Source organism: Muntiacus reevesi, chromosome 1 (genome assembly GCF_963930625.1).
Source record: "Muntiacus reevesi chromosome 1, mMunRee1.1, whole genome shotgun sequence".
NCBI lineage: Eukaryota > Metazoa > Chordata > Mammalia > Artiodactyla > Cervidae > Muntiacus > Muntiacus reevesi.
In genome coordinates, this window is record NC_089249.1 from 197130054 (window position 1) to 197380638 (window position 250585).

Sequence of the window (250585 nt, forward strand, 5' to 3'; positions counted from 1 at the left end):
GAGGGCGACAGAGGATGAGATGGTTGGATGGCATCATTGACTCAATGGACTTGAGTTTGAGCAAACTCCAGGAAATGGTGAAGGGGAGCCTGGCATGCTGCAGTCCTTGGGGTCACAAAGAGTTGGATGTGATGAGCGACTGAACAACCACCACCCCAACACCCTGCTCTGTCAAGAGACAAGACCAGGAGTGTTCTACTGTCTCTGGAGCCTTCTGGGTGGTTCCCATCCGTGGCTGAGCAGTGTCACCCTGCAGAGCACCGAGTCACCTGGAGCTGGAGAGCCAGTGTCACCAGGAGCCATTCTGACTCTCTTCTTCCAGCCCCTCAGCCAAAAATCATCTCCCAGGCCCCCTTGTTGCAACATGTGGCCATCTGCCTACATCCTGACCTGTGGAATGTGGATACAGGTAATGCGGGGCTCACTGTAGAGTCATGCCCCTAACGGAAAGGAGATTGGGACCCCCTTTTCCTAGTGGGAGGCTGAGATCTGAAGCAATCACCTTGGATAGGAAGGGAGCTGAACAGTGAGGAGGCAACGCAATAAGAGGGAAGGAGCCTGGGTCCCTAATGACTGTGCAGCCACCTTGCTAGTCCTGGACAGATAGAGTTTCGTGCACACACACACACACACACACACACGCACCTTCACATGTACACACTCACATATATACTCATCTGCGCTCACACACATGCACACATTCTCCCACAGTCATACCCATTCACCCCCTCAAACACACCCTCCTACAGACCCACAATTGGGTCACACACTCAAGTCACATACACCCTCTTATAGATACACAATTTTAGTCACACAGATGCACTCACGCACAAATTTCTATACAGACACATAATTATATACACATGGGCTCAGCACGGGTATACACAACAACCTCACATTATTGTGCATCCTCATTGGACGCAGGATTGCATACACATGTGCTCACACACAGGCACTCACACACCTTCTCACAGATATTCTCACACATGTGCACACACAACTGTCTCACCACAGAAAGGTACGTCACTCAGGAAAAGCCCATCCAGAAATATCTCAGTGGACGTCCACCCAGATCTCGTTCAGGGTTGACGGGCACACTGACAGCTTCCGGAAATGCTGCTGGAAGCGGACCTCTGCTCCTGGTGGTTTGGGATCTGCCTCCCCTGAATAGCCCCCCACATCTAGGTTCACCCTCCCTTCCCAGGGCCACCCACACTCACGTGGGGGCATCAAGCTGCCCGCCCATCACCCCATCTCAGGGCAATACTGAGAGGGGTCCCAACCCCCGAGTCTCCATGGGGGAAGGGCATCCTCTCTGCCTTGGAGACCGGGTTCTGACTCCTCCCTTCCCCAGGGTCATCCCTGAGTGCTCCCCAAATAAGCCTTTTACAAGCTCTGTTTGTCTGCCCTGCTTCCCAGTGAGGTCCACACGTAGCAAGAGCAGTCAGTGTCTCCCCCTAGAATCCCTGTATTGACCTCGTCTCACCTTTCTCCTACCTGCCCTAGATAAGCTCGCAACGGAGACCTTTCATCCCCCACCAATCGTGGCCATCAGCAGTGACCACGCCCTCCGGGTGGTGGACGAGCCCCTTCTCCGAGCAGAGGGACAGAGTCGATTCCAGGCCACTGAGCACATTTTAATCGAGAAAAGTCTGACAGTAGAAAACAGGATTGCACGGAGGCAGCGGCTGCAGAAAGAAAAGCCCTGATTTGGCAAAATCTGTCCACCCCAACCCTGCTGACCCCAAAAGACTCCCCCCCCCCACCTCCAGGGCCAAGGGCAAAATGAAAGTCGCCTCAAAAAAGCTAAAAATAGAGCTACTATATGATCCAGCAATCCACTTTTGGTTATATATCTGAAGGAAATGAAAACACTAGCTTAAAGAGCTATCTGTACTCCTGTGTCCACTGCAGCAGTCTTTATAATAGCCAAGAAGACCTGGAGACAACCTAAGTGTCCATTGAGAAGTGAATGGATAAAGAAGATATGGGGTGTGTGTGTATACATATGATATATATTAAGCTAGAATCAGGATTGCTGGGAGAAATATCACCAATGTCACATATGCAGATGATATCACTCTAACGGCAGAAAGTGAAGAGGAATTAAAGAGCCTCTTGATGAGGATGAAAGAGGAGAGTGAAAAAACTGACTTGAGACTCAACATTAAAAAACTTAAGATCATGACATCTGGTCTCATCATTTGACGGCAAACGGAAGGGGAAAAAGTGGAAACTGACAGATTTTATTTTCTTGGGCTTTAAAATCACTGGTCAGTGACTGCAGCCTTGAAATTAAAAGACGCTTGCTCCTTGGAAGGAAAGCTATGACAGACCTAGCATATTAAAAAGCAGAAACATCACTTTGCCAACAAAGGTCCATATAGTCAAAGCAGTGGTTTTCCCAGTAGTCATGTATGGATGTGAGAGTTGGACCATAAAGAAAGCTGAGTGCTGAAGAATTGAGGCTTTTTCATTGTGGTGCTGTAGAAGGCTCTTGAGAGTCCCTTGGACAGCAAGAAGATCAAACCATTCAACCCTAAAGGAAATCAACCCTGAATATTCACTGGAAGGACTGATGCTGAGGCTGAAGTGCCAATGCTTTGGCCACTTAATGTGAAGAGCCAACTCATTGGAAAAGATTCTGATGCTAATAAGGATTGCAGGCAAAAGGGGAAGGGGTAGCAGAGGATGAGATGGTCAGATAGCATCATCGATTCAATGGACATGAATTTAAGCAAACTGAAGGAGATGGTGGAGGACAGAGGAGCCTGGCGAGCTACAGTTTGTGGGGCACAGAGAGTTGGACACGATGTAGCACCTGAACAACAAAATGATACATATCCATGTGCATATCAAGAATGCTGTACTTCGCAATCATTAAAAAGAAGGAAATTCTGGCAATTGAGACTATATGGATGGATCTTTCAGACATCATGCTTACTGAAATGTCAGACAGGAAGACAAATACTGTATGATCTCACTTATATATAGAATCAAAACAGAACACAGAGAGCAGATGTTTGGTTTTCAGAAGTGGGGGACGGGGAGACGGGTGAGGTGGTCAAAAGGCGCAAATTTCCAGTTATAAAATCTGTAAGGATGTAACACACAGCATGTGACTTCAGTTAATAGTATTCTATTACAGACTTGAAAGCTGCTTGGACTTCCCTGGTTTTCTAGTGGTTGAGAATGAGCATTCACAATGCAGGGGACACAAGTTCAGTCCCTGGTCTGGGAAGATTCCACACACTGCAGGGCAGCTAAGCCCGTGTGTCTCAACTACTGAAGCCCCAGCCCTCGAGCCTGTGCTTTATGACAAGAGAAGCCACTGCAATGAGAAGCCTGTGCACTGAGAGAAAGACCCAGTGCAGCCAATAAATAAATAAATATTTTTTTAAAAAGCTGCTAAGAAAGTCGATCTTAAAAAGCCTCCTCACAAGAAAAAAAAATGTAGCTATGTAAAGTGATGATTAACTAGACATTGTGGTGGCCATTTTGCAGTATATTCTGATATGGAATTGTTATGTTGTACATCTGAAACATATTATGTCAATCGCATGCGTGCTAAGTCACTTCAATTTGTGTCTGATTCTTTGCTAGCCTATGAACCTTAGCTTGCCAGGCTTCTCTGTCCATGGAATTCTCCAGGCAAGAATACTGGAGTGGGTTACCATGCCAATTATACCTCAATAAAACAAAGTTAAAAAAAAATACCAAAGCAAAAAAACTCCACAAATTCAGGTAGAGGCTGGATTGGATACAAGGGGTGGTGGTTCAGAGATTCCTACTATATATGCCCCAGGGTGATTCTCATTTGTTCTTCCAGAGGAAAACTGTAACTTTCCTCCCAGCTCCCCTTCGTGGGAGTGCGCGTCTCTTGCACCCAGCCAGAGTGAATATGACATGGCATCTGGGGTGTCTATGGCATGCAGCACAGATGGAGTGCCCTAACATTTGTCTGCTGTGTTTTAAAGTCTTTACTTTTTTTTTTTGACTGGGCCAGGTGGCATGTGGGGTCTTAGTTTCCCAACCAGGGATCAAACCTGGGCCCCTTGCACTGGGAGCACAGAGTCTTAACCCACAGACCAACAAGGAAGTCCTAAGTTTTTACTTTTCGATTAAGGTAATTCATACCCCTTGTTTTGTTGTTGTTTGAGTATCAGGAAGATTTGTAACAAAGCAAAAAAAAAATGCCCTGTTCCACCTCTGACTCCTCAAATTCCACGGGTGTCCCTTCCCCAGGAGCCAACAATTATCAACACCTTGAGTCTTTCCTTTGATATTAGCCTCAGGTTTTTTAATTTAATTTTTCATTTCATATTGGAATATAGTTGATTTACAGTACTGTGTTAGTTTCAGGTGTCCAGCCAAGTGAGTCAGTTATATATATATATAACCGTATGCTTGCAAGACCTGTAAGATTGTTCTCTATGTCTGTGACTATTTCTGTTTTGTAAATAAGCTCATTTGTGTCATTTTTTTAGATTCTCCAGATAAACGATATTATAAGATACTTGTCTTTCTCTGACTTACTTAACTTAGTATGACAATCTCTAGGCCCATCCACGTTGCTGCAAATTGCATCCTTTCTTTTTTTTTTTCTTTTTACAGCTGAATAATATTCCATCCTATATATGTACTATATCTTCTTTATCCATTCCTCTGTCAATGGACACTTAAATTGCTTTTGTGTTCTGGTATTGTAAACAGTGCTGCTGTGAACTTTGGGGTGTATGTATCCTTCTAGCCTCAGTTTTAGATTTTATCCTCTGACTTCCTGTTATGGCCTTGCTCTCTGATGATTTTCATCTGTATCATTACATGAATTAACATTTCATTATCTATCCTCATAACAGCATAAAAAAATACATCCTGATATGAACTGACCACTTCATAAATTGAAAATCTAGGAGAAAACCAGAATCCTCCATAACTTTAAGAACTTCAGGAATTTTATTACATCTTTGTTTTTAATCTCAGGGTGGACTTCCCTGAGCATGAAAAGTGTATATTCTGAAACAGCCATTGTCTGGGAAAAAAGAAACACAGTCACGTCCTCTCCAAAACACAGTTCAGTTCAGTTCAGTCGCTCAGTCGTGTCCGACTCTGCGACCCCATGGACTGCAGCACCCCCGGCTTCCCTGTTCATCACCAACTCCCAGAGCTTACTCAAATTCATGTCCATCGAGTTGGTGATACCATCCAACCCTCTCATCCTTTGTCGTCCCCTTCTCCTCCCGCCTTCAGTCTTTCTCAGCATCAGGGTATTTTCCAATGAGTCAGTTCTTTGCATCAGGTGGCCAAAGTATTGGAGTTTCAGCTTCAGCATCAGTCCTTCCAGTGAATATTCAGGACTGATTTCCTTTAGTATGGACTGGTTATATCTCCTTGCAGTTCAGGGGACTCTCAAGAGTCTTCTCAAACACCACAGTTCAAAAGTATCAATTCTTTGGTGCTCAGCTTTCTTTATAGCCCAACTCTCACATCCATACATGACTAATGGAAAAACCGTAGCTTTGACTAGATGGACCTTTGTTGGCAAAGTAATGTCTCTGCTTTTTAATATGCTATCTAGGTTGATCATAGCATTTCTTCCAAGGAGCAAGCGTCTTTTAATTTCATGGCTGCAGTCACCATCTGCAGTGATTTGGGAGCCAAAAAAAATAAAGTCTCTCACTCTTTCTCCGTTTATTTGCCATGAAGTGATGGGGCTGGATGCCATGATCTTAGTTTTCTGAATGTTAAGTTTGAAGCCAACTTTTTCACCCTCCTCTCTCACTTTCATCAAGAGGCTCTTTAGTTCTTCACTTTCTGCCATAAGTGTGGTGTCATCTGCATATCTGAGGTTATTGATATTTCTCTTGACAATCTTGATTCCAGCTTGTCCTTCATCTAGCCCGGTATTTCTCATGATGTACTCTGCATATAAGTTAAATAAGCAGGGTGAAAGTATACACCCTTGATCTACTTATTTCCTGATTTGGAACTAGTCTGTTGTTCCAAGTCTAGTTCTGTTTCTTCTTGACCTCCGAATTGCAGGAAGGGATGGTTAGTCTCCAGTCATGACGCACAGGCTTCCTATTACTGTGGCTTTTATTGTTGAGTGCAAGCTCTAGGAAACACGAGCTTCAGTAGTTGCAGGCGTGGACTCAGTACTTGCAGCTCCCAGGCTCAGTAGTTGTGATGCACATACTTAGTTGTCCCACAGCATGTGGGATCTCTCTGGACCAGGAATCCAACCCATGTCCCCAGCATTGACAGGTGGATGCTTAACCACTGGACCAAGGGAAGTGTAAGCTAAGAATATTTAGGTCTTAGGTTCATTTTTATAAAGCGGACAGTAAGAGTGCTTGAAAGTTTGTGTCATTGAAGTGTCTTTCTTCCTGATTTTTTAAAAAAATTCTTTCGATCTCATTCCCCTTTCATTTTCCTCTAGTTCATCTTTTTTTTCTTTTCGTCCCCCTTTTCTTTCCTTCTTCCATCCACTGGCAGTCACTGTGGAACATAGGTACAGCCATTCTATTGCCCTGCTTCCCGGTTGCCTGGAAGTGGTTAATGCAGTTGGCTGAAAACGCAGGGTTATTTTTCAAAAATGTTGTTTCATGTGTATTCAGCCTGCCCCTTCCAAGGCTGTTCGAGGTCACAGCAGTTTGCCATGGAAATGACTTGGTGTCTTGGAGAAATGTGACAGACATGGAGAAAGCCAGAGGAAAATGAAGATCTTTGTGGCACGCAGGTGCCTTGTACACAAAATTCACCAATCAGAAAACCCGTCATTATGGAAATTGCCCTTTTATGCTACCTTTGAAAGGATCAGATGCTCACACTCAGGTCTGCGCCCAATCAGTGGCTCTCAAAACCATCCACCAGAACTTCAACAGCCTTGAAAGTTCTAACAGCACCGGTTAATTAACAGTTATTAGCTAAGTAAAAACAGCCAATTAGGAAGAATTCCATCTGGGAGGGGAGGATAAAAGTTTTAACAGCTACGTAGGCTAAATGCTCTCCAGGAGATGTGGAAAGCTCCCAGGAGGACGTATTTTCGTACCATTCTTGGATGCATCTAGTTTTTAGTGGTTTTGTGGTTTTACTGGCTAATTCTTTTCTTGTAAACATGTGGTTGACCTTTTTTTTTTTGGTTTCTTTTTCTTTTTGGTTCAATTTTTGTTTTATATTTGGGCAGAAAATATCCTTTCATTTTATTATGCCTCTGGGGTTTTTTGACCAAAAAAGAAAATAGATTGGAAAAGTAATACTTGCATTTTTGGTAAACACAAAGACAGACGGCCTCAATAGGGTGAAAGGATCTGCAGAGAAGAGCTAGTCTTCCCTTTTCCTGTTATGTGTATTTTTTCTTACTGTTCATTTGCTCAGTCATGTCCACCTCTTTCCGACCCCGTGGACTGTAGCTCACCAGGCTTCCCTGTCCCTTACCATCTCTCAGAATTTGCTCAAACTCATGTCCACTGAGTCGATGACGCCATCCAACCATCTCACCCTGTCACCCCCTTCTCCTCCTACCCTCAATATTTCCCAGGATTAGTCTTTTCCAAAGAGTCGGCTCTTCACATCAGGTGGCCCAAGTATTAGAGCTTCAGCTTCAGCATCAGTCCTTCCAGTGAGTATTCAGGGTTGGTTTCCTTTAGGATTGACTGGTTAGATCTCCTTGCAGTCCAAGGGACTCTCAAGAGTCTTTTCCAACACCACAGTTCAAAAGCATCCATTATTCGGCACTCAGCCTTCTTTATGGTCCAGCTCTCACATCTGTACATGACTACAGAAAAAATCATAGCTTTGACAGTTTTGACTACATGGATCTTCGTTGGCAAAGTGATATCTCTGCTTTTTAATATGCTGTCTAGGTTTGTCATAGCTCTTCTTCCAAGGAGCAAGCATCTTTTAATTTCATTTCATGTGTAGTCTTAGTTTATATTGATTTTTTTTTTCAGGAATATTCTCTGTGTATACAAGCATGCTGCCCCAGAGCATGGACGAGATATAGGAAAGGTTGGAGGTCAAGCACATGGGTGTCAAAGCCAGACCTCCTGGGTTCATATCCCAACTCTGCAGTTTATTAGCTGGTTCTATGAGTTTGACTGAACGCTTCTGTACCCCACCCCCAGAGTGGTTGTCAGCTTCTAAAATGCACCTCCGAGAAGACAGCCCTCAACAATCCCCACTTCATCATATCTACTTCCTTATGTAATCATCTCCCCACAAGTGTGGGCTGGACTTACTGACACCCTTCTTTCAATGACATCAGAGCTGATGAGGGACTTCCCTGGTGGCCCAGTGCCTCGGACTCCATGCTCCCAGTGCAGGGAGACCAGGTTCAACCCCTGGTCAGGGAACTAGATTCCACTTGCTGCAACTAAGATCAAAGATCCCACATCCACAATGAAGGTCAAAGATCCTCTGTGCTGCAGCTAAGACCTGCAGCAGCCAAATAAATTAAAAAAAAATTTAAACTAAAAAAAAGAATTGATGAGATGTTGTCACTGCTGAGCTTAAGTGACAAAAGACAGAGGCTTCTGTCTCAAGTGCATGGGGGTGGCCAACTGCCTGGTCCCTGATGTCACGTCAAAAGGACACACAAGCTGCTTGTTAAACAGCCCATGGGGTGAAGAACAGAAGTCTCCAGCCAGTAGCCCTCGCGGAGCTGAGACCTGCTAACTACATGAGTGAGCTTAGAGGTGAGCTCTTCCCCATGGGGAGGCGCTGTCTGATGGGTGTAAAGTTTCAGTGTTTCAAACTGGATAAGTTCCAGAGATCTACTGAGCAGTGTGGTACCTGCTGTTAACAATTCTCTGTCATAAGCTTGAAATTTTGTCAGGAGGATATATCTCATGTTAAGTGTTTTTACCACAAGTTTAGAACACAAGTTTAGAAAGAAAAGGAAGAGAGAAAGGAAGGAAGAAGGAAAGGAAGAAGAAAGAAAGAAAGAACAAAACAGGTGGGAGGAAGGAAAGAAAGAGGGGGGAGGGAAGGAAGGAAGGGAAAAAGAGAGCAAGACTCTTTCTCCACTCGAGTCTTCAGGTAAGAGCAGCCGACAACTTGCCCACAACCTTCTGAGAGACTGTGAACTAGAACCACCCAGCGAAGCTGCATCCAGGTTCCTGACCTACAATAACTATCTGAGATCATGAATGTTTGTCATTTTAAACTGCTAAATATGGAGATGATTTGTAGTGCAGCAAGAGATAACTCATATGTAACATGTTGGACCAATAATACGAGTTATCACGAAGAAGAATTGAGAATATATTGACAAATGATAGGGAATTACCTGGCACATCATAAGCACTCAGTAAATGTTTACGTATTTATTTATTTATTTATTTTGTGTGTGTGTGTAATAAAGTTTTATTAAAGTATAAAGGAGATAGAGAAAGCTTCTGACATAGGCATCAGAAGGGGGCAAAAGAGTACCCCCATGTTTACGTATTTAAAAGGTAATACGTGTGTAAGTTTATCCCCCTTTGAAAAAAATATCCCCCTTTAAAAACACTGTCAACAGAGTTCAATGTTCTGTGTTTACGTTTTTGTCATTTAATGTGTAGATCACAGCCATTCTCCAACATCTGCCCATACTGCTGCATCTCATCCTTTTTCATGGCTGTATAATGGTCTGCTATTTAGCTGAATGCTACTTCAAGACTTGTCTTTGGAATCATTCGGTGCTGAGGTTTTAAACTCTGGTTCTAGGAGACCAAGTGTTCTCTGGTGCCCCCCACCTTGAATTAAAACTGCTCCCCTTTAACCAGTCCAACCCCAGACCCAGACACCTAATCCTGCGTTTATGCCACACTTCACAAGTCTTCCGTGAGAACACATCTGCAGCTTCATCGTGGGATTGTTTGCTGCAAAGAAGTTTATTTCAGAGCCACCTCCTTGGAAATGCTGTGCTGTGTTCACTCAGTTGTGTCTGACTTTACAACCCTACGGACTGAAGCCCCCCAAGCTCCTCTGTTCATGGGATTCTCCAGGCAAGAATACTGCAGTGGGTTGCCATTTCCTCCTCTGAGGGATCTTCCTGACCCAAGGATTGAACCCATGTCTCTTGCATCTCCTGCATTAGCAGGCAAAATTTTTTACCACTGCACAACCTGGGAAGCCCTCCTTGGCAATACACCAGAACAGTTCTTTTTCCCTTTTTGATTTTACTTTTTCTTTATTGAAGTATTAATATAATTTATTTACAATAGTGTGTTCAGCTGAACAGCAAAGTGATTCAGCTATACGTTTGTATATTTCCAGATTCTTTTCCCTTAAGAGTAGGTTATTATAAAATATTGTGTAGTTCTCTGTGCTATACAGTAGGTCCTTATTGGTCATCCATTTTAAATATAGTAATGTGTATATGATGGGCTTCCTTGGTGGCTTAATGGTGAAGAATCCGCCTGCAATGCAGAAGACACAGGAGATGCAGGTTCGATCTCTGGGTCGGGAAGATCCCCTGGAGGAGGTCATGGTAACCCACTCCAGCATTCTCGCCGGGATAATCGCATGGACAGAGGAGCCTGATGAGCTGCAGTCCATGGGGTCGCAAAGAGTCAGACATGACTGAAGCAACTGAGCATGCATGTACACAATGTGTGTATGTTAATAGCAGCCTGTTAATTTATCTCTCCCCTCACCAGGACAATTCCTAATAGTAAATTTCATTTCCCAAGGTGAGGGGTGTTAGTCGATATTATGAGGGGAAAATAGGTCACTTGGTTTAATAGGTTTGGAAAATACCAGTTAGATAGAATTAACCTTTTTACTAATGTTTCTGTTTGTTTTGTGGGGTTTTTTTTTTTTTTTTGGTTTTCTTTTTTTTCTAATAATAATGAAAGCTCTTGTGCACCTTCAGGATCCCTAGCACTTTCCAGAGCTCATCCCACTGAATCCTCATGACACTCTCACGACGTAGGTCTTCATTGGAAATCTTTCTCTACAGAAGAGCAAACTAGGGTTTACAGAGCTATGTGATTTGCCCTCGAGCATGCAGCTAATGTCCAGAACTTTGAATGGTTCCAAAGATTGGAATCGTAACTAGGATGCAGTTGCAGGACTTCTCAGGGCCTTTATTAAGCTGCTGGACCCTGGGCTCTTTTGACCACAGAGCCCGTTCTTCACAGCAGATATGTCTGTAGCAAGACTCCCTCAGGACAGGGTAGCGGGCACTCGATATCAGCCCATCTGCACCCCAAACTACACCTACAACAGCTAGAGTGACCAACCATCCAATTTGTTCAGGGTTGAGGTGGTCCTTGCCATGTAGAACTTTCAGGTTTAAAAAGTTGTTTTTTAATTATTATTCAGATGCAATTCACAGTCATGAAATTCATCATAGTAAAATGGATAACTCACTGATTTCCAGCATATTCAAAATGTGGTGCAACCGTCGCCTTTGTTTAATTCAAGAACGTTTCTGCCAGCCACCATGAAATCGGAACTGGGGGTTGGGGGGGTGCGGGGGGGGGGGTGGTCTCAAGAGGGAGGGGATATGTGTATACATATAGTTGATGCACGATGTTCAGCAGAAACTCACAACATTGTAAAACAATTATACTCCAATAATTTAAAAATTGAACTTATTTTATTTTGGTTTGTTTTTTGTGTGTGTGTGTGGAAAACAGAGTCTGTTTATTGGGGGCAGCATCACTCCTTGAGGGAGAAATGCATCTTGTCGTTGATCATCTTGCGCTCAGGGTTCAGGCGCTTCAGGATCTGAGCCAGCACATTCACTGTCTGCTCGCTGCTCAGCCCCGTCTTCTTGGTCTGGAACTTTATCAGCAGGTCCTTGGTGGTCATGGGCTTCCGCGTCAGGTAGCGGCGCACGGCGTCTTCGGTCACTTGAACGTCGCCGCTGCTGGGGGTTGACTTCCCAGACTGGGGCTGAGGAGTGGATTTCCCGGACAAGCTCTGGGGCCCAGCGTCCAGTCGTAGCCGCCTGGCTGCCCGCGTTTCGCTGGGGCGCTTCCCCTGCTCCAGCTTGTTGGCAGCTGCCCGGAGGGTGGAAGAAGCACTGCCCGCCTCAGTGCTGGGCGTGCCTGGCCGGCTGTTACACCGGGAACTGCCCCCTGATGGCTTCCGCTCCCTTTTGGGGGGCGTCTTCTTTTTCTGTGGAGATTGGGGCTGAGCACGCATGTCGGGAGAGGGCCCCCCCACCGTCCTCCCTGGCCGGCCCTGCCTCGGCGGGGCCTTACCGCCATGAAGAGTGCCGAGGAGGCTTCGCTGTCAATGTCACTCTCCTCCGAGCTGTCGGACTCCTCGCTGCTGTCTGCAAGGGGCCAGAGGAGGGGGCGTCAGTGCTGGAGACCCCTGAGCCAGCCCTCGGCCCTGTCCCAGATCAGGGGCTCAGAGGGGCCAACCCACCTTTCCTCCGCTTCTTCTCCTGCGGCGTGGGCGCCTTCTTCTCCTCCTCCTCCTCCTTGTCCTCCTCGGGCGGCTTTTCCTCCTCGCTCTCCTCACTGCTCTCACTCTGCTCGTCCACGCCCTTGGGACCCTCCTCCTGCTGGGTGGCCTTGGGCTTGCCCTCCAGCTCATCCTGGGAGCTGCTGTAAGACAGAGAGCGGGCAGAGGGTGAGCGAGCGCGTCCGCAGGCTGGCCCAGGGTCCCACACCCGCCTCCCGCCTGCCTCACCTGGAGCCGTCGGACATGTAGTCCACCTCCTGGCCCTCGAAGTCCCTGTCATCACTGTCCTCAAAGGCCTCGTCATCTGAGCCCTTCTTCTTCTTCTTCTTCCGGCCCCCCCTTGCTGGGCGGTGCCTTCTTCTTGGCCTTGGGGGCTCTGCCACCTGGAGAAGAATACACGAGGTGAGGGGCTCAGATGGACATGCATCGTGTTGTGTGTATCTAATGACGCCTGGACATCTCAGGGGCCGCGGTGATGCCAGGACCAGCCCCAATTCCTCCAGGAGGCACAGAGCTAGCCCAGGGTTGTAACAATCACCCACCACCAAGCAAGCAATCCCAACTCCACACCCCCAGCCAACCTCTTCCTCTAACTCACACTTAGGCCCACCATCCCTGCCCTAAATCACCTGGGCCAGCCAGCCACTGGGCAACCAGAGACCACCCTTTGGCTCAGAGCCTGCTGGTACGACTCAAACTGGCCAGTCCTAAGGCCATTCCCATGGAAATCCCAGTCAAGGCCATGGCTGAGAGAGACCTTCCTGGGGCCTCCTAACCAACCCTAGTGCTTCCCCCAGCGGCCAAACTCCTGAGGGGATCCAAGGGTCTGCAAGTAATCAAGCAATCCTTTCAGGGGCATTCACCTCTCTGAGTCATCACACAGGACCTGGATTAATTACAACTGCCACCCCTGCCACCCAGGGCTGGCTCCACCCGCCTCACCCTCCTCGCCGCTGGCCTCGCTGTCATCGGACGACATCTCCAGGTCGTCCTCCAGGTCGTGGATGCGCAGCTCGCTGGCCTTCTTGCGGCTGCGCTTCTCCTTCTCCTCATCCTCCTCGTCCTGGTCCTGGTCTTTCAGTCGCCGCTGCTGCATGATGCTGAAGTGGTTCAGGACCTTGTTTCTCCTGCGGGGCGGGGGGGCAGTGTTACAGCAGGGGCTGGCAGCGGAGCTGGCTCCGGAGACCCCCTCCGAGAGTGGGCCTCATCCACGGTGCCTCCCTGCACTTCCACCACGTGTGCCCCGGAGGAGAGCCACAGACACAACTTAGGTGATGAGAGGGACGACCTGACCCTACACGTGGGGACACAGGCACGTGGCAGAAAGACCCTGAGCTCACACAGGGAGAGCTGGCCCTCCTTTGGTTCCCTGTCTTCCCAGAGTCCCTCAGGAGAAGGTCTCATGTGATGCTGATGCCCTAGCACTGGATCCACCTCCCCACTGTCTCCAGTCCATCTGCCCCCTGGACTGGGTGCTCCTGAGCGGTGGAGAGATCTGGCTTGCTCACCGCTGAGTCCCCAGCTCCCAGTCAGGCACAACGTCAGGGGGTTGCAGCCCTTTTCCAGGCATGGCCCCATCACTCACCTCTCCCACTCCTCCTCGGCCTCCTCGGCCGTGAGCGTGCGGTGCTTGGCCAGCGGCGTGAAGTTATACCAGTTGTGCACAGGGAAGGCCTTGAAAGCCCCATCAGGGCACTGGGTAAAGATGTAGTAGGAGGTGTTTTCTGTCACGCCGCCCTTCTTTATGCCCTTGAACTTGCGGCCCGATTTGCCGTTGACCCGCAGCAACCAGGGCTGGTCCTCTGGCCGGAACTCCTTGAGGACGATGCCGTACTTCTTCCTCCGCGCCTCCTCCCGGAGCTTGCGGTTGAACTCGCTGCCGGCGCCTGACTCAGGCATCTCCTCCTCTTGGTAAATCTTCTTGTTGATCAGGTCTCGTTCCAGCCGGGCCTGATTCCAAGTAGAAAAGAGGTTGAGTTTATCGGCTGCATTGAAAGCCATGATATTGTATTTTTTGGTGGTATTTTTGGGAACTCGGACGACATACTCAGTGACATTCTGGCTGCTGGGGCCGAGGGCCGCCATGGGCGATGGGCGATTGACCCGGATCCGGCCAGAACCTCTTTCTTTGCGCTTCCCTCAGGGTGCGCGTCCCTCGGTCCCGCGGAGTCCGCCCTTGGGTCTCTGGCCTCGATCGCGAACCCTAAGCCCGGGATACAACCGATCCTGGGAAAAGCTATCCCGAGGCCGAGCTGGGTCGGCGATCAGCTTGAGACGGCCTGTGCCAAGTCTGTGCCTGCGCAGCCGCCTAAACCGGAATCGAAATCCTCCTGCAGGCCTAGTCGAAGTAATCTACTCCGAACTGAAGGCAGCGCCTTCTTATATATAGCGCCTGATATATATATATATATATGGCACGATAATTCCATCAAGCCGATAACCTCATCATGCGGATAACCCAATCAGGTGGTGTGGGGACGCCCCCAGTGACCAAACTTAATTTATTTTAAAGGCCAAGCATGAATCCTAGAGGAACCCTTCCAGGTTCATTGTTCAGTTGCTAAGTCGTGTCTGAGTCTTTGAGACCCCATAGACTGCAGCATGCAATGCTTCCCTGTCCTTCACTATATCCCGACATTTGTTCAAACTCATGTCCATTGAGTCAGTGATGCCATCCAACCATTTCATCCTCTGTGGCCCCCTTCTCCTCTTGCCCTCAATCTTTCCCAGCATCGGGGTCTTTTCCAATGAGCTGGTTCTTTGCATCAGGTGACCGAAGTACTGGAGCTTCAGCTTCAGCATCAGTCCTTCCAGTGAATACTCAAAGTTGATTTCCTTTAGGATTGACTGGTTTAATCTCCCTTCTATATCTTTCCTGGATTAGAATCAGAGGCTTAAACGCCTTCATACATGCACAGAATTGCATTCTTTTTTTCACCTGTGTTTTCCTAATGGAAGCATTCTGTGAGGTTTCTGCCCATCTTGCCTCAAGAGATTTCAGGCAACAAAGGAATGGAAAGCAGGGTCTTTATGAGATATTTGCACACCCTTGCTCATTAGCAGGCCTGAGTCATAGGTGGAAGCCACTCAAGTGTTTGTTGATGGATGAAAGGATAAAATGTTCCACACAATGGAACATTATTCAGCCTTTAAAAGGAAGGAGATTCTGACACACACTGCAGCATGGATAAACCTCAAGGACATGATGCTCAGTGAAATAAACCAGATACCAAACGAGATATACTGTCTGATTCCACTTATGTGAGGTCCCTGAGGGAGTCAGATCCACAGAGACAGGAAGTAGATGAAGGTTCTTAAACCTTCATGGAGTTTATGAAGGTTTGGAGTTATGGAGATGGGTGGTGGAGAATTGCATAAAAATATGAATGTACTTAGGGCCACTGAACTTCATTCTTACAAGTGGTTTATGTATATTTTTTCTCAAACTAAAAAAAGAAAAATTTGAGATAGATTGGGCAAGAAATTGTCACCTATAGGCCTGGTATTCCACCATCCACGTATTCAACAGTGATTTACTGAGGAACAGCTGTGTTCCAAGCCCAATTCTAGACCAAGGTTTCTCAACCTCGGCGCTACTGCCTTTGGGACCAGATCATTCTCTGTGGTGGTGCCACCCTGCACATTGTAGGGGTGCAGCGTGCCCTGCTTCGACCCGCCAAATGCCGGTCGCCCTCCCTTCCCCAGTTGTGACATCGTAAATGTCTCCAGTGTCCCATGGGGGCAGAATCATCCCAGATAAGGACCCCTGGGTTAGGGAGTTCCATGGACCTTCCCCCACAAGATAATCTGTGTTCTGTGACCATCTGACCTCTGGATGTCCTAGAATGCTGCACGCATTTCAGTACACAAACTGAATGGAGAGGGAGAGAGGAGGTAATTCACAGATGCTGGGAGTGGGTGGTGGGTGGCACCCAGGTTTACAGGGTTTAACCCATTGAGAGTTCATTCTGCTGCACGGTACAGACTAGGATCAGACTCAGTCCTTTCCCCTCGTACTTAATGGCAGGTTTCTTAGTCGGGCCATTGTTGCATCTGAGGCCAGATAAATTCTCTGTGGCGGGGGCCTTTCTGCGCACTGTTGGGGTTGTTGAGCCTCATTCCTCATCTCTTATCTATATACTCGATGCCAACGGCACCCCCTAGCGGTGACCGCCAAAATGTCCCCGGACATTGCCAAAAGACCCCTGTGGGGCAGTCACTCTTGATTTAAAAAAAAAATCTACGTTAAAAAAATATATATGTTTGTTTGTTTGTTTATCGGGTCTTATCTGAAACACGCTGGATCTTTTATATTGTTTTGGCTGTGCCGGATCTTCGTTGCTGTGCACGAGCTTCCTCTAGTTGGAGCGAGCGGGCGCCACTCTAGCTGTGGTGTGCAGGCTTCTCCTGTTGCAGAGCACGGGCCCTAGGCGTGCGGGCTTCAGTAGTTGTGGCGCACCCAGTCGGTTACTCCGAGTCATGTGGGATCTTAGTTCATCGACCAGGGATGGAACCTGGGCCCTCTGCATTGGGAGCGCGTAGTCTTAGCCACTGGACCGCCAGGAAAGAGCCCCCACCCCCACCCCACCCCCCAAAGCTCTGTTTTAGAGGACACGATTGAGAGTAGATAGAAGAGGTCCCTGATCTAAGGGAATTTATTTAGACTAGAGGACACAGGGAGAGGCAACACATGGAAAAGCAACTCAAACAGGGCTGGAAACCGCAGTTTCAGCTGCAGCCCCAAGACACGAAAGTTCTGGAATTCACCAGGAAGGCGCCAGCCCAACGGGCATGTTTTCAGAGGAAATAACTGAGAAAGAGGATCCCAACTCTACAGGCTGGTCACCAACCCAGAGGGTACAGAAGGGCAAGAGCAGACACTGGAAGAGAACTTTTATTTATTTTTAATTTCTATTTTATATTGGAGATCCCCTGGAGGAGGAAATGGCAGCCCGCTCCAGTATTCTTGCCTGGAAATTTCCATAGACAGAGGAGCCTGGCAGGCCACAGTCCATAGGGTCGCAAAGAATCAGACACAATCGGGGGACTGCCCACACACATACACAGAGGAGATTAACAATGTGGTGACCGCTTCAGGGGTACAGCAAAGTGAGTCAGTGATACATACACATGCATCTATTCTTTTTCAAATTATTCTATTTAGGTTATTACAGGGTGTTGAGCAGAGTTCGCTATGCTATACAGTAGGTGGCAGAGGATAAGATGGTTAGGTAGCATCCCTGATTCAATGGACATGAATTTGAGCAAACTCTGGGAGGTAGTGGAGGGCAGAGAAGCAGTCCATGGAGTTGCAAAGAGTTGGACAAGGCTTAGCAACTCAACAACAGCCACATCAATAAGTCCTTGTTGGCTATTATTTCAAACGCAGTAGTGTGTACTTGTCATCTGAAACTCCCAATCTGTCCCTCTCCCACTTCACCCTTGGTAAGCATAAGCTCATTCTCTAAGTGTGAGTCTTTTTTTGTTTTATAAATGAATTCATTTTTATCATTATTTTTAGATTCCACATATAAGGGATATCATACAATATTTGACTTGATTCCCTTAGTTTGACTCTTTCCAGGTCCATTGATGTTGCTGCGAATGGCATTACTTAACTTTTTAAAAGGATGTCTTGGGCAAAAAATATCCGGGTGCTGAGGGCTGGGTGCACAGAGGGTTCTGGTTACCCCTCCCTCTGGTATGGAGAATGGCGGTCAGTGGGCGTGCTTGAAGGGCGTGTCTGGTCTCCAGGGAGAACCCCTGGGATCAGGGAGTGCGTGATGCTGCTCTTCCAGGGAGGCGTGCTGGACTGGTGTCCGCTTCCTGGCAGAAGCTGTAGGGCAAGAGGTGGGCTGGTTGTTTTGGCAGCTGAGCCAAGGCAACTTGCTGCTAAATCAGGATGGGCTCGCAAACAGCAGGTTTGTTTGGGAAGAGGTGTGCATTTCTCAGGAACTAGATGAGCTCAGAGAGCTGGCATGGGGGAACTTTAGATCTTGTCCTGGAGCCTCTCCTGGCTTCCCTCCATGGAGGTTCAGCAGGCCATGGGGCCTGAATTCCTAGGGACCAGGGAAAGAAGAAGGGGAGGTCAGTGTTGTGAGTTTGGTGAGGTAAAAGGAAAGATAGGTGGCAGCCCACCCACCAAGATGGGGCAGGGTCGGTGACTTGTATCCAGGGAAACTTGACGAGATCTCTTGTACCTGATTTATTGCCGTGCTGTTGCCATCTTGAAGTTTGTAGTAACTTTCCAACAAGCAGCCTTCTACAGGCTGACAGGGGCAGGTGGAGCTCAGTTATTTTATCTCCAGAGACTTTAGACTTCTCCCAGGAGCTAATAAGCCAACCAACGACATTTGTTGGAGAGACCTATTTTTTCCCTATTAATAATCTTGGCATGCTTGTCAAAAGATCAATTGATCATAAGTGTGCAAGTTTATTTCTGGACTCTCGGTACAGTTCCACTTATCTACATGTTTAGCTTTATGCCAATACCACAACTGTAGCTTTGTAGTAAGTTTTAAAATTTGGAAGTGTAAGTCTTCTGACTTTGTTCTTCTTTTTCAAAACTGTTTGGGTTATTCTGGGTTCCTTGCATTGCTTTATGAAATTTAGAATGAGCTTCTAAATTTCTACAACAACAACAATAAAACCCAGCTGGATTTTGAGAGAGATTACATTCAGTGTGTAGGTCAGTTTGGAGAATGTTACCATCTTAACATGAAATCTTCTGATCCATGAACATGGGATATCCTTTCTGTGGTTCTTTAATTTCTTTCAATGCTGTTGTGTTTTTTGGATTTTGGTTTTTGTTTTGTTTTTAGTTATCACTGTATAAGTCTTGGCTTCTTTAGTTAAATTCATTCCTAAGTCTTTTGTTCTTTTTGGTGTTATTATAAATCAAATTCTTATGCAGGAGACATGAGTTCGATCCCTGGGTCAGAAAGATCCCCTAGAGGAGGGCACAGCAACCCACTCCAGTATTCTTGCTGGGAAATCCTATGGACGGAGGGGCCTGGCAGGCTACAGTCTGTAGGGTCACTAAGAGTCAGACAAACTGAAGCAACTGAGCATGCACACACAGTGGGCTCCTGGGGATTTCTACGTACAAGATTGTGTCATCTGCAAAAAGGGATAGTTTTCTTGCTTTGTTTCCAATCTGGGTGCCTTTTATATTTTTTTTCTTGCCTAATTTACCCTGGTTATCTCATCCAGCACAATGTTGAATAGAAATGTTGAGAGAAGATATCCTTGTCTTGTTCCTGATGTTATGGGGAAAGCATTTGACTTTTCACCATTAAGTAGTATTATCTGTGGCATTTTTTGCATGTCTTTTATCAGCTTGAGGGTCTCATCTATTCCTAGTTTGTCATGAAAAAGTGTTGGATTTTGTGAAATGCTTTTTCTGAAGCTGTTGGGATGATCATATCATTTTTGTCCTTTATTCTACTAAAATGAATGGCTTTTTTTTTTTTAATATTAGGCCAACCAAGCTTGCATTCTTGGGACAGATTCCACTTGATCATGGTGTATAAATCTTTTTAATATGTTGCCAGATTTGGTTTGCCAGTAGTTTGTTGGGGATTTTTGCATCTGTGTTCATAAGAAATCTTGGTCATGAGTTTTCTTTTCTTGTGGTGTCTCTGTCTGGTTTTGGTATCAGGATAATACTGGCCTCAGAGAATGTTAGAATGGCCTCATGGAGTTTTCTCTCCTCTCATAGTTTTAAGAAAAGTCTGTGAAGGCTAAATGTTTAAATCTTTAGACATTTCGTAGAATTCATCAGTGGAGCCATTGGCCCTGGGTTTTTCTTTGTTTTTGTTTTTTCATTACTAATTCAATTTCTTTACTTGTTGAAGATTCGTTCAGTTTTCTGTTTCTTCTTGAATCAGTTTAGGTAATTTGCATCTTTCTAAGAATATCCCTGATTTCATCCAGGGTATCTATAATTTGTTGACATGCAATTGCTTATAGTATTATTTTTTCATTTTTGTATTTCTGTAATGTTGCTTGTAATGTCCCCTTTTTCATTCCTGATTTTAGTAATTTGAATCTTCTTTTTATCTTGATCAGTCTAGTTAAAGTTTTATCAACCTATTTGATCTTTTCCAAGAAGCTACTTGTGGTTTAATAATTCTGTCTTGATTTTCTATTCTCAACTTCATTTACTCCCACTCTAATCTTTATTATTTCATTCTTTTGGCTAGCTTTAGTTTCAATTTACTCTTATTTTCCAGTTTCTTAGGGTGGATAGCTAGATTATTGACTGAGGTCCTTCTCTCTCTCTTTTTTTTTTCTTTAGCATAGATGATTACAGCTATCAATTTTCCACTACTTTAACTGAATCTCATAAATTTTGTATGTTGTGTTTCATTTTCAGTCATCTCAAAGTATTTTCTAAGTTCCCTTATGATTTCTTCTTTGAGACAGCAGAGTTTTGCAGCTATTAATTGGGGGAAGAAATACATAAACAGTGCTGTAAATATGGCATCATGTTGAGTCAAGTTCGCATTCTCAAAACAAGAGTTATAGCAGAATGAACTGTACAGTGTGTCTCCAGAGCACTGCTGTCCCACTCTAAAACCTTTCCTTTAACCTCCTCACATCCATCAGAATGTTCTCCAAAATGTACACTGAATCCACTGACCCATCTCCACCTCTGCCACCAGGTTCCTAATCCAAGCCACCATGCTTTTAAGTCCAGGGGGACGGTAACAGACTCCCAAGTTCTGTGTCTGTCTTGTCTCCTACAGTCTATTCCCCATGCAGTGAGGTTTTAAAATCACAAACCACAAATTGGAGTAGAGTTAAGTGCCCTGCATATAAACGCAGTCCATTCCAAAAGCGCATTTGCAAGTCCAGTTGGTTCCTATATCCAACAAAGTTAGCCTAGGTACCCAGCTAACACAATTGGCTACATAGTACTGTGCTGTCATAGATTTATAACACGTTTCACACAAATACATAAAAACAAACACAAAAAGTAAAGAAAATATTTTAAATCTTATGGTACAGTACCTTGAAAAGTACAGTCGTACAGTTCAACAGGCATTGAGTGAACAGGCAAGAGTTACTGACTGGAGGAGGTGGGAGATGGGAGAGCTGAAGGATCGTCGTCAATAGGAGATGGAGGGCAGGCTGCAATTTCACGCTTGCCTGATGTTGATGACACAGGTTTTGGTTCCTTGTTGGAACCAGATGCACATTTGCATCTCTGAAAGTTCACAATTTGAATGTTTGTATGTAGAGAACTGACTGTACATCTGCCCCACCCCCACTTAAAACCCTCTGATGGCTTTCAAGTCTGACGAGGGCCATTTTCCATAATCAAAGGTCCGTATAGTCAAAGTTATGATTTTTCAGTCATGTACTGATGTGAGAGTTGAACCATAAAGAAGGCCGAGCACCGAAGAACTGATATTTTCAAATTGTGGTACTGGAGAAGAGTCTTGAGAGTCCCTGGGACAAAGGAGATCAAACCAGCCAATCATAAAGGAAATCAACCCTGAATATTCAGTGGAAGGACTGAAGCTGAAGCTCCAGTACTTTGGCTACCTGATGCAAAGAGCCAACTCAATGGAAAAGACCCTGATGCTGGGAAAGATGAAGGCAGGAGAATAAGGGACTGGCAGAGGATGAGGTGGTTGGATGGCATCACTGACTTAATGGACATGAGTTTGAGCAAACTCTGGGAGATAGTGAAGCACAGGGAAGCCTGGTGTGCTACAGTCCATGGGGTGGCAAAGAGTAGGACACGACTTAGCAACTCAACAACAAAATGAAATCTTAAGTGAAGTGACCCCCTCCTTCCCCTGACTCACCACTCCCCACCCACTCGCATCCTCCCCATTTACCCTGCTCCAGCCACACCCAGGGACCTGCTTTTTGTTTCTTCCACCCAAGTTTCCATCCCAGGGATTTTGAATTCCTGAAATGTTCCTTTACTCTTCCTTATTATTCTGACCTGGGCCGAAATGTCACCCCCTCAGAGAGGCTGAGAGTGGCCAACTCTTCCCGCTTTGTCTGGGAATTCCCAAAATTTAGCACTGAAAGCCCCATGTTGTGGGAAACCCCGTAATCACACTATCCTGGTTTGGCCACACTTGAGAGGCCATCCCTGGCTGTTCCATCCAAAACAAGTCCCACTCACTCACCCTGCAAGCTACTACCCTATTGTTTTTTCCGTAAGTGTGGGACTTGTGTCCTTAGAACCTGCAGCCATGCCTGGCAAATAGTAAGCACTTAAGAAATATTTTTGATTAATCGTTGAAGGACAGAAATTGATTCCTACAGTCTTAGGTTTAAAATTCCATCACATGGGCTTCCCTGGTGGTCCAGTGGTTAAGAATCTGCTTTGCAATGGAAGGGACACCAGTTTGATCTCTGGTCCGAGACAATCCCACATACCTCGGAACAACTAAGCCTGTGCACCACAACTGCTGAGCCTGTGCTCTAGAGCCCGCGAGCCACAACTACTGTGCTCACGTGCTGCAACTACTGAAGCCTGTGGACCTAGAGCCCACACTTCCCAACAAGAGAGGCCGCCACAATGAGAAGCCTCTGCACTGCAACTAGAGAAAGCCTGAATGCAGCAAAGAAGATGCAGCACAGCCAAACAAAACAAAACAAAACAAAATTCCATCATATGAAACACTGCAAAGAGCAACCCATTAGAACTTGGCGAAATCATCTTATCAAGTCCCCATCAGCATTTTCATTAAAACAAAGTAGAAAAAAATCAGCATTAACTAAAGCATCATGTCATGAAAATGTTGTTTTCATGATATATGTGTTGATGTGGACTGGGCCTCTGAGTAAAATATATTTCCTGCTATGCTTTGTGGTCAAAAATGTTTGAAAACTACTCATCTAGTAGTCAAGACTGTGGGATTGGGCATCAGACTGCTGGCGTTGGAAGCTCTTACAAGCTGCTTCATGCAAATTTACTCATTTTTCCCCCGGCCTCTGTTCTCTGATCTGTAAAATGAAGACAGTGCAGTCTCTCTCAGGGTGAGATTGTGAGTTTTAACTGATGATTGTTTTGTTGATAAGTCATGTCTTACTCTTTTCGACCCCATGGACTGCAGCATCCTAGGCCTCCCTGTCTTTCACTGTCTCCCAAAGTTTGTTCAAATTCATGTCCATTGAGTCAGTGATGCCATGCAACCACCTCATCTTCTGCCACCCTCTTCTCCTTTTGCCATCCAGCCATCTCATCCTCTGTCGGCCCCTTCTCCTCCTGCCCCCAACCCCTCCTAGCATTAGGGTCTTTTCCAATGAGTCGACTCTTCATATCAGATGGACAAAGTAGTAGAGCTTCAGCTTCAGCTTCAGCATCAGTCCTGCCAATGAATATTCAGGGTTGATTTCCTTTAAGGTTCACTGATTTGATCTCCTTGCAGTCCAACAGACGCTCGAGATTCTTCTCCAGCACCACAACTTGAAAGCATTGATTTTTCTTTGTGGTCAAACTGTCACATCCATACATGACTACTGGAAAAACCATAGCTTTGACTGTACAGACTTTTGTTGGCAAAATGATGTCTCTGCTTTTTAATATACTGTCTTAACTGAGTTAGTATATGAAAAATGCTTAAGGGTACTTTCTGGCATATAAGGACAGTTTAGTCAGTATTGACTAATATGATTGTCCAATGAATGAATGAAATCTAACCTTCCCTTAAATTGCCCTGCCTGCCTTTTCTCAGAACAAGCTTTTTCTCCTAGAATTCCAGCCCCTTCTTCCAAATAACTATTTATGTTTACCTTTTTTTAGTGTCAATCACCACCCCCCCAAAAAAAACCCAAACTCTACCCGGGTGTCTTGTTTGTCCCATTCAAAAGTTGAACCTCCTGGGACTTCCTAGCAGTCCAGTGGTTAAGTTTTCGCACTCCCAAGGCGGGTGGGGGGCATGGGTTCAATCTGTGGTTGCGGATCTAGTATCTCTTATGCCAAGCAGCGATGCCAAAAAAAATTGAACCTGGGGGTAGGGAGGAGGGGGAAAGGTTGGCAAACATTTTCTGTGAAGTTATCAAATAGTAAATATTTTAGACTTTGCTTATGTCATCCCATCTTAGTGCAAATACTCAAGTGTCTGGTACCCAACTCTGTAGGACAACTTTCCGTGTCCTGAGGACAGGTTTCACGGAAGACAATTGTTTCCTCAGACTGGGAGGGGAGGGATGCTTTCCGGATGATTCCAGCGCACTACATTCATGGTGCACTTTATTTCTATTATTATTAACCCAGCTCCACCTCAGATCATCAGGAGACAGATCCCCAAGTTTGGGGACCCCTCGCCTAAGCAAATAGGGAAGCTGTGTACTGATAAAACTTTATAGGCACGGGGCTAGTGGAGTTTGCCCCACAGGTCTTAATAATCCTTAAAGGAGTTGAAAATACTGGATTCAGTAAAATAAAATAGACTTTCATATAGTTTACACGTGCTACCAAAGATCCTTTTTTTTTTAACCACTTCAGTTCAGTCGCTCAGTTTTGTCCGACTCTTTGCGACCCCATGAATCGCAGCACTCCAGGCCTCCCTGTTTATCACAAACTCCCGGAGTTTACTCAGACTCATGCCCATCGAGTCGGTGATGCCATCCAGCCATCTCATCCTCTGTCGGCCCCTTCTCCTCCTGCCCCCAACCCCTCCCAGCATCAGGGTCTTTTCCAATGAGTCAACTCTTCCCATGAGGTGGCCAAAGTATTGGAGTTTCAGCTTCAGCATCAGTCCTTCCAACGAACACCCAGGACTGATCTCCTTCAGGATGGGCTGGTTGAATCTCCTTGCAGTCCAAGGGACTCTCAACAGTCTTCTCCAACACTATAGTTCAAAAGCATCAATTTTTCAGCGCTCAGCTTTCTTCACAGCCCAACTCTCACATCCATACATGACCACTGGAAAAACCATAGCCTTGACCAGATGGACCTTTGTTGGCAAAGTAATGTCTCTGCTTTTTAATATGCTATCTAGATTGGTCATAACTTTCCTTCCAAGGAGTACGAGTCTTTTAATTTCATGGCTGCAGTCATCATCTGCAGTGATTTTTAGCACTTATATGTATATTAAAATTCCCAGCTCGTGGTCCATGAATATAAGTCATCTGGCTTGCAGATCGGATTCTGCTGACCCCGGGTCCAGACTGTACCAGGACGTCCGGCAGTAGGCGTCTGGGTCCCAAAAATTCGGCCTTCCGGGAGCTGCGCCACCAGCACCGCGCCCGCGCGCGCCTCCGGCTGTCCAACCCTCCTTCGCAGCGCGCGCCTCCCGCCAAGCCCCGCCCCTCTTCTCGGCGGTTGGTCGACCCCTCATCATGCCCGCTGACAGGCACTGCACACAGCCAATGGTGAGCCTCAAAATCTTGCGCCCCGCCCTCATCGCGCCCGTTGGAGGCGGCCGTGGGCGGGCCGTTGAGGGGGTGGGGCGCGGAGCCTGGTAACCGTTGCCGATAACAACGCCCCGCCCCGTCGCGGCAGGAGGGCAGGCGGCGCGAGGCAGGCGGGCAGGCGGGCGGGCGCCGGGAGCCGGAGGAGGAGCGGCCGCCGCCGCCACCGCCGCCGCCATAGAGACTGTAGCCGTGGAGACTGTTACTTACCAACGGGGACCAACACGCAGCAGCCGCCACCGCCGCCGCGGGAGCCGTTGCCCGAACTCCCGGCCCGAACTCCAGGTGACCGATGCGACCGCCCCGGGCTCTGCCCGGCCAGAGAGTGCGGGGGGCGGCGGGGATCCCGATCGGGGGTCGAGGGGCGGGCAGCGCAGTCCCTGCCGTTCACCCCACACGTCCGAGATGGCGGGTCCGCGGGACCTCCCTCCTCACTCCCAGTCCCGAAGTCGTAGCTGAGTTTGGGGTGCCTGGGGGGGGTCCCCTTTTTCCTTTTAACCAAAGTCAGGGAGAGGTGAGGACCCATCGTCTCACTTTTTTCAAAACTTTCTGAGTTGGGGGCTCCAGGGGAGCTGTCTTTGACTGTCACCCTCAAACTCCCCGAGTTGGGGGCGCCCTGAGAACACCTCTCAAACTTTTACCTTCAAACCCCCTGAATTTGGGACTCGTGGGGAACTCCTTCTCACTCTGACTCCCCAAATCTTTAAGCTGGGGAGGACCCTTGTCTCACTCTTTCCCTCAAACCCCGAATTGGGGGACGCCTCGGCAACGCCTGTCGAACTCTGACATTTAAACTCCTTGAACTGAAGGCGCCTGGGAGCTCTTCCTGTTAATTCCCCAAATTTTTGAAATTGGGGCGCCCGGAGTCACTTCTCTCACTCCTAAACTCAAATCGCTGAATTGAGAAGGTCTAAAGCATTCGTTCTCACCTCGTTTCGACCTCGCCTCCAAATTCTGAATTTGAGGGTTCTCTGTAACCCTGTCCTCACTTTTAAAACCCGAAGTCGGTGCACTGGTCTAGAGGAAGAACCGCTCCCCTCTTCGCTTTTTGACCACAAGCTCCCGAAAATCGGGCTTCCCGGAGACCCGTTTCTCACCTTTTCACCAAAAAGTTTCTCGGGTTTAGGGCTCCTCGGACACTTCTCGGCTCTCTCTCCTGGTAACCCCGCATTCCACAGTTTGGGGGACCCTGGATCCGCCGGTCCGTCCGCGCCCCTCAGGACACCCCTGTGCACAGCCGCAGCTCCCATGTTAGGACTGATCGAGAAGCAAGAAAAGTTTCACCGAAAGAATTGTTTTTTTAAATAATTATTTTGTAAAGGGTTTGTGGCCCAAACTGCTCGGTGGCATTTTCTCCGGGGGTTGTTCGAGTGCTTGGATGTGTGTGTGTGTGTCTGTGATAATCCATCCCCCACCCCGACCCCCCTCCCGCGAGTCTCTTCCCCAATCCCGACCTCCCAACCCCCGCCGTCAAATGCTCTTTGATTCTTTTTTCCTCCCCTCCGGGACAAGCCAGCAGCACTCCCTCCAGCTTCGTCCCGGTTGGTTTTTCTAGCTGCCGTGCTCGGAAAAGTTGGGTTTCCGATCCTGGTGGCTATTTACAGGGCCCCCGGGGCCCAACAGCCCCTGCCATTCTGGCGGCGGCGGCGGCGGGGGTGGTGGTTCATCGTCCTAATTTTAACCTCCTGGTTGCCCCGCAGGAATGAGGGAGAAGGGCAGCGTGCCGCACGCAAGTCCAGGGCTGCCTTTCCGCAGAGAGCTCATTCCTCGGCTTCTGGGTGTTTTAATTATGCGCCGCCCCCCTCCTCCCCGCCGCCCCCCCCACCCCCACCCCGCAGTCCCCACCATACAGTTATTTTCTTACTCTATGCCTCTGTGCATTTAACTGTCAGTGCAGGCTGTCATGAGATTCCCCCCTCCCAATCAGCTTTATCTCTGCAGATCCAAAATATCAAACCTTATGCAAGGCTCTCCATGTCAAGGAAGACTTACCAACAAAAAATAATAGTAGTAATAACAACAACAGAAAACATTAGCAATAACCATTTTCTTTGTTGCCCACAGATATTGGCAACACATTTTTATCTTGTTGCTTCATAATCTGAAACTTTTATTTGTTTGCTTATATGAAGGCCCTTACCCTCTGTGCTGGGGAGTACCAGGGGCTGGTTACCTGTTCTCTCTCCCACTCCAGTTTAAAGTCTTGGACTGACTCTAAAATAATCTTAGAAATGGCTACTCATCTACTCTGGCCAGAGAAAAAGTGCATATGGGACCCCCACCCCAGGAAAGGAATTTGATTTCCTTAATTACTGCTGCTAATTTTGCCAACAGGCTAAGTAGAGTATGGGAGGGGACTGGGTAGTCTTTTTTTTTTTTTTAATTTTTCATAATACATGATGGAAAAGATAACTGATTCCCAGATCCGGTGATATTGCAACTGATTTGGGTCAAGAAATGAGTTCAGAAACACTTTGCCCCTGTGATCCAAGCCATGACTTATTTAACCCTGAAGGTATGTTCCTCTCATCTCAGATAAACCTCTGAGATGCTGAGAAGGGGAGTTCAGGAGGAGAGGGACAGAGTTACTGGTGACACCCAGTAAGAGAACAATTCCTTTGAAATTCAGCTGATACGTGCTTTCTGAGGGCTGGGTACATATCACCTTAATATTTTTTTTTTAACCATGTTGATCGCTGAAGCACTGCCAGGATGGAGCTAGTCACCAGAAATAACACACGCCAGGGTCTTATCTGGCTCTCATTCTTTAGATCTAATTTGTAAATTCAAATTTGAATTGAAATTAATTAATATGAATTTATATTTGATGAATTGAACTTTCATTAATCATAGAATTGAGTCAACATTTTAAATATACAGTTTTGGTAGTCACATGTGGTGGTTTTGCTCATAAAATTCCAGGGCCAGGAGGAACCATATCTTACGGTACATTTGGCTCTTTTTAGTTAATGCAGATTTTTCACTGATTTATTTATTTTTAAAATATTTATTTATTTTTCTGGCTGTGTCAGGTCTTAGTTGTGGCATGCGGGATCTTTGTTCCCTGACCAGGGATCGAACACAGGTGCCCTGCATTGGGAGTGTGAAGTCTTAGCCACCAGACTGCCAGGGAAGTCCCAACCACTTATTTAATCCCAACCACTTATTTAAATGACGTGCTCCCCGCTACACACCTACATATTTGTAAAATGTAAACGTTTTTTCAAAGCATGGGAGGTTCTCAGAGAAACTCTCCCTCATCAGATCCTCACTGAACCCAAGATGAGCCAAGGAATTCTTATCAGAAAAGGCAAACAAAGAGGGAGAATTTGAGAGGAAGACCCAGAATTAAGGGGATAAGGAGTGGGGGCAGAGGATGAGGGAAAGGGCTGGGGAGAGCCCACCAAGTGGGTTGGCTGCTAGGGCTGGTGAAATTGACGACCCTGAGAGGCAGTTTAAGGGCAAGGGCTTATAGTCCCCCAATCTGTTCCTCTGAAGACTCCCAGCTCCCTTAGTGAGTATCAGCCAGCTTCTCCCGGCTGCTCAGGCTAATACTTCAGAGTCATCCTCCAGCCCTCTCTGTGTGTGTGTCTCTGTCTGTCTATCTCTCTCTCCCTCAAGCCATCAGCAAGAGACCTAAAATCTGACCCCACCTCGCCACCTCCACCATCAGCCCCTGGTCTAAGCCTCCAGCACTTCATGCCCAGATGCTTCCAGTCGTTCACCGAGGGTTGTAACATGTCCTGTTGTGTATTCCTCAGCTCAGAACCCACCCACGGCTCCCATCTCACTTGGAGCAAAAACAGAAGTCCATCCCCCAACTGGGGCCCCCAGCCTAGTCCCCCTTTAGCCTAATCTCCAATCCCATGTGCCTGCCTTCAACGTCACTGGCCTTCCCAGAGTACCTCAAACCCTCTGCCTGGAAAGTTCTTGGTCCAGGCATCTGGGGGCTTCCTCCCTCACAGCCTTCAAGCCTTTTCTCAAACTCACCTTCCCAGGCCATCGACTTGCAAGTGATGGTATCCTTGTCCCCTCCCTCCCGGACTTTCTCTCTCCTTCACGTTTATCACTAACACCCCATATATTACATAGATTGATTTTATGATTGCTGTTCCCTCGTTAGAACGTCAGCTCGATGCCAAGATGCTCTGGGTGTTTTATGAACTTCCGTATCTCCCGGGCTGAGAATCATTCTGGCACTGAGTGGGCGCTTGATAAATATTTGTTAAGTGAATAAGTAAATGATCTCCCATGCACCTAATGGGAAAGTTGATGTGAAAATGAAGAGCTGCTCTGTAACTACCGTATCTTGCCTTCTGAGTGATTCAGTACAGCTCAGACTGGATGAATGACGTCAGTGGGAAGAGGAAAGGAAAAGTATGAGTCCCAACCCCGGGTGCTGTACATGTGGGCTTCTGGGCCTGGCAGAGAAGGGGGTTAGCATTTATAAGTTGAGTGACTTCAAGTAAGGTTTGGCATAGGTGAAAGAGGTAATCACTTACATTTTTTTTTTTTTAATATTTTTGTAATGTAAACTGTTTTTAAAGTCTTTGTTGAATTTGTTACAAAATTGCTTCTGTTTTATGTTTTGGTCTTTTGGCCCCATGCAGCATGTGGGATCTTAACTCCCCAACCAGGAATCGAACCCACACCCCCTGTATTGCAAGGCAAAATCTCAACCACTGGTCCACCAGGGAAGTCCCCACTTTATGGTTTTGATATTAGAAATAATATTATAACTGTGTAGCCCAAGGCCTGGCACAGAATAGTGTATGACAGAGTAGCTATTATTATTGCTGTTGTTATTTTTATTATTAGAACAAAACAAAGAAGCAGTGTGGCCTGCCTGGGATGGATTTTTCAGTTTGGTTTCCTGACCACCAAGTGCTGAGGAGACATTCAGTAGATATATCTTGCTCTATTGAGTGGGTGAGCCTTACACGGTCTGTTTTAAGTTGGGAAATACCCTTCAATTGCGTAGAAATTCTCTGGTACAGATATGGCGTCTGCAAGCGTGAAGCTCTGGGCAAAACTAAATGTCACCAGAAAAGTAGCTCACATCTTGGTTGGGGTATCAGTTCATCTGAAATTACTCCCCAAACATCACACTTTTGGATGGGTTTTGCCAAGCAGCCAGCTCAGCCGGCAGAACCTCCAGATGAGAAAGTTTAAAAACTGGTTTCCCCTCTCTGTTATCGCTGGCGCTCAGGTGCCAATCAGGTCGAAATCTGGAAATCAGCCGCTCAGAGGTAAGAACCGGCCTGGTGTTCGTGCCAGGACTTGAGTTGGGCCCTCAGGAGCAGACCGCCTGGCCTTGCTCCTTGTTACGCCTTGCTTCTTTTTCTCCTGAAATGCATTCCTGTTTTATGATACATAGGTTTTGTATGTTTCAAAGCAGGGTTTTGTGCCCTGGCAACCTCATTTTTAATTCTGGTCAATTCTATGACTTTCCAAGAAATATAGTTGACTTCCCAAGCCTATCGATGATATATACAGCAACTGGATTTCAGACCCTGTGAATTAGATTATACCTGCCACATGCCGTGTTTAAAAATGGAAAGGAAAAAAAAAAACTTATAAAGCCATTAAAAGCCTAGAACTTACTTGTTATGGCCCAGTGTAGTGATGATTTGTCATTTACTGTGTAATGAAGCCCAAAATATGCTATATAATGTGAGCCTGTTTCTACTAAGATCTCTGCAGTTACTTTGAGTGACTGAGTGAGTGAGTGTGTGTGTGTGTGTGTGTGCATGTGCGTGTGTATGTGTGTGTGTGTAAGAACTGGGCTATGGTATCCAGGGAAGCTCTTCAGGAGGTGATGGTTGAGCTGAATCTGAACTGATAAGAGGGAGCAGCCCTGTGCAGTTCACAGGGAGAGCCTTCTGGCGGGGGTGGGGGGGCAGCAGGTGCAAAGGTCCTGTGGCAGGTGGAATCACCTGGCCCTGGTGAGGGCAGAGAAACGTGGCTGTGTGGCTAATGACTGGTGAGCAAAAGGAGGAGACACAGAGGGCCTCAGGGGCCATAGGGAGCAGTCTGGCTGCTATTCTAAGTATAAATTAGGTCTCAGGAGATTTAACCTCCTCCTGTAGCTGTCAGAGCCTTGGTGTCCAGTCGTTCACTGGAAGACCTCCTTTCTAGACCTCTGCCATTTCTTCATCTCTCACTCATTGATTCGTTCATTTGTTCATCGCTCTCTGAGTCAAACACTACCCTGTGAGGTTACAGAGACTAAGACCAACTAGGAGAGGGCGACGGCTTCAGAGCAAGGATGGGCTGGAGGTCTCTCCAGGGCCCAGCAGGTACACAGAGGAGGCAGGCACTCACCTGGAGGGGCCACAAAAGGTGTCCAGGAGAAGGCGGGCTGGAGTGGAGCTTTAATGTGCAGGCAGACAGGTGGGGAGGGCTGTGGCGCGACTGTGTTTTCTGGAAGCTGAACACAGGGAATGGGGGAGACCAGGCTGGAGAGGAAAGCAGGTGTCGGCAACCATGGCCTGTTTCTGGAAGTGAAGGCTCGCTGTGACACAGCCACACTCATCCACCTACGTAGTCTCCGGTTGCGCTTTAGAGGCCACGGCGGGTTGGACTATTTGCAATGGGCACAGAAACTCAAAGCCTAACGTATTTACTGTCTGGGCTTTTACGGGACAATTTGCCTACCTCTGACTGGATGAGTGGGACTTGTCTGGTGCCAGGCCGAGAGGTTTGCTGGGGAAGCTCTTTGTGATCCGTTGGGATTTTGGCAGGTGGAGTGGAAGGTGTGGCCTCTGGAGGCTGGTGATGGAGAATTATGGCTGGTGTGGTCCAAGCCCGGGGTGACAGGGGCCTGGCCGACTACACCAGCCTGGGATGCTTGGGGAGACAGAGGTGGAGGGTTCTGGGGGCTCCGAGGGCCCAGTGACTTCTTGTGGGACAAAGAACTGGGAGAAGTCCAGTCTGACTTTGGGGATCAGACAGAACAGCCCACTTCAGTGAGTCAGGGGTCCCAGGAAATGCTAGTGGGGAGGAGGGTAAGGAGTTGAGGCATGGGCGTGGCTGGCTTGAGACTCATGGGGCCATCGGAAAGCAGGCAGTTTTCCGCCAGGCTACTGGATTTTGGGGTCCAGAGATGGAGAGGGAGGCAGTCCAGGCTGGAGGTCAGGATCTGGGTGCTGTCAGCACATCATTGGTCATTTCAGTCATGAAAATGGATGTGCTCACTCAGGGAGAAGCCAGAGAGTGAGAAGAGAAGGCCAGAGGCAGAACCATCCAAGTTCCAGGAGCAGGAAACCAACCAAGAGTCAGAGGAAAGCAGTTTTTAAAAAACGATAGGAAAACACAGTGACATAAAATTGATCATTTTAACCCATGTTACGTGCACAGCTCCGTGGCACTAGGCACATTCACGTTGTTGGGCAACCATCCCCGCCAGCCATCCCCAGAACTTTCTCATCTGCCAAACTGAAACTCGGTCCCCATGAAACATTGACTCCCCACCCCCTCTCCCAGCCCCTGGCCCCAGCATCTACTTCCTGTCTCTATGGCTTTGACTGCTTGAGAGACCTTCTGATTCCTCAGACAGCATTTGTCCTTTTATGTTGGTTTCTCTCTCAGAGCTTTATGTCCTCATGGTTCATCCAAGGTGTAGCAGGTGTCAGAGTCTCCTTCATCTTCAGGGCTGAATAATATTCCACTGTGTGGATGGACCACAATTTGTGTATCCATTCGTCTGTCGATGGACACTTGGGCTGCTTCCACATTTGGCTCCTTGAATCATGCTGGACAGAGGAGGTTTGGCAGGCACAGGGGGAACCAGGCAAAGAGCTCTGAAGACAGAGGAGGAAGCAACTCAAGGTCTGAGCACCAGAGGGTGAGATTTGACAGAAACCAGAGAGATGATTCAATGGGGACAGCCCCCCAGCAAAAGGGGGAAGGATATGTCTCCAGAGAAGGACAAGAGGTTTGGCTCAAGCGTGCCTGGCTCCTCGGCAAACTGTTGAAATCACACTAATGATATAGAAGCAGCCCATTCCTGAAGTCACAGCAACACTTAATTATGCTTGTATTTTTAAAATGTGAACTGTTTATCTTTTGGAGACAGCACCATGTTTCCAGGATACATTTCTGTCCAAAGGGTGACCTGCAGGGTAAGGCCTGGGAAGCAATTTCCCCCCAAAATCAACAGCCCACAAAAATGTGTTCCAACTCCACCCGTCTAGGAAGCACCCAAAGAAAACACCACGCGGAGGTTCCCCACCTCGCCTGTCCTTCTCAGAATACGCACAGATGGAGCCTGCTGGAGAAAAAATAAATTCGGAATTCCAGACCCACAGAAAAGAGCTTGAAGCATGTGCTTGGATTTTTAAAAGAATTATTCATCTTCTAGAAGAGTTCACCTTCCTGGGGACTTCTCTGTGTTTAGTGCTCTCTAGGGTCTCCACCTGTTCAACCAGTACTATGGACCCCAAATATCAAACATCTGAGTCACTTATAGTCAAACACTTAAGTTTTCATATATCATCATGTGGGGAGTTATAAGGGGGGAAGGTGATAGAGAAATTTTAAATTGCTAGCAGCCATTTGCCACTGACATTCTGACTGGAAGTTAAAACGTGAAGTGGGTGTAATTCCAGAGCTCCTCAATTGTGTAAATCAAGGCATGGTGATAAGGCCGACTCTTAGAATGACAGGCAGGCATGAATAGGAGTTATTTCTGGAGACTTCCCTGGTGGTCCAGGGGCTAAGACTCTGAGCTCCCAATGAAGGGGTCCCAGGTTCCATCCCTGGTCAGGGATCTAGACCCCACAGGGCGCAGTAAGATCCCACCTGCATTCTGCAGCTAAGACCTGGGGCAGCCAAATAGTTTTCTGTTTTTTTTTTTAAAGAAGGAGCCCTGTAAAAAACAAATTCGTTGCTGGCATTGGTCCATGCCTGACCGAGCCTTTATCACTGGGACTGGACTGTGCTCCTTGGGGAAACTCTGCAGGGACCAAAAGAGACTCACCAATGGGCGATTTTCTAGCTGAACAAACCGCAGTATGGCAAAGTAAGACGTGGTGACTCCGCCTAGATTCTGATTGGGAAGCTTCTCCCTCCCTCCAGCATGTGGGGTCTGCAAGGCCTCGCTTCTCCAGGCCTTGTAGCTCTAATGACCACAGGAGCCCCACCTTCCTCTCCCCACCTGTTCTGGAAGGAGGGTTTTTGTGGTCTTAAGCTCTGTAGCAGTGAGCACACTCTGAATCACTCGCAGATCCTGCACGTAGACTGCGTGCCTTGGGCTCCCAGGTCTCACCTACCTCCATCCCCTCGCAGTCCACCGCGCCATGGCTCTCCTGGGCTCCGTCAGCAGGAGGGGTTGGGCACATTCTCTCTCTGCTTTCTGTAGCCAAACAGATGGACTGGCCCCTCCCTGTCATTGTAACCACGTGGCACTTAGCTCGGTGTTCAAGGTTTGTCTCCATCCAATCCCGCTTCTTTTCATTACCCATCTTTCACGACTTCTCTGGATGGGCTTGGGATGCCTTAAAACAGGTCTTATACTTGGGTCTCCCCTGTCTCTGAAATGTCATTTCTGCTGATGAAAACTTACCTCTTCTCTGATGCGCTCTCGCCAGGGACCCTTGAGATGGTCATTGGTGAATTAAGTGGGAAAACAGAAGAGTAGGCCAGGTTTCTCCGACGCATCACCATTGACCTTGGGGTCCGATTGTTCTTGGTGGGACAGTGGGGAGGCCGTTCTGGGCCTTGTAGGATGTTGAAGACCATTCCTGGCCTCCAGCTGACAAGAGCGCCCACCCCAGCCCCCAAATCCTGATGACAACTTTGTCCTCGGTACGTGGCAAATGCCCCCTGGGGGGTAGAACCAGCCCCTAGTTAGGTACCCCTGGATCGATCAGTCAGAAGTACCAGGGCATGTAGATTTCACATCCCGTGCTACAGGAACGTGCCATCATGGCTTATGTGTCTCATTTCCTCTTCTCAGTTGTGAGCTCCCAGGGACAGGGACAGCTGTCCCTGCCACACTTCCCACACATCTTTGTACTTCACACGTGAGTGACTCAAACACTTGAGCCAGAGAGCTCTTCAGGCCTACGTTGAGTAGCGAGCAAAAATCCCGAAATCCTTGCCTGCGATTTGGTAACCCTCAAAACTCCGTGTTTTTCAGTTTGGCAATTCCTCAGAAAGTTAAACATAGAGCTACCATATGGCCCAGCGTTTCTATTCCAAGTGTATACCCCAAACAACCCATGTCTACACCAAAACGTGTACACAATGTTCATAACAACATTACTCATAATGACCAAATGTGAAAATGACCCAAACATCTGTTTGCAGGAGAATGGATACACAAATGGCATGTACCCACATACTTGAATACTATTTGCCAATTGAAGCAAATGAAATACTGATAATACTACAACATGAATGACTCTTGAAAACACTATGCTAATTGAAAGAGGCCAGACCAAAAAAAAAGGTCACATATTATATGATTCCATTTATATGAACCATCCAGCATAGCAAATCCACAGAGACAAAAAGTCAATTAGTGGTCACTGGAGGTTTTGAGGGTGGGGATGTGGAATGGGGAGTGATTTGTAATATATAAAAGGTTTCTTTGGGAGATGATAAAAATATTCAGGAATTAAATAATAGTGATGGTTTTATGCATTTGAGAATCAGTAAACTTTATATTTAAAGAAATAACAACAACCTGTGTTTTAGATTCAGCTTAGATTGACATTCCAGCCCCTTCAATATGTAGTTTTTTGTTTTGTTTTGTACCAAATCCCCAGAGAAATTTTAATCAAAGACCCCTGCTGCTAACTGACTCTCCTTTTGGCCCAGCCAAAATCGCAGGTCCCATTCTTTTCCAGAAAGCAGGGCTCTTCCTGGAGACACGAAGTCTTACCACCCAACTGCTGCTGGGTCCTAAGGCCAGGAGCCGAGTACACGGTTACTGCTGTTGTTTAGTCGCTAAGTCGCGTTCGACTCTTTTGCGACCTTGTGGACTATAACCCACCAGGCTCCTCTGTCCATGGGATTCTCCAGGCAAGAATACTGGAGTGGGGTGCCATTTCCTCCCCCAGGGGATCTTCCCAACAGGGAATGAACCCGTGTCTCCTGCATTGCAGGCGGATTCTTCACCGCTGAGCCACCACGGAAGCCCATGCCATACACCATGGAGGATGTTTAAATGCCTAATTTTACATCAAGCCAATTGCAATGGCTTGATTCATATTTGTTTGCTTTGGAGCTTTTCAAAGATTTCACTCCATTAAAAAGTCGATTTGAAACAAACATACTTATATCAGTTAGATTTATTTCCTCCACAAGACATGGCTCTCAAAATTTGTGAAAGAACCCTTCTTTCTGCAGTGGGATAGGGCCATTCATCACTGTTTGGAACCAGATTTTATTTATGGCGGTTCTGGTCATTTTCGAAGGATGCCAAGTGCCAATAAAACTTCACTTATGGGCGCTGAAATGTAAATTTCACATCATTTCCATATGCCACAAAATATTTTGACTCTGACCTTTTCTTTAATTTTTTGGACCATTAAAAAATGTAAAGGGACTTTACTGATGGTCCAGTGGTTAAGATTCTGGGCTCCCATTGCAAGGGTGACACAGGTTCAATCCTTGGTTGGAAAACTAAGATCCCACATCTCTCGATACAGCCAAAAAGTAAACAATAAATTAAAAAAAAATTTTTTTAAGTAAAAATCATTCTTAGTTTGTGGACTGTACAAAACCAGGCAGTCAACTGGACTGGACTTGGCCTTGGGCGTGAGCCATGGTTTTCTGACCTCTGCCCTGTGATGAAGGATGGAGTCCAAGTGCATTCACAGCCTGTTTTCCCCAATACCCCCAGCCCACATCCTCTGCTCCAACCAGCCCAGTCTCTCTGCCCTTTTCCTGGTCCCCACCCCCAGGACACACACACTTGCCTGCACAAGGTTCCTGCTCTTGAGCTGCCCCACCCTCCCCATTTCCCCCACCCTCACCCCGCCACCTGCATGGGAAGGTCCCACTAGTCCCGCAGCGTCCAGTATGGGACAGTTCAGGTTCCCCACCCCAGGGTTTATCATCCCAAGTTCTGCCTGGAGTCAGCACCTGTCACCTTTGGCTCCGATGGAGTTATTTATGTGTTTCCTTTTCTCTCTTCCCTGGTGTCTCAGATGGTAAAGAATCTGCCTGCAATGCAAGAGACGTTCAATCCCTGGGTCAGGAAGATCCCCTGCAGGAAGGAATGGAAACCCACTCTAGTATCTTTGCCCAGAGAATCCCATGGACAGAGGAGCCTAGTGGGCTACAGTCTATGAGGTCCCAAAGAATCGGACACGACTGAGCTGCTAACACTTTTCTCTCTCACACAGTATAAGAGCCCTGAGGACAGAGACCAGGTATGTCTCTGTGGAGCACCAAATAATTTGTTGAATTGACTCTAGTTCTTACTAGATCAAAATCTGACTATTCTCTGAAATCATTTTGCTTATTACTTTCTAGTAACATAGGACCTGGTGAGAGATTTGTGATTTCACAGTTGGGTGACTTACCCTAGGAGTCCCCTGGATCACGATTGTCCAACAGAGACATAATGTGAGCTGTGTGTAATTTAAAATTTTCTAGTAGCCATGGTCTCAAAAGTAAAACCAGGTGAAATTAATTTGAATAACATTTTTTATTTAACCCAGTATCTCCAAAATATTATTTTTTAAAACCACAACATCTATATGAAACCATTTTTATTGATGTAGTTCACATCCTTATTGGGGGGCTAAGCCTCAGAAATCCAGTGTGTGATTTACACCCAGCATGCGTCTCAGTTCAGGTGGGCCACACTTCAAGACCTCAGTAGTAACGTGTGGCCAGCATGGACATATTGGACAGTGTGGGTAAAAGTGTCAAATGAGGTCAGGCACAACCTTTAAGTCATCCCTACTCCTTTTATTTATTGATTGGCTGAGCAAGCTTCTCTAATTTTGGTTCGAGGGCTTGGTTGCCCCACAGCAGGTGGGATCTTAGGTCTCTGACCAGGGATTGAATACACGTTCTCTGTGTTGAATCTTAACCGGGATCTTAACTGCTGGATCACCAGGAAAGTCCCCATCCCAACTCTTTTTAAAAGACAACCACTAAAAGTGATAGTAATAATGATAAAAGGTGACCAGTCTTTGAGCTCTTGACCGTCTTCGGTCCGTCCTAGTCTCTCAATTTGAGGTCACTCACAAGATCTGAGAAGCACAGGTCCCCCCACATCAAATGTCTAAAGTGATCACGGTTGAACTTTGTGAACAGGTGTCCACGCCTGGCTTCTGGGCAGTTGGATCCCAGAATTCCCGAGGGACAATCTGGGGACTTTGGGATCCTTGTGGGCAGTTCCTGGAAATTTGTTTACTTCCCCTTTTCCATTATGGAAGTCATATCTTTTCACTGTAGAAAAAATCCAATTCATATTAAAAAATAAAGAGGGGAAAGAGAGCCTCTGGCTTCCTCCTCTTCTCTCCTCCTGCCCTTCCCACCAATGATAAGTTCAGTGTGGTTGCTTTCCAATTTTGTATGCAGATAAAACATCCTCACTGATACTTTCTTATTCTTTCATCGAAATGTAACTGATAAAAATTCACCCCTATGTAAAGTGTACAATTTCATGGCTTTTAGTATCATTGCAGGATTATGCAATCATCACTGATATTTCTAGAACATTCCATCACCCCCAAAAGAAACCCCATGACACTCCCCCAGCCCCTGGCAACCATTAGTCCACTCTGACTCTTTGGATTTGCCTGTTCTGCATGTTTCACACCAATGGAATCTTTTGTGACTAGCTTCTCTTACTGTCACGTTTTCAAGGTCCATCTACGTTGTCGCGTGTGTCAGCGCTCCATTCCTTTTTCATAGGCATATTGTGCCCACTTTTCTGCACGTGCTCTTTTCATCCGATATTTAGTCTGTGTCTTTCTTTATCACACTATGTGTCTGCTGCATCTTTTTATGTTGACTGCCTGAGATTCCTCTGTACAGATGTGTCCTGAGGCATTTACTTAGCTCCTTATTAGGGGCATTTCATTCGTCCTTTTTCACTTTCATCAGCAATGTTGCAGTGAATGTCCTCATCCAAATATATTTATGCATTTGGTGAGATGTTTGCAGAGTCCCAAAAGGGAAATCGCCGGGTGGAAGGGAACTTCCTTTCTTTTGCATTAGCTTGTTCTCATGTTCTCACTTCAGTCTTGGAGCGGTGGTCACTTTCGACCTTGTCCTTGCCTGAAACTATGCCCTCTTCTCCCACCCCACCCCCAACACCATCACACTCCTTCACAATCTGCCTGTCCTTTACCCTTAACCTCCGGTCTCGTTCATAGCATAGCAGGTTACAGACCTCTGGACAATCAGGTGAACTTGTGTGTCCCTGCCTGACCACCAGGAAAATGCACAGTGCTCGCCCCTCTGATCTGCCCGGGATTTCAAATATTCTGGGGCTCCTCGCCCCCTCTCCCTGGATCAGCCCATTTCTCAGCCCACATGTGGCTGACTCAACCCCGTCCATCACCACCAGCTGTACCGCTGGTGCCTCTGGGGGAGGCCCAGGCATTCGGCAGGTTTGTTCCGACACAAGTTCATGCTTGTTGCCTTGACTCTGAGCCGAGGCTTGCGTGGCAGCAGCACTTCCCCACTCCCATCCCTTCCAATTCCCTGTTGCTACGTGGTTTCCAGCTGTTGCCTCGAATCCCCATCAAAGCATTTGCTCAGCTGCGGGGAAAACAGATGACCGGTCCCTCGGGGTCATCGTCCTCCAGTGCCGGATGGGGGACCTGCTCCTACTGGGGCGTCTCCTCCCAAGTGGAACCCCGTTTCTCGTGCAGCCTCTATATGCTGCTCTCCAACCTGTCTCTCCATGTCATTTGACTTCTCATAGAATATACACTGTGACTCTACACAAATGACGTGAAACCAGGATCCAGACCAAGTGGAATAAAGTTATTCACCCCTAATCAAAGCTGTCCCCCCACTTTAAATGTAACAGATCATATGTTTCTTTTTAACATCCTTGAAGACTTCTGAGACACCTAATTTGATTTCCCTTTATTAGTGTTTCATGAATATGAAATCTTCTAGAAACTGCCTGCTCCTTTATCCTCCAGTGGTGAGGTTCACTTGGAAGGAGGGGCACAGGGCAGGAAGTGTTCATTTCTCTCAACTCCCAAACTAGGACATATTCTCCTTTCAAAGTCCTGACGGTGGGAAGCCCGGCCCTAGCTATCCCCTCCTCCCTCCTTTCCCGAAATCGGTTATGTTTACGGGACACATCTGACCAAACATTGTGGCATTTTAAAAGCAGGCTTTCTTACACCTTCCCCCACGTCACTGAGGTTTTTGAACAGAAGGTCTCTTAGGAATAGTGTGTGAGAAGGATTTTTGTCCCTTAACCAAGTTTACTTCTGAAAATGGTGCAAAGAATTCCAGCTGAGTTAGCGCTCAGGCCTAACTTCCTCACGGTTGGGAGTGGTGCTGTATTTCACTTCTTTCCAGGTAAAGAACAAAGGGACAGGGACTTCCCTGGGAGTCCAGTGGTTAAGACTCCACACTGCCAATCCACAGGGCCCGGGTTCAATCCCTGGTCAGTGAACTAAGATCCTGCATGCTGTGGAGCAGCCAAAAAACTAAAAATAAAAAAAGAATATGGGAACAAATTCGTTTATAGAGCATCTTTTTTGCTACTTGTCTGGCATCTGCCCATACCTGCTGGGTCATTTTCTTTTAATTGAGATAAAATTCACCATGTTAAGGTACAATGCAGTGATTTTTAGGATATTTACAATGTTGTGTATCCTTCATCACTATCTAATTCTGGGAGTTTTTCATCGACCCCAAAACAAACCCTGTGCCTGTTACGAGCCCCTCCGCGTTCCCCCTCCCCCAACCCCTGGTAACCGCTAATCTACCTCCTGTCTCAGTGGATTGGCCTGTTCTGGATGTTTCCTATAGTGGCATCCTATAATCAGAGGCCCTTTGCGACTGACTTCTTCCACTGAGCATCATGTGCCGAAGTTAATGGACATTGAAGCAAGTGTCAGTGCTTCCGTCCCTTTTATGGCTGAATTATATTCCATTGTATGCATGGACCACAATTTATCCGTTCATCCGGTGATGGACATTTGGGTTGTTTCTGCCTTGGGGTTATTCCAAGTGATGCTGCTGTGAATGTTTGTGGACAAATTTTTGCATAAACGTCGATTTCCATCTCTCCTGGGTGACTTCCTAGGAGTGGAGTTGCTGGGTCATATGGCGACCAACTTCTAAAGGAGCTGCCAAATGTTTTCCACAGCAGCCACGCCATTTTCCATCCCCGCCAGCGTAGGAGGGCTCCAATTTCTCCTCATCCTCGCCAACACGGTGTTCTTTTCCCTTGTTTTTATTATAACCAACCTAGTAGGTGTGAAGCAGTATCTTGTGGTTTTTAATTTCATTTTCCAAATGACTGGTGATGTTTGAGCAAAATTTTTTCATTGCCCATTTGTATACCTCCTTTGGTGAATTATCGCCTTACAAGTGTGAGCTTCTACAATTTTCTTGCATCCACAAATCCTTTTCCTTTGTGAAATCCCCAAAGACCCTGAATCATGAAGATGGGGGAGATGCGCATCAGAGCCACGTGGAGGGGGTGGGGGGGTGGGGAGTGAGGGTCAGAGGCCACAGGGCAAGAGCGCTGTCCTCTCTCTCCCTTGTGATCCAGTTCTTGCTCCGGTTTGTGCACGCATCCTTTTCAGAGACGTCCTGACATCCTGCATCCTCCTGCTTGAGGAGGGAAACTGGACGGGGATGTAGGCGATCTCCCTCAGAGTGTCTGTGATCTCTGGATGCTCAGATTTCCAGCATGCATTTTGTCATGACAGGGCCTGTTGGACACCTATCCATTTATCTGCCTTCAGTTGTTTTAGGCTCTCTCTTAGAGATAAGCATGATGATGATAATGATGATTTTACATTTTAAAGGGGTAAGAAAAAACAAAATGAACAGTAGTTTAGAAACACATGAAATCCCATGAAATTGACATTTCAGGGGCCATAAGTGAAGTTTTATTGGTACATGGTCACGCTCATCCATGTACATATCAACTGTGTCAGCTTCCACCCTACATCAGAGGGGCTGAGTAGTCTCCAAAATGAGCATCTAACCCTAAAACATTCACTGTGGGGCCTTTTACAGGAAAAGTTGGCCAAGGGTTGGACACCCAGTTCTTCTGGTTATATTTGACCCGCATTGGGTTCAGCATCGTGCGTGTATGAACATGATGCTGGCTTGGAGGTGTGTGAACATTTAGACATACCGGCACTGTTTAGCATTATTTTTCACTTCCTTTAAGACAAAAGGGATAATATTTACTGTACTATCTTCTCCCGGTTGCTGTAATTAGTCTTGGTCTGGCCACACCCATGCCTGCAGGCCACGTCCCCTTTCTTCCTGTGTCTGTGAGGCTGGGCCTTCCCCTGTCCCCAGCACCCTGGCCGTTCTCTCTGAGCAGCCTCCCCATCTTTCAGGCCCGGTGAGCCGGGCTGAGTTTAGACCAACACGTGGAGTGGGCAGTTCCTCTGCTGTCAGGAAGCTCCAGCTCTTCTTCCTTTGGATCTCCTGCTCACCAACACTCGGCCCCGATAGCAGTTTTCCATGAACAGGTCCCTCTCGGACGGTCACACTACTCAGGAATTTGGTGCCCGAATCATGGCACCCAAGAGTGACTTCTGAAATGAATCACTGCTCATGTGGGAAATCCAGCATCTAGAACCATTGTGTTCGAGTTGGAACAGATGCATAAGAAGTCAAAATGTGGGGACTTCCCTGGAGGTCCATTGGTTGAGACTTCATCTTCCAGTGCAGAAGGTGGTGTTCGATCCCTGGTCGGAGACCTAAGATCCTGTCTGCCATTTGGGGCAGCCAAAAAAATGAAAGAAAGACAAGAAATAGACAAATATCTGAATAAATGTTTTTCCAAAGACGATATTTAAAGGGCTAGTAAGCACATGGAAAGATGCTTAATATTACTCATCATTAAGAAATACATGAATCAAAACAACAATGAGATACCACTTCACACCATTAGGATGACTAGTGCTGAAAAAAAATAACAACAACAGAAAATAACAAGTATTGGCAACAGGGTAGAGGAGTTGGAACCTTGTACATAACCAACAGAATGAAAAATTGTGCAGCTGTTGCAGAAAACAGTATGGTGGGTCCGAAAAAAATTGAACGTGAAAATTACCCTATGGTCCTGTAGTTCCTCTTTTGGATAAATACCTAGAGACTTGGACAAATACTTGTACACCTGTGTTCACGGCAACACTAGTCACAGTAGCCCAAAGATGGAAGTTAACGTAGAGGCCATTGAAAGATGAATGGATAAGCAAAATATAGTCCATCTGTACAATGGACTATTATTCAGATCTAAAAGAGGAGGAGATTCTGACACCTGCTACAACATGGATGAGCCTGGAGGACGTGATGCTCAGGGAGAGAAGCAGACACGGAAGGACACACACTGTCTGACCCCACTCACAGGAGGTCCCTGCAGGAGTCAGATCCACAGAGACAGGAAGTAGATGGTGGGGCCAGGGACTGGGGGAGGGAGGGGAGTGAGTGTTTCATAGGGACAGAGTTTCAGTTTGGGAAGTTGAGAAAGTTCTGGAGATGGATGGTAGGAATGGTTTCACAACGGTGTGAACGTTCTTAATGCCACAGAGCTGTGCACTCTAATGTGGTTAAACTGGTAAATTGTGTTATATATATTTACCACAATTTAAAAATAATAGTACATCTTTTACTCCACTTGCATTTTCCCACGTTGCACTAGAGGAGGCATATTCTGTCATAGTTCAGATCTTGTTAAGTCCCACCTCCCCTGCCAAACCTTAGGATCACAGCTTTAGTAAGGGCCCTGAGAACTTATCTTGTAAGTGGTCATTTACTAGTTGAGTGATGTGTCATTAACTCACTTCACTTCCACACCCTCCTTGGGAAGTTTATACTTTTGGCTTGATGGTCCGTCCTAGATAGGAAGGCAGGGGCAGGAGGGGAGACAGGACCAGTCTGGCCACTCACAGGTGTTCCTGCACCAAACCACCAGGCCTCCTGGGGTATTCTGGGCGGGTGCCCTGCACTTGGGAACCTGGGTGCAAGAAGGAATATCACAAAGGAAAAAAGTAGGATTGATGTGTTCAGAGTTCAGAATGCCTGTATGATAGCAGGCATTTTTATGCCAGAGATTCCCTGGGAGCTCAGTCATAAAGAATCTGGTTGCCAAGCAGGAGATTTGAGTTTGATCCCTGAGTCTGAGAGATCCCTGGGAGAAGGAAATGGCAACCCATTCCAATATTCTTTCCAGGGAAATCCCATGGATAGAGGAGCCTGGTGGGCCACAGCCTCTGAGGTCACAAAAAAGTTGGACAGAACTGAGTGACTAACGCAAAATCATTTTTATGTGAATATGAAGATGAGTAAAAATTTAAAAAAAATTTTAATTAGACATTTAAAATTTTGTTACGTTGTTTAAGACATGAGTCTTAAATGAGCATTGGAAACAGTGCAGCATGCCACACGCAGGGGCCCAAACTGGCATGCCACCTGTTTGTCAACAGGTCCCACAAGCTGAGAATATTTTCTGTGTGTTCCAGTGGTTCAAAAACGGAAATCAAAAGAATAATATTTTGTGACACATGAAAATCATATGAAAAGCAAATTTCAATGTTCATAAATTAAGTTTTATTAGAAGAGAGTCAGGAGTAGGGTGAGGCCAGTAAGGCAGTCACCTTGGACACAAAATGTAAGGAGAGACCAAAGAAAACTCAGCCATCAGCACAAATTGTATCCTTTTTAAAAAAATTTATTTATTTTTTAATTGAAGGATAATTGCTTTACAGAATTTTGCTGTTTTCTGTCAAACCTCAATATGAATCAGCCACAGGTATACATATATCCCCTCCCTTTTGAACCTCCCTCCCGTCTCCCTCTCCACCCCACCCCTCTAGAGTAGTTAATACAGAGCCTCATTTGAGTTTCCTGACCCACACAGCAAATTCCCCTTGGCTATCTATTTTACATATGGTAGTGGAAGTTTCCATGTTACTCTTTCCATAGATCTCACACAAATTTTATCTTGATGCAGTATTGGAAAAAAAGCAAAATCACGGAATTCCCTGGTAGTCCAGTGGTTAAGGACCCGCTTTGCAATGCTGGGGACACTGGTTCAATCCCTGGTTGGAGAACGAAGATCCCACAAGCCATGGAGCAACTAAGCCTGCACACTGCCCACTTCTGGAGGCCGTGCACCACAGTGAAGATCCTTCGGCCATAACTCAGACCCAATGCAACCAAATAAATACATATAAATACATATTTTTAAAAATTAAAATCAATGCCAGAAAAATCCATGATGAGCACTATATCAAAATCTCAAAGACAGGATCAGTATCTCCAGTTTTTCTCATCTGCCCCAGGTTTGTTCCTTGTGGAAGATCCTGGGCAGTTTTCTAGAGATAGTTACTGAATGGAGTAGCCTCAACAGAGAATTTGGGGCCCATGAAAGCAAAACCATTTATGCTCTGGCCCTTTATAGAAAGTTTGCCAACACTTGATTGAAATCAATTTATTCTGTTGATCCCAAATAGCAGATAACTATTAATATAACAAAAATACAGATTCAACACTTTGTCCATTGCCTCTGTCTTGGGTGCTCTTTTTTTAAAAAAATGAGTGTCCACTCGTATTTCATTTTTGGATAATGGTATTTTTAAGTCAATAGGGACAGTTAATACTGAGCTCATTAGCAAGTCAATGCTTGTGGGCTGTGATAATCTACCTGCATGAAAATAATAGAGGTCACCACTTTTTTTTTTTTTAACATTTATTTATTTGGCCATGTTGGGTCTTAGCTGCAGCATGCAGACTCTAGTTCCCTGACCAGAGATTGAACCCAGGCCCCCTGCATTGGGATCAAGGAGTCTTAGCCACTGGACCGCCAGGGAAGTCCCCATCATTTACTTTCATGTTGACTAAATACTTAATGCGTTAACCCTTCATTCACTGGGGTGACGGTACCTTGGCTTCTTTACAAGATGGTATTGTTCCTGTCCATCTTCCATATCTAGGTCTTCAGAAGCTCGATTAGGAACTTATGAAGTATTAATGATCAGTAAAATTTGAAATAGTAAATGCCACACAAGCTTCCTGCTCTCTGATTCTCCTGCTTTCACACTTTATCCCGATAGTCTGAAAAGAGGGCTCTTCTAGGAACATGAAAAGTTGAAAGTAAAAATCTTTCAGTCATGTCTGGCTGAATTCTCCAGGCCAGAATACTGGAGCGGGTAGCCTTTCCCTTTTCCAGGGGATCTTCCAAACCCAGGTCTCCCGCATTGCAGGATTCTTTACCAGCTGAGCTACAAGGGAAGCCTCTAAGAACATAAGTGAGATGATAGTGTACCCCCCGGGGCTTCCCTCACAAGCTAGAATAAAATCCTGACTTTTGGCTGTGCCCATGGAGTCTCTGCTGGCATCTCTAACCCCACGGCCCTCCTCTACTGAAAGGCCTTTGCACCTGCAACTCCCGGTGCTGGGAGTGTTCACTCCCACCTCCCTCCGGGTCTACCTACTCTCAGGTCAGTGCCACCCTCCATGGCACCCCTAACTGGCCTGTCAAGGCCCCCTTCTCCCCCAGGACCCCGGACTCTGTCCCCCACCAGATCTCTGGAATCACCTTGTGTTTCTGGTGCCCCAGGCTGGGCTGTCATCACCTGGAATCCTCAGAGCCTAGAGCAGTGCCTGCACTTAGCAAATTCATGCTGTTCCTTTGGTTCATTCGTAGTGGACAGTTACACACACACACTCCCATATTCTTGGAACCACCACCCACCCAGAGGGCAGAGAGCCAGGGCGTCCTCTTGCGCTGCCCATCCACAGTCAGACCCTCAGCCGCCCGCCCCCGCACCATGCCCTGGCCACCCTGCTCTGTCCCCGGCCTGCGGTTTCGCCTTCTCCACAATGTTGTGTAAGTGTAGGTGCATGGCATGTACCTGTACCTTTTTTTTTTTTTTTTTTCAAAAATTGCCATTTTAACCACTTTTAAGAAGTAATTTTATTTATTTTTGGCTGTACTAGGTCTTCATTGCTGTGTGGGCTTTTCTCTAGTTGTGGTGAAAGGGGTTACTCTCTAGTTGGGGTGCACAGGCTTATTATGGTGGCTTCTCTGGTTGCAGAACACAGGCTCTAGGGTACTCAGGCTTAGTAGTTGCGGCTCATGGGCTTTAGAGCACAGGCTCAATAGTTGTGATGCATGGACTTAGTTGCTCCGAGGCATGTGGGATCTTCCCAGATCGGGGACGGAACTGGTGTCCCCTGCATTGGCAGGCAGACTGTTCACCAGAGTCACCGGGGAAGCCTGGCATGCAGCTTTTAAGACTGGCTTCCCTCACTCACTGTGATGCGTCTGAGACTCAGCAGGCTGATGGGTGTTTCGGGAGTTTGTTCTTTTTCCCAGAGTCGTATTCCATCGTGTGAATGTACCACAGTTGCCTTATTCAGTACGGTTTCTTTTAATGTTCAGTGTCGAATTAATATCAATATTAAAGACTCCGGTCATGAGAGTGGCGGCATATTGTAGCCCAAGTAGGCTGAACAGTATTGGTAATCCCTGCTGAAACAGCATGCTTTAGGTACAGCCTGACATTTACAAGAACTGACTTGCCTTCAAATGCTTACAAATGTATCACAATTTTTTAAATGATACGAAAGTGATACAAACGGGGCTTCCCTGATAGCTCAGCTGATAAAAAATCCACCTGCAATGCGGGAGACCTGGGTTCGATCCCTGGGTTGGGAAGATCTCCTGGAGAAAGGGAAGGTTACCCACTTCAGTATTCTGGCCTGGAGAATTCCAGGGGGTCGCAAAGAGTCAGACACAACTGAGCGACTTTCACTTTCAAGTAATGCAAACAACCCTACATACAGTTTTTTAAAAACCTATCAAAGGCCATCTGTAGAAGTCATTAATAAATGTAAGTTTCTCTCTCATCCTCCTGTCTCCCTCACCTCCTGTGACATAAGCATTGTTAATAGTATGTGTGTCCATCTCGACCTTCTAAATAAATTTACCTATTTTATAGCATATATCTCTTATATGTGCTCAGTCGGGTCCAGCGCTTTTGCAACCCCATGGACTGTAGCCTGCCAGGCTCCTCTGTCCAGGGAATTTTCCAGGCAAGAACACTGGAGTGGGTTGCCATTTCCTCCTTCAGGGGATCTTCCCCACCCAGGGATCAAACCTGAGTCTCTCATCTCCTGCATTGACAGGTAGATTCTTTACCACTGCACCACCTGGGAAACCCTTATAACATATATATATCTGCATTTTATATATATATATTTGGCCACACCAGGTCTTATATTGAGGCTTGTGGGATCTTTAGTAGTTGCAGTATGTGGAATCTTGTTCCCTGACCAGCAATGGAACCCGGGCCCCCTGCACTGGGAGCTCGGAGTCTTAGCCCCTGGACCACCAGGGAAGTCCTGATAGCTAAATTTTTTAAACATAGATTCTTTCTCAAATATTTGAAAATCTTCTGCCAAAGCACTGTAGATCTTGGAGATCTTTCTTGGAGAAATTCCCTCATTCTTTTCAATGACATCTTGGTATTACAGCAAGGATGTACCATAATTTATTGGATGATTTCCCTAAATGATGGACATTTAAGTTAGTTGCAGTGTTTTGTGACTTCAAATAATGCCACCCGGAATGTTGCCCGTATGTCCTTTTTTTTCCAACAACTTTATTGAGATAAATTTCACATACCATCACTTTGGCCCATTTAGAGTGTGCAGTTCAGTGGGTTTTTGTATATCCAGGGAATGGAGCCATCACCACTAACTCCAGAACGTTCCATCATGCCAAAAAGAAACCCCATGCCCATAACAGTCACTCCCTAACCCTCCTTCTCCCTAGCCCCTGACAACCACTCACCCACTCTCTGTTTCTATGGATTGCCTCTTCTGGACATTTCTCACCACCGTAATCACACACTATCCAGCCTTTCATGTCTGGCTTCTCCTGGTGAGCATCATGCTCTCGAGGTCCATCGTGCTGTAGTGAGTGTCAGTGCCTCCCACCTCTTCCTGGCTGAGTAATAGTCCAGCCATGGATGGAACCCACTTTGTTGAATCAGCTGACAGACAACTGAGGCTGTGAGGGGCCATGCTGTTGTGCACATTGGTGAACAGTGTTTGTGTGTCTGTGTCCCTTTCAGGACACGTGTACTTCTGTAGGGTAATTTCTGAGAGGTGGGGAAGAGACACCACTCTGCCTAGCTCTTCATTCTCTGATGGTGCAGGCTCACGCATGTCCTTGGTCTTGAGAGATGCTCGGAGGTCATTTTCTGCAGAGGCAAACCATGCTCCCGGGTGAGAACCGCCCCTCCTCTCCACCACCCAGGCTGCCCGATTCTCCTTCGCTCCCGGCACATGCTTATGGGGATACTGCAGGAGCCTTGTTTCATTGCAAACTCTAGAAGTTTGTGGCAAGGAAGGCAAAGCGCAAAGATCTCCTTATGGGGTATTAAACTCCCCCAAAAGGATGATGTACTGCTTTGAGGTATCAGGCAAGCACAAGTTTCTGAGAAGGGAAAGGGGACCATGATCCAGTGTCATCTTCATAACAGCAGTGCGGCAGGGTTCACTTAGAAGAAAAGCTGCCACGTTTGGCACGATGCTGGGAGAGAAACAAATGCAAAGTCTTGGGCCAAAATGACGAACCCCACAAGTATGCCCTGGAATGAATTACAGCACAGAGCACGAGGCGCTCCCTGAAGGGTTGATCTGGCTCATCTGTTTTGAAATCCCAAATAGCAAAGTGCATAACTGCTTTGGGGGTTGCAGGTATTTAAATAGGTGAAAACCAGCCGCTGATCTTGGTTGCCTTCGAATGTAATGAGTTAGACACTAATGAACACCTACTGAACATCTACTGGGCCCACTTTGTAGGCTTCATTTTATTGAATGAAGCAACCAGCCGAGGCAGACAGAATTTGTTTTCTCTGTTTACAGAAAAAGAAATGGAAACTCAGCAGCGTTTAAGTCACTGGCTGAAGGTCTTCGCCCAGCCAGCAAATGAAGGGTCCAGGATTCAGATCCGAGTAGCTGCTCTCAGCCATCGCGTTGTACTCCGGGGGCGGCACACTTTGCTGGTGCTCTGTGTCGGGTGGAGGGGGCATGTCCAGGACAGTTTCTCCCTCGTCCACTGTGGGTACAAGCAGGACTCCACCGGCTCCACCTCTGACCCTAATGGACAGATGCTCTGTTTTACTCATTTAGCAGGAATTGTACCAAACTTACAAAGCAACTTTTTGCATTATAGTTGGGTTGGGTGCTTAATTTAAAATAGATATACTTTGTAACTTTTATAATGTGTAAGCCAGATAAACTGTTAATGCTTTAGAACTCTCTAGTCTGTACGAATGATGGCAATTTCTGTGTTATCCCTGTTAAAGACCCCGCCCGTGCCACATCTGTCCCCTTGGTCACATCGCACAGGGCTACCCCTCACCCACCTTCTGTCTTCCTGAGTGTTGACCTTGACCAGGGCAACTGGGCAGAGCCCCCGGGGAAGGCCTGTCTAGAGGTTGTCAGGTGGTCCCCATGTGCTTGTCCATGGTCATTCACAGGTAAGGATGAAGCACACTTGCTGTTTGCTAGAGAATCAGAAACCTGGTGGATTTCTCTCGGTGTCCCACATCCTCAGGGATGCCCTCTGAATCAGCAGGACTGAGCAGTAGGCCAGGGAGATGCTGAGGTCCCCAAAGAGGAGCGTTCAGTCCAAATTACTGAGCTCAGCCATCCACAGTTAATCTAACCTTCAGCACCACATTTGTGTCTTTGAAAAGAGGATTTCACTTACACAGAGATGCAGCTGTGTCTTCGGGTTTCCAGCCCACAGTAAGCACTAGAGGGCTTTTTTTCTTTTTTCAGTTCAACCTTACTTTTTTCCTTACTCACATCATTTCTAATTCCACTTGAACAGAAATCTTTCAAATATTTATCTTTAAAAAAATATATGCCGAAGTGGTGGTAAATGTTTTTCAAATGTCATAGTGGTCAAGCCACAGGGACTTCTAGAAGCAAGAGGAGCTGGGACCAGCATTGGGACATGCGAGGGTTTGAGAGGGAGCCTTTTTTCCCCAAGGCAGCATTTTGAGTGAGAGAAAAGAGGGAAGGAGGATGGGGAGGCTGGTCTGCCATTACTTGAGTTAAGTTTCCTCATCTGTTTCTCTTTTCACCTTTCAAGCAGAACTAGAACATTTTATTTCATTTCTTCCCCCGATTATCTTCCGCTCTGCTTTGGGAGCTGACTTAATATGGGGCTGGGAATGGAGACACCAGAAACAGAACCAGACAGAGCTGGGCATTTGTCGGGGCCCTAAGAGCTATTGCTGGTTTCACGCTCCTGGTCCCTCCCCACCCTGCACCCATGGAAACCGTTTGCTGAGAAAAATGAAGACTCATCTCAAATCTTGATGGATAGTAACAGGAATGTCCTTGAAAGCACTTTCAGGGTCTTCTGGTGCCTTTTTCAATTTTGAAACTAACATTCCTCTCCCCTAAACTGGATGAAAATGCCTTTCTAAAATGGGATCAGTTTGAGTGTATCTTCTTGGCATTAATTAGGCTTTTTGTTGTTTAGTTGCTAAGTCATGTCCACTCTTTGCAACCCCACGGACTGTAGCCCCCCAAGCTCCTCTGTCCATGGGATTTCCCAGGCAAGAATACTGGAGTGGGTTGCCATTTTCTTCTCAAGGGGGTCTTCCCAACCCAGAGATTGAACCCACATCTCCTGCATTGCAGCCTGATTCTTTATTGTTAAGCCACCAGGAAAGCCCTTAATTAATCTTACTACGGCTAAAAATGTAAAATACTTCCATGATTTCTCTCCTTGGGTTTAATTAGAATAATGGATTTAACAACAACGACCACAAAACCTTGTTTTGCTCCATCTTGTCAGAGCACCCTGAGGTTTGGTTCTGGGGTTGAAACTTGCATGGGGCCATGAATAGAAGGTCCTTTTGTCCATGTAAGTTTGGATGGGGGTTCATGATAGGGAGAGAAGAGCTGATGGATGAGATCGATATTCCTAATTTTGCCTTTGTCGCTTTATTTTCATTTCTTGAGAGATCCCTGGATGCTGTGGAAGGGATCTCAGACTAGATTTTTGGTCCTAGGCCAGTCGAGATAAAGCTGTAGCCCAGAGACCTGAGACTACTTCCAAGCCATGGAGGGTCCTCCCCTCCCTAAGACAGGCGGGACTCTGGGAGCTGGCCCGCGTCCACACATTACCCAGAGCCACAGAACTCTGCTCTTGAAATCCTCACAGCAAGATTCCTGGCCTCGCTCGCTTATCTTACATTAAATTTCTCAGTAATCTCACATAGTTCAAGCATGACTTAGCAAGATATACGCTTTTATTTTTCTGTGCGACCCTTGAGCTTCTTCTTATTTAAGGTTGCGGGTTTGAATGTTGACCTGGCAAGAAAAATCGATGTCTAGAAATGAATTTCTGGTACTACTTGGACATGGAAAGATCAGACATGTTGGTGGATTTCCAAAGAGGTGTCTAGCCACCATAAAGACCAATAAAAAGGGCAGATCGTGTATCAACATGGGGGACAGGGCTTCTATTAGACTATTGAGGGGGAGCCATGGGGTTAGAGGGCAGCTCTTAGCCTGACTTGGCCCATTCAAGCTGCTGTTTCAGAGAATATCACAGACTGGGTGGCTTATAAACAACAGAAATTCATTGCTCACAGTTCTGGAAGCTGGAAGTCTGAGCTCAGGGCACCAGTGTGATCAATGAGGGCCCTCTCTGAGTCACAACCTTCTCGCTGTGTCCTTACATGGCATAGAAGGGGTGAGCTGGATCACTGGGGTCTCCTTTATAAGGGCACTAATCCCATTCATGAGGGCTCCACCCTCACGACATTAGCACCTCCCCCAGGCCCTGCCTCCTTCCAAAGTCACATGGAGCGGTGGGGTCAGAGAGGCAGTCTGAGGGCTCCTTCCCAGCTACAGTCAGCCCCCAAGCCTGGGGGCTGCTGGAGGCTCTGCTGTGAGTCTGGAGACCTGATGAGTGGTCGTATGTGATGCCCAGCTCCCCCCAACCCCAAGTAGACTCCTGAGGGCCCTGGAATCATAACAAATGGATCCCATGGCTGAGCAATGGGATTGGAGACTGGGAGCTCCCAGGAGGGACTTTCAGGTTTGGGGTAACCCATCTATGACTTGGCGACACCTGCATCTGGGCCAAGGCTCTGCCTTCCATCCTGGGCTGGTAGACAGACATTCATGCACCTATCTCTGGCCAGTCCTTCCTCTCTCCTGCAGGACTTCTGTTCCTGCCCCATCTGTACATGGACAAGCCGCCAGCAATTCTTACCTCCCCCTCCCAGGTCAGTTCCCTCTTGTTTGGTCCTGCCCATCACGACACACACCTGCTGTTGCTTCTTCCATTTACAGAAACCCTCTCTCAGCTGCCACATCATCCCTCTCCTCCTCTTTCCAGCAGATTCCTCACAAATCTTGTCTGTTCCTGGGTCTCTGGTTCCATAACTGTTGGTCTCTCCTGAGTCTGGCCCAATCCCTGTGGCTTTTGCCCACACCACTCCCCTGAAGCTGCTCTGTCAGAGTCACAGTGGCCTCTGCCTCACTGAGCCCAGTGGTCATTTTCCAGCTTCCTGTCCCCTTGGTGCTCAGGATACCACTTGCTCCTACTTCTGTGTCCTCCTCTTTTCAGGCTCCTTTGCTGGAGTCCCTCTCTTTCAGGATCTCTAAATGGTGGAGAGCCTGGCCCTGGGTCTCTTCTCTGTTCTCCTTTGATGAGCTCAGCCAGTCTCTTGGCTTAAAATAGATCATCTATACACTGCTGGCTCCAGCCTATGTCATATATATACTCATGGCTCCAGCCCATGTCATCTATACACGATGATTCCAGCTTACTCTTGCCTTTCAAACCTTCACTTATATATCCACCTGAATATCTCAGTATTCCAACTCAGATGTCTGAGCCTCTCACCCCTCACATCTTTAAAAATGAAATCCTGGCTGCACCCCAGGTCTGCTTCTGTTTCAGTTTTCATATTCTCATCCTTTTAATTGCAAAAAATCTTTAAGACACTCTTGACTTCTTTCTCCCACACTCTGCATCCAGTCTATAAGCAAATCCTGCTGACTCCACCCCCTGTATTTATACAGAGTCTGACTGGCACCCCTCTGATGATGTCACCCGGCCTGGGCCACATCATTATCTCTCACCTGCATTACCACATTCACCTCTTAACTGCAGTCTCTGCCTCTACCCTTTTTCTTCACCCACTCTCAATACTGTAACCAGAGGAACCTAGTTAAAACACAAGTCAAATCAGGTCATTCCTGGGCTGAAACTCTTTGGTTGCTTGGATTTCACCCAAAGTGAAAACCAGAGCCCATGTGATGGTCTGTGTGACTCTTTCCTGCTCATCTCCTGGTCCCCTCAGCACTAGTCACTGGGCACATATGATCCTACCTCAGGACCTTTGCACTGGCTGTTCCCTTCAAAGGAATGCTCTTCCCCAAAATACCTGCATGGCTCTGCCCCTCACGTTCCTCATCTCTGCAATGAGATTTTCAGGAAGGCATGTGACAGCCCTTTAAAAGCTGCAGCCCCTCCTCCCCCAACCCCACAGCCCCAACTCTGCTCCATTTCCCCTTGGAATTGTCACTACCTGACATAGTATATATTTATCTTGCTCATTTTGTTTACAGTCTCTCTCCCCTGTCCCCCCATTGCCTACTAGAATATAAACTCCATGAAGGAAGGGAATTTGGTATGTTTTAATTCCTGGGCAATGTCTGCCCAGGCTGAGCAGTCTGTAAAAAGATTTTGGTTCAAAGCAATGAATAATGCAACTAGGATGCCCATGTCCATCCTCTTTCTGGAGAGGGGGTTTGGGGTCCTCACAGCTGCATGGCAGAGCTTCCCTCCAGATGGGGAGTCCAAGCAGACTGGGCAGTTTCCCCTGACAACCCCAGAACTAGAGATCGGCCTGATGACCACTCCGCATCACCGCTTAGTCCTGAGTTAATGACTCAAGAGTTTGGCCTGGAATTCCTGGTCTCCCTGAAGCCCAGGTTCAGAGTCTTAACAACATGGGAATCCACTTTCCCTTCTTCTCAAGGACATGCATCCATCTATTCCAGGAGCAACTCCTGGATGCTGTCTTAAGACAAAGTTTCTGTGTACCCCTGATATGTCTTGTCAGGGGTACAAGCAAGGTACATGTACCTTGTCAGGCCCCAAGGTACATGTCAGGCCCCAAGCAAGAGCTTTAATTATGCACCAGTCTCTTAGTGGCATGTGCTTTGATCATCTGAAATGTTGACCCTTGTGGCTGGAGCCAGTGCTCCCCATTCAGTCAATGGGTTCGAAGATCCTTGGCCGCGCTCTTCCTAAAATCAGACCATAGCTTAGAACCCCGCGATCCCTTTGTAAGACTGGGGGCTGCCCTCTCCCTTTTCCTGGTCCAGAGCCCCCGGGGACCCAGGCACAGCCTGCACTGCTGCATCAAGCTTGACCTCTCTGACTGAGTTCAGCTGGCTTTCTTTTCTCTGTGGGTCAAGGTTGGCCAACACTAGGGACCTCCCTCTGGCCTCTCCCTATGTGTCCCTGAGCTTCCTGCCATCCGGGGGCCCCAGTGTGGCTAGCTTCCTCTTCCAGGAGACTTCCGTCTCGGAGCGGGGGTTGGGAGAGTGGGGCTGGGGGGGAGCAGACACCAGGTTGCCAGCTGCTGTCAGTTTCTTCCCGCACTGTCTGCAGGATGCCTTTCTAATGCCAACTCCACCGTTTCCTTTGCACTTATTTCTTACGCACTTGACGTTCTCAAAAGTCTTTTTAATTAGGTATCTACTTCTCTGTTCTTACGTGTTTTTCAAATAGCTGAATCTCCTGGTTGTTTCAGTTTGTGTAATCACTGCCCAGAAAACCTGGGTGCAGTTATGAGCTACCCCACCTTGTTGGCTTGGTGATAAATAAATTCTTTCCTCTTGGAGAAAAAGGCACTTTCTCCTCCCAGCACTAGGAAGGCTTGAAGAAGTCCCTCCTCTGATGCTTTCCACGGAGAAAGTTGGTCCTTCTTAGGTTTTGTTATTTCAGAACAAATATGGTAAACTGTTTTCCCCTTGGTTACTATAGAGAGGAGATTATTTGCCTTTCTCTTTGGGCTTCTGAAAATAATAGATTACATATTTGGGAGGGTTTTTTTTTAGATCTGGTTAATGTGAGATAGAGGGGATTGCTCTGGGATGACATTGTTTGGTTTGGGAAGTATTCTCGCAGTTGCCCAGCAACAGGCTCTTGGAGACGGGAGTGGACGGCGTCGCCCCTGGCAACCGTTGTTACTCAGCAAACAATGAGGGCCGGCAAACAGTGCCAGGACTGCGGCCTCCAGGTTTTAATTGAACATCTGCATATATTTTTCCCTGGTGAAACTGTTTGAGTTTGATCTGCCACCACAGGTAGACGTGGGTCCACCGAGAGTCGACTTAGAAGAAAGTGTATTGTCACACTGGTATCTCATCCATGTAAACCAGGAGGAGCTGTTGGGAGAAAAAAAAAAACAACAAATGAACTTTCAGTCCCTTGAATATGTCCTAGACTTTTCTCAGCTGGAGACTTATTTCAGTCTTCAGTCGAATATCTTTTTTGATCTAATTTCTTGTGTTTATAAAAATCTTTACCCATCTAGCCTACTTATCTCAGGTCCTTGATAAACTTCAACTCCTTGGTCATTTTTCAGCATAAAGTTTTTATTCCTGTTGCTCCAAAATATCAGAAAAGCCAGGCGTCGACCCCTGATAGCTCACTCGTAAAGACAGTCATGTGTCAGGGTGGCTAGTGATGGAAACTGAACCCTGAACCTTCTGGTTCTTCAATATTCTTCTTAAGAATTTGGGAATGCAGGTGACCCTCAGGGGAGTGTGTACATTATGCTTATGACATTGCTTATATGTGGAACCTAAAAAAAAAAAGGTACAAGTGAACTCATTTATAAAACAAATAGTCACAGATGTGGAAAACACACTTATGGTTACCAGGGAGGAAGAGTGGGAGGGAAATTAGGAGACTGAGGTTAACATATACACACTACCATATATAAAATAGATAACTGATTAAGACCTGCTGTATAGCACAGGGACTCTACTGCATCCTCTGTAATGACCCATGTGGGAAAAGAATCTAAAAAGGAGTGGGTACATGTGCATGTGTAACTGACTTACTTTGTGGTCCAGCATCAACTAACACAACGCTGTGAATCAGCTATATGCCAAAAAAATGTTAGAAAAAAAGAAGCAGGATGTTCCCACCAGATCCTCACCCTGTTGAAGGAGCACTTTGCAGCCACTTTGCACAGGGTGGCTTTTGATCAAAACAGTGTCACTCCCCAGCAGAGAGAGCGCTTGTTTACTGGGCTCGGTTGCTGAGGTAAACACTGCCCGTGAACTTCATTCAAAGCCGGTGACACATTTCTTTCCCTCCTCCCTGCACCACCGCCCGCCCACCAACCAGGGCTATAAATTGAGAAATGTTAGCCAGGGCAGGTTTTTGGTGGGGACCTGATCCTGCCTTGTTCGTCCGAGAGTGGGCCGTCTGACGAAGGCCGCCACCACCCCACAACTGCCTCCCGTGTGGGAACGCAGCAGCCCGGGGTCAGGAGAGCAGCCCTTGCAGGGAGACTTGCTGAGTCGCACAGATTCGTGTTGTTGTTGTTGTGTTTCCGTTTGGTGGGCGATTCGCTTTGTGGCTGAAGCCCCCAGATCATGCTCTCTGCACCTTCATATCAGCATTTCAGCTCAGGTCTTAGGACAATGTAACATATTTGAACACATTTCCCAATGTTGCTTTGCAGCCAAAACTTATCACGGGATGTCATTTGTGTTCTAAAACAAATAAAGCAAGCTGTTAAAAAAAATCTTGTTAGATGTCATCCCTATTAGATATAATCAATATCTAATTAGGAGACTTCCCTCGTGGTTCAGTGGCTAAGACTACTCTCTTAATGCAGAGGGTCCGAGTTCGATCCCTAGTCAGGGAACTAGATCCCACATACCGCAACTAAGACTCAGCATAGCCAAATAAATTTAAAAAGATACATACATATCCAATTAGGTCAAACATTGCTGGAATCAAGATGAGTAAGTTCTGACTTACATGAAGATTACCCCAAAGATTAATTAGAACCCACAATTGTTCCTGCAGCAGGAGAATTGTAGATCATTACATACTGAGGAAGATAAATTCTTCCAAAAGAAATGCTGCTCTGCATTCCGGAAAATTGTTTCAGACCCGGTCCCAGTTTAGGAAGGTCATCTTTCAGGAGTTGTAGCCTGATCTGGGGGCTTCCCAGGTGGTACTAGTGGTAAAGAATCCGCCTGCAGGGCAGGAGACCCAGGTTAGATCCTTGGGTTGGGAAGATCCCCTGGAGAAGGGAATGGCAACCCACTCCAATATTCTTGCCTGGGAAATTCCCTAGAGAGAGGAGCCTGGCGGGCTACAGTCCATGGGGTTACAAAGAGTCGGATACGACTGAGTACAGCACAGCCTGGTTTTATTTTATAAGATTTTTTTAATGTGGATCGTTTATTTAAAGTCTTTATTGAATTTGTTACAATACCACCTCTGTCGCTTAAATTCTGGTTTTTGGCCCAGAAGCATGTGGGATCTTAGCTTCCCCGTGTGGGATCTTAGCTTCCCCACAAGGGATCGACCCTGCTCCTCCTGCACTGGAAGGCCTTAATCATTGGATTAAGACCCTGCACTTAATCATTGGATCACCAGGCAAGACCCTAATTTTAAACTTTTCTTTTAAATTTTTCATTTAATAAAATTCCCATGGACATTCTCCCCACCCCACCCCTACATGGCAGGCCTGGCAGCTTGGGCACCTCACATCTTTGGGTGAAGTAGCCCTTCCTCCCTTGAGAGAGAGAGTTGTTGTGCTTGGAGTTTTTAAGGGCTCCTCCCCTGCTCTCATGTCAAGGAGATATTCTCCATTTTTAGGTAGGCCGTTTCTCTGCTTCTAAATCCCGGAGTGAAGTGATGACCGGCGGGAGGTGGGGGTGACTTGGCAGGTCCTGGGTGTGCTGTCATGGGGGTAAAGCCAGCCAGCCTCTCCTTTGGGCCCGAATCTGTCACAGAGGTGCTGCTCACCACCCATGGTCGCTGGCTGTCTCTGGATGCTGAGGGGGTCAGGAAGTGGCCCGGCGCCAGGCAGCCCTATCTTGGGCTGGGTTTGTCACCAGCTCAGACCCAGAAGATGCTGGTCGAGGAAGCAGTGCCTGGCCTGGCCTTCATCATCCTCCCCCACTCCCCGTCCTGCTCCCTCTGTCTTGTGGGGGGCACTCAAGAAGAGGACAGGTTAACTCAGTGCCTTCCACGCCTGCCCAAATACAAAAGCAGGACACCAGTAACTCTGCACCCCGGAACCCAGGGCCAGGACCCTGGCCAGTGGGAGGCGGAGCCGATGGCCGGCTCAGCGGAGGCAGACAGGGCAGGCAGGCAGCCCCGAACAGTGGTGAGAGGGTCCCCGTGCACCCGCTCACTCCAAACCATGTCTGGGGGGTCATTCATCGTGGGCAACATGCTAGGGGCTGGGAGGGGTCCTCAAGGATGACTAAGACCCAGACTTTGTTTTCTAACATGCACAGCTGCGTGATAGGAGGCAGAAGTGAGGCCCCTGGCACCCAGAAGGCTGTGTGGTGGGTGTGGAAACACCATGCTTAGCGAGGTTGTGGCCTCAGACCAGGGAGTCTCCTGGGGGATGACCCTGCCTCGAGGGGACACTGGGCGATATCTGAGGACATCTGTGTTCATCACGACTGGGGGTGCTCCTGGCATCGAATGGGTGGGGACCAGGGAGGCTGCTCTGCAGCGCCCAGGACTGTCCCCCCATGGAGGATGTTGGGCCCCCAAAGTCACTAGTGCTGAGGCCGAGACACCCTCGCTTCAAGCAGCTCTTCTCAAACTTAAACGCGCAGACGAGGCTCCCGGGATTGTGTGGCAAATGAGGTTGTGATTTACGAACAGTTCCAGGAAACACAGGGCAACTCCTCTCATCCCAGCTGGCTTCGCCCCCCCACCCCCCACCCAGGGGACCCTGGGGGGTATCTCCACATTTATGGTTGTTGTGACTGGGGAGGTGTTCCTGGCCTTGAAGGGAGATGGGGCCTGGAGATGCTGCTCGGGACCCACAGGGCCTGGGACAGCCCCACTTCCAAGAGTGACCCAGCCCCATGGGCCAGAGTAAACACCTTGGAACTGGCCAGCAGGAGAGGGGTAGATACAGCAGGTTGGGATCTGGGCTGGATGGAGGAGGACGTGGGGGGTGGGTAGATGATGCAGTGGGGGCGGGGCCTAGATCTGGGATGGAGAGGTTGTGTCACCAAGTAGGGTGACGGAGGTACAGTTCAGAGCAGAACCCCAGGATGAGGAACTTATCTGCAGAGAGAACTAACTGCAAGTATGCACAAACACGTACACATAGGAGTCCTCTCCTCTTACTGTAAGGATCATTTGTTTCTCCCTCCTGAGCCCGGGGATCTAGTCAACCTTCAGTTTAGTAGAAACATCCAGAGTAAGAAAATGGCAAGTGTCTTATGAGCGTTTGCATCCAGTTTTCTCACGTTAGCTTGGGGAGGTGTGTGTGTGTGTACACGTGTATATGTATCTGGGTACCCAACATGTTTCTGTGTGTGCATGTGTGTACACACAGGTATGTCAGTGTGTGCTGGTTCCTGTGTGTGGGTATGCGTGTGTGCGTGTGTGTGCGTCTGTGTGTGTTTTGGATGCATGTGTACCTGGGTGAGCAGATGACACTTCTCAGCAATCCCCCTCCTGGAACAGTTAAGTGGCTGATGTGCTGAATTTCTGGGGGGCCTCCCCCTGCCAAACAGGGGGAAATTCCCTAGAACCCAAGTCTCATGCAGTTTAAGTGATTACTACTAGGGGATGGAATTAGAGTGCTTTCCAGAAGCACATTTGCTGGATGAGAATGTCCAGCAAGGTGTGGTTTTTTGTTTGCTTGTTTGTTCTTCGCCGTGCTAGATCTTAGCTGTGGCATGTGGGGTCTTAGTTGCAGCATGTGGGATCTAGTTCCCTGACCAGGAATCAAGCCCGGGCCCCCAGCATTGGGAGCTCAGAGTCTTAGACCTTGGGCCACCAGGGAAGTTCCAGGCTGATGGTTTTTTGATTCACATTTTCCCCTGACTCTGTGACATTGTCAGTGGCAGCTAAAATCAGATCACATCCCAGATGAGGTAACCATACCTAAGTCTGGACAATTTTTACATTCATAGTCAAATCATGTCTCTTTAAGAGGGAAGTGATAGAGTGTTGCCCCATTACAATGGGGGGGAAGGTCGTGGTCCTTGGAGTTCAGAGGGGCGTGTCCCACTCGACTCCAACCCCTGGGACTGGCTGAGCACCTGCCTGCCTCCCACCTTGGCATCGCGCTTAGAGGCCTCCAATGGCCAAATTCAAGGGCTGGGGCCTGATCCTGTCTCTGCTGGAGAAGGAGGGATGGCTTGGCTCGCATCACGAAAACAGCAATAGAAGCCCAGTTCTGACCAAAAGGAAAAGGAATTTGAATTCTGAAGATACTTCATTCCAGAGTGACTCAGAGCCAGTTCTGATTCCTTAGAGTCCATGGCTGCAAAAGGAAAAACAAAAAAACCTGAAAATTGACTGAGGAATGCCAGGGCATCCAAAAGGTTTAGGCCAATGATGAGTCTCCCTTGATGTGAGTTGAAATTTTGATGCTTACAAAGAGTGGGTAGATTTTAAAGGGTCCAGTTGTTTTCCACCCCCCCTCATTCTGCGCCCGTCATCTGGCAGAATTTCAACCATTTGGGGCCTGGGTCACCGCAGGGCCCGCTCTGTCATCGTCCCTATTCTCAACCTGTCTTTGAGTCTGTCGTTCTCAAGCGCCATTTGTCTCATGTCCCAGAGGCTGCACAGTCCCTGAGGACACTGCTGCTCCAGGGAGGCAGCCCTGTCCCCCGCCTCGGGGATGCTCGGCAATGTCTAGAGACTCAGGGTCGGGGAGGCACTCCTGGCATCTGGTGGGTGGGGGCCAGAGGTGCCAGCAGCATCCACAGTGCCTGGGCCAGCCCTCACAGAGAATGACCTGCCGATTGTCCACAGAGGGGAGTCTGCATCAGTGCCTACTGAGCGGAGGGGGCTGGGAGTGCCAAAGATAGAAAGGATGTGATTTCCACCTTCATGGATGATTATGATGTTGTTCAGGCACTAAATATTGTCCGACTCTTTTCGACCCCATGAACTGCAGCACCCCAGGTTTCCTTGTCCTTCACTATCTTGCCAGCGTTTGCTCAAACTCATGTCCATTGAGTCAGTGATGCCATCCAGCCATTTCATCCTCTTTCGCCTCCTTCTACTTTTGCTCTCAGTCTTTCTCAGAATCAGGGTCTTTTCCAGTGAGTCAGCTCTTCTCATCAGATGGCCAAAGTATTGGAGCTTCAGCTTCAGCATCAATCCTTCCAATGAATATTCAGAGTTGATTTCCCTTAGGATTGACTGGTTTGATCTCCTTGATGGAGTGTTACAGGATCCACTTTTCAGCAAAGAGGAGATGGGCGTTTCGTTCTGCAAGCAAACGGGTCTCCCCTGGGTAACCAGCCCACAGCAGGGGCCACACACCAGCAGGGCCAGTTGAGAATGTAGACCCCACATGGCTTGCTCCCCAGACCTGGCCTCAGGCTGGAGGGGACCCATGAGCAGCAAAGTGACCTGATTCTTCTGGTTCCTGTAACAACTCTGCGAATGTCAACACAAGTGTCAAATCAGACCCCGGGGTGCAAGACAACCTGTGCTCTTGAGAACATTCTGGACTTGTGGCTTCTCATCCATAGGGAAGGCATGAATTGCTTGCTTGGGGACCAATGGACCCAGGTGCCATCAAATGCCATCAAGTACCAGCAGAAGCCACGTGTCTCTCCCCAAAGTAAGAGTAAAAGGTCTGCGACTCCCCAGTAAAGTGAAAGTTACTCAGTCATGTCTGACTCTTTGCGACCCCATGGAGTATACAGTTCATGGAATTCTCCAGGCCAGAATACTGAAGTGGGTAACCTTTCCCTTCTCCAGGGGATCTTCTCAACCCAGGTATCAAACCCAGGTCTCCCACATTGCAGGTGGATTCTTTACCAGCTGAGCCACAAGGGAAGCCCCAGGGTGGAAGTTAATTGGTCATTCAGAACAAAGGGAACCAAAACCCACGGGCTTGCTCTCCCCTAATTACCCAGAGATGATAAGCAGCTTCTTAAATGCCAAGAGACCCATGCAAGGCAGGTGATCCCGCAGCTTGGCTCAGGGAGGAGCAGGAATAGAAAGGCCATTGCTTCAGGTCGTGGTGAGTCAGCACCGGGCCAGGAACCGGGCCCAGAAATTGCCCTCAGCTTTTTCTACATTTCCTTTCCTGTCATTACTGGTTGCTAGGTAACCAGAGTATTTTCCTGTCAACAGAAGCCTCTTCCCTTTGTGCCCGGGCAGATTCATTCATCGAGGCCCTGATCCAGGGCTGCTGACGGTGGGTCTCTACTGGGTCCCCTCACAGATGCTCAGGAACCCTAGCCCCTGTTCCCACTGGTGGGTGTTTTTGGGCAGCGTCTCTAGCAGGTCAGACGTGCATTCTAAGTGCCAGGCCGGCCCAGGAGGGAAAAGCTGCACCCATGGCCCTGCGTGTTTCCACTTTCTCAAGCCTGCCCTTATCTTGGAGCCCACGACAAAGGAACCATGCTCGGCTTATAAACAACACACTGGGCGTGTCTCTGAGCCACACAGAGCTCTGGGCCAACCTGGCCAGGCTGGGCCACGGGTCCTGTTCCAGGGAGTGGCCAAAGATGGAAAGCCGTCAGAGAAAGAAGGCTTGAGTCCTGTCCTGGAGAAGAACAGGAGAGAGGACGAGTGAGTGTGGTAGAACAAGCAGGAAGACGCAATGGAATGACTCCTAGTTCTGATCACAAGTTCAAGTTCAGAGCAGATGCTCAGCCACCCAAGTTAATTGCAGTCACCCATGAGCCTGACCCAGGTGAGCAGGAAAATGAAAATACAGAGGACTTCACATTGTGCGTGATGTCTGCTGCCCTTGTCCTCGAGGCTGGCTACCTTCTCACAGCCCCCGGGGGTGTCATTCACCCTGATCTCGCCTCATACCTTCCAGAAGGACCCCTGAAACTGCTGGTCCCCTCTTTGCGGGCTGCTACCTCAGCACCAGTGCTGTGGAGAAAGGCAGGAGCCGGCACTCATTCTTTGTGGCTGAAAACTAATAGCAGGATGAGTTTTTCTGGTTTAACTTTCAGTTATGGAATTTTCAAGCATCAACAAAATCCACATGCAAGATCAGTTCAGTTCAGTCACTCAGTCGTGTCCGCGACCCCATGGACTGCAGCACCCCAGACTTCCCTGTCCATCACCAACTCCCAGAGCCTACTCAAACTCGTGTCCATTGTGTCAGTGATACCATCCAACCATCTCATCTTCTGTCGTCCCCTTCTCCTCCTGCCTTCAGTCTTTCCCAGCATCAGGGTCTTTTCCAATGAGTCAGTTCTTCAAATCAGGTGGCCAAAGTATTGAACTTTCAGCTTCAGCATCAGTCCTTCCAATGAATATTCAGGAAACTGATTTCCTTTAGGATTGACAGGTTGGATCTCCATACACAGATGATACCACCCTTACTGCAGAAAGCGAAGAATAAAGAGCTTCTTGATGAAAATGAAAAAGGAGAGTAAAAAAGTTGGTTTAAAACTCAACATTCAGAAAACTAAGATCATGGCATCTGGTCCCATCACTTCATGGCGAATAGATGGAGAAACATGCAGGATAATGAACCCCAAGTAGCCACCACCAGCCTCGACAGTCATCAGCACGCTACCTTTTGTGCCCCTGTGCAAACACCCCCTCCCCATCCTCCACTCGCTAGGAAAGCTTTTTATAGGTTAAGATTTACAGACAATAGGGACTTCCCGGTGGTCCAGTAGTTAAGACTTCACCTTCCAATTCAGGAAAGTGGGTTCAATCCCTGGTCAGGGAGCTACGATCCCACATCCCGCATGCCTCGTGGCCAAAAAGACCAAAACATAAAACCCAAGCAATATTGTAACAAATCTAATAAAAACTTTAAAAACAGTTCACATCAAAAAAAATTACAGACAATTAATGTGGAAATCTTTAGCTGTCCAGTTTGGGCAGGTGGATTTTCCATGTAATACACGCCCTGACACATAGAGAACATGTCCATCCAGCCCTCTCATGTGCCCCAGTCCCTTCTCAGCCCTGGCGCCCACGCTCCTCTGATTCTTCTTTAACCTTGTGTTAATTAGCCAGTCTGTATTATGAACATACTCTTTCGGATCCATCTTCTTTCACTCCATGTAATGATTTTGAGATTCACCCACGTGTTATCAGCAGTTCATACTTTTCTATCAGTGAGTTGCTTTCCCCATCAGCTTCTTGGCTGTGTTGTGTGTGTTCAGTGGTTGCTTGAGGGATTATGCTCTGCATCGTTAACTTACCACAATCTGCAGTTTCTGATTCATTCTTCTGATGGACATTTGAGTTTTTTCTCCCTTTTGGCTAGAAAACTGCTATGAATGTGCTAGTATGAGCTTTTTGAAGACATATGTTTCCATTTCTCTTGGATAAACATCCAGGAGAGGAATTCTGGCTTAAAGGGTAGGTTGAACTTACTAGAAAACTGCCAAACCTTTTCCCCAATGTAGTGGTATCATTTGACATCCCCACAAGTGTATGAGAGTTGCAGTTTCTGCATGTGCTCACAACATTGGTGGTCAGATTTTTCTTTTAGCCCTTCTAGTCATTGAGTGTTTCGTGACATCTCATTGTAGTTTTGATTTGCATTTCCCTAGTGACTATCAATGTTAAATACTATTTCATATACTTATGGGGCACCTGTATACCTTTGTGAAGTGCCTATCCAAGTCTTTTGCCCGTTAGATTGTCTTCTTATTATTGAGTTATAGGGAACTTTTATATATTGTGGATAAAAGCCCTTTGTCAGATACAATTTTTGCAAATATTTTCTCCTAGACTGGGATTTAACAATTTTGGCTCTTGATGAAATCTTTAATGAGCAGAAGTTTTAAATTTTTGTGAAATTTAATGTATCATGTTTTAACTTTTATGTAAAAGTCTGTGATCTGACTCAAAATCACTTTAGTGTGTGGTGTGAGGCAGGGGTCGAAGTGCGTTTGTCTTCTTCCCATGTGGATATATCATTTGTTAAGAGACGTCCTTTCTCTGTTGAATTGCCTTGACACCTTTGTCAAAAATCAGCTGAGAAGGAAGAGAGCTGGGGCACCATTAGAAGAGTCAATTGACAATGTAAGTATGGGTTATATTAGTTATATATTTCTAGATTTGATTTATTATTTTTATTATGATTTTTGTAAGTGTGCTCATGAGCGATAATGGTCTAAATACTTTTCTTATTTTTTTAATGAAATTTTGGTATCAGGACTTTGCTGACCTCATGAAATGAGTTGTGAAGTATTACTTTCTCTATTTTCTTGTGGAATTTGTGTATTAATTCCCTTTATGGTGTTGGATAGCATTCGCAAGTGACACTGTTTGTGCCTGGACTTTTCTTTGTAGGAAAATTTTCAATAATGTATTCAATTTCTTTGTATGACCATATATTTTTTTTAAGAACTTATAGTTTATTTATTTTTAATTAATTTTTTTATTTTTTCTCTGTGCTGGGTCTTCACTGCTATGTGAGGGCTTTCTCTAGTTGAGGTGCATGAGCCTCTCATTGCTGTGGCTTCTCTTGTCGTGGAGCACAGGCTCTATGGCGCATGGGCTTCAGTCATTGTGGAGCATGGGCTTCAGTTGTGTGGTACACAGGCTCAGTTGGCCCACAGCATGTGGGATCTTCCCGACAAGGGATCAAACTGGTTCTCCCCTGCATTGCAAGGCAGAGTCTTAACCACAGGACCACCAGGGAAGCCCTGACTGCACATTTTCTATTTCATCTTGTGTCAGTTTGGGTTTGTTGTGTTTTTCCAAAAAGTGTTTGTTTGATCTAATTTGTTAAATTTATTGGCCAAAGTTGTTCATCATAGTTCCCTTTTATCATTTTAATTTCTGTGAGATTTGTAGTGCTATATCTCATTCCATTCCTGGCATTGGCAATCTGTGTATTTTTTCCTTTTCTTTTCTCTTCCATTCTTGTCATGTCAATTTTTAAATAGAGGGTTGTCAGTCTTTTTATTCCTAGATTTTTAAAAGAGCAGTTTTAGGTTCACAGCAAAATTGAAAGGCAGGTACAGAAATTTTGTGTATACTGTCTGCTTTCACACCTGCATAGCCTCCCCCATTATCAACATCCCTCACCAGATGGTACATTTGTTGCAACTGATAGTATACCTATACTAACACTTCGTTGGGGCTCAGACGGTAATGAATCTGCCTGCAATGCCAGAGACCCAGGTTTGATCCCTAGTTTCAGATGATCCCCTGGAGAAGAGAATGGCAACTCACTCCAGTATTCTTGCCTGGAGAATCCCATGGACAGAGGAGCCTGGCAGGCTATAGTCCAGAATCAGACACGGCTGAGCAACTAAAACTAGCATATCATTATTAACCAAAGTCCACACTTTGTACTAGGGTTCCCTCTTGGCGTTGTACTTTCAGTGGGTTTGGACAAATGTATAGTACCCTAAAGAGTATTTCTGGTGGTGGTGTTTAGTCACTCAGTCATGCCCGATTCTTTTGTGATCCCATGGACTGTAGCCCACTCAGACTCCTAGTCTGACTGGGGCCACTCAGACTGTAGCCCCCAGACTCCTCTGTCCATGCGATTTCCCAGGCAAGAATACTGGAGTGGGTTTCCATTCCCTTCTCAAGGGGATCTTCCCAACCCAGGGATCGAACCTGTGTCTCCTGCATGGGCAGGCAGATTCTTTACTGCTGAGCCACAGAAGTATGTGGCCAAGGAAGCCACAGAGTATTTTCACTGCCCTGAAAACCCTCTCTCCTCCTATCCATTACTCCTTCCACCAGCTCCTGGCAACCACTGATCTTTTACTGTCTCCATAGCTTTTCCTTTTCCACAATGTCATATCACTGGAGTCACACAGTATGTATGCTTTATCGGCAACAGCAGGATTATCTTAGCTTGGTTGTAATTGATTTCTCTTTTTTTGTTTCTCTTGGGTATGAATCACAATTTTCCTATTTTTTCTCATAGCTCATGGTCTTTATTGGGTCCTGGACACCATGAGTGATATGTTACAGAATCTCTGAATTCTGCCATGTCCCCCTGATGGCCTTTAACTTGGCTGGACTCAAACTGCCCTCCTGCCGTGAATAGCAGCTGAAATCTCCTCCTAGCATCTTCATCTTTGAACTGCTGGGTTTTCTCCAAGACCCCCAGGTCTCCTCCACATGTGTGGTGTTTAGCCAATTGACTAAAGGTTTTGCTGTACTCTGTAGTGAGATTTGGGGGTTCACCCTCTCTGTGGCTCTCTGTCTTCCAAGATTCCCCCGACTTTGTGAACTCTCTCCTTTGACACTTCAAGAGGCCCAGGCTGCTGGTTTCTGCCAAACAAGCATTCCTGGCCAGAGGATTTACCCGCAGGCGAAAGCCAGAGTCCCCAGGCGGTCCGATCTGTGGCAGTGGTCTTCCAGGGGTGGGCTCCCTGGCAGGGTTCTCCTGCTCTGGTCACCCTCCAGTGTCTTAAATAGTTGCTTTAAAAAAAATAGTTTGCCCAGATTTTGCAGTTGTTTTCTGCAGAAGGTTTAATCCAGCCAATTTGCTGCTCCATTACTGAAAGCCAGTGTTTCTTTTGCAGGCTTTTGAAAAACCATGTTTTTAAAAAACCTAAAGTTTGATGTGCTAAGAGCCCTTGATTAATGGACCCAAATAAAACATTTTTGCAGGAAACTGGATGAGCTTATGTGCAACCTACAACCTTGGTGATCTTAGGTGGGGAAGGAAGGATATCACACTCTGCAGATGGGCATGTTGTGTCTTCATATACGGGAGCAGCCAGACTGACCCACACGGCGTCTGTCATTCTGTCTCTGATCCCAGTGTCAAAGGATGAATTGGGGAGGCAGAGAATTTGGTCTCAAAGAGTCATTTTCCTTCCCAGGAGAGTCCTAGGTACCCCTGACATAACCAAGTGGTTTGTACTTTTTCTGAAACCTCTATGAACTTCTTTGTATTTCCCAACTGTACTGTCTCTTGAAATAATAATTCCATGTATCATTATCTGTTTCATAAAGTGCCATCATAGACTCTCACTATCTGAAATACCATCTGTAAGTTTTTATCATTAAGTGTCAGATGTAATACTGACGCATTACTGGTGTTCATTCATTTGCTAAATGTGTATCAGCTACCTGACACAATGTGCCTGGGACTAAAGCAGGACCCCAGCACCTCCTGGGGTGGACCACAGGGAGACAGACCCCTGTGTGGGTTTCCCAGGGATGCCATTCAAAGTACCACAAACTGGGTGGCTTGAAACAACCAAAAAACAATCCTCTTGCAGTTCCAGAGACCAGAGAGTGTCGACAGGGCCATGATCGCTCTAGGAGAAGCTTCTTCCTGCCTCCTCCAACTCTGAGGCCTCGGCATCCTTGGTTTGTGGCTGCATTACCCCCGTCTCTGCCTCCCACGTCCCATGGCCTTCTTCCCTGTGTGTGCTTTCCTAAGAACACGATCACTGGATTTAGGGCCCACCCTCATCCCCTGTGATCTCTCCATCCTTCCCTTCTGTACATCTGCAGAGACGCTGTTTCCAAATAAGGTCACATCCTGAGACTCCAAGGGGACATGAATTTGGGGGGACACCCTTCAACCCACTACAGCCCCCCAAAGTGAGCTGTGCCCAATTGCCCATCCTGAGTTTTCATGGCTACCCCTGGCTTTTGGGGTTCTGGGATTCAATGAATCGGCCTTCATTGTGGCTTCATAAACTTCAGGATAGCTGGCACAGTGGTAAAGAATTCCCCTGCCAGTGCAGGAGATGTGGGTTCAATCCCTGGGTCAGGAAGATCCCCTGGAGAAGGAAATGCCAACTCACTCCAGTATTCTTGCCTGGGAAATCCCATGGACAGAGGAGCCTGGCGGGCTATAGCTCATGGGGTCGTAAATAGTCGGACCTGACTGAGCATGCAGCATCATCATCAAGCTTCAGGAAGACCATGGTTGGCGTTTAAGACCAGTGTCTGATATTTCTGTTTGTCTTTAAATGTCGGAAACTTCACCGTTCTCCCAATTTGAGTCACCCTTCGGGGTCCCCCCAAGTCTTGTCATGTTGGTGAGATGTGGCTTCAGGAATGAGGTGCTGGATGGAAGGCCTGTGGGCCTCAGGCTTCAAATCAAGACAGTGTAATTTTTCTATGTCTTCCAAAACCACACCACTTTATCAAACCCAAATTATGTGGACCAATGACCAACAACCATGGCCCATCGCCTGTTTTTATAAATAAGTTTTATCAGAACCCTGCCAAGATCATTCATTCATGTGTCAGCCATGGTTGCTCCTGTGCTATGATGGCAGTCTAGTAGTTGTAACAGAGATCAGGTGGGCCCATAAGTCTAACCTGGGACTTAAGTCTGCCAACTCTGGTCTGAATGACATTTGTTGCTGTTGTTCAATCAGTCATGTTGAACTCTCTGCGACTCTGCGGACTGCAGCACACCAGGCTTCCCTGTTCTTCACCATCTCCTGGAGCTTGTTCAAACTCATGCCCATTGAGTCAGTGATGCCATCCAACCATCTTATCATCTGTCATCCTCTTCTCCTACCTTCAGTCTTTTCTGGCATCAGGGTCTTTTCCCATGAGTCGGCTCTTTGCCAAATACTTTGGCTCAGGTGGCCAAAGTATTGGAGCTTCATCCTCAGCATCTATCCTTCCAGTGAATATTCAGGATTGATTTTCTTTAGGATTGACTGGTTTGATCTCCTTGCTGTCCAACAGACTCTCAAGAGTCTTCAACACCACAGTTCAAAATCATCAGTTCTTTGACTCTCAGCTTTCTTTACGGTCCAACTCTCAAATCCATACATGACTACTGGAAAAACCATAGCTTTGACTATTTAGACCTTTGTCAGCAAAGTGATGTCTCTGCTTTTTAATACACCGTCTAGGTTTATCATAGTTTTTCTTCCAAGGAGCAAGCGTCTTTTAATTCCATAGCTGCAGTCACTATCTGCAGTGATTTTGGAGCCCAAGAAAATAAAGTCACTGTTTCCATTGTTTCCCCATCTATTTGCCATGAAATGATGGGACCAGGTGCCATGATCTTAGTTTTTTGAATGTTGAGTTTTAAGCCAACTTTTTCACTAAATGCCATACAGTGTGCTAGACAGATACTGCATCCTGGTCAGGAGTGTGTTAGACTCACTCACATTCTGGAAGGTGCGTTCTGGCCACAGTAAGCAGTGCATGGGCCCACCATCTATCCCAACTCACTAACAACCTCTCCTTGTCTCCATAAGACTTCAACTATGGACTGAGGAACTGGTCTCAGTGAAGTCAGCCTCCTCACTTTCTCACTAGTGGATTCATTTCATGGAGAGTTTGACTCACTTTCCTCCTAGTGCCACTGAAGTTACCCACTTCCTGGCTTCAGATGGGAACAGAATGGTACAGAGTGGGTAACTGACTGGCTTAAATGGTCAGAGAAAACCATGAATATAAGACCACAAGTTAGGCAAATTCCAATAGAAAAATTCCAAAAGTGAGTTTCATCAGGTAGGAGAGAAAGTTGGAGACCCAGCAAATACAGATTGAAAATTCACAGCCTTCTCCTCCTCGCCCTCCTCTTCCTCTTCCCCCTCTGTCCCTCTCCCTCCCGTCTTCTCTTCCTCCTCCAAAAGAGGCAAAGAGCATATGAGGCAGCAGTCATTGCATGGATCTGGGGACCTCTGGTGGTGAGAACTGAGTCAAGGTCACAGGAAATAGAAAAATGCCACAGGCCCGGCCACAGTCCCTGAAGTGGTTCCTGTGGTACCAAAGGCATGGGGGTGGGGCGGGCGGGAGGGACCTGGGATAGTCAATAAAGATGGAGTTTAGCCAGCACTCTCAGATCCAAACACACACACACACACATGCACGCCTTTCTGCTTCCCTTAGGCAAACTGTTTAAATCTATTATCAGTTTTTCTTTGAATTTTTTTAAAAGGCTTTTAAAAAATTATCTACTTATTGTTGGAGGTGGGACTCTTGGGGCTACAGAGAAACACAGAAAGTTTCTGGCAGTGTGTCCTGGGCACCGTGGTGTGTGCCATGCTGTCCAGGTCTCCCGGGGAGTTGGGAGCCCAGACCCTCCACTCATGGGGGGACATGCTCAGAGCTGTGGCCAGGAGGGGACAGGGCAGAGATGAGACAGCTGTGTGCAGTCACAAAGCCATCTCCTCTGTCTGCAGTTGCTGATTGAACTGCTTCTTGCAGCTTTATGGTAGCTAGTGTTTATTAAAAAGTAACGAGAGGGATTTCCCTGGCAGTCCAATGATTGAGACTCCATGCTTCCACTGCAGGGTGCATGGGTTCAATCCCTGGTTGGGGAGTCAAGATCCCACATGCCCTGCTGCATGGCCAAAAAAATTTTTTTTTAATGTAGAGAGTTTGACTTTCAGCATTTTCCTGGAGTGAATCTCAGCTGCCACTTTGTGCTGTGGTTACATGAATTTTTTGGTAGAGAACTTTTAAATGACCCATTTGAGAGATGTCTGCACCTGGATGCAGAGAAATATATCAATACTTTTACACTTTCTCATGGACAGAAGAACAGAAGTCACCTTTTCTTATTGCTGAAATGCCTGAGAATTTTTCTCCAGCCCAAAGGAAGGTGCCATTTCTTTCCTCTGCCATCACCTTTTTCTCGCTGGTGTTGAATCCGCCCCCAAAGAGACACTGGTATCTGGGGACATCTGTGGTGGTCATGACTTGAGGGGTGAGTGCAGGGGTGCTGTTCCACCCCTGACCTGGCCCAGGAGGTCCCACAGACCTCCTGCTCACTGCCCTGCTCGTTGACACCTGCTCACTGGCCAAGGTGCCAAGAGGACACCCTGCCCTAAGAGGATGCACTTACAGTGGGGTGTGGTAGCTCCCCAGATGGCAAACATCCAACAAGAGCTTTTAATTTTCTCCATAAATGTTTTAAAAATTGCATGAACCCTTGAAAATAGTCGAGCTTGATGTGACTGGAAAGGGAAACGCCATTGTCCCACACCTGTCCTTCAGAAATTCCTGCTGGGCTATTTTTCAGGTTTCTATTGGGAAAAATACCTTCTGCCCCTCCCTTCTGTCTTCTTATGAAATAATTGCAAAGCCTCTCTCCCCCTGCCTCTTTCTTACCTAGTCTTGCCAGGATCCTTGCATTTGAACTTGGTCATTGCCACTCACTCACTTACCTTGTACATTGCCTCTCCAGGCTTCGTGATGGCAGCCCTGCCCCGCTCACTCTCTCTCTTCACCCTCCCTTCACTCTCTCTCCACCCTCCCCTCACTCTCTCTCCGCCTCTCTTTAGACCTGAGCATGCAGAACTCAGAGAGTGGATCGGATTCTCCGGCTTCCGTGGCTTTGTGTTCGTCGGCGGCTGCCCAGGCGCCCGTGGCCCAGCCAGTGACAGCCTCCCCGCAGGTAACAGATCAGCCCGCCTGTTGCTTAGGCAGCCCCGGGAAAACCAGTGCAGCCAGGGGACACATCCACCACGGTTTCAAAAAACATTTAAATCTGCAGAGCCTGGCATCTCTATTTTTCTGAATTGACTTCTCAGCTCCATGGCTGCTGCTGTTGAAATGCACCCTCATGTTCCTCCTTCTCCCTATGTTATCTGACTTTTTCACCATTTGTTTTTAAAGGCCCCACCAAGGAATCGGTGAAATGATCCAAACTCAGAACCAAAGCCCTTCTCGGACTCTGATCGACTTCATTCTCATCTGCTAGCGGCAGTTTTCTTGTACCTTGGCAGTGAGCCTTCTACGCAGAAATGAGAATTCTTAGGATTGGTTCATAATCGAATCTAGCATTAGAAGTGGCATATTCTTTCAAATTTGCAGAGAATTTTCACATCAAGTTTCTCCCAACTTCTAGATTTCCACAGTAGTTTGGAACACATCAGAAGGTAGACATAAACATAATTCCACATGAAACTGAAGGTAATGGAGCAGACCAGAAATGGTAGACATGTGCAGAGGCCCACTATCCGTGATTTACAAGTCTGAAAATTAGAAGCGGGACAGAGATAATTGGTACCAGCGAAAAAGAAAAATAAAACCCACAATTCAGCAAAAGCAAGTAGATAGACACCAACACCACTTATTCAGTTTAGAACATGTAGTCAGGCATGTGTGGCACTTTTTTTTTTTAGAAGTGTGGCCACCCCAGCATGGGTACCTAGAGGCCGTGATCACTTGCAGCTGTGGCCTCACTGTTTCCTTGCCTACCACACCTGATGCATGGGCCCTCCACCCCCTGTTCCCCGGGGTCCCTCTCACCAGCCCCAGTCTCAGGTGGCCCAGGTCTGGGTGGTGGCTGCCTTCACTCTGGCGAGTGCAGGCAGACTGGTCCCAGCATTCTGCCATGAACTCCATGTCCATCCCAGGCTCCAGGGCTCCCTTCCCTGCTGGAGATGGGTCCAGCCCCCCAGCCCAGCATCAGTGGCTGCATCCCCCACCCCTTGTGCACCTGTCTCGCCTGCAGGCTTCCTGAAGAGTGAGCACCCAGTGCCTACCCAGTAAGGGGCTCTCTTGCTCCCTCCACCCCAGGATGCACGCTTCCTACTTCTCTCAGTCCCACGCCGGCCAGTAGAACTTCCCAGCGCAGTGCGAGTGTCCTGCCGCCAGTCCTGCCAGGCTCCAAGCACCAGCAGTGTAGCCAGTGCTGCAGAGCAACTGAAGTTTGCAGTTCATTTAAAGCAAAGTAAATGTCAATGGCCGCAGAGATACACAGCTATTGTCTTCCATATTGGATGCCTCAGCTTTGGAGTGTGTGCCTGTAAATCCTCAAAATTCTTATTTCTCTATTTGAGGTGAAATTCACATGACACAAGATTTGCCACTTTAAGGTGAACAATTTAGCAGTGTTTAAGACATTCACAGTGTTTTGCAACCTCCACCTCTGGCTAGTTCAAGGACATCTTCATCCTACCAAACAGAAACCCCCTCCCCATTAGCAATGACCCTCCATCCCTCACCCCCAGCCCCTGGCAACCAGGAATCCACTCTGTCCCTGTGGATCACCCTGTTCTGGACGTTTCACGTAGATAGAATCACACGCTGTGTGTCCTGTGCCTGCTTCTCTCACTGAGCATCATGTTCTCGGGGGCCATTCACATCGTGTTGAGAGTTGGGCTTCTCCCCTTTTTCTGGTTGAGGGGTGCTCCCCTGTGTGGATGGACACTTCGGGTTTGTCCGTCCATCCTGTTGATCTCTGTCCCATCTGAGTTCTCTGGGTCTTTGGGGGTGAGTTCACGGCGGGCTAAGTGTGTTGAATTCTTAGTGCAGTGGTGTTCATGAGGCCAAGCCCTGCAGAATTACTGCGCCTGGTGATGCACAGGGTCCACGAGGCCAATCACGGAATCACAGTCCACACCAAAGCCCCAGGCTCACAGAAACAAATCCCTCCTGTTCCTACCTCCCCTCGGGAGTGCATTTGATCCTTCCCGCTTTCCTAGCTTTGTCTGTCCAACCAGTTCTCCAGCAAAGTGAGAGAGCCATTCTGGGAAGCCGACCCAGGGGCCCAGAGAGCAGCCATGGAGCCCAGGAAGGGGCTGGCCTGAGTCTGGGTTAAAGGACTTCCAATACTGACATGCTGGGACTGCGGCCTGGCAGTGACCACTCTGGGCTTCCTTTCTTCCTGTGTGTTAAGTGGGGGCAGGTCGAGGGTGAACTGACAGGGTGAGGTGTGACCCAGCTTGTCCAGGGGGAGGTGGTGCGGACGGCACCCAGTTCTCAGCCCACATCACCCTGATGACTACAGATCCCCAGGAGACAAAGCTGCTGGGGGCATGTGTGTGCCCTCCTTCTTACTGCCACCCCCCCCCCCACATACGTTTCCATTAAGCAGCAGCAGGCACGGTCATGCCGACTGTGAGCTGTATTTGTTTTCAGACTCACGTATGATGAGCCTAAATGTCCTTTCTCCTTCCTTGTAGAGGGTGTTGGTCCAGGCAGCGGGCTCGGCTCCCAAAGGGGCCCAGATGCAGCCACTCTCCCTCCCCAGAGTCCAGCAGGTGCCACAGCAGGTAACCACAGCGCAGGGGACGTGGGACACGCTTGGCATGGCATGCCTGGGAGCCCCATCCGAACGACAGTACTTGCTTTCCTCTTTCGTTGTTTCCTTTTGTGTGGCATGTTTGGCTCCTTACCAGGAAGTTCTCTTTGGAAGCATTTTTTTTAAAAAAAATCTGTCGCTGCAGATAGTTTGCTACAAACCAAGAAAGCTGATGATCTTTATTCATTCAGATCTTCAGCCTTTAGGGCACAAGTGAGCCGCTAGGTAGAGCTGGATGCAGCTGTAGACACGCAGGCAGATAGCAGAGGTTTCTGAATAGAAGGAACATGGAGCCTCCAGCAGAGGTAGACCCACCCACAGGCCAGTGCTGGACCCTCAGACAGGTGCCTCTTGAGCAGTTAAATGACTAGAGAACAGAACTTGAACGTGTGGACTCAGCAGCCAGATCACAGCCCCGATGATCAGCTCAGAGAGGCAGCGTGATCTGAGCAGCGGTCGGCAAACCTTTTTTGGAAAAGGCCTCACAGTGCTTTTTGTTTGGTTGGTTGGTTTTGCAGGCCAGATGGTCTCAAGCACAACCATGCAACTCTCGTGGATGGGATGGTGTGGCCATGTGCCAATAAAACTTTATTTGTAAGATTCGGCAGGCCAGATTTGACCCAAGGACCAGAGTTTGCCAACTCCTGCTCTATGCGAGATGCTGAATTCAAATTCGTTCAGGCTCCTTGCAACAGAACCTAGGAGCATAGTTTGGAGATGGCGAGACCCCAGAGGACACGCCTCTCCCTTCAAGGGGCCCTGCTCAGATTAGCAGGGTGTTCAGAGAGGTTTGCCTGGTGCTGTGTGATGTGGGGTTTCCTGTAGGAGGAGCGAGGAGAAGGCACTGGCACCCCACTCCAGTCCTCTTGCCTGGAAAATCCCATGGACGGAGGAGCCTGGTAGGCTGCAGTCCATGGGGTCGCTACGAGTCAGACACGACTGAGTGACTTCACTTTCATTTTTCACTTTCTTGTATTGGAGAAGGAAATGGCACCCCACTCCAGTGTTCTTGCCTGGAGAATCCCAGGGACGGGGGAGCCTGGTGGGCTGCCGTCTCTGGGGTCGCACAGAGTCAGACACGACTGAAGCGACTTAGCAGCAGCAGCAGCAGCAGGAGGAGCGAAGGCTCTGGGGGTGCCCAGCAGGGACCCTGCGTCTCTGCCTCACCTCCTCGAGGGAGGGGTGTGACTCCGTGATTCCAGAAGCTTCCCCTGTTCCATGGGGCTGGGCATGTGTCCACCATTTCTCTCTGGGCTGACCTCTGCATCTTACCCACCCCCTACAGGCGAGAGGGGTTATGTGTGTGCACATGTCCCTGGGTTGTGTCCTCAGAGGTGGGAGTCGATCCAGTTCTGCCACCACACAAAGGTCTACGGAGAGGCCATGATGAGACCTGACCCTGATTTCCTCATCCCCAGTGAGCTTGAATCAGGCATCCACTAAGCCTCCCTCCACAGCAGAGTCCTGAAGTTCCCCACACAGAGCTCTGGGCTGCATCAGAGCACCTGCATCCTCCAGGGGTCATCAGCTGAGGCTGTGGACTGACAGAGGAGGGAGGGGTCTTCCCACCGGCCCCCTCCCCCCACCCCCACTCCAGGCCCAGCACTCCTACTGATTCTGCTCAGACCTTCAGTCTCTCCCCAGAGGGGTTCCCAAGGCCCCTCCCCCAACACAGCTGCTGGTGTGGGGGTGATAGAGCACGTGAGCCACTTGAACCCCTGCCCTGCCAGAGGATGGGAGTAATGGGGAGTGGGATCACACTCCAAGGTCCCAGTTCTGTCTGCATCTCTGGTGTCCGCCGTCAGGCAGGACCAGCCCCTCTGCCCAGTGGCCAGTAGACCCCAGTCACCATCACCATCACCAACGCCCCGCCCTACTCTGCATCTCGGCCCCCAGATGCCAGCTGGGCTCCCCTCCACCTGGAATAGGGGCCCCAACCTGCTGCGGTAATCCCTGTCTGGGCTAATGCGGAATATGTGGCCTCAACGTGACTGTCTCTCCTAGTTTTTACAAGTGCCGGCCAGGGGTAGGACAAGTGTAACGCACTAAGTGTTCACAAAAGACGATAGGAGATATTTCCACCTGAATAATCTGGAAACCGCGTAACGCCAAGTGTCTGCTGTTGTTTCAGGTCCAGCCGGTGCAGCACGTGTACCCCACCCAGGTGCAGTACGTGGAGGGCGGGGACGCCGTCTTCACCAACGGAGCCTTGTACGTAGGTGTCTTCTCCCCTCCCCAGGAAGGGGTTCGCAGGGAACCCTCCTGGCCACCTTGCCTACTGAGCTCCCCTGGCGATGGGTTTGCCCACAATCTTCTCCCTTCACCTCCTGGTGGGGTGACCCAGCTATTACACCCCCATTAGGACATCACAGCCCAGTGGAGATATCAGAAATCATAGGCCTTTGTAGTTTTACTTCAAGGAAAGGCAGTTTAAAAACAGAAACTCCAATCCACTCTTGAGGTCTGGAGAGCCCACCTTCGAAACCCAGAAACCATTTCCATCTCTGCTTTTTCATTCTGGCCTCTGTTAGCCTCTGGCTTATCTTGATGTTTAGAGAACTTGATCTTCTACTTATCAAGGACGTCCAGGGCTCTCTGCTTTTGAACTCTGTGATGCTTGGGGCAGAGTGATGTGGTTCCCAGAAGCTCGCTGCTCGGCATGCACCCGTGTGCCTGCTTCTGACTCTGGTTTCACGACTCCCCCTTTGGGGTCCTGGGAGGGTGTGGGGGCCTGTCTGTGGTTAGAGATGTGACTGCTGGGATCCTGAGTGTCCACAGCTCAGCGCTGACCCAGAGGAGCATGGGTGAACCCTGGGGCCTCAGCAGGCTCTGGGCGGCACTCTGGTGGTAGCATCCTGGTTTGACTGCACTGCAGTCAGAGATGATGTCCCCCAAGATCGGAGGGATCGCCCTACCCGCCCCCCCCCAAGAGGGGCCTTCCCTCAGTCACCCCTGAGGAAAAACCCCTACTGACCACCTTTCACTGCAGCAGGCTGGACATCAATGGACATGGTTAATGATTTGATCCAGATGTTAAAGGAACATCAGACGAATTCTTGGAATCCTTTAGATATTCTTTTTATTAAGCAATTACATTTTTAAAAAAAAGGCTGAGTTTCTGGGTTGAAAGAACTAGATTCTCAGGAAACTGCAAAAGGAGCCCAGAGTCCCTTGTACCATTCACCCGGGCTCCCCGTCCCACTCCCTGCCGCCAGTGGTGACGGCATCTGTGACTGCAGAACACTGACATCGGGTGTATTCAGCTTCACAGTCCTTACACGCACTTGTGCCCATGAGCCTCTGTGTGTGGGTGGCTGGGTGGGTGGGTGGGAGACTTTACATCATCTTATCCCCGGGGTAGCCCTCCCCGTTACCAGGGTCGGGTGCAGTCCCGCCCCATGCCCCCAGGGGGCCCCCGCGTGCAGTTCGCACCTGCGGTTTGTAAATGACCAGTTGTTGTGTCAGCCGGGATTCCACATGCTTTCTGAGACCCTGGCTGTGAACTTGGCTGTGTTGACAGTCCGTGGCTGACTTACCCACGCGCTCGGTGCCCTGGGCCGCGGCTTTGACACGACGCCTCTTCTCTCTCCACCAGGCGGACGGCCTACGCCTACAACCCCGAGCCTCAGATGTACGCCCCCAGCAGCGCCGCGTCCTACTTTGAGGCCCCAGGCGGCGCCCAGGTGACCGTGGCAGGCTCCTCCCCGCCCGCAGTGCCCTCCCACAGCATGGTGGGCATCACCATGGATGTCGGGGGCAGCCCCATCGTCTCCAGCGCGGGAGCCTACCTTATCCACGGGGGGATGGACGGCAGCAGGCACTCCCTGGCCCACACGTCCCGCTCGTCGCCGGCTACGGTATGTACGTCCCGGGCTCTGGAGGGGGCAGGTTAAACCCCCAACACTAGCAGGATGGTGAGTAGAAGGCAGCTGGGACCACGGGCGTTGGGCCCCAGCGGCCTCAGACAGGTGCCCCCTCTGTGAACCTGGGGCTCTCCCTTGGTAAAGACAGAGGGTGGGTAGCCAGGCAGCTGCTGGGAGCAATGTTGTGTGCTGGTGGATGCTACTGGTGCTGGTGTTCCACCATGATCAGGTCATCATTGTCAGCCTCTCGGAGGTGGAGACCAGCCCTTCCCTGCGGAACTGGGCTGAACCAATGCAGAGCTATATGGGCACCCCTTGCCCCTGCCCCAAACCATGGCTCACCTGCTTTGGAAATGTATCTGCTTTGAAAACCCTATGTCCCATACTTACTCTTATTTTTAAAATTAGCACAGAATAGAGTGAACCCCTTGGGTGCACAGAGTGACAAGTTCTGATGCGCACAGACTCGGCTGCCTGTCCCTGCATCAGGTGCAGCACGGGACGTTGCCCCAGAACCCCCTGGGAATTTCTTGGTAGGGACACCCTCCTCTCACCCACGAGCCCTGCCACCCGTCAGTCTGCCCTCCAGCACCGCAGTTTTGGTTTGGTCAGGGGGCATCTTCCCCAAGATCCCCACTGTGGCCCCTTACTTCCCCAGTGTGGATCCTGGCGATCCCGGCCTGTCGTCGTGTGAGTCACTGGCTCCTTCCTGTTCCTCCGTCGTCTTCCTTTACCCAAAAGCTCATTCATCCATTCACCAGCCGAGAGCCGCCTGGGCTGTTTCCAGTTTTTCATGATTCTGAATAAAACAGCTAGAAGTACTCACATATGTAGACACATGTTTTGCTTTCTCTGGGGTTAATCAGCACCTATGAGTGGGATTGCTTGCTCCTATGGCAAGTACCTGTTTAACTTTATCCGAAACCACCCATGTTTTTCTGGGCAGTGTTGAGTTCCTCCCCCAGCCAGGTGTGAGCTCCTCGTCCACCTCGTCGCCAGCAGTTTTCATTCTCAGATGTCGTCAGCATCTTTTGTTTTAGCCATTTTCATCAGTGTGCGGTGACAGTGGTTGTAATTTGCATTTTCGTAATCACTAGTGATGGCAAGAGCCTATTCATGGGCTTTGCCTTTCATATATCTATTCTCTAGGGATGTGTCAGTTGAAGTTTGTTATTATTTTAACTGTGTTATCTGTTTTCTTACTGTTAATTTTGAGAATTGTTTGTATATTCTTGATTCGAGTCCCCTGCCAGATTTGTGATTTGCAAATATTCTTTCCCAGTCTTTAAAGTGTTTTTTCATTCTCTTACAATTCTATATAAATTTTAGATCAGTTTATCTATATTTACAAAAAAATTCCTAGTGAGATTTTGGTTAAATAGCCTTAAAGCTCTATATCATTTTGGAGAGAATTGACATCTTTTAAGTATCTTTTGGCTTTGGAGCTATTGTAAGTGGTATTGATTTTTAATTTCTGACTCTTCATTGCTAATGTATGAAAATATAGTTGATTTCTGACTCTTGACTTTGCCTCCTGAGACTTTACCAAACTCACTTTTTTAGTTCTGAGAGTTTTTTGTGGTCTGCAAATAGGAACAGTTTGATTTCCCCCTTTCCAATCTGGATGGCGTTTATTTCTTTTTCTTGCCTTACTGCACTGGCTAGAACATCCTGTGCATGCTAATTCACTTCAGTCATGTCCCACTCTTTGCGACCCTATAGGCTGTAGCCCACCAGGCTCCTCTGACCATTGGATTCTCCAGGCAAGATTACTGGAGTGGGCTGCTGTGCCCTCCTCCAGGGGATCTTCCCAACCCAGGTATCGAACCCACGTCTCTTACGTCTCCTGCATTGGCAGATGGGTTCTTTACCACTATCGCCACGTGGGAAGCCCAGGACGTCCTGTACGATGTTGCATATGAGTAGTGAGAGTGGATATCCCTTAGGGAAAAGCTTCAGTCTTTCATCCCTAAGTGATGTTACCTGGAGGGTTTTCACAATGCCCTTTTTCAGGTTGAGGAAGTTTCCTTCTATTCCCAGTCTTCTGAGAGTCTTTATCATAATTGGATGTTGAGTTTTGTCAAATGCTTTCTTTTCATCGATACAATCGTGTACTTTTTCTTCTTTAGACTATTGATGTAATGGGTCAGCTAAAAAATACCTTCCTGTTTTTGTGGAGGCCTAATCTTCAATAGAAGGGGATGCTCTAGTCTCATCCCTGTTCTCTCGATCCTGATGTGTTTCAGGGTCACCCTGATATCAGAGGCCCCCCAAGTCTCACTGGCCTCTCCTTTCTATGTCCAGGGTGTGGGCGCCATCTGCCCCGCCATCCCGGGGGCACCCCCAGCCTGTGCCTCTCCACCTGCTCCCTGCAGGGTCCTCAGCCCACCCTCAGAGGACTGGCTGGCAGACCTGAGCGTGGAGCTGCTGTCCAGTCGGGAGTGCTCCTCACAGACATGATGCCTCCACATCAGCAAACTGCATCGACTCACACTAGTGAATAAACTAGGTCACGGGTCACAGTCCAACCGCAGTCATCGGTCATGATGTTCTCTGTGGTCCATACCACCTCACCACAAACAAAGGCAGCTCACACTCTGGGCTGCCCTGTCGCTGTGGTCTGATATCTGGGTTTCAAGTTTTTTCATTGATTGAAAATCCATATACAGTCTGTATTTTGACACCCTACTCTGCTCTTCCAGGACAGATTTTATTTTCTTGAGTTCCAAAATCACTGCGGACAGTGACTGTAGCCATGAAATTAAAAGATTCTTGCTCCTTGGAAGGAAAACTGTGACAAACCTAGACAGTGTATTAAAAAGCATTATTCTGCCAACAAAGGTCTGTCTAGTTAAAACTACGGTTTTCCCAGTAGTCATGTATGGATGTGAAAGTTGGACCATAAAGAAAGCTGAATGCTGAAGAATTAATGCTTTTGAATTGTGGTGCCAAAGAAGACTCTTGAGAGTCCCTTGCTGCAAGGAGATCAAACAAGTCAATCCTAAAGGAAATCAACCCTGAATATTCATTGGAAGAACTGATGCTGAAGCTGAAGCTCCAAACCTTTGGTGACGTGATGCAAAGAGCCAACTCATTGGAAAAGACCCTGATGCTGGGAAAGACTGAGGGCAGGAGGAGAAAGGGACAACAGAGGATGAGATGGTTGGATGACATCATCAACTCAATGGACATGAGTTCAAGCAAACTCAGAGAGATAGTGAAGGACAGAGAAGCCTGGTGTGCTGCAGTCCACGGGGTCACAAAGAGTTGGAAACAACTTAGCAACTGAACAGCAACAATACATAGAATCTAAAATATGATGCAAATGAATTTATTTACAAAACAGATTCACAGACACAGAAAACAAAGTTATGGTTACCAAAGGGGAAAGTGGGTGGGGGAGGGATAAATGAGGAGTTTGGGATTAGCAGATATAAACTACTGTACATAAAATAGATAAACAGTAATGTCCTACTGTACAGCTCAGGGAACTATATTCAGTATCCTTTGATAAACCCAAATGGAAAAGAATATGAAAAAGAATATATATATTTTAGTTGCAGTATTTGGGGCCTTGCGTTGACAGATTCAAGTTCTGCAGTGTGCAGGCTACAGCAGACATCTCTGAGATATGCCACTTGAAATCCTAGGAGTTTCTTGTCTGAGTCATCGGAGACTCAGCTCCTGCTTTCAGGACCCCAGCAAACATCCTTGCTTTGACCACCTGCCCTCTCGGGTATAGAGGAGCTAAATCTCACATCCTCTGTCCAGCTCGCCGAGAAGACCGTCACGTGATCACTCCAAGAAGATGTGTCTGTGAGAGACTAGCTTCCGTCTACGCTCAGTAAGACTGATGGAGAGCCCGTCCATGCCTCCTCTGGCCTGGCTTCTCACGCGGGCCCCTCCATTCTCATGGCACCCTTCCTGGTGGCCCACGGGGCTGGTGCACCATCCACATGGCCTCACAGCTCACAATGGATCATCAGCTGCAAAACGGCTCTTCTCTGTAGCCTGTGTTTTCAGGGAAGATCAGGATATCCTGATGGCGAGCTCACATGCCTACTGGGCTTTTGCTAGAGGCTACCTTGCCCCCTGGAGAGACCTTTGTCGAAATATCACAGGAAACATTTTGCCAGCAAAAGTATATCTATTTTTTCTCTAAAATATTCATCATCAGACTTCCCTGGCAGTCCAGCGGTTAAGACTTAGTGCCTTCACTGCAAGTGAAGTGGGTTTGACCCCTGGTCAAGGAACTAAGATCGTGCAATCAACCAAAACAATAAATAAATGAATAAATAAATAATTCATCATCACTTTTTATCTGTTTGAGAGACATTTTAAAAGAATTTTAGGTTTATAGAAAAGTCGAGCCTCAGATCAGTTCAGTTCAGTCATTCAGTCGAGTCCGACTCTTTGCGACCCCACAGACTGCAAGCAACCCAGGCTTCCCTGTCCATCACCAACTCCTGGACCATACTCAAACTCATGTCCATTGCGTTGGTGATGCCATCCAACTATCTCATCCTCTGTCATTCCCTTCTCCTCCTGCCTTCAATCTTTCCCAGTATCAGGGTCTTTTCCAATGAATCGATTCTTCACATCAGGTGGCCAAAGTATTGGAGTTTCAGCTTCAGCATCAGTCCTTCCAATGAATATTCAGGACTGATGTCCTTTAGGATGGACTGGTTGGATCTCCTTGCTGTCCAACGGACTCTCAAGAGTCTTCTCCAAAAAAGGCATCAATTCTTTGGCATTCAGCTTTCTTTATAGTCCAACTCTCACATCCATACATAACTACTGGAAAAACTATAGCTTTAACTAGATGGACATTTGTTGGCAAAGTAACATCTCTCTGCTTTTTAATATGCTGTCTAGCTTGGTCATAACTTTCCTTCCAAGAGCAAGCATCTTTTAATTTCAGGGCTACAGTCACCATCTGCAGTGATTTTAGAGCCCCCCAAAAATAATGTCTCTCACTGTTTCCATTGTTTCCCCATCTATTTGCCATGAAGTGATGGGACCAGATGCCATGATCTTAGTTTTCTTAATGGTGAGTTTTAAGCCAACTTTTTCATTCTCTTCTTTCACTTTCATCAGGAGGCTTTTTAGTTCTTCGCTTTCTGCCATAAGGGTAGTGTCATCTGCATACCGGAGGATATTGATATTTCCCTTGGCAATTTTGATTCCAGCTTGTGCTTCATCCAGCCCTGCATTTCTTTTCTTTATTTTTTTATTTTTTTTTCAGCCCTGCATTTCTTATCATGTACTCTGCATATAAGTTAAATAGGCAGGGTGACAATATACAGCCTTGATGTACTCCTTTCCCAATTTGGAACCAGTCTGTTGTTCCATGTCCGGTTCTAACTGTTGCTTCTTGACCTGCATACAGATTTCTCAGGAGGCAGGTCAGATGGTCTGGTATTCCCATCTCTTTCAGAATTTTCCACGGTTTGTTGTGATCCATACAGTCAAAGGCTTTGGCATATTCAATAAAGCAAAAGTAGATGTTTTTCTGGAACCCTTTTGCTTTTTCGATCATCCAGCAGATGTTGGCAATTTGGTCTTTGGTTCCTCTACCTTTTCTAAAACCAGCTTGAACATCTGGAAGTTCAAGGTTCACGTACTGTTTAAGCCTGGCTTGGAGAATTTTGAACATTACTTTGCTAGCAAAATGGTTGTCTGAGGAGGCCTTACAAATAGCTGTGAAAAGAAGAGAAGCTAAAGGGAAAGGAGAAAAGGAAAGATATACCCATTTGAATGCAGAATTCCAAAGAATAGCAAAGAGAGATAAGAAAGACTTCCTCAGCGATCAATGCTAAGAAATAGAGGAAAATAGTAGAATGGGAAAGACTAGAGATCTCTTCAAGAAAACTAGAGATACCAAGGGAACATTTCGTGCAAAGATGAGCGTAATAAAGGACAGAAATGGTATGGACCTAACAGAAGCAGAGATATTAAGAAGAGGTGGCAAGAATACACAGAAGAACTATACAAAAAAGATCTTCATGACCCAGATAACCACGATGGTGTGATCACTCACCTAGAGCCAGACATCCTGGAATGACAAGTCAAGTGGGCCTTAGGAAGCATCACTACAAACAAAGCTAGTGGAGGTGATGGAATTCTCATTGAGCTGTTTCAAATCCTAAAAGATGATGCTGTGAAAGTGCTGCACTCAATATGCCAGCAAATCTGGAAAACTCAGCAGTGGCCACAGGACTGGAAAAGGTCAGTTTTCATTCCAATCCCAAAGAAAGGCAATGCCAAAGAATGTTTAAACCACCACACAATTGCGCTCATCTCACACACTAGCAAAGCAATGCTCAAAATTGAACCTAAACCAGAGAGTTTCCATAATCCCCCACCCCATACCCACACAGAGCTCTCCTTATTATTAACATCTTACCTAAGTTTGGTGCATCTGTTACAGTCACTAAACCAATAGTGACACCTTATTGCTATTAACTAAAGCCCTGGTTGACATTAGGGCTCCCTCTTTGTGTTGTACGTCCCATGGGTTTTGACAAACTTCTAATGATGTCATCACTTTTGAATTTGGTTTTTGCACATTTCTTTGCAAAGGGGGAAGCAGTGTCCCTTTGAAAGATCTATCTGAAATTTTGTCTCTGTTCTGCTTTAAGTGACAGAATTAAAGAATGCTACTGGAAAGCACTCTGGCACTTATTCTCAAAAGTCTCAGTTAATTTTTCAGACAAGTCATCATCCTATTTAGCGTGACACAAACCCAAGGGACACATGTGGTCATCATTCAATAAAAACTTCCTTCTAATTTCCTTCATCTTTTCCTTATGGTCTTGTTTACTTTCATGGCTCTGTATGCAAATACCCACAGTGTGTGACTCCTGATTGACTTCTGGTCCACAGATGGGACTTCTGATTGGTTAATAGGGTTGAGTGGGGATTGGTTTCCAGGTCTTGGGGAGGTCATTGGGTCAATGAGGTCAATGACCATTTGGGGAGGCTGGCTGAAGGACCTATAGGAAAGCTTTGTGCTCTTTTTGCAACTTTTTTGTAAGTCTGGATTTATTTCCAAACTAAAAATTTTTTTTAATGTTTAATTCATGAATTAAGAAGTAGAACTACAATATTTTAAGTTCTGAGAACTACAAAAAGAGTTAAACATGTTTGTTAGCCTTTAAAAATGACTACTTGGACTTCCCTGGGGGTCCAGTGGCTGAGACTCTGAACTCCCAACACGGGGGGTCTGGGTTCCATCCCTGGTCGGGGAACTGAGATCCCACATGCCACAAGGCACGGCCAGATCCAGCCTTGAGATACAAGTTTGCTTCGATATTGGTCATTGCTGACCCTTTGCAGGGGTGATCTTGGTCTGTCGGGTCATTTTAATGAGATTACTGTGTTATGGATGGAATGACCATTTGGGCGGACACTAATGAACTCAGAGGAGAAGTAACTTTCACCCTCCCTTAGAAGACATGAATCTAGTCCTTATGTCAGGCAAAATCGTGCCAGGATTATACAAGAAAGGAAAGGAATTTTTTAAATTCCTTAAAAATTTTTAAAATACTAGACCAGTTTCAATATACATGTGTGTGCATGCTCAGTTGCTCAGTCATGTCTGACTCTTCGCCACCCCATGAATTGTAGCTGTCCAGGCTCCTCTGTCCCTGGGATTCTCCAGGCAAGAATACTGGAGTGGCTTGCCATTTCTTTCTCCAGGGGGTCTTCCTGGCCTGGGGGTCAAGCCTGCGTCTCCTGCACTGGCAGGTGGATTCTTTACCACTGAGCCACCTGGGATACTTGAGAGCTATTAAAACTTATCTGCACTCTGCTATCACATTTAATTCCTGAGACACTGTATCTTTGATCATAAGTCCTTAAGCCTTGTCTCCCCACCTTTCTCCAGAGCCCCTAAAGCATGATATGTGTGTACCCTTTTCCACAGGCATTCTGCTAATAATTCATGCAGTGGAAGTCAGTGAAATTAAATTGCCAAGGAAAAGTAATAAGGGCTGCACTGCGTGCAATCAAAAATAAAGATGGAGGACTTCCCTGGTGGTCCAGTGATTTACACTTTGCCTTCCAATGTGGGGGGGTGCAGGTTCAATCCCTGGTTGGGGAGCTAAGATTCCACATGCCTTTCGGCCAAGAAAACAAAACATAAAACAGAAGCAATATTGTAGCAAATACAATAAAAACTTTAAAAAAACAAAAAGGTCCACATCAAAAAAAAAAAATCTTAAAAGAAATAAAGATAAAACTCCTGGTAAGTCAAGAAATATGTGTGTATGTATATATGTATAACATGTATACATATGTTATATATATTATATACATATACATAATATTACATACATATACATAATAAACATATATATATGTGTGTGTGTAATATATATATGTATAACATGCACCCATGTTATATGTAATACCAAGATGTAAAGGAATCCTCAAAAAGTTGAGAAAACAGAAATGATTTTAGGGATGCCTGGCCCTGGGTTGGAAATGGGGCACCTCTACATCCATTCTTGGCTCTTCCTTACATGTTGGACATGTGCAGCTGCCACTTTAATAAAAAAAAATGTTTTAATAATAAGAAACTCCAGTGGAGTATAAAATTAGTTTCCACTTTAAAAACTAACTTTTCCAGCCCCTGAGAGGACTGAGCAAGGCTTTTGTACTTGTGCAGTTAGAATCCCTGGGTCAGGTTTGTAAGCAAGCCTCCCCTCCGACTCAACACCCAACTCCCACCCCTCATCCCCCCATCCCCCCACCCCGGCCCCGACCGACTTCAAGTCCCAGTGGGAGAGGCTCCTTTTCCAAGGATGCTGGCTGACTGGGCGCTGCTCGGGGCTGGGAGGCGGCGCCGCAGCGCCCTCTGCTGGATGCACTGCGCTGTGCCTTCCGTCCTAACCAGGGCCCCAACCTCTCCATCCGAACTTGGGGAACTGGGGATGTTTTCCTGAACTTCATCACCTTCAGAAGCGTCCCCGATGTCTTAATTTTAAAATGCAGTGAACACCTTGGGAGGTTCCACTTTGAATCAAGTTAATTTAATGTATAATATCAGTGGGCTTGTTCAGACCCTGTTTACTAGCTAGGGGGTTTTGAGGATGGCCTTACACAGCCAATGTTCATTTGTATTCTTTTCCACAATACTCAGAACTCCACGCCTTTTAGCAGTCAGTCTTATGTATGTCTGGCACCCTCTCAGGAGCTCCATGAGATCTAAATTGTTTTCATGGGCTTCCCTGGTGGTCCAGTGTTTAAGGATCCACCTGGCAATGCAGGGAACACAGATTCGATCCCTGATCTGGGAAGATCCCACATGCTGTGGGGCAACTAAGCCTATGTGCCACAACTACTTACTGAGCCTGTACTGTAGAGCCCACAAGTCGAATCTGCTGAAGCCCGTGCACCTTAGGGCCTGTGCTCTGCAATAAGAAAAGCTACTGCAGTGAGAAGCCCTTGAACCACAACTGGAGAGTAGCTCTGGTGGCTCATTCGGTAAAGAATCTGCCTTCAGTGCGGGAGACCTGGGTTCATTCCCCAGGTTGGGAAGATCTCCTGGAGTAGCACATGGCAACCCACTCCAGCATTCTTGCCTGGAGAATCCCCATGGACAGAGGAGCCTGGCAGGCTGCAGTCTATGAACACATGAAATGCTATTTTTCCTTGAAAGGATGACAGACAAATTATGATTATTCAGACTTGGAGATCTGGCCCACATTTTCTCAAAAATGAAACACGGTGAGCCTGACACATCCAGGGAAACAACTGACAGATTTTATTGCCAATATGTTCTAAAAAAAAAAAAAGAAGAAAAGAAAAGAAAAAAATAGAACTTTGGAAAACTGGTATCTTGCTGAAATGGCTGGATGTTTTCAATATTGTATGATGAAATGTGTCAGTATTTGGAAGATCTGCAAACTTGGTGAACCAATATTTTCCAAGTGACCGGTGCACAGTGTTACAAAACCAGGCATGTGAGTAAAAAGATTCATTCAAATCGTAAGTGAGACTAAAGTTTTTTTTAATTATATAGTTTTTATTGAGGCGAATTTCACAGAACATAAAAATGCACCATTTTTTATGTAAAAGGGTACAAACCAGTGGTATTTGGTACATGTTCACAATGTTGTGTAACCATTACCCTACCGAGTTCCAGAACATTCTCATCACCCTGTACCAGTTAGTAGTTGCCCTCCCCCGCCACCCCATTCCTTCCTCCTCCAGCCCCCGGCAACTAAACTAATTTGCTTTCTGTCTCCATGGATTCACCTGTTTTGGACAAATGGAACCCCTCACATGTGGCCTTTTATGTCTGGCTTGTCTCACTGAGCATCATATTTTCAAGGCTCATTCACATTGTAACGTGTCAGTGCTTCACTCCTTTGGGGGCATGAATAATATTATATTGTATGTGTGGACTATATCTTGTTTATCCATTCATTGGTGACTGACATTTGCATTTCTCTGCTTTCTTGTCATTATGAATAATGCTACTATGGACAAGTTTTTGTTAGAACACCTGTTTTCAATTATCTTGGGTCTAATGGCATTGTTGGGTCAAGTGGCTTAACCGAATTTATGTTTAACAAATGTTTATCACAGTGGCTGAACCATTTTGCATTTCCACCAGCAGTGGACAAGGGTTCCCAATTCCTCCCCATCCTTGCCAACACTTGTCATTAATATTTTTCTTTTTTCTTTTACTAACCATCCTCGTGAGTGTAAAGTGGTACCTCATTGTGGTTTAGTTTGTATTTCCCTAATGACTAATGATGTTGAGCATCTTTTTATATGCTTACTAGAGACATATCTATTCTAGACTTGCCCATTTTCTAATCAGGTCATTCTGTCATTTTGTTCTTGAGTTGTGAGAGTTCTTTATAATATTCTGGATATGGGCCCTGATTAGATATATGATTTGCAAGGATGTTCTCCCATTCCGTGGGTTCTCTTTTCACTGTCTTGATAGTGTTCTTCAATGTACAGAAGTTTTTAATTTTGATGAAATCCAATTTATCTTTTTTAAAGTTTTTACCTTTTTTTTTTTTTTTATTTTACTTTAGGTGTCATGTCTAAAATTCCCAAATCCAAGGTCATGGAAATAACATTTTACCTGATTACTTCAGGTTTTGTTCTCTAAGGGTTTTGTTCTTTTAGCTCTTACATGTAGTTCTTTGATCCATTTTGAATTGATTTTGGTATATGCTGTGAGGTGAGGGTCCCACTTCATTCTCTTGCATGAGGGTATCTACTTATCCCACCATCATTTGTTGAAAAGTGTCTTCTTTCTCCATTGACTGGTTTGAACACCCTTGTTGAAAATCAGTTGACCCTGGATGTTTGGGTTTATCTCTGGACTCTCAGTTCCATCCCATTGTTCTCTATGTCTCTTCTATTCTGGTACTGCACTACTTTGGTTACTGACTTTGTAATCAATTTTGAAATAAGGACTTGTGAGTCTTCTAACTTGGTACTTCTTTTTCAAGATTGTCTTGATACTCGGGGTCCCCTGCAATGCCATGTGAATTTTAAGATCAACTTATCCATTTGAGAAGGCACTTGGAAGCTGTGTAGGGAATTTTGATAGAGATTGCATTGTGCCTATAGATCAGTTAGGAGAGTATTACCCTCTTAATGGGCTTCCCATGGCTCAGAGGTTAAAGCATCTGCCTGCAATGTGGGAGACCTGGGTTCGATCCCTGGGTCGGGAAGATACCCTGGAGAAGGAAATGGCAACCCACTCCAGTATTCTTGCCTGGAAAATCCCATGGACAGAGGAGCCTGGTGGGTTACAGTCCACGGGTCGCAAAGAGTCAGATGTGACTGAGGGACTTCACTTTCACCCTCTTAATAGTAAGTCTTCCAGTCCATGAACATAGGATGTCTTTGTTTGTTCTAATCATCTTTAAGTTCTTGAAATGTTTCATAGCTTTTTCAGTGTACAATTATTTCACCTCCTTGATGAAACATATTCCTAGGTATTTTATTCTCTTTGATACTATTTCAAATAGGATTGTTTTCTTCATTTCATTTTGCTATCATTCATTGTTTAAAATAATTGATTTTTGTATGTGCGCCTTGTATCTTGCAACTCTGGTGCTGATGTTTTTTTATGTGGATCCTTCAGAATTTTCCATATTTAAGATCATGCTATCTGTAAACAGAAGTAGTTTTGCTTCTTCCACTTCCATGTGGATGGCTTTTATTTCCTATTCCCTATTTATTTCCTATTTCCTTTTATTCCCATGACCCTGGCTAGAACTTCTAGTGCAATGTCAAATAGCAGTGGTGAGAATGGACATTCTCAGCCATGGTCAAAAGAGGTGGTGGGTGAAGCAGAAGCCCCTCGTTCCTGAACACAGCTCCAGGAACTGGTCCATCTATACTTTCTGAATGCACTGGGCCTGCTTTTTACAGAAGCATCTCTGTGGTCTTTGCCTCCCCTGGGTGCTGAAGGGTCATTTCTTCCAGCAGAGCTCACGTTTGCATTTTCCATGAAAGAGCTGGGCTCAGATGTGGTGGGTGCCACACATGACCTTGTACAGACCTGTCGTGGCCCCTCAACCCTCACCACTGAGAGGCCTGAGGTTCTATCTCAGAAACCCTCTCCCAGGAAGGGCCCCCTTGTAAGCTGCACATGACTCCCCACCACTCGGTCCCATCTCTGTGGCCCCAGGAACCTGTGCCCCCGATGGCAGGGCTGGGGTTGTGGCCTCATGGTGTTCTCCCAAAGCCTGCAGCCAGGAGACCCTGGGCGTTGCAACATGACAGGCTGACCTGGAAATCAGTGCCACAAACTGTCCCCACCATCAATGGTCTTCTGGTTCTCCCAGCACACGTGACGGGAGTGGGGAGCAGCAGGCGGTTATTATGCTGACTTCGCTTAAACTTGAACTTACGTAGCCACTAAGTCATCTTGTTGTGCATGCTCACATGCAGACTCGTTAAAACTTGGCTGCCTGTGTAGACCGGCCCGTGTAGACAGGAGGACCCCACCTGCTGCTGGTGTCTGACGGGCTCTGGGCACCTTTGCATGTGATGAAGTAACTCTCCGGGCTGAGGCTTCACTACCCCCTCACAATCCATCCCTCACCTAACCCATCCCCTGCCTATGTCCAGCCTGGTTTCTATTCCATAGGCACGCGGATCTTTGTTTGGATATTAATACAAACAAATCTTGGCTGATGCTAACTATCTGATTTCCTTTTTTTTTTTTTTTTCCGTTTTGTTTTGTTTCTGCGCACATTTTCTTTAGCTTGAAATGGCGATTGAAAACCTCCAAAAAAGCGAAGGGATCACCTCTCACAAAAGCGGTTTACTCAACAGCCATGTAAGTGTGCGTCGACCTGCTGGTCTGCCCTGCTCTGCCTGTCACCTACATAGGCATTTTAAAATCAAACAGGGCATTCCCTGGTGGCCATGACCACAGGTTCAATCCCTGATCCCAGAACTGAGATCTGGCAAGCTGTACAGTGAGGCCAAAAAAAAAAAAGAAAAAAGAAAACAATGAGTTGACACCTTTAAAGTGCCAAAAAGGGGAAGGGGGAAGCCAACCTAGAATTCAGCAAAAATATCCTTCTAATGCGAAAGGAAATCAAGATAGACTCTTCCTTTGTGAGAGGAGAATAAGAACGCCTTCCTCCTGGTGGGACAGGGATTAAAGTACTTAGTGTACCTAACATCCCGCCCACCAGACCTGGCAGAGGATAGCACTGTAAATAAATTCATACTCAAACACGCCACCACCAAAAAATGACACCGGATTTTATGGGGGCTGACATAAAAGTTCTTGGCTAATTCTGTGATTAGCTCTTTGGGGGGGAAAAAAAAAGGTAATTTGAAGGACTTCCCTGGTGGTCCAGTGGATAAGACTCCAGGCTCCCAAGGTGTCATAGGTTTGATCCCTGGTTAGGGAAATAGATCTGACACAGTGTGGCAAAAAAAAAAAAAGGTAATTTGAGAAAGGGCAAATCAACTAAATCCTACTGATTTTAGCCGCATAAGACCCTTCTCTGATGGGCACACTGTGATCACAGGTTCCAGGCCAGGATGGTGAAAATGGCCTTGCCTCCCACTGGCTTTTCAGGGCAGGATGGGGGCAGGAGGGGCTGACAGCACAGAGGCTCAGCTTCCAGATACAGTTGAGGAGGGAAAGCGTCCATCTCCCCCACACTCCTCCCTGTTCCCGTTACCTAAACTCTCTGAATTCAACTTTAACATAACTGGAAATTGGTTCAGTATTTTGAAGGAGGGACAGGTGGCAGCAATCAAAACGTGCTTTTGGCATGTTTTCTCAGGCACTTGGCTTGGGATTGGACGTTCCTTGGAGAATTAAAACATCAAAGAGAAGAAATCCCCATTAGTCAAACCCGACCCCAAACATGACCCCACCAAGACTTTAATACCTGCTGAAGTTCAAAGTGAACTGTTCCGGCCGGGGGCTGTTGGGGGGTGCAGAAGCCCCACCCACTAGGGAAAGATCCGGAAACGTCAAGGTTTGCGGAGGGGCAGGTCACAGGCGTGGCCAGCAGCTGCAGCCCCCAGTCTGAACCTGAGGATAAGCAGCCTTAGACTCCAAGCAGAGCGAGTAGAAAGTCGGCAGGGCACATTCTCTGCTCTGGGACCAGGGCCCTTCAGCTCTGGAGCGGACAGCGCAGCAGCCGCACCACCTGCGGGCCCAGCACTCAGAGAGGCCCGAGGAAGGCCGGGTGGGCGTGGCCGCGGGCGGAGGGCGTGGCCGCGGGCGGAGGGCGTGGCCGCGGGAAATCGACAAAGTACGCGAAACGCAGGCGCCGCTGTCTCTGGCCGCAGGGCTGCCTCTGACTTTCTGACGGTTTTCCTCTGGGAGGTGGGCTTGCCTTGGCTGCTTCCCCAAAACTAGCATCCATTCCTGAGTTTAAACTCCGAGCAGGAAGAACCTCTCTGTGTCCGTTTTCTCCCTGCTGGCTTGTTGAGTCGTTTTCTTCCAACGGGAGCTTGAGAAGTAGGATCTGGGGCTTGGCGGCTCAAAGAGGAGAGGAATAAGGTCTCTGGAAAGAGTGACCCTCGGGCTCTCACTGGTGGAAAACCGCCAGGAGCTTGTCTGGACCGGGAGAACGAGGAGAGAGCTGGGGTGTGGCCTGGCGACCGGCGGCTGTGTGTCCTGCAGAAAGAGCCCTTCGTAGTCCTCGCCAGACATGCTCACTGGAGACAGTTGAAATGGGCGCCACCGACCGCAGTCCCCATGCCCAGGCAGACGAACGAGCCTGGTGCGGGGCAGCGAGATGCCCGGACCCCAGGAAGGCTGGCCTGTGCTTTCCAGACCCATTCCGACGTCAGGGTTACCTGAGCTCCCCAGACTGCCCTGGGGGCTCGGACAAGGGGGTGTGTGGGTTGAAGGGACCTTCTAGCCTGGTGTGGGAGCCCCCGAGAGAGAAAGTGGGCCCCAAGGCATCTCTGAAACGGGGAGGGGCGGTAATTTGATGGCAGGAAACGAACAGCTGTTTTGGAGGAAGGAGGCGCTGGGGATGGAGACACCGTCGCCCGCCAGGGTGTCTGCAGCCTCAGTGCAGTCACGCTGGCCAGGCACACACCACCCCCCAGCGCTGGTCCCCTCTGCTGTCTCCCGATCTGTCTGGAGAAGTCCCCCACTCCTGCCGACTCAGCGGCCCCTGTCGTGAGTCCCTGCAGAAGTGACCTTGGCCTATTGCATAATCTACTATTCCTCCCTGGGAGAAGGACCTGGTTTTAGGTGAATCATTCAGATTATATGACTTTGTTTTTTTAATCAAGAAACACATATCTTAAAAAATGATTTTGCTTTCAGTAGTGGCATCGTGACAGAGCCATGCCCGGCAGCATGGGGTGGGCCTGGGCTGGAACTGGCAGCTCTGGGGGCTGGTCCTCCGCCCAGAAGCTGCTCCAGATCACGCGGCAAATGCCTCCAGCAGTGGTCGAGGTTGGACTGCTGTGTTTTGGAGTCTCTGAAACCCCCTCGCCTCTCCCCTCAGCTGCATACTCAAGTGTCCAAGGTGCCTGCCTGCCTGGAAGAGCAGCACCACGCAGGTGTCCAGGGCTGGGTCCCAACCCCCACCCCAAGCCCACAACCCCCTCACCTCCCTCCATCTTCCCGGCTCACCTAGGACAGCGAGGTCCTGCTGGGGGCTCTACCTTGCCTTCCCTCCTCCTGCTGCAGCCACACCCAATGCTACAGGACTGTACCTTCAGAGCCACCCGGAATTGGACTACTCCTCCCACCCCTCCCACCACGGCCACAGCCTCTCACCCTACCCCCAGCCCCCAAATCTCCCAGACATTGTAGCAGCTGCCTGCTAGCTAGCCCTTGCTCAGCTTCCAGGCCCTTCTCATGGCAGCTGCCAGAGTGGTCTGCTAAAAACCTGAGTCAGGCCCTGCCCTTCCTATGCACACAGACCTCCAGGGCTCCCACCTCCTTGGAGTGAAAACCCGAGGCCTCCCCGTGGCCCAGAAGGCCCTGCGTGACCTGCCACATCCCCTCCCTGCCCTCCCTTTCTCTCTCCCCCTTACCCACTCTGCTTCAGCCACATGGGCCTCCCCACTGTTCCTCCAACACACCAGGCACAGTCCTGCCCCAGGGCCTTTGCATGTCCTGTACCCTCTGCCTGGGACACCTTCCCTCAACTCACTTCCTCAGCTCCTCCCCCCTGCCCTATCCCTGGAGCTGCCAGCTCCCTCTCCTGGATTTTCCCCGTAACAGCACCAGCTCTCATTCTGGGCATTTTACTTATTTTTTGTGGGTTGATCCCCCAATGAGAATGGGCGCTTCTGGAGGATAGAGGCCTTTTGTCTATTTTGTTCACAGTTGTATCCCCAACACCCAGGGCAGGTGGGTGGATAAATGGTATGGGCTCAGTCACTTCAGTTGTGTCCGACTCTTTGTGACCCCATGAACTGTAGCTAGCCCGCCAGGCTCCTCTCTCCATGGAATTTTCCAGGCAAGAACACTGAAATGGGTTGCCATTTCCTATTCCTGAGGATCCTCCCAATCCGGGGATCTAGCTGGCAAATCTTGCATCTTCTGCATTGACAGGCAGATTTTCTACCACTGGTGCCACCTGGAAAGCCCGGGTGGATAGAAGGTCAGATTCAAAGCTGAATTATATGAACAGAGTGAGGGTGGCTCAGGAGCCACAGTCAGGAGTGTTTGCTCCCAAGAGTGGAAAAAATACCCTGAAGGACAGAGGGGCTGGGTGGGTGGGCAAGTCTGGTCACCGAGCCCCCGCCCCCTGTTTATAGGTTAGAAGCACAAGTGTCCAAGGATCCTGCGCCACCAGGGAGCCCAGAGCCCGCGGGGCTGTTGGGTTCTGTGGCTTTCCTCATTGAAAAAGGGATTTGACCATATCATCAAGAAGAGTGCAATCCGGACAGATCACAGATGTGGCTAAAAATGTACTTATCCTGGAAAAGATTCTCTTTGTTTTATTTGCTACTGACATAGAAATTGTGCGAATATCGGCAGAGAAAATGGCAGCAGAATCACCCAGAACCAAAAGGTGATCCTGTCACCTTCTCCTTGTGCTTGCGTGAAGGCGCTGGGACCCCGGTGGTGGGTGTGCTGTGGGCGAGGCAGAGCTGTGTAGGGGAAACTGGGCCCTCTGGTCGTGTAGTGTCATTGGCGAGTGATGCTCAGCGGGTGGGGATGACGCCAGGTTGCGGCATCCGGCAGTGAACCTGCGTAGACCCCGCGGTGCTTGCTCAGATGGCAGGTGAGGCTCTGCCTTTGTGGAGCCTCTAGGCCGTCCCCCAACCTGAGCTCAAAACTTGGCTATTTGTCTTCATCTCTCTCTCTCTCTCTCTCTCTCTCTCTCTCTCTCTCTCTCTCTCTCTCTCTCTCTCTCTCTGGGTCATGAGTACAGGGACATCGGTGATGTTCCCTTACCCTGGGCACCATGCTGATGGACCGTCGAGCTCTCCTTCATCCGTCTTTCTCTTGGCATCAGATGATCTCTGTCCCCATGGGTTTAGGAAATGTTTGGTGTGCGGGACCTGGGGGGCTTTCAGTGATGATGAAGACAGATCCTAAGGTTCTCCATCACGTTCAGGTTTTTATAAATTAAGTCAGGGAACCTGAAAGTCTGGCTAGAAGTGGAGGGAATAAACAAATGAGTAAACAGAAGCTACTGATTGATGAGTGTGCCCCAGGTCTCTTGACCCCGAGTTGTTGACGGTAGCCACGAGTCCCCGGTCATGTTTGAGGTGGGCCAGCGTGTGACGTGTGACAGTCCCGGTGGGTGTGTGTCAGCATCGGGCATGTCTTCTCCATCCAGCTGCAGTGGCTCCTGGACAATTATGAGACCGCGGAGGGTGTGAGTCTCCCCAGAAGTTCACTCTACAACCACTACCTGCGGCACTGTCAGGAGCACAAGCTGGACCCGGTGAACGCCGCCTCCTTTGGGAAGCTAATTCGCTCCGTGTTCATGGGCCTGCGGACTCGGCGGCTGGGCACCAGGTGGGTCCCTGGGGGAGGCTGGCAGCCCCTGACCTGCCTGCCTGCCCACCCCCTTCCCTTATCCAGACACCCAGCTTTCAGAGAATGCGAGGCACCCTCCTCTCCACACCTCCCAATGTCCACAGCTCCAGGTGCACGTGGACTTGGTCTGAATGGGCAGCAGCCAGGCCACCCCCAATGGGGTGGGCCAGAGGTCACTCACCTCCTGGGGACAGGACACAGGCTTCCCCCCAGCTCTCTCTCTCCATTGGAAATTTTTCATGGTAACCAACTTTTTAAACAGCAGCCTCCAGGTTGTCTAGCAGAGTGGGATTCACTGTGTCTTGATGCTTTTTACTGAGCCTGGACTGGTCCACTGAGGGCTGCCCTTGGGTGACAGCAGCCAGGGACCGTCACAGGCAGGAAACTTACCCCACAAGAGAAATCGGGTCCTCCTGCTAGAAAAAGACAGCCACGCTGTGCTCAAAGCAGGGGCTTGGCCCATGTGTGAGGCGCCCTGGCCTGCGGCCTACGGCCTGCCAGGTTGGGTGAAGGAACATGTATGTGGGTGTCAGGGTTCACCTGTACCCTCTGTGAAACTGGCATCCTGGAGAGTTCTCTGCCACCCTGGGATCCTTGACAGAGGAGATTCTTACAAGCCATGAATGGGGGGGGAGGGGCAGTTGGGCCCTGGTTTCAGGGACATGACCACCCCTGCCCCGGGCCTTTCTGGAAGGCTCCTGGGGCCTCCACCTTCCCAGGGTCCTGGATGCTGCCTCAAGACTGGGGCTCCGTCCCCCTGCTCCCCACCTCCACACTGGAAGCAGGGTGTTTGCAAGGCCGTGTGTCTGTTCTTCCCTCCCAGGAGTTCCTTCTGACCTGTCTCCTTAAAGAAATTGTTTAAAACCCTTCAATCATCATTTCCCCTATAGTAAACTAAGGTAGAATCTCCCAGAGAGCAAAGTCTTTACAGAATTTCCTGAACCTCTCTGACCACGGACCAGTCTGTGAATACTCCCCACACGGTCCAGGGAACACAGGCCCCGAGAGCCCTCCCCGAGAGGGAGGAGGCCGGGGCAGAGCCCTAGTCTCACGGTTCAGGACATGTGCGAAGAGAGCTGACCCAGATGTTCGGTTCCCAGGGGCAACTCCAAGTACCATTACTACGGGATCCGCCTGAAGCCAGACTCGCCCCTGAACCGGCTGCAGGAGGACACGCAGTACATGGCCATGCGGCAGCAGCCGGTGCATCAGAAGCCCAGGTGGGTGAGCTGTCCCAGGCCGGCCTGAGGACCAGCCAGCCTGCCTGCGAGTTGTCACTAGGGGGAATGGAGGGAGGGTGTTTCTGGGGCATTGACCACATCTAGGAGGTGGGTGAAGGTCAGCCTTTCACTTCCACTTGGCTTCGAGTGAGGCCAGCAGGACACCTCTGATGCTGGGCCTTTGTTACGGCTGGTGAACCCACACAGATCTATCTTTACCACCCCAGGTCCACAGCTGTCATTAGGGTTCACTCTGTGTGTGTACATTCTGTGAGTTTGGACAGAGTTGTAATGACATGTATCCACTATCATAGGATCATACAGAATAGTTTCACTGCCCGAAATGCTCACCCCACTCCTCCTGTTGGTCATCCCTCCCCATCAGCCTCCAGCAACAACTGCTGTTTGTTTTACTTGCTCCTTTGTTTTTGCCTTTTGCATAGTGCGTAGAGTTAGAATCACAATCTTGCATTTTTCCTCCCTGTCTACAAAGAAAGAAAGAACATTGAACACAGCCCCAGAAGCAGGAAAAAGAAGCTTGTACACTGAAGTGGCTGCTTCTTCCTGACCTCTGGGTCTGATGGCTGGAAAGGCCTGGTCATTTTCTGGAATGTTCCCTGTGCATCACACACCTACTCGCCTCTTAAAGCAGGAATCAGCACAGTTTTTCTGTAAAGGGCCAGAGAGTACATACCCACAGCTTTGCAGGCAGACACTGTCTGTGAAGTGTCTTCAGCTCTGCCTGTGTAGCACGACACTCATTACAGACTAGGCGTGAAGGAACGGGTGTGGCCAGGTGGGGATCAAACTATATTTTCAAAATAGGTGGCAGAAATGGCCCTCTCACCACCCTAGGTGGAGATACCTGGTTCAGAGCCCCCTGGAATGTCACCTCCCCGGCCCCTTCCAGTCACCCCTCTGCCCCGCTGTGTCCCAAGCCGCTTTCCAGAATCTACTCAGCTCCAGGGCAGGGGCGCACCCCACTCACCTCCACTTGGCACTGTCGTGCCTTCGTTGAGCTGCATGGCTGACACCCCATTTTAGCTGCTTAAGGGGTCCGGGTGACTCCCAACCACATGGCCAATTACAGGAATTAGAGGTCACAGGAGGGAGTCCGGAGTGTTCTCCGGAACCAGCAGTCCCTCCTGTTCCTGGTTTTCCCCAGACAAGGGGTGCAGCTTCCGTTGTGGGGTTCAGGCCCCTGAGAGCACCTGGAGGATTTAGATGCATGTTTCACGGCGACAGGCTTGTGTCATTGCCACGGGGAGCCCATCCCCCAGTCAGGAGGTCCACACACATCTGAGCCACGTCCTCCCGCCTCCCAGCGAGCCTGGCCCCATGTTCTACAAGGAAAGGAACTCCTACCTCAAAGTGGATCCCCTTGTCCATCTGGGCTCCAGACAGTTACCCCGGGAAGCCCTTCTCTGTTAGTTTCTCAGTTTGCTGCCTAGACAGGCTGTCCTCTGCTTTCTGGCTGAGGGCAAAACAAAGTCTCAGAATTTGCTTTGAGATCATATAATAGACATTTGGGACCCTATGTAAAGAAGTTCATTTGTCTTCTAAGAGAGAACCATTAGAATATATACACATAAAAGCAACCCAGGGGTCCATCAACAGATGATGGCTGAACAAATGTGGCCCAATCACATGGTGGAGTAGTATGCAGCCCTAAAAAGGGAGGGGATTCTGAGCCCTGATACAGCATTGATGAACCCCGAGGATGTGATGCTCAGGAAGAGAAGCCAGACACAGAAGGACAAACACTGTCTTTTCCACCCGCAGGAGGTCCCTAGAGTCAGATCCACAGAGACAAGCGGTAGATGGGGCCAGGGGCTGGGGGAGGTGATGGGGAGTGAGTGTTTAAAGGAGACAGAGTTTCAGTCTGAGGAGATGAGAAACTTCTGGAGGTGGATAGTGGGGATGGTTGCCCGACAGTGTGAATGGACTTAATGCCGCTGAGTTGTGCACATGAAAGTGGTTCCAGTGGTAAATTTTGTGTTTTCTAATTGACCACAAGTTTTAAAAAATTACACACCCTCCCAAACCAAATCCTGTCCAGTCCTCCAGCCCCTTCTGGGGTCTGCTGCTGGGGCCTCACAGTGGCTCGTGTGTTCCCTGCCAGGTACCGGCCAGCCCAGAAGACGGACAGCCTTGGGGAGAGCGGCTCGCATGGCAGCCTGCACAGCACGCCCGAGCAGGCCATGGCTGCCCAGAGCCAGCACCACCAACAGTACATCGGTGAGCCCCCCTGCCCCTACCTCCACCCCCACCCCACCCTGGCACAGGGCCTGCTGGGAAGGCTCCAGGGCCTCTCAGCACCTCTGGGGTGGGTTTCAGCACCAGCAGGGCTATTTCAGACAGTTTTCTTTCCTACCACCTTTTCAAGTTCTAGTAGACCTTCTTTGTGGAATTGCTGAGGTTTTTGAATTATCAGCATGTGCCTCCCATATTAATGGATATTAAGCCCCCCAAAATGGAGTAAAGTGACCGTCAGAAAAAAATAAGTAAATGAAATGCCCATCGGAAAGAAGACTAGATGTACTTTGAGTCTAACCCCTCTGAGCCTGGCCTCTCCCGGGGACCCCAACACAGGCAGCCTGGCTCTCTTTCCTGGGAGGGTGCTTCCCCAGCCCAAACAGTCACTCCTCCAGAGCAGCAAGAAAGCATCTTGACTCAGCCCACTTCCCAGGGCAGCTGGGGGAGGTGCACACACATCTGAAGACACGGGGGACTCTGTGCACTTCAGTATATGTTTGAGCCCCAACAAAACCCCCCCGAGTTAGGGCCTCCTGGAGAGGCTCTCACCCCACCCCACCGGCCACCCCTTTGCTGGTGGGAATGGAGAGCTTGCTGTGTGCTAGGCCCTCTCCCCTCCTTTGTGTGTGTGTGTGTATGTGTGTCTGTGTGGTATGCATGTGTCCTTAACATCACCAGGAGCTGACGAAGTCATCCCCACCCTGAATCTGAGAAAACCGAAGCTTAAAGGTCGTGTGGCGGAGAGGGAAGCCAGGACTCCACCCTTGGGGCTGTGGTGGGGCCATTAGCACGTCCCACCAGTATCCCCAGCCTGCTGGCTTGCCAGCGGCTCCTGCATGCCGTCCTCGGCCCTGCTGACCCCCATCTTCCTCCCCTAGATGTGTCCCATGTCTTCCCCGAGTTCCCGGCTCCCGACCTGGGCAGCGTCCTGCTGCAGGAGAGCATCACGCTGCATGATGTCAAGGCCCTCCAGCTGGCCTACCGGCGGCACTGCGAGGTGACTGCCCCAAGCCCAGCCCCGGGGCTCCAGTGGGTGCTTCGCTCAGCTGCATGGGGCCAGCGCCGGAGTAGCCCTGGGTGTCTCTGGTGGGCGACAGGGAGCAGACAGCACCAGCCTCCCTCCCTGTGGCCGAGGAGTAGATGGACTCTCTCTTTGTTCACCCCATCCCTTCTCATGGTCTCTCTGGGTTTGGAAAGACCCCACTGCAGCCCGGCTGCTCCTACCTATGTTCTGACGACAGACACCTGCGCACGTGGGTGTGTTTAACCAGCGCGTTTACTCCTAGGCCACTTTAGACGTCGTCATGAACCTCCAGTTCCACTACATTGAGAAGCTGTGGCTCTCCTTCTGGAATTCTAAATCCTCTAGCGATGGTCCCACCTCTCTACCTGCCAGGTACTGCCTGCCCTTTGGCCCCCAGACGTGGCTTTCTTCACCAGCCCGGGTTTACCCTGCAGACCGCCCCCAGACACATGCTCTAGCTTTTCAAGAGCTGGCGCTCAGACACCCTCGTGCGCGTGTGGTCTCAGGGTGACCACGGGACGGGGAGCTGGCCTGCACGGGGCAGTCCTGCAGCCTCACCCGGCTCATCTATCCCAGGAGAGCCGCCCCTGAGCCGACGGCTGACCCGTGTTCCCTGGTGTCCCCTGTTCCCTGCAGTGACGAGGAGCCAGAAGGCGCCGTCCTCCCCAAGGACAAGCTGGTGTCTCTGTGCAAGTGCGACCCTGTCCTCCGGTGGATGAGGACCTGCGACCACATCCTGTACCAGGCGCTGGTGGAGATCCTCATCCCGGACGTGCTGCGGCCCGTGCCTAGTGAGCGCCCTGCCCCAACTAGCGCACCCAGTGAACGCTCCGCCCCCTCCTGACCCCGCCCCCGGGAGCGCCCGCCCCGCCCCCTCCTGACCCGCCCCCACCGCGCCCCGTCCCAGGGCCTTTGTCCCCACTGGCCCCCTTGGTCTTCGGAGGCGGTGACACGCCCACCACTAGGAGGCGCCCGCCTGCTGGCTCCCTAGGGTGGGGTCCCCACCCCGTGAGAGTGAGGGGCCGGGCCCTGAGCCTCACTTTCCCAAGGCCTCTCTGTAAACACCCGTGTCTGTTAGCGCTGGGGAACCTCCGTCTTTTTGATAAGCTGTGCTTTTTATGCCAGCAAAAGGAAAATAGCAAAACCATTGCACTTGTCCTTTGGCCTTGCCTTCCTGGAAACTGTTCAGCGCAGTGTTCATTTAGAGTCTCTGTGTTAAGGTTTGAAATTGGGGTATCTTTCTTTTTATAACACTTGGGGGGGTTTTTTGGTTTTTCAAAAAAATGTGTTTCATTTATTGCAAGCTGTCTCAAATTTGGAAGTCGGTAGAATGCACTTACACACATTTGTGTGTATCAGGGGCTCTCCCCCTCAGCACTGTGGAGTGTGAAGCAGCGTCCTCTCCCCACTGGCTGCCAGAAGCCCCCTGGTCGTGGTAGCCACAGATTTACCCAGACATGGTCTTATGTCATCTGGGGCAGGGTCGCCGGGGTGAGAACCGCTAGTGTAGACGGGTAGATGAGCAAAGATGAACGATGCAGGGCCGGCACAGTGTCAGTGTCTGCTCAGTGTTCCCACTCAGTGTCTCCCTCATAAGAGCCCTAAATTCTCAATCTCTTCTAGTCTGTGCTACTTGTTCTCGGTGGGGGTGATTTCCATGGCGTGTGCATCTCTTGCACTTGAGCTGATCCTGACGGGTGAGGCTGCCTTTCTCACAATTAATACCATGGCTCATGTCCCCAGGTACCCTGACACAAGCCATCCGCAACTTTGCCAAGAGCTTGGAAGGCTGGTTGACCAATGCCATGAGCGACTTCCCACAGCAGGTCATCCAGACCAAGGTAATGGTCAGGGTCTGGGCCTCCAGACCACACTGGTCACCCCCGGGGCGCCTTGTGCTGTGAAGGGAGGGGACTCCTCTCTGTCCTGGGGGAACTTCAGGGCCCCTGGGCTCCAGAGAAAGCAGGCTGGTCCCAAGTGTCCTGAAGACGGGGTGCTTCCTGAAGGGCCAGGGATGTCTCTGTTGGAGGCTGGTGCTGGGAGTTGCTGGCCTGACAGAAGGTGTCTTTGCTGGGAGACTTTTGGACTGAATTGGAACAAATTGAATATTTCTCTGCTCATTGTAGGAGGGGGATTCAGTCTCTTTGTGGTTGCCCTTTTTGCTATAGTCTTGACCACAGATGAGATTGTAAAATGTGGAGATGAGGCCTCCTTATGGAGAAGAGGTGATCACATTCCTATCTCAAGCATTCCTACAGTCTCACACAGGTGGGGCTAGATCTGGGCAATCTGGTCTGCCCATCCCACCCTCAACCTGGAATTGATCCCTGAGGCCAGTGAGCCTCAAACTTCAGGATGCACATGAATTGCCTGGGAAGCTGTTGAAAATTGCAGATTTGAGTAATTCCCTGGAGCCCAGTGGTTAGGACTTTGCAGTCTCATTGCTGAGGACCCAGTTTCAGTCCCTGGTAGGGGAACTAAGATCCTACAAGCCATGTGGTATGGCAAAAAAATAATAATTAAAATGTTTTTAAAATAAAATTGAAGATTTCCATGCCACACCCCCAGAGTGACTGGTCCAGTGGTGCCCTGGAATCAGTATTTTTACCATCCACCCCAGAGAGCTGCTGGCCTGAATTCTGCCTCACCCGTGCTCGGCATCCACGCTAGATGCCACTCGATGTGTGTCCCTCATTGATCTTCAGTTTTGGGGCCTTTGGGCCTGTCCAGAGGGTGGGTACCTGCCAGAACCACCCTTCCCCACCCGTCCTCCTGCACTCTCCTGGAGCAGACACAGGCTCACCCCAGGCCTCCTCCCCAGGTCGGTGTGGTGAGTGCCTTTGCGCAGACCCTGCGGAGGTACACGTCCCTCAACCACCTGGCGCAGGCGGCCCGGGCAGTGCTGCAGAACACCTCCCAGATCAACCAGATGCTCAGCGACCTGAACCGCGTGGACTTCGCCAATGTGCAGGTGACTCATCCCACATGCAGGCGACTTCTCCCAGGCACCTCCCCAACAGAGGCAGGCATGAGAACCCACTGGCCGAGCTCCCACCCGCTAGAAAAATGCAGAGACCCACCAAACTTAGCCCACAGCAAATTGGGCACCTCACCGGGGCCCACATTTGTGTTGCATGGGAACGGTTGGGGTTGAAGCCCTCCACAGCCAGTCTGGGACCCCTAGGTTCTACTCTGTGATCATTCCCCTGGCCTCCAGGCGCTGGGACCAAGACCTTGATTTGTTTTCTTTAAGTTTGCCTTCCCCATGCCATGTTCATGGCTCTGTTCTGGTCTTAGAAAAGTACAGGCCGCCGTCAGATGGGTCCTGCTGCCATATCTATGTCTAGTTCAGGCCCTGAGCTGATCCATGGAATAAACATACATACCCACAGAGGAGCGGCCACTTAGAAATAACCCAATGGGGACTTCCCTAATGTTCCTATGGTTAGGACTCTGAGCTTCCAGTGAGAGAGGCACAGGTTCCATCCCTGGTCTGGGAGTTAAGATTCCACATGCTGCTCCTGGCAGCCCCCCCCACAAAAAAACCAGAAGGCAAAGATGAGGTACAGACTGGGCTTCGATGCAAGAAACCTGGATGAAAGCCCTCAAAGCCTGGCAGGTCCCCTCCTAATGCCCTTCCGTCTCTACCCCATGAAGCGGGTGTCATGCTGGAAAAGGCTGAGGGCAGTGGGCATCTGTGCTCACGTGCATCCAGCCGTGGGCCATGCCCAGGACGTGTCGCTGACCCAGCACCACCCACGCCCACAGGAGCAGGCCTCATGGGTGTGCCAGTGCGAGGAGGGTGTGGTACAGCGGCTGGAGCAGGACTTCAAGCTGACCCTGCAGCAGCAGAGCTCCCTGGACCAGTGGGCCAGCTGGCTAGACAATGTGGTCACCCAGGTCCTGAAGCAGCACGCGGGCAGCCCCAGCTTCCCCAAGGCCGCCCGGCAGTTCTTGCTGAAGTGGTCCTTTTACAGGTGAGTGTGCACGTCATCTCTCAGAGAGCTGGGGAGGTGGAGGGGGCCGAGGCCCACAGACGCAGGCCAGCCTTTGGGACTCATTCCTGGGGGCTCCCAGGGGCAGCCCTCCTGGGACCTCAAACTGGGTTACAGATGTTTCTTTTTTTTTTAATTAACTTTTTTTGTTTAATGCACCATTACTTTTTAAATTAATTCACATTTATTTATTTGTCTGTGCTGGGTCTTAGTTGGGGTGTGTGGGCTCTAATTCCTTGACCAGGGATTGAACGCAGGCCCCCTGCATTGGGAGCACCAGGTCGTAGCCACTGGTCCACCAGGGAAGGCCCAGGTTACAAAGGCTCCTGCAGACAGAAGCCTCCGTTTCGGGCCTCCCTGCTGGGAAGAACACAGCACAAGCCTTTATTTCTGCCCCTAGAGTGTCCCCACAGGGTGAGGTAAAGGAAAGGTCTAGAGAGAATGGGAGGCGCAGATGGTGGCGGGTGAGAACCAGATAGAGAATCGTAGTGAGAGGGGCCAGTGAGGACGGTGACCAGCAAAATAGGATGTGACATGAGTCTCTATCCCCTCACTGCCAAGTGCAGGCAAGAGGTAGAGACAGGTGTCAACTCCCCACAGAGTAGTCCTGGGTCAGGGTTAGGTGGGCCTATTTATTTATTTATGGCCATGCCACAGCTTGTAGGATCTTAGTTCCCCAACCAAGGATCAAACCCAGCCCCTTGGAGTGGAAAGGCAGAGTCTTCACCACTGGACCACTAGGGAAGTCCCTATGTAGACCTGTTTTAAAATGTGTGTAACTGTATCACAGGCTTCCCAGACGGCTCGGTGGTAGAGAATTCACCTGCAATGCAGCAGATGAGGGTTCAATCCCTAGGTTGGGAAGATCCTCTGGAGGGGGGCATGGCAACCCACTCCAGTATTCTTACCTGGAAAATCCTATGGATAGAGGAGCGTGGCAGGCCATAGTCTATGGGGTTGCAAGAGTTGGGCATGACTGAGCAACTACATACAACAAAACTGTATTAGGATTAATTAGGCATGTGTGTGCATGAATGTAAGGAGATTCATTTCTGGGAATGGGCTGGCGTGATCACAGGGCCAAGATATCTGAAGTCTGTACAGAGAACCAGCAGGCTGGACACTTATGTGGGAGCAGACACCACCATCTGCAGGTGGGACGCCTTCCTCCTCAGGAAAACTTCACTTTTGCTCCCAAGGCCCCTCAGCTGACCAGGTGAGGCCCAGCCCTGGTGTGGAGGCTGAGCTTCTCCACCTCTAGTCGAGAGATGGTGAACAGGATCCACGGCAACTCCAACTCACACTGAACTGAATCACTTCCCATCACTGACAAAGAAAACTAACCGCCACAGAAAGTAAACATGGGAGAGAAAACAGAGGGAGGAAGAAAGAAAAATGTGAGAAAGAGAACCCATGAAAGAAAAAAGAGAAAGAAAAAAGACATGGAAGGATCAATTCATGCCGTTTACTATCCAATTAATAGGAAATTTTTTTTAAAGAGAGAAATTGGAGGGAAAGAGAATAATAAAAACATAATCAAGAAAACATCTCAGGAACTTCCCTGGTGGTCCAGTGGTTAAAGCACTTGCAAGGCAGGGGATGCAGGTTCAATCCCTGGTTGAGGAACTAAGATCCCACATGCCTCAGAGCAACCAAGGCCATGCCGTAAGTACTGAGCCCATGGGCCACAATGAAGACCCTGTGAAGCCAAAATTTAAAGAAAGAAAAGAAGACATCTCAGAACTAAGGGCTCAAGTTTCTGAGAGCTGCTGGGTTCCCCGCCCAGAGAAGGAGCCCGAGCCTCCCTGTGACATTCAGACATTGAGAAGAGCCGATCACGATGGTTTTCAGGGAAAAGACAGCAGATCACATGTAGGCCAGGAGCCCGAGCAGCGTCCAGCCCAGGGCGCCGGGAGACAGTGTCGTCAGGATACCCAGGGAAAACGATTCCTACCCTGCAGTTCTCACCTGAGCAGACAGAAGCGGGAAACTCAGGCTGAGGAGGACCAGCCCAAAGGGGCCCTGAAGGGCATTCCGGTCCCAGGCAGTGATAAACACAAGGAAGTGGATCGTTTTGTCACAGTTGAGCACAGGAAGACCACCAGCTGTTCTAGGCACTGGACAGCCCGTCAGCCCACCATAGCTGAGGGTTCAGACCCCTGTCCGCCTGGCAGTCTACCAGGCCCGCTTGTTTGCAAACTCAGCAGAGCTGAGCAGAGGGGACAAGGCCATTTACTATCTGACTCTTATCAGCGTATTCTGACCCCTCAGATGGCTATGCTGGCCCGTCACTCCCAGTCCCCAGCTCCGTCCTCATGTGCTGCCATCCTTAGGACCTTTGCACTGCCCTCCCCTGCCTGGAACGTGCTTTCCCCAGGGAGCTGTGTGGCCCGATTGTCCTCAGAGAAGCCTGCAGGCCTCTCGTGTGGAGTAGCACACCCCTCCTCAGCCTCCGTCCCCTGCACCCGATTTTCTTCCACTGCCTGTCACCTTGTCCTTTGTGTGATGGTCTGTTGCCTGTCTCCTCGATGATCAGGAGTGTCCCCTCAAGAGCCACGATGTTTACTCTTGTTCACTCCTGCATCCTCAGCATCTGGATGTTGAATGAACAAATGAATGAACAAGAAAGGGACTGTGAGCCTGATTGGCAGTGTGGCTCAGTTACACAGCCTTTGCATTCGTGAAAGTTCTTCAAGTGACCTTTGCTTCCTACAGTGCTCATTTGGGACCTCCCTGGTGGTCCAGAGCCTAACAATCTGCCTGCCAATGCAGGGGACACTAGTTTGATCCCTGGTCTGGGAAGATTCCACATGCCTCGGAGCAACCAAGCCTGTGCGCCAGAACTACTGAAGGCCCCGTGCCTAGAGCCCATGGTCTGCAGCATGAGAGGCCACCGCAGTGAGAATCCCACACACCACAAGCAGAGAGCAATCCCTGCTTGCTGCCAACTGGAGAAAGCCCATGAGGAACAACAAAGACCTAGCACAGCCAAAAGTAATAATAAATTTTTAAAAGATCACATGCTCCTCTGGACACAGGCACTCACCACCTGGTGCCTCATAGGGCATCTTGAAGCCACAGCCAGCTGGAGTCAGCTCTCCATTTCTGCTGCTGAACCCACCTGCCTTCAGAGTGTGTCTGTCTACACACTGGCCCCAGAAGATGCAAAAAGAATTAAGGAAACTGATTTGTTGTCAGTTGTCTTTACTGACTCGCAAGTAACAACAGTTTCAACCTATTAAAAGATAAACTGAGGCTTGTTAGCTTTTCAAAAGGGTCTCTGAGCAAACATCACTTTGAATTGAGCAGTGCCAAAGCCAAGATGGTGAGGAGCCTCTTTAGCCGGGAGCAAAGGGAGAGGTGTCCACACAGAAGGAAATGATCTGGGGCTGTGGCTGGCACACACGGACTGGTCTGATTGGGTTGTGGATGCTTGGACTCCAGGGTGACACCCTTGGAACCCAGGGTGAGGCCCCTTGAGTTCCATTACTGTCACGGGTGGTATTCACCTTGTGGGTCCCCTCCTGTCTCGTCCCTTCCTGCTTCTTTTCTCGTTCTCATAGCAATTAGACGTCACCGAGGGTAGGTGGGTTCTGAGATGGTGCCTCTGGGTGTTGGGGGCCGCATGGCAGATGTGTGTGCAGGCCAGAGTGTGTGGTTGGGCACCACATTAAACAATCCCTTTAGACTTTGCTATAAAGAATGAGATAGGAGAGCTCTTTGAGCAACAAAGTTTTCCAGGCAGATGGCACACAGCACATCAAAACAGACATGACTAATAAGACTTTATTTATGGACACTGAAATGGGAATTCAGGTACTTCGCACGTGTCATGAAATAGAATTCTTTTACTTATGCATTTATTTTGAAGTATAGTTAATTTGCATTACTGTACCAATTAGAACTTTTTTTGACATTTTCCCCCGCAACCATTCAAAACTATGAAAATTGTTCTTGGCACGTGGGCCATTCCAGATCAGGTGACGGGCTGGATCCAGTCTGGATCGGCCACAGTTTGCCACCCCCTGCTTTTGGATGAAAGCAACGAAGCCACCATGAACTTGAGCCTTGTTTTTAGACGCGGACATGGGCACGGCAGGGGAGGTGGGTGGTCCAGGCGGCTGGCTGGCGCCCTGTGGGCCGGCTTGGGGCTGGAGGGGAGCCTGGTGTCCCGGAGGTGCCAGCCCGTGTCTGCCGCTCCAGCTCCATGGTGATCCGAGACCTGACCCTGCGCAGCGCCGCCAGCTTCGGCTCCTTCCACCTCATCCGGCTGCTCTACGACGAGTACATGTTCTACCTGGTGGAGCACCGGGTCGCCGAGGCCACTGGAGAGACGCCCATTGCTGTGATGGGAGAGGTGAGCGCTCCCCCAACCCCGGGACAAGAGGGCAGGCCTCAGGGTCCAAGAGGACACACTCGTGGGGCTCGGGTGTGGGGGGTCAGCCGGTGGGAGAGAGCTCGCCTGCGCCAGTCGGGTGACACAGGCAGGCCCTGGCTCCTCTGTCACCTCCTTATGAGACCCCTGCCTCCAGGTGGTAGAATACACAGAACGTAACAGTTACCTCTTTAATCATCTCACAGTAAACAATCAAATGGCATTTAGTACATTCACAACGCTGTGAAACCCCCACGTACCTTGTTCTAGAACATTCCACCTCCCCAAAAGAAAACCCCATTCCCACTGGCAGTCCCCCCATGTACCCCTTCCTCCAGTCCCTGGCAGCCACCCGCCCCCTCTGTGGATCTGCCTCTTCAGGAGCTTTCCCAGCCGTGGGGTCACACCGTGTCCTCCTGTGTCTGCTGCTCTCCCCGAGCCTCGTTTGCTCAGGGTCTGTCCCTGTGGCGTGTCAGGGCTTCTCTCCTTATGGCAGAGGACTCTCTGCCTGGCTCTTCACCACTTTGCTGAGCCATCACCTGTTGCTGGAGGGGCTGTTTTCAGCTTCTGCTGGTGGGGGTCATGCCGCTGTGAGCATTTCTGTACACGTTTTGTTTGAACATCTGCTTGAATTTTTTGGTGTACGTACCTGGGAGTGTATTTCTGGGTCATGACGGGTTTGTTTTGCAGAAGAAACAAGGTGATTTTAGTGCACTAAAATCTTAAAATCTTACAGAGATTTTAGTGCATGATAAGCCGTGAAAAACAGCGGCCGTTTCTTCCCTGAGCACTCAGAGGTCACAGCCTCTGTGCCCTTGCTGGCCTGGGCAGTCGGCACCCCCTCTGCCCTCCAGCCACTCCCAGGCAGGGCCCAGAGAGTGTCAGAGGGGACAGCCCAGGCCCCCACAGCTTCAGGGCCGTTTCTCAGGGCATAAGCCCCCTCACTTACAAAGCCAGAACTGGCTTCCACTGGAGACACGGCTCACCTTCCCCGGGTCCGCTCTGCGGAGCCCCTGACTCTGAGCCTCTTTCTTGCAGTTCAACGACCTGGCCTCCCTGTCGCTGACACTGCTTGACAAAGGTGGGTGTGTCTGGGCGTTCCCGCCCATCCTGGGCACAGTGTGTGTGTGGGGGGGTGGCCCCTAAGGCGGGGCCCTGGGCAGCAGCCCGCAAGCCCACCAGGGTGCAGAGCAGAAGCCCCACCCCCTCCGCTCCTCCTAGATGACTGTCCTGCTCCCCTGGCCGTCCACTCCAGGCCCGGAGGAGCAGGGCCACGGACGGGACTGGGGCAGCTAAGGGGCTCCTCCCTCCTCGTCTGGAGAGGGAGTGGGCAGGTGGGGCAGTGAGCACCCCTGGGGCCCATTCCCTGCCCCACGGGGATGGGAGGCCTAGCGCCCATGGGGGACCCTACCAGGCGCATGACCCAGGCACGTGGGCGCTGGTCGAGGGTGGTCGCGAGGAGGAAGACCCCCAGTAAGCCCAGACCCGAGCCAAGGCAGGGCCCTCACCTGGCCTGTTCGTGCCCCCTACCCCATCCAATCCCACAGATGACATCAGCGAGGCCCACTCGGAGAGCCGAGGACGGGGCGAGCCCCTGGTGAAGCGGGAGCGCAGCGACCCCAACCACCCCCTGCAGGGCGTCTAGCTGGCCCCCCAGCTCCAGGCCCGAGCTCTGCCACAATAGTGCCTCTTAGACAAGTGACCTTTACTCCGAGTCCAGGGGCCCTGGGCCAGGGTGCCCGCAAAGGACACCCTCCTCTTCCTCAAGACGGAAACCGCTGTGACCCTGGAGGAATTGTGCGCCGGGCGCCCAGGGCCTGAGCTGCACTCTGGGCACCCAGCCCACCCTCTCCTCCTCCTGAATCTCCTCCCCCTTCCGCACACACCCGGCTCAGAGCTGGAAGGGGCCGGGCCATGTTGGCCAGTCGCTGCCTCCCCTCCCAGCTGGGAACTCCAGTGGCCCTGGGGAGGAAGGGGGTGTCCCGCAGCCCGCCTCGTGCCCTGTGGAGCGCAGGGGCCATCTTGATCCTTGCCTCGTGGCTGCCCAGCTGGTCCCTGAGAGCCTGGTCTCTAGATGCCAAAGGGTTCAGAAGCAGCTGCCAAATGATCCCTGGACAGGGCTCAGCCTACAGCCCCACATGGTTCAAGAACCAGTCATCAAAACAGACTCCCTGGTGCCAAGACCCAGTGGGACCTTTCCGTCAAACCCAGAAGCTTGATCTGCAACCGGAAGGATTGGGATTCTGCCCAGGTTCACAGCCAACATCAAGCTCAACAGTGAAGTCTGGAATGAGTTTGTTCCAAGGAGTTCAGGAGATCAGTGTCCCCTCGGCGCCTTCAGAGGGCAGCCCGTCCAGCCAAGCCTGTGCATGAACAGCTGTGTCTTAAGCCCCACTTCACAGAACCTTCCAGATTGCCTGCCTTTGAAAAAGCGATCCCTGAGTGCTATGACTCCAGCAGGTCCCATCTTTAACTGCTCAGAGTCCAAATTCTCTGGGGACAAGCGAACCCCAAGACCCGGCCCAGCCCTGAACTCTACACACTCCGTGTCTGTGTTCCTCATCATTTAACCCGTTGCACCAACGGGCCTGGGCCAGAGGGCTGCCCCCGCGGCAGCTGCAGAGAAGATGACCAGCCTCTGGTCTGGGAAGGCCTGGCTTCGTGTCTCTTTTTGAAAATATGTTCATACCGATAGTTTTGTGCTCGAATTGTTATTAGAACGTTCCTTATGGGTGTGTATATGGCAGTATATCCGGTCCCCAATGTTGTTCTCTCATGCGTGCAGAAGGTACTAATGGAAACTCACGTGGCCTTGAAAACCCTGCTTCTCGACAAGCAGCGCTGTGCATCCATGTCCTCGAGTGCACTCGGCGGGGAGCTGAGAGGAAAGATGAGAAATCTCATTCTAAGAAACCAGCGGCCTGTCGTGGTGATCACCAAGTGCATCTACTCTCAAGACTGCAGACTCAGATGAACTCAGACAAAAAGAATGTCTTTAAAGATACATCTGCTTCCCTGGGAGACGGTCAAGTTCATGGTTCCTAGATGGTGATGGCTGCCTCTTCCTCCACGTTTCTGCCTTACGCCCTGTCTAGTCCTTTGCCAGATTCCATGAGGAGGAATATAAACGACATAAAGACACCAGACTTTCGAGCCCATCCTGGTTTTTTGTTGCAATAAACACACTGAATGTACCCACTGAGGGTCACGGTCCACACCCCCCCCCCCCCGCCCCGTGGCCCTGGAAGATACAGCACCCCTTCCCGCAGGCCCCTAGTCCTGGGACAGCGGGGCGGCCCAGGTCGAGCCTGGGAAGGGGGAAAAAGGAAATGGCGCTCTCCTCCGGCTCCCTGGGGAATGTTCCAGAAGGGGCAGTTTCCCCAGGCAGTTTCCCCAAAGCAGCTCAGCCCAGGACGGGCAACATGGTGTGTCCAGACTAGAGTCGCTCAGAGGTGCAGAATAAACCCAGGCTCCAGCCGCTGACGAAGCCCGTTGGGTGTTTACCGGGTGTATCTGGTAAAGTAGGGGGGGGGGGCATGGGATGGACCTCAGAAGCCCCTAAGAATCAATGCCTGAGCCTCTTCCAGAATCACCAGGCCCCAGCCCCAGAGAGCCCGGCTTGTGGCATTAAGGTGGGGGCTGGGCATTCATAACTGTTGCCACCAGCCTCTCTGCAGGGCGTGGGGGTGGGCATGGGAGGACCCAACACAGGCGTTGTGGGACTTTGGAGAAACCCTGCAGAGAAGAACAATGCGCTCAGGAACCGGGAAGGACCCAGGGGCAGGAGGATGTTCTAGAAACCTGGACGCAGTTCTCAGTTGCCCGTAAAAGCTGCTTCTAGGGGGGAAGGCAGGTGCCCCACGTGCCGCCGGAGTTGCTCAGCCTCAGCCCCAGCCCAGGCCCCTTTGTCCCAAGTGGTGGCCCGGGTGACTCCAGGCGACATGAAAACTATCCCAAGCTGGGAACCCCAGGGCCTGCGCTTGGCTTAATGCCTCTGCGGTCACCATCTTGAAATTCCTAAGAATTTTCCACCAAAGTGCCGGCGCTTTCATTTCACACTGGGCCTCGCAAATACTGTGGCCAGTCCTGGGGAGGAGCTCCCAGGACCCCAGCACACAGCCTCCCCCTCAGCCAGTGGCCAGGCCCCAACCCCGTGCAATGCCCTCCCAGGCTCTGAAAGCCCAGCGGAGCCCAGAAGCATCCCCCCCTCTTGTGGTTCAGGATTTCAGCCCGTGGCCCCTGAGCAGCATCAACCCTTGCACAGAGCAGGAGCCACACCTCCAACCTTCCCCCTCAGAGATCCCAGCCGGGGCCAGGCAGTGGGGTCCCTGGCAGGAGAGGGCACCTCAGGGCCTGGGTGGCTGGTGAGGCTCATGAGCACAGGTGATGCCCACACGATTCCTGCCCCAGGAGGCAGAGAAGAGAGAGAAGGAGGGGAGCCCACTGCAGGTTCCTGGGTCACTGAGTCCCTTGATGGCCCACTGGGTGGTGCACACGAGGGACCCAGTCCTACCAAGAGCCTCCAGGAGGTCCTGACCAATCACAGTGGCTTCTCTGTAGATGCTCTGGTTCATTCTTTTTGACAATCTTCCAAGGTAGGTATTAACCACCCCTATACACTGTCATACCCATGGGAAAATTGAAAGTTACTGGCTGGAAAGCAAGCAGGATGGCTGGAGCCCCAGCAGCCATACTGGACCTCGAGGTGGACATCATACAGTAAGGGTGGCAAAGCAATGAGACAGAAGGAGCCTGGGTTCCCAGGGCCCCAGTGACCCCTCCGGTCAGAGTTCAGTAAACCACCACTGGGGAGGGTTGCAGGGGGACCCATTGATGTTCCTGCTTCTAAGAACTCTCTGGTGGCAAGAACTCTGAAGCCAAGTATGGGGTGCACCTGCATATGACACACACACTAGTGCTGAGTGCTAAGAGAGTCTCCCTGGCTGCGAGTGGCACCCCCACACCAGTCTTCCTCCCACTTCCCTGGCTGGCCCTCTATCCCCACTCCCTATACCTGGGTCCTGCTCCTTCCACACCCTCTGTGACCTCGTCCACATGCTGCTGACTTGCTCAGCCTCTGACAATCCAAACCTGCCCAAATCCCCATCCCACTGCCCGAGAGCCCCCGTTTTAATTTTTATTGGAATATCACCGACTCGATGGACATGAGTTTGAGCAAGCTCCGGGAGTTGGTGATGGACAGGGAAGCCTGGCGTGCTGCAGTCCATGGGGTTGCAGAGTCGGACATGACTGAGCGACTGAACTGATGGTTGCTTTACAATGTGGCATTCGTTTCCACTGTACAGTAAAGTGAATCAGCTACACATAGATCCTTTTTTTATTTCCTTCCCATTTAGGTCACCACAGAGCATTAACTAGAGTTCCCTGTGCTACACAGTAGATCCTCAGCAGTTATCTATTTTATACAGAGTATCAGTAGCGTAGAGAGTCAATCCCAGTCTCCAAATTCACACAACCCCAAGAGCCCGTTTTAGACATGGCACACCCCTAATGCTGCGAGTGCAATCAGAGCAGTCTGCGCCAAGAAGATGCCCGACCTCAACTAGCACAGAGCCTTTGAGTCTCCACAGATTTATTCATTTAGAAGGAGCGAAACTACTTTTTACCTGGAGCCGTTTTTATTTCATCCTAGTCCTCTGCCGCCCCCCTGTGGTCAGTTTGTGACACTGCCTCTTCCTTTACACTGGGGAAACCAGCCAACTCCGATTTTGCCTAGAGGGGAGGCTGTTTTGTTTACACTGAATTGCAATCCTGTCTGGAAAGACCAGAGCTAGCTGTCTCTTTCACATCCCAGCTCTCCTCCTCTTTCTCAAATATTTCCTGTTTATTTATCTCCCTACAAGATATTCAGTAACTGTTAATACAAAGAAAAACAGTAACCTGACTAACACCAAGTGATCTGAGTTGTCATCAGTAATGTTACAAATCGCCATCAGATGCCTTCCGAATTGGTTATTCTGTGTTATTCCCACCCAGAAATCATCACCCGAATTTAATCAGGAGGAAACATCCAACACCCAAAATGAAGGCGTATTCTACAAAACAGCTGGGATGACTAGGGGCTTCCCTAGTGGCTCAGTGGTAAAGAATCTGCCTGCAATGCACGCAGCACAGGTTCGATCCCTGGTCCGGGGAGATCCCTGGAGACGGAAATGTCACCCCACTTCAGTATTCTTGCCTGGGAGATCCTGTCGACAGAGGAGCCTGGTGGGCTACAGTCCTTGGGATCCCAAGAGAGTCAAACACGACTTAACAACTAAACAATAACAATTCCTCACTAGGGTCATGGTGAAGGAAAAATAAGACAGGGGAATTAATCCAGACAAAAGGAAACCCAAGGAGAAATGACATCTAAATGCAACAAGGGGGACTTCCCTAGCAGTCCAGTAGTTAAGTCAATGCATTTCCATTGCAGGGGGCACAGGTTCCATCCCCTGGTCTGGGAACTAAGATCCCACATGCCGTGCAAAGCCAAAAGATAAAAAATAAAAACTAAACAAGGGATCCTGGACTGGATCCTGGGATAGGAGCAAGACACTGGCAGTCAGCAGATGAGACCTGAATAGGTTTGTAGTCACTCGTGTCCTGATCACATGTTGATCAGTGTGAATATCCTGGTTGTGATCATTGTGCTGTTTAAGTAATATTTGAGGAAGCTGGATGAAGGCCACATGGAATTTCTTGGTAGTTTTTTCAACTTCTCTGTAAGTTTGAATCTTTTTGTTTTTTCTTTTTTTTTTTTTAGAGTTAGGGTAAGCCTAAATTTATTTTTAATTGAAGATTAAATCCTTTTAATTACAGGGACTTCCCTGGTGGTCTTGTGATTAGGACTCCAGGCTCTCAATGCAGGGGACACAGGTTCAATCCCTGCTCAGGGAACTAAGATCTTGCATGATGCACAGAGTGACCTTAAAAAAAAAAAAAAAAAGAAACCTTTTAAATTACAAATAGAGTAAGATCAGTGCATGCGTGCTCAGTCATGTCTGACTCTTTGCAACCTCATGCACTGTAGCCTGCCAGGCTCCTCTGTCCATGGGATTATCCAAGCAAGAATACTGGAGTGGTTGCCATTTCCAACTCCCCCAGGGATCGAACTTGAGTCTCCTGCAACTCCTGCAATGGCAGGCAGATTGTTTACCACTGAGCCACTTGGGAAGCTTTAAGATCAGTATTTCCTCCTAGATCCATACCACATTTAGTTGCTACAAAACACGGGAGTGAAGGAAGCTGATGCACCCAGACTAGATCAGGAGTCCCCCTCTTGGACTCTGCATTGGCCACACCTTGCTGGCAAGAACTTGACCCAGTGGACTACAGTGGGAGAACAGGTGCTGAGCAGAAGAGGCCAGGAACTCTAGCTGATTAACCTCTGGGTCCTCACCCTCCACGTGGGGCTGGGCAGAGCAGCTACTTCCCACGCCGGCTCCCTGCCCACAATGGGTAGATGAGAACTGAATTACAGGTGTGAAGGCCCTCTTCCTGGGGTCTAACTACAGAAGCCATTTTCCAACTTGGCTGTAGAGAAGGAAGTTCTTGGTCCTCGGGGCTCAGCTCAGACTCGGGGTTGGGGGAGACCCTCAGCCTTCCCTCCAGGTGAGCCGGGGAGGAAAGAGGCAGCAGAGGCTGGTCAGCAGCTTAAGGGAAACCACTGGGGTCCCTCCATTTCCCACTTCCGACCCTTGTCTTGGAGAAAAATCACAAACCCTTCCAAGAACTCCATGGCCTCCCAGGCCCTGTGGGGTTCCTTGCTCACTCAGCCCCAGCCAAACTGAGCTCCTCACTCTTCATCAAACTGGTTTCTGCCTCAGGACCTTTGCACTCACTGCTGTCTAGAGTGCTTCTCCTGCAGGTCTTCCATTAGAATGTCACCTCCTCAGATCCCCAGAAGGGACTCCTGTGAACAATCTTTTTTTTAATATTTATTTTTGGCAGTGTCGGATCTTAGTTGCCCTGTAGTACATGCGATCTTAGTTCCCCAACCAGGGATCAAACCCACGACCCCTGCATTGGAAGGTGAATTCTCAACCACTGGATCACCAGGGAAGTCTCAGAACAGCCAACCTAAAGTACCCCATCTGTCACTTGATGCTCTATTATTTTTCCTGTAGCACTGGGTCACTATCTCAAATTATTTCACTTCCCTGTCTATTCAGTCTCCCTACAGAAGAATGCAAAGCTTCATGACGGCAGGGTCTGTCTTGTTCCTGGGCCCCCAAGTGTAGAACGGTATCTGAGACATAGTAGTTGCAGTGAATGTTGCCACTGTGTAATTCCTAAACTTAGTGGTTTGGTTTGTAACAGAAGTTACCTTTCATGGAGGTGAGGAATGGAAAGCGCCAGGCTGGGCAGGTCTCTCTCAGGGCTTTGCCTTTTGGTCTCTCTTTAATGTGTTTGGCTACATCAGGTCTTAGATGCAGCATGTGGGATCTAGTTCCCTGACCAGGGATTGAACCCAGGCCCCCTGCATTGGGAGCAGTCTTGGCCACTGGATGACCAGGAAGTCCTGCCTTTGGGTCTCATTTCGCACCTTTATAGCATGGCAGCCTCAGGGCAGGCGGACTGCTTACAGGACAGCTAAAGGATTCTAGAGCCACAGTGCCAGCAAAGCAGGCAGAAGTCGTATCCTCAGCCTTGTGAGTCACATGGTATCACTTCCACTTCTATAAACGGACCAGGAACCAGCCTGCCCCCATTCATGGAACATGGAGCCCTCATGTTTTTTTAAATTGAAGAATAGCTGATTTACAATGTTGTTAATTTCTGCTATACAACAGTGATTCAGTTGTACATCTACATATTCTTTTCCATTATGGTTTACCATGGGACATTGAATATAGTCGTGTTGTACAGGAGGACCTTGTTGTTTATCCGTTCTGTGTATAATAGTTTGCATCTGCGAAACTCCAAATTCCCATCCATCCCTCCCCCACCTCCATCCCCCTTGGCAACCACAAGCCTGCTCTGTGTCTGTTTCTGCTTTGTGAGATAAGTTCCTTTGTGACGTATTTTAGATTCCACATGTAAGTGGTATCAGGTGGCATTTGAGACCTGACCTTTTGATGGGAAGAAGGTCAGAGAATTTGGGGCCATGCTTTAAAACCATCAGAGGAGGCAATCAACAAATATTTATTGCATAAATAAATGTTGACTGAGTGAATGGGTTACAGGAGACCAGATAAAGAAAGCAGAGGAAGGTCTAAGGGACGTGACAAAGGCAGCCATGGCCACTGGGGTGAAAACTGTGAAACCGAGGGGAATTTAGTTGGCTCATCGTACTGATGGGGCTTCCCCGGCAGCTCAGTAAAGACGCTACCTGCCAATGAAGGAGACAGGGGTTCAGTCCCTGGGTCAGGGAGATCCCCTGGAGGAGGACATGGCAACCCACTCCAGTATTCTTGTCTGGTGAATTCCATGGACTGAGGAGCCTGGCAGGCTGCAGTCTATGGGGTCGCAAAGAGTCAGACAACTGAGCGTGCAGAACATCAGGGTGATGGGTTTAACGTCGCTTGAGAAACCACAACTGGATTATATTTAGCCAGTGATGACATGTTGCTGGGAGTCTCCCAAAGCGTGGGATGGATGTGGTCCATGAAATTGACTTTTGGAGGTATGCAGACAGGGCATTAAATGACACAGAATCTCATGGATTAGAGTTACCTCATTTTCAGTTCTTTCATTCCTTCTCGCTGTGTCAAGAAGTTTCAGCTGAGTGATAATATGCCTTTAATAGCCCTCTAATACTTTGCTAATCTCTTTACATAAAAAAAAAAAAAAGCAGGCTTGGGGCTCAACACCTTGGCAGGCAACAATATCCACCCAGAATTATAAAACACTGTTTTGTTTTCATGTTTATTTTTACAGCTATGGCTCAGTGGTTTTCCCTCTGAAGTGGTGATATACGGTATCTATTTAATGTCAACTTCAACTAATAAAAGGCACATAAAGTATTAAGTTCATTACGGGTCAGAGGGTTCAGAGACATGGCAACAGCCAAGAACACTTACCCAAGAGAAGTTACAGATAACAAAGTGTAATGAATATAGTGATTGTTGTTCTTTAGTTGCTAAGTCGTGCCTGCCTCTTTTGCAACTCCACGCACTGTAGCCTGCCAGGCTCCTCTGTCCATGAGATTTCCCAGGCAAGGATACCGGAGTGGGTTGCCATTTCCTCCTCCAGGGGTTCTTCCCGACACAGGGATTAAACCCGCATCTCCTGCATTATCAGGCGGATTCTTTACCACTGAGTCACTAGGGAAGCCCATAGTGGTACCAACAAGGCATAGGAAAACTAAGTCTGCGCGCTGCAGACAGGCCTGATGACCCCTGGTGTCCTTTCCCGCACTGGCATTCTAGCTATTCCTGAAGAATTTCTAGCCAACCTCTGTGGCCTGTGCCTGCAGCCTGGAGGCAAAATCCAAGCTAGCAAGTGAGCATCTTGCTAAAATGCAGATTCTGATTCAGGTCTAGGTTGGAACCTGGGAGTCTGTATTTTCAACAAATTTCCTGGTGATGCTAATGCTGGTTTGGAGGCCGCAGCAAGAAAGTAGCAGGCTCTAGAGAGAGACAGAAAAAAATCTAGTATGCTACTACACACCTCTGCTCAACTCTGATTAGTGATATTCACACTGGTAGCCTGAGACTGGCCATATGAAGTATTTACATCAAGGATATCAACACTACAAAGCAGAGTCCGTTTTATCATTTTATTGTCTTCGAAACTTACGTGTGGGAAAATGGTAAAATTTACAAGAAACTATACATACACAGGCACATGTGTAAATAGACAGAAACACACGCTTCTCTGCTTCTCCCAAAGAAGCAGTCGTTGAACACTCACCACACCCCACTGGTTGTACAGAAATGTATAGAACCATATAAATACTGCAAACTAGTCAGTCCTAAAGGAAGTCAGCCCTGAACACTCACTGGAAAGACTGAAGCTGAAGTGCTAATACTTTGGCCATCTGATGTGAAGAGCCAGCTCATTGGAAAAGACCCTGAGGGCAGAAGAGGGTGACAGAGGATGAGATGGTCGGATGGCATCACCGACTCAATGGACACGAGTTTGAGCAAACCCTGGGAGATAGCAAAGGACAGGGAAGCCTGGCCTGCCAGAGTCCATGGGTTAACAGTCAGTCAGACAAGACTTGGCAACTGAACAACAAAACTTCTATTGAGACCCAACAAGTAAATATTTTAAGATTTTTGGGCCAGACAGTCTGTTAAAAGAACTCAGCTCTGTGGTTGCAGCTTGAAAGCGGCCACAGACATTATGTCAATGACTATGGCTGTTTTCAAGTGATTCTATGGGCACTGAGATTTAAATTTCACATGATTTTCACATGTCATGAGAGATTATTCTTCTTTTGGTTTTGTTTCCACAATTGAAAATGTAACAGCCACCCTTAGCTTGAAGACAGATGTGGCCCAAAGGCTGCAGGACCTCCTTGTTCAGGTCATACCGGAGCAGGAGTGGAGCTGGGACCCAAACCGAAGACCTGGGGCACCAAGTTCCAAGCGTAGGGATCAGCCAGTGCAAACATCCTAAGGCTCAGTGAGTTTGGTGAGCTCCAAGGGGCGAGAAATATGCTCACATGTCCAAAACCAAGGAATGGACTCTGAGACACGAAGCACAGTGAAAGTGAGACTCTTAATGATGGTCTTGCAAGACCGGGTGTCTGGTGGGCAAGCACAGGCGGGCAGTTACAGCAAGCACTTTAGTCGCTGGCACGCAGATCCCTCCCTCAGTTCCTCATTGGCTGGGTACTATGGGGTGTACGATCGTCCTGGAGGATTGGTTATAGGGTATCCTTCCTTCTCCCTTCCTGACCTAAGTCTGTTATTTCTCAACAACATTTTAGTTTCTCTCTCCCACAACATCCCGCTTGCTTAGGGACTTTTCAGGTGTCTGACCTTTGTGGTTGTTACATCAGCAAACTGTTAGGCAAGCTTGGCTCCTAGTAGTTTTCCACTCAGAGCTAGCTACCTTTGAAAATGGACCACTTTTTCATTTCTTACAAATTCTGGATGGAGAAACTCTATACAATCAGCAAAAACAAGACTGGGAGCTGACTGTGGCTCAGATCATGAACTCCTTCTTGCCAAATACAGACTGAAATTGAAGAAAGTGGAGAAAACCACTAGACCATTCAGGTATGACCTAAATCAAATCCCTTATGACTATACAGTGGAAGTGAGAAATAGATTTAAGGGACTAGATCTGATAGACAGAATGCCTGATGATCTATGGATGGAGGTTCGTCACATTGTACAGGAGACAGGAATCAAGACCATCCCCAAGAAAAACAAATGCAAAAAAGCAAAACGGTTGTCTGAGGAGGCCTTACAAATAGCTGTGAAAAGGGAAGCGAAAAGCAAAGGAGAAAAGGAAAGATATACCCATTTGAATGCAGAGTTCCAAAGAATAGCAAGGAGAGATAAGAAAGCCTTCCTCAGTGATCAATGCAAAGAAATAGAGGAAAACAATAGAATGGGAAAGACTAGCGATCTCTTCAAGAAAATTTTCAAGCAAAGATGGGCTCAATAAAGGACAGAAATGGTAGGGACCTAACGGAAGCAGAAGATATTAAGAAGAGGTGGCAAGAATACACAGAACTGTACAAAAAAGATCTTCACTATACAAAAAAGTGATCACGATGGTGTGATCACTCACCTAGAGCCAGACATCCTGGAATGACAAGTCAAGTGGGCCTTAGGAAGCATCATTATGAACAAAGCTAGTGGAGGTGATGGAATTCCAGTTGAGCTATTTCAAATCCTGAAAGATGATGCTGTGAAAGTGCTGCACTCAATATGCCAACAAATTTGGAAAACTCAGCAGTGGCCACAGGACTGGAAAAGGTCAGTTTTCATTCCAATCCCAAAGAAAGACAATGCCAAAGAATGCTCAAACTACCACAGAATTGCATTCATCTCACACGCTAGTAAAGTAATGCTTAAAATTCTCAAGCCAGACTTCAGCGATACGTGAAGTGTGAACTTCCAGATGTTCAAGCTGGTTTTAGAAAAGGCAGAGGAACCAGAGATCAAATTGCCAACATCTGCTGGATCATTGAAAAAGCAAGAGAGTTCCAGAAAAACATCTATTTCTGCTTTATTGACTATGCCAAAGCCTTCGGCTGTGTGGATCACAATAAACTGTGGAAAATTCTGAAAGAGATGGGAATACCAGACCACCTGACCTGCCTCTTGAGAAACCTGTATGCACGTCAGGAAGCAGCAGTTAGAACTGGACATGGACCAACAGACTGGATCCAAATAGGAAAAGGAGTACATCAAGGCTGTATATTGTCACCCTGCTTATTTAACTTACACGCAGAGTACATCATGAGAAACACTGGGCTGGAAGAAGCATAAGCTAGAATCAAGATTGCCAGGAGAAATATCAATAACCTCAGATATACAGATGAAATCACCCTTATGGCAGAAAGTGAAGAAGAACTAAAGAGCCTCTTGATGAAAGCGAAAGAGAAGTGTGAAAAAGTTGGCTTAAAGCTCAACATTCAGAAAACTAAGATCATGGCATCCAGTCCCATCACTTCATGACAAATAAGATGGGAAACAGTGGAAACAGTGGCTGACTTCATTTTTCTGGGCTCCAAAATCACTGCAGATGGTGATTGCAGCCATGAAATTAAAAGATGCTTACTTCTTGGGAGGAAAGTTATGACCAGCCTAGACAGCATATTAAAAAGCAGAGACATTACTTTGCCAACAAAGGTCCGTCTAGTCAAGGCTATGGTTTTTCCAGGGGTCATGTATGGATGTGAGAGTTGGACTATAAAGAAAGCTGAGCGCCGAAGAATTGATGCTTTTGAACTGTGGTGTTGAAGACTCTTGAGAGTCCCTTGGTCTGCAAGGAGATCCAACCAGTCTATCCTAAAGATCAGTCCTGGGTGTTCATGGCCTTTGTGATGGTTCCATCAGAAGCTGTATTGTTGGGAATAAAAGTACAGCATTTCCTGCCCAGCACAACACCAACACTCGCTTTCTCTGCTGGTTATCACGTCCAGTGTGATCTTATTTTCCCAGGCCATCCAACTGGTGGCATCCAATTAGCTAGCTACTCCTTGGAGGGCATCTCTGGTATATCTGATAAATCTCTTGGTTATAATATATGTAATTAATCCAATCTATATATTTTTTTTTAATTAACTGTGGACCACCTAAAAAGTACTGACTCAAACCCTGTAGCTATTTGGTTTCAGGCCCTGAATTCATTAAGAACTCCCCTAGGGACTCCTATTGAATCAATATATTTATATATACACATATATGTCAAAGGAGTCCCCCACTGTTCTCCGACTTCGGCGGCTGGCTGGTTTTTCAGGTACCTTGTGGAATGCCAGGGTGAAGGGAATGGCCACTGAGTGAAAGCCCAAGTCCCTGTCCAACTTGACGGCAGTCAGTCTAGGAGGTTCCTTTTCCCACAAAACCACCAGACATCAGCCGGGGTCTATGGAGGGTTGAGCAGTTGCCATTGTCTGGCTTATCAGTAATGTTCAAGATGCTGGGACAGGTGGCACATTCTCCCATGGGTCTCCTGAACTCTGCCCCCTGCCTAGAGAGGCAAGAGGACTTGCTGTGCCCAGTCATATCTGACTCTCTGCGACCCCATGGGATTCTCCTGGGAAGAATACTGGAGTGGGTTGCCATTTCCTTCTCCAGAGGATCTTCCCAACCCAGGGATCTCCTGCATCTCCTGCATTGGTTCATATTCCCCATGGAGAAAGAGGGGACGGCTCTTGGGTCTGACCTTTGCAGTTCGGGAAAGTCTCATGACAGATTCTTGCAGGTCTTCTCCCCACGCATCTTTGTCCTGGTAAAGGGCCAACATGTGGTGCATTCCTCCCAGATCAGTGTCCCATCTGAGGGGGAACGGAACCACCTGTGCCTGTGGGTATCCAGCCACACATGCATAACAATCACTCTTATGATGGGCTTGCACTGTAAATTTGACCCATTCGACCCAGGCATTCATATCTTCACACCCTGTCTCAATTTCTAAAGTCTATCTTATATCTTTTTACCTCAATTATTTCTATCCTTTTGGGGTCATTAACAGAACTAACATGGTTTTCGGAGCTCAGGGTCAGGACAGTCTCCAATACACGGGAGGTTTTTATTTTCAATGAAGTTAAGAACAAATCACCCCAAGGGGTCTTTTCCAGTGACATCTGTCCCTAACCCATATACCTGAGATGCCACTTTTGGCTCTTAATCTAGGGTAGCTGGGTTGTTAACGGTTAAGAGGATAGAGTTGCATTTTAGATTTTGACTGGCTTTTGGTGGAATGCCCTTAGGTGTAGTTCAAAGGCTTCCAACTAGGAGTCACCCACCCTATATTTACCGTCCAGTCCTGAAACTGGGTGGTCCACCATACATCATTCCAACTGGGGCAGGGGCTTGCTCTAGTATAAACCAAATCTGGTTCAGGGCAAAGATACGTATCTGCCTGCAAAACTGTCTCTGGTTTTCTAAGTTTCCACAAGGTAAAATTTGGCAGGCATCAAAACTCATAGTCTGAGGTAACAAGGTTTTAGTTACATTGACAACCAACCTGATTGGATAATCAGGGGTTCCTTGTCAATTTCTACTCTAAGTTTTTACCTGTTGGTTTCCATACCAGTTTCCAAAGGTGTGGCCACATGGTTAATGGTTATTGTGAAGGGGAGGATTCAGAAGGATTTATCAAGGATTTCTTAAAGTTACCTTTAAAGGCTGCTCATTGGTCCTTTCCCTTCCCTTTGAGGTCTCTTTTATTGGCCCTTTGACTCGTGTATAATGAGTACAACTTTTTTCAGCAGTCCACACAGCTGTCTCAGTGGTCAGGAGCACTTGATAAGGGCCTTTCCAGCTTGGTTGGAGTTTGTCTTCTTTCCAGGGTTTGATTAACACCAAGTCACCCGGCTGGAAGTGATGAATTCTACATGCAGAGACTGGGCAAGGTGTCGTTTTAATCTGGGGAATGATAAGGTAGAGGAAATGGTCAGTATATAGTTTCTTAGAAATTGGTCTGAGCCCAGGAAGTTTGCCTCCCGGAGTGTGTTTTCCTAACCACCCTCTTGTTAATTTCCTGGCAGGTACTGTAAAGCTGTTTCGCAATGGTGTAAATTCTCAGGCAACCATAATTTCTAAGTACTGTATCATACATAGCCTGGGGGCCCCAATGGGCATTAATTCCCTCATCGTGGGCTTACTTGTCATTTTCCTTCTGTCGGGTAACACGATCTTTGGTCTTCAGTTTGAGTGTTTGAGATTAGGTTCAATAGCTTCATTTTCTCCCCTAGAGAGGCTCGCTTAGTGGCTTCATCTGTGAGCCTGTTCCCTGTGGCTTCCATAGAATTCCCTTCCTGGTGACCAGTTACATAAGCTATAGTTACCTCGTCTGGAAGCAGGAGACTTTCTGGAATTTTTTTAATCAATAGAAGTATTATACCTAACGTTGATGAAAGTGAAAGTGAAGTCGCTCAGTTGTGTCCGACTCTTTGCGACCCCATGGACAGTAGTCTACCAGGCTCCTCCGCCCATGGGATTCTCCAGGCAAGAGTACTGGAGTGGGTTGCCATTTCCTTCTCCAGATCTTCCCAACCCAGGGATTGAACCCAGGTCTCCCGCATTGTAGGTAGATGCTTTACCATCTGAGCCACCAGGGAAGTCTAAAGACATGTCTATATTAACACTTTAACATCAGATATTAACTTAATACTGAATATTTTTTTAGTTTTCATGAATCTAAAATTCTGACCAGTTATTTTTTGTATTTTGAAAGTTTAAATAAGCTCTTAATTTTCTCAAGCCAATTAAGTAGTGCTCATTTACAAAATAATTTTGATAACATCATCCTCAGGTAAAGCATAATATTACATACCTATAGACAAAGAGAGCTCATAGATTGAAATTTACTAGATTATCTCTAGCTAGCTTTCTTTAACAACTGCCTATGCAGTAAAAGAGCCCATTTTGGCTATTTTTAGGACAAAAATTTTCCTTTATTCCCAAGTAGATACCTGCAAGAATAAGTTTTGTACATGCATAAACCAGGCTGGTGTTAGAGGCTGTTTTCTGATGCCCCATGTTTCTGTGTTTGAGGGATTTTATTTCCCATTTTAAGTTGAATTTGTCATGGGTAAAATTTGCTAGTGAAATTGTGTGATGGGCCAGTGTGCTACACGTGAGCTTATCACCTTCAGGAGTCACCCCAGAGTCGTTTCAGCCCTCTTACGTGTCTCAGTAACTCCCTTCGGCAGTCTAAGAGTACCATGGGTGCTCGGATCGATCAATGGCCAATTCTTATTTGAGACTCCTGGACAAGCAAGCGTTTTAATTAATGAGTGGGTTTCCCTAGGGGACCACAGCCTGAGGACTCAGCCTCCACCATTCCCAGAAATTTCCCAGTCACCTGAGAAAATCATGAGTGGCCGGGAGGAGTAATGTCCCATTTTTCTGGAGCAAAGCTCTCATGTAAAAATCTTCATTTTTATCCAGACAAATTCTAGTTAAGCAACCAAACAGAGGAAAAGCATCACATCAGCCTCCAACTTAACTACTCAGCATAGACCACTCTGCCTCCTACAACCAGGCAACAGTGCTATCTTTCATCAGAGCCTTTCTCAGTGTCTAGTCCTGGCAGGACTATCCTGCCCAAAATCTCAACATCCTCCCCCGTGGACTATGGGGCGGGGATGGCAGAGGAAGAATCCTCATCTCCCCCCTTCTTTGGTTCCCTAGGCCTAGAACATTTATTCCCCATATTCAGATGGTCCCTATGCCCGAATTTCCCTGTGCACTCAAGCTCCCCACACTGGAGGCTTCTTGCACACTCTTGAGAATCCCTTTGACCATCTCAGGCCATTTCTCAGGTGGCGCTAGTAGACAAGAACCTCTCCGCCAAAGCAGGAGACTTAAGAGATGCTGGTTTGCTCCCTAGGTGGGAAAGATCCCCTGGAGGAAGGCATGGCAACCCACTCCAGTATCCCTGCCTGGAGAATCCCAAGGACAGAGGAGCCTGGTGGGCTACAGTCCATGGGGTCGCAAAGAGTCTGACATGACTTAGCATGCACCGCCGTTTTGCTCGGGGAAGAAGGAAACTGAGGATCGGGACTCCATACTCGCTTACATCTCAGTCACACACACTCGACCTCCGAAAATGCCCAACCACCAAGGCAGTACTAATAGTTCAATTTTTGCCTGGTTGCCCCGGTGCCTGCTTTTCTCACCTGTGTAGGTTTCACTGTCTAAAAGGTTCCACCGTTTGGTGGGCGATAGCCAGCCCACGTGATCTATGAAGACAGACGCCGTTCGGTCCAGGGCCTCGTGGGCATTCGTCCTGGAACGCCCATTCTGATGGTTCAGTGAGGTCAGGTCCCCTGCTATGACTCCCCCGATCAACATCTGAGCCCCGCCCCATCCCCATGAACCTTCCCTTTGGCCAGTGATCTCCAACCTCTGACCTCTATTTCCCCCAACCATCCCCCACATCTCCACGTGGCCTCAGAAAGTCTGCCTGACGTACTGGTTCCTTAGAAGGGAAATCTGAGGCCTGAGGTGACAAAGGGCGCCCCAAGACTTCCCTCCAGGGTCCCCTCCAAGCCCCGGGCTTGCGCACGTGAAAAGCCTCCCCCCGCCCCAACCCAGGGATTTACCTAGAAGGCCTTTGTTGCGGCGCCCTCCGCTGTCCACGCTCCAGCCTCGGGCGCAGGGCCGGAAAACAATCGGAAAGCAGGGGCATGAAAACCCATTCCGGCCGGGCGGCTGTTAAGAACTTCGGGTCCCGCGTTGCTCGCCGCGCGCTCGAGGCTCACTGGGCGAGCGCCCTGCCCTCCCCTGCCCTGCCCTGCCCTGCCCTGCCCTGCCTTGCCCACGCCCCCTCGGTCGGCGGGAAAAGGAGGCGGGGGCGGTTAATGCGCAGGCGCGTGCTACGAGCTGGGCCAGAACCGGACTGCTCTCCGGAGCGCGTCTCAGTGCCGGGCTCCGCGCGCAGGCGCTAGCTGCCCGCCTCGCTCGGAGTCGATTTGGAAAGTGCGCACGCGCGGGAGTTTCTGGCAGAAAGCAGACGAGCCCGGGCCGGCGCGGGGCCTTGTGGGAGGGCTTAAGGAAGTAAAATGGCGGACCTGGCGAACGAAGGTAGGGGAGGCGCCGTCTGGGGCCAGCTGGCAGCCAGGGAACGGGCGGCGGGAGGTCCCGGGGCCACAGGCCCGAGGGGTGAGCACTCCGGGTGCGTGGGGCCTGTCTGCTCCGGAAGAGCGGCCCAGCGGGCCTTGCAGCCGCCCCCCATTGCATCCCCTCAGGCCGGGCTCACCCGCCCGACCCATCAGTCCCGGCAGCCCCGGGCCCTACCACCGTCCGGCCAGACGGCCCGGGAGACGGCGGGGACCGCGATCCTGAGGCCCTACCGCCTCGCAGGCCAGGCCGGGGGGCGAAGGGGGCGGGAGGCACGGCCGCAGCACCTCGACCTCGGATGTAAATAGATCTCGGGGCCTGGTCGCGGGCCCAGCGCGCCACGCTCTCTCCCCGCCCCCTCGTTCTCAGGGACCCGGGCTTCCCTCTTTCCCGGCCTGGCTGCCAAGCCGGCCCACCCCTTAATCCTGTGGCGGTGCCCCACGCCGAGGATTGAGAATGTCAGGTTTGTTTTCACCCCCACCCTCAACTCAGCCCCCAATTCCCGCCAGTTACCCCGGATCCTTCCTGGCGACCGAGAGTCGCGCCTTGTCTTGGCTCCTTGAGGCCCCAGCCGCAGGGTGTGGGCCGCTGAAAGCCCTAGCTGTTTTTCGGCCCTTTTTTTGGTTGCACTTCCAGAGAGAGAGAAGACTGTGTGATCCCCTCCTCTGCGAAGCGCTGACATCCCAGCTGAACGATTTTGACAAGGTTACAGTTCCGAACGGCTCAGAGAAAGCGCGCCATCAGCCGATGTCTGATGAAATCTGATGTTGAGATCGCTCGTAGCTTCAGTACTTTCTGAGGCTTGTTTTTAGCTTCCCCCGTTTCTAGGTGCACAACTACGGGCAAGCGGTCTGCCTGCCTGGCCCTGGTTCCCCCTCATACCCTGCTCCCTGCTGGCCTGAGGTTTTCCCCGCACAAATGACAATCCTAAGTGCTCACCCTGGTGGAGCATTTGGGGCAGTACCAGGTACTGTTCAGTCTTGGGCGGGCAGCTATCTGGAGTAGTCCTCACTCCGCACAGAAGTTCCCAGAGGAAGGTACCATCAGCCCTGGTTGTCGGTGAGGAAACTGAGTTAGAATGGTTAGGTTACTCCTCCAAGGCAGGTCACACAGCTAGTAAGGAGCAGGGCTGTGCATCAATGTGGTCTAACTTCAGACCCCCCCCCCCTCCACTTCACCTCTTATTACATCTCTTTGATAAGTTAAAGGAGCTGGTGGAGGGTTGAGGCATTCCATTCACAAGATCCATTTAAAGACAGAACGGGCACTGGATAAATGAGAGTCAATAGGACACACCTTATATATTTTCGAGTTTGGCCCGTTCACATTCTTGAACTCAGGGCTCATATTCAACACCTCTGTTTGGATGTCATATCAAATAAAACCCCTATTTTTCTCCCCCAAATCCACCCACACTGCCAACTTTCTCCCCTAGTAGTAAATAGCAGGTCCATTGTTTAAAATTGCTGAGGCCAGACACCTTGAAGTCGCTGTTGACAACTTTCTCTCACATGCTGCATCACATCTTTGTCGGTTCTACCTTCAAAATCTTGCCAGAGAATGACCGCTTCTCACCACTGCTGCTGCTCCTGCTTGGTCCTCCCTGCAGCCTTCACCCATCTGGCAGCTTCTCAACCCAGAAGGCAGATGACCCCCGCGCCCCAAGACCTCCCTGGCCTCCCCTCCCACCACTCTCTCCCAACTCGCCCTGTTTTAACTACTCCAGCTCTCTCAGCGGCCGTCTCTTGCTCCGTATCCTCCCCCCGTTAGCCTCTGGACCTGCTGGTTCCTCTGCTTGAGGCAGTCTTCCTCCAGTTGTCCGTGTGGCTCGCTCCTGTACCTCCTTCAGGTTCCTCCCCACATGGTGCTTTATTGAGAACGTCTCCGACCACCTATTGTAAATTTTATCCTCATTCCCTACCCCCTTTACTCTGTTCCTGTTACCCCACAGCGCTTACCACCTGCCAGCAAGCTGGGTTGACTTGTCTGACTACCCCTCTTCAAGAATGTAAGTTCCCTGAGGAGCAGGGTTTCTGTCTGTCATTAATGGATCCCACACCCCACCCCGATGTAGAATAGTGCCTGGCGCAGGGTATAGGGATCCAGGGAATGTTTGTTGAATGAACGAGTGAGGTGTACCTCTGAGCACAAAGGGAAAATTATGGATTCTGGTTATCCAGGACACCATTTCTAGCATAGGTGCTGGCACATGATCTGTCAGTTGCATAGCTGAACTGATCAGTGTATAAAATAGAGACAATGGAACGTTTTGTATTTAAAGTTTTTGCCTAGTAAATGCCACACTCACCTAGTACTTTGCCTCTGACACTAGTTCTGGCCTCACTGTTCTCAAAAAAATAAAATCCTAGTGGCCTTTTCTGCCTCCCATATCTCTACCGTCCTTTAGTTGGTTGTCATGTGTTCCTCGACTCTATTTCTGGTTTTGGCTTGTGCAGTCCGCCAGCATGTTTCGCTTCTCATCCTCTGTGAACCAGGACTTCCTTTCCTGTGCATTGTGAAGCTTACAGGGGACTGCCCCGCACGTGTGCTTTCCCACTTGTCGCTGAAGCTCACACGCCCTCTTGGCTTCTGTCTTTCTAGACCGGGGTCCTAAGCAGACCCGTCCTTACTCCTGGGCTCTGTAGAGACAGAAAGCAGCACACGTGATCCTGCTGTGCCACAGGGGTTGAGACCCGCCAACTTGAGTAGCACAGTGCTGGTGAGGAGGGCCGTGCTTGTGTGGAGAGAAGCATTTCCAGACGTGTGTTGAGTTCCGCGTCTTACTGGCTCTCGTTGCCATGGTGATCTCTTCAGGGATGGTGACAGCCGCTCCCACAACTATTGCTGGTAGTCCCGTAGTCTGTGACTTTTAAAGTCCCGCTGGAGTGTTTCCTAGGAGAGAGAGAGAGTGTGTTTGAGTGTGTGTGTGTGGGGGGGGGGTACACTTGTGTCCTGGGATCTACTCGGCACTTCACTGTTGACACATCTCAAAGTCGTTAACCATCTTGTCTTTGGAGTTATTCTGCCCGGTAGACTGGCATCAGGATGTGAAGGCAGCGATTGGTTTCTGGTGAAGGTGAAGAAGGTGAGCAGAGCGTATTGGAGCTGTAGGAGACCTTGGATTCTAGATCCCCGCCTTAAAATTTGATACCTTATACAGATGACGCCTTGCTGGCCTGCAGAGACACGAGGTAGAAACCCAAGAGATGGTACGAAGCAGGCTTCTCAGCGTTGGTCCTCTTGACATGCTGGACCAGATGAGTCTGTTGAGGGGCTGTCCTCTGCCATGTAGGATGTTGAGCATCCCAGCAGCATCTCTGACCACACATACGGTGCTGGTAGCACACTCCCACACACGACCCCAGGGGTCGTGGCCATCAGGAGTGTCTTCGGACATAGTGTGTCACCCTCAGCTGCGACCTGTGATGCAAAGTGATGGTGGACCCCAGTCTTTGCCTTGGAACTGGGCTTGTGCTTTGACTCCGCCTGTTCTCTCTGAGTGACTTTGGGCAACTCCTTAACTGCTTTGAGCGTCAGTTTCCTCACCTGTAAAATGAGGATAATGGTGATTGTATCTATCACACGGTTGCTCTGAGCCCTGGCTGAATATGAATGATTTAGCGCCTATCTCAGCCCAGTGATAAACAGTCAGGAAATGGCAGCTATTTTTACTGTGGAGGACTTATGTTATAGACACATTTAGCTGAAGTGCTCAAGGCAAAGCCAGAAAGAGCAAGAAGCGAGTCTGAACGAGATGGCCTTGGGGCGCACCCAGGATGGGATGCAGCCAGAGCTGGGCTGTCCGTCCTCTTTGGTCTGTCTTGACTTTGATCACATGATCATCTAGCCACAGGCTCCCAGCCTGGGCACTCTGGGCATTTGGGGCCAGAGCATTCTCTATTGTGGTGCTACGCTGGGTGTCTTAGGATGTTGATCTGTTTCCCTGGTCTCCACCTCCCGCTGTCATGACAACCATAAATGTCCAGACATTGCTCAGTGTCCCCTGGTTGGGGGGGGGGTGGGGGACTCCCATAGTTGCTCCCCATTGAGAACCCCTGAGCTGGCCTGACGAGATAGCAGTCCAGAGATTTTCAAGGGTGATTTGTCTTTCTTCAGTGCTCACCTGACTTGTTTTTTGCCTTTTGTTTGTTTGACTTTTGGCCATGCGGTGCAGCATGTGGGATATTAGTTCCCTGACCAGGGATTGAACCCATCTCCCCTACAGTGGAAGCTCAGTCTTAACCACTGGACTGCCAGGGAAGTCCCTCACCTTGTTGATTTCAAACCTAACCCCTGAGAGGATGAGATGCAGCCGAGTGTTTATTGATACGCTAGAACTCCAGTGGTTGGAGTTGTTTGTTCACTTGATTCTCACTACCCCCTTGCCCTGCCCTCAACTTAATACTTAGGATAAGTGAGAAGCAATTTTTCAGAGTTTTATGAGCTTAAACAATAAACATTAACCCTGAGGTTTGCCCTGCAGAATGTACATTGAACTCTCCCGTGCCTCTCACCTGAGGCAATTAGCGCTGAGGATGCCTTGCCTTTGTATACTTGGAAGAAAATTTTAAGTTTTGCCTGAGATCCTGTGTACAGACAAAACATGCTTGTAGTTCTGGAAGTTTAAAATTTTTCCACTGTAGCTTCAGCCTGCCTCTCAGTTACTGGAAAACGGACTCACCCAGCAGTCCCACTATGGTTGTTTAGTCACTAAGTTATGTCCAACTCTTTACAACCCCATCGACTGTAGCCCGCCAGGCTCCTCTGTCCATGGGATTTTCCCAGGCAAGAATACTGGAGTGTGTTGCCATTTCCTCCTCTAGAGTATCTTCCTAACCTCGGGATCAAAACCAAATCTCCTGTATTGACAGACGGATTCTTTCGCACTGTGCCACCATTTCCCACGAGCATTGCTGGGTATAGGACAGGTCGGGCTCTGCTGTGTGCTTACACACTGAAGCATCTGGGGAGAGAGAGGTGACCGGAAGTAAGGGCAGAGCTTTGAGTGGTGTTGGGAGGGGGGCGGTGTTTGGGCCTGGCGAAGAGGGTGTTTTAGGTACCAGTCGAATTCCCACCTAAGTTCAGAGACAGAGAATGGGCTGGAGTAAAGTGGGAGACGGGGGCCAGTAGGATGCATCTGGGGGACTTGAATAGGGCCTCTTTCTTGTGCAATGGCAACTGCCTGGCAAAGGCAGCAGGCAGAGGTAGCTGCTATTCACCTCGCCAAGCCCCTGGCAGGTAGCTCTCCATGGTACTTTGAAGTGATCAGGAGGCAGCTGGCTTTGCATGGTTGTCCCTTCAGGATCTGGTGGTGGCGCCTGGCAACAAGCAACAGGGATTCTCTGTTCTGTTTGGACGTTTGTTTTTGCCGCCTTCCTGTGATCCCTGCCTGGCGTGGCAGTGCGCTCCTTGGTAGGAAGCTGGACACTTCAGGGCCTCAGAGCAGGTGAGGCCCCCGGGTGTCCACACTCTGCCTCATCCTGGGTTGTCTTGGCACCTGGTGCAGCTGTGTGGCCCTCGCTGTGAATCCTAACCCCAACTGCACTTCATGCTTACTGTAAGGGGGTTGTGAAGGAAAATGAAAACCAATGCTTGGCTGCACCGTCAGAGATGGTTGCAGGAGGCCCGCGATGTCTAGGACCCCACCGGTTTTCTACAACACAGAGCCAGAGTCAAAAACCACGGGCAGGAGTTGTGACCTCACTTCCAGAGCAAACAGTATATAATTCTGTCTGTTGGGTTTGTCTTTGTTTGCTGTTAGTTAGGAGCAGATAAGGGATTCTAAGGCCTCAGGAGAAAGAACAATCCAGATTTCTGATCTCTCTTGGAAAACAGCACCGGCCTCAGCTGCCGTTCCTGCTCGGCAGTAATGCGCCAGGACTGAGGCACAGCCGCCGCCGTGAGACAGGTTGTACTTTCCCAGTCCCCGCAGGCACCCCCCCTCAGCCAGCTGGGAACCTGCCCGCTCCCCCCTCTCCCCGTGCCTGCCTGACCTCGGCCAGCCCGTGGGCTTCAGTCCCGTGGCTCTAGCACCTCTCAGATGTGTTCAGAGCACTGGGTGCTCCGTGGCAGAGACCCTCAGCAGACAGTTCCTGGCGGTCCATCTTTAATTCAGGATTCTGTGGGCTCAGAATGCTAGCGCTCAGAGCAGCATTTCTCCAAGACAGTCCAGGGGCCCTGGGAGTCTGTTTCTCAAGGGGATTTTTCAACCTTTTCAAGGGGGCTGAGAGTTCAAAACTGTTTTCATAACAATACAAAGGCATCACTTGCCCTTTTCACACTCCTCTTGTGAATGGATGGTGGAGTTTTTTCCCAGAGGTTGTATAGTGCAACAGATGGGCTGCAAAAGCAGATAAGAAAGCCTGGCTGTCTCCTGTTAAGCCAGATGTTAAAACATGGGTCCAAATATAAAATAATGTCCTTCTCCCTAGTGTTTTTGTTTCAAAAAGTTATTATTTATAAAAGTGTGTTATGTAGGTATACCTTCACTATTATTATCTTAAGAAAGTTAACTAATTTCTGATGTTGCTTAGTTCAGTTTCTAACATGTTCCTATCATTTAGTCACTCAGTTGTGTCCAACTCTTTGTGATCCCATGGACTGTAGCCCATCAGGCTCCTCTGTCCAGGCAAGAATACTGGCATGGGTTGCTATTTCCTTCTCCAGTTTCTAACATAGTACATATCAATAGCTATAGCTCACATTTACTGAAGTTTTTGGGCATCCTCATTAACTTACAAGTGTGGAAAGGGGTCCCAAGGCCAAAAAGTTTGAGAAACACTGGCTTGTGCCAGTGAACCCCAGTGTGAAGGGCCTGAGTGGGGCCTGTACGGGGTCCCTGTGAGTTTCTCCCGTCTCGAGCCTCGCAGGAATCTTAGACTGGCGCTGACAGGCAGCCTCCAGCTGATAGCTTGTGGCATAGTTGGAAGTGCTCTAGGTTTGTGTCTCATCTCTGTCACTTACTTGCCCAGGATCTTGGGCACATTGTTTGACCTCAGTTCCTGCATCTGTAAAATAGGGTCGTGCTCTCCAGTCTGAGGATTGTTGTGAAGGGAACACGTGGCAGGTGATTGCCCCACTGGCGTGTGGGGAGCCGTGTCAGTTCCTACTACCTGTTGGTCTCCTGATGGGATCTTAGAGAGAGAGAGAGTGCCTTTCAGGTCGTAGCCAGGTTTCATTGGTGCTGGTGGGAGCTGCCCCCCAGCTGCACTGTGTCTCATGGGGCATTTGGCGGTGTCCCTGGTCTCTACCCACATGTCTCCGGACATTGTCAGATGTCCCCTTGGGGGCAAAATCACCGCCGTGTGAGTACCCCTGGGTTAGGGGATTCTGTTGGCCTTCCCCCGCCCACCCACGCGCACACACGACTGTGGCATAGTCATCTCTACTGAAGTCCTGAGGTGCCACACACATTTAAGTACCCAGACTGAGTGGGGAGGGAGAGGAGGTTATTCACAGAAGCTGGGGGCGTCATCCTGATTTGTGCCATCTGACCCACTGAGAATTTACTTTGGTGTACAACGTGAGTTAGGGATCTGACCCGGCCTCCTTGTACATAATCAATTTGTGGCTTCTCAACCTCTGCACAGTTGATGTGAGGGTGGGCTCATTCTCTGGGGTTGGGGGGTCAGCCTGTGCACAGTGGGATGCTGGTCAGCATCATGATCTCCATCTACCAAATGCCGCTAGCAGCTCCTGCCCTCGTGGTAACCAAAAATGTTCAGACATCGCCCAGTGGGAGGGAGGGGGGCAAATAAAACTGTCCAGGAGTAAGCTGTTTGCCGGCTCGAGCTTAGGACTCACCCTGCCGACCTTTTTTTCCCCATATGGCCTCTTGGCGGCCGTTGGCATCATGGTGTGATGGACTTCATGTCCCAGGTAAGGGGGAACAGTGTTTTCCATGACCTTCAGAACTGTTCCAAGTTCACAGTGAGGGCCTTCCAAGATGCTCTGTGTCTGAGCAATCCCCTTGCACAGGGGCTGAAGCCCAGGGCCGGGTCTGCAGGAAGTCGGCCTGTCCCAGTGTGCCCACCTCCAGCCACTGAGCCTCAGAGCCCAGCTCATGCTTCCCAGTGGGTCATTCTGACTCCCCGGGCACCTGTTCTGACAGAGAGAGTGGTTTCTTCACGCCCTGTTCAGGAGGCAGGCCTCGCTTTTGCATCATATTTTAAATGCCTTTGCTAAATTAAACACCCCCCCAGGCTGGCCACACAGGATTTCAGGAATTCGCCCAGAATGTATGCCTGTGTTGTGTCTGTCACAGCAGAGCAGGCTTGGGGAAAACAGTTCCAGAGAGTGTGGCTTCTACCATGGCAGGAGTTAGAAAAGAGACCGCCCTGTGCTCAGAGGAGAAAGAATGTTTTACAGCATTGAGTGGCCACTGGGAATTTGAGGATCCAGGGCCTGGGTCACTCATCATCAGTGCCACGTGGAGGGGACCCTTATTCATGGAGTCTTGTTGTCAGAGTGAGGGTCGTGTTGGCCACTGAGTGAGCGGACCATGCTTCCACAGCCTCACACGGTTGTCTCAGCCCTCCCCCAGCTCAGATACTGGAGGCTCTGTCCCCAGAACAGTCAGACTCCCATCCACCGGAGATCTCTTCTCCTCACCCCCGGGGTGACCTTATTAAAAACATCCCAGCACACCAAGGTGGGAAAGACTGCCTGAGGACCCCTGCCAGGGTGGGGTGGGATGTGAACGCCACACCTCCACTGACTCCACCACACACCCCCTCCCTCCCCACTCCCACCTCCCCTCTCCCCTCAGGAACGCTTGGCTCACCTGGGCCTCAGGGTTCTTCCTGCCCTTAGGTCATTTGTGCAGAGGGCTGCCCCGCCAGCTGGGCTCTGCCTTCACCTGCTTCTTCACCTCAAGAGCCCTCACTCACCCGAGGCCTCTTTCTGTCCACTGTCCTGCTTTAGCGTCCTTCTTATTCCAGTGTCTCCTTGTGACCCCTGCACGCCTCTGCTTCTTGTTTTTCCTTCCTCTTCCCACTAGAAGAGGGCTGTGGCCTCATCCACCTTTCATCCTCTCTCTGGCCCCTGGCCCCTTGTGGATGCTCAGAAAGTCGTACTGCCGCGAGCAGGGCTTGGCCGGTGGACTGGCCAATCATCTCGGTGATTCTCTTGGCCTCAGAAGGGTTCAGGGGATTCTGAGAGATGGGGCTTGTGTGGTGAGGTGTCCCTGTGTCCAGGCGGCCCTTGGAAAGGGACTGGTGACTGGTGTTGAGTCCAGGACCCACGCTTTGTGATGGCATCCGTGTATCTGCAGTGTCCTGTGTGTAATTAGAGTAAGATAATGATGCCAGCCGCTTCCTGAGCTCTGGATGTGCGTCGTTGGGTCCAGTCCTTCTGAACCGACGGGGTGGGGGTGGGGTGGGGGTCCCATCTGCGCTGATAGACGCGGGCACGTGTGGAGAGAGTTCACCTGCTGGGGACCCCAGCCCCGGGTGGTGGAGGCCCGCCGGAAGCACACAGAGGCCAGTGCCCACGCTCCCAGGTTTCCTTGGCTGGTCTGCAGCCTCCGCAGAGGGCCTGTAGTCCTGAGATTGCCCTTGGGAACTGCCCCCTCCACCCCCGAATCTCAGCTTGGCCGTGCTCTTGTCACGTCATCTAGTGGTAGAACAGAGAACTGCTGCCGAAGCTGACTGCCTGGTTTCTTGGTTGTTGTAGGAGAGGTTGCTAGCTTTGATTTAGTAATCGGCAAATGGGGTTCTTCTGGGATCTAAGACCCAGGGGCATGCACAGTGCAGCGTGTGCCCCGGCATCTTGTAGTCCGAGTGGATGGGGCAGGGATGGGAAGGTTGCAGGGGTCTGCCGGGCTGATAGTTCTAGAAGAGAAGAAGGCAGATGTAGCTTGGCCTGAGAGGTCGTGAGGGATGTGAGGCAGCCAACTCGGAACTCAGGCTTAGGGTTCTGGTCCCACCCCCGCTGTTGGGACCCATCATCACTTAGAGCACCCATCTCTCCAAGGCCTCCCAGTCTGGCTTCGTGATTTGCAAATCAGAGATGATAAATGATTTCTCTGCCATGGGGCTGTGATGACATTGAATGAGATGGAGTGTGTGAAGTGCCAGGGTCTAGGAAGGGCCACTGAACAAATATGAGCCACTTGTTATCCCCGCTGTTGTCAGGATAAGGTTGGAGCCCTGAAGAGTGGTTTGATTTCAGTATGTGAAGGTAACGGTGTGAGGAGGACCATTCCAGAAAGAAGGGGTAGGGTCGTCATCTCCCACCCATGTGCTCCTGTGGTCTCTGTGAGACCAGTTGAGAGCTGCCTGAGACAAAACACATTCGAGCACCAAAAAAGGAACGAAGGGGCCCACACCCCGCAGTGGCTGGGCCGTGGGGCCGCGGAGTCTGCGGCGCATGAGATCAGAGGCGTCGCCTAGCAACAGCATGATGGAGATCAGTTCCATTCTTCACTGGAGAATTAGCTGGTGGACAGTGTTGACACATTGGTGACAAATTCACCTTTATGTTGCTGCACCGAACTGTTTATAATAATTCCTGAGAAAAGAAACGGCTCGAAGGGTTGAGATAGTAAGTGTTGGGGGATTAAAGCGGTTGCCACATATTAACAGACTGTTGTTTGTGTTGGCAAGATGCTTTCCATATTTTTTGCACAGATAAGAAGATTAAGCCACATCAGCCCAGGATTAAAGCTCATTTCGCACAAGTACCTTACTGACATTTTGGTCAAGAATTGTAAGTGGCTTTCCAGATGGGAGCTGTTTCCTGGCAGGTGTTGGAGACATCATTTTAGCAGGGGGATAAACAGAACAGGCCAAGGTAGTCCAGTGTGTTCTCCTGGGTCTACACAGTTTCTTCTGTTTAGTTTAACAGACATCCTCAGACACAGGCAGTCAAGCAGCCACGGGGGGGTGCCAGAGCTTGTCGTGTAGCAGGCCTGCCCATGGTTTCTGTGTACACACCTCCCTGCCCAACACAGTGAAGAAGGAAAGCCTGCGTGCGGGGGTGACTCTGTGTGTGTGTTTCCAGCTCAGACGGTGGAAGTGTTACACAGAGCATCCCACGGTTACACGTTTGACAGATGAAGACCGCGTAGCTTGCCTCTCCGTGGGGCGTGCACCTCGGGATGGGTCTTCATTTTTTCTTTGAGCACCATAAGGATCTGCCCTTGGCTTAACTGCATGCTTGCTCATCCGAAGCAGGTGGTCTCATGACTTGGTGAAAGCCCACCGCTTACCCGCTAGATTCTTTGGGACTCTTCCAGAGATGTCTGTCTAGAATGTTCGCTGTAGCTGCTTTATTCCTGATGTTACTTCTCAAAAGAAAAGTCTCAGTGTCTCAGCTTCGAGGCCCTCCTAAGCGGGAGAGATGGGAGGAGGCAGACTAGGGTAGTGACTTCTCCCTTTTACCCCTGCGGTGCGTGGATAGCAGTGGAGGTCAGGGGCCAGCGTCAGGCCTGCCTGGGTTGGAGGTGCAGCCCCACCTTGGACAAGTCACTTGGCCTCTCTGAGTCTCCGTTTCCTGTTTTGTAGACTAAGGGCCTGGCCTTTCAGGTGGTTGTGAAGATTCAGGACAGTGTTGCAGGCAAAGCGCTAAGCACCTGCCTGGTCCATCAGTACCCCACAATCAGTGACCACTGGCCCATGGGTGAGACCATCTGAGGGTCTGGACACCCCGTCTGGGAGTGTTCTTGCTGTGACTACATGGCAGAGGCTGGGAGGCATTTAAAGATGGGATTCCCAAGACTGTGTCACCCTGGAGGGTTGGGACACACACCCTTCTCCCTCGGGGCTGCCGCTGGGGTCCAGGCCAGCTCCTTGCATCTGGGCAGCTGCCGCCACCCACCCTTTCCCTCGGGACTCCTCCACCTTAGCCTGGCTTCAGGTCTGTACCTGGTCCGTCCCCATTCCCTGCTGCGTCCGAAATAGATGCACAAGTCATTTTGTTTTAAGGATTTTGCCACCAGTCAACCTCTGGGCAGAAAAGATACCAGTGAACCCTCCCTGTCCCCTGCACTGCCTGTAGCAGTGGTGTCAGAAAGCCCACGGTTTTAATTCTGCCAAGCATGAGGCTTTGTAAAATTCGCCTCTTCTTTCTGACCCTCCTCACCTCCTCTTTTAGGAGACAGTTTACGGGCCCTCTTCCTGACAAAGATGTCACGCAGATAACAGAGGTGCCTTCAGGGTGGGGCTTTACAGCTTCCCACATAGGCACCCAACCATCCAAGCACTTCCCCCCAACCCAGGCCCTGGGTCAGTAGTTTGTGCTTTAGGAGAAGGACCTGGCTCCTCGGTGACGCCTTTCTTACCCAGAGACCTCCACTCCCAGCTGAGAGGATGGTTTGTGGCCCCTTGGGTCCAGAGGTGGCTTGCACCTCAGGGACCCCCTGACTTCTTCACAGCCATCTTAGTTCCTTTGCTCAAGAAAGGAACTACCTGTCTAAGTGTGATCGGTGCTTACCTTCCAGGAGCGTCTCCCCTGGGCTGTGCAGTCGTGGGGGGTTGCACCCCACTCCTCTCACCCTGGTCTGGGGCATTTCCCCCCTGACCTGCCTTAAGTTCCTCCACTGCTGCCTCAGTCCTCCCTGCTCCTGGCTGCCTGCCCAAGTGCTGCTCTGCCTTCTCCTTAAAGGCGCTTCCTCCAAAAGCCTTCCCTGATGGGCTGCTCCTCTGCAGCCTCGGCGGGTTGGATGCCCCAGCCCCGCGCTGTGTGCTTCCTCTGTGTTGTAATGTTCAACTGAGTCCGAAGTCGGCTCCTGGCAGGCAGGGGACGTGTCTTTCCGTGTCACCACCACACCCTAGAAGCCGGCTTGATGCCTGGCACATGGCGGGCACTGGATGTGTGGAATCACTGGAACTCATAGCTGCCAAGTGACTCTCAAGACTGAATCTGTGAACGTACTGAGAGGTGCAGCTGGAGGAGTGGGGCCAGGCTCGGCTGGGCAGGCGGAGCGTCCCAGCAGTCACAGCCTCCCACAGTGCCTCCGGGAGCAGGGAGGGTCCCCGACATCTGGCAGAGGAGGGGGCAGAGTGGAGATCTGCGACTTTTCCGCACCTGGCCTCACCTGTCTGTGCTCGTCACCGGGACTGCAGAGACCAGATCCAGAGCCCAAACCCAGTCTTTGGGGGTCAAAGTTAGGTGGAGAGCCCGTGCTGTGGGCTTCTCTCAGCATCTCTCCAGGTCTGTGCCCACCACCCCCCGTGCTGTTTGCATGTGGGATCGAGGCAGGGGTAAGAGCTTTCCCTGGCTGGGAGCTGGGATTACAGTTGGGCTGGGGTAGCCCCCTGGGGCCCTGGAGCTGAGGAGGGCTGTGTGGGGGACATTGGAGGAGGGGTTCAGACCAAGAGCAGCCACCTTGGACTTGGCGTCGGCACCTTGGAAAGCCGAGGTGAGGCGGGGACCCCCAGTGCATCCCTGACAGTGGTGCCGACTCTGCCCAGAGGAGGGCCATTCTTCCAGGTGAATTGGGGTTCCGAGTCCTGCCCTACTTCACACAGCAGTGTTGACTACAGTTACCCACTGTTCTCAGGCTTCGTCACAGGTGTTCTTGCAAAGGGTTCCCTGGTCAGATAGCTTTGGGCAACGTTTAAAACACCTGGTGGATAGAATCTGCATTAAATAACATGCATCTGATTAACCTTTTAATGTTTTAGGTCTTTGTGGTGGCCTTGATCTCTACAAATCTCTGGAGGTGGTTTTCACTCGTGAAAGGAGAACTGGGCTGGGTTTTCAGGGACTTCCTGAAAGCCTCGTTGCCCCTGTCCCCATTGTTGTTCAGTTGCTATGTCGTGCCTGGACTGCAACATGCCAGGCTTCCCTGTTCTTCATTATCTCCTGGAGTTTGTTCAAACTTGTGTACACTTAGTCAGGGATGCTATCTAACCGTCTCATCCTCTGCTGCCCCCTTCTTTTGCCTTCAGTCTTTCCCAGCATGAGGGTCTTTTCCTATGAGTCGGCTCTTCGCATCAGGTGGTCAAAATATTGGTGCTTCAGTATCAGTTTCTCCAATGAATATTCCGGACTGATTTCCTTTAGGAATGACTTGTTTGACCTCCTTGCAGTCCAAGGGACTCTCGAGACTCTTCTCCAGCATCACAGTTCGAAAGCATCAGTTCTTCGGTGCTCAGCCTTCCTTGTGTTCCAGCACTCACATCCATACATGACCACTGGAAAAAACCATAGCTTTGACTAGACGGACCTTTGTCGGCCCAGCGACGTCTCTGCATTTTGTTATGCTCTCTAGGTTTGTCATAGCTTTCCTTCCAAGGAGCAAGTGTCTTTTAAAATTTCATGGCTGCAGTCACTGTCCGAAGTGATTTTGGAGCCCAGGAAAATAAAATTTGTCACTGCTTCCATTTTTTCCCCTTCTATTTTCCATGAAATGATGGGACCGGATGCCATGATCTTAGTGTTGTGAATGTTGAATTTTCAGTTCAGTTCAGTCGCTCAGTTGTGTCCAACTCTTTGCGACCCCATGAACTGCAGCACGCCAGGCCTCCTGTCCATCACCAGCTCCCAGAGTCTACCCAAACCTATGTCCATCGAGTCAGTGATGCCATCCAACCATCTGATCCTCTGTCGTCCCCTTCTCCTCCTGCCCTCAATCTTTCCCAGCATCAGGGTCTTTTCCAATTAGTCAGCTCTTCGCATCAGGTGGCCAAAGTATTGGAGATTGAGCTTCAACATCAATGCTTCCAATGAACACCCAGGACTGATCTTCTTTAGGATGGACTGGTTGGATCTCCTTACAGTCCAATGTTGAGTTTTAAGCCAGCTTTTTCACTCTCCTCTTCATCCTCATCAAGAGTCTCTTTGGTTCCTCTTCACTTTCTGCCATTAGATTGGTATCATCTGCATATGTGACGTTGTTGATATTTCTCCTGGTCTTTATTCCAGCTTGTGATTCATCCAGCCTGGCATTTCGTATGATGTACTCTGCATATAAGTTAGATAAGCAGGGTGACAATATACAGACTTGATGTACTCTTTTCCCAATTTTGAACTAGTCCATTGTTCCATGTCTGGTTCTAACTGCTGCTTCTTGACCTGCATACAGGTTTTGTCAGGAGACAGGTATAGTGGTCTGGTATTCCCATGTCTTTAAGAATTTTCCACAGTTTATTGTGATCTGCACAAAAGCTTTAGCATAGTCAGTGAAGCAGAAGTAGATGTTTTCTGGAATTCCCTAGCTTTCTATGATCCAGCGAATGTTGGCAGTTTGTTCTCAGGTTCCTCTGCATTTTCTGAGTCCAGCTTACACATCTGGAAGTTCACTTGTGAAAGCAGAGCTGGGCTGGGGTCTCAGGCGTGTCTTAGGAGCCTCGTTGCCACTGTCCGCATTCCTTGCCCACACTTGGATTTCAGTTTCCTGTGTGATGGTGCTCATGCGGTGACGGCACAAGTGGTGACGTGGGTCAGTTAAAGGCCAGGCTGCCTGGAAGGGGGCATGTGTGTGTGGTCGTGGAGTCAGGACTGATCTACAGGTTACAGACTTGGGGCCCTAAAGTGGGTGGGCAGAAATGAAACTCTCATGGCTCTGGTACTCTGTCTTTATGATAGAGAACTGACTGAGTTCAGGACTGCCAAACCTGCCTTCCAGGGGGCCTCCCTGGCCCCAGGGGCCGCGCTTCGCTCACTTCATAACTCCGTATTGATCACGTGTCGTGTGTGAGCCTGCATTTGGCTCTGAACACGCAGAGGTGGACACAGCAGTGCTCACACACACACCCTCGCTTCCATGAGACGTTTTCCCCTGACGCTGTCTGCCCCCAGCCTCCTCGTCCTCATTCTTCCCATGGTGCCGCGCACAGAGCAAGGGCTTCGTCTGCTTATGTGATTGCATGCGGCTGGTGCTCCCACATGGAGAAGGGCAGAGGGGCTTCAGTGCAGACACTGCGGACAGTTCTCACCCTCCACGCACCGGCTGACGGGGTGCACAGAGCTCTTCTGGGGCTGTCTGTGGTCCCTCAGACTCCCTGACACGCAGCCTTGGTGTCACCCATGCAGATATAAGCAGAGCAGGCCTCAGGAGCCCAGTTCAAACTGGAAGCTTCCCCGGGGAAGCAGTGTCTGTACCTGAGGAAGAGAAGGCGAGACTGTCTTCTAGGCAGAGGAAGTAAGCTGGGTGAAAGCCCCAAAGTGACAGGAGCGTGGGGCACGTGGGGCCGGGGGCTCGTCAGTTTCCAGTCGTGGTCGGCGGGGCTGGCCTGTTCAGAGGGCCTGTGCTTCTAGTTGGGGAGGATGTTGCCAGGTTGTAAGCGTGAGTTTCACACCAGTGGTTTTGGCGGCCACCCCAAGGGGTGAGGGCAGAGGCAGGGAAAGATGGGAGGTCTCAGCCGCAACCTTGGAGGTAAGGAGGGTGGATTCACTCACAGAGCCCAGACCCCTGTGTACCCCTCGCTGCCCTCTGCCCCCAGCTGCTCCAGAAGGCACGGGGCAAGCCCCGTGAACCACAGGCAACCTCCTGCCAAAACTAGTTCTATTCCCACCCCGCCCCGGCGGCCCCCAGGCAGCCCCTGCCATGGGCCTTTAGTCACAGCACCAGGAGCTCTTCCTCTGCCATCTGCATGCTGCTTCTCCATCTCAGGCCCTCCTCACAGCCCAGCATGGCATTCATTTTCTCAGTGCCCCTCCCCTTCCTCGTCGCTCCCTCAGGTACTTGTTGAGTCCCTTCAGGGTGCCCAGGACTGTTCTCAGGCTTTGGGACAGGAGGGGAGCAAGGCAAGGCATCCCATCTCATGGAGTTGGTGTCTTACTAGGGCCGACAGACCCTAACCCTGCATGCCCGCACACACACAAACACGCACACACGGTGTATCAGATGGTGTTGCCGCTGTGAAGAGCAAGCAGGCATCCTGTCTTCCCTGGGAGGCCCGTCCTGGGTTTCTGCTCCAGGCGACTGTGTGTGTAGTGAAGTCTGCAGTGGTTAGGCCTCCCTTTTCAGGCCAGAGGTGCTTAGAGACCAGGGGCAGAAATCAAGCTCAGGCTGGCTTAAGCAAAAGTCAACATTTGCTGGCTTAACTGAGTCAGGGTGGGAGGTGGGGTTAGCTTTGGGCCTGCTGACTGGGGGCCTCCAGCCCAGCCCCCCGGGCTCCCATTTCCTTCTCCACCCCCAGCTTTGCTCCCAGCTGCATTGGCTCGGCTCCAGCTCCCCTTGTGGCAACTCTCAGCCACTGGCAGCCCTGGGGTCCTCTCCCACCAGCTTAACAGCCCCAGCAGAGCGAGGGGGCCCTCTCCCCAGCAGCTCCAGCGAAAGTCCCGGACCGGATTGTTGTCGGCTGCCCGCAATCTGGCCTCACTCCCATGCCTGCTGTCCCCTGGGGCCAGGGCAAACAGGGCTCTCCTTCTCCGGCCTGGAGCCAGGGGTGTAGGAAGTGGTCCCTGGGCTGATCCCAGCTCCTTACTGCGCGCCCCCCAGCCTTGCAGCTGGCCTGGAGTGGAATGCAGAAGTAAGGCTGGGGCCGTGGCAGGTGTCTGGCCTTCCCATGGTAGACATGTGTGTGTGGAAAAGCTGCTGCTGTCCCCAGAGTCCCTGCAGCTCACCTTCACTGTCACTTACTGCCCAGCAGTCGGGCGCGTCCATTCTTCTCCGTTCACCTGGGTTTGTGGAGCTCCACATCTGTGCTGGAGACCCTTCCCCGCCCCCCACTCCCCAGCCCTGTGCACTGCAATCTCTGAGCAGTCACGCACCCCAGTGGTGGCGGCGTGGGCTGTGCCTGGTGAGGGTTGTCGTGGTGAATCTGACTTGGTGCCACAGAGCAAGGCAGCGGTCTCCATCAGTGGGCAGTGGTCCCTGAGTGCAGGTGGGCGTCTGTCCTGCTCCTCCGTGGTGTGGGAGTTTTGGGGGTGGGGAGGGGACGGTGTCCTGTGACCATCTCAGTCTTGTCCCTTTGCTCCCCGTGCCTCGTCGCCACCCCCTCTTTAATCTGGGTGGTCGCCATCGCCCCCTTCCCCACACTCTGGTCTCTGCTTTCCTCCCCCACCCCCCTTCACAGCTGCCCCACATCCTTCCATCGCCACCATCTGCCCCTCAGGCTGCCTGTCACCTAGGAGCCACCTTCACACCTGTCCCTCCATTCTGGGCTCCTCTGCTGAGGCTTCAGCGCAGCCTCCTTTCCGAAGATGCCCCAGATCCTCCCCTCCGACTCGATGCCCGTGAGTGCTCTCGTGGCCTGCGAACCACGTACCCATCCTGCCAGGTGAAAGCTGTGCCAGTGCAGGTTCCTGGTTCACCCGGGATTCAGGAAGGGGAAGGGCTGTGCAGATGCGCCCCAAGTTCTAAACAACACCCCCTGCCCCCGCTTCCCATTCATGCCGCCCCTCCAGGCTTTGAATGCTGAGGGTGGCCCTGGGCACGCCCACAGGGCTCGGGCCCCAGACAGTGAGGCGGGTGGCCGCTCCGGCGGGTGGCAGAGGGCCAGGGACATGGCCCCTCGGACGGAAGACCAGTGGTGTTGACTGAGGATGACTGGCAGCAACCGCCTCATGGTCCAGTGACAGCGTCCCAGAGGGTTTCTCCCTTCAGCAGCAGCTGTGCAAGATGGACTTTTCAATCCTCACAACTCCACTTTTTTCCTAACGGGCACTCACTTAGACACCCAGGTGGAACGCAGAGCTGACTTGAGCAGAGTAATCCTCCAAAGAGCGTGTGCCTCGTGGGCAGAGGTTGTGGATGAGTTGCCCCTGGCCCCAGCTGGCCTGCAGATTTGAAAACATAAACATTTTAAACCTAGGGACTTCCCCGTGACATGGCCATTCTAAGCCAGTCTCGAAACCGTTTATTGGTGTGTACATGCACACAGAAATTTGCACATAGCTTAACACGCTGAACACTTTGCACATTTATATCAAGAAACTGTTTTCTAGGCGATCTGATGATCATTCGGGTTACTAATTTTATATTGGATTTGTGTTTTGTTTTTAACTTATCACAAACAAATGTAGCTGTGTTTACTGTATGAATATAGTGTTAGGGGAAAAAACACCGATTTTTCTTTTTGCAGAAAAGCCTGCCATTGCTCCGCCCGTCTTTGTGTTTCAGAAGGAGAAAGGACAAAAGGTAAGGGGCCGGTATGTTCTCCCATCCCCTCTTCCCCCACCGCCTCCCCCAGGACTCTTCCCCCGAAGGTCGCAGCGCCGCCATGGGGCTCGGGAAAGAAGGCCCAGTGGCCTTAGGTTTACCACGGCCCAAGGTTGACAGAGGGTACTTGGACAGGGCTCAGAGACTCTGCTTTAAAAAGCAGAGAGAGCGCTTCCATCTTATTTGCTGTAGAAGTACTGCTGTGCGTCAGGGAACCTGGTAGAAGGGAGGGAAGGCAGGCGGAGAGGGGAGGAGAGGGAGCAGTGCTGAGTAAGGAAAAACAGGACCTTTAACGTTTTTAGGGGAGTTTTTGGCCCCAACCAGCTTGGCTTAAGTGTACTTAGAATAATTGGCAGCAGGCTTGCATCATGTATCACTACCTGTCCTTAAAGGTTGCTTTACATGTCTGGTTTGCTCTGTTGTTGGAGATACTTCGCCAAATTAACGGTAAGGAGCTCACACGCCTGGAGGGCAGGGCGGTGCCTTCCCGTGTGTGGTCCTTGTCCTGTGTGGTCATTCGCAGTGAAGTCATCAGGCCGCGTCCCTCCCCATGGGCCAGTGTGGAAGGTCAGGGTTGTGTCTCCAGTTAGTCAGTGTTCTGTGGTGACCCAAGCGTATATGGGGACTCCCCCTATTTGTCAAAAAAACATGGACAGTGCCTGTCCTCCTGCCCAGGGACAGCAGGTGTGATGTAATGACCACGGCAAGGTCTGAGTGACCCCTGCACTGCGTTGACACCAGTATTCTGAAATCTGTGTGATTCTGAAATCTTGTTAGTGAGGACAGCCTCTGAGGGGCCCCTCGGCTCTGGACTCATGACCCACAGACCAGGTGGGTCCTCCTGAAGGTGACTGGCTCTGAGCTTGGGGGCTGCTGGCAGCCGAGTTGCTGCCTGTAGACCCTGCCCCATGGTCTGAGAAGAGGCCAGTCTTCTCCTTGTGAGCAGTGCAGCGTTCAAGGGCTGTGGGGAAAGTTGCTAGTGTGTGGGGCAGGGGTGGGGAGGAGCAGCGGCTGCCCTGAGGCCCCCCCCACCCACCCACACCCCCTTGCAGGATGTTTTCTGTGTTATCTGCTGGGCTTGTTCTTGCATTAATCTTTCCCATTGTCAGTTCTTCTGCTGAGGCATCAGAAAACACAAGAAAAGATTCTTCCCTTTTTACTTCTGTTTCCTGGGTCATGTTTTCTAGGTCCATCAGCCTCTGCTGCCTCCTCCCCATTGGGCACTGACCAATACATACAGTTTAGTTTCACGTGCTTTTATCATTTGTCCTTTGGAAGTTCAGCCTCTGTGAAGGGGCTGATGTGTTTCTTCTGGCTTTTAGAAGTAAACATGTTTGGTTTCTGCTTCAGATATGAAAGTCACTTATTTTACTCAGGTTTTCCATAAAATCGGGACTTTCTAGAATTTTGAATTTTACTGTGATTCTCTTTTGAACCATTGTTAGATTATCAACAAACTAAGGGCTGCCACAACTTTTTGTTAATAAAAAAGTATTGGTGCACAGCCCCGCCCCGTGTGTACCGGGAACTATGGCTGCTCTCTCACTGTCAACTGCAGCATGAAGGAGTTCGGACTGAGACCAGGCAGCCTGCAAAGTCAAACATATTTAGCATCTGGCCCTTTACAGAAAAAAAGGTTGCCAGCCCAGATTTGAAACAAGTAATTGAAATAGATAATTCTGAAGACTTTCCAACAATCAGCAGGATGAAACACTAAAATATAATGTTTATTCGGCTGAATTTAAAATGCTTTTAAAATTACTAATTCTTACTTCAGTACTCTTTTCATGGTTGAGGTGGCTCTGTTGCTTTGTCCATTCAAAGGCCGAGTTACACTCATTACCTTCAGAAGGTTGATTCTAGTTAGGTGAACAGGGTGAGGTTGAACCTGAAAGTCACCAGCAGGATGCTCATCCTCATGAAAACGTGCACATCTGAATATTGACTCGGTGCCAGCTCTAAATGGGCTTCTAAAAATAGCTGACTGTCACCTCTTCAGAGTCCGGCTCTCCGCTGCTGTCATGCTTGTGTGACAAGATCACTGGAAGGGCGTGGAAAACCTCTGCAGCAGAGGCCGGGGGAGCCTGTGTGTTCATCAAGGCCCATCTCTGAGCTGCCGAGTGGGTGGCTGCCCAGTAGTCACGGGGCCTCCTCCTTTCTCTGCTGCTTGTGACCGCTCGGGCATCAGGCGGGAAGGACGCGGAGAGGCCCAGATAGCTGGCTTGGTGTCTGTGTGGCCCCCGGGGCCAGGGCAGGTGATGGTTAGGTGGGTCTGCAAGGAGCAGCCACCGTACATTCCTGGGACCCTCCCTGTTTCCCCATCTTGCCGCTGTCTCAGCCCTCCCTGCTCACACCACAGGGTTGGGAAACAACAGACTGCTGTTGTTTTTTTCCAAGTGAGCTTTTTTGCCCTTTTTCAACTTTCTGTTTTGAAATTTTTTTCAAGTCCTCAGAGAAATTAAAAGAATGATACCGTGGACCCCTGGGAAGCCCTTGGGTAGGCTTCACTGTTAACATCTTTATCATAAATGCTAGAAAGACTCAACTGTAAGTTGTGCCCCCGACGGTTCTCCCTTAAAGACAGTTGTCTCCTCAGAATTCCCCAGTGCCATGGTCACGCCTGAGAAAGTGATCGTTAATTCAGAAACATCCTGTAACATATTTAGTCCACGTGGAAATGGTCCTAAGTGTCACCCACACAGCTGGTTTCTGAGCTACTTTTGGATCCACAGAGATCAAGGAGCCCCATTGTCAGCTGTGGGCCCACTCCCGTCTTTCAGTGGGTAATCCGTAAACCACGAGTGCACCCACGGGATGTGCTCCAGGAGCCCCCAGTCCCCTTCAGAGGCCCAGCTGTTATTACCAAATCATGATCGAGATAAAAGCTTTGAAACTGAGAAGAAGAAAGTTAGGCTGCCAGCCCAGGCATTTTTGGTGCTGGTTTGGTGACAAAACCACCTAGGATTTTCTATCTGTCCCGTAGACAGGGTTCAAGTTGCCTTCACTGCAAACCACAGTGGCCTGCCGGTGGCATCCCTGGGTCTTGGGAAGAGTACTCAGATCCTCCCATCGTTCTGTGTTAGAGCCTCGGGCAGCTGGAACTGCAGTCTTGATGCCAAAACCCAGACCAAGCTCCTGTCGCTTCCCTGTGCCCGAGCTTCCTCAAGGTGGTGCTCTTCACAAGATGCTTGCATTTCCACGCATTTGTGTTTTAGGGGCAAAAATGAAACCTTCTTAACTGCCTTGAATGGAGACAGTTTTTTTCTTTTAAACAGGAAGAGAATTTGAATCTCCTTCTGTGGGTTGTTACACTGTTCGTGATAACTGAACGTTCCTTTCATTTACTTTATCTTCCAAATATTTGTTAATCTGAAGGCAGAAGACTTTGGGGTTGCCCTGGCAGAGTAAAGACAAAAAGCAGTTCAGTAAAAAGACAAAAAGCAGTTACAAGAGCAGTCTTCTGTTGGGCAGAAAGCAGAGTGTCACTGACAACGCTGGGAGCTTACTCTGTGTAACAAGCGTGTTCTGTGTGTGTGGCTTTTTGTCAGCCACATATATTTTAGGATGATGTTAAAGGCTGCCAAAATCCCAATGTCTGACTTTAACAAACATGTTGAAAACCTGCAGGCTCTGTCTTGTCTCTTTAGAGCTTACTTTCCTTGTCCAGCAGAAATACTCAAGACCCTAGGAGCAAACGCTGGGATGGCATTTGTATTTCTTTTTGTTTCTCTGATGTAGACTTCATCTCTGCCATGCTGCAAGGGCATTTGAACTTCTCTGTTTGAAAAGTGGGGATTGTTTTAAAAATCCTGGTTTTTCTGAATACAGATGGACAGTTTCGTATGGAGCTCTGGGTTCATTTCCTCTGGCTGGGTGTTCAGTCTCTGGCCGTAAAGCAGCGCAGGCAGCTGTGGGGCCACCTCGGCACCCAGCACAGGTTTGAAGAGCGGCCTGGGAAGGAAGGCCTTTGCATCTGTGGATCTCCCTGCATAAGAAGAGTCCATTTGGGTGACCTTTAGACATTTGGATGTGTTAGCGTCCTGTGGCTTTTGCTTTTCCAAGAGTGTTTGAACGTTCTCTTAAATCTTTTATGTAGTTGCTTTCATCCAGCAGGCTCACACATTTAAAAATAGTCCCAAGTCTTGTCTAAAGAGGGTTCAGTCACTTCACAGGCAGGAGGAATGTGGCTGCGTCTACAGGGAGACAGGGTGGCCCCATGGTCCTTCAGTTCACAGTGAGAGAAGCCTGTGGTGGATGATGCCAGGTGGGAGGTTTGGGGACCGGAGCCCACATGTTGGATCCAGGCCACCAGCTTTGCAGCAAGCCACTTCCATGGAAACCCCTCCTGAACCCCAAGAACTGCCTCAAAGGATTCCGGCTTCCCCTTACTCTGGCTGTTTTCTAGATAAGCCCTGGCCCAGGAGACTCCGAGGCCAAGGGGCTCCCTCCTTCAGCCAGACCTCCACCCACCTGCCCGCTGATATAAAGCCGGGCCTCTGTGTCTCCGCCAGCTTGCTGGGTCCCCTACACTTGCACTCACTGAGCAGGGCTGCGTTCCCTTCCTCTCGGGTTCATGGGCACAGATGGGAGGTGCTGCCGGGGCTGCAGCTCCTGCTGAAGCCCCAGCCCCAGTGGCCAGACATGGTGTTGGCACTCGCCCCCTTCCCGAGTCTGTCTGAATTTGGGCTTACTAACCCCAGGGGCAGTTTGGTCACCGAGACCATTTCCTCTTGACTACCACCAGCAGAGGAGCTGCATGCCGCAGAGGCCACCTGCCAGTTTTCAAAACCTGGGTCCGACTTCCTGGACACCTTAGGAAGTGCCAAGTCTGACAACAGCCAGCCCATGTTCACCGCCCTTCTGACGGCTTGGAGGGCCGGCTCTCTTAGCCCGACATCTGTCCCGGGCAGGAGCGTCAGGAGATGCTCAACCTTTGAATCCCACCCCCTCCCCTGCCCCGCATTGCAGGCTTTGTTTACATTGAAGGAAAATTGTCTTTTTTGCTCCCAGTCCTCTGCAGAGCAAAAAGACTTGTCGGATTCGGGAGAGGAGCCTCGGGGGGAGGCTGAGGCCCCCCACCATGGCACAGGTCAGCCCGAGTCAGCTGGTGAGCATGCCCTAGAGCTTCCTGCCCCCGCTAGCGCTTTGGCCCGCGCGCCCGAAGCCCAGCTTCTTCCTTTTCCACGAGAACTGGCAGGGGTAAGTCCGCCTCCCCCTGGCATCCCCCAGCCCCGGGCTCCCAACCCAGACCGGCCCCTCCCTCTCGGCCCTCGCATCCAGACCCCGGGTCGTCAGCAACTGGCGATAACTGAAAAGATGACAGGGCTCTCTTCAGTGCCCTTTAATTCCTGCTGCCAAAAAGTCAGGAAGGAGCAAGTCCCCTTCTACACTGAGACTTTTCTAGTCAGGGGAACATTTATCCATAGCCTGAAGCTAATCCTGTTATTGAAAGAAGCAAGGGGTCAGAAGAGGAATTGAGGATCAGGGTAGAACTCTCCACCTCCAGTTCAGCCCCTTCTCCCTCCTTCCGTTTTTCCATCTCTCCCTGAATTTGGGCTTTCAAGTTCAGTATCTTAGAAACACAAAAGGCTCTAGCTTCCTTGATCTGTAGGAAAAGGTGTCTAATGCCTGTTGCTTTGCAAGACTAGTTGTGTCTAGACTGTGGTTGGGCTGTGAACTGCTTGTCTTCAATCAAAGCAGGAAGAAGAGCCGCTTCCTTTGAATCGGAGGGAGCCCCCTGAGCCCTTTTTCTTTGTATTCAGAAGGCTTTGGAAGATTATAGGTGGAGAAGACTGTGAACTCTCCAGAACAAGAAATGTCTGGAGTTTTTGGAGTTTGATAAATCGGGAAAGGTAAACATTATCCTCCATTCAGGATTGAAAGCTTCATCCTCTCGGTACCTAGTGGCAGAGCCCCCCGTTCTCACATCAGGGAAAAGTGACTCAAGAAAACAGGATCCCACCCCACCACATGGCACCCAGGCTGTCACAGCCACAGCCCTCTCCCCGACCTTTAGCGGTTCCTCGTGTCACAGCGCCAGTCTCCCATGTCCTTGAGGAAACCATTGAAATTCAGCTAGAGCCACCAGACCCTGGGATTCACAGAAAGAAGTGATGTTCAGCCAAGTGAGGCTGGAGCCAAATCTTAACATTTGGAGGAATCAGTGTGTGGTGGGAAAAGAAGAACCAGTCTGTCCCTGTTGGGGGCTGTCCTTCGTGGCTTGGAAGGGGGCTTGAGGGAAGGAAGCCCAGGACAGATTCCAATCTGAGGTCCCCACCTGAGAGCTGAGAGCAGGAATTCAGAGGCAGTCATTTTCTGGGTTGGGCAAGAGCAGCTGCTGGAACCTTCTCCTGAGTCGGGTGACAGCAGGCACGTGTTCCCAGTTCCCTGAGAACAGGTGGTCTTTGTGAGGATCTGCCCAGGAAACGGGGCCCCTCTGCTGCTGTCCGGGTCGAAGAGTGCAATTTACTGAGAACCTCCATCTGCAGAGGTTGAAGGTTTTCCGTGGAGGGTGGCAAACGGTAGAGGTGGTATCACAGCAGCGGCCCTTCCAGAAGCCAGGCTCTTTCAGACCCCTTTCTGCTAATGCCTGTTAGGCAGAGCCTCGCCTTCTCCCTGTCGCCAGTCCAGACGCCGATTTTCAAGGCCTGGTCAACAGAACTCAGCTTCTCAATTCTTGTGGACTGTGGGTCAGAAACTCTAATTCTGAGAAATGTAAGCAGTGCCCAGAGTGGAAGATGCGAGGCCGAGGGCGATGAAGATGGTTGTTATGTTGCTGTGGGAGAGGGCCTGGGGTGGAGGGAGGTTGTTTCTGAATGTGCCAGCTTCATGGACAGGGCCATGCCTATGACAACACACCCGTGCATAACCTGTGTGGTTTTAACATGGGTAACCATGGGCATCCCTAGTTCCATTAGAAGTCCCAGCAGTGCCGCCTGTGACAGCTCTCAGCCATCTGGGGCTTTTTCTGCTTTTTGGGCACTAAGATACAGTGAAGTTTGTTTTTTAGGTCAATCAGGGTGTGGATAGACCCCGATCCCAGCTACTTCCTGGGCTGAGATGTTTCTGTGGCGAACTCGGACTAGCTGCTCTTGCTTCAGAGCAAATTTGGCGCTCACTCTGTCTCACTCTGGAGTTCAGGAAACACCCACATGTAACCTGACAGGGCTCATCCCTCACGTTCAGTCTGTTCTTCATTCCACAATCCTCTGGGAGATCGTAAAGCTGCGATATATCGCACACTGAATTGTTGCCTATAAAGGGCCCTCATCATCTTTCCGTCTCATCAGAGCTCTGGTCATTGAAGCCCCAGGACCAGGAAACCGTCTCCTTATATCAGACCTCCTAGCTCTCATAAGGCAGCTTGAGGGACACCAAACCGCATTCAGATTAAGTTTTCCATTTGACCCGGAGAAAGTGTTCCCAGTGCTCACCCCGAGCCTGGCTGAAGTCTGCCAAGTGAAGTCCTGAGCCAAGGCACTTCCAGGCCTGAAACATGTTACGAGCCCCACTGGGAAACTGAGAGTCCGGATCAAGTCCCCTGGCCGGTCTGCTCCCCCTGCCCATCCTCTGACATGTGCGTGGGGTTACCACGCGTCCGCCCCTGCCCAGCAGTCACATCTTTGGAGGCTACCTCATTTTCTCTTTTTTTTCAGTGTCTGCCTTTTTGGTAAAAATCTCTGAGCTGGTTCCCTGAGTCAAAGGATAAACCGTGGTGAGTGGGCCTGTGGTCCACATGAAGGTGAGGCTGCCTCAGCAGGTGCCTCCCTCAAGTGGATCTTCATCCAGGTGTCCATTTTCCTGCAGTCACAGCAGCGGACTTTGTAGCTGGACTGTCCAGATGGGGATCACTGAGTCCCCGGCAGGCCAACTGGTATATCCTGGAAGGAATGTCTCTGACATGGTCTTGATTTCTCATCTTTTCCGGGAGGCCAAGAAGGTAGCGCCGCTCACTCCTGCTCACTGCCCGTCTGTCTGTGTCTCAGCTTCTTTGACACAACTTCCTGCTCCCTCCCCGCCTCCTGGCCTGGCGCCCTTGTACCCTCAAGGCCACCCATGCCAGGAAGCCTCACAAAAACCCTGTCTGGGGAGGGTGCAAGCCTCAGTAAACTGAATACTAGTAATTGTCATGGATTCAGCCTTTACGCAAAGGACAGGAGCTTCCCGGTCCTGTGGCCCTGTCCTGGGTCAGGTCTTCCCTCCTGTCTTGTGCTTGGTGACAGGGTATGCCCTTCACAGGACCAGCTGCTTCTCCCCAGGGTTCCAGTGTGTTCTCAGAGGGTGGGCTACCCTGCCCACCCCACCCACTGATGTGGGACCCACGGCCACTGTGAAGTGCGCAGTCAGGGTGCCCTGATCTGAGCATCCCTGAGGTGTCAGCCTGAAGCCTGTGTCATCAAGAGGCGGCTTCTGCTATGGAAAGAAGCAGAGAAGGACGTGGGGCTTCCACACCCCACTTCCATCCTGACTGCTCCCCCAAATCACAGATCCTGAGAGCCTGCTGTCAAGACCCTCCTCACAGTCATCCCTGAAGCAGTGGCTCCCAAGCTTTGGGCTACAGGTTGCTGGGCCTGACCCCACGTGTGCCCCAGGGAGTGGAGGGCAGCACAAGGCACCAGGCCTAGACGGCAAGCTCAGGCCTTCTCTGGGGGGGAGGGCCACGGGGTGGGGAGAGACCAGAGTGCAGCCCACATAAGCAGCAGAGGGGGCTTTCCAGCATGAAGCAGCATCTCCCAAGGCAAGCTGAAGTGACTTGACTTCTGGCCTCCTGCATCCTCGTGCTGGCTGCTATTGAAGAGAATTACTGGCATCACTGTCTTCACTGCTTCCTAGTCAGCTGTTTCAGACCCCACAGGAAGTACCAGCAGCTTCTGAAAGGCTCTCCCAGTGGAGGAGTCTCCTGTGTTGTCCTTCACAGGCCTTCACCTCCCAGCCTGTCCAGGACCAGCAGGCTGGCCACATGCCTGTGGGATGGTTCTGAGACTCGGAGCGTGGACTAGAGGGTCTCCTCGGGGCAGACGTCTGGGAGTGTCTTGTCTTGTCTCGCCAGGTGCCCTTTCTTCTCCAGGTCACCAGGGGGGCTGTGTCGGAGGCCGGGGCTCCATCTGTGTAGTAGATGCTTGCTGAGCAAGTATCCTAGGTGTTGAGGGTGTGAGTTGTAAGCCGAACAGACAGGGCAGGGCCTCGTGGTGGCAGGAGGCACACAGCAGATGGGCACGCCAGATCAGTTCCCACTGTGAAGCCCAAAACAGAACTGAGGCCCGAGGGAGGCTGGAGGGAGGGGGCAGAGGAGCCGCTTTCTCTGGCTGGGACATGGGCTGGCACGTGCGCTTGGATTCACCCTGGAGGTGGTCAGGCAGCTGTGGCAGCAGCACGCACGCGGAGAAGGAACACTGAGGCAGAAACAGTGTCACCATGTTCAGAAAACGAAGGAGACAGCAGGGCTGGAGTGTGATGGACAGAGGGGACCTGGTATAGCAGGAGGCCACTTGGAGGCAGCAGTCCTCGGCCCTGAAAGGTGGGGCTGTAGCCCGGAGGTCTGGGTGCACTTCTGGGGAGAGGCTCCCGGTTCCCATCGAATTCTCAGGGAGACCCGGATCCCTGAGAGCTTTGGGGTGTCGCTGGCAAGGATGAGCAAGTTAAGTGTTGTTAAAACTTAACAAAGGTTTTAAAAACTGACAGAACAAAGGGAGTCCAGAAATCACAGTCTTCTTCAACCAAAATGGAATGAAATTAAAGAAATTCCTAGCAGGAGCCCTGGGGCATTCACACCCATGGAAATTAGCCAGCGAAGGCACAGCCTGACGGGGGCCTCTTGAGATGAAGGTGGCAGAGGACCGTCTTCCCCAGGAGCTGAGGACCAGGCAGACGATCCTGGCCTTGGAGCTGTCAGGGCCCCCCACTCTGCATACAGTCGGTGGCGGGGGTGGTATGTGACTTGGCTGCTTCTCCGTGGCCAGTGAGCGCCTGGGATCCAGGTGCTTCCCCTGAACACGTGGTGAGCGAGCCCCACTGCGCACTGGGGCCAGACTCTTCTGAAACTTAGAGGCTAGTGGAGGACTCAGAGCGAGAGCCATGGAGAAGAGCAGTGAGGGGTGAGGCCACAACCTGAGAGATTCGCACCTGGGTGGTGAGGGAAGGGAGTGTGTTGGTGAAAGAGCAGTGTCTACAGGAGCTATTTCCAGGTCCCAGGAATCATTCAGGAAGCCACAGGTGCCACAGGCCTCGCAGGCTGCCTGCCATGAGCAGGTTTAGTAGAGTTGAAATGCTTGTTGAATGAAAAGGGGAAAAGAAGTTGCGGGCAGGGCAGCAGGGGTAGTCTGGGGCTGGCAAGACCTGCTATAGAGGAACAGCAGGAGGAGACCTGGAGACTGTGCCTTCACAGTGTCACCCAGGGCAGGGGCGTCCGAGAGGAACTCCTGATGTCAGGTGTCGCGGGCTCGGCTCTTGGCTGTCAGCTGCCAGCCCAGGCCTGCTGGATGACAGCGCTGCAGCGGTGCCTCTTTCATCGGCCCCCCACGGTGAGAGGGTGCCCCGCCCTGGTCCCTCCTGTCCACAGTGTCCCCTGAGCGCTGAAGCCCTGCTACCCTGGGTGTGACACTCCCAGAGGTGAGCTTGCCGGGAGGGTGCGGGGAGTTCAGGTGTGAGGCCACCCATCGACCCCTGCACCTTCATCCCTGCAGAGGAGGCACTGGCCACGCTACCTGCCAAGCTTGGAGGTGGAAACCTGGGCCAGCGAAGCCGTTTGCCCCAGGTTCCACATCCGAGACACTGCCGACTAGCTCTCAAGCCTTTGAGGGGGTGGTGAGCGCCTTCACGCTCCGAGCCCTGACCACTGTCTTGTGCTCATCTAGTGCCTGCCTGCTGAATCCTCCAGGGGTATTTTATTTCGTTTTGAGCCCCATGGTATGTTCACAGTTGCCCCGAGGACCACTGAGCCCGTCGTGTTAGGAGGGTTTCGCATTTCCCAAGCATTTTGATAGATGGTCTCTGATGGGGGCGGGGGTGCAGTTTGGGGTCCTATTCTTACTGTCCTTTAGGACTTGTCTGCAGACTCTGCCTACTGCCTCTTTTTGTCCAGCCTACAAGCTAGGATGCTGTTCAGGTTTTTAAAGGATTGTAAAAACAAAGAATATACAACGTGTGGCCTGAATGGGGCCTGTGGAGCTGGCCCTTTACAGGAAAGCGCTGCCCCAGTTCTCAGGGGTCCAGCCTCCTCATCTGCAACTTCCTTACTTTACAGCTTTTACCCACAGCCCTGCAGCTTGCAAAGCACTTTCACATGCATCATCTCATTTAATCCCTCACAGGCTCAAGGCAGGTGGTCCTCATTTGGCCAGACTTAACCCCTGAGGGGCTTTTCTGAAAATAAGAAAATTGGCTCCCCTGCTTCCCCTTCAGCTTTGGTGCTTGGAGCTGGGGGGTGGGGATGTTGACCCCTCAGAGTTTGCTGTAGGCTGCTTAGCTCTGGAGAATCGCAAGCCCCTGAGAGAGGCTGTGTCTCCGCAGATGGGCCAGGGGCTCATTTTAAGCTCTTAATTGCTAGTCATTCGCGTTCTGAAACCAGAGTTTGTTGGGGAGGAAGTTCTTCATCCACCTTTCTCTCTCAGCTTGTGATTGTTCAGCCGGTCTGTAGTCTGAGCCGTTGGACCCGGGATTTTGTGCTGCACGCTTGGGCCCATGGCACCGAGGCACTCAGTTACTCTGGAAATAACAGCCTCCCTGGAAATTGGGTTTCACACCAGGGGAGGCACCAGGGCCGGGGGCCCCCGACCCAGTGTCCACGGCCTTGCTGCCCTTCGGGGTGGACAGATCACCTCAGCAGAATGGATTGGGGTGGGGGGTGTGGGGGACATGCCAGTGAGCTGTACCCAGTGGAGAAACTTGGAAACTGATCCTGTGCCAGGAATATTCCCAGCTGTTAGGAGTCCTTGGCGTGGGGCCTGGCGAGGCGGGGGCAGAAGGTTCACGGGAGATTTTCAGGCATTAGGTTGAAAGTCTGTGACCCGGGCAACTGAACCCCAGCCCCACACCCTTGGTGCCGCATTTCGGGATCCATTGGTGGCAGAAGTCAGGAGCCACCATGCCATGTGGCCCTCTCTGATTGCCTTGACGTGTGTTCTCATTTCAGAGGTCAGCAGGCGGCTCCAGCCCCGAAGGTGGAGAAGGTGAGGATATCTCTCAAATGTTTCACCAGCTTTGGTCGTAAAAGTGGAAGCAGCCTGATTTTTCTTCTCCTCCTCATTTTCTGTAGATTCTGACCGAGAAGATGGAAATTACTGCCCTCCGGTCAAGCGAGAAAGAACATCCTCTTTAACACAGTTCCCGCCGTCACAGTCAGGTAACAGTGGCAGCCCTTTACTGGATGATGAAGTGGCCACATTTGCAAGCCTACTGTCCCCCTGCAGTGCCTCCCACCCCTTGTTTGTCTCCAGTTACGGTCAGCCTGAGGCTCGTTTTGGGGGCGGGAGTAAGACTGGAGCTTGGCTAAGCGCAGCGCAGACGCCCTCGTCTGAATCAGTGACACTTACAGAGGGGTGGGATGTCAGGGCCATGTTTGGGGCTCTGACCATTAAGTACATGTCGACATTGTAAGGGCTGTTGGCTGTGTGTGGACTGAAGGTGTGGGAAATGGAGGGTCCCCCTTGCCCTTCAGCAGTGAGCCTAGTGCCCAGGGAGGCCAATTGAGAGGCCCAGACACACAGACAGTAGTACATGGGGAGTCCAACAGCCCTGGCAGACACTTCGGTGGTGGAATGGCATGAACTCCCCAAGGAAGGGAGCTCGGGAGAGCCCAGACAGCTTGGCCAGGCTGGGCCCAAGGGCTTGGAGCCTCCGGGCCAAAACCAGGTCTGTGCATACATGCAGGCCAGGAGACCAGCTTGTGGATAGATGCGGGTTCCTGGGATAGAGGGAGATGCTGGGGCTACTGAGTGGGGAGCTCTGCAAGCCTGGGGCTGCTGCTGCTCCTTGCAGGGTCAAAGCTGCAGCAGGGCCCCCACTCCCCACCCAACCCGAGCATTGCCCAGTGCTCTGCGGCACTGGCTTCCATATCCTCTCCAGCTCCCTAGCTTGAAGTTCAGTCTTGGGAATTCACACAAAACGTTTACAGTTGTGAGCCCTAAGGATGTCACTTTAGGAGAGAGAAGAGTCTTGGAAGCTTAGAGAGTACGTGAGCGTCCTCTTACACCACCCCTGTGACACACCTGTGTCCATGCCTCTTCCCTGAACACTTGCCTTGGGCACAGCTGAAACCTTTTTCACAACTGCTGGAGACACTCCCCCCACTCCCCACTCCAAACAGGTGCTGAGGTTTGCATTGAGGAGTCCTTGGGACAGCCTGCAGTCCAGGCTGGGGGCCCACCCTTTCCTAAGGCTTTCTGCGTGGGCCTCATTACAAGAGGGGCAGCACCCACCCGGGCCGTGGATCCCATTCCTCTCCGCGCGCTGCCCGCTGCCAAGCCTCGCCTTTTCCATCAGGAAAGTACAGCGGAGGAGAGAGGTGGTAGTCTGTGCCCTGGCTGTGGACTGGAGAAACCAAGGACCAGTAGACATTAGTCCTGTCCTCTAGCGCAGTGCACCCCAGGGTTTAGCTTGGCCATCAGTCATGTAAAGACAGGCGGTCTGTGTTCAGAGGCCTTGGCTTTGTGCTGCACTCTGATCCCACTTAGCTGCCTGCAGCCTGCACAGTTTGGTCTTCAGCCCCACTGCGTTGTTACCTGGCCCGCAACCAGGGAACCGGTTGCTTTTGTAAGCTGCTGAAAGGGGGGGGTGGGGGGAGACTGCAGCCAACCGAGCCCTGACTGGTGACAGGGAGCAGGGCCTGGAGCTTGGCCCCGGGGAGCATCTGCTTCCCTCCTGGCCATCCTCTTGGGGAGACATGGGCAAGGCAGGACGCCACAGCAGACCAAAGTCGACAGCTAGGTATCAGGCAGATTCAGGCTGTTCTGCTGGACACCCATGTTTTGGGGCTGTAGGAAGAATTCTGGGGTTTCACTTTTGCTAGGGGTGGCTGAAGACCAGGTTCATGATGCTGACCCCCCCACCCCCACCCCCTGCAACACCACAGTGGGGCCTGGAGATGACCCCTGAGGTGGGAGAAATGCTCCCAGGCATGTCTGTCCTGCCTACTCACGCTGTTTTCCTGTTGTTCCTCCCCTGCCTGCACCTCCTTGTCGACAGTATCCAAAAACAATGTTTTTATGCCATCCACCTTCTGCGAGCCATCTGCAGGCAACTCTGACTCAGAACCAGGTGAGCCTTCGCGTGCCTTTGCCCTTTACCAGCTGGTCACTGGGGGTGTCCTGGGATGAAAAGCACTTGCTCTTGTAAAACCCTATCTTAAACGAGGGCAAGCAGTTGGGAATCAGAACTCTTTTTCGGTTCATGTTTCCCAACTTTCTGTGGGCAGATATAGAATCCAGTGTGAGGCAAACTTCTGTGACCCTTAATTTCGGTTTCTGCGAGCAGAGCCTAGTTACAGGGAGCTTCAAGTTCCTTAAAAAAAAAAAGACAAAAGCAAACACACACAAAAAAAACCCACAGTGAAATATAGTACTCGTTTTTCAAAATTTTACACAACTACTGTACCTCTGTGTCATTAAAAACTCAGAAATACATAGAGTGAAAGAGTCCTCCTGTTCATTTCCCACCACATTGCCATCCCCATGGTCACTACTCTGAAGTTTATGTAATTTTCCAGGCCCCTTCTCTGTGTATTAAATTCTCACACTGACTAATATTACTTAGATCTGTTTAGATAAGTATATTTAATCACAGCTTTAAAACTTTACGGCGAATAGCTTGATCCTTTCTGAAGAATGTGGAGCCTTTTCCTTTTTCGGTCCTTCACTAGAGAACCAGCTCCAAGATTTCCTGAAAGTTTCTCCCGCGTGGCTGGAATTCCTCATAAAAGATTTAATGAGCGAACATGACCATCCGAATTCTGTAACCCAACCCGCCTTGTATAAATTAACTGCTGACTTCAAAAGCAAGGGGAACTCAGTCAGCCTCTGGCACAAGGGCGCCGTGGAGGGAGAGGCGAGCTGTAACTTTGAGGGTTGATTTGATGGCGCTGTTTCAAGCGGTTGGATTTGTTCTGACTCCAGAGGCAAACTGTTCTGAGCTGACCCCTTCACGGGGCCTAAAAGGGAGCTAGGTGGCTTTTTGTTTTTTTTTTTATTTGGCCACACTGTGGCATGGGGGATCTTAGTTTCCCAACCAGGGCTTGAACCCGAGTGCCCTGCATTGGAACGTGGATTCTTAACCACTGGACCACCGTGAAGTCCTGAGGAACTTGGTTCTCAGAGTTCCTTGGGGAATGCCTGGGCACCGGCCTAGTGAGTCCCGTTCAGGACTGTGGGGGCCGGGTCATAAAAGGTCAGCCCGGTCCATGGTCCCCTCTGCGGTGTGTAGTGGGGACAGACTGACCTGTCCACTCTGCAGAGTGAACTGCTCGGCTCCTTGCCTGCCTGCCTTTTAATTTTTTTTTTTTAATTTTTTTTTAGCTTTTATTTTGAAAGAAAGAAAAAAATGTAACCCTTAAGAATAATAAGGTACTTCTCCATCCCACTACCTAGAGACCCCATTCAATCTTCCCCCAGGCGCCCTAGTGATGAGCAAAGGCATCCGGTTCTGGCTTATGCGTCACGCATCTGAAACAGTCCCTCAGCCTTGCCTGGTTCTGTCAGTGGACTATAGTCCCTTGTCACTAGCATTTATCTTAATACACAGATCTTACTTCCACCGTCTAATGGTCCCCGATCTGGCTGGCGGGAGCCCCGTTCGTTTCTGTGCTCTCCGGCCACGTCCCCATCCTTCTCTTGAGCATGCCCTTTTTTTATTGTCAGAAGGGCTTCTAGGCTCATCATCATCTGTCCCTGTCCTCAGGGGGGTCCTGGCTCTGCTTAGCAGAGAGTGGTTTCTTGGAACAAGATTTGAGTGTTCAGCCCACTGGTCACCGTTGGGGCTGTTGCTGCTCCCAGGCCATCTCTGTACCCATAGCTGGGAACACGCATGGCTGAGAGCACATACATACATATACGTGTGTATATATACATGGACCTCTTCATACACAGGCACTCACGTCTGCATGTGTTCTGTGTCTCTGCTGCTCTGTGTGTATAGGTCACCCCAGCTCATGGGGATACTTCCCATCCAGTGCCAACGAGGTTCATTGAAACCCTCCTTCATATTTCTGCCTCTTTTCTGACAATGAGAAACCTGCTCCCTTTCTCCTCAGTGTGTTTACTTGTTGCTTGAGCCCCCACCAGGGAACCTCCTCTCAAATTCTCTCTAGCTTCTGGTCCGCACTAGGCCAAGTTCTGATCTGTCTTCCTGTTTAATCCGAGAGCTCCTGGAATTCCCTTGGGAGCCAGTGTTGCCCTCTCAGACATCACTTGGAGTCTCTCTGAGGCAAGGCAGAGAAACCTGCTTGCTTGGGTGCGATTTCAGAGGAGGGCAGAGGCTGCCCCATTAGGAGTGCTGCCCTCCCACACCAGGCTCATGTTGTGGGGCCACGCGTGTGCCCTTGAGAGAACACGGGTGCAACGGCCCGTGCACTCCCATGACCCAGGCATGCATGCTAGGGCTCTGACCGCCTCTCCATTACATGCTGACCTTGCTGCAGAGGGAGCTTCCAGAGGCCACAAACAGAGAGCACATTTATTCTAGTGCAGATGGGGGCCCTGCCCCGTAAGTATCCCCCTGCTGCTCTGGGCCCCACCATCTCTCTGGTGGGCCCCATCTTTCTGTCCAATGTTCCCAGTCACGTGGAGGCCTGTGGTGTGTCAGTTCACCACAGCATTCAGGGTGGATGTCCTGTGCACCCATGGGTGGGCCAGCACCAGGCCAGGTGTGGTGGTCAGTGTCTGTGACTCTCCAGGCATGTTGCCCCTGCTCAGGGTCAGCCCCGAGGGTTAGCTTGTCAGAGCGGAGTGGTGAATGGTAGTCGCTGTATGAGCATTGCAAAGCCAGCTCCAAGGACCTTCTAAAATTACCTCAGTTGTGAATTTTACCTCAGTCTTTTTGAGTGTTTCTAAATTGCCAGCCATCTTAGTAACCCTGAGCTCTGGCAATGTAATTCAGCATCTCCCTGCCCAAGAGGCCCACCTGGCAGCGTGTTTTCCCCCCGCATCCTGGGCTGTCTGGCTGTTGAGGCCTCTCAGGAGGGACCCCAGCTCCAGCAGCATGGGCCCCCACGTGCTGACCAGCAGGGGGCACCACTCTTGTGGACTTGTGTTTGCCTGAGTAGAGCACAGGGCCCTCCTGCCTGGTGGGGAGTTCTGATTTGATTTTCGTACCTAATTAATTGTGTGGCCTGACGAGTTGTGTTTGTGGTGGTGTTTCTGTGTACAACTGAAGGGTTTCTAGTGCAGCTGAAGGGCTGTATACCCACCACCATAATTAATTTTAGGATGACTGTCACTCCAAAAAGAGACCCTGTGCCCTTGGGCAGTCACTCCCCACTTGGTCTCCCCAGCCTCTGGCCACCACGAATCCACTTTCTGTCTCCATGGATTTGCCTGCCCTGGACATTTCATGTGAATAGAATCGCACAGCTGTGGCCTTTGGGGACATCTTTCCATTTCTTTAAGTCTTTACTTTCTTCCAGCAATGCTTTATAATTCTTACTGGTTACATTTATTCCCAGGTACTATATTCTCTTCCATGCTGTTGTAAATGGAATTGTTTTCTCAACTTCATTTTTGGATTATTCACTGCTTGTGTCTAATAACATGCACATGATTTCTGTGTATTGAGCTTGTTCCCAGCGACCCCAAAAGATTTTTTTCCTATGGGTTGAACCTTAGCACAAAAGTGAGGCCATCCCTTGACTTTTCTGGGGACAGACGGTCCTGTCAGAACCACGAGGCTTTCTACTGACCCTTCTGGTCAGGAGTGGCGTTAGCCTGTCTCCGCCACTCCCTAAGATGGACCAGTCACGAGGATGCAGAATGAAGGGGTCTGGGCGCCCCGGTGGCTGAGCTGAACCAGGCTCTGAGCCTTGGCTGTCAGTCCCAGACCCCATCTTCAGAAGGCCCTGCCTCCTCCTCCTGGGCCTTCCTGGCACATCTGGAGAGAGCAAGCCTGCTATCGGCCTCTTTTGATCTTTCACCACAGAAAACGTGTCTCATTTCCCGGACATCTGCAGTAATGGCAGGACTTTTCCCGATAGCATTTGTGCCCTCCTGGACAGGGAGCTGGGTCCCGGGGAGAACCAGTCTTCTGGGGCTCCCTGATTGTGCTTGGGGCCCTCAGCCGCTGCAGGGAGCTGGGTAGACCAGCAGAGGCCTGACCAGTCCCGCACTCACCCTGCAGTCTCTGCTGCCGGCGGTTCTCCTAGAGCCAGCACTGCCTGCGGCCCTTCACCCTCTTCCCTGGACTGCCCCACAGACGGGACTGGACCAGCCTCTGCTTCTCTGTTTGAACTTGGAAATATTTGCCCTGGTTCTCCAGGCCCATGGCCACTGAAGCCCAGACCGCAGGCCTTGGCCGCCCCAGGTCCCTCCAACTTTATTGCCCTGACCCAGCAGGCCCACTTTTCATCTTTTGTCTTGTGCTTGTAGAGGAAAAGAGCAGTGGGTTCCGGTTGAAGCCACCGACGCTGATCCACGGCCAGGCCCCCAGTGCAGGTGGGTGTCTGCTGTCGAGGAGGAGCTCTGAGCGGCAGCCTCCCAAGTGCCGGTGCAGCCTGGGCTCCCTCTCCTGATGTATGAGCACCGGGAGTGCCCTCAGACCGGGAGGTGCTCCATCCAGTGAGCCCACTGCCCCGAGGAGGAGGCGGCGGGAAAGGATAGGCTTGGCTCGGTCGGGGGCATTCAGGTTCTGTGCCCAGCAGTCCTCAGTCATCAGACTATCTCCCTAGAGCATTCTGGCCACAGCGTTAACCCAGAGTAGCAGAGTGGCCTTGAGTGAGTGGGGCCCAGGCTGGTGCCATTCACATCCAGTGGGGAGCCCGTGCAGGGCCGGGGACGTTCTCATGGCCTTTGCCCCGTGTTTGGCAGAGGGATCTTCTCATCGTGGCATTTTGAGAAGCACATATAAGGGGTACCTTTACGTGACCCCTGGTGGAGTCCTAAACACTGAGAGGTCAGCTGTGGCTTCACTGCTTTCCCCTCACTGTCTGCCCTTGACCCGCAAGGCCAGCTGTCCTTTGGCTCCCCTGTAGTGTTACCGTACTCCCTGGATTAATCTGCAGGCAAGATCTGTTTCATGGAGTTTTTTATTGAACCACATATAAAAATAACAATAGCTGGAATGTGTGTGTCTAGCTGTAAAGAAAATAGCTTGGGTTTTCTTTCTTTACTGTACTTCCTGTAAAGCCCAGCCTAGGAGGGACGTCACTTGGGGCACTTCTGTAAGGGCCTGGGCGTGGGGGCGGGGGGCACTTCTGCCTGTGCGGTCGGAGGGACCGGGGCAAGCCAACCTGTGTCACCAGGTCTGCCGAGCCAAAAGCCCAAGGAGCAGCAGCGCAGCGTGCTTCGCCCAGCGGTGTTACAGGCCCCGCAGCCAAAGGCGCTCTCACAGACAGGTGAGTCTCAGCCCGGGGCCAGCTCGCGCAGGAGCGTACCACCACAGGTGGTTTTGGCCCTGTCTGCTGAGTGCAGGGGAAACAAGACTTCCGTCCCTGATGAGCCCAGCAGACATGTAGTTTCACTGTCCCTTGCTGCGGTGCCAAGGCTCCCAAGAGACGAGTCCCACCCCGGGCACGCAGCTCGGCCCTGTGCATCTCTGAGACTGGAGGAGTGACCTGATCAGAGGTAGTCTCGCCTCACTCCCCAACCTCTAGATGTAACTCCTAAACGATGTTTCCGCTATATCCACATACCAGGTGTGGTTTGCAGTTGATCTTTCATTTTTAATCACAATAGGCTTTTTTCTTAATCTTTCCCTGCAATAGAACTCCTTATCAGGAGCAATGCCACAACCCACCTGGGAGAAGCAGTTGGTATTTATGAAGAGTTTTAATTACATGGAAAATTGTTTGGTCTAACGCTGAACAAAGCCAGATTTGAAGTTGTTCAAGTCACATAGTTGCAACTGCTTAAAAGGGAAAAGTGAAATGTTAGTCACTCAGTCGTGTCTGACTCTTGCAACTCCATGGACTGTAGCCCGCCAGACTCCTCTGTCCATGAGATTCTCTAGCCAAGACTACTAGGGTGGGTTGCCATACCCTATTCCAGGGGGTCTTCCCAACCCAGGGATCAAACCCACGTGTCCTGCATGCAGGTAGATTCTTTACCATCTGAGCCACCAGGGAGAGGAGTGCATAGAAAAAAGACTTTATTAGTAAAACTAGTTTTATAAAATTCAGAATTATTCCCCAAATACATTCTCTTTTTTCCTCCTTAGTAGTAGTATGTCTAAATAAATTGAAAATTCATAGGGTTCTTTATAGAATTAACAATAATAGATTCTCGGTTTTGTGAGGTTTTCATTTGGTATTTGGGTTTTTCTAAACTCTTAAGAATTTGTGATTTTCAGTATTGATGCCATATCATTTTTCTTTAAGCATGTCATCTTTTCAATTTTCTCACTGCGCTGCGTGGCATGTAGGATCTGAGTTCCCCAACAGGGAATCAAACCCGGGCCCCCCACAATGGAAGCACTGGGTTCTAACCACTGGACCCCCAGGGAAGTCCCAGACCCTCTTCTTTAAAAGAGACCCTCCACTCTTGGGCCCCAGTGGTAGGAAGGGACAGTAGAGGTGGTCCAGCCTCTGAGATGGCCTCCATCTTTTTTCCCCACAGTCCCGAGCAGCGGCACCAACGGGGTCAGCATCCCAGCAGACTGCACGGGGGCAGCAACATCAGCCTTGCCTGACAACCCAGCCCGGAGAAGTCCATCTGATGAGGCGCCAGCACTTGAGGTTTGTCCTCGACGGGGCAGGGAGCGTGCCACATGTGAGGCTTCTCGAGGCATTGCCGAGCATGTGGGCTGTGGGCCGCTTTGGGCCGTGTCCGAGCTGGCCTGTACTCAGGCCGCCTGATTTGCCCGGAGGGATCCATGGGTAACCACAGCTGACTGGCCAAGTCACCAGGCTGCCAGGACTCCATGCTTAGTTCCGAGAGAAACGGGCCATGAGCAGGGCTGTGCCACTGAGGGGGCCTGCGGCTCTCTACAGAGAGCTGTCTCCACCCACTCTGCTTCTGGTGACAGAAGTGTGCCTGGGAGTTGGCTCAGAAATCGTTCTTTAGCAAAGAAGACAAGTTGTAGGGTTCTATAGGCCAGATGCGTTTTCCAGTAGCATTGCACAGCAGCTGGAAAATAACGGGACATTTAACGAAGAGCCTGCGTTTGTGGTTGGCAATTTGGACCTGAAACCTGAGCTGCAGTTACACATAACCCAAGGGTCCATGTGCAGAGACCGCTTGCACCCGTGTGTTTATTTCCACTCTATCCGTTTGGGCAGATACAATGCTGCCTGGGCTTCTCCACCTCCCCACCCACGCGCCCCCCCCCCCCCCCCCGGCCGAATGTTGAGGCTCAGATGGGGAAAATGAACATGTGCAATTCAGTCTTCATACGATCCCTGAGCCCCCCACCCTCCAACCACAGTCGGCAGAATTGGAAGAGGAATGCTTCCCACAGCCTACAGCTTCTCAGAAACTGGTGGCTGGGGTCTCTAGGGCAGTGAGCTTGAGGAAGACCCAGAAGTGACCTCAGCCCACCCATCCTACCCCCCACCATCCTTCACCAGCATCCCCAGTGACAAGAGCACTGCCCAGAGCTTGCCCCATCCTAGGGAGTCTCCCCAGCACCCCTCACCCAAGGGTCTGCACAACAGGATTCGTGCTGAGCAGATGCAGGGGGCGTGAGACAGCTCATCTCGCTTCTTAGGGCCAGGGTGTTCCTGCTTCTCAGCTGTCTTGTTTGCTTGTTTTAATCAGAAGTCCCAGAGAAATGAGTCTAGCAGTGCTTCCGAGGAGGAGAACTGTGAGAAGAAAGAGCAGGGAGCCCAGCAGGCATTCGTGTTTGGGCAGAACTTGAGGGACAGAGTGAAGGTAGGTGGTCGCTGAGCCGGGTGAGCTGGGGACGAGTGAGGCATCCTGCCTCTGCCTCCCCAGCTTCATTTTCCCAGAGATGGGGAGCAGGGCCATGTCCCGGGTGGTAGCATGCTGCACTGCTGGCCGGCCCCACCCCCAACCCCGACTGTGGAGCTCAGCGGGGCTCCCGGCAGCCAGCCCCCTCATGCTCCAGGAGCAAGGTCGGGGAGGTGACTGAGCCCTGACGGCTGATGTTTTTACAGCAAAGGAATGAGCAGATGTTAGTGTCCGATGCTTTCAGCATCTCCAGAGAGACTCTTCTCCTTACTGAAGAGTTTCCCAGCACTGGCAGTGTTTAGGCTGGATCCTTCTTACTTCCGGGAGGCGTGTCCTGGGCACTGAGGGTGTTGAGCAGCGTCCCCAGCCCCGCCCTCTGGATGCCTTTCTTTGCCAGTGGGGACCACGGGAAGCATTCCCACTAGTGCTGATCGTCCCCCAGGGGCTGCATCACCCCCAGTGAAAGGTGCCGCCGTTTGTTTTCAAGTAGGACAGCTGGGAAGACGCTATGTTCTCTCCCCAGAAGGCAGCAGGCTCTACCCCTCCTGGCTGCCCTCAGCTGTTTTGGTCTGCTCTGGGGGCTTTGAGTCAGGGGTGGGGAGCTTGTGGCCATGGCAGGGGCTCTCTGCAGGTTGGATACCCCACCCCCCCCCACCTCTCTGGCCCTCTGGAAGACCTGTCCCAGCCCTGGGGACAGAAGGTCCCTCTGCACCATGTGCATCAGCTCATCTGGTAGGAGCTCCTGGAGGCTGGGTCTGGGGACACCAGTCATTGTCACAACTGGACGGTAGATGCCACTGATGCTAAGTAGGTGGAGGCCAGAGATGCTGACCAACACACTGCAGTGCCCAGGATGCCCCCCTCCCCACTCAAGGAACCATCTAGGTGCAGGGTCAGTGACGTGGAGGGTGGGATGCCCTGAAATGAAACCAGAGTCTGGGGTGCAGGGAACGTGTCCAGCCACACTAGCTTCTTCCTCCTTCGGTGCCCACTGTCCAGCAGAAGCACGGATGCCCCCAGAGACACAGAAGTAGGTATTGATGTTGCACAGCTTTAAGCAAAATAACGAGTCCCTTGGCAGCCGCTCCCTCCCAGGAGCAGGAAGCAGGAAAAGAGAGACCTGGGCCTTCAGGTCGAGTCTTGCATGCTGCCTTGAGATTGGGGTGGGGCAGCATCTCATGGAGGCCCCGGTGTCTCAGGGCCACATCCCGGCTTCTGCATGGAGAGTGACTTGCAGGTGTGGTTTCTTAACCCCTCTGAGCCTCTGTTTCCTCTCTCAGAACATGGTCACTAACACCCACCTCTCAATGTTCCCAGGAGAATTGCATTGGAGAATGTGTTTAACCAGGGCAGCACGACAGTTGGCATAAAAGAAGCCTCGAGAAATGATGCTTCTGTTTATGATGAACCCTTTAAAATATGAAATTTGTACGTGATCTGTGATCTCTTGGTGCAGAAGCATTGGTGGAAAATTCCAACAGGTTGCCAGCCTGAGTGTTTTTTTTTTAAACAGAGGAGAAAAGGCTCCCTAGCACCTTATGGGCTGTTTTTACATCTTAACTGTAACCCCCAGGATGCATGCATGTAGATGGAGCCCTGTGTCGGCACAGGGCCTGTGCAGATGGGCTGAGCGGCTGAGGCCCTGAACGTGCCGTTCCCTCAGCAGTGTTTCCTCTCATTTCCCAGTTGATCAATGAGAACACTGACGTGGCAGACATGGAGAACGCCGGACACCCCAGTTCAGAGACGCCAGCTGCGACCAACTACTTCCTTCAGTACATCAGCTCCAGGTGTGTGCCTCGGGCTGGTGCCTAGCCTTGCTTGGGGAAGCCTCCGCCTCAGGGGGACCCACGGTCACCCACTGTCCCTGGACCAGCCCAGTCCTTTCTCGGGAGGGTGGGGGCACAGGCAGCCAGACTCCAGTCACCTCCAGCCCTCCTTCCCTACTTGGTAGAGGTGTGGAGGGTCCAGGATTGGGGGGTGTGCTGCAGCGGACAGCTGAGGCAGGACCACAATCCCATGGGGTTGTCCAGCCCATCCTGGGAGTGACCTCCGTCACCAGGTGCTGGATCCGGGCTCCCTGTTGACGCTGCTGGTGGGGGCATTTGCCCACAGCCTGGCTGCTGGGGTGTCTGGGGAGGAAGGCACACCCTGCCTGGGAGTCGGGCCAGCAGGGCAAGCACCGTGCAGACGCCAGCCTCCGAGAGGCCTGGCGGGACCAGTGACCTGCCCCTCGGCAGCCTGGCCCCCAGTTAGTGGGGCACATCAGTTATTTTAAGACATGTTTTATGCACCTCAGTGTTTCCCACATTGGGAGGCGCGTGCAGCCTATGATGTCTTAACATGGATAAAGGGTGACGGCCATAGCAGCGGCCGTCTGCTGAGCGCTCCCCGAGGGCCATCCTTTGTCACCCGCCCACAGCCTGGTAGGAGGTGTCACCTCCTTGGTGTGGGGCCAGGGGAGGGGCCCAAAGAGCTGCAGCACGTCTCGGGGGCATGTTTTCGGGGAGCAGGCGGCTGGCCCCTGTACTCAGCCTGTCTGTGGTGGTGTTCTCCGCGGAGTGGGGACGATGGGCATCTGGCGTGACACAGTGACTGAGCAGTTGGTGTCAGGCAACTGGAGCCGAGGGTTCCTGTTGGCCTCCCGGCACGGCCCAACCCAGAGCCTGTGGGGGCCTGTCCCTGACGAGGCAGACCAGCCCACTGGGCCTTGTGGGGCCTCGGCTGCTTTCTGCTCCAACCGTGCGCATTGTGTGTGCGGGCATGCACACCGCTGGCCCTGTGCCCCTGCCGCCCCACACACACTCAGAGTGCATCTCCTCTGCAGTTTAGAGAATGCAACCAACAGTGCCGATGCCGCCAGCAGCAAATTCGTGTTTGGCCAGAACATGAGTGAGCGTGTGCTGGTGAGTGACCCCGTGCTGGTGAGTGACCCCATGGGGATGATCCCTGGGGCCCAGAGACTTTCAGAGCCACCCGCAGGTCACAGGGGCACGTGGCGTGTGGCTGATGTGTCGTGTCCTGCGACATTAGAGTGCTTTCTTTTGCCGAGTAAGAGAAAGAAGACCCAACTCAGACTCAGCCTAAACAGCATGCAGGGGGCAGGAGGGACAGACCTGGTGGCCCGGGGAGGCTCTGCGGGAGCCTGGGTTGCGCTTCCTGTCTTTGCTCATCTCAGGGCAGGGTGGGGACTGCTGTCGGCCAGAACCCTCGGCTGTGTGCTGCTGGGACCACCACGAGCCACCTCTGACGCCAGAGGAGGGCGGCCCCACCCCAACTGTGAGGCCACAGCATGGGGTGGGTGGTGGGGTGGCAGCCTCTGACAAGCCCCCACAGTGTCCCCTGCACTCAAAACACTTTGGGTCGTCTTCTGACCCAGGATGGGCTTCTGGAATTGTCACCTGCTTGCTTATTTTTTTCCTTTTATTCCCCAGCCATACATTCCCAACCCCGTTGTGTCCGTATGTGAGGGCGGCTCAGGCGCTGTTGGGGGCTCACCTGACTCCTGGCATCTTGGTCTCTGTTTATGATGCTGAGGAGCTCCCTGCTGCTTCTCTTGAGTATCAGTACTGTCCTTTTTCCATTACAATGAAGGAGTCAAAGAATTGCCTCACAGACCAAGGTAACCAGGTGGCCTGTGGTCAGCTGGTGGCCCCACCTCCGGGTGATGCCACAGAGGCTCCAGAGGCAGTTCACATACAACGTCCAGGGCAGGCCTGTGCCTAGCTAGGGTGTCGTCCGAGGATGGTCGGCGAGTGCTTAGTGGAGAGGGGCTGGGGCTGGGTGGGTCCCCAGGATCCAAGAGGGAAGCTGGCCGAGAGAAACCCTCTGCCCAGAAGAGAACGTGCCAAGAGCTGCCTCCCAGCAGAGGGGCTTCCTGTCTGCAGTGGTCAGCCCACTAGGACCACCTGCCCACACACCCACCTTCTTCTGCATCCCTTCGCTCCCCGCAGAGCCCGCCCAAGTTAAATGAGCTCAGCTCAGACGCCAACAGAGAAAACACGGCAGCAGAGTCCGGATCCGAGTCTTCGTCCCAGGAGGCCACCCCTGAGAAAGGTAGGCTTGTCCTGTCCCAGGAGGGTGGCCGGGGACACTGTGAACCCCAGCCATGGTGCCGGCATCCAGTTAGCAGGAGGGGGCTTGGCCGGCTCAGAACAGCCAGGCCCAGGCCCTGTCTGGGGACCCAGAATGGGGTGGGTGAGGCATCTGACCCGACCGAGGCGACTGAGGGGTGCTCTAAAGCACCCTCAGAGGTCTCGCTATCTTCTGTCCTTCCTGGAGCCGGGAGAGTGGGAACCGGAGCTGCGCTGGCCGCTCCTGGCAGAGTCAGGGGGTGCGTTAGCGGAGTCCCCTGTGGGCCAAGGTGCAGCTCCCAGAGGCACTGGTCCCCTTGGGGCATCCCATAAGGCACGCCCTCCCCCCAACCAAGTCAATAGTCAATGTCGTTTAGCTAATCACATTGCAGAGTCCCTGGCCGAGTCGGCAGCCGCCTACACCAAGGCGACGGCGCGGAAGTGCCTGCTGGAGAAGGTGGAGGTCATCACCGGGGAGGAGGCCGAGAGCAACGTGCTGCAGGTGAGTGCCTGCCTGCTGTGGTGCCAGGTGCCAGAGCTACACGGTCTGTCTCAAGACAGAGGACAGGCCTGAAACAGACATTTCTCCCTGCCGCCTGCTTAGCAGCTGTGACTGTCTTGTCCCGGTGTGCAGTGTCCTCCTCTTAGCCCAGACTTCACGGCCCTCCTGCCACGTCCCCACGGTCCTCCCCTCCTGGGGCGGCAGGTCCAGGGCTGTAAGGTTCCTTCTGCCCTTTGTCCTTCCACACATACCCGAGTGTGTGTCTATAAACCACATACATGTGGCATTGGGGAGTTTTCCGTGGTACTGCTTATCCCTACTCACAGATTCATTTTACCATCAAGAGATGTTGGCTTATAAAGATCTACAGACTTCTCTCTGTAAAGGGTCACTTATGGTCTCTGCTGCACTTTTTTAAACATGAAACAGCTTTATTGAGATATAGTGCACATACTATGAAATTCGCCTTTTTTTAAAGTGTACAGTTCAGTGGTTTTTAGCACATTCAGAGAGTTGTACAGATGTCATCACTATTTTATAACATTTTTGCCCCCCAAAAAAGAAGCCTTGTGCCCATTGCCCTTCAGCAGTGATTTCCGCATCCCCCTCTCCCCCAGCCCCTGGCAACCACGAATCCTCTCTCTCTCTCTGTGGATGTGCCTGTTCTGGGCGTTTCATGTCAACAGACTCATACTGTGTTGTCTCTGGGGTCTGGTCTCTCACTGAGCAGTGTGTTCTCAAGGTTCGTCCCTGGTGGAACATGTGTCAGAGCTTCCTTCTTCATGACTGAGTCACTGTTCACTGTACAGATGGAGCACCTTTGCTCATCCCATCTCCTGTTGGTGGACACTTGCTTTGTTTCCACTTTGGGGGAATTAAGAATGATACCTCACGAGCACTCAAGTACAGGTTTCTCAGTGCACACCTGCCTCACTTCTCTTGGCTAGATACGTACAAGTGGGTTTTCTGGGCCGTGTGATAACTCCACGTTTCACACTTTAAAGGACAGTTTTCCACAGCGGCTGCACCAGTTTCCACTCCCATCAGCAAGGTGTGAGCGTTCTGCTTTCCCCACATCCTCCAACGCCTGTTTCATCTGTCCTTTGGTTGTAACCATCCTAGTGAGTGTGAAGCAGTGTCACGTTGTGGATTTTTTTATTTTTATTTTTTTATTTACCTGGCTGTGTCAGGTCTTAGTTGCCCCACAACATGTAGGCTCTTTGTGCCCAAACCGGGATGAACCCTTATCCCCTGCACTGGAAGACAGAGTCTCAACCACTGGACCACCAGAGACGTCCCCCACATTGTGGTTTGATTTACATTTCCATAGTGATTTTTTTAAAGACTCTTCTGAAAATGTAAAATCCATTTTAGCTTGAAAGCAGGACAGAAAAGTGGCCAAGAGCCAGACGTGTCCCCCAGGCGATAGTTTGTTAAACCTGGTGGTTCATGCGCATTTGCCTTGTGTTGCAGATCCAATGTAAGCTGTTTGTCTTTGACAAGACCTCGCAGTCGTGGGTGGAAAGAGGCCGGGGGCTGCTCAGACTCAACGACATGGCGTCCACTGACGACGGGACGTTGCAGTCCCGACTAGGTGAGCTGTGGCCGGTTCCTGTGGGGGGCCTGGGGGATTCGGGGCCCCCGGCATGTGTCCATGGCCAGCCCTCAACCTGGGGGACCCATCCCACCCAGCCCAGAGGCTCCCACCACCAGTCCTTCTCTGATTCCCTATCTGACTGTGAAAATAGATGAAAGGATTCAGCAGGTTTTGAACTTATTTTTCGATAATAAAAGTGCTAGTTGTTTTATGGTAGGAAAACAAAGAAATCAAACATCAGCTAAAATCTCTTATAAAAAAGGGAAATCCTGCCGAGAGTGTTTTGGTAGGCCCATTCCTGCTCTGTGGCCCTTTTTAAGGAAGTGGGGCGATTCTCTTACTCTGCTCACTCTCTTTAGTGGGCATGTCTCTGTGTTGTTCCATTTGCCTTAATTTTTCTTGACTCATAAATAATGCTTCTGGTACTATTTTTCACATGAGTTTTATTCCTGGAAGTATGATTGTTACAAAAAGAATGTGTGTGAGCGTGTTTGCATATGTGTGAGACATGTGTATTCATCTTTTTTTTTTTGTAAGTTATCCTCCCAAATTAAAAGTTGTTGTCCAGCCTTTACAGAAATGTCGATCCCTGGCCCAGGTGTAGCTGGCGCTGTGTCCTTTCAGCGGTGTTTTTATGTGCTTGGGCTCAGAACTGGAACAGAAATGGAAATGGCCCTCCTGTTCGGGCGCAGGTCTTTGCACCCCTGCCCATAGGCATGCCTCTGTTTCTCTTTCAATTTTTCTAATGGAAACGTGCAAGCAGAGGGCAGAGAAGGCACAGGATTTCAAGACCCCATCTCATGGCTCTTCCCCTGGTCATCAGCCTATGACCAGCCTCCTTGCGGCCTTGCCCTCCCCTCCTCGTCGAGGTCCTTTCTGGCCATGCCCTCCTTTCACCCCACACAGCCTTTGACCCTTGGCACAGACCTTCCCTCAGAACTCACCTTGAGGGGCAGGGTGGGGGCACCTGGGTGGGGGTGACCACATCTAACCTGCTCCAGGTTTTCAAGGGTTGGGCGTAGACTGCGGGGTAGGCCGGGACAGGTCAAGCAGGACGACGTTGGCCTTGGGCTGGCTGTGGGTGGAACTCAGGTCTCACCTGTGTTTCCAGAGGGAAGGGTCTGTCCCAGGTTCTCTCCACCATGTGCTGCCCTCAGCCATCTCCTGAGGGAAGCTCTGAGCAGCGGTCATCCCCAGCATTTCCTCCTAGTGTTCAGCTCCTCCTCACAGGGAGGAGCTGGACCTTAGCCTGTGGGTGGCAACAGTCAGGGGGTGTCAGCTTCACGTGGCATGTCCCCAGTGTGCAGCCCACCCCCATGCAGCATGCCCCCCCACTGCCGCTCACTAGCCATTAACCTGGGGAGCCCTGTCCAGGCACCACCTCCACCCACTGCCTGCACCTCAGTGGTGGGGGTGCCGGGGCTGCTGCTCGGCAGACAGGCAGGTGGGAGACTGTCGTGGGATTTCACACTTTCCTGCAGGTGTGTCTGTTTTTCTGGGGTTGGGGGCGGGTGTGGGCAGGACTGACATCTTCATTGGTTGCAGTGATGCGGACCCAGGGCAGCCTGCGACTGATCCTCAACACCAAGCTGTGGGCCCAGATGCAGATGGACAAGGCCAGTGAGAAGAGCATCCGCATCACGGCCATGGACACTGAGGACCAGGGTGTGAAGGTCTTCCTGATCTCGGTGAGCAGCCCCGGGCACAGGCCAGGCGGCTGCCGGACACAAGCGGGCAGCTCCACGTCCAGCGCTGGGCGCCCTGCACGGGGGCCTGGCCAGGGAGAGCAGGGAGGCCTCCAGGGTCAGGAGGGCTGGCCTGCTCGTGGGCTCTGTGACCCCTTGGGAGGACAAGCCCTGCGCCTGCAGGAGCTCCTGCCTGCTGCTCTCAGGGTTTGTTGAGGGAGGTCAGGCTCCCCACTCCCGAGTCCCGAGCTGGGGGCTTCGTTGACTGAGGAGGGGTCTCCCCGAGAGCCCTAGTCACCTGGCCCTCCTGCCCCCAGGCCAGCTCCAAGGACACCGGCCAGCTCTACGCGGCGCTGCACCACCGCATCCTGGCCCTGCGCAGCCGCGTGGAGCAGGAGCAGGAGGCCAAGGCGCCGGCCCCCGAGCCTGGGGCCGCCCCATCCAACGAGGATGACAGTGATGACGACGACGTGCTGACCCCGTCGGGGGCCCCCGCAGGCGGTGAGTCGGGTGTCCCAGGGTGGCCCGGGTCGGGGCTGCGTCCCAGGCAGGGACCTGATGGCAAGGCCACCGCTTCCCACAGGCGCTGGCGATGAAGGCGATGGGCAGACGGCCGGGAGCACATAGCGCCAGGAGCCAGCCGCCGCGAGCCTGCTGCTTTGTCCGTCTGTCTGCCCGCCCGCCCCACCCCTGGCAGCATCGAGGCACGGGGCTCGGGAACCACACTCCCCGCTGGGTTGGCCACAGTCTGGATCCGCACGTCCCGTTCAGAAGCAGACTCGGGAACTGCCTGAATGTGGTTTGGGACACGAACCTCATCATATTGATGAGCAAAACGAAAAAGAACATTTCTTCCCTCCCCACCTTGAATTGAAATGGCACATTAAGACTTGTCACGGCTTCTCACTGGGACTGGGACACCTCGTTCTTCACCCCGCCCTCCCTGTGTCGCCGGCTCCCCCGCCGCCTGCCCAGGCCGCCGGGCCGCCTCACAGTGTAACACGGGGCCTGCTGGACCATCTGTCACCACCATCTTTACCTCCCGCCCCCACCTTCTGACTTTGGGGGGTTCTATTTTTAGATCTTTTCTGCCCCCAAGGCTCTGTGTTGGTCTCCTGGGTCGAGTGAGGCAATTCTGTGTGTCGAGCAGGCGTGGCTGCACTGTGGGCTGCACCCTGGTTCCCCCTGTGACCCCAGCCCCCACGCTGGGGGCGCTCAGGACTGCTCGAGAGCCAGCCCCATGGGTTCCCCACCTGGGCTTCCTCCAGGCCGAGTCATGGGGTGCGGACAGGTTGGGCCTTGGGCCTGGAGAGCTGATCTAGAAAAGGGTCATTGGACATGGTTGGGGGGGTTGGGCAACATCCTCCTATTTGTCCCCGTGACATGGGTCACCCATCCTCGGGTGCCCAGGTGCAAGCCTGCTTCCTGCCCTTGGCCGTTTCTCACCAAGCCCTGGACGTCTCTGCCCCCAAGACTGTCGAGGGCTGGGGGCCTTCAAAGAGGGGGCAGCAAGCAGAGCGGTTTCAGACAGCAGGCAGAACCCGTGCTTGCAGCACACACGGGCGCGTGCCCTCTGCTGCGCCCCCCCGGAGCATGGCCACGAGCAGCTGGGCGCTGCCTCCCCCCACATCGGGGCTCAGAGAGGAGGTCTCTGTGCACAGGGCGCCAGGGCTTCACAGGAAACCTCCCAGCTACCCTGACAGGGTGAGGAGGGGGCCGTCTGAGCCACGCCACCCGCACCCCGGGGTGGCCCTGCAGCCCGTGCCTGAGCCACGGGACATCACCAAAGGCCCCGCCGCAGCAGATCCGGTTACACTTCTCTGCTTTAAGCCTTAGTCAACTAGTGACAAGTAAAACCAGATAATGCCCACGTGTTTTGAAACATTTATGTAAGATTGTCATATGAAATGTATTTGGGAACTACATTAAAACTTTTAACTAAAACGCTGGCCTCCTGCCTGCCCCAGGGGCCTCAGGAAGCCGGATGACCTGACAGGAAGCAGCCTGGCCTGCCTGCAGGGTGGCAGCCTCTGCCCCACACTGCACACCTGGGCAGGTGACCCATGGCTGCCTTCCAAGACTCGGAGCGGCTGGCTTCACACAAGAGCTGTCGGCTTCCCCGCCAGGTGCGGCCTGGCTTCCTGGGGACCCACAGGAAGGGGTAGGGGTGCTGGCAGGCAGGGTTCGCTGAGCAGGGATGCAAGGAGCTTTGGGATCAGCACGATGTGGGCAAGGGGCCTTTCCCCCCGGGGTCCTGAGCCAGTGAGTCATCAGGGGAACTGGTGGCCAAGCAGTACAGCCGGAGACCTGGTCCAGCCGGTTCTGTGGCTTCAGTTCCCCCACACTCCTCCCCACCCCCACCCCAGGGCTGCTCAGCTCCAAGCCCAGATGAGAGGGGCCTTGGCTCCAGGGTGCCGGCTGCATGGGGGTGCGCAGCTCACAGCCGCCAGGCGCTGGTCATCATGGCCACAAACTCCTCATCCGTATCCACGGAGGCGCTCACACCACTGTAGTAGTCCTGGAACTCGGCCAGCGTGACCTGGGGGGCAGACAGGCGGTTGGGGGGGTCTGGAGGTGTGGGCGAGGGACCAGGGTATGCATGCACTCACCTGCCCGTCCTTCTCGGAGGAGTCGAAGTTGTCCAGGAAACGGCGGAGCACCTGCTCTTCAGTCCACTCCCCGCTCCGCACCTTTGGGTGAGCGCGGCCGCTGTATACCCCCCGGAGATCGTCCACGGTCACCACACCATCACCATTGCGGTCTAGCTTGGCAAACGCCGCTGCGATGACCGCCTCCCGGGCCTGGGACATGGGGGGCTGGGGAGGATGTGGTGGTGACTGGGGGGTACGAAGCACAGAGGCTCCCCTTGGTCTCCACACCAACACCGACGGGCCCGGGAGAGTGCGGCACCCCCAGCTCACCCGCAGCGCTCGCAGGAACTCCTCCAGGTCCAACGTCCCGCTGCCGTCGCGGTCCCAGCGCCTGCACACGCCCTCCATCTCAGCTGTGTCCAGCACCAGCCCCAGCTCAGCCAGGCCCCGCTGGAGCTCCCCCACATCCAGGGAGTGGCTTCCATCCCGGTCCAGGCGGCGGAAAAATCTGGGGGGCAGGGGTACAGTGTTAGAAAAGATCCGTGGGACTGGGGGTCGGGGAGAGGTGAGAGGAAAGCTCACCTGGCCACACCCTGGATGCCCGAGGCCCCTCGAGACAGGCACTGGGCTCGGAGCTTCTCCATGGTGGTATCCACAGCATCCATGCTGGCTCCGGGCTCTCTGGGTGGCTGGATGGGCGAGAGATCTGGGGGGGCTCCGACTCAGCCACCAGGCTACGGACTGGCTGCCTTGATCTGTCCTGGAGTCCGGGTGGCCACTCTGCCTGCCTCCTGCCTGCTCTGCCCAGCGCTGGCAGTGCATCCTGCCGGGCAGGGGTGTTGCTAGGGGACAGAGCCCTGGAGACCGGGAGGGGCCCCAGCTGTAACTCTCTCTGTGCCAGGGCCTTGTGGCCACAAGCACAGCCCTGCGGGGGCGTATGGAAGGCTGAGGAGGAGAGGCCAGCACTGCTGTCACCACTGCCCAACCACCGTCCCACCTGCTTTCTCCCAGCTCTGGGAGAGAGCAAGACCCAGGTTAGGAGGGTGGAGGGAGTGGGGGAGGGGCGCTTCAGAACCACGAGGAGGAAAGGGGGGTCACAGCCCTGCAGGGACCAGTCCCCAGATGAGGGGAAGCTTGGCCCAATTCCTATGTGACCCCTCCCCTCTTTGGGCTTCACCAGCCTCCAGCCCCTTTCCACAGGGCTGCAGCTGAAGCTGCTGAGAAATTCAAGTTTAAAGACTCGAGATGGCCCATGCCCACGTACAACAGGAGCTGCTCAGACCAGTGCTGGCTGAGCCGAGATGCAGCCAGTGCTGTAAACATCAATGTTGAGTTGGACAAAGCAATCTCAGTAGTTAATTATGGCCAGTCATGGTATTTTTGTCAACATGGGTCTTTTGGGGGTTGGTGTCCGGTTCTCAGACATCACTTGGTGGGCTTGCTCATGACAAGCCGCTTATCTGGCCAGAGAAGGACCCCTGACTCCCTGACTTACATAATCCAAGGGGAACCAAGACCACCGGCAGAGAAGGCCTGCCATCAGACTGGACATCTGGCCAACTGAGCCTCACATCAGCAGGCTGGGATCGAAGATGATAATGGATTTCCCAGGACTTAAAATGCTCCTGTTTGGGGAAACCCTGCCCACCCACAGAGACCCAGAGATCATCAGAGGCTTTTCAAAGCTTGGGAGTTGCACACAGCACAATGGTATTGTCAGAAGTTGCTGCTCCCGACCAAAGCCAAGCCATGGATCACAAGCAACCTGTCACTGTGATTCACGCCACAGCAGATGCAGCACCATTGATTGTTATGAGAAACTGCAGTGACATTCTGCTGCAGAATTCTCGTGACTCGCTGCAGCCCAACATTCTCTGCGTAGGCACAAAGAAATAGCTCCATTGTGTGCCTTCATGAGGCTTATAAACGTCAGGGATTTTTTCTATAAAGAAATGTAAAATGTAATCACAATTATTGTAGCTCTGCTTGGGCATCTCCATATCTTTGAGAGAATCAATCTCAACAATAAAAAATTGGGGGGACTTCCCTGGTTGGTCCAGTAGTTAAGAGTCTGCCTTCCAGTGCGAGGGACACAGGTTCAGTCCCTAGTCGGGGAACGAAGATCCCACATGCTATGGGGCAACTAAGCTTCTGTGTCACCACAGAGAACCCATGTGCCACAACTAAGACCTGACACAGCCAAATAAATGGTTTTTTAATTAACTTTACTTAAAAAAAAAAAGTGGCAAGGGCCCTCCAAACCCTTTCACTTGACTTCTCTGAGCCTCACTTCGCACGGCTATAAAATGGGGCAATGGCTGTGTGCATAGGTGGCCTAAGAGACAGCGCTGTATATGTGGAGCGCTTGGCACAAGCTCCCACCCCGTGGGGCCCACCTGGACCCAGGAGCAACATAGCAGCCACCTCTCCAGCCCCCACTGTAGGAAGAGAGGAGGAGGGACCATTGGTGCCATGAAATCATTTGGTTTATTCTTGAGCATAGACAGGCCCTAGCCTGCCTTCCCCTTGCTCAAACAGCACCCCCCTTATTCGTCCAGAGGAGAAAATTGGGCCATTGTTACCACACTGAGGGGTCGCTGTGCGACGCCAGGAGGCACCCTCAGCAGGGCGGAGGACAGATGCTGAGTTTTCTGGGCTGAAAGGGGCTGTGCCCCGCAGTGGTTCCTGGGGTGGGGATTCCCTGAGTCAGGAGGCAGGAAACGGCTGCCATAGTCCCAGGCCAGGCACTTGGGCTGAGCAGAGAAAGGCACAGGGCTCCCTGTTCTGATAAAAAAGCAAAGTGCCTCAAACATCTCGGGCCAACAAGGGCAGCATACAAATAAGGAGTGAAAAAATAGATTCTCTGAGGATAAGAGAAAGGAACCAGCTGGTGCTTTGAAAGGAAAGTGGCCAGGGGCCTCATCAGATGTGCTGGGCCCTAGGGTGTGCCAGGCACTGGTGACAGAAAACAAAAGCCTGCCCTCATGGAGCTTCCACTCCAATGGTAAAAAGTTACATAAAGGGAGTAAAATGGGGCAATGGGGGCAGGGTGGAATGGGGAAGAATGACTTTGGATAAGGCAGTCATGGAAGCCCTCTCAGAGGAGTTGACGTTTGAGCAAAGACCTGAGTGAACAGGAGCCAGTCATGTGGCATCTGGGGGAAAGAGCATTCTAGGCAGAGGAAACAGTCAGTGTAAAGGCCCCGAGGCAGGATGCTATCAAGAGAAGGTTACGGGATGCCTGAGTTTGCCTGGGCAGCGGAGCCTGGTTGCCAGCATGTCGGCACATCCCACCTGCATACTCCTTCCTGCATTGAGAGGAAGACAGAATTAGGGGAATATAGCCAATGCGAAATGGCCTGAGGCTTGAGGTTCACTGGACTGAGATGAAGAATAAGGCTTTAGGATGAAGAGTGCTTCCGGAGGAACAAAAACCAGGGTAGGGGAGAAAAGAGGGAGAGACCCAAATCACACGGCACTCGATGCCATCTGCCTCCACCAGAAAAAGAAAGGTCTCTAACTCAGATGTTTCAGGGGCCAGACATCCGGCCTTGAGAGATGAGGGGGCGAATGGAAACTTGCCCTCGCTAAAGAGGATGTCCTGGACTCAGATCCAGGCAGGTACAGCCCAGCCCGAAGCCAGAAATCTAGATTCGTGTGTAAGCTCGGCCAGTTCTCCAACAAGGGTGATTCAAAGTTTTGCTTTTTTTTAAAAAAAAAAAGAAAAACTGGCTGAGTTCGTCTGCATTTGGCCTGCCTTTTTAACAGGTTCTGACACTGAGGATTATGGCTCTTCCGAGGGGTCCTCTCTGGGATATCTTAACCCTAAGGATAGCCAGGCAGTAGAAGAAGTCCCACTGGAGTCCTCTTTCTCCATTCCGGAACCTGCTCTCTGGGACTCACACAGTGGTCCCAAACACTGCGGGCTCGAGCTGGTCCCTGTCTTCCTCCTCCCCAGTACTGTTGGCAAGGGGTGAGCTGGGCCCACCAGGGAGTGGGTCACTGGCTGGCAGGGGCCCCAGGCGCTCAGCCTCAGCCAGGGTAGCCAGCAGCCCAGCCAGGGGCGGCCGGCGGCGGCAGAGATCCTGCAGCAGCTCAGCCCGGGGCTGCAACTGCCCGATGAGCTTGTCCCTCTGGCGCAAGGCAGCCTGCAGACTCTGGACAGCAGCCTCCGAGGTCAGCAGCTGCTCCCGGAGGGCGGCAATCTCACTGGTAGGAAGGCAAGACAGAATCATTATGGTACCCGGGCACCAGAGAGGTTCTCTTCCCCCTGCTCCCAACCTCCATCCCCAGATTCATAGATTGAATCCCTATGCCGTGATAGTATTTGGAGAAAAGGGCCTTGAGAGGTAAGGAAAGTTTACATGATGTAATGAGGGGTTTCCTTTTAAGAAGAGATACCAAAGAACTTGCTCTCTCTCTCTCTCTCCCTCTCTGTGCTTTGTGAGGACACAGTGAGAAGACGACTGTTGGCAAGCCCGGAAGAGGACCCTCACCAGAACTGAATCAGTGCCTTGATCTTGAACTTCCCAGCCTCCAGAACTGTGAGGAATCATTTGATGTTGTTTAAGACACCCAGTCTGTGGTATCCTGTAATGGCAACCTCAGCAGACTAACATACTCCCTCCTTCACCCCCTAGCTCATCCTGCAGTTCCCTTGTCCCCTACATCTTTTCCTATTTGCTGTTCAGCTTAGATGGCTCCTCCCCCAAGAAGCCTTCCCTCTGGGCCCTCCTAGAGCCGCGTTGCCCTCCATCGTACACAAGAATACCATGAGGTTGAATACTGGAGTTGATTGCCATTTCCTCCTCCAGCCATCATACACACACATCCCAATCACCCTGTGTTGTAACTTCCTAACAGTGTGCTTGAGGGCAGGGCTGTACACGTCTTACTGATGTGCCCTAATGACCAGCACAGGGCCTGGCATATGGTAGGTGCTCAGTAAGGATGAAGTAATGAGTCCAACCAGCTCTGAATTGTTTCCCACCGGGTCCTCGAAAACACTTTCTTCCCTGGGCGCTTGTCTCATCCCTTTGAATCTTCAGCTAGGAAGACTCTTCAAAACCGCTGATATAATCCCATCCTCCCAAGAACCTGCCATGGCTCCAATACCTACATCAGGCAGCTGGTGGTCCCTGTACCATTCAGGATCAGCCTGTTTTGCCTAGTGGTAAAATGGACCCTGTTAAGTTAGATAGCCACACCCAAGTGACATCTCTCAACTTTATATAGTGATGATTCAAGTATTTTTGTGTTTGTTTTTCCAGTCCCGCCAGTAGTCCAGCTCCACGTGAATGCCCACGTCTCTCCTACCAGTATTCCTTTCCTATCTCGGATCTGCCTCCGCCCAACTCCTCCGAGAAGTCCACCTGCCGGGTCCCAAGATTCACCGGTCTTTGGCGCGTCCCAGCTCGTCTAAAGCGGCGCTCAGTTGCTGGTCGTGGCGGGCCAGGCGCTCGGCCTGGGCGCGCACCGTGCACTCGGCGGCCTCCAGCCGCGCCTCCAGTTCGGCCGCGCGCCGGTGAACGGCAGCCAGGTGTGCGTTAGCCTCGCGGATCTGCAGGGGCGGCGGCGCTGACATGGCCCCTTCAGAGGACCAGGCCTGGCCACGCCCTCGGGTGGCCCGGAACCGGCCCTGGACACGCCCCCGGAGGGCCACACCTCCGAGGGTCCGTTCAAGACCCGTTCGGCGTGATTGGCCGGGTTCACCGCTAGGCTCCGCCCTCCAGGGCTGGGTCTAGTACTCAAACCCGAACGCCCTCACTGGTTCCGGCAACTGGAAACTCCGCCCCTGAGCCCCGACTAGCTCCAAGATTGGCCAAGGTCTTAACAAACCCCGGCCCCAGGTTGGCCTTGTCCTCCGGTGGCCAGCTCAGGCTCTGGCAACAGGATTGGTCATTCTCTCGAGGCAGGCCCCGCCCTCCTCAGAATCTAACGCGCCAAGTTGGTCGGGCCCCACAAGTCTGACCACGCCCCTGGAGCCCGTTACGCTTCTCTCATTGGCCGTTCACGCCCCTTAGGCAATCGTACAGCTCCTGATTGGTCCAGTCCCTTTCATGTTATGTTTGGGATTCTTGACGCACACCCAGTGGATGGTCATTCTTCATCCCGCCCAGGGGTTGGACTACAAACCGGGCACAGACCACGTCCAGTTAAGAATCCAAGCACTGGGACTGGACACTTTCTCGTTAAGCCCCTGAGCCTGAGTCATTGGAAGGACTGACGCCGAAGCTGAAGCTCCTGATGGCTACCTGATGCGAAGAACAGACTCATTGGAAAAGACCCTGATGCTGGGAAAGATAGAGGGCAGGAGAAGAAGGGGGAGACAGAGGATGAGGTAGTTAGATATCACCAACTCAAAGGACATGAATCTGAACAAACTCCGGGAGATAGTGGAGGACAGGGTAGCCTGGCGTACTACAGTCTATGGGGTGGCAAAAAGTCGGACACAAGTTAGTTACTGAACGGTAATTCTGTGCCTGACCACGCCCCCAAATAGTAGCACGCCGTTAACTCAGGTTTAAGACTGGCCATTGGGCGTAACCACGCCTCCCCACAGATACTGGCGCTGGGAGTGGCCACAATCCCTCCGTGTTCCCGCCCCATAATGACGTCTCGCTCCAGTAGAGTTTGGCTCCGCGGTCTCCTCTCTGCTGTGGATAGGCTTAGTACCTTTGATAGTCCCGCCCCTCGTTAGGTCCTACCTCTCGTGGTCACACTATTCTTGACCCAGGACCTTCTGACCTGAAATAACGGCAACTGCCTTCACTGATCCTGGTCAGTTTCCCCCTTCGGAAATCGGCCAGTGCTGCACGTGTTCTTCCTTTACTCTCATCCTGACTCCAGGACTTAAGCGCAACCCGTGTTCACTTACGCGGCGCTCAATAAAGTTGCTCATTTGTTGCTGTCCCGCCAGCACGAAAGGCTGCGCGCGCCGCCCAGGAAGTCTCGCGAGAGTCAGCGGCGTCCGTCCTTGGCCGCAGGAGCCGCCGGGCGGTAAGGTGCAGGACCAGGGCTGCGCCGTCATGGCTAAGACGCTTCTTCACCAGTACTGGGACATCCCCGAAGGCACCGAGTGCCACCGCAAGACCTACGCCACCACCAGTATCGGTGGTGCCACCGGTGAGCGCGTGCCGGGTCCCCAGGGTATAGGGCGCAGGGAGGCCGTCAGATCACTGGGGCGGCCCGAGGGCGTCCTGGAGGGGCTGCGGACCTCGCGCGGTGGCAGTAGTCGTCGTTGGGGTGTGTGGGGTGGCCTTGGGACGGTGGGGGGGGGCTCTTGTACTAAATAGACTTTGTGGGGTTGCCGGACTAACACAGAGGTCGCAGAGAGATCATAGAGTCCAAGAGGATCCCGTGGGGACTGATAATCTCACGGAGTGGGTACGTGGTCTTCGTCAGAGTGTCTGAGCCGGCCATGCGGATCTCTGGTGTAAGATAAACGTTGCGGAAAGAGGCAGGGGAGCTAGCAGGGTTCCTGGGCCCTGGGAGGTTGTGGTACATATGACAAGCTGGTCACTGGGGTAGTCAAAATCCCTGGGTGCTGGGTGTTTGTGGCGTCTGCTTGAATGGAGTCTAGAGGGGCATGTTGGAGGATGTTTGATGGGTTGCAGATGGAAACCTTTGACAGAGGCATTATGTCCTGTGGTCATGGAGAGACTCGAATTTGGGGGGCGGTCACTGATTTCCAGGAGCTTTGCAAGGGGGCCTGTGGGTCTTCGAGGGCGTTGCTGTGTGACACTCGTTTTGCCACCCGGATTGCCTTACCAGCCAACTCCACTCAACACTCAGGACCTAACCACACATGCTCTGTCCTCCCACACTTCCCTTCTTCCACCCCTGCCTCCCCTCAGCACCCTACAGCGAGAATTCACACTTGAGTTCTCTGGAATGGTGAGCCCCTTTGAGGCCAGGGGGCCGGGCTCTAACCCAGCCCAGCATGTTGTGGGCACACAGTAACTGGATGATGGAATGAGTGAGGGAAGGAGGGCAAGGTAGTAGCTAGGAATGAATGAACGACTTTATGAATGAATGAATGAAGGTACACAGTAACAGCGAGTGAATGAATGTGAGAATGAATGAATGAATGTGCATTCATTCATTCATGTGAAGTGTCTGAAAGTCGCTTCAGAAGACTGATAGGGAGCCAGGAGCTGGCACAGGGGCTGAGGAGGGATCTTTTGAGGGGGTGACAGGAACCTGTGGAAGGGGCCAAGTCAATGAAGACCCTCGAGTGCTAAGGGCGTGGGTGGTGGTGGCTGTAGTGTCTGAGGAGTTAAGTGGGCTGGGGGAGCGGGCTGGCATGTCATCTACTAAATGATTGTTGAGGGGGGGGAGGGGCGGATAGTCCTTGACTTTGGGATAATCCAGTGGCTTCCAGGTCATCTCTTCCCAGTTAAAGGACTTCTGAGGGCTTGTAGGATGCTGGGGTGCCTTCTGTGCCCAGTGTGGCCTGGCAACTGGGTGTCCCTCGGCCAGGGTCACAGGCATGCGGTATGTATGTGTTAGTCATTTAGTCGTGTCTGACTCTTTGTGACCCCATGGACTGTAGCCCGCCAGGCTCCTCTGTCCATGGGATTCTCCAGGCAAGAATACTGGAGTGGGTTGCTATTTCCATCTCCAGGGGATCTTCCTGACCCAAGGACTGAACCCAGATCTCCTGCATTGCAGGCAGATTCTTTACTGTCTGAGCTATAAGGAAAGCAGGCCTGCAGGGATAGGATCAATAAGGTTCTCCCCCAGGACTCACTGGGGTTTAGGGACTGTCACTGAACCTTGTCTGTGGTTCCTCTTCAGAGGATCGTCTAGAGATCATGCATCCCCAGGTCCCAGACAGGGTGGGGAGCTGCTCTGATTAAGTCTGTTTACAAGCTGGGGTAGGGGTGGGAGCCTCGTATAACTGAGGAAAGGGGCTTGCTGGGACAGTGCGGGCAGGGGCAGCCCCAGACTGTAGCCCACTCCCTCCTTCCCAGCCTTCAGCCTCTCTGAGGAGTGCGGGGACACTAGGGTTCAGTGTGGGATGGGGAAGGATTGGACCTGGGCAGCCCTCAAGTGGGCACCTGGCGTACGGGTGCCTTCTTTATGCGCGGCTCCTCTCCCCTCATCCCTGGGCCTCGGCTTCCCTGTCTGGGAAGTGGGTCGGCCGTCTTGGCCCTCCTCGGAGTTGCTTCCAAGGTTACCGCTCCTGTCTCGTGTGACAAGTCCCCCCACAGCTCTTGTGAGCTGAACCTCAGCAGGGCTGGAGGGCTGCTGCTCAGCTGGGAAGGTCATGGTGGGGGAGTGCAGCACACCAGCTGCTGGGTCTGCAGAAGCTGGGGGCTTGGAGACTGGGCGGGGCCCACGTCCCTGGGGCATCAATGAAGGTGGTTGGCCTTCAGATCCTCCGGTCTTCCAGGCTGCTCTGCTGGGTGGGTGCCATCAAGGGAGTCTCTCTGCCTGTCTGAGAGCCCCTCCCCTCCCTCCCCACCTCACAGAGCAATAAGAGGGGACTGAGCCCATTAGGCCCTGAGGAGGGAGAGGGCAGTGGGTGCCCTGTCACCTGGCAGGAGGTGGTTCTGTTTTTTCTGGGATGGGCTGGCCCCAGGTCTGTGCTGGCAGCTGGGCCCCACAGTGAGTCTGTCTGGGGAGGATGGGTGCAGGGTCAGCTGGAGGATGGGGAGCCCTGTATTGGGCTGTTCTGGTGACAGGGAGCCAGCCAGGTGGGCATAGGTCTGCACATCCACCAAAGACGGTCTGGCTGAGGAGGCTGACACACGGCGCAGGTCAGCATTGGCCCAGCATGCCCCACAGTAGGACCTTGGGCCTGGCTGCCCACCAGGGCCCCTCACACATAAAAACCAACATCAGAGGCAGGTCATCTGGGGCAACGGTGGAGATGAAAGAGCTTACCAGAGAGAGTAGTAAGGCTGAGCCAGCCGTGGTGAGGGTCGGGTCTGCGAGTGGCGAGAAGGAGGCGTCAGGAGCCCTGGGCCCCGCAGCAGGGACAGAGCTTTGCTGGAAGTGGGGAGCAGGGCTGGGGTGCTGGTCCAGCCACCAGGGCCCCGGCCCTTCCTCAGCGGGGGCCATGCTCTGGGCTGGTGCCCTGTGGGGCGGGCTGGATGAGGGGGCTGAGAGCCCAGGCCTTGGAGCAGGAGAGCCAGGTTAGATCCCAGCTCATCGACTGTGGGGCCCCAGGTGAGCCCTGTAACAGCCGCTTCCTGGCCCACCCTGGCCCAAGCCACCTTGGTGGTTGCCATGGGAATGCAAGGAGCGGGCGCTGTGGGCTGGGGAGGGGCCTGCCCCCTCCAGGGCCCAGGGCTGACTTGCCTGGCCGCCTTTCTGTCCCTTTCTATTCGCAGGCCTCGTTGTCTCTGCCTACAGCGTTGCCCTCAAAACCCCCACCTCCTTCCTGGAGGGAGTGGCGAGGACGGGACGGTACACATTCACCGCAGGTGAGCAAGCCTGCGTGACGTGTGGGCTTCTCCTCGGGGGCCCTTCCGGCACTGGTCTGGACCCCTGACTCAGACCGGGGCCTGTCCTGCCCCATCTGCCCCCACAGCCGCCATCGGAGCCATATTTGGCCTCACCTCCTGTGTTAGCGCCCAGGTCCGCGAGAAGCCTGATGACCCTCTCAACTACCTCATCGGAGGCTGTGCCGGAGGCTTGACCCTGGGAGCACGCAGTGAGTGAGCCCTGCACCCCTGACCTCTGCGAACCCTCCTCCCTCTGCCCATCAGGGGTGGGTGTGCAGAACATACATCTGGCAGGGGAGAGGGCAGCACCTCAGTCTCAGCTGCCAGCCGGTTGAGCACTGCTCAGGGACCGACTGCGCGTCCACCTCGCCATGCCCTCCTGCCTCCCCCCCCTGCCCCGGGTGGCTCGGCGTGGCCTGCATGGCCGCCCGGCTCTGTCCCCACCCTGCCCTGCCCTCGCCGCCTTGCTCCCTCTGCTGCAGCTCCACAGCCTCCTCGCTGTTCCTCCAGCACCCTGGGGCCTTTGCATGGCTGTGCCCTCTGCCAGAACACCCTTCCCCCCAGAAGTCAGTACGGCTGCCCCCTCCACTGTCCCAACCCACTACGTACATCTGGGCCCCCGCCTGCCCTCACTTATGTCTCTCTCCCTCTGCCGTGTCTTGTCAGCGAACACAAGGTCACTGCCCGTTGGGAGGAGCAGTTGGGGCTAGCTTGGAGCTGCTGGCACCCAGGGCCCCACAGGGGAGTGGCTGTCACCATCCCCACCTTCCAGACGGGGGTACTGAAGCTCCAAGGAGATGAGGTGGCCCGAGGTCACCCACAGGAGAAGAGGCTGTGTCCCCGGGGGGAGGCCGGGACCCAGGCCAGCCTGGTACAGCAGAGACGCCTGGAATAGGAAGCAGACGCCGCTCTTCCTGCCTCCCATAGCCTGGCGGGTGGGGCGGCCGGCCAGGGGAGGCCACACGCAGAGAAACGCCCCAGCCCACTGGCTAGAGCGTTCTGTGGAAGCTTCCAGCCAGGCAGAGAGGGAGGGTGCCCCGCCCTCCTGGCCTTTGCCGGGAGACCTTGGCTGAGGTCCAGCTTTGACCCGCGCCCCTGAGCCTGCAATGGGGTGTGTGAGCCCAGTGCTCAGCAGGCAGAACCCCCTTCCCGGGGCACCTCTCAGGCTGCAGACATCTTGCGTTCGCCGCTTCACAAACCAGAGGGCAGACTCGGCCAGGACTGAGACCTGCCAGCGGTCTTCGGTCCCCTCACGCCCCCGCGCCTGGAAGCCTGGACTCCCGCCTCCCGCCTCAGTTTCCACACGTCCACCTTCAAAGGCCGAGGCCCCAGGGCTCCATCCCTAAGGAGCGTGTGGTCCAGCCCTGGCCCCCTGAGCTTAGAGGGAGAGTCGTCCTCAGGCGGTGCTCAGGGTGGACGTAGGCAAGCCTCGCTCCCCACGTGCTGTCTGATGCCAGTCTTTCTGCCCCTGCAGCCCGCAGCTATGGGATTGGAGCCGCTGCCTGTGCGTACATGGGCTTGACGGCTGCGCTGGTCAAGATGGGCCAACTGGAGGACTGGAAGGTGTTTGCAGAACCCAAGGTGTGAGCCCCGTTGCCGCCTCCTGGGACCTTGGGCATGGTGAAACTCGTCTAAAAATAATAAACCCTGTGTATATTTGTGTGCATGTCCCCTCCTCTGTCGTTCTCCAGGGTGAAGCCCTGTCCAGGTGACAGAGCCTGGGTGACAGCCCAGGGCGGCTCAGGGCAGACGTGGGAGGGAGTGAGGAAGCGGCAGGAGATAAGGCGTCTGGGTCTGTGCCCGAAGGGGCAGGCGTGGTGCCAGCTGGGCCCCAGCGTGGGAGCAGGTGCCAGGCAGAGGTCGCCGGGCCTCAGCCAGTTCTCTGCGAATGGCCTTGGGGACTGACAGTGCGGGGAGGGTGGGGGGGACTGGGCCCCGCAGCCCACAGCCCTTCCTGTGGCCCCCCTGCAGCTCGCAAGCCCGCCCCTCTCTGGGCCTTCCCCCAAAGCCAACAGCATGTGGAAAACACGCCCAGGCCCCACGCACGGCCCATTTCCAAATTCCTGGGCACTGGAGCGGAGAGCCCCAGACGGCCTGACCCCCAAGCCCTGTCCCCATCAGGTGGGACAGGTGGGTGACCGGCCACCGGGAGCCTGCAGGGCAGGGGCCCTTGTCAGCAGCGCAAGAGGAGGGACTCAGGGCCTCATACACACGGCGCCTGTCAGGCCCGGGGATGCAGGCGGCCCCGGAATGCTGGCGCAGCCCTGGGCTCTCTGCACAACCAGCTCAGTTCTTCCTGGCAGCCAGAGAGGAAGGCCCTGCGTGTCCCAGCACGCCTCAGCGGGCCATAAATTAGTGCTCTCCAGAGCCCACCCTGCAGGGCGGGATCGGGTCCTGGCGGGGATCTGGGCACTGCAGGAGCACTCCAGGGGGTCCAGGGCTGGCAGGAGTGGTCCTCCCCAATGTCTACCCCAACCCTCCTTCCCCTTCCTTCTCTCCCGGAGCCTGATACGGTTGAAAGCCAAACTTGGAGCCTTGCATTCATGCTGTGTCCAGCCCAGGTAATAATTCACCCGAGTGTGAAGCAGAGCACGGAGCCCCAGCCCGTTGGCTCTCAGCTGGGCTGCCCTTGCTGCCACTGTGTGCTTACACCCCCAGCCCCCGCACCCCCTGACAGCCCTGCCCCCTCGGCCTCCCCACCCGCCGCGCCGAGCCCCTCTGCACGCCACGCCAGAGTGGGCACCGGCGTCCACGTGCAGCCTGGGGCCAGGCGCCGACTTGGGGTCACATCCAGGCCTAGGTACCCAGCTCCAGACTTGGGGGTCTCTGAGAGAGGATGGAGATGCCCCCCCTCACCCCTGCCGAGGGACCAACCGGCCTCAGGGCTCCCAGACCTGCATTCCAGACCCAGCACTTGGTTCTTTCCTGCTCTGTCCTCAGTTTACCCACCTGGCAAGTGGATGTGAGTGCAAGCTTCCTTCAGCTCTTTCCTGAAGAGGGGAAGTGACTCCACCCACGGGAATGCACCTTCCATGCCCGCTGAGTAGGGGTCGGGTCCCTGACCAGCCTGGCCTGTCCCTGCGGTGGCCGGCAGGGGGCAGAGCCTGCCGTGCTCAGTCCGGTCCCCCCAGGTCCCTGGCCCTGCAGCCCTGCCTCCCTGCCCCTCCTCTCACACCTTCCCACCTGTCCTGCCTGTAGCACTGGGGGAGCAGGGTGGACAGATTCTCAGAATCACCTGTGTCTGTGATGGTGTTGGAGCCGCCAAGAGCTCTGGTTCAAGGCCCCGCAGCTGGTCACTTCCCGGCCCCCACACTGCAGTAGCTTCCAGAACTAGATCCTTCTAGGCGCCCCACCTCACCCCCACACAGCCTTCCTCAGTCTGGCTCTCCTGAAGCCCAAACCCTGTGCCTGGTCCGAGGGCCCACAGAAGGGAGGAAAAACTCATTCAGGGCCAGCCAGCCCCAGCCTGCCTCCTAGCCTCGGTTTCCCCTGTGTGGGTGGGGGTGGGGGTTGGAGCAGGCCTGCCAGGCCCCCTCGCACATAAACATTTACCAGGCTGGGAGGTGCCCCGTGGGGATGGCCCCCAACCAGGGCGCCCTGTGCTCCCACTGTTCTACCTGGAACCCCACCTCCTGCCCCAGCAGCACCCCCGTGTGGGGCACCGGAGGGCCTCTCCAGAGTCACCTAGACCAAGCCATCCCCAGCCCCTGGTGGGCTGGACTGGAGCCAAAGGGGAACTCGGAGGAGGATCAGGGCCCTCATTGGAGGGGACCAGGAGGGCTTCCTGGAGGAGGCAAAGGGAGGACCTGGGGATGAGGGGCTTTCCAGATGTGCACCGAGGGGAAGGGTGCCCCAGGCAGAGGACCAAGGAAGATCCAAGGACTGAAGACCCCTGGGGACAAGGCTGCAAGGACTGACCCAGCCCTCCAGCCCAGGCCAAGTCTCTGAGCTGTTTGCAGGCCAAGAAAATGTGAGCAATCCAAAACAAAAGGAGGAACATCTTCAGCCCTTCCCACCACTGGCAGGGCAGAGTTGTGGATGGCATTGTTACTGTCAGCTCATTTTGTTAGTTTGTTGAATCCTTGAAACCCATGCCCTTCCCTGGCCCTGGAGTGAGTTCTTCACTTTAATCTTGTTTACAGATGAGGAAACGGAGGCCCTGAGAGGTGATGTCACAGGGCCCAGCTCACAGTGGGTACTTAGTTCTCTTTTTGGGGGAGCCACATTGAGCAGCATGGGGGGATGTTAGTTCCCCAACCAGGGATCAAACCTGCACCCCCTGTATTGGAAGCATGGAGTCCTAACTACCAGACCACCAGGGAAGTCCCCAGTGTTAGTTCTTTTATAATTATTAGCTGTCGTTGGCAAAGAGCATTTTAGACTGCCTCTGAAAGACTTCCCACGTGGTCGCCATGGTGACAACAAAAGCAACCCGATGGGAGGAGGGATGCGTGCTCCTGGCCAAGAGATCTTAAAAGCAAAATTATAACCCCAAAATTCCTGTAAAAAGTTGTGTTGGACATGAGCTGGGGGACACATAAGACTTTTAAGGAGGCCCCATGGGTCAGCCTTCTCCCCCCCCCCCGCACTGGACCTGGAGGCTGGTCTGCTGCCTTCTCACACACTTCTGCCTCTAAAACCCATCCAGGACCTGCCCACACCTCATTCCCTCCAACCCAGGGCTGCCCCCATCAGCACCACCTGGACCCGGGTATTCACCCCCATCCTGGTCGCCCGCTCTGCCCTCACCCCCCAAGTCTGTCGGCAGCAGCAACAGCCCTGTTTGCACTCAAGTCAGGCCCCGCCCTGCTGAGACAGGCCCCACCCCACTCTGCCCACAGCCCTCCAGGGCCCCTACCTCCCTGGGAGTAAAACTCCCAGGGCCCTCCCTTGCCTTCTGGTCCTCCCTCTATCCCCCTCACTCACTCTGCTCCAGCCACACAGTCCTGCCCCAGGGCCTTTGCACAGCCTATGCCCTCTGCCCAGACCTCTCTCCCCTGACCTGTCCCCTCCCCTGCAGCTCCCCAGTTACCACCTTCAGTGCCAAATTCAAATGTCACCTCCTCATTGAAGCCTTCCTGACACGCCTCTGAACCTGCGCCCTGCCCAGCACCCCACATGCCCTTTGCCCTCTTCTATTTTTGTCCATCGCATTTACCAGCTTCTAAATCCCCTGTCATCACTGTGTATGTTGTTTATGGAACATGGGGCATATCCCAGTTGTTACACCCTCAAGTCAGCACCCAGCCTGGGAACACAGCAGGGTTCTGTAAACACGTGGCCCAGCCCTGCTCTGAGTGGGCACCCACTCAGTTCACCCCCAGAGTTGATGGTGGCGGCAGGGTGTGGGGGGGAGGCAGGGTCAGGTGGGAACCATCCATGAATGAGGGTCTCAAAGCCAAGACTTAGCAGTGTTGGACTTCCTTGGTGGTCCAGTGGTTTGGACTCCCCCTTCCAACGCAGGAGGTGCGGGTTCGATCCCTGGTCAGGGAAGTAAGATCCCACGTGCCTTATGGCCAGTAATCCAGAACACAAAGCAACAGAAGCAATATTGTAAAAAAAAAAAAAAAAAAAAAAAAAAGTCAGTAAAGACTTTAAAAATGGTCCACCTCAAAATATTTTTTAAAAATTTCTTTAAAAAAGCAAGACTTACACATCTTTACCAAGTACCCACATGTGTCAGGCAGAGTCTTGGGCCTGGGGTCCCATCAGGTGACAAGACCCACAAGGCTCCCACCTTCCTAGAACTCAAAATTTGGTCTGGAGGAAGAAATAGTAAAATAGTAAAAAAAAAAAAAAAATATATATATATATATGTACATAGTAAAACAGTAAAATGAGCAAACATGTAAATGAACAACAGTGATTTACACAGAATTATGCTGGAGAGAGAGAACTAAAGTGACACAGGAGAAAACAGGGCCGTGAGCCAGTGGGCATGGTGGGGGTAGTCAGGGAGGGACGGGGACAGGAGAACCCAGCCTGGGGTGACTGAAGGAAGGACATTCCAGCCAGAGGGAACAGAGGGTGCGAAGGCTGTGGGGCTGGAAGAAGCGGGGAGCAACCTCCCATCCCAGCGGGGAAGCCACGTGGCAGGTCAGGGTGGACTGTGACCAGAGTCAGGCTTGGTCCCAGGTGAACCCAGCATGTCAAAGCAGACACCTTGGAAGCCATCCTGCACCCACCATAGCAGGCACTTCTGGTCCCGACTCCTCTGAGCCCCCTGAAAAGGGCATCTACCACCATCCCACAGGGTCACCGCACTGGGGGGAGGGTAGAGCAAGCCAGGAGGAGACTGAGTGGTGGGGGGTCTTGGGAAAGGGGGAACCAAGGATCCCTGTCTGGGTTCTGTTGGGGGCATGGCTAAGTCGGTAAAGAGTCTGCCTACAGTTCAGGAGAACTGGGTTCGATCCCTGGGTCAGGAAGATCCCCTGGAGGAGGACATGGCAACCCACTCCACTATTCTTGCCTGGAGAATCCCATGGACAGAGGAGCCTAGTGGGCTGCATACAGTCCACAGGGTCACAAAGAGTTGGACACAACTGATGTGACAGTACATATGCTGGGGGGGTGGGGCCCCAGCCCACCATCGTCACCCACCCACCCACTGACCCACCCCCCCAATCCCAGCCCCTGACCCTGAAGCTGGGTAAGTTGTCACTTCAGGGATCTGAAAGTGGAGGGCAGGGTTTTGAACACCCATCACCTTGTCTGGCTCAACATTCAGGACTCAGAACCAGGGGAGTCCTCAGTGCCTGAGATACTGGCCCATTCTAACACCACCAGCCGGAGAGTGACTGCCCATGGGAAAGAGGTACACTAGCAGCCCCCATCCAGCCACCCTTCCTCCCTCTGATCTGGCCCTCCTTGGGTTTGGCACCTAGGGAGGTTCCGTTGTACCGCCAGCCCCACATTGGCACTCACAGGTCCCCACCTGAAGCCAGCCAAGCCTCCAAGGGTCTTCCCGGAGCCTCGAGGGCCTCTGTCAGTCCTGGCCCCAGGCCAGCCCACGCCTCACTCCGGGGGCCCCAGGACTCTGAACACTCCTGACCCCGAACAGGAAAGGTGTGAGCCCCCACAGGGGCCAGGCACCGGGGGGTCACCAGAGGCTTTCAGCCCGAAAGTAGGGTCTGCAACACACCTGTGATGTGGCCTAAAATTCCCCCACACACACCCATCCAAACGCTTTTATTTTGCATCCCCTTTTTTTTTCACAGCAGTCTTTTAAAAATATATTTTGCAGTTTATTTTTTTTCCATAGGTGAAACAGACTCAGGTCACACATGTAAACTATACCAAGGGGTGTTCAGGAGAGGCGCCACCCCCCAGTCACCCCAGAGGCCGCCAGCCAGTTCCTTGTTTCCCCTCCCAGCAGTGCTCCTCGCCCAAACAAGCGCATCTGTGTATTTTTCCTTTCCCCTCATAGAAACAGCATCATACCATCCATCCCTGCTGTTTTGCAGCCCTTCTGATTCCCTCAGAACAATATGTCCCAGATTTCTTCCCATAAAGAACCTTCTCTGGCCTTTTAACGTCTGCATAATATTTCCTCCTGGGGCTAGATTGCCATCCCCATGAAAGCATGTGCCCTGGTCCCCAGAATTTTGCCGGTTTAGATGGTGAATCCATAAAATCCTGTAGCGGGGCTTCCCTGGTGGTTCAGCGGTAAAGAATCCACTGCCGATGCAGGAGACACCAGTGTGACCCCCTGGTCTGCGAAGATCCCACATGCCACAGAGCAACATGGTCCAGGTACCACAATTGAGCTTGTGCTCTAGAGCCCGGGAGCTGTAGCTACTGAAGCCCAGGTGCCCTAGAGCCTGTGCTCCACAACGGGAGAGGCCACGGGGGCCACAACTAGAAAAAAGCCCTCACAGCAACAACGGTAAATTAAAGAAAAAAAACCACTAAATGTCACTGTGCTTGTGGGTCCATGTACTCGCACCCTTCCTAAAAAATGTCTTCTGTTTTTGGCCGCACCCCATGGTGTGCAGAGCTTCCCCCACCAAGGATCGAACCTGCATCCCCTGAAGCGGAACCTCAGAGTCGTGACCCCTGGCCTGCCAGGTGAGTCCCTGAAGTTGTTTTTTATTGATAAACTTGATATTCAGGGCTTGCCTGGTGGTCTTAAGACCGTGCTCCCAGTGTATGGAGTCCAGGCCCCAGCCCTGGTCAGGGAACTGGATCCCACATGCTGCAACTGAAGATCCCGCATGCCGAGACCGAGACCCGGCGCAGCCAAATAAAATAAATAAATACTGTAAAATAAATAAATAAACTTGATATTTTTAGAGCTGTCTTAGACTTATAGGAAAACTGAACAGTAAGTGCAGAGTTCTCACACAGCACCTTACTCCCCCAGCGCACATACACAATTCCTCCCCCCACCGCCTGCTTTTTTAAAAAAATCTTTTGGCTGAGCCACACAGCATATGGGATCTTAGTTCCCTAATCAGGGATGGAACATGAGCCCCTGCATTGAGAGGGCGGTGTCTTAACCACTGGACCAGGGAAGTCCCTCCCCTATTATCAGCATCTTGTATTAGTGCATTTTATTTGTTACATTTGATGAACTAACACTGATACATTTTTGTAAACTAAAGCCATAATCAGCATCAGGGTTCCCTCTTCTTCCCTCCCCCTCCCTCCGCTGTTCTAAAGATAGGATTTTTTTTTCTTTTTTTATTGAAGTATATTTGATTTACACTGTTGTGTTAATTTCACATGTACAGCAAAGTGACAGTTCAGTTCAGCTGCTCAGTCGTGTCCGACTGTTTTCGACCCCAGGGACTGCAGCATGCCAGGCTTCCCTGTTCATCACCAACTCACAGAGTTTGCTCAAACTCATATCCATCGAGTTGGTGATGCCTTCCAACCATCTCATCCTCTGTCATCCCCTTCTCCTCCTGCTTTCAATCTTTACCAGCATCAGGGTCTTTTCCAGTGAGTCAGTTCTTTGCCAAAGTATTGGAGCTTCAGCTTCAGCATCAGTTCTTCCAATGAATATTCAGGGTTGATTTCCTTTCAGATTGACTGGTTTGATCTCCTTGCAGTCCAAGGGACTCTCAAGAGTCTTCTCCAACACCACAGTTCAAGAGCATCAATTCTTCATCGCTAGTTATATATCCATGTATATATTTTTCATATCATTTCCCCTTATAAGTTATTACAAGGTACTGAATATAGTTCCCTGTGCTAGGACCCATTGTTCATCTTTTTATATACAGTAGTATGTATCTGTTAATCCCAAACTGCTAATTTATCCCTCCCCCATTCCCCTTCGGCAACCATAAGTTTGTTTCCTGTCTGTGAATCCACTTCTCTTTTGTAAAGAAGTATACTTATATCATTTTTTAAGATCCCATGTACAAGTGGTAACATACTTGTCTTTCTCTGTCTGACTGACTTCACTTAGTATAAGAATCTCTAGGTCCTTCCATGTTGCTGCAAATGGTATGATTTCATTCTTTTTGTGGCCGAGTAGTATTCCACTGCATATGTATATCCTATATCTTCTTTATCCATCATCTTTCAATGAACATTAAGGTTGCTTCTGTGTTTGGCTATTGTAAATAGCACAGAAGTGCACTGTGGTCAATAGTACCACAATGCACATTGGATGAGGGTTCACTGTTGGTGTTGTACATTCTATGGGTTTGGACAAATGTAAAATGATAAGCATTCACCATTGTTTGGGGTTGGCCAAAAAGTTTGTTTGGGTTTTTCTATCACATTTTACAGAAAAACCTGAGCAAACCTTTTGGCCAACCCAATAGTATCATGAAGGGTGGTTTCCCAGCCCTGAAAATCCTCTGTGCTCCGGCTGTTCAGCCTTCCACTGGGGCCCCACCCCTGGCTCACTTCAGTCATGTCTGACTCTTTGCGACCCTGTAGACCATGGCCCACTGGGCTGCTCTGTCCTTGAGATTCTCCAGGCAAGAATACTGGAGTGGGTTGCCATGCCCTCCTCCAGGGGATCGTCCCAACCCAGGGATCGAACCTGTGTCTCTTGTGTCTCCAGCGTTGGCAGGTGGGGTCTTTATCACTAGTGCCATCTGGGAAGGCCTACCATTTCCATACCTCCACCTTTCCCAGAATGTGCTATAGTTGGGATCACAGTCTGTAGCCTTTTTCAGATCAGCTACTTTCGGTTAGTCACGTGCATTTAAGCCTCCTCCGCGTCTCATCATGGCCGGGTAGCTCATTTCTTTTTAGCACCGAACCACATTCCATTGTTTGAATGTTCCACACTGTTGTTTCTTTTTACCTGCTGCAGGATGTCTGAGTTGCTTCCAAGTTTTGGCAATTATGAACAAAGCTTCCATAAGCATTCACGTGCAGGTTTTTGTGTGGACGTCAGTTTCCAACTCCTTGAGGCGAATTCCGGGGAGTGTGAAAGCTGGGCCCTGGTCAGGGTATGTTTCGCTTTGCGAGAACAAGCTGCCTCCCGGAGTGGCTGGCCCCATTTTGCATCCCCAGCAGCAATGAACCTGAGTTCTGTGGCTCCACATCCTCACTAGCCTTTGATGTTGCCTGTGTTCTGGATCTGGGGCATTTCAGTGGGTGTGTAGTTGTACCTCGTTGTGGTTTCAATTTGCCTAAATATGAGATAAAGCTTTGTTGGGAGCCAAGCTTGGTTCCTTATGTCTCTTGTATGATTCCTGCTAGGACGGAGGTGCTAGTATCCCATTTTGCAAATGGGGAGACCAAAGCTCAGAGAAGGATAGCTGTTTGCCCAAAGTCACACTGCAGATGGGGTAGAGCCAAGGCCTTGTGATAGACCGCCGAGCATTTCCACCTGCAGGGTCCCAGGCCCTGTGTTGGGCACCAAGGGACGCACTGATGAACAAGACAGACCCAGTTTACCCTCCCAGGGCTCACAGTCCAATGAGGGAGACAGACACGTGAGCAGTTACAGCCTGGACTAAGCAGGTCCCCATGCACAGGGTGGGGGCCAGGCACCTGACCTGGCCTGGTTGTCCAGGGATAACAGGGTGCTGAAGCATGTGTAGGAGCTTTCCAGAAGGGGAGAGAGCAAGCCAGCCCAGATGAACAGCATGAAAGATGGCTCAGAGGCACGAGGGAAAGTGGTGTTACCACGACAGAAAGTGGGCATGGTCAAGGGTGCTAGCTGTGGCAGGAACGAGATCCTGGTTCAGTCCCCGCTCTGCCCACTGGTAGCCATTCAGCCCTTTCTTTGGGCCTCGGTGGCCGCTCAGTGGCCTCACTTTGGCTGTGAGCATTCAGTGACCTCTGCAGGCACCACGCTGGGCGCAGCAAGCACTCGGGAGCCAGAGGGCAGGAGGAAACCCGGAGGGCAAGAGCAGGCCCCTGCCCAGCTGCCCCCAGCTCCTGGATCTGGGACTTGGGGGTGCAGGAGGATCTGCCTGGGGGTTGGTGGAATAACATTAAAGCATCCAGAATTGCAGCTTCTGGGCTCCAGTCTCAACTCAAAGGAAACGGCCGTTTGCGGTGGGAGTCGGCTTCCCGCCCCACCACCAAATTGTACACTTCCTGCCCCAGGCCAGCCCCCACTCACCCTCTGGCACTATAGGAGCATCAGGTCCAGGTGTTCCCTGCCCACCCTCTGCATTAAAAGTGAATAATGAATAATGGGCCCAGCAGGCGTGACCTGGAGGGGAGGGGGGGTGGGGAAGAGAGGCCCCACTCCCTCTCCCCCACCTCCTCCTGGACCAGTCCTCCCCCCAACTCCAGTCCCGGGGGGAACTGGACCAGAGTTGCCTCGCCCATCCAGCGCCTCCTGTGGCTTACCTACCCTCTTCCTCGCTGCCTGCACTGGGTGGGGAGGGGGGCACACTTCAAATTGTCAGATTAAGCAAATAAAAATACAGACGGCCAGTGAAGTTTGAACTTCCTTTAAGCAATGAGCCATGTACTACATGGGACATAATTACGATTTTCACCTGAAGTTCAGACTCAACCCGACTCTCCAGCGGCCTGCCCCTAATCTTGCCTGGGTGGACAATGGGCCACGGTGGGCCTGCCTGCATTTTGAGCAGATATTCAGATGCAGATCCACACTGACCAATCAGAGGGACGCAGCCCCACGGGACCTGGGGGCCTCCCTGTAAGGTGGGTCTCCCTCTCAGGCACTGGACCTGGGGCCTGGGATCGGGGCCCAGGTGTGGATGGGGGCAGCTGAGGCCTCATGTAGCTGCCCACCGCAGTGGACCTGTTTGAATTTGGATGCTGAAATTGTGATTCTGGAGAGATCCCTGGGGGAGAGGAAAGGCTGGGCAGTCAGCCCAGTGCCCCCAAGTCTTCACTGCGTAGGGGCTCTGTTGTCTCCCAAAGCCTTCAGCAAGGCCCCGATGGTGACTGTGTTGACCCGAAAGCCAGGTTCAAACCCTAGCCCCATCCCTCGTGAGTGGTAAGAACACCCGGGGTCTGTCAGTGCCTCAGTTTCCTCACCTGTAAAATGGGGGTGAATGATAACACTGCTAATAATAGTACTGAGGGTCAGGTCATTGCGAGGATTAAATGCATTCATGGCTTGGACGAGCTTGGCCTGGCATAAAGTTAGTGCTCACCGAAGCGATGGCCTGTCCCAGCCTCCCAGCCCAGGAGGGAGGCGTTGAGCGGGAATCAGAGGCTAATTTTAGCCCTGATGACACCCTCTGGCTGCCTGCCTTGTCCAAACATCCTCGGCCAAGCATGAGGTTCAAGGCGGCCCCCACCCCCCAACCTCTGACATCCAAGGAGCCTGTTTATTCATTCCTGTCGGCCAGAGCATTCTTCGCCTGCCTGCCTGCTTGCCTGTGCCTGCCATCCAGCTCCATCTGAGGGGGTGTCACCCGCCCCAGGTCAGGACCACCTCACCTGTAGGCCCCTTGGAGACAGCCCGTGGCCCGGGACAGTCGGAGGTGGGGGCAGGGAAAAGGGTGGGTGATAGTCACTCCTGCCCCAGATTCTGGCGTCCTCCGTAGTCTCCATTTACAGTTCCCCGAGTAACAGTCCAAGCTTCTGTCTGTGTGGACTCCCAGACGCCTTAATTTATTTGGCACCTGTTTACTGAGTGCCAAGTCCTGCTGGAGCCCCAGACCCCGCCCCACGGAGCTCCCAGTCTTGGGGAAAAGCAATGACGAGTTGGGAAACAGGAGACTTTTCAACCACACTTAATATTGTTCATTCATTTGTTCATTCATTCGAGGTATGTTTATCAAGGTCGTCCCATGTGTCAGGCACTGTTCAGGCTGCTCGGGGCACAGCAGGGCATAAAGCAGGCCAAGATCCCTCACAGAGTTGACATTTTGATGGTAGAGAGAGGCATGAGACAGTTAATCATGCCAGTAAGTCTAATACATGGTCTGGTGAAATGGTAGTCATTTGTATAGAGAATAAAGCAGGATGCGATTTGAGAGGGAGATAGCTGAGGGAACCAGAGGGCTGTCAGGGTGGAGGGAGTTCCAGGCAGTGGGAACAGCACGTGCAAAGGTCCTGGGGCCCAACCACTGGGTTAATGCTGCAGAACCTTTGGGAGTGTAGGGGCCATGGGAGGATCTTGAGCAGAGGATGAGCCCGAGGTGGCCTGAAACCCTCCTGCCTGGCTCTCCCCTCGTTCTGAGGTACATCTCCAGAATTGTCACCCTTCAGGCCAAGGGACTGGGCCAGCGGTTGCAGCTGGGCTGAAAACCCAAGTGGCTGCAGGTGGATTCTAACCCTAAATGAGGACTTCCGGAACATTTGGAGAGCCTGCGTGGGGAGTGGGGGTGCGGAATTGCTGCTCCCTGGAGACTACTAGTGATGATGGGGGTGGAGTTGGCAGGGTGGGGGGGAATTCTGAGCACTTCTTCCCCACGTGGCATCTCCATACGCTCCCTGCAGGGCTGGGCCCAGAGCCCAGCTTGCCGGCATTCTTGGCTCCATGTTTTGCCAGTGAGGGACAGGTGTCTTAGAAAATTGGACAACATCCTCTGAAAACAAAACAACAAAATCTATGCTCTTCTGTCTCCTTGTCCTGACAGATCTTCTCCGAACCATTTTCTTTCTTGCAAAATACCTTCCCTGGCTTTTCCGACCCCGAAACTGCCACACACGCTCCACCAGACCTTTCCAAGGGGAGAGAAAGGGCCCTTTGTTCCCTGGGGCCCTGCAGAGTCCCTGGAATGTTCTGTCTCTCTCAGCAGCAACGCACCTAGGCGCTATTGTTTTTTTTTTTTCTTACCCAGTTTTGCAACCAGCTTTTTTCCACTCAACAATAGGTGGCTCCACAGCTTTTATTTCCAGAAATTGGAAAATGAAGCGTGTCCGGCAATCCCCTTCCTCACCCACTGTGGGCTGAAATTTAAGCCCCATGAACTCAGCAGGGTTGGGGTGCCAGGGGCAGGCAGATCCGAACGTGCCAGGCGGCCCTGGGTGAAGAGAGGCCGGGAGTGGGCAGCCCAGGGATGACAGGTTTCTGTCACCTTGAGTTCCCCCACTCCCTCTCCAGGTGGCAGCCCCGAACAGCATGACGCCAGGCAAGGAGAGACCTCACAGGTTAACATACCATTGGAGGGGAGACTGAGGCCTGCGGATTTCCAGCCCCTGCAGAGAAGGTGCGGGAAGACAACCACCTGAAGAGGGTACCAGCATGGGCTCCGTTTTGCAGATGGCACCACTGAAGCCCAGAGAGGCCACGCCACTCACCCGAGGTCACACAGCTGCCAGCCAGATACGCCCCGAAGCTCTTAGGTTCAAGAACTCTGAGTCAGATAGACAGGTACCATCCAGATGCACCACTTGGAGGCCACAGGTGGATTCTGACATTAAATGAGGACTTCCTGAACATTCCAGAACTTCCTGGTGCTGGGGGAAAATGCCACCGTCTGGACAATTCCAAGGGAGATGGAGTTGGGGGCTGAGGAGAATTCCAGGCACTCTCTGAGCTTCGGTGGTATCCCTGTCTGCACAGCAGGGATCTTTGTGATGCCTTTGACCTGGGCGAGGACCCAGGATGGGAGAGGGGGGCACTGGTGGATGGCAGGAGAGGGGCCTAGAGGGCCTCTGCCAAGCCCGCCAGTGACCGCAGGCCTGAGCCAGCCTTGCCAGTCCCATCGCTCACCTGCCACCCACACCACACACCTGGGGCCCTCCCCATGGGCTGGCTGTAGGCCAGGGTCTTGGGAGGCAGACGGGGCCCTTGGAGGGCCAGGCCAGGGTTTCCTTGCAGGCTGGGGCAGGACTGGCCCCCCAGGGCTGGGGAGTATAGAGTGGTCACCGCCTCCAACTAAACTGACAGCTGAACACCTCATTGTTGCTCCTTCTCTCTCCCTCTCTCTGGAAGTTTCTCTGAGGCTCAGAGGGGAAGGGGAACCCGCCTTGAGCGCCGGCCATGTGGGTCACCATCAGGAGACACCAGCACTCCTCACACCCAAGCACCATCCTCGCACCCCGTCACCTTGCTGTGCCCCTCACATCACACATGTGGTTTGCTTCTCGCCCATCCCAGACTTAGGGGGGTGTGCCCTCCCCCTGAGCTGCCTGCTGCCCTTTGGCTCACAGCCCGACGCCTCCAGGATCTGCACTTTCCAGTCCTCTACCAGCTCTATCACTCACCCAAGGCGCTGGGGGTCTGATGCAGGCAAAGAGCAAGGCTGGGGGCGCAGACGACCCTAACTCACCCCCCAACGCTGGCTGGCCCCAGCTCATTCCAAGCCTGAAGGTCCCCACGCTTGGCCTGGGACCAACCCCTTTCCATCGAGGCCCTACCTAGCTGGCATCAGCCAGACAAGCCACCCCCAGAGAAGGTCAGGAAATACTTTATTGGTTCTCTCTGGCTTTGGGCTGGAGGTTCCTCTCTGCCCCCTAAAGTCTGAACCCCAGGGCCTGGTGTTTGGTCCAGCTACACATCCAGAGGCAAGGAGACCTCAGTTCAAATCTGTTGCAACCCCCTCCACCCCACCCCACGCTCCACTTCCCAGCTGTGTGAAGCAGCAAAAATGGCAATAAAATCTGAAATTGTAGGCAGAATAGGTGGATTTAAGGCTATAAAACTAAATGATGGGAGGAACAATGAAAGGAGGCCTCTGAGAAGGAAGATGTCGGGGGTGGGGAGCGGAGGGGATCAACGGGTGAGGACGGGGTCAGGTGTGCCCCTTGGCCAACCTGGGAAGGGGTGACGTCTGGGCAGTGCAGGAACTGGCTAGGAGTGTCCGGCGGGGGGTTGGATGCGCAAGAGTTGACCTGTGTTCCAGTTACACACACAGGTTTCGTCTCCAGGCCCTGCAAAGTGACAGGACTGGCTGGAGGGTGTGGGTGGGCAGAGCATCGGTGATCAGGAATCCTACGTGCCTCCCACGAACCCCAATCTCCAACGTTCCCTACTCTGCAGCTCCGGATCAAGGCCCCGCTGGGACTGGGGCTCTGCCAGGGTCGGGGCTCTGCCTGGCCACAGTTTGCACGCTGGTGTGCTCAGCTGTGTCTGATTCTTTGCAACCCCACGGGCTGCAGCCCACCAGGCTCCACTGGAGTGGGTTGCCATTTCCCATCCAGGGGATCCTCTCCAACCAGGGATTGAACCTGCATCTCCTGTTTGGCAGATGGATTCTTTACCACTGAGCCACCTGGGAAGATTGTTGTTACTTACCCCAGAAGCACCATCCCCAGAAGCTGGCCCTGTCTTCCAGCTTCCTGCTGCCCTGTGGGACCCAGTTCAGGCTGCGACAGGCCTCTGGGAGGCTCAGGCAGGCTGGGTACAGAAAAATCGCTACCCGTGCCTCCAGCCTGGCTTCATCTGCCCCAGACCCCACCCCACCCACGACCTGGTGACAGATGGCTCGAACTCCCAGGGGATGTAGGGGTCTCAGAGTCCTGAGTCCAGACGTGTGTGGGGACCCACAGCGCCTCCACCACCCACGTATTTGCTGCACAGTGACAAGCGGGTGTGAGGCACAGAGTCCGGAAGCAGGAGGGAGAGGAGCACCCAGGCCTCCCTCTGGTTGCGGGCCCAACCCATCAGGACGTGTCATGGAGAGGCCTCCTGGAACCTTCCCAGCCTGGCCCAGGGGCAGATAAAAGCCCTCCTCAGCTCTTCTGGGGGATCTCAAAGCGGTGTTGAACAGCAACTCTTTCCACAGCAGAACCTTCCTGCTTGGATCCACCCTTTGGTGGGGAGCTCACTCCCTCTAGAGACAGTAAGGGAGTATTTGCAGTGCTAGCATGGGCCCCATGTTATAGAGGGGGGAAGCAGGGGCTCCCAGAGAGGCAATCCCCCCTCAGGCCCCTCAGGGGTAAAAGGCAGGACCAGGGTCCCCATCCAACACACTTGCAGACAGAGCCAGGGGAACTTGATGACAAATTGTGGAAATGGCTTTGCCCTCTCCTCAGCCCTCCATAAGAGACCTGCTTTGAGGTTTGTGGGGGTTTTCTTCTTCTTTTTTCATCTTTATTTTTATTTATTTATTAACTTGGCTGTGCCAGGTCCTAGCTGCAGTATGTGAACTCTTAGTTGCGGCATGTGGGATCTAGTTCCCTGACCAGGGGTCAAACCCGGGCCCCCTGCATTGGGAGCATGGATTCTTAGTCATTGAAGCCAGGGAAGTTTCTGCTTTGGAGTTTTAAATCCTTAAGAAATGTAAAGCCCAATTTCTTACTCTCTCTTCTTCACTCTCATGCTCTCCCCAGCTTTTGTGTCCTCATGGGGCTGTCAGCCCAGCAGAGGTAATGACACCGAGTGGCCAAAACTATGAAGGGGGACAAGCAGACAGCTGCGGGGGCCAGAGAAGGGATCTGATCCAGCTGAGGGGGTGGGGGAGGAACCTGGGGAGGCTCCCTGGAGGAGGTGTCTGTGCTGAGCTCTATGGGGTGACTAGGGATTAACGAGGCAGCGAGGGGCAAAGAGTGTTCCTGGCAGAGCAGCTTGTGTATCTGGAGACCCCTCTGTGCCCTTCAGACTCTGAGTGACCCTGTCTAGGTCTCAGTGTCCATATTGGCAGGGTGGCTGTGGGAAGGCTGAAGACTTGCCCATCAAGGTTTGGCCTTGGGCCGAGGACACAATGACCTCCTTGAGTTATATTTTAATAAGTCACCAGATAATTCTGCCTGTCAGGAAAGAGCCATGAGCAGCTTGGAATAAGGCTGCTCTTACAACGCAAGTCCATGCGCCCGACACACAGTGAGGCCAAACAATACCGAAACGGGGAGTGGAGAAGAGAAAGGTTTATTGCAGGGCCAGGCAAGGAGACACATCCTTTCCCACTACGGCTTATCATAGAATATTGAAAGTAGTTCCCTGTACTATATGGTAGGACCTTATTGTTTCTTCATTCTATGTATAAAAGCTCACACCTGCTAACCCCAACCTCTCACTCCATTCCTCCCCCACCCCCCTTCCCCTTAGCAATCACCGGTCTGTTCTCTCTGTCTGATTCTATTTCTATTGCATAGACAGGTTCATTTGTGTTATATTTTAGATTCCACATAAAAGTGATACTGTATCGCATGGTCATCGCCAGTTGCATCCATGTTGCTGCATTGTTACACCCTTTTTATGGCTGAGCAGTATTCCACTGTATATAGGCTCTTTATCCATTCACCTGTTGATGGACATTTCAATGGTTTCCACGTCTTGGCTATCGTGAATATTGCTGCTATGGACACAGAGGTGCGTGTATCTTCTGGGAGTTATGTCCAGATGTATGCCCAGGAGTGGGATTGCTAGATCGCATGGTAATTCTATTTCTATTTTTTTTTTTTTTTGAGGAACCTCCATACTGTTTTCCACAGTGGCTTACATTCCACAGTGGTATCAACTTACATCCCCACCAACAGTGTGGAAGGGCTCCCTTTCCCCCACACCCTCTCCAGCACTTGTCACCTGTAGACTTTTTGATGGTGGCCGTTCACGTAAGTGAGTGCGGTGAGTGCGACCAGTACTGGGAGCCATTGCTGGGTAGCCACCGCTCCCCACCCTGTTACCAGGCAGTGGGTCCTGCTCAGGAGCTGGTCGGTGCCTTAGTGCAACCAACCAGCGTGAAACCACAGTTAGGGAGAGGATTCGGACAGCGGAGAAGTGGTGATTCTGAGGAGGAGAGTGAGGTAAGAGGTGGATCCTGGCCTTCTCCGCAAGGCCCTCCAGCTCACCCAGTCTCGGGCCAGCAGGTGAGCTGGGGGCTCCAGAGACCAGCCTGGGGGCCTGTGTCCCGCAGGGCCCTGGAGCCCTCAGCAAGGCCTCCAGAACTGGCTGGACCCAGGCTTTGGGGCAGCGGTGAACCTTTCCCCCATCCATCCCTGTCTCTGCGACCGTCTGCCTGGGTCGCCGACGATGGGACCTGGTCTCTCCACTTTGGGCGGCCTGAGGAGCCTGAGGCCCAGCTGGGTCGGGCGCCTGGCTCCCTCAGCGATGACAGCCGGGCAGGGTCTGGGGACTTGGCCCTGAGGGAGCCGCCAGCTGAGCTCTGCCTCCTCTTAGCCCGGATGGGGACCTTGGAGAGTGACAGGTTTGCCTTGGAACCTGGCCCTTTCTTGTCAGAACAGAGAATAACATTCGTTTGGTAGAGACTTACAGGAACATGGTTGCTCTCACACCAAGAAATTTGCAACAACTCACCACGCCCTTCCCTCACATTTTGCTTTAAAGGGGCTTTGCTAGAAGCCTTCAATGACTCTGGAGGTTCTTAGGGCATGGCCATCTCTTTGCATGGCCCTGTAATAAACCTTTCTCTGTTCCAAACTCCAGTGTTTTAGTATTGATGGGCTTCACTATGTGTTGGGCACACGGACTTGGCATTTTCAGTAACAATTCATGGTGAGCCAGCCAGGAAGTCGTGCCCATGGCAGGTCAACCCCGGCCAGGGCCAGCCCCTTCTGAAATTCCCAGCAGCTGCTGGAGTTTGTTTTTGCTCCTGGGAACCAAGAGGGACTCTCCCTGACATACACCGGCTGACCTGAGGCACAAGGTTGTCTGGAGCAGAGAAACTTCTAGAGCCAAGGTTCACATTTGGTGTCACCTAGGTAACTCCCTCCAGCTTGTGCAGGCTGGGAATTCTGTCCATTCCATCTGCGTTGCTTCCCTTGCAGGAGGTGAGCCGCTTGGGGTCCGTTCTCTTTTGAGAGCTGGACCACTCTGTTTGGAGAACTCTGTCCGGGAGTAGAAGTGGAATTTTAGACTGCACCGCCTCTGATTTTCTGCCTGTGTGGCTGTAGCTTATTTGTTGTTTGTGCTTGTGTATGTGTCATTTTGGGGTGAGTCACTCAGGTTTGTACTTTTTAAAAAATATATAGACTTATTTATTTGCCTGTGCTGGGTCTTAGTTGCAGCATGCGAACTCAGTTGCAGCAGATGGATTCTCAGTTGTGGCATGTGGGATCCAGTTCCCGGACCAGGGATCGAACCCGGGCCTCCTGCATTGGGAGCGTGGAGTCTTAGCCACTGGACCACCAGGGAAGTCCCCAGTTTGTACTTTTGTTTGTGGGACCACGTTTGCTATTTGTGTGTTGTATGTGTGTGAATCAGTACTTGCACTGGTTGGTTAAGACATCTTTGAGTGATGGAGCTAGCATGTGATGACACCAGGTTTCGCTTCCTATTAAGTTGGGTTTTGCCATGGTGGAACATTGGTTGAGATTTTCCTTTTGCAATGAGTGAAAATCTTCTCTTTTTATGGTGCTAGGGAACTGTGATCCTGAGAGACCATTTTGCATTGCATTGTTTGCTATTTGATAACACCTGCTGTGATAATCAGAGCTTTATTCCATCTTATAGTCCCGCTAGGGTGTAAGAAAGAAGATTTTTTAACACCGTGTAGCCACTATATTCTTTAGACTCTGGAGGGAGAAAAATTGATTGAGATGAAACTTTTGAAATTCCAAAACTGGTTCGTTTTGCATATGTACATAGAAAAAGCTGGCTTGATGAAATACTTTTTTTCAGAATTCTGACCCTGAGAAAATAAAAATATTTCTAGGAAAAAGTGTGACGTTAACTAAGTAAATTTGACTTATTCCAACTGGTATTTTTCATTTTGTGTTTGCCAGGTGAATTGCCATGACACTTGTGGTCATGATTCCCTATCTTTCCATTTGCATGTTGTTTGTGATTAAAAAGAGGAATCTTTGTTTGAAAAAGCTGAAAAAGTTACGGAACTTCACTCTTGTTTTTCTCATGCAGGAATTAGATTTTGTTCTTTGTGTGTGTTCATATTTGTTTTGTGTGTAAGTGTGCCGGCTATGGGAAATTCAAATTTGTTTCCCAAATGCAGCCCCTTGAGATGCATTCTTCAAAACTAGACCATTTTTGGTTATAATACTTCTGAGTTAACTTCTAAATGAGCTCTATTTGACTCAAAAGTTGTTGTTCAGTGGCTGTTGTGTCCAACTCTTTGCAACTCCATGAAATGCAGCACGCCAGGCTTCCCTGTCCTTCAGTATCTCCCAGAGTTTGCTCGAATTCATGTCCATTCAGTTGGTGTTGCCATCCAACCATCTCATCCTCTGCCATCCCCTTCTCCTCCTGCCCTCAATCTTTCCCCACATCACAGTCTTTTCCAGTGAGTTAGCTCTTCACATCAGGTGGCAAAAGTATTGAAGCTTCAGTATCAGTCCTTACAATGGATATTCAGGGTTGATTTCCTTTAGGATTGACTGGTTTGATCTCTTTGCTATCCAAGGGACTCTCAACAGTTTTCGCCAGCACCACAATTCGAAAGCATCAATTCTTTGGCACTCAGCCTTCTTTATGGTCCAACTCTCACATCCCTACAAGACTACTAGTAAAACTGTAGCCTTGACTATATGGACCTTTGTCAGCAAAGTGATGTCTCTGCTTTTTAATACATTGTTTAGGTTTGTCATAGCTTTCCTTCCAAGGAACAGGAGTCTTTTAATTTCATGGCTGCGGTCACTTTCTTGGGCACTGTTTTGGAGCTCAAGAAAATAAAATCTGTCACTGCTTCCACATTTTCCCCATCTATTTGCCATGAAGTGATGGAACCAGATGCCATAATCCTAGTTTACTGAATGTTGAGTTTAAGCCAGCTTTTTCACTCTCCTCTTTCACCCTCATCAAGAGGCTCATTAGTTCCTCTTTGCTTTCTGCCATTAGAGTGGTCATCTGCATATCTGAGGTTATTTTTCCCGGCAATCTTGATTCTAGCTTGTGATTCATCCAGCTTGACATTTTGCATGATGTGCTCTGCATATAAGTTAAATAAGCAGGGTGACAATATACAGCTTTTCCCAAAAGTAAGTGCTTACAAATTAAATACTTCATAATATTTAGAAAATTGGCCAAAATGTATTTCAGGTATTCGTGATCTGAGAAATATTCAGTACTGAATTGATATCTGGTCCTGAAGTTAGCTTAAGCTTGTTGGTTTGTTAAGTATAACACTTCGTTGTAACTAGGTTTGTTAGAGATCAAGTAAGACCTTATATCTGTTACAAATTAGTCAGCAAAGAAAATATCAATAATTTGATATGATGAAACGATAAGTCTGTCTAAAATGGCCTCTCCAGATTTTGGTAACTTGAAACTGAACTAAGTTAAATGGCAAGAATTCATTGACTATCTGGGTCATTTCAAACAGGATAAAATATTAGAACACTGATTGCTGAGCAAATCTAAGTTTACCAACATTTGCCTTCTTAGGAGAGAAAAACTATAGCATAAGTTTCCAGTCAGAAAATACTGGTATAACAATTTACAATTACCTGTTGGTTCTCACTAAAAATTAAGGTGTTTAAGAGTTGAGGATTCTTATATAAATATATAACTGAAGCTACTAAAATTAATTAAAGGAAAAAATTTCAGTATTAAGTAGGAGAGCAGGATTTATGTTTTGAGTTAAAAAGGAGTTTTATGTATGGTTTACTGAGATTATATTATTCTTGCCTGGAGAATCCCAAGGAGAGAGGAAACTGGCAGGCTACAGTCCATAGGGTCAGAAAGACTTGGACATGATTGAAGTGACTTAGCATGCACGCATCCATTTATTAAGTATTTATTGAGTACCAGACTTTGTGCCATAATTTATGTAATCTTTATATTTGTATTGTCTTACAGTGACCAATGATCTTATTTGACCAAATGTTTTGAAACTTTTTGACAAAATTCCAAAATATCAAATTTTAATTAAATTTCTTTTGACCTCTAGCTAACTTTGAGGTTCATTACGGGGCCCTTAAGGCATCTCAAGGAGGAGTACTTAATGAGTTTTATTTGGTATGTTGAATTACATGGGAAGTATTGTCAAAGGAGTGATAAGCCTTTGGGGATTTACTGTATGGGTAAATGTTACTACTGTAGACATGAAGTACTGGCTCTGGAAAAATTTGGTTTTCATAAAAGCATAATGAAAGCCTGAATTCAGCATTGCTTACTTTGCCCCCTGAAATAACACAGCTCTGTTGAGACAATCCCTTGGTACCAGGAAGATCAAGGGGAAAAGAGTAAGCAACTCAGGGGCAAGCTATGACTCTTAGAACAAAAAGCAACAGCCCTCCATTACCAAATACCACTTTTTACAGGGCCTTTATGACATGTGTTGTTGTTGCCTGTGTTTTGGCACCTTATCGTTTTGATAAGGGTAACAAAAGGATTGGTTACTGATTAAACTGTTATATATGGTTATAATGTTTATGGATTCTGTCTGGAATATTACTGATTTTTTATCTCTGTTTTATCTCTTCCCTCAAGCCCTTCCTCTCAAGTTACTCATGACTTCGAGCAATTTGGCAAACTATACTTCTACGACTTGGGCTACTTCGCAACAAGCCTCCCCCAGACCGCCAGGTTCAGACTGGTTTTCAGGCTTATTCTCCTGAATATATACAAGATCTTTCTACATAAGAGTCAGATCCAGGACTTGGAACTCAGGGGTGTTTTCAACTTGGTAGCCATTCCCCAAACCAGGGTAGGACTGTGCTCCATTCTGGCAGGACGTAGCTAGAGCACTCATCCTCCCATTCCCTGAAAGACATGCAGAGGATGAAATGGAATTGGTGGTTGAAACTGAGTCCCTCTAAAACCAAGTTCCTCTGCCGAGTTTAAACATACTCACGTGTTATCTTCAAGATTGAGGAGTATCAAAGGAAAGGGGGGGAATTGTAACAGAGTACATTGAGCACATCCAGTACTGGATGCAAAACAGCCATTTCTGTACGTCGTTACTCTGTCCCCTCCACCAGACAACGGATCCTGCTCAGCCACCGGTTGATGCCTCGGTGGACCCTGCCCACAAGCAACCAACCATCAAGAATTGATAGTGAGCGGATTCAGACAGCCATGGAGTGGTGGTTGTGAGGAGGAGAATGAGGTAAGAAGCAGATCCCAGCCTTCTCCCCGAGGCCCTCCAGCAGGTGAGCTGGGGGGTCCCAGGGATCAGGCCGGGACCTGTGTCCCGCGGGGTTCCGGAACCCTCCACAAGGCCCACCCCCAGGCCTTGAGGCAGCGGTGGACCTCTCCTCCACCCCTGTCCCTTCAACCCAAGAGCAGTGACCATCTGCCTGGGTCACGGTCTGTGGGACCTGGTCTCCCTGTCTGGCGGCCTGAGGAGCCTGAGGGCCAGCTGGGTCGGGCGCCTGGCTCGCTCAGCGATGACAGCTGGGCAGGGTCTGGGGACTTGGCCCCGAGGAAGCTGCCAGCTGAGCTCTGCCTCCCCTTAGCCAGGACGGGGACCTTGGAAGGTGTCAGCTGTCTTGGGACCTGGCCCTTTTTTGTTAGGACAGAGAATGACATTCATTTGGTAGAGATTTACAGGAACATCATTACCTGACCATGACCTGACTTCATGAACAAAGGATCTGACACCAAGAAGTTTGCAACAACTCATCACGCCCCTCCCTCACATTTTGCTTTAAAGGGGTTTGCTGGAAGCTTTCAGTGACTCTGGGGGTTCTTAGGGCATGGCCACCTCCTTCCACGGCCCTATGATAAACCTTTCTCTGTTCCAGACTTCAGTGGTGACCATCTGTATTTCTTCTTTGGAGAAATGTTTAGTTAGGTCTTCTGCCCATTTTTTGATTGGGTTGTATATTTGTTGTTGAGCTGTGTGAGCTGTTTGTATATTTTGGAGATTAGGTCCATGTCAGTTGCATCATTTGCAAATATTTTCTCCCATTCTGTAAGCTGTCTTTTCATTTTGTTTATGATTTCCTTTGCTGTGCAAAAGCTTGTACATTTGATTAGGTCCCATTTGTTTATTTTTGTTTTTTATTTCTATTGCCTTGGGAGCCTGACCTAAGAAGACACTGGTGCAACTTATGTCAGAAAATGTTTTGTCTATGCTCTCTTCTAGGAGTTTTATGATGTCATGTCTTATATTTAGGTCTTTAAGCCATTTTTAGTTTATTTTTGTATATGGTGTTAGGGAATGTTCTAACTTCATTGATTTACGTGTGGCTGTCCAACTTTCCCAGCACCACTTACTGAAGAGACTGTCTTTTCCCGTTGTATATTTTTTGCCTTTTTGTTGAAGATTGATTGACCATATGGGTGTGGGCCTATTTCTAGGCTTACAATTCTCTTCCATTGATCCATATGTCTATTTCTGTGCCAGTACCATTCTATTTTGATTACTGTAGCTTTGTAGTATTGTCTGAAGTCTAGGAGGGCTATGCCTTAATACAGAGTCAGGTTTGTTCTTCCCAGGGCTTCCTTTATGGTGCAGTGGTTAAGACTCCACATTTCCACTGCAGGGGATGCGGGTTTGAGCTCTAGTATGGGAACCAAGATCCCACATACCACATGGTGCAGCCAAAAAAAAAATAAACACTTACTCTTCCCTGTTACAAATGCCTGCCCTGGTGAATGCTCAGCCTCCTGGAGCCTCCGTCAGCCTGAAACTAATGGGACACTCGGATGGTGGATGTCCAGGCAGCATGAAGCAGCCTCATGGAAACGATTTCTCATCTGTGGACAGAGGACTTGTAGTACATGGGGGCTGTCCCTCACGCTGTCACAAACCCGCCACAGCCTCCTGCTCCCAGCCTCCCTGCCTCTGCCCCGCTTCCCTCCCCTCGAAATAGTCTGTCCCCAGCGTGACAGCCTGAAAGAGCATCTCAAACAGGAGTCTCTGTGGTGGTGGCAGCTCCACTGGAAGCTCCCATGGTCCCTCTGTCGCTCCTGTGTTAAATGGCCCCCATCACCACAGCCAGATGCAGCTCAATGTGGCCGACCTCACTTCCTGCTCCTGAGCACCCAGGCTTCCTGGATCCCCTCCAATGCTGCCATTCCTTGCTGTCTCAGGGCCTTTGTGCAGGCTGTCCCTTCTACCTGGAAAGCTCTCCCATACTGCTTTTTAGTTAGAAAATTCTTTTTTTAAAAAAAATTGTGTTTGTTTGTTTGTTTTTGGCTGTGCTGGCTCTTTCTTGCTGTGCAAGCTTTTCTCTAGTTGTGGCGAGCGGCGGCTACTCTCTAGTTGCGGTATACTGGCTTCTCATCACAGTGGCTTCTGTCGTGAGGCATGGGCTCGAGGGTGCATAGGCTTCAGTGGTTGCGGTTCCCGGGCTCTAGAGCACAGGCTCAGGAGTTGTGACGCACAGACTTACTCACTCCATTGCATGTGGGATCTTCCTGAACCAGGAATGGAACTCATGTCTCCTACATTGGTAGGCAGATTCTTTACCACTGAGCCACCAGGAAGCCCTAGCTAAAGAATTCTAATGGGGCTTTAGCCCCCAACTCACACATCTGGGAGAAGTCCAGCCCAGGCTGCAGCCTCTTTTTCGCAATTTATTTATTTTTAGTATTGATCCAATAGACATTTTTAAAGAGTATTTATTTATTTGGCTGTGTCGGGTCTTAGCTGTGGCACACAGGAGCTTCACTGCATCATGCAGGACCTTTTGCTGTGATTCCTGGACTCTCTAGTTGTGGCTCATGGGCTCAGGAGTCTGGCACAAGGACTTATTTGTTCCACAGCATGTGGGATCTTAGTTCCTCAACCAAGGCTTGAACCTGCATCCCCTGCATTACAAGGTGGATTCTTAAGTACTGAACCACCAAGAAAGTCCTTGCAATCTGTAATTTTTTTTACAAGTTTTCTTATGGGTTATCTCTTTCACCCACTTGCTTCCTGCCATATTCCTGGGCCTGACACGTACCAGGTGCTCAAGAAACATTTGCTGACTGAGACGGAATGAAGAGGTGGCCATATCATCAGGCCACATGGGAGAGATTAGCCAAGTCCCACCTTTGCTATTAAGCCGATGGCCTGGCTCATGGGACAGAATACCCTGCGTCATCTGACTGCAGGTGTGGTGGAGCTGGGTTTATTTATCTTCCTCCTTAGGTCCACTTCCTTCTCCTCCCCGGAGTCGCCTCATCCCCTCCCAAGGTGACCAGCTGTTCCTCATCCCTAAGCCTCCTGGTCAGCTGCTGTCTGCCCTGCACGTCGCCCCTCCAGGTAAGGCCCACTGGGGAACATGTCCCCTCTCCCTGGAGGCACTGATCTCCCCTGGGAAGGGCTTGCAGGCTGTACTCCCAGACAGTTTTGGTGTTTTGGCTGTGCTGGGTCTTTGGTGCTGCGCGTGGGCTTTTTCTAGTTGCGGTGAGCAGGGTCTCCTCGCTAGATGTGGTGTGCGGGCTTCTCACTGTGGTGTTTTGTTGCAGAACACGGGCTCTAGGCAGATGATTTCAGCAGTCGCCGCTCGAGGGCTCTAGAGCTCGGGCTCTGCAATTGCGGTGCCCCAGGCTTAGTTGCTTCATGTGGGCTCTTGATTGAACCTGTGCCTCTTGCACTGGCAGGGAGAGTCCTATCCATGGCACTGGACCAGGGAAGTCCCTCCCAGGGGTCTTTCTGAGTACCAGGTGCACCAGAGGTGGAGCGGGTGTGGGCAGTTCTGATTGATTTGCCAAACCAGGAGGAGCTGCGTTTCTCTCTGTTTCTGTCAAGCTGTCTCTTGCTGGCAAAGCTCTGGCTTAGAACCCCCACTGCTTCTTGGCCCCCATCAGCACCCTAGAGCCCTTCCTCTTTCCCACCCCATCCCGTGGGGAGAGGACCTGAGTTGCGGGGAGAAAGGGGTGGATTTTGTTCTGTTTATCTGATCTTTATGGTGTCCCGGCATCATGGCATTTTTCAATTCCTTTCTGGGAAAAAAATATCTCAGGTTCCACTGGGTGGAATCTCAGCCCTGGCCTCCCCAACCCCCATCCCCCGATCCAGGCTCCTCCTCCCTGACAAGGGCCTCTGTGTCTCCTAGGAGGAGCTGCTACAAACCCAGGACAAACGACTATATTCATTTTAAGTGCATTTCCACACACTAACCTGCTGTGCATGGCCCCAAACCCCAGCTGCACAAAGTAAGTTGTAGTAGGAGTTCAGCCTCCTTCCTGCTCCTGCCCGGGGTTCTTTCCCCAAAGGTTTTGTCTTTTGGGTCTCTTTCCAGAAATTCTGGTGTGAACACATAATTCTAGATCCCACTCCCTTTTCATCACCTGAGGCCACCTGCCAGCTCCTCCATCCCACACTTGGAGGGTTATGCCAGCTATACCCAAAAGAAGTAGCCCACCAGTCATCAGAGTCTTCTTTAATTTTTTTGGCTGCACTGCACAGTACGTCCTATCTTTTTGCCTTTTCATACTGTTCATGGGGTTCTCAAGGCAAGAATATTGAAGTGGTTTGCCATTCCCTTCTCCAGTGGACCACATTCTGTCAGAACTCTCCACCATGACCCGTCTGTCCTGGGTGGCCCCACACAGCATGACTTGGTTTCACTGAGTTAGACAAGGCTGTGGCCTGCTCATTTAGCCGGTCTAGCCAAAACTAGTTTGGTTAGTTTAGCCAGTTAGCCAAAACTAGATTGGCTAGTTTTCTGTGATTGTGGTTTCAGCGTGTCTGCCCTCTGACGCCCTCTTGCAATACCTACAGTCTTACTTGGGTTTCTCTTACCTTGGACGTGGGGTATCTCTTCACGGCTGCTCCAGCAAAGTGCAGCCGCTGCTCCTTACCTTGGATGAGGTATCTCCTCACAGCCGCCCCTCCTGACCTTAAACGTGGAGTAGCTCCTCTCAGCCCTCCTGCACCCGCCCGTGCAGCAGTATGAAAAGGCAAAAAGACAGGACACTGAAAGATCAATTCCCCAAGTGCCCAATATGCTATTGGAAATCAGTGGATAAATAACTCCAGAAAGAATGAAGGGATGGAGCCAAAGCAAAAACAATACCCAGCTGTGGATAGGACTGGTGATAGAAGCAAGGTCTGATGCTGTAAAGAGCAATATTGCATAGGAACCTGGAATGTTAGGTCCATGAATCAAGGCAAATTGGAAGTGGTCAAACAGGAGATGGCAAGAGTGAACGTTGACATTCTAGGAATCAGCGAACTAAGATGGACTGGAATGAGTGAATTTAACTCAGATGACCCTTATATCTACTACTGTGGGCAGGAATCCCTTAGAAGAAATGGAGTAGCCATCATGGTCAACAAAAGAGTCCAAAATGCTGTACTTGGATGCAATCTCAAAAACAATAGAATGATCTCTGTTCGTTTTCAAGGCAAACCAATCAATATCATGGTAATCCAAGCCTATGCCCCAACCAGTAACACTGAAGAAGCTGAAGTTGAATGGTTCTATGAAGACCTACAAGACCTCTTAGAATTAACACCCAAAAAAGATGTCCTTTTCATTGCAGGGGACTGGAATGCAAAGGCAGGTAGTCAGGAAACACCTGGAGTAACAGGCAAATTTGACCTTGAAGTCCAGAATGAAGCAGGGCAAAGGCTAATAGAGTTTTGCCAAGAGAACACACTGGTCATAGCAAACACCCTCTTCCAACAATACAAGAGAAGACGCTACACATGGACGTCACCAGATGGTCAACACCAAAATCAGATTGATTATATTCTTTGCAGCCAAATATGAAGAAGCTCTATGCAGTCAGCAAAAACAAGACCAGGAGCTACCTGTGGCTCAGATAATGAACTCCTTAGTGCCAAATTCAGACTTAAATTGAAGAAAGTAGGGAGAACCACTAGACCATTCAGGTATGACCTAAATCAAATCCCTTATGATTATACAGTGGAAGTGAGAAATAGATTTAAGCGACTAGATCTGATAGACAAAGTGCTTGATGAACTATGGATGGAGGTTCGTGACATTGTACAGGAGAGAGATTAAGACCATCCCCATGGAAAAGAAATGCAAAAAAAAAACAAAATGGCTGTCTGAGGAGGCCTTACAAATAGCTGTGAAAAGAAGAGAAGTGAAAAGCAAAGAAGAAAAGGAAAGATATTCCCATCTGAATGCAGAGTTCCAAAGAATAGCAAGGAGAGATAAAAAAGCCTTCCTCAGCGATCAATGTAAAGAAATAGATGAAAACAACAGAATGGGAAGGACTAGAGATCTCTTCAAGAAAATCAGAGATACCAAGGGAGCATTTCATGCCAAGATGGGCTCGATAAAGGACAGAAATGGTATGGACCTAACAGAAGCAGAAGATAATAAGAACAGGTGGCAAGAATACACAGAAGAAATGTACAAAAAAGATCTTCACGACCCAGATAATTATGATGGTGTGATCACTCACCTAGAGCCAGACATCCTGGAATGGATGTGGGCCTGGAAGTTAAGTGGGCCTTACAAAGCATCACTACAAACAAAGCTAGTGGAGGTGATGAAATTTCAGTTGAGCTATTTCAAATCCTGAAAGATGATGCTGTGAAAGTGTTGCACGCAATATGCCAGCAGATTTGGAAAACTCAGCAGTGGCCACAGTACTGGAAAAGTCAGTTTTCATTCCAATCCCAAAGAAAGGCAATGTCAAAGAATGCTCAAACTACCACACAATTGCACTCATCTCACACGCTAGTAAAGTAATGCTCAAAATTCTCCAAGCCAGGCTTCAGCAATACGTGAACCATGAACTTCCAGATGTTCAAGCTGGTTTTAGAAAAGGCAGAGGAACCAGAGATCAAATTGCCAACATCTGCTGGATCATCGAAAAAGTAAGAGAGTTCCAGAAAAACATCTATTTCTGCTTTATTGACCACGCCAAAGCCTTCAACTGTGTGGATCACAATAAACTGTGGAAAATTTTTAAAGAGATGGGAATTCCAGACCACCTGACCTGCCTCTTGAGAAACCTACATGCAGGTCAGAAAGCAACAGTTAGAACTGGACATGGAACAACAGGCTGGTTCCAAATAGAAAAGGAGTACATCAAGGCTGTACATTGTCACCCTGCTTATTTAACTTATGTGCAGAGTACATCATGAGAAACGCTGGGCTGGAAGAAGCACAAACTGGAATCAAGTTTGCTGGGAAAAATATCAATAACTTCAGATATGCAGACGACACCACCCTTATGGCAGAAAGTGAAGAGAAACTAAAGAGCCTCTTGATGAAAGTGAAAGAGTAGAGTGAAAAAGTTGGCTTAAAGCTCAACATTCAGAAACCTAAGATCATGACATCTGGTCCCATCACTTCATGGGAAATAGATGGGGAAACAGTGGAAACAGTGTCAGACTTTATTTTTCTGGGTTCCAAAATCACTGCAGATGGTGATTGCAGCAATGAAATTAAAAGATGCTTACTCCTTGGAAGGAAAGTTATGACCAACTTAGATAGTATATTTAAAAGCAGAGACATTACTTTGCCAACAAAGGTTCGTCTAGTCAAGGCTATGGTTTTTCCTGTGGTCATGTATGGATGTAAGAGTTGGACTGTGAAGAAAGCTGAGCGCCGAAGAATTGATGCTTTTGAACTGTGGTGTTGGAGAAGACTCTTGAGAGTCCCTTGGACTGCAAGGAGATCCAACCAGTCCATCCTAAAGGAGATCAGTCCTGGGTGTTCACTGGAAGGACTGATGTTGAAGCTGAAACTCCAATACTTTGGCCACCTCATGCGAAGAGTTGACTCATTGAAAAAGACCCTGATGCTGGGAGGGATTGGGGGCAGGGGGAGAAGGGGACGACAGAGGATGAGATGGTTGGATGGCATCATTGACTCAATGGACATGGGTTTGGGTGGACTCCAGGAGTTGGTGATGGACAGGGAGGCCTGGTGTGCTGCAATTCATGGGGTCGCAAAGAGTCGGACACGACTGAGCAGCTGAACTGAATTGAACTGTACTGCACAGCATGTGGCATCTTAGTTTTCCGACCAGGGATGGAACCCTTGCCCTCAGCAATGGTACTAACCACTGGACCACCAGGACAGTTCCAAGCTAGTATTATTCCAATGTGAAATTGACAGAAGTATTGAGATAATTTTAGTCCCATTTGCATCCCAAGTCTTGGAATGTGTGCTCAGTCACTCAGTTGTGTCCAACTTTTTGCAACCCTATGGACTGTAGCCCACCAGTCTGTGAGATTTTTCTGGCAAGAATACTGGGGTGCATTGCCATTTCCTCCTCCAGGGGATCTTCCTGACCCAGGGATTGAACCCATGGCTCCTGTGTCTCCTGCACCGTAGGCAGATTCTCTACCGCTGAGCCACTGGGGAAGCCCAAGTCTTAGAAACTGGAGTGTATCTTACACCAATAGCACACCTAATCTGGACACTCACTTTTCATTGTAGATCCTTGATCTTTAATTAGACTTTGTAAAAAATGTCCTGTGGGAGCAGATTTGCCCCTCCAAGATGTCCCAAATATTCTGTCAGGATTTCCAGTTGTTGAATTGGCTATCAGAGGCTGATTTTGGTGGAGTTTTGTTGTGGGGGGCAGGTGGACATTTGGTTTTTTTTTTTTTTTTTTTTTTTTGCCTCATCTTGGGCATGTGGGATCTAGTTCCCTGACCAGGGTTTAAACCCATGCCCCCTGCAGTGGAAGTACAGTTTTAAACCACTGGACCCACCAATGTTTTTACTTTTTATCTTGAAATTGTCTTCAATGTACAGAATAGGGAAGCTTTTCTTCATTTAATTTAGCTTAATGCTAACAGTTCATCCAACACAACTGCTATATTTCAAGGGCTCGAGAGCCAGAGGGGTGCACCCTATGGGGCAGACAAAGAACACTTCCACAATAGCAGAACATTCTTGCAGACAGCACCAGGCTGTAGACTGGAGCTCCACATGCAACACGGGAGTTCAGTTCAGTTCAGTTCAGTCGCTCAGTCGTGTCCAACTCTTTGCAATCCCATGAACCGCAGCACGCCAGGTCTCCCTGTCCATCACCAACTCCCAGAGTCCACCCAAACCCATGTCCATTGAGTCGGTGATGCCATCCAACCATCTCATCCTCTGTCGTCCCCTTCTCCCCCTGCCCCCAATCCCTCCCAGCATCAGGGTCTTTTCCAATGAGTCAACTCTTCGCATGAGGTGGCCAATGTATTGGAGTTTCAGCTTCAACATCAGTCCTTCCAGTGAACACCCAGGACTGATCTCCTTTAGGATGGACTGGTTGGATCTCCTTGCAGTCCAAGGGACTCTCAAGAGTCTTCTCCAACACCACAGTTCAAAAGCATCAATTCTTCGGCGCTCAGCTTTCTTCACAGTCCAACTCTCACATCCATACATGACCACAGGAAAAACCATAGCCTTGACTAGACGAACCTTTGTTGGCAAAATAATGTCTCTGCTTTTTAATATACTATCTAGGTTGGTCATAACTTTCCTTCCAAGGAGTAAGCATCTTTTAATTTCATTGCTGCAATCACCATCTGCAGTGATTTTGGAACCCAGAAAAATAAAGTCTGACACTGTTTCCACTGTTTCCCCATCTATTTCCCATGAAGTGATGGGACCAGATGTCATGATCTTAGGTTTCTGAATGTTGAGCTTTAAGCCAACTTTTTCACTCTACTCTTTCACTTTCATCAAGAGGCTCTTTAGTTTCTCTTCACTTTCTGCCATAAGGGTGGTGTCGTCTGCATATCTGAGGTTATTGATATTTCTCCCAGCAATCTTGATTCCAGTTTGTGCTTCTTCCAGCCCAGCGTTTCTCATGATGTACTCTGCATATAAGTTAAATAAGCAGGGTGACAATATACAGACTTGACATACTCCTTTTCCTATTTGGAACCAGTTCCATGTCCAGTTCTAACTGTTGCTTTCTGACCTGCATGTAGGTTTCTCAAGAGGCAGGTCAGGTGGTCTGGTATGCCCATCTCTTTCAGAACTTGAGCGTGGCGGCGGCTGCGACGGTGCACAAGCGCAGCCAAGAGGAGCTACCCCGTGTCTGGGGTAAGGAGCAGCGGCTGCACTTTGCTGGAACAGCCGTGAAGAAAGACCCCGCGTCCAAGGTAAGAGAAACCCAGGTAAGACGGTAGGCACTGAGAGAGGGGATCAGGGGGCAGACAGACTGAAACGACAGTCACGGACAACTAGCAAGTCTGAACACGGGAAAGGCGTTTGCAATTACATTAAAAGAGGAGAGTTCGGATTCTGGATCATAAGTGCTCCAGCTTTGTGTTTTGGGGCAAGAGACATACCTATTGCTCTGAACCTCTATTTTCTCATCTGTAAAAAGGGCAACTCCATAGCCGCAGGAAGTGGAGGGGCACAGGGCTAAGGTCCTAGATTTCTGCTCCCGCGGTTGGGATCTGGAGTCTGGGAGGGCGTTGTGACTGCTTGCAGGAACAGAAAGGACCAGGGAGTGGACCAAGAGACACCCAGGATCCCCTAGTGCATGACCGGGGATGAGAGGTGTCTTCAGTGCTTATTCCCTGAGCACTTCCTGTCCTCTCCCCGCAAACAGTTCAGGTTCACTGTCACCTTCGGACCTCAGCATTGGCTGTTCTGTCCACCAGGAATGTCCTTTCCCCCAACTCGTATACTGCCTGGTGAGCCCGCTAACATAATTCCATTGTACTCCTCCCAGACGGAGCCTTGGCTCCAAGTCTCAACTCCAGGGTTCTGGGGAGCATCCCGTAACCAGCCCTGTCTTCTCCCTAGGCTGGGGAAGACTCTGGGGAAGCTAAGAAAGGGCAAGGGCAAAGTCAAGGTCAGGGTGGGACCTGAGAACCATTGGAACGTACCCTAGGTCAAGAGGTTGTGTGACCTGGTGGGTAGGAGAGCATGGACTCTGGGGCCAGTTCTGCTGTTTTCTCTGAGTCCCTTATCCTCCCTTTTCTCACCTGTAAAATAGAAATAACCCACATCTGCCCACTAGGCCTGTGTGTTATTGGTTTTTGTTTTTTTTTTTTTAAGATTTATTTATTTATTTGACTGTACCAGGTCTTAGTTGTGACACAAGGCATCGTCAATCTTTATTGTGGCATGCCAGGATCTTTAGTTGTGGCATGCTGGATCTAGTTCCCTGATTAGGGGTCAAACCCCAGACCCCTGCATTGGGAGCTCAGCATCTTAGCCGCTGGACCACCAGGGAAGTCCCTGGGCATGTGTTATTATCCTTCTTGTCAAAGATGCCATGTTCACTCTCCCCTCCTCCCAGCTGCTCCAAAGCATGTATCCACCCGGCTGCGCCAATGTGAAGTGCTCCTGGCACCACTGTCTTCCCGGGCTGCTGCTGCAGCTGCTCTTGGCTCTGTGCTTCTTCTCTTATCTGCGTGTGTCTCAAGATAAGCCCAAGCCCACGTGGGTCTCTGAACTGGGGGCCCCTTCCCAGGCCACTGAGGGGTCCTCCGCCCGCCTGCCCCTGCGTGTCCTGCTGTGGACATGGCCGTTCAACCAGCCAGTGGCTCTGTCCCGTTGCTCGGAGTTGTGGCCTGGCACAGCTGACTGCCAACTGACCGTCAACCGAAGCGAGTACCCTCAGGCGGACGCGGTCCTCGTGCACCACCGGGAGGTCAGCAACCGGCCCCAGATGCAGCTCCCGCCTTCCCCACGGCCCCCTGGCCAGCGCTGGGTTTGGTTCAGCATGGAATCGCCCAGCAACTGCTTGAAACTGAAGGACCTAGATGGCTACTTCAACCTCACCATGTCCTACCGCCGGGACTCAGATATCTTTATGCCCTACGGCTGGCTTGAGCCGTGGTCCGGCCAGCCGGTGGAGACGCTGCTCAATATCTCGGCCAAGACCAAGCTGGTGGCCTGGGTGGTGTCCAACTGGAGGAAAGACTCTACCAGGGTGCAGTACTACGAGCTGCTGAAGCCACACCTCCACGTGGATGTGTACGGACGCTCCCACACGCCACTGCCCTACAAGCGCATGGCCAAGCAGCTGTCCCAGTACAAGTTCTACCTGGCTTTTGAGAATTCTCTGCACCCCGACTACATCACAGAGAAGCTGTGGAAGAACGCCCTGCAGGCATGGGCCGTGCCAGTGGTCCTGGGCCCCAGCCGGGTCAACTATGAACAGTTCCTGCCACCCAAAGCTTTCATCCACGTCGAAGACTTCCGGAGCCCCAAGGACCTGGCGCAGTACTTGCTAGCACTGGACAAGGACCACGCCAGCTACCTCAACTACTTCCGCTGGCGGGAGACACTGCGGCCTCGGTCCTTCTCCTGGGCCCTGATGTTCTGTAAGGCCTGTTGGAAGCTGCAGCAGGAGCCCAGGTACCAGACGGTGCCCAGTATTGCGTCTTGGTTCCAGTGAGCTGGCCAGCCTGGCACCTGCACTGCTGAGGATCTGGGGACCTGGGTGGCTGGAGCTCTTCCTTACCGGGGGCTTCACCTACTAGGCACCTCTGCTGCCAGGGGTCTTTCCTCCCTGGGAGCTCGCTTGCTAGAAAATTTGCCTGGTGGGGGCAGGGGTGAGTTGCCAGGGGCTATGGCTGCCCCTGGGGAACACTGGCCTTGGCATCTTGCCCGCTGGTGATGGCTCTGGTGGACTGGTTTGTGATTACTGCTGCTGTTAATGAATCGCCTCTGGGGTACTGAGGTTGGCAATATTGACGCCGTTTTCCAGATGGGAATGCTCTGAGGAAAACTGGCGTGTCCTCCCTTATTCCACACCAGCATTCTCCCTCCAGGGCAACTCTGCTCCCAGGGGTCACTCACAGGGTCTGGCCACATCTGTACTTGTCACAAATGGGGTGGGCTGATAGCATCCAGTGGATGGGGAGCCAGACATCTTGCCCAAAAGTCTACAGCACCCAGAATGGCCCTGAACTTGGAAGAACGGACCAGCCCCAAGTGTTCAGAGGTAGGAAAAACCCTCAGGCAGGGTGGGAAGACCACCAGAGCAGGTGAGAGTTGGGGCGGGGCCAGCTGGGAGGTCACGTAGGGCAAGGTTGAGACAAGTGAATCTTCTATACCCACTGCAAGGAAACAGAAGGGGCAGGGCATGCCCCCAAAGGAGGTCTGCGCATGGTTCTAAGCCCATGTGAGTGGCAGTCTCTGTGTCCTGAGAGAGAGAGAGAGAGAGAGAGAGAGAGAGAGTGTGTGTGTGTGGCATGCACTGCTGAAAACCCCAGCCCTGGGTTCTACGAGGGCAGCTCTTGTTTATGTTCCAGTTCTCTGGTGGGCCAGTGCCTTGTGGTTGGATCTGGGTGGGAGACAGGGAGACTGTGGTCCTAGGAGGCCCCCCCTCCACACACACACACAAGGCAGCCAAGCTTCCGGGACCACAGGCCCAAGCACCAAAGTTGATTTTCCTGCTGTGTGTCCTGGGCTGAGCAACTTCCCTCTCTGAGGCTCAGGGCCTTCTAGGATGGGGAAACTGAGGCTCAGCTTCCTCGGCTGCTGGGAATTCTGGCCTCTCTGCCACGGCCGCCAGGCTGAGTCAGCCCGAATGATGTAGGAATCCACCACCCCAAACCTCAGAGTCAAAAGACTGCGGGGGTGGGTGGGGACCCAGCCAGCCAGCATGCTCTGAAATTGCCTTCCAAGCTGACCACCCACAGTCTGGGGCCTGGCCTCCAAGCGCTGCTCTTGGGCTTTCCTGGAAGTCCTGCCTATTAGGTGACTCCAGTGGCTCCAGCTGCCGCAACGGCAAAAAAGAAGACTGGAAAGCAGGGAGCTGGGGATGTTCCAGCCCAGCCAGGTGAGCCTCCCTGGGTGGAGCATCTGATCTGAGTCTCCCAGTATCGGGATGGGGATTGGGTCTGCGAAGGACGCCATGTTTAGGTTCTAGAAGGTGGTCCTTAGCACAGCAGGAAGGAGGCCAGCCTAGGAGACACACAGATAGGAGAGAGTGGGGCTATTCTTTTGAGAGCCCCAGTCTAGAGTGGGAGGATGGAAGAGAAGGGACTGTGCCCTTAGACAACCTGGGCAAAGGGGCAATTGTGCCTTGGAGACATTCCCCTGCCACCCAGTTTGAGGGGAAGAAGGGTAGGAGTCCACTCCATCTGGTGTCCCGTGACCCAGGCCTGGGCTTGCAGCAGCCACTCTCTTGCCCGCCCTCCTCAGCCCATGTGACCAGCAGACCCTTCTCTGCCTGCTAGGAACCCAACACCCTGTGCCCATTCTGGGTGTGCCAAGCATCAAGGTGACACCGTGGGCAAATCTAAACACCACATCACGCTTTTTCCATCCTCCACGGGGGTCCTGGAAAATTCTCCCTCGAGCTCTGGCCAAAGGCTTTAAGGCCCCAGGACCTAGGTCCCTGGGGACCCAGCTGTGCCCCAGCAGGCGCCGGTTTTGGGCTAGATGGGGTTGGCGCCTGCCCCAGACCTATCCCCCGCTGGGAGATGGGCAGCGTGGATATTTTTAGCTAGTGAAAGGAGATAGTGGCTCCGAGTTCACCCTGGTGGGAGTTGACCAGGCCCGAAGAGGTCTGTTGGGTGAGGGAGATTTGGACCACTTGGACCTCAGTTTTTCCATCTGCACTGTGGCTCAATCTTTCCTACCCAGAAGAACACCTTGCCGGGGAGTAGGCTAGGACTCACCTGGAAGAGGCAAGAGAGCCTGTAGAGAGATGCGAAAGAAGGTCCCTGTGGTCATCCCCCCATTCAGCCCCTCTTTCCTTTCTGTACGCCTGAAAAAAAGCCGTCTTTCTCTCCCCCCCCCCCACCCCCGGCCCAAAGCAAATGGGATCCTCCCACCATAGCGCAGGTGGTACCCGTCCCCCTCTTCCCAATGGAGATGGCGTCTCCTCCCCTAGGCCCTCATGCCGCAGCGCCGAATCACAACCCCGGCTGGATTTTCCACACTTTATCTTGGTACAGTTAACGCGAGAGTCCTGAGCCCTGGACGGCATCTCCTGCGCGTGGGTAGTCTGTCGCGGGGCTTGCCAGGCGGGACCGTGGGTGCCGTCGGGGCGGAGGCCGTGGCCGCCGTCTCTCCGGGCCGGCTGAGGTAGGGTCACACGCAGGCGCACTCGCGCGCCGACAGCTCGTGGACCGTGTGGTAGCGACTGTGCGTGTCCAGAAAAGACACTTCGTCCTCGTAGGCCGTCGGGCGGCAGCAGGGCTGAGCGCGCACCCGCTCGCGCCGCACTCGCCGCCGCTGGCGCAGGCGTCGCAGCCCCAGGTCGTAGACGCGCGCGGCCGCCTCGCACGCGCCTGCGCAGTAGCGGAACAGCACTGTCTCTTCGGACGCGTAGCCCAGGCCCAGCTCGCTCACGCGCACCTCGAGCTCGCGCAGCCCGCACGGCCGTGTCCCCGACCGCGCACGCGCGCGTCGCCGCCGGGGCCCCGCCCGACGGCGCGGACCAAGGGACCGCCCGGCCCAGGGCGTCAGTTCTCGAAGCTCCACCGCGTCCGGGGCGCCCTGCAGCAGTGCACGGTCTGCGAGGGGATAGAGAAGGGCCGGGGGGTCAGTGGGTGGATGCATGGGAAGGAGCGCCATGTCTACGCTGTTCCTCTGCGAAAAGGGACCTGGTGGTGACTCAGGTGCTAGTGCATCCTCTCCCGGCCACATCTTATCTTGCTCCCTGATTCCGGCTCATGCACCCTTTCTGGGAGGCGTGTGTGTAAGGGGAGGGTTGCATATCCAGGTCCCCAGGCTGGGCCCCTAAGGCTACTAGCACTCTTCTCTGGAGCCTAAACCTAAGATGGACTGCCCGGAACTATTCCCCGTACCACATACCAGTCTGCCCCAACTTGAGCTGAGCCGACCCTGTGTCTGTCTCCCTGTGGGCACACCCCTCCACCACTTTCTGTGGACCCCATCCCTATGCAGGGCAGCACTGGAAATTCCTCCCTTGTTCACTGAGCTGCTCTCACCTCACTGGAGAAAAAAAAAGGAGGGGGGGTCGCTCAGCAGGGGGTGTAGTGAACCAAATCCCTGTCCCTCCTGGGCCCCAGCTGTCCCCACCCCATGCTGGTTGCCCCAGGACACTGGCACATCCTCTCTGAGCAGTGTTGGGGCCCTGCTTCCCACACCCCAACCCCCCACTCTGGTTGAGCGTTCATGGGTCTCTCACTCCCTCTCTGGGATCCCCACCCAAACCTCTGCATATTCTCTGAACCTCTGGCCTGTTCACAACGCCTCCCCCTCCCCGCATCCCTCCTGCTCCACCGTGTAGCGGTATTCAGTTTCCCCTTTCACCACACCAGATGAGGTGTGTGAGCTTCTCAAAATGCACAGGGGAGCAGCAGCCACTGAGAACTGTGTGTTGGCCCTACCACATGGGGTGACCGCAGCTGCTGTCAGGGGCTCCCCCCATGTTACCGGTGAGGGAACCAGGCATCCAGAGGGGCAAAGAGGTGCCTAAGACCACACCACTGGCAGGTGGCAGAGAGAAAACCAAACAGTCTTCCCACTTTCATCCCGTGCCCAAGTTTGGTGCACGTCCAACCCTCTTCTCCCACAACTGCCTGGAGGCGCCCTGAGCCACAGATTCCCAGGGCTCCACGGCCTAAATTTACTTCCCAAGCGGCGGGTCCTGCCCCAGTGCTCCTCAGCCCCAGGAGAGAAGTGTAGACGTCGGAATGGCAGGCAGCGCTGAACTGACACTGGGTCTGCAGACGGGGCTCCCAGCCCCTGAGCAGGTGGCAGTCACTCTTGTGGTTGAGAGAGGAAATCCCAAGTTTAAGCTCCCACCTGCCCCCAAGGCTGCGCACCTGGCTGTCAAAAGAAATAGCTTCCTGGGAGGCCCAAGGGGGAAGGGCTGTCTGTCACCCTGGGAGCTGTCTATTCCCATAGGGGGTCTCAAGAGCAGACAAGCCCCGGTTCTGAGCCTTGCTCTGCCCACTCTGAGCCCTGTAGTTTCAGGCAGATGACAGCCCTACTTTCGTTGCACCCGTTGTACCCTGCTGTACCCTACTTTCATTGTTTGCTCAGTGAGACTTGCAGAGTCCCTACTTTGGCTGGGGCTGGGAGGGTAGAAATGGGGGGCCACCCAACAGCATCTTCTGGGAGATGGGTGGGAGTAGGGTGGCAAGCACTGCCTGCTCTGGGATCAGGGTGAGCCTAGCTCACTAACGATGCCTAAAATTCCACCAGTGTGCCCACCCCAAAGATGTGGGTCTAGAGTTAATTCATGGGATTGTCAGGTTAAGATACAGATCCCCGGTTCAGTGTGAATTTCACATAAACAATAATCTTCTAGTATATCTGTCCTTCCAGCAGGCCTGGCCACGTGCACAGGGTCTGGAATACAAGGAAATGATGCCCACACCTCCCTGGCCCAAGCCTGAGATTCCTCCATCAGTGCATTAATCCCAGAACCTAGAACACTGGGACTCTGGGGTATGGAAATCCATGTCCTTCCTCCAGTAGGGCTGGATCCGGGGACAGGATGCAGGGCAGGCAGGACCCGACAGTGGGCCGAGATCCTCCCCGGTGCCTGAAATTCCACCACTGGGCCTTTGCCCCCAGGGCCTGGAGCACTAGCTTTGGGGAGCCTGGGTCTCTGGGACCCAGTGTCCTGGGAAGGATTTAGCAGCCTGCAGGGGGAGCGGTGGGGGCGGAAGTGGAGCTTGCGCCGGAGGCCACCCTTGTCCATTGTGAAGACAAGAAAGAAGGATTGTGTGGGCCAGCAGGGCGGGTGCAGACTTGCACACAGGCGTGCACGCACCCCCTACCCACAGGGGCCCACGCACACTCCCCTGCCTACACCTAATCCCCATCCACCCACACGGATGCACGTGTGGACACACCCGTGCACGCACTAAGTCAGGGCCCATGCATGGCTCCGGCCCCATAAAACCTGCCCGGCAGGCATCAGGGGCGAGTGGGGAGCTGGACCATGCAGCCACACCCCCCAGGGTTGGCATTTCCACTTTTCTACCTCCTGACCTTTTCCCGCATCGTTCTCGCCCATCCTCTGTTCCTCTATGTCTGTCTTTCTCCCCATTTCTAGGACTCGTCCCATTTCTAGGTCTCTCTCTGCCTCCCCTTTCCCCGCCCCCGGCAGGTCACTAGGGCCTCGGGTCCTGCCTCCCTCTTCCTCCACCCCCCACTGCGCTGCAGGGGCCGCCCGGGCCGAATGCCCAGGTCTAATCTCCATCTGGCCCCCGGGCCCCTCAGGGCTAGAGCCTAATTCCTTGTGACAGCTGAGCCGAGGGACCCCAGTTCCCAGCAACCATCCCCTCTGACACCCCTGCCAGGCCGTTGAGGGGATTTGCACCCTCCCTCCACCCCATCTAAAGTAAGCCTCTGTGGCCTCGCTCCACTGTGTACAACATTCCACCATTATGGTCGCTGCAATGTTGGGGGTATCTTGACTCAAGACAGGGGGCGGGGGAAGGCTTACACTGGGCCAGACGGGCGATTCGGGCGTCCAGGGTGCGAGGCGGCCGGCGCAAGGGGGCCAGCGCAGGTCCGAGGCGGTGGCCGAGGAGCAGGCCCTCCCGACACATCCAGATGGAGAGCACGGAGCTGCAGAGCACCGAGGCCAGGGCCGCTGCCTTCCAGCACTGCATCCTCAGCCTGCGTCCACGGGATGGTCAGCCACACGGCCTCCGTCGTCTGTCTGTCAGGCAACAAAGGAACGGGCACAGAGTGCTGGGCCAGCTAGTGGGGATACAGTGGGGCCCCTGAATTTGAACCACTCCTGCTTAATGACCAATAATAATATAGAAGTGATTCATCTAGGAACCCCTGAACAAGGTTGTGGGAAACGCTGCCAAGGAGGAGGTGGGCAGTGTGCCAGGGGTAACCTGGGAACCGCCCCCATCTGGGCGTCCCAGGGTGCTTTCCTGAGGATTGAGGAAAGTTGAGACTTGAGCAAAGGTAGGAGCTAGCCAGGCAGAAGAGAATGGCATCTCAGGCAGGGGCAACAGCCGGTGCAAAGGTCCCGAGGCGTGACCCGGGGTGGCCAATCCAGCCAGGAGGCTGCCGTGGCTGGAACCCAGGGAGTCTGGGGAAGAGTGGAAGGTGAGGACATCCCCAGCAGGGGGCACTGTGGGACAAGGGTGGTGAGGAGAGGTTGTGCTTAGAATAGGTACAGTCTGGGAGGCTGGAGCCCTCGGGTTGAGCCATATTAATGTCCCTGGAAGTGACTTTCCGCCCTGCTCTGGGCCTAGATTCCCTGCCCCCGCCCCCCAGACAAATAGATGTCCAGAAGTGGGCAACAATGGACCAAACCTGCCCTCAACCCACCTCCAGGCCTTTGTACAAGTGAGTCCTTCCATCCAGAACATTCTCGTCTCCACTGCCGCCCACTCCCATTCCACTTTCGGTCCTAGCTTAGACGGTGCCTCCCCCAGGAAGCTTGCCCTGATTGCTCCTCCTCCCCAGCCCCAGGCCTGTGCAAGGGCACTCTCTGAGTCCCCACAACGTCTAAGCTTCCCCTACTGGGGCACCGATTACTCAGTGTTGTGGTTGCCTAGTCGCGTCATGCTCACAGTAGATGTTTAATAACTCCTGCGTACCCCTACACCCCCACCCTGTCTGAGAAGCTCCCCGCCACTGAGCGGCCTCCAGCCCGCGTTTACATTACCCCGCCGGCCGCCCGGCGTGGGGCCTGGCGGCCGGCCCGGTGTAAACATTTACACGGAGCGATGAAAGCCGGGCTGGACGACGGTCAGCGCCCCGGCTCAGCGGCGGGGTGCTGGGCGCCCCCGCGCGCGCGTGCACGCGCGCGCCTCGGGCCGCACAGGCTGACCTGTGCGCTGCCCAGAGCAGTTCATTGCGAGCTATTTGCATTTCATTTGCGTGTGGTGTGCCTGTGTCGGCGGAGGGGGGCGGGGCGTGGTTAAGAGCAGTAAGTTTGGACCCGCCTCTCCCCCCGCCCCAAGGATGCACCCGCACAGGACCTGCACCAGACAGTAAGTAACGGAGAACGCTTGTTAACCCCTGTTGTGTACCAGAACCGGTGCTGAGCTCAGGAAGCAGGCATTGTAACCTCCATTTTATAACTGGAGAAACAGGCACGAAAGAGAGGCTTGGTCAAAAAAAAAAAAAAAAAGAGAGGCTTGGTCAAGGGCACAGCTAGGAAAGGATCTAGAGGCTCATACCCGGATTCTTTGTCACAGTGCTCCACGTGGGCGGAGCAAATGCTCTGGAGTCATTCTGAGGACCGGCCACTGTTGGTGGTATTGGATTTTTTTTTTTTTTTTTTGGCATGAGGCATGCAGGATCTTCTCCAGCCAAGTGATGGAACAGGTGCCCCCGACATTGGGAGCGCAGAGTCTTAACCACTGGACTCCTAGGGAAGTCCGTGGTGGTATTTGATACTGCTGTTATTATTACTGTGGTGATAATGTTATTACTGTCAGTGGGGTGATGGATAATGAGGGCCCCAACCTGGAGCCATGTAAACAAACCCCGGGCCAGCCTGGAGTGCTGTGGACACAGCATGGGCGAAGGGCCATGCTTGGCTGGTTGAAGGAATCATCAAGACAACCCCATGTCGCTGGAGCAAAGTGAGCAAAGGGAGGTGAAGGCAGGGAGGTGAGGAGCACAGGTTGTGCAGGTCATGCAGCCCTGTGGGTTGGGAGGAGACTTCATTCTCAAGGTTGTGCAGCAAACAGGTCAGTCTTGGCATTTGTCAAGTGCCCAAACCTTTACTCTTAATGAGCCCCTACTTGATGCTAGATCCCACTGTACAAATTTAATGCATATTATTAAGTCATTTTTAACTTCACAAGAGTCCTTATTCCCATTTTACAGATGGAAAAACTGAGACCCCGAGTGGCAAAGTGACCTGCCCAGGGCCGCAGAGCTAAGAAGAGAACTCTGGTGGCCTCACCCACCCTGGCAGGGGGAGACAGGGAAACCCCCCAGGTGCAAGATCTCTGGTTGTCACACCCAAGTCTTGGAGTGGCGTGCCTCAGTTTCCCTGTTAGATTGGAACAAGGCCCCTGTACAGCACTAGTATAAAATAGGGGGCTGAAAGGATAGATGGGTCTCCAGCCCCGAGATGCCCAGCCACGGGAGCCCCTGGTGGCCTTGGAGCTGCAGGCCTCCTGGAGCTCTGAGGGGGGTGGGAAAGCAGGGGACCGCCGGTGGAGGGGACCTGGCAGGCACAGCTGATAAGCGTCTGCAACAATGGGCCTTTCTGTAAGGGGGTCACCCGACTGGTTTGTCTCTGGCATGGACTGATGGAGAGCGGGTGTGGCGGAGGGCATGGAGGAGACCAGGTGTGCATCATCTGTGTGCATGTGCCATGGGGACGGTGGGCACTCACACAGCACACTTGGGGGCTCATATTCCCACCCAGCCTTTCCAGGCTCACAGACACTGACTCACTCAGCACACATGCACGCGCATACACACACACACACTCTCTCTCATGTGTGCCCAATCACTGTTGCACGCACACTTTCAGACACTGCCCAGCTCACACATTCCGACATGCTCAGATGCCATCCTGCTTACACACACAGTGGTCTCACTCACCGTCAAACAGAATTCCACTCACATGCTTGAATACAACCACACACTCAGGTGTTTTCCCACCTAGAACATGACCATGCACTCAAACATCATCACACCCTCACACCTGAACATCACTGCACTCACATGCTAGTGTGTTCCATACTCTCACATGTAGGCATTTTACTCACAAACATAGCATTTAAGCGCTACCACTCACTAGTATTTGCACACATGCACACACATCCTTATTTGCCCTTGGGAGCTCCCCTGATCACACCCCTTACACTCTCTCATGCCCATGGGAGCTCTCACACACCCTTGAGACTCACACTCCCACACAAATCAAGCACCTTCACACTCAGACACATACTGTCTCTTGCACACTGACACAGAGAATGGGCACGCCACACACGTGCCGCCTCCAAGCCATCCCTTGAGGACTTGAACTTGTGCGTGCACAGGCATGCCTGTTATCACCTGCATCCCATACTCCAGCCACACTCGTGCAAACAGGCGTGCAGACACAAACATCCTGCCAGTGCTGGGGGCCCTTGTCTGCAGATTCCAGGCGGCACTGAGCAGTGGAGCCACAGGAGGTTGCGAGTGGGGAGAGGGGAGTGTGGGAGCAGAATGCCCCAGAGGAAAGGGCCTGCTCTGCCCACACCTGCTGGCATTTCAAGTGTCACCCATCTGCCAGACAGGACCTGGTCAGGGGTCCCCTCTCAAGCCAACAATGTCCAGACCCTGGAGAATCCTCATTGCCTAAGGAAGGGGGCACCTCCCTTCATGGGGGTCAGGTCAGTCTGAACTACAGCAAGGATGACCTCTGGAATGACCTCAACTTCTAGCTGGAGGCCACAGAGTCCCCAGCCCTGGGAGGGAGGGGAAACTGAGGCTCAGAGAGGGGTGATGAACAGCCCGTAGACACACAGCCAGCTGGATCTTTCCAGTTATCCAAGGAGCAGACAATTAGGGTGAGGGTGTGCGGGTGTTCCTGGCAGCTTCTTTGATGGTGCCAGGAAACACTGTTCGTTATCTTGATGTCCCGGCAATGCTCCAAGTTTCCACCTTTCCACAGAGCTTCCCAGGGAACACCCACCAGGCATACCTGTTCCCAGGGTCACCAGCCTTCAGCCTGCAGAGCCACTGGCCTCAGGGAGGAACCTGCTTCATGCTTGTTCCCAGGGAGAGGTTGGAGGGGAGGGGAACCCTCCGCCCACCCACTCATCTCTCCAGTCTGGGAGAGGCATGCCTGTCTCCATCAGGCAAATTCCTACTCATCCTTCAAAGTCCCAGCTCCTATAGCCCCCTCCTCCTGAAAACCATGCCTGCTTCCTATCTTGACCTTCCCCCGACAGCTGCAGGGTCCTCCCTCTTGCCCAGCTCTGCATAGTATGTGGATCCATATCTGTCTTTGCTGGACAGGAGGAGTTTCTGGAGGGACAGCCTGGGCTGGGTCCCCTCAAAGCAAAGACGGACATTGAGAATTCCATCCACAGTCACCAGGCTTTTGCCCGTGGGGTGCCTCCTTCCACTAACACTGTTCTCCCCTTGCACCTCACTCCCAGATCTGCCTCTGGTCCTCCTGTATCCCTGTTTCCCCAACTTCAGAAAGGGTCTGAGGAGGTCCGCCCCACACTATAGGAATGACTGGGTTGCACGTGGGGCTGTCATTGCCACCCACGGGCAGAACGAGCCAGGCTGGGAAGCCATGTGGGCAGTAGTGGGGGTGGCCACACCTGCGGGTCAGCCTCTGGAGAAGGGTGTGTCTGGATGCTGCGGCACTTGGGGTCCAGACAGCTGAACTCGCATCCATGTTCTGCCTCTTCCTGGCTGGATCACATGGCAAGGAAGCTGTGTGGCAAGCACACAGCTCCTCCCTTGGCAAGCTCCTCCCCCTCTCTGAGCCCCAGTTTCCCGTCTGTACAATGGGCTGCCCAGGACACCTCCTCATCTGGAGGGCCATTTTTGTTCAGTGAAGTCCTGCAGGCCTGGCTGACGGCAGCAGCGGGGCCCGGGTGTCAGACGCGGGTGCTTGCACGCCCTTCCCTGTCTCCTCCATCAATCCTCCAGCTCTGGGGCTGGCAGCTGGGCCCATTCCCTGGGCAGCCTTGCTCATTTCATTTACCCCAGATGGCCCCTGGGGGTTCCCTAGGGATCCACTGATGGGGAAACTGAGGCCCCATTTCCTGATGAGGAAATGGGTGGGACTTGGGCCTCTCTCAAAACAAGATTCAATGGTTCTGCAAAACGAGAAACAAATTCCACAGCCCACAAAAATGTGCCCCCTCCCTCGGAAGGCCCCAGGGCCCAGCCCCACCCTGTGGTGGGGATGGGGAGGCCGGGGCAGGCGCAAGCCAGCGTCGCACATCTGCGGGTAAACCAGGAACATCTGGCTAGCACAGCTGGTTCCGATGTCGCGTCTGCGGGGGTCAGGGGCCAGCCTGTGGGGCAGCCTCCTGGGAGGGTGCAGGCACAGACGCCCCCTGCAGAACCTTCCAGGCCTGGCCAGAGGTGGGAGCCCCGCCTCTCCTCTTTTTCCTCCAACCCAGAAGCTGCCTGCTGCCTGATTGCTAGAACCATCTCTGGCTCCCTGCTACTCTGAGAATCAAGTCTCGGGTCCTGAGCGTATCTTAAGGGGCTCTGGGTCTGTCTTCACCAAAGTGAGGCTGAGGAGTCGACTTCTGGGGAGGACTTCTGTGTTGGTTGCTTTGTGATAATAGTATTAAAGAAAAATAGCTCATACTAACACTAGTGAACAACACCATCGCTGCTGTTCTAAGCGCTTTACCTCTAGTGACTCGCAGAATGGTGTGGACCATTTTATCCCCATTGTGTAGACAGAAAAAGAAGTCCAAAAGACTTAAGTGTCTTCCTCAGGGTCAAACAGAGCATGAATGAATGGCCAAGCTAGAATTTGAACTCAGGCGGTTGGGCAAACTCCTACTCATCCTTCAAAGCCCCAGCCTCAGTGCCCTCTGTTCCACCTTCTTGAACACTGTACCATATGGCCTTCCTCATAACAGCAAGAGCAAGAATAATAACATTAACACCTGGCAGTGTTGGCTATTCCATTTATTTAGTGCCGAGCCCTCTGCTGAGTGCTTTCCACAAGTTTATTTCTCCCTCCACAGTCCCTGGAAAAGATGTTGTTCTTATTATTAGCCCCATTTACCACGTGGAAACTGAGGCTTGGAGAGGTAAAGTGACTTGCCCAAGATCACACAGAAATTAAGTGGCTGAGCTGCAGTTGAACCAGGTTCTGACTCTAAACTTGTTCTCTCAATGTCTCCACAACCCCTGTAACAAGGGGTAATGCCGGGGGTGGACAGAGAGAAGCAAGGTCTTGCTGTTTATGAGGGGTTAAGGTCCAGGGAAGGAGAAAATTTTCTCAAAGACACACAGCAGAGCAGAACTGGCAAGTAAACAGAAGACCCACATGGCAGGAAGCCCATGTGCCAGGCGGTTCTGCCCCCAACACATTCACTCAACATTTACGGAGTGTCTGCTAGGTGCTGGGCCAGCCAGGGAACACAGGACGGCCATGGCCAACCTGGGACTCCACCCTTGCCAAGCTCAGACCACCCATTAAGGGAAATGGATAATAAAAAAGAGAGAAAGGTATTTTAGGGAATTCCCTGGCAGTCTAGTGCTTAGGACTTTGCGCTTTCACTGCTAGGGCCCCAGGTTTGATCCCTGGTTGGGGAATCAAGATCTCACAAGCTGTGTGGCTAGAAAAGTAAGAGAGAAAGGAGGAAAGGAGGGAGAGAGAGAAAGAAGAAAACAGTAGAAACTAACACAATGACATCATAAAGCAATTATACTCCAGTTAAAAAATAAAAGAAAAAAATAAAATTAAAGCCCAATAAAAAAAGAAAGAAAGGGTAATTTAGAGGTTGTCAGTGCAACAACAGCCCCCAAATAAAAGAAGGTGAAGCAATAGTAACCAGGGTTGCTTTTAGGCTGAGTGGTCAAGGAGGGCTTCTCAGAGGAGGCAGGATTTGTGCTGAGCCCATGTGAAGATCTAGGAACAGTGTTCTAGGCAGAGAAACCCACATGAGCAAAGGCTCAGAGACAGGATGATAGCTTTTCAAAGGGACCGGGGTGACCAGAGCAAACTTAGCCAGGGAACAGCACAAGGAGATGAGGAGAGATGGGGGGTGTCCTATTCCTCATCAGTGCCCACTTCTTATACCAGCCACTGTGCAGGCGTTTTCTTGGGGAGGCTGGGCCAGGGAGCGTGTGTATGGTGGGGCCGCCTGCTTTTCAGACTCGCTGTTTCTGGCCTGGTCCTCTGCGGCTGGCCCATAAAATTCCCACCTCGACCATACCAGGCTGGTCTGGCTTAGCCAAGCTGGCCTGGGACAGGCCTTACAGGCATCTGGGGCGGGCGTTGCGGGGGACCTCCCTGGGGGAGAATAACAGGATCAACCTAATGAGGCCTGGCACTGGCACGGCTGAGCAGCTGGCATGGGGCCCAGTGGGTGGCACGAGGGACGTGGGTCCTCCAGGAGTAGCCAGGGGGACGCCACACAAACCTGGCCTTGTGACAGAAAGGGAAACCAAGGCACAGACCTCTGACGTGTCGCAAACTCTAACACAGGTGTCCTGGGAACCAGGGGACCCGAGTCACCTTTTCCATGTCCCCAAGTTCAAATTCTGCCTTGGGATCCTCACATACTGAGCTCTTTAGGCACGGATGGTGGGGCCTTTGCTCTGGGCTCTGTTTCCCCCGCTGGGAAGTGAAGGCCACCTGCTGGATTTCTTCCAGGGCCAGACAAAGCCTGAGTCCTCTGGGATTGGAAGGGAAGATCTTTCTGCTCCTGAACACCGATGCCAAAGTGTCCCAGACCCTACTCAAGCTTCCTTGGTGGCGCTTACACACCCTGAAATTCCAGGAGGCTGGCTGGATGTTTTGAGAGCCTCAGGTCTGCCCCCCACCCTCCCCCTCATGAGTGCAGCAGGCACCGGGCCTGTCTTATTTTCTGCTTCATCCTGGTGCATAGCTTGGCACATGGTAGCTTAGGGCTCAGAATTAATTACATGGCACATAAGGAAAGATCTCTCCAGCTTGCCCAGCCTCAGTTTTCTCAGATGTGAAATGGGGAGAACCAGCCTCCCACTGTGCCTGCTCAGTTGATGCTCATTGGGCAGAGGGAAGATCCTGTTTCCCCTCATGGGCCTTGAGATCTAGACTCCTCTACCCGACCTTGGGGGACCAGGAAAGCTGCATCTGCAGAAGAATCCCAGAACCTCTCAGAAAAGATGGATGCACCCGATGATGCCAGATGCATTAAAGGACCTGTTCTCTCTGTGTCTCCAGCTCCCATCTCCAGGAATCTGTCCTTGAAGGCCCCAGCCCAGTTCTCTGTCAGCCTTTCAGAACGATCTCTCCCTCCCACACTCAGGCCCCCTGGATTTTCCAAAACCACCCATGCACTTTCCTGCCTCCAGATCTTTGCATATGCAGTTTCTACTACCTGGATGCCTTGACCGGTCCCACTTAGAAAACTCCTACTCCTCCTGCACAGCCCCAACCCCAATGGCTCTCCTCTAGGAAGTCTCCCCTGACCCTCCTACCCGGAGGGAGTGCCTTTGCTGCCCACTCTGGCCTCCACCTTGGATTTGTCTTCCTGGAAGGACAAAGCCCAGGAGCCTGACTCCAGAGTCAGCTACACCGTGGCAGTCCAATACGTGTTGGTGGAAATGATCTCTTGGTTGTATTCTTTGCCTGGCTGCAAACTGTTTGGTTCCCTCTTTTGTCCCAGACTCTTGAAAGCTGTATCCATTTCTCAGCCCCTGAAAACTGAGGCCTATCACCTGAGGGACAAGCAGTGATGGTATAACTCCAGACACTGTGCCCAACTGTCGGGAGGCGTGATTCGGTTCTCCCCTGCACCTTTGGAACTAGCTCTTCGCAGCCGTCTGGGAGTGGGCTGTAAGGCCTGGGAGTGGCTGTGGAACCTCAAACCTCAGCAGTCTTAGAATGAAGGGTGTGGGGAGGGGTGTCTGCCTAGATCAGTCATGCCTTTTTAGGGCTTCCTCAGCCTGGGGCTCTTTTAAAGACAGACAAAGAGTGTCATGGAACAGACAGAAAAGGATGTTGGACAGGGTGGGCAGGCAGGAGTAAGGAAAATCAGGGGTCTGGCGTTCCATGCACCCCACATAGGCCCTAGTTCTACTCCCCAGATCTGGGCTGCTGGCCTCAGCCTTGCAGGTAACCAAAGACCCACTGAGCCAGGCCAGTGGCACCGTGATATATGTATGCTGGTGCTTCCTGGGGAGGGGACTGTGGTGACACCAACCCCAGGAGAGAAGCCACTCCTGTCTCTGTCCCAGCCCACATCTGCCCACTGTCTGCAGGCCCCTCCGTTTAAAGACTGTGAACTAAAAAAAATAATAATAATAAATAAATAAAGACTGTGAACTGACAAACCACATTTTCTGGGAGAATTTTGGGATCATCCTGAGTAAGAGATGCCTTTACTTAAAAGAGGAAGGACAACCGCCCTTTCTTCTTCAAATTTGGTCTTTGCCCTTAAGGGACTCCCCCCGCCCCCAAATGGTTTCGCGCCCTCTTGCGGCTGCATAAGGCTCCAGGAGCCGAGAGAGCTGGGCCCTTACCGGAGGACACCGTGTCCCCGGCGGCAGCGGCGGCGGCGCGCAGGGAACGCGGCTGGAACGCGCCACTGACAGATGTTTACTTCTGCGTGCAGCTGGGCCGCGACGGCAGCCCCCCACTCAGGATCCGCGGGGTCCGGTTGTCCCCCGCGGCCCCTTGTAGACCACAAGACCGAAGGGGTGTCTGGGTCTCGCCCACCTAAAGGCTGGGGAGTGGTGTCCGGCTGCTCCTGTTTCCACCCCCTCTCCAGAAGCATACAAGAGGGTCCGAGGAGGCAGAAGCGCGCCCGTCCCGTCGGACAGGGACCACCCCCTCCCCTGGCCAGACCCTAGCTTAGAGAGGCACTTACATCGCCCTCCCGACCCCCTGCCACGCGCGGACCTGCCGCCTCTTGACCCCACCCTCATACACACGCTTGTTCTTGGCTCAAGGCGGGAAGCTACTGGTCTACCGGGAGTCCCTGGACACCCCCGCAACCTCCGTCCATGGGGGCCAGTCCTTCCCCCGCGCCAGTCCTCTGCGGGCCCCCCTTCTGCCCTTGCTTACCTGCTCCGGGCGCCCTACTAGCCGTCAGTGGCGGCCGCGCCTGCCGCCCGCGCCGGCCCCAGCCCCTGCCCCTGCCACCGCGACCGCCATCCGGGCCGCTTGGGCCCGCGGCGCCCGGGGGGGCCCGGGCCGGAGGGGGCGGCCGCGGAGGGGGCGCGGCGCGGGCCGGCCCATGGGGCCCCCCCGGGCTCGCTCAGCCGCGGGCTGCGGCCATCCCGGCCCGGCGGAGGCTGGGGCTGAGGGGGTGCCCTGGACGGTCTGCGGCTCGGAGGGCGCGGGGCGCAGGGGCGCACAGACGGCGCGGGCGGCCTCGGTGCGTGACGCTGGGCTCCGAGGCGGCGGCGCGAGGGGCCCAGTCGCTCCGAGCGGCTCCACGGCGCGCTCTCCCGCCGCCTCCGCCGCTCCCGCCGCGGACGGTTCGGCCGGCTCGGGGCCGGGGGGCGGGGCCGGGGGCGGGGCCAGGGGCGGTGGCTCGGATTTCCCGGGACTGGGAGACGCCCCCGCCCAGTCCCTCCCAGCCAGAGGGGGACCTGAACAACGCAGGTGGCAAGGATGCAAGGACAGCAGCACCCCCCTAGACGGCGATATCCCCTGGCCCCAGAGGCTCGGGCGGCGCACCTTTGTAATGCCCCCCTCCAAGGGCCTCTTGCTGAGATAAGAGCCCCAGTGCCCCCCATGCCAGTCCCTCGACCTTCAGCGTTCCCCACTCCACAGAGAACCGGTCTTACTGCCAGACCCCTCCCCCTTATCCTGCTCGGTCCCCTTCCGGAACGCAAGGCCTCAAGAAGTCTTCTCGCCAAGGGAGCCCCTCGGGGGATTTCCCCCCCCACCCCGGGACAGCGTCCCTCCAGGTTAGCTATATCCCACTCCCACTTCAAGAACCCCGACGGCGCATCTTCCATAAATCCGAGACTTCTCCAGACCCCCCAAAGATCCGCCTCCGTGGAATTAAGAGCCGCAACACTCCCCCGACGCGGTAATCATGGCCCACAATTTCCCCCCTCACCTCACTGGGTATTACGGGGGCCCCAGTCCCTTCCTAGGTCCTCATTCCAGAAAACTAAAGAAATTCCCCTCTGGGACCTAGTTTCCCCCTAAGATAGCAAATGAGACCCTAAGACCGACGACGGACGATACCCGCTGTCCACAGCGCCTCTCATCAAGTGGCAGTTCTCCCTAGTCTGGCCTCCGAGCCAGATCCTGCGGGGGGATACCTTCCCACCCCTGGCTCCCGGCGGCGCTCTCCTGGGCACGAAGACCCACCGCGGCCCAGAGAGCCCAAACCCACCCGGCACCCTCCCCGACGGCTCCGCGTTCCCAATGCGCCCCCTAGCGGCTCCAAAGGGCTCAGGGGGCGGGGCTGGAAGGGTGGGCGGGGCTGATCCGCCATGGCCCCGCCCCACCTCGGCCTAGTTACGGTGACACGCCCTCCCCAGAGTCCCGCCCCCTGCCCCAGAGTCCCGCCCCCTGCCCCAGCGCTCTGCTCCTGCCCTCTGGGTCCCAGCCGCCGCCGGCGTTCCTGCAGCCGGGTGCTCTGGTTCTCACTCCCGCGGCCTGATTTCTTGGGGCCTCCTCACTCTGACTCAGGCCGCCTGCATTCCCCTGATCCCAGCTGCCTGGGGTTTGTATGGCTACTAGCCCCACCACACAAGCACCCCAGCCATGGGAGTGTGGGGCGCACTGGACGCGCGAGCGGGGTGCAGCCTGGATTCTGAATTTGTCAGGGAAGGAAAAAGGGTGAATGTGCGTCAGAGCCGCAGCCCCGCAGCTGCCCGATTCCAGTCCAGGATGCAAAGACCAGGGGTCTGTGCTTGCCTCTCCGTGCCTCGGTTTCCCCGTCTATAACACGGGGTGTTAGCGATAGATCCTGTAAGGGTCTCAGTAAGGATCGAATTATTAAGTATTGAATAACCATGCCACTTGCTGAGCAATGGCCACGCGTCTGCCACTATTGGTGTCGTTAAGAACTCACTCTCAGCGACACACACACACACCCTGGCCGGGAGGGAAGGGTGAGGCACTGACCCCCAAACCTTATTCCAGGCAGGGTCACACCCAGAGCCATGCTCGTTTTCACGCATACCCGCACACCCTTCTAGAACAGCACCACCCCTACACATACAGACACACGTGCTATTCACGCGCTTAGCAGCCCACTGACCCTCAGAGCAACCCCAGAGGGACTCCACGGCTCGGAGTAGGATTGCTCCTGCACACGTGTCCACTTGGCGGATTGTTACACATACACACACGTCTTCACACAAAACCCTCTGACAGTCACACGCAAGGCCGAGCATCGTGTTCCCAGTGCACAGCCATGAACGCACAGGAGTCGAGGAGACACTGTGTCATGCACACTCAGGCGCACACGCACACACCGTGCAGGTCCGGGAAGCACAGCCCCTCTGCACGCCCGTATCCAGACCAGGAGCCCACCGCCACCCCGCCAGCCATCATTAAGCTGTTACCAGCGGCCCCTTGGCCGCCTCTGCTAACCGCACAACGCCTGGACACCGCCCCCTCCCCGCCTGGGCTGGGGGCCATGGGGGCAGGGGCGTACAGACACATGGGGTGCAGGACATACACATGTGCCCACCATGTGGACGCTCGTAAAATGGTTGCCCTGGTAACAGCGACTTGAAAGACCCGGTTCTTCCTCTGGGGTGCGCAGGGGGGCAGGGGCGGGGTCGAGGGGCGGGGCTGAGGGCGGGGCCCCGGGGGTGTAGGACTCATGCGCACCTTCCCCCACCGTGGAGAGACTCGGTCACGCTCCCCACTTGGAAGGAGACGCCTGCACACTCAGGGACACACACATTGACCCAAACACACACGGAGGAGGCAGCCCCTGTCACACTCAGGCCCCCAGAGCCCCGACCCTCCTCAAGGCCGGCCCCACGTGATCACATCAGACACAGGTGTGACACCCTCTGACATCAAAGCATGTCACCTCATACAGCCCAGCACGCTGGCCACTCTCTGTCGCCAACCACAGGCTTTGTCACCCCCTGGACAGGTGGTGACAGACAGACACCCTGTCACACTGGCTGACTCACACAGCAGCGGGAACTGGTACGCACATGACACGCCCCCCCACCTCCGTCAAGGGAGCTGTCTGCGCCTGGCTGCCTGGGAGGCCGAGGGGGTTCAGGGGTTGGTTCTATTTGCAGGAAACACGGGTATTTACAATGCTTTATTTTTAAACCTTGCTTGTTCCAGACTGGGCTACTGTGGGGCGGGGTGGGTGGAACCCAGCCTTGAACCTCCCACACTAAAAGTCAGCCCGTGGCTAGGGAGTGTGGTCTCTCAGCGCACGGATGGGGGGGGGGGGGCGGGGTGGTGAAGCTAAGTGAAGAGCAGGGGGCACTGAAAGGCATGTAACTTCTGTGATTGATTTGAGCTGGCTGGCCTCAAGGTCAAGGCTGAGGCAGGGGTAGGACATAGCAGGGGCAGCCAGGCCCAGCCACCTGCCCATCGCCACCCCCTCTCCCATGTTTACTGGGAAATTAGTTCTGCTCCTTCACTGACTCCTTCATAGCACATCTCGCCAGGTAGCTCCAGGCGAGGCCTCCCATTCCCCAGCGTGCTATAAGCCCATGGTGCAGTTGTGAAACCTGAGGATCAGAGAGGTCAAGACATCAGCCCCAGATCACACAGTAAGACAGCAGCTCAACTCTGGGGCTGGATGACTATGAAACATGTAACCACTGTCCCCCACTGCTCCTCCAACCTGTCCCCTCTGGTCAGAGGGCCCTTTTCACCACCCACCCCCACCCGATGGTCACTGCTTCCCAGGGGAGTGTTCTGTTCATGGGTAGAGGCTGAGGCAGAGAGTTAGGGAAGCTGGTGGCCATTGGCCAAGACTCAGAGACTTGGCTGGTGGAGAAGTTTCCATCTTAACTCCAGGAGCTGGTCCAGGCCCTGCAGGCCCACGGCTGCATTTCGGGGACCCCTCTGGGGACCAGCCCATGGGGGGGTGAGGTAGCCTGGTGCCCTCTGTGTTCTCTGCCCCTCCAGCCACCCCTCCAGTCAGAGTACCCTCACACACTGAGTGTTACTCCATCCCCCCCAGTATGCTGGTCCTGAGCTTGCTGTGCCTCAACTTTCCCATTTGTGAAATGGTTCCATGTTTCTTCAGCACAGGGTTGCTGATGCCCAGCCAAGAAGCTCCTTGAAACCAGGCTCTGGGGATCTGGATTCATCAAAATTATCCTCACCCTGAGCTGGAAGATGCTGAGGGCAGAGTGAGGCCTCAGCTCCTACTGAGAACACAGCTGAACACCCACTCCTGGCCGGGGGTCAGAACAAGGGCCCCAGGGACCAGGGAAGGAGCCGGTCGGACTGGCCAGGATGGGGACCCATGAGGCCTGTGGGCGGCAGGAAGGAGCAGGCTGATTCCAGGAGAGGATGATGG

The 250585-nt window shown here is 51.5% G+C and overlaps 8 protein-coding genes and 1 long non-coding RNA gene across 19 annotated transcripts; 4 read left to right on the top strand and 5 right to left on the bottom strand.

The window, feature by feature from the left end:
- Positions 1-11621: 11621 nt before the first annotated feature.
- Positions 11622-14728, bottom strand: LOC136166751 (general transcription factor IIF subunit 1-like). Its single transcript, XM_065933501.1, is given in 7 exon segments — positions 11622-12111; positions 12198-12271; positions 12367-12548; positions 12634-12752; positions 12754-12788; positions 13348-13532; positions 13991-14728. Coding segments are annotated over 7 exon segments (1557 nt in total). The 5' UTR covers positions 14491-14728; the 3' UTR covers positions 11622-11649.
- An 11219-nt stretch (positions 14729-25947) lies between these two features.
- RFX2 (regulatory factor X2) lies at positions 25948-114910 on the top strand. Of its 3 annotated transcripts, XM_065917944.1 has the most exons (18): positions 25948-26076; positions 74416-74528; positions 77044-77133; positions 79294-79373; positions 80758-81019; positions 94275-94349; positions 99304-99485; positions 100607-100726; positions 102849-102964; positions 103861-103979; positions 104269-104378; positions 104643-104797; positions 105750-105847; positions 106828-106977; positions 107775-107983; positions 112205-112358; positions 113415-113457; positions 113924-114910. In XM_065917944.1, exons 2-18 carry the CDS (start codon positions 74424-74426, stop codon positions 114019-114021), a joined length of 2166 nt encoding a protein of 721 aa, XP_065774016.1. In that variant the 5' UTR covers positions 25948-26076; positions 74416-74423; the 3' UTR covers positions 114022-114910. The 3 variants fall into 3 exon arrangements, with proteins under 3 accessions (XP_065774016.1, XP_065774017.1, XP_065774018.1); XM_065917945.1 differs by lacking the exon at positions 94275-94349; XM_065917946.1 differs by lacking the exon at positions 77044-77133.
- A 220-nt stretch (positions 114911-115130) lies between these two features.
- On the bottom strand, positions 115131-131362 carry LOC136155818 (uncharacterized). Of its 5 annotated transcripts, none has more exons than XR_010660865.1 (4): positions 131062-131362; positions 130636-130745; positions 123323-128377; positions 117092-119305 (listed from the first exon to the last, which is right to left on the bottom strand). It is a non-coding gene; the product is annotated as an uncharacterized lncRNA (long non-coding RNA). The 5 variants fall into 5 exon arrangements; XR_010660863.1 differs by having other exon boundaries at positions 130636-130759; XR_010660864.1 differs by lacking the exon at positions 130636-130745 and having other exon boundaries at positions 123323-123393; positions 128129-128377; positions 131062-131346.
- A 41-nt stretch (positions 131363-131403) lies between these two features.
- RANBP3 (RAN binding protein 3) lies at positions 131404-182473 on the top strand. Of its 4 annotated transcripts, none has more exons than XM_065917947.1 (18): positions 131404-131542; positions 150553-150608; positions 155640-155828; positions 162760-162796; positions 162883-162969; positions 164811-164882; positions 169196-169261; positions 170068-170160; positions 171380-171498; positions 172520-172633; positions 174359-174462; positions 175500-175578; positions 176626-176728; positions 177123-177247; positions 178721-178841; positions 180390-180532; positions 180847-181030; positions 181113-182473. In XM_065917947.1, the coding sequence occupies exons 1-18, from the start codon at positions 131521-131523 to the stop codon at positions 181154-181156; spliced, it is 1758 nt and encodes a 585-aa protein (XP_065774019.1). In that variant the 5' UTR covers positions 131404-131520; the 3' UTR covers positions 181157-182473. The 4 variants fall into 4 exon arrangements, with proteins under 4 accessions (XP_065774019.1, XP_065774020.1, XP_065774021.1 ...); XM_065917948.1 differs by having other exon boundaries at positions 131406-131542; positions 177138-177247; XM_065917949.1 differs by lacking the exon at positions 155640-155828 and having other exon boundaries at positions 131407-131542.
- Positions 182474-182619: 146 nt separating this feature from the next.
- Positions 182620-186975, bottom strand: CAPS (calcyphosine). The gene is made up of 4 exons (XM_065917951.1): positions 183703-186975; positions 183451-183628; positions 183139-183345; positions 182620-183068 (listed from the first exon to the last, which is right to left on the bottom strand). The coding sequence occupies exons 1-4, from the start codon at positions 183783-183785 to the stop codon at positions 182967-182969; spliced, it is 570 nt and encodes a 189-aa protein (XP_065774023.1). The 5' UTR covers positions 183786-186975; the 3' UTR covers positions 182620-182966.
- A 43-nt stretch (positions 186976-187018) lies between these two features.
- Positions 187019-188741, bottom strand: VMAC (vimentin type intermediate filament associated coiled-coil protein). The gene is made up of 2 exons (XM_065917952.1): positions 188514-188741; positions 187019-187329 (listed from the first exon to the last, which is right to left on the bottom strand). Exons 1-2 carry the CDS (start codon positions 188702-188704, stop codon positions 187020-187022), a joined length of 501 nt encoding a protein of 166 aa, XP_065774024.1. The 5' UTR covers positions 188705-188741; the 3' UTR covers position 187019.
- Positions 188742-190062: 1321 nt separating this feature from the next.
- NDUFA11 (NADH:ubiquinone oxidoreductase subunit A11) lies at positions 190063-195236 on the top strand. The gene is made up of 4 exons (XM_065933515.1): positions 190063-190245; positions 193461-193553; positions 193661-193783; positions 195049-195236. Exons 1-4 carry the CDS (start codon positions 190149-190151, stop codon positions 195159-195161), a joined length of 426 nt encoding a protein of 141 aa, XP_065789587.1. The 5' UTR covers positions 190063-190148; the 3' UTR covers positions 195162-195236.
- Positions 195237-228861: 33625 nt separating this feature from the next.
- Positions 228862-230193, top strand: LOC136166758 (3-galactosyl-N-acetylglucosaminide 4-alpha-L-fucosyltransferase FUT3). Its single transcript, XM_065933531.1, has one exon. The coding sequence runs from the start codon at positions 228862-228864 to the stop codon at positions 229951-229953; it is 1092 nt and encodes a 363-aa protein (XP_065789603.1). The 3' UTR covers positions 229954-230193.
- A 2256-nt stretch (positions 230194-232449) lies between these two features.
- NRTN (neurturin) lies at positions 232450-246586 on the bottom strand. Of its 2 annotated transcripts, none has more exons than XM_065933546.1 (3): positions 246175-246586; positions 235939-236157; positions 232450-233026 (listed from the first exon to the last, which is right to left on the bottom strand). In XM_065933546.1, exons 2-3 carry the CDS (start codon positions 236105-236107, stop codon positions 232602-232604), a joined length of 594 nt encoding a protein of 197 aa, XP_065789618.1. In that variant the 5' UTR covers positions 236108-236157; positions 246175-246586; the 3' UTR covers positions 232450-232601. The 2 variants fall into 2 exon arrangements, with proteins under 2 accessions (XP_065789618.1, XP_065789626.1); XM_065933554.1 differs by lacking the exon at positions 246175-246586 and adding an exon at positions 236787-237325.
- Positions 246587-250585: the final 3999 nt, after the last annotated feature.

Excerpts from the sequence above, each read along its gene's own strand:
- RANBP3 (XM_065917947.1), top strand. The coding sequence starts at position 131,521 with ATGGCGGACCTGGCGAACGAAG. Across the intron at positions 170,161-171,379 it reads AAAGGCGCTCTCACAGACAG|TCCCGAGCAGCGGCACCAAC; the intron begins GTGAGTCTCAGC and ends TTTTCCCCACAG. Across the intron at positions 172,634-174,358 it reads ACTTGAGGGACAGAGTGAAG|TTGATCAATGAGAACACTGA; the intron begins GTAGGTGGTCGC and ends CTCATTTCCCAG.
- CAPS (XM_065917951.1), bottom strand. The coding sequence starts at position 183,785 with ATGGATGCTGTGGATACCACCATGGAGAAGCTCCGAGCCCAGTGCCTG. Across the intron at positions 183,346-183,450 it reads AGTTCCTGCGAGCGCTGCGG|CCCCCCATGTCCCAGGCCCG; the intron begins GTGAGCTGGGGG and ends CATCCTCCCCAG. Across the intron at positions 183,069-183,138 it reads CCTCCGAGAAGGACGGGCAG|GTCACGCTGGCCGAGTTCCA; the intron begins GTGAGTGCATGC and ends TCTGCCCCCCAG.
- NDUFA11 (XM_065933515.1), top strand. The coding sequence starts at position 190,149 with ATGGCTAAGACGCTTCTTCACCAGTACTGGGACATCCCCGAAGGCACC. Across the intron at positions 190,246-193,460 it reads CAGTATCGGTGGTGCCACCG|GCCTCGTTGTCTCTGCCTAC; the intron begins GTGAGCGCGTGC and ends TTCTATTCGCAG. Across the intron at positions 193,784-195,048 it reads CTTGACCCTGGGAGCACGCA|CCCGCAGCTATGGGATTGGA; the intron begins GTGAGTGAGCCC and ends CTGCCCCTGCAG.
- NRTN (XM_065933546.1), bottom strand. The coding sequence starts at position 236,107 with ATGCAGTGCTGGAAGGCAGCGGCCCTGGCCTCGGTGCTCTGCAGCTCC. Across the intron at positions 233,027-235,938 it reads AATCGCCCGTCTGGCCCAGT|ACCGTGCACTGCTGCAGGGC; the intron begins GTAAGCCTTCCC and ends ATCCCCTCGCAG.
- LOC136166758 (XM_065933531.1), top strand. The coding sequence starts at position 228,862 with ATGTATCCACCCGGCTGCGCCAATGTGAAGTGCTCCTGGCACCACTGT.
- RFX2 (XM_065917944.1), top strand. The coding sequence starts at position 74,424 with ATGCAGAACTCAGAGAGTGGATCGGATTCTCCGGCTTCCGTGGCTTTG. Across the intron at positions 77,134-79,293 it reads TCCAGCAGGTGCCACAGCAG|GTCCAGCCGGTGCAGCACGT; the intron begins GTAACCACAGCG and ends CTGTTGTTTCAG. Across the intron at positions 107,984-112,204 it reads CTGAAGTGGTCCTTTTACAG|CTCCATGGTGATCCGAGACC; the intron begins GTGAGTGTGCAC and ends CTGCCGCTCCAG.
- VMAC (XM_065917952.1), bottom strand. The coding sequence starts at position 188,704 with ATGTCAGCGCCGCCGCCCCTGCAGATCCGCGAGGCTAACGCACACCTG. Across the intron at positions 187,330-188,513 it reads CTGGGACGCGCCAAAGACCG|TGAGATTGCCGCCCTCCGGG; the intron begins GTGAATCTTGGG and ends CCTTCCTACCAG.